The sequence below is a fragment of the Oncorhynchus mykiss genome, chromosome 13 (assembly GCF_013265735.2).
Source record: "Oncorhynchus mykiss isolate Arlee chromosome 13, USDA_OmykA_1.1, whole genome shotgun sequence".
Lineage (NCBI taxonomy): Eukaryota > Metazoa > Chordata > Actinopteri > Salmoniformes > Salmonidae > Oncorhynchus > Oncorhynchus mykiss.
Window position 1 is genome coordinate 41,851,416 of NC_048577.1, and position 288,358 is coordinate 42,139,773.

The window sequence follows — 288,358 nt, forward strand, 5'->3', positions numbered from 1 at the left end:
AAATATGTGCAGAAGATGAATGTGCTAGTAGAGATGTGAACTGTTGAGTGTGAACAGAATATTAAAGTGTGCACTTAGGTGGGATAATAATACATAGCCTAGTCATACCACAATAATCCAGTTGTAAACCAGGCATTGCGTGAATATTGCCAGGTTGTTAACATACTCCATAAACATGGACAAGTAGCATGCCGGTCATACAATTTCTCAAGCAGGGCCTGTATGCAAGTGCAAAAGCTATGGCTCTTTGACCGAAGAGGGATAAATACATTCAGAGTGAGTGGGCTTTTTAGAGAGGCCTCCTTTCCTTGGATGCCAATGACCATTACTATACTCTATATTATCCCCTGGCCAAATCCGATACTTTTTCCACTAACTGGTATTTTAACAACTCTCATCAGCTCTTTTCTCATCAGATTTTTTTTAGAGCTGGTCTAAATTGGTATTTTTACCAATTAGATCCGCTCTGAAAAAGATCTGATGAGGAAAAATCTGATGTGATTGGTGAAAATACCAATTAGTGAAAAAAATATCAGAATTGGGCTGCCTGTCTAAACGCAGCCTAAGGTGTCCAACGCTGTGTCCCAATAAATGGCTCCCTATCCTTGCCTTGTCTCCTACTGTAGGTCACCAACGCGCCAATAAAACTGAGTATGTGATATACTATGAAATTCCCACCTAACCTACCCATGTGGTAACTGAAGGACATCTGTTCCCTACTCTTGTTAGAGTATGTAATGACATAGTACTGTAAAACTACACTTGTACTTGGAATGCATTGATGTTGCCACCTAGTGGTGGCAACATACCCATGTTGTAAGGCTGCATCTCAAAGTCTGCCTACACTGCTCTGGCAGAACAAAATGAATAATGGAGTAGGGTTACATCTACAACTCTTCTCTTTACAGTCAACAAGTCACACATCAGCATGTGGGAGTGTGTGTCAACTCTGGAGCTACAACAGCAGGGCTAGGTGGCTTTGTTGTTTGCTTTCACTCATGTATGAACTAACCATTAAGCCCTATTAACCAATGTTTTATACTTTTTTTCACCTGTATTTAACCAGGTAGGCCAGTTGAGAGCAAGTTCTCATTTACAACTGCAACCTGGCCAAGATAAAGCAAAGCAGTGCGACACATACAACAACACAGAGTTACACATGGAATAAACAAATGTACTGTCAATAACACAATAGAAAAATCTATATACAGAGTGTGCAAATGAGGTAAGATTAGGGAGGTAAGGCAATAAATAGGCTGTAGTGGCAAAGTAATTACAATTTAGCAATTAAACACTGGAGTGAAATTAAACACTGGATTGATAGATGTGCAGAAGATGAATGTGCTAGTAGAGATACTGGGGTGCAAAGGAGCAAAAAACATTTTTTAAATATGGGGATGAGGTAGTTGGATGAGCTATTTACAGATGGGCAATGTACAGGTACAATTATCTGTAAGCTGCTCTGACAGCTGATGCTTAAAGTTAGTGAGGGAGATACGAGTTGCATTTTGTTTGAGTCATTGGCAGCAAAGAACTGGAAGGAAAGGCAGCCAAAAGGAAGAATTGGCTTTGGGGGTGACCAGTGAAATATACCTGCTGGAGCGTGTGCTACGGGTGGGTGCTACTATGGTGACCAGTGAGCTGAGATAAGGCGGGGCTTTACCTAGCAAAGACTTATAGATGACCTGGAGCCAGTGGGTTTGGCGACGAATATGAAGCGAGTGCCAGCCAACGAGAGCATACAGGTCACAGTGGTGGGTAGTATATGGGGCTTTGGTAACAAAACGAATGACACTGTGATCGACTGCATCCAATTTGTAGAGTGTCGGAGGCTATTTTGTAAAATACATCGCCGAAGTCAAGGATTGGTAGGATAGTCAGTTTTACGAGGGTATGTTTGGCATCATGAGTGAAGGATGCTTTGTTGCGAAATAGGAAGCCGATTCTAGATTTAATTTTGGATTGAAGATACTTATTGGGAGTCTGGAAGGAGAGTTCAGTCTAACCAGACACCTAGGTATTTGTAGTTGTCCACATATTCTAAGTCAGAACCGTGATGAGAGAGAGAGAAGTGCGCCTCACAGAACTAGAATGAGATTCACTTTCTACGATCTCTCTCCCTGCTCTGATAGACATGAGCATGCAACTCATCTCTCCAGCTTTGCACTTAATCATGTATTTCCTATTAGAATCATAGCCGCGGGAAGGGTGCTGGAGGTATCACAGAACACCTGATACATTTAGCCAAAGTTATAGAATTACTGCTGTCAGCCAAAACAGGCTTTTCGTGTGACACAATTTCCCTAGTTAAAAGAAATTCATGTTAGCAGGCAATATTAACTAAATATGCAGGTTTAAAATATATATACACTTGTATTGATTTTAAGAAAGGCAGATGTTTATGGTTAGGTACACGTTGGAGCAACGACAGTCCTTTTTCGCTAATGCGCACAGCATCGATTATATGCATCGCAGGACACACTAGATAAACTAGTAATATCCTCAACCATGTGTAGTTGACTAGTGATTATGATTGTTTTTTATAAGATAAGTTTAATGCTAGCTAGCAACTTACCTTGGCTTCTTACTGTGAGTTAGAGTGAAGGGTTACCAATTTACCAGGACCCTGATGCAGGTGATTGTAAATGTAGACTACTGGCAGGGCCACTGTCCAGAGGGAAGTACTTACATTTTAGTCATTCAGCAGACGCTGTTATCCAGAGCGACTAACAGTTAGTGCATTCATCTTAAGATAGCTAGGTGGGACAACCACATATCACAGCACAGGCATAGAAAGTACATTTTTCCTCAATAATGTAGCTGTCAGAGAGCTAGAAGGGGGGGTCAAGTAAAAGTCCTGGTTAATTTAAATGTATTATTATTGGGAGGGGGGGGGGGGGTCGAGGTGAGGAGGAGGATTATGTAAGATGCTGTTTGATGAGGTAGGGTTTCAGATGTTTTCAGAAGATGGGCAGGGACTCTGCTGTCCTAGCTTCAGGGGGAAGCAGGTTCCACCATTGGGATGCCTGGTCAGAGAGGAGTTTGGAGTGGGCTAAGCGGGAACGGCAAGAGACCTGAGGTGGCAGAACGGTGTCCTCGTGTTAGTGTGTAGGGTTTGAGCATAGCCTGAATGTAGGGAAGGGCAGTTCCTCTTACTGGTCCGTAGGTAAGCACCATGGTCTTGTAGTGGATGCGAGTTTAAACTGGAAGCCAGTGGAGTGTGTGGAGGAGCGGGGTGATATGAGAGAACATGGGAAGGTTGAAAACCAGGTGGGCTGCAGAGTTCTGGATAAGTTGCAGAGGTGTAATGGCACACACGGGGAGCCCAGCAAACAGCGAGTTGCAGTAGTCCAGACGGGAGAGGACAAGTGCCTGGATTCGTACTCTACGGATTTTAGAGCATTAACCTGAAGGAGCGGGTCACTGCTTTGCTGTTTGCAGAGAATGACCGAGGGTTGAGGACCCGTGAGAACCAACATGAAGTTCATAGGAACATATCAAATGGGGTGTCAAATGAAAGCTACACTACATGTCCAAATGTTCGTGGACACCTGCTCGTCAAACATCTTATTCCAAAATCATGGGCGTTAATATGGAGTTGGTCCTCACTTTGGTGCGATAACAGCCTCCACTCTTCTGGGGAGGCTTTCCACAACATGTTGGAACATTGCTGCAGGGACTTGCTTCCATTCAGCAACAAGAGCATTAGTGAGGTTAGGCACTGATGTTTGCTCGCAGTCAGCATTCAAATCTAATCACATTTTATTAGTCACATGCACCGAATACAACAGGTGTAGTAGACCTTACAGTGAAATGCTTACTTACGAGCCCCTATCCAACAATGCAGTTTAAAAAAATATGGATAAGAATAAGAAATAAAAGTAACAAGTAATTAAAGAGCAGCAGTAAAATAACAATAGCGAGACTATAGTGAGACAATGTGCGGGGGGCACCGGTTAGTTGAGGTAATATGTACATGAATGTAGAGTTATTAAAGTGACATTCATAGATGATAACAACAGAAAGTAGCAGCGGTGTAAAAGAGGGGGGAGGGGGGGGCAATGCAAATAGTCTGGGCAGCCATTTGATTAGGTGTTCAGGAGTCTTACGGCTTGGGGTGGAAGCTGTTTTTTCCGTGCGGTAGCAGAGAGTCTATGACTAGGTTGGCTGGAGTCTTTGACAATTTTTAGGGCCTTTCTCTGACACGGCCTGGTATAGAGGTCCTGGATGGCAGGAAGCTTGGCCCAGTGATGTACTGGGCCATTCGCCATACCAGGCAGTGATGCAACAAGTCAGGATTCTCACGATGGTGCAGCTGTAGAACCTTTTGAGGATCTGAGGACCCATGCCAAATCTTTTCAGTCTCCTTAGGGGAATAGGTTTTGTCGTGCCCTTTTCACGAGAATTGATCCCAAAGGCGTTCGATGGGGTTGAGGTCAGGGCTCTGTGCAGGCCAGTCAAGTTCTTCCACATCGATCTCGACAAACGATTTCTGTACGGACCGCGCTTTATGCACGGGGGCATTGTCATGCTGAAACAGGAAAGGGCCTTCTCCAAACTGTTGCCACAAAGCACAGAATCATCTAGAATGTCATTGCATGCTGTAGCATTAAGATGTTCCTTTCCATAATAATGCATTTCTGTATAGTACAGATCAGGGACCCATGATGTAATTCTGTTACCTTAATTCAGTTACCGGATGTAAATCCACTTCACTTACTGTAATTCAATAACCAAAATAAATGTATTCAAACTCAAGGTGTCATGTCATAGCTGACATCCCATTCTTTCTGCAGACATCTTTGAATTTTAATTCAGAGCAGATATACATTTTTAAAATCTGGTCGCATAAAAAACTGAGGGAGATTTTACCATCATTCTGTTACTTTGCATCTGCACAGTTCTTCCAGTGAATGTGCTTTTGTGAAATGTTCTGTGCAAATTGTTCAAAGTTGTCCTTGTGCATAGAATTGTATGGTTTGTTAAACTTTGAAATCAATGTTTTTGGTTAGGAATACATTTTAAAGTGAAATATCTTAGTCAAAGCCTAATTCCATTATCGTGGAATTCCCAGCCTATAGGGTCTGGGTTGAGCAGTCCCAGCACATAGACTAACTGTGACAAAAGTTTACAATACAGACTGTCAATAAATTAATGAAAAGGAATAAACTTTAAACTAAGATTTGAAACAACTTTTGCTAATGTTAGAAAAGACACTGGGCACGTTTGAGTAGTAAGGCAAAAGACAAGTCAAGGAGTGAAGTCAGGGGAGGTGCATCTGTGACATCTGAAAGTAGGACACTAATGTGGTTTTCCAACACCAAGGCTCAGATCAACATGGAAGTGTTGATAAAGAAAGTTTTCTTTACAATGTCGAAATAAACATTGTTCCAACCCCCATATTACACACTCACAAACTGAAATCATATGTGTGTTCATTGTACAATCAATTACTGTTTCAGTCATGTCTTTGGTCACATTCAGGTGGGTCAAACAACAACACTGTAATGACTGGTTGACTCTAGAGCCGCCCATAATTCAGGCAAAGGCTGCAGGATGAAATTGGTGAAGAGCAACTGCAGAAACTTGCTGTCGACTGCAGTCAAAACTTAATGACATTTGATCACATTATTTCTGTAACGTTCATGCAGTCGACATGTAGGCGCAAGTCAGACAATGTTATCCCATAATAACTCACTTTGAATGGCGGTGACCATCGGACTTGACATAAACTCGAACGCAACCACTCAATCTGTCAAAACAGCTGGCAGTAAGCGGTTCGAAAATCTGAGGTGACGTAATTCTGCTACGTACATCATCAAACCGCGCGCTCAGAAGCACAGCGCTCAATGACTATATTTTACATTAAATTACGAACAATCAAAGGTAAGTTAATATTTGCAAACATGCACTCCTGTTGTTTTCAAATAAAATAACGATGCCAAACACAGACACTACGCTAGCTACTTGTCCAGCAGACCCAAGCCTTGCTCAACATACCCACACAGCTAGCTAACGTTAACTAGTTACTAGCACCATAGCATTAGAATGGATCTCTATGGCTAGTACAGACCTGGACGTGTGAACCCCCATCATGTCAGCTGAAGGTGTAACGCTATGTGCCTTCCTGATCCTTTTTATTTCATTTTCTGACCTGTTTGAGGTTTATGTATCTAGCCACCTAGCTAGCTACACACAAGCGCTGTTCAGATTCGTAACAGTGTAACGTTAGCTAGATTTCCAGTTTTTTCTTCGTATTGTAAATCACGCCCACTACGCGTTGTCTAATAACGTTACACTTAGCTCACACAAGCAGGCACGAAAATCTGATATCAACTTTGGAGGGGACGATTACATGAAATTTTCTCAAGAGCAATTCCTGAGGGGGACACCAAAAGTAGTGCTGTAACACAGCCTACATTGTAATATGTTAAATGTATATTGAGGAACCATAATTACTACTACTGGATAATTGATAGGTACAGTAGTTAACTGAAGGGTTGTCCCAACTTGTTAAAATGTTTAAATCATTATAATACTACTACTAATAATAGTTATAGCAGTGTTCCTTATCAGTCCAGTATGTATGCAGGTATTTGTATTTACAACCAGCAATACCAAGCAAGGCCAGTAGGTGGTAATGGTACTGTACACTGAATGGGTGCAGGTTTCATAAATACAATGAACATGGTGCGATCTCATCTCAAAGAATCTCCATTGAGAACCATCACGAAGTTGGTCTCCGCACTGAACTGACCTTTTTATTGAACTTTTTCTGATTCATTTATATAGTCATTAAATATGTGCCACTGGTTTGAGTCTATTACAACATCTTTACAAGAACAAAACGCTCAGAGTAAGTACAGTTCTAAAAGCAAAATAACTACTTAAATGAAAAACCCAAACAAATCAACCAAAATATCCTTCATAAATACTTAGTTATTGTTCAGTCAGTGTCCCAACTCTTCAAACAACAGCTATGGACAAGTATGTCACACAAAGTATGCAATTTTAAATTAAATAATTAGTAAGTGTACTGTCATGTACTAAAGCGAGACCAATAAAGATATTTAAGACAATGGTAGAAGAGTTCTGTTCAGTTTATCGCTAACCTTTTCACAGGGACTTTGAAGCACTACAGCTGCATGCTGATCTTGGGAATAAACTGACGATAGCAAAGATTCCATCTTTGACGACGCCACATAAATGGAATAGATACTAGCTAGCTTAATAGTTAAAGTTTGCCCGATAGCTCTGCAAATTCAGCTAGTGTGTGTATAAACCCTGCCAACATAAAAATAAAACATTGCTATGTTGCGATTGACTGGATTAACCTCACGTCAGTTAGGTGCATTGAGTGCCTTTCAGACAGTAGATACGAACCCTCTGTTACCTGCCAGATAAGGAACTGGCAGTGGATCAAACCATTGTGAGGCAAAGGGCGGGGGGGGGGGGGGGGGGGGGGGGGTTGCAATCTTTTGAAATTTAGTTGTTTTCCATCAGCAACCAAAATAATTTTGGTCTGTTTACTACATTGCTGCGGCAAGATGATTGATAAAGTTGTTTCTTTTTTATTTTGCAGGTTCCTACGATGACTGAATTTAAGAGAGCCTTCTCACTGGTGTGGGATCACTTCACTCTAGTGACACCCAATAAGGTCCAGTGCGCCCTCTGTTCACAACGGCTTAGCTTCAACAAAAACACCTCCGCCATGTTAAGGCACCTACGATCAAGGCACCCAAGCGAGGCTTGGTACAGCAACTCAACATCTGGGGCCCACTCAAGCACAAGCAACTCAACATCTGGAGTCCACTCAACGTTCTCAAACTCAATAATTAGTGGTTCTGGAGTCCACTCATCGTTCTCTGGTACTACAGGACTAAACTCAATGTTTACAAACAGTGCTGCTGCTGGACACCACATCCAAGGTATGTTTCCTTTAGAATAGATGGTTTTCATCCTGTTTCAATCAATTATTATATTTAGATTAGCGTTAATTGTACATCTAATTCAATTTGAATTATGGTGAGATGGTTGTTGTGCCAAGTGCAATTGGTGTTATTTCACATTCATATCACCACGTATGGACTTCTCTTGATGCCTTTTGAGTGCTTTTTAAGGTCAAGGAAATATTATTTAACTTCTGATGGTTTATCCAATGCCTATTGATGCAGGTGGGGATGATGCTAAATGGCATTTTCATTGGAGGTACAATAGTGATGTATGCAAGTCAGAAGCTTGTATACGACGTACAATTGACACTTACAGAGGGTAATGTGCATTTGAAAAGGTTCATGCTTGAAAATTATGGGGGGAAATTGCTTGGAGGCATTCCACTGTTTTTTAAAAATTAACTAGGAAAGTCAGTTAAGAACAAATTCATATTTACAATGATGGCCTAATCCAGACAACACTGGGCCAATTGTACACTGCCCTATGGGACTCCCAATCACAGCCAGATGTGATGCAGCCTGGTGTTGAACCAGGTATTGCAGTGATACCTCTTGCACTGAGATGGCTTGTCTTAGATCACTGTGCCACTCGTGAGCCCAAGTTTGAAATGACAACAGGTGAATAAATGAAGTGGTTGCCAAGGAGACCTCAAATGGCTACCCAGACTATTTGCCAAGGGAACAGTTGTTGAGCCAGTCATTAAAAAGTAAAGAGCACACATTAATACTGGATTTTCAATTTACTCTTAAAACGATACATATTTCACAGACTTTCACTGTAATATGTAAGCTCAATGGGAAGGCCACTGTAAAATGTATACGAGGATACTTACCATTTTGGTTGGGGTGATGTCAAGTTCTTACTATGAAAACAATCCTGGAAGACTACTCTGAATCCTATTGAGCTTCTGCCTTTCAGTCTTATCAGAGATACTTCTTGTGTTGAGTTTTTGCAAATGGTGTGCCTGATATCACTGCAGCAAAAGCTTGTTATTCCGCCCATTTTTTTTAGGTTATCTACCTAACACGCACAATTTTGTGGATTGAAATAAGCTCTATTTTGAGCTACATTTATTTAAGGCTTTTTGTTTACTTGGACTGAGAACAAGTACACAGTTTTCCAACGAGGCAAGGCCATTAAACATCATCATAGTGCTGCGTTGGACCCACAATGAGTTGCACGGTGTTTCAACTAACGGAGCACGTCCTTGTGTTTTGTATGTGAACACAAAAACAATTCAATTGCCAATGAGCTTTTGGAAGTCTTCATGAAATGTAAAAATAAAATCTAAAATATGTAACGTGTAGTGCAACCACAAACAAAGGCTGTCATAAGGATTATGTTGAAAACATACAGAGGGGGATGCTCTCCATGAACAATTATCGTCCTATGACTTACAACATGAGCGTCATAGAAATCACACCAATATGGCTAATGTTACATATTTTAATATTATTAATAAAATGCCATTTACTAGACACTTTAATCCAAAGTGATGTACACTACAGTGAGTGCATACACTTTAGTAAATGTAATCCCTGAGGGAAACAAACCTAGCACCACACTATTTCCAACTGAACCACACAGGACCAATAATTTGTCTGGAGGGTAATTTATCAAACTGAATTTTCTATATTCGTTTTTAGTTGCTTTACTTACATTTATTTACGTGCACCCAGGTGGGTCCCAGGACCGAGTTTAGGATACCCTGGTATAGAGTAGAAGTTAAATGCTACGCATATCTTTCTGGCAAAAATGAAAACAACTATTGTTGTATAGAAACAACTATTGTTGAAATAGAAATGTCTGAATGATGATAATGAATGCCCACTTAACATCAGTTATCGAATGGAAGGTGTCAATTATATTATACTACCGGTCAAAAGTTTTACAACACCTACTCATTCAAGGGTTTTTCTTAATTTTGACTATTTTCAACATTGGAGAATAATAGTGAAGACATCAAAACTATGAAATAACACATACGTAGTAACCAGAAAAGTGTTAAGCAATCAAAAAATATTTTATATTTGAGATTCTTCAAATAGCCTCCCTTTGCCTTGATGACAGATTTGCATGCTCTTGTCATTCTCTCAACCAGCTTCATGAGTTAGTCACCTGGAATGCATTTCAATTAACAATTGTACCTTCTTAAAAGTTAAGCCAATCAGTTGTGTTGTGACAAGGTAGGGTGGGTATACAGAAGATATCCCTTTTTGGTGAAAGTCCATATTATGGCAAGAACAGCTCAAATCATCAAAGGGAAACAACAGTCCACCATTACTTTAAGACATGAAGGTCAGTCAATACGGAACATTTCAAGAACTTTGAACGTTTCTTCAAGTGCAGTAGCAAAAACAATCAAGCGCTATGATGAAACTGGATCTCATGAGGACCGCCACAGGAATGTAAGACCCAGAGTTTCCACTGCTGCAAATACCTCCTCATTAGAGTTAGCAGCCTCAGAAATTGTAGCCCAAATAAATGCTTCACAGAGTTCAAGTAACATTCATATCTCAACATCAACTGTTCAAAGGAGACTGTGTGGATCAGACCTTCATGGTCGAATTGCTGCAAAAAAACATGACTAAAGGACACCAATAATAAGAAGAGACTTGCTTGGGCCAAGAAACACAAGCTTTGTGAGAAACGGTTTGGGTGAACAGATGATCATATGTATTTCTCACCGTAAAGCTTGGAGGAGAAGGTGTGGGGGTGCTTTGCTGATGACACTGATTTATTTAGAATTCAAGGCACACTTAACCAGCATGGCTACCACAGCATTCTGCAGCGATACGCCATCCCATCTGGTTTGGGCTTAGTGGGACTATCATTTGTTTTTCAACAGGACAATGACCCAACAAACCTCCAGGCTGTGTAAAGGCTATTTTACCAAGAAGGAGAGTGATGGAGTGCTGCATTAGATGACTTGGCCTCCACAATTCCCTGACCTCAACCAAAATGAGATGGTTTGGGATGAGTCGGACCGCAGAGTGAAGGAAAAGCAGCCAACAAGTGCTCAGCATATGTGGGACCTCCTTCAAGACTGTTGGAAAAGCATTCCAGGTGAAGCTTGTTGAGAGAATGCCAAGAGCGTGGAAAGCTGTCATCAAGGCAAAGGGTGGCTATTTGAAGAATCTCAAATATAAAATATATTCTGATTGTTTAACACTTTTTTGGTTACTTCATGTTTCCATATGTGTTATTTCGCAGTTTTGATGGCTTCACTATTATTCTACTATGTAGAAAATAGTAAAAAATAAAGAAAAACCCTTGATTGAGTCGGTGTTCTAAAACTTTTGACCGGTAGTGTTTATAATTGGCCTATATTATATCATACCTACATATGTAAACACAAAACACCAAATATTGAAATGATGTAGGACACTCAATTGTTATGGATTACCAATCACTTTTATTTGGTCAACATAACATATCTAGCACATATCAGTGATACGCCTCATGCTCATGAACCTCATGCCACTCATGCCCATATCCCTGAAGTTCCTGTACTCTCCGGGCCTCATGTACATCATCCTGCCTCTGAAGTGGGGCTGCTCGTACATCAGCCAGTGGCCATCCATCACGTTGCAGGACTGGCAGTCGGACATGCGATAACGGTCCATGATGGAGTCACAGTCGTCCATCATCTCGTGCATCTGACCTCCAAAGTTATCTCTCTCGTAGATCCTCATTCTGTAGGATCCTCTGTGCTGTTAGGAGGAAATAAGAGTATGTTGAATGAATTACTGAGTACATCAGACTGTTGGAAAGCGTCACAGAGCCAATGTGATTTATTATGGACATCACAAAGCTACTTCGAGCGGGGCTGTTAACAGCAGACTAAATATCATATGGCCTACCATGGGGATTGTGCGGCAGGACCTGATATCAGTCATTCCCATCATACTCTGGAAGTCAGAGTACTCTCCCCTCCTCATGAAGTACTGGTTTCCCATGTAGTTGTTGCGGTCGTAGACCATGAAGCAACCGCTCTGAACCCTACAGGAGTGGCACCTGCTCAGGTAGGAGGACATGTCAGCGCAGTCGCTGCTGCACTCATAGGAACGACCCTGGAAGTTCCTGTCCTCGTAGAAGACGACCTGAAAATAAAAAAAGAGCAATTTCTGTTAATTAAAATGTTTTATGAAACAAACATTTTGGAGAAATCTGCAATGCTATTCAGTCACACTTCATCTTTAATGTTGTAGTTGGGTGTGCTAGAGCACTAGAGGTCTTTTGCATAACAATATATGAAAATTTGAAGCATATATTTAGGTTTTAAACTTACCCTGCCCATGTTCATGCTGGTGGACATGTTTGCTCACTGTGCTGCTGGTTGCTGCTCCTGAACTGATTCCTACCTGGTTTAACCCTTTCTTTTATACCTGACCAAACCTAAAGAATTCCCAGCTCCATTGTTCAAACCCCTGACCCAGCAACATGCTATAGAAGCCTGCAGAGGCCACTGAGGTTGCGTCCACATTTCCAGTGACTGGATCCCTCAGTGTCTTTAGAAAGACTGTTTCTCAATTGTCTGTTTCTCAAACAAAGTAACATAAAGCCTTTAGAGAGTTTACAACAGCTAGTAACAGCCTTGAAATTGAATGTTCTCCGTACAATACATTGCACAATACTTTTCTACATTTTGTAATCTTATTTGAAAGATACCTTTGATAAAATATTGTTGATAAATGGCTCAATATTATATTGTAAACCCTTTTGATTTAAGGCCTTTAGCAGAAATCACACATATTGAATAAAGAGTGAAAACCTGGGGTTAACCTTTTAGGTTAAACTATGTATTATTACTCATCTTTTGTTCAGTGTGCTGTTTTAACTGTCCGTAAACCTCAGTGGACTTCACGTAGACCGACATTCCTTACCAGTGAATACGTCATCAAAAGTGAGTTGTTACTTAACTAACATTTATGGTTCATAGCACGATACTACAGAAATTGTTACAAAACTTTCAATTGTATTTAAAAAATATTTTCAATACATTAATAATCCATCAATTTGCTAATTTCTCTTGAGTTATAAAAACTAAAAAGAAAAGAGTTAACACTTATTTAAAGAAGCCTTTATAAAGGGTTTATTAAAGGGTATGTAAATAGTTAATAACAGTTAATAATACTTTATAGACTGTTATAATACTTTATAGACTTTATAGTAAAGTAGTTCATTCACTCACATTTAGCATGAGTGACAAATCTTAGTCCACTTTTTTTATTCTCTGCCCCCAAAAGTCCATATTAGGATAGTTTTTACAATATTAAAGTTATGAAAACATAATATTTTCCCCTGATCTAAAGCAAACAATGTGATGAAACAGTCTGGGTTTATTTAGGCAAAGCAATCACACACACACACACACACACACACACACACACACACACACACACACACACACACACACACACACACACACACACACACACACCTCTCTACTAATCCATCTCTCTCTTAACTGCTCCCTTCTTAGATATCCCACACACACATTGTGATGACAGAGAAAGGCATGCTAGAAGGGCTATCTGCCATTGCCTGCATCTTTCACATATTCTCTGTGGGGCTTTTTATAGGGTGGAAATGTTCTGCTTTGCATCAAGTACCAACTATTTTTAACATCGCACATTCCCAAGATACTTTGGAGTACCAGGCGTGTTGCATCGCAGAGTCTGGGTTACCAGCTGGGAAGGTTCTTATGTAAAAACACCCCCCTGGATTGACCCAGTGCTAGGCACTGATCCAGTTAGAGATCCAGTATGTAGATACTGTAGATATTTAGAGGTGTGGTGTGGAGCTAAATTTGGCACATATTGTTTTGCTATGCCAGGTCAGGTCATCACTCTACTGTGCTGATAGAGGCCTCACGCAGTCCTTCCTCTTCCTCTAAAGAGGCAGTTGGTTCACTACTAAATCAATTATTTGCTCGCCGGCCAAAAGCAACATTCTTCCCCAGTAAGGTATTCGTTGTTCCTTTTTTGTTTTCTTTCTTTTTATGATCACTCTACACAATGCACAATCAAACAATAGCTCCATACATGATTTTCCCTCTCAAACAGAACCCCATGTTTGGATGGGGAGCTTGACGTCCAGATAGGCTGATACAAGAGCCTTTTCATGTACCTGACTGACTCCCATACGGTTGGTTGAATTTGATGTTTTCGGCACCTGTTCCTCTTCTTGCCAGTGGAGGCCAGCAAGGGGTCACCACTTCTCTCCTCCTGTCCTGAGACAGGGATGACAATTGTCCTCTTACCCTCCTACCACTGACTGTAGTCAAAACTAAAACAAGACTTCAATGGTAAATGTACTGTGCCACCAAACAATCAGTGGTTTGAACCTGTCTAATAGATGCCTATACACATACACTACTTTATGTGTAGAGGGGAAACACCAATCATTCAGAAAGTACAGCCCTGTAGATAATTCACTATTCTCAGCATTGATCCAAAAATAATCCCAAATCCACCTGGCTGCTGTCCTGACATTTGCATAATAATTGTTATCAGTGTGAAGTCAGTCGTGCCAATGGATGGTATCTAGAAAGGGGTGGTACCTAGATGGGTGGTACCTAGAAAGGGTGTCACAATTACCACACCCTCACTTGTGTGTGTTGACCCTCACTTGTGTGTGTTGGCATCTCGCCCTTCAATGAGACAGACGCCCACATCCTGCCCACCTCCAGGACCCTCTTCCACTGACGCTAATGGTCCCCTTCGTCTGTACCGTCAACCTCCACATGCTGGTCACCATGGCAACAGGTTAGTGGCATGCGATAGCCCACTGTCCAGGGGAATTCCTCCTTTTAACGGTTCGCCTGCCAGAGACTCACGTCAGCACCACGGGGGGCTTGCCTTAGCCCCAGTCCCTAGCAACTAGTTGCTATGCTGCCCCGTTGCCATGCGGAGATTGACATGTTTTTTAACAGTTGGTGGTGATGATCGCCTCTCCAACAAACATAATCACACACGCACTGAGCACACACACCGTCACTATTGCATACCATTCAGAAAGAAGACCCCTTGCCCCTCTTTATCCTTGTGTCACAGTAGCAAGACTGTAGCAAGTTCCACTGATCAAGTTGAGAAGACACAAAGTGACTGTGAGAGACTTATGGACCAGCGTGCAGTATGACCTGACCTGACACTCTTCAAATGAAACCATTTTTGCATGCCTTATTAGATGATTTGGGGAGAAATCTAGCCTCCTCTCCATTCACACTGTGAAATGACACAAGGTTGTCATGATGAAAACCGTAGTAAATAAATAAATCATATCGTCAATAACTGCATTCACAATGACCTTCACAACGGCAAAGTCATATGCCTACACAGGCTACATAGTGCATACCATACCAATGAAGATACATTTAAGGACAAGATTTTAAAAAAAGAACAAGACAGTGCCTGCTGAAGAGAGATAATTTAGCAGTTATACCCATTTCAATCACAACTTTTGATGTGACACTGATGGCTGGCCCAAATTCCTCCAAAACAGATATACCAGAGTGGGATAAAATGATTAGCAGGATCAATTGGCATGTGCTTCATCTCTGATGGTGCTTACCTGGCATGGACCAATAGGAAGGATGCTGCCTGGAGCTCAAAATAAGCCTTCTATCTCCAGCACCCACAAAGGGGGGCTCCACCAATGTCATCTCAACCACCCCTGAGGTTGGTTCTTCCAAGGAAGAAAGAGAATGCCAACAGGATAAGCAACATCCGAAAACTCCCCAAAATATTCAACCTTCCTTCTGCTATCTATCTTGTGACTAATGCTGCAACATGTTGTATAACCCACTCAGTTCAACATGAAGGGTAATGTTGTCATGAGAGTCAATCTGATTGAATTTAACTGATTGAATTTGACTGATTAAGGGCACACAGCCTCTATACAGTGAGCAAAGGTAATCATAAGCATTTACTAACTAGCTCCTGAAGCCAGGAGACCTCTTGTTCCTCTACTCATCTGATAGACATGCCTTAAATCTCCTAACTTGATGTTGGCAAAATATCAATAGTTTATGGGAATGTTTACATCATTGTTTTAAGATTTATTTTCATAGCCCTTAAATCTGACATAGAAACATGACAGATGATGTTAGACACATGACAAATCATTGACAAATAATGAATCCAACTGTGCTTGATTGAGTCTTAAGGTTTGTTTATATTTTGAGCCTGTTACTAAGGCTATCGTACTGTTTAATCATGGACTCAGGAAAGGTTCAACAGGGGACAGGAAGTAAACAGCAGCAACCTGCTTTGCCATGTTGCTTTGTTGAATCCATCCAGGGAGGGCTGGCAGGGTTTCCTCTCCAGGGGCCAGGGCAAAATAATTTAACTGGGCGGGATAGATTAGTAGATAGTCAGACACCCAGGGAGATCTGACTCGGAGAAGGGGATGAAACGTGCAGCCTTGCAGAAAGGAAATACAATTTAGATTATTGCAGTAGTCCCCGATACCCACCTGTGGGTATAGACCTTAATGTAATGGGACTTGGGATCTTGGGGTCTGGAGCATGTGTAATCTATCCTGTGACCAAAGGTAATGTCACGACTTCTACTGAAGTCAGTTCCTCTCCTTGTTCGGGCGGCGTTCGGCGGTCGCCGCTCCCGGCCTTCTAGCCATCACGATCCACCTTTAATTTTCCATTTGTTTTGTTTTGTCTTCCTGCACACCTGGTTTACATCTCCTACTAATTACATGTGGATATAACCCTCTGTTCCCTCCATGTCTGTGTGGGGTATTGTTTACTGTCAAGGTTGGCACGCTTCCGGCTGGTTTGCGCCGGGTTTTGTTTTATTACCTGTGCTTTGTGGCAGCCGGTACTTTGTACATGGGCTTTGTAGTTTTGCTGCCTCATCTTGTCATTTGGGCATTTTGTGTTGTGACGCTGTTGCGTTCTGTATTATGATTGCCTAAGTAAAGTGCTTTGTCCATTCATCTCTGCTCTCCTGCGCCTGACTTCCCTGCACCAGCTACACCCACCGTTGACACGTAAACAACTTCATAATTTTGTGTGTTGCAGATGTGTCTCAGAGGAATGGAGAGGCCAACTGTGTGTGTGTGTGTGTTGTTTGAGGAGACTTACATGTAATTCAATTTGGCCTCAGGTTGTATTTATGTGGGAGGATGGGTCGAAGATTCCTTCAACAGCCCATTCAATTTTTCATCAGAGTTTCCCTTTTCATCCCACGCAGGTGGGAAGTGACATTTTGTTAGGGCTCTCTTAACTAGATATATGGGGCTCGTGACCTTCTCAGGTATTACTTTTATTAAGAGAAGCAACTTAAAACAGTAAGTCAATGTCAACCGACTGACGTTGATGGAACGGCTGCCTACTGCGTGCTGGCAGCCATTGTCTGTTGAGCGGAGTTGGACTCCGGGAAATTCTAGTATCAATTTCAAATCAAGATTGGTTGAATTGTGGACCTTATACAGTAAAACGGAGAACAATCTATTGAAACATACAGGGAAATGCACAATGCTTAACATATCCAACAAATAATATTTAAGTAAGCACAGTTTATTCCCTGTTCTCTCTATTTAAGTCACTACCATGTTATGGGTGTTTTAATTTATTTGTTGTAATTATCTGCCTGCCTGGCTCCATAATCACATTTAATGCATTCCTCTTTTCTATAACCTCTCTCTGTACTTGGCTATACTCCAGGTTATAGAGCAGAGATGCAAATGATGCATTGACATCGTAATAAACAGAATTTGTCACATCCAATACAATGTTTTGGGTGTGTAGAAATGTTAAGATATATTAGTGTAGGCAGCTAACAAACAGCACAGCTTGGTAATCATAAACACAATTTGAAGGTGCTAAGAGCTGGTTTGGGACTTTCACAGAGGAACTGGTCATCAGTCTAAAGCATGAAATGGTTTGGAAACACTGTGGTAAAGCATTAAAATCCCATCCATTCTCTCAGGCCAGTTCAAAGCCTCAGCCAACAAACCCGACTTATCAATCACCGCTGTTTTATTCAATTAAGCATTGGCACTGAACAACTTCGAATCTAATCTATTTTGCGTTAAGTTTTTTTTCTTACTTTGTCCATTACTTTGGCCCGGCACAGTCTTTTGACTCAACACATTGCATTTTAAAAGGAATGTTTCTTTGTTAGTCTGTGTACACATGTAAATCACAAATGGAAGGATGTGTGTGGATACTTTGACCAGACACGTTGTCACATGATTCACTTGATTTACATAAAGAGTAAGATGTAGGCCACGGTATTGTCAACGGTTCATTTGTGTGCTGAAGAACTGGTTCAGTGGGTTTGCAAAACTGGCTTCAGTAAGCTATAGTGTCTATTTTTTTTTTTTAAATGTATTTTTGCATTCTAGAACAGAACTATCTTTTGTTTGAGTCCACTGAGAGGGAATAGGCCATTGTTAGGATAATTAATGTCCAACCCCAGATGTATTTCATACAGTGTTCCCATGAACGATTGGCATCTCTCAAACATAGTCCAGACACCAAGAGAAATGACATTCCTATCTCTGGTTTGTGATAAGGGACTCATATATTTGCATTATGATGAGAAGATAGCACAGAAATGCAGCCCAGCCTCATCTGCATGTCTCTCTTCACCTTACCTCTGGGTGGAGGCCTTCAGAAACCGTTGCTGTTTGATCAGCCCCTAGGACTGATCCAGATGTTTTCATTCTTTCCAGAAATAAATCATTTGTCTGTCTTTTAGATCTGTAGGCTACACTTGGCACCAGGGCAAAGAGAATTTCTCTACCCTCATTATCTTATCACATTCATTCTGGTAATATATAATAGGTAAGAGGTAGTTGAATCAAAAGAAAAAGAAAATAGTTAGGAAATAGTTAGCTTAATGTTCCAACTTGTGACTGGCAAAGTAAGATCTACCTACACCTGTTGTATTCGGCGCATGTGACAAATAAAGTTTGATTTGATGGGTAAGACGATCTACATTTGTTTGATTGTACATTGTAGTGTTCCATCTCTACAGTATGTGGGTATTACAATTTGTGAGTATAATATTTCCCACACAAAGATTCACAGAGATTACACACATCTAAAGCAGGAGTAAGCAAGGTATGTGGATCTCAGACAGATATCATCATATTCGCTATGAGAAAACTCCATGACAAGTCAAAGCAAGGATGGACCAGAAGTCAAATGAATGCCTGTATCTATCAAGAGTTAGCTTTCCTAGACAAAACAAAGGTCTGAGATTGCAGCAGTGTGTGTGTCAGGCGAAGCCAGCATGACCCATTCCGAGATTGGAGACACTGGCTACGTAACCCACCAGACCTCCCTCCACCTGTGTAAATAACCTCTATTGCAATTACAGAGCAGGTTCTACGTACCTACAATACTGTTACTACAGTTATTCCGTAAATAATGTACATTTGATTGACATGACCTTGTATTTTACAGTGGGTTACTTTGACAATGCTGCATTCATAACCAAGTGGGAAGGTGAAAATGACCCGTTGTGAAGTTGTAAGTACTAATTGGATGAGTGCACATGCTTTGAACTCATTGAGTAACGCTGATTGGCTAATGGCCAACAAGCTGCATCAAGCATAAACTAAAAGTACAACTATCATGCTTGTAAACTAATTATAGTGTTCAAAAACCATATTAATAGATTGTTTTTTATAAATAATATTTTGTTGTTGCATTTAACTACCGGAAATTCTGTTATCGAGGTAGCCTAATTTTTTTAGTAGGTTACTTGAGAGGCCAGCATGTGGGAGAAGTCGGAGCGTTCAAGTGGATTTTTCCCAGTCAGTATTTGGTAAATACCAATTGTGTGCAACTGCAACCCGCAATATGGGGCATTCCTGCATGTGGGCTCTCATCTGCAAGAACGTCCCCCCCCCCTTCACTTCCGCATCCCGAACACCTGCCCTCACTTTCGTCAACAGAACTGCGGGAAAACAGTGCCCGCTGTCTACCACTGTTGTACGGCTAGCTAGCTACCATTATTGTCGCCTGTGAGGTTTATCGGCAGCTGGTATCCAACGTTATTGTGCATTAACGCCACCTACTGTTTTGGAGCGCCCCTGCCTCCCGCCTGTCCTAACTTAAAAATTGACCAATAAAAGTATAGAGAGGAGTTCCTGCAGATTCAGGAATGCCCACATGCAGGAACGCCCCCACACTATTGGCTGCAATTGCACCCTTCTAAATACCACCTTCCCACTTGTATTTGAACGCAGGATCTGAGCACCCGCCCCTCATGAATAATTCAGCAGCCCCTCCGCTTCATGCGGAGCGTTTTCAACACACACCAACATCTTCGTTGGCAATGTTTGGTTCTTCTCATGCAGTCGCGTAATGAAATAGTTCTTTCTTCTTCACTGGGTGGTTATTATTGGAGGCAAATTGAGCGCAATTCCGGGATTTTTTTCCTCCCTCAAAACCTGGAGTAGGCGGTACCTCAGTGGGAGAAGGACGGAACGATCGAACACGTCGAATCTTTACGCACGCTCGCGAAGGCTGTGTTGTGGTCCAGCTGCTTACTGGAAATCTTGCTGAAACGTTAGCTAGCCATTGCACTGACGTTTATATACGAACTGACACGGGTTTAATGGTCAGTGGGACGTTCTTGCCTCGGCTTATTTGACAGTGGAGGAGGTGAAAAAAAATCAAGGTACGTGACAGCGAATGACAATTACAAGGTAATGTTACATTTGAAACACGAAATTCGAATGCTTTGGCTGAATGACGTTAGTCCTAGCCAAATAATGTGATGTTCTTTAGCGTTCGGTGTCTGCTGTGCTGCACTGTTTTAGCTAGCTGGCGCTTGCTGTATATCCGCATCGAAGTGTCCCAATCATCTATTGTATTGCAGGTAGCTAGCAAACTAACATAGTTAGCATTCGCTATTTGACAACCATATAATTTTCGAACATGTTTTTTACTGTAGTTATATTTAGCTGGACAACCTAAAGCCACACAGTGAACAATGTGGCTCTTCCGTTTCACAAAGAAACCCCTTTTGTGTATTTTTTATTGACGAATATCCCATCGCCATACGCCTCAAACTGGCTTACTGGACATCTTTGAAGTTAGAATGACAGCTAACCCCCCCTGGCTAGCGTTAGTTAAATAGAGAAGCTGTGTAACGTTATTAAGATTCATTATACCCTTGGTGAATTATACCATGGCATTTGCTGAATGACTTTCTAAACCAAATGTATAAATGCTTAATTTCTGTGCATTCAATGTCCTAGCACCAGCTTACTTTAAAATGCATGGGGGTTGTGAATGCATTACTGCCATGATGGGTTATGTGTTTCTTACATTTCCAGTGGTGACAGAACTGGGTCTGGTTTCCCAAAAGCATCTTAAAGAGAAATTTAAAAATAAAAATTAATCTTCATATTCATGATCTCTAGCACCAGACCAACATCAATATATCAAATGGCGTGTTTCTATGTTTTCTTGATGTTGAGGTGGTGCTGGAGATTATGAATTTGAACAATTTAGAAATAGCCCTTTAAGGCTAAATTCGTGGTTAGAACCTTCGTAGGAACATAGTTTAATCTCTGAGTTGTTTCCCTTCATAACGTTGCACTTGAAAACGATTAATCTAACATGCTGACCAGACCGCGTGTGTGTGTGCGCGCGCGCATGTTGATTTTTGTCCACGATCGCCAGAACGGCCTTAAAAATAATGGGACTGCCGTTTTACTGCACTAAAATTAGTTTGACCCCCATTGAAATCTTTTTTATTTCGCTACAAATCGAGATATTGATCCATTCTGACTACTACATTTGTCATCACACAGGACCACATGCTGACACAGAACTATTACCGACTGGTAGGCCTAAGGGAGGCTCACACCCTCATGCATGCTCTTTGAATGTGCACTCTTTTTACATGTGTGTGAATAGACCTAGCAGCTGAGAATGCTTCAGTAGGCTACTGTACAATCATTCTTTGACGTTCAATGATCAATTATTCACTCAAACACCTCTTTGCAACCTCTTTATTCCCAAAACTTTTCCTCAATCACTCATCTTTCTTGAAGTGACCGTTATGGATAGGCTACCTACAGTAGAGTAGTCCATGGACACAGGGACCCAATATTTGGGTTTGTTTACTAATTCTGCTAATCCCGTTTCCAAACAGCAGTCTTCAAACAGCATGGTCAAATTTCCTCATCGTGACTCCATAAATGAGCTAGCCTAAAATCAATAAGATGAGGTGAGTTTGTATTTTGGGTGAACCATCCCTCTAAACATATTAAGCCCCCTTTCTCCTACTTATAAACATTGTTGGGTCATTAATCAAATACTGTCAGACTGCCTACTGGCTAGGCTATCTTAACTAAAACACAACCCAGATTAAATAATCACAGTTGGCCAGTGCCTCCAGGGTGAGATTTTTTTATGACTGACATGTAGTAATTTCTTTGTAACTTTCATTTACGTGCTGGAGGGCAGCTGTGGAAAAGTGATTAGGGAAATGATGTGCAGTCTAGGGTTGGGGGCTTTAGCAAGGTACTTCACAGAAATAGAGCCAGCTGTCGCAGCAGACATCAGCTATGATGAACTTGTCCCAGATTGGGGTATCTGTTGAGGAAATAACAAAATCATAATTAAGTTCAGCCAATTGATTTACCGGCTGGAGTGGCTGCTTGTATCTTCATGATGAATGAGTATGGAAGGGCCTTAGCAAAACAATAGTGAATTGGGAACCCACTAGACCAAGTAAAAGGTTTTATGACATTGACTTACTTTTATTAATTCTACCTTTTAACATGCGATCAGTGTAAAGATTTTGTACAGGCTGCTGAGGGAAGCCAATTAGATCTGACCTAGATTAAATGTGACTTTGGCAAGTAGCCTACTTCCAGCAGTCCTGAGCAGTGTAATTTCTCAAAGTTGCTAGTCTTGATGCCATAGGCCTACTTGTATACTTTATTTCTTTTTCTATTTTGTATATATATATTTTTTTACACTGTTTTCTCCTCAATTTTGTGGTATCCAATTGGTAGTTAGTCTTGTCTCATCGCTGCAACTCCCGTACAGACTCGGAAAAGGCGAAGGTCGAGAGCCGTGCGACACAATGCCCAGTTAACCCGGAAGCTAGCCGCACCAATGTTTCGAAGGAAATGCCATGTATTTGGCGACAGTGTCAGCGTGTACTGCGCCCGGCCCCCCACAGGAGTCGCTAGTGCGCGATGGGACAAGGTGCGCCGCCCCATGGGTCTCCCGGTCACAGCTGACTGCGACAGAGCCTGGACTCTAACCAGGATTTCTAGTGGCACAGCCTTAGACAACTGCACCACTCTGAAGGCCCTCCTACTTGTATACTTACAGGTTTACAAGGTTACCTTAGTTATCAAAAAGAAAAGAAAGGAGGACCAATGCACTCTTCATATAATTCATTTAAATGCCTTTTATTAGTATGGCATGTTCAATAGAAACAACGTTTTTTTTTTTTTAACCGACGCGTTTCGGCAGCATGGCCTTCGTCAGGGAGTGCTCAGGATTAGAGGTCGACCGATTAATCGGAATGGGCGATTTAATTAGGGCCGTTTTCATAACAATCGGAAATCGGTATTTTTGGACACCGGTTTGGCCAATTTGTTAATATTTTTTATTATTATAATTTTTTACACCTTTATTTAATCTTTATTTAACTAGGCAAGTCAGTTAAGAACACATTCTTATTTTCAATGACGGCCTAGGAACGGTGGGATAACTGCCTCGTTCAGGGGCAGAACGACAGATGTTCACCATGTCAGCTCGGGGGAGCCAATCTTGCAACCTTACAGTTAACTAGTCCAACGCTATAACCATCTGCCTCTCGTTGCACTCCACAAGGAGACTGCCTGTTACGCGGATGCAGTAATCCAAGGTAAGTTGCTAGCTAGCATTAAACTTATCTTAAAAAATTATCTATCATAATCACTAGTTAACTACACATGGTTGATATTACTAGTTTATCTAGCGTGTCCTGCGTTGCATATAATCTGACTGAGCATACAAGTATCTGACTGAGCGGTGGTAGGCAGCAGCAGGCTTGTAATCATTCATTCAAACAGCACTTTCGTGTGCGTTTTACCAGCAGCTCTTTGTTGTGCGTCAAGCATTGTGCTGTTTATGACTTCAAGCCTATCAACTCCCGAGATGAGGCTGGTGTAACCGAAGTGAAATGGCTAGCTAGTTAGCGGGGTGCGCGCTAATAGCGTTTCAAACGTCACTCGCTCTTAGACTTGTAATGGTTGTTCCCCTTGCTCTGCATGGGTAACGCTGCTTCGAGGGTGGCTGTTGTCGGTGTGTTCCTGGTTCGAGCCCAGGGGGAGCGAGGAGAGGGACAGAAGCGATACTGTTACACTGGCAATACTAAAGTGCCTATAAGAACATCCAATTGTCAAAGGTTAATGAAATACAAATGGTATAGAGAGAAATAGTCCTATAATTCCTATAATAACTACAACCTGAAACTTCTTACCTGGGAATATTGAAGACTCATGTTAAAAGGAATCACCAGCTTTCATATGTTCTCATGTTCTGAGCAAGGAACTTAAACGTTAGCTTTCTTACATGGCACATATTGCACTTTTACTTTCTTCTCCAACACTTTGTTTTTACATGATTTAAACCAAATTGAACATGTTTCATTATTTATTTGAGGCTAAATTGATTTTATTGATGTATTATATTAAGTTAAAATAAGTGTTAATTCATTATTGTTGTAATTGTCATTATTACGCATACATAAAAATAAAAAAAAGGCCAATTAATCGGCATCGGTTTTTTTGGTCCTCCAATAATCGGTCGACCTCTACTCAGGAAGCACCTCTCCTGCTAAGAGTGCACTACCACTAACACCTGGCTGCTACCAAGATATACCGCTATGATGGGAAAGTAAAGTCATCACAACTAAGACAGTTGTGCCAAGCAATTTAATGCATCCTTTTAAAAATGTCTGAAGCCATTTTCCAGTAGAATGTTATGAAACAATGTAAGATTTATTTCGATGTTTTTAGTACCTCCGATGCAGCCCAATCATTTAGCCTAGTAGAGTATTTGATTGATAAATGGCTTCTTTGCACAACATTATGAAGCGGGGCAATGTTATGGATTTGTCACAGCTGCTACTCTCCGTTTAGGGGAACCTTGATTATTAAACACAGTCACACAGTGTTGTCTGTCTGCAGTCAGATATGTAAATTGAAGTATGTGCTGCGTGCCTGATGAGCTGCTGTGACTCTCGCATGTAGTAAATCCCCATAACTGCCACACCTCCAATACTTAGAGGAAAACCTGAGCTGCTGCCATGCCTTTACTGCAGGGTCATTAAAGGCCATGCCATGAAGTGAAGCTGCATTCACTAACACCATCTCAATTCATCCCTTTGCTCCCAAGCCTCCCACCTCAGGTTTATCTTAGTGGCTGCCTGTTTGTCAGACTCACATGCGCACACCCACACACCCACACCTTTCTCCCTTTGCTTTGATTGGGATGAGATTATCAATGGTCACAGCTGTTTCACCTTTTGGTGTTTGCTGCAGTGATAAAATGTTTGAGAATCTGACATGCAAGTAGATTTTCCTCTTGAGTCACATTTGGAGATGGCATATTGCTGTGCTTAGCGCAGTATGACGGACTGTATGTTCGAGCAGCAGGTTTGGCTTGTCCTACTCTTCCAAAATGGGCTTTCAATATATTTGGCTGAATACTGTTATAGGACAGTCTTTCTCAGAAGTTTTCCCATTTATGTAATTTATAACAGAATGTTATTACAGAATTGGGTGCATATGCATCCAAACTATGGAAAGACGATTGATGTCTCTCCTTAAAAATGTTTGTGTGGAATCACAATAAAGGGATTGTAACCATCAACATAACCTAAAGAGGTCCTTCAAGTTCAAAAAGCAGCAAGTTGTTGTAAGTGACTTTTTTTGTAGTTGAATCCAGGCCAACTTGTGAGACAGCCTGACCCCCTGACTCTCAATTACCCACAACCTCCTACAGGTGGGTTCTCTGCTGTCGCCTGGCTCTTATCTCCATGCTCAACTTTACTTCCTACAGGACACTGTTCAGCTGGCCCCATAGACAGAGTGGGAAGGGGGGGGGGGGGGGTTTGGCGTCTGGCACTTTTTTTCTCTCTAGTCTAGGGTTATGCAGCATGCATTCCTGTGGGCTAGATTTAATTGTCAGTGCCACTCAACTAGTGCTAATAATAAGGAGACTAACGAGGAGGCTAAAAGTTCCTGTTGAGACCACACATCAGGGTCAGTAATGCTTTGTTTTCTTTGTGTGTGTGTGTGTGCGTGCATGTCTTCCGTTTGTTGTTTTATGTGGGCCAACGTCGATCTGGTTCCAAGATACCAACAGTCACGACTTTTGGTTACAATGCCTTATTATTTCCTGATATCGAATCCTGAGTCACCATCCTGAGTGAGAGAGAGAATGTTTGGATTATTTGGGGTTACTAAAGCACAGACCAATACCCCTCCCATATAATAATATGATAAGAACAGGCCCTAGTCAACCAAACACGGTTTCTTGTTTCAATCGCCAAAGATTTTTATGTTGCCACACAGTCAAGGTGGCATTTCTCAGTAGTAGAGATGACCAGGGATGTTCTCTTGATAAGTGCATGAATTGGAAAATGTTCTGTCCTGCTTAAGCATTCAAAATGTAAAGAGTACTTTTGGGTGTCAGGGAAAATGTATGGAGTAAAAAGTACATTATTTTCTTTAGGAATGTAGTGAAGTAAAAGTTGTCAACATTTTACTTGGGGGTCATGTTGTGGACTTCAAGAGAATGCTGAGTTACCTTGCATGTTGACATATGTAGTTCTATTGTATCCTCTCCTTTCTCAGTAAGCAATATCAAAAGAACTTGATTTGAAAAAGTGTTGACTTGCACCATAAGAGCTCAGCTGAATGATGGGGGGAAAATAATTCAGCTAGCGTCAGACAACCAAGTCTCTGGTGCAGTACAATTTGTTTTTAGCAAGAGTGAAAGAAATACATCCCTCTATTTATTTTTCTGTCCCACAGCAGTTTAATTTAAATGGACCACTGAACAATACTGTCTACACTACAACAAGCAATGTGTCACCTGCTTTCAGAGGGGAAAAACAGCTGTGAATGCAGCCGTTTTCACTGGACTGCAGCGTTTCCCTAATGGAATGGATTTTTAAATTCTCATAAATGTTATCAGTGAGGGATGACCGCAGTCACTCCAGGAAGCGGCCCTTGTCACCGCACATCATCAGGAGGCCAGTGTGATTCAACCATGTCGAGGTGACAAGACTGCCGGCTCCATCATGGAATTAGCCTAATTTACATCAGCTCAAACGTTCACATCTTTCAGTTTGCCAAATGATCTGTTTGCTTATATTCTACTTTTTGAGACCAATTTCATCCAAATCTCCTCATTAACAAAGCCATAATTGTTCCCCTTTTGTCTTTTTTACATGTTAAAATGAAGCCGACTCAGGATTAGAAAATAAACGGTAGTGTCATCTGGCGTATGTTGCACCTAGCACTGCAGGTAGACTGAAGAGGAGTATCTTACAGATCCTTTCTGGCAACCTCACCTTCAGGTTTATTCAGTCTCTAGCTCAGACTTCCAGGACTCCACTGAAGTCCCAGTACATGTCATCTCCAATGGAGCGTGCCACCAGAGCCTTCTGATCTGATCAGATGGCTGTTTTGAACCCATTCCTCCCTCTTCTATTCCCCTCGGAGGCCATCATCTCGTTCCCGCCATCCATGCATTGGTGCCACCTCGTCTTCAGAGACCTCGCACATATATTGAACAAAGATATGATTGCAACAATTTCAATGATTTTACTGAGTTACAGTTCATAGAAATCATGAAATAGAAATCATAGAAATCAGTCCTTTGAAATACTATACATGTACAGTGGGGCAAAAAAGTATTTAGTCAGCCACCAATTGTGCAAGTTCTCTCACTTAAAAAGATATGAGGCCTGTAATTTTCATCATAGGTACACTTCAACTATGACAGACAAAATGAGAATTTATTTGCAAATTATGGTGGAAAATTAGTATTTGGTCACCTACAAACAAGCAAGATTTCTGGCTCTCACAGACCTGTAACTTCTTCTTTAAGAGGCTCCTCTGTCCTCCTGGTTACCTGTATTAATGGCACCTGTTTGAACTTGTTATCAGTATAAAAGACACCTGTCCACAACCTCAAACAGTCACACTCCAAACTCCACTATGGCCAAGACCAAAGAGCTGTCAAAGGACACCAGAAACAAAATTGTAGACCTGCACCAGGCTGGGAAGACTGGATCTGCAATAGGTAAGCAGCTTGGTTTGAAAAAATCAACTGTGAGAGCAATTATTAGGAAATGGAAGACATACAAGACCACTGATAATCTCCCTCGATCTGGGGCTCCACGCAAGATCTCACCCCGTGGGGTCAAAATGATCACAAGAACGGTGAGCAAAAATCCCAGAACCACACGGGGGGACCTAGTGAATGACCTGCAGAGAGCTGGGACCAAAGTAACAAAGCCTACCATCAGTAACACACTACGCCACCAGGGACTCAAATCCTGCAGTGCCAGACGTGTCCCCCTGCTTAAGCCAGTACATGTCCAGGCCCGTCTGAAGTTTGCTAGAGAGCATTTGGATGATCCAGAAGAAGATTGGGAGAATGTCATATGGTCAGATGAAAACAAAATATAACTTTTTGGTAAAAACTTAACTTGTCGTGTTTGGCGGATAAAGAATGCTGAGTTGCATCCAAAGAACACCATACTGTGAAGCATGGGGGTGGAAACATCATGCTTTGGGGCTGTTTTTCTGCAAAGGGACCAGGACAACTGATCGGTGTAAAGGAAAGAATGAATGGGGCCATGTATCGTGAGATTTTGAGTGAAAACCTCCTTCCATCAGCAAGGGCATTGAAGACATCACTGCTCTAGAGGAGATCTGCATGGAGGAATGGGCCAAAATACCAGCAACAGTGTGTGAAAACCTTGTGAAGACTTACAGAAAACGTTTGACCTCTGTCATTGCCAACAAAGGGTATATAACAAAGTATTGAGAAACTTTTGTTATTGACCAAATACTTATTTCCACCATAATTTGCAAATAAATGCATTAAAAAATCCTACAATGTGATTTTCTGGAATTTTTTTTCTCATTTTGTCTGTCATAGTTGAAGTGTACCTATGATGAAAATTACAGGCCTCTGTCATCTTTTTAAGTGGGAGAACGTGCACAATTGGTGGCTGACTAAATACTTTTTTGCTCCACTGTACATGTAGTCTTTGTGGTGGAAGCAGTTCAGGAACCTTTTGGAAGAGGTGTTGTCGTGCCCTCTTCGTCTGTGTTTTTGTGTTTGAACCATGCTAGATCCTTAGTGATGTGGACACCGAGGAACTTGAAGCTCTCCACTGTCGACTTTTGTATCAACATGACTACTTCCTCTCTGAATTGTTTTATTTCATTAGAGAATGACATCCTAGCTGAAGTCCTGCGTTTTCTCACACCAGAAAGAAATGGCTAATATGACTATTTATATCTCTAATGATACCTCAAGTTAATCTGGCTCCAGCTTGTGAGTAAAGAAAGACTGGGGTTACTATTTCTTAGCTCAATTGCAGCCACTGTTTCAATGGAAATGGTCCTGCAGAGCCACTATCTGAACTCAATACAAAGAAGTCTGAGGGAAGAACAAAAGGGACGGGTCTTAAATTGTCCTCATCGGTCTAAGTTGTTACATTGGACAGTACCCTACGTTTTCTTTTACCAGACATATTGCTTTCACCTATGAACACATTTGCCCGTGGGGGTACAGATTGTGGTTTGCATGGTGGTTGGCATTGACGTATTTGAATATGTCGCTTGACCAGATAGGCTATGTTGGATATTATTTAAAAAATTACTGGAGTGCTTAGAATTTGCTTCTAGATGTATATTGGCCTAGCCTACATTTAAAATTGAAGCACTTCAGTGCCTTCCTTTCCCCCTGCACTTGAAAATACAGCCTCTCCATGGCTCTGAATTACTTCCATTTGAAAAGCTGATTTATAGATAATCTGTCATTGATTTCAGAACATCATGCACCAGGTAAGGCTGTGTGTGGCACTTTTTTGTGTGTTTTTGTTTTGTTTGAGGCTCCGCTTCCTGGTAGAACCAATCAAGACTGACCATTTAAAGAGCAATCTTTCACAATGCAAGTGCATTCATGTGTCTGGAGTTTACACTAATCTGTAATGATTGGTCGTACTCAGTATGAGAACACAATCAGTTTTGAATGCTGTTCTAGAGAAGCATCTAATCCAATAACCTATTTATCTTTTGTGTGTAAGTTTCAACCTCTATCTCCATTTGTAAATATGTTCTCCAAATGGGTAATTATGAGCTCAAGTATTGATTCTTTCATCTGCACCTCTTTTATACTCTCTGACAGATAGGCCTAAACAGCAAGCATTTAGCCCATGTTTGTTGGTTTTTGTGGTTTTCGAAATCTGAGCTTTTCGACCTTCACCCGACTTTACATCCCCTTCAACCTTTTCCTGAAGTAACAAAATACAAAACACTCCTCAAGACTACCATGGTTTATTTTCCCCTCCAATTTTATAGAGTAGACCCTGAATATCTTTTTTCAAATCAAATTTTATTGGTCGTGTACACATATTTTGCAGATGTTATTGCAGGTGTGGCGAAATGCTTATGTTTCTCGCTCCAACAGTGAAGTAATATTTAACAATACAAAACAATACACACAGTTTCAAAACACTGTCCGGAATATAAATATACTCTTTCCATGACATAGACTGACCAGGTGAATCCAGGTGTAAGCTATGGTCCCTTTATTGATGTCACCTGTTAAATCCACTTAAATCTGTGTAGATGAAGGGGAGGAGACAGGTTAAAGAAGGATTTTTAAGCCTTGAGACAATTGAGACATGGATTGTGTATGTGTGCCATTCAGAGGGTGAATGGGCAAGACAAAAGATTCAAGTGCTTTTGAAAGGGGTTCGGTAGTAGGTGCCAGGCACCCGGGTTTGAATCTGTCAAGAACTGCAATGCTGCTGGGTTTTTCACACTCAACCGTTTCCGTGTGTATCAAGAATGGTCTACCACCCAAAGGACGTTAGTCTACATCCCTGTGGACCGCTGTGGACCGCTTTCGACACCTTGTAGAGTCCATGCCTCGATGAATTGAGGCTGTTTTGAGGGCAAAAGGGGGTGCAACTCAATATTAGGATGGTGTTCCTAATGTTTTGTACACTCAGTGTGTACAGTTGAAGTCGGAAGTTTACATTCACCTTAGCCAAATACATTTAAACTCACAATTCCTGACATTTTAATCCTAGTAAAAATTCCATGTCTTAGGTCAGTTAGGATCACCACTTTATTTTAAGAATATGAAATGTCAGAATAATAGTAGAGAATTATTTATTTCAGCTTTTATTTCTTTCATCACATTCCCAGTGGGTCAGAAGTTTACATACACTGAATTGGTATTTGGTAGCATTGCCTTTAAATTGTGTAACTTGGGTCAAATGTTTCGTGTAGCCTTCTACAAGCTTCCCACAATAAGGTGGGTGAATTTTGGCCCATTCCTCCTGACAGAGCTGGTGTAACTGAGTCAGGTTGTAGGCTTCCTTGCTCGCACATGCTTTTTTAGTTCTGCCCACATATTTTCTATAGGATTGAGGTCAGGGCTTTGTGATGGCCGCTCCCAATACCTTGACTTTGTTGTCCTTAAGTTTGGAAGTATGCTTGGGGTCATTGTCCATTTGGAAGACCCATTTGCGACCAAGCTTTCACTTCCTGACTGATGTCTTGAGATTTTGCTTCAATATATCCACATAATTTTCCTTCCTCATGTTGCCATCAATATTGTGAAGTGCACCATTCCCTCTTGCAACAAAGCACCCCACAACATGATGCTGCCACCCCCGTGCTTCACGGTTGGGATGGTGTTCTTCAGCTTGCAAGCCTCCCCCTTTTTCCTCCAAACATAACGATGGTCATTATGGCCAAACAGTTCTATTTTTGTTTCATCGGACCAGAGAACATTTCTCCAAAAAGTACAATCTTTGTCCCCATGTGCAGTTTCAAACTGTAGTCTGTTTTTTTATGGCGGTTTTGGAGCAGTGGCTTCTTCCTTGCTGAGCGGCCTTTTAGGTTATGTCGAATTTTCAACTGATTTTACTGTGGCTATAGATACTTTTGTACCTGTTTCCTCCAGCATCTTCACAAGGTCCTTTGCTGTTGTTCTGGGATTGATTTGCACTTTTCGCACCAAAGTACGTTCATTTCTAGGAGACATAGCACGTCTCCTTGCTGAGTGGTATGATGGCTGCGTGGTCCAATGGTGTTTATACTTGCGTGCTATGGTTTGTACAGATGAACGTGGTACCTTCAGGCGTTTGGAAATTGCTCCCAAGGATGAACCAGACTTGTGGAGGTCTACGATTTTTTTCCTGAGGTCTTGGCTGATTTATTTTGATTTTCCCATGATGTCAAGCAAAGAGGCACTGAGTTTGAAGGTAGGCCTTTAAGTACATCCCCAGGTACACCTCCAATAGGCTAATTGACATCCTTTGAGTCAATCAGAAGCTTCTAAAGTCATGACATCATTTTCTGGATTTTTCCAATCTGTTTAATGGCACAGTCAACTTACTGTATGTAAACTTCTGACCCACTGGAATTGTGACAATTTGTGTCATGCACACAGTAGATGTCCTAACCAACATGCCAAAACTATAGTTTGTTTACAAGAAATTTGTGTAGTTGTTGAAAAACAAGTTTTAATGACTCCAACCTAAGTGTATGTAAACTTCCGACTTCAACTGTATGTAGATAATGGTGTGTACGCACAGTGTATGAGTAGAAAAGGTGTGTACTGAAGTAGTTATATAGGATGAGTGTTTTATCACTAGACATCTGTTTCCTTTTGCAGATAATCAGAAACTGACATGATCCCCAAACAGACAGTTGTTACAGTTTTCGGTAGCACCGTCCGTCCAGGTATCTGCTTTAGTGGTCCCCTGCAGGATTGAGTTGTAAAGAGCAGGGCTTGACGATACGTCTCTATATTACGGCATACGCTGCGCTATGCTAGACACAGTGTACACATGGGATTCTTTTCTGTTTCATGAAGGAAAACCATATCATAGTGCTGAAGACTGGATAGAGATAAAATGGCTTCAAATCAGGTTCATTGAGTGGATGTGCCACCAAGCCATCCTGTTTTAAGGTTTAATGCCTCACATGGACATAGAACTTAATTGCTTTATACGGCGGCCTTGAGAAAGAGGACACCACATTTAGCCCATTACCCTGCATAAAATGGATGATTTTGCCTTCTTTATTTTCTCCCACATCTACATAATGTGACCATTTGTGCGTGGTGCTAGGCGATGGCCTTTTGTTATGCATTAGGCTAACACAGTGCTATTGCTACCTCGGATTGTGTCCATATACACTGGTAACCCGCAGTGACCACTGCTCCCCATTCCCTGCCCTCATTACAGAGGTAATAGAATCCGCCTCTGTCCCCTGAGCACACAGCCTTCCATACGTTTCTCATCAGCTCATTCCCACCAAGCCTTCCATAAGCCTCCAGTGATCATTGACTTTGAACTACCTCCAACGAGCCCATGTGATCAGCACGGGCCTGTTTATTATGCAGGTTTATGGGGGAGTGAGCTCCACCACGTCCCCATTCTGTCGCTTCCGCTGGAGACGGAAGGAAAAAAGGAGACAATCTACTATAAATTCAGAGTAGAGGGAGGATCTGGGCTCTTTCAGAAGCCTTTGTTTTTCATTGCTGCATTTCTCTCTTCATACCATCTATACCTAACACTAGATTACAGAAGAGTGCTGATTTTAATCTAGGCTATATAACTGCTATTGCTAAAGCGTCTCCACTGTTTGTCTATATAAACGGAGGAAAGCCAGCCAGTTCTGTATCTCCTACTGGTGGAGTGGAGCAGTGACCTCCCACTGGGGCTGGTGGATTCCTGCACTCTGCTGTATCATTAATGAGATTGTAGCAGAGAAAGGGCAGGGACAGGGAGGGGGCCAACATACAGAGAGACAGAACAGAGAGGGACAGAGAGAAGACTGGCAAATGTGGACGGAAAATAATGGGAGAGGGGTTAGGAGGGAGAGGGTAAAAAGAAAACAGTCTCAATAACATGGTGGAGGAAATGGAGAGCTTAATGCTGTAATGGAGGTTCATGGGCTGAGTTACAATTGGCCTACACTACATGGCTCTTTAAACAGTGGAGACTTCTCCTCCATAGACTGCAGGCAGGTCTGACCACAGCCAGCCCCATAGACAGAAAACTATCTTAAAGTATTCACCAGGTGTCTATACAAGAAGACACCATTCTGTGTGTCACCTGTTTCTGCTTTAGGGTGTGGCCCTCCTACAATAGGATAATAGACAGATATAGGCTTTGCCCTCTGTTTACTCTACCTGTTCCTAAAACTGGCTTCTGGTGCACTGCACAAAGAGGCCTATGTTGTCCTTCTACTGTTTATGTAACAGCTGCTACTTTATCAGTAATTTATTCCCTGTAATAGCCTATAGCCTACTTTGAAAGAAATTAATTAAATAAATAAAATTGGGGTGCAAAAAAAAACATGCACGGTTTTGGTCCGTGGGCTGCCTGCTGCCGATCTCTGGTAGAGATAGGCATACACCTGCTGCCATTTCAATGTGACATAAAAGGAAGCTAGATCGCTGTTAGTCTGAGGGAGGCTCACATCTGGAGTTCCTCCTGTTATCACAATCAGGGATCTCAACTGGGACTGCAAGTCGGATGGATGGAGGTTGCTGCCTGGCAGATGTGAAACTCCAGCAGGTTCGTCCCAATCCAGAAAGAGCTACAGCAGCAGTGTAATGCACGACTATGATGAGAGCTCTCTGATTCTTGTCTCTCAGCCTGGTGGGATCAAATCAAAATCAAATCCCAATGGTGGGATGATGGCAATGACTTTAGGAATCAGCCCTGAATCACCCTTCATTCATCTCTAGGGTGGTTTTTGATAATTTCTCAATCAACTGGCCCAATCAGCTCTGAATCACCAGGTTTTGTAGCTCTGGACTACAGAGTGCCACTGGTGCATTTCCTTCTCTTCTGCATCATTTTGGCCACTACTGTTGTTATGAAAGGTACCGCCAATGAATATCCTGCTTGTATTTATCAGATCCTAGTCTTGGAGGCCTGAGGCTGAGCTTAAGATGTAGGTCAGCAGCATCAGAACTACAGTTTGAAGGGATATTTTCCCAAGACAGGAAACCGTTATGTAAATGAGGTATGGTCAATTCTGCTGAAACAGGTTGAAACTAGATTGCACCAAGTGTCTTGACATGCAGATTAATTATGTGGTATATGACATCATGCATAATGCTCTCTCTTCATTCGTGATGCATCAATATGACATTTTTGGCTGATACTGATATCCGATATTTTCCTTGCCAAAAAAACCCTGATACTGATAACCGATATTTCAAATTTTAGCTGCCTTTTTAAGCATTCTAGTACAGTTAAATAATTAACACACACACATGGACGCAGCGGTCTAAGGAACTGCATCTCAATGCAAGAGGCGTAACATTGAATCCAGGCTGTATCACATCCAGCTGTGATTGGGAATCCCATAGGGTGGCACACAATTGGCTCAGCATTGTCCGTGCCATCATTGTAAGTAAGAATTTGTTCTTAACTGACTTGCCTAGTTAAATAAAGGTTACACGCACACACACCACACTGACCAAAAAGTTATTTTGTTGGCATTTATGTGTATCTCCATTTACCAGTAAAACCTAATCCAAACCTATTTCTTTCACTTACTTGCTGTTTCGTTGTTCATTTGTTTAGTCGTTTCATTCTCAACCAGGATTTCTATGGAACGCCGTTTGGGTCTTTGCGTGTCAAAAAAGATGCACATCAAATAACACTATTTGACCAATCAGGACCTGAATATGACTGCACGTCACAATTTAACACGTTCATACATTTTTTTACGTGGTTATTACACATTGATTACACTCACTCACTCGTATTTCATGTGTCACAACGATTCATCGATACATATGCTATGATGCTGGAGAAGTTGTCTCACATACCTACAGTGCTGGTGATAAAAATAAAAAAAATAGCTAGGTAGCTCATGGATGCAAACAATGTTCTTCCCCAAAAACATAGCAAATCGATCTGTTTCAGTAGCTATAGTTAGCTAGCTAACTATATAGCTAGGTGTCATCTAAAATAACCCTAATTTATAAGACTGTTCTTATTTGATTAATGGTGGTCAGACCCATCTATGTGAAGCTAGCCATAATAAGGATTAGCCACAATAGTGGACTTTGTGGTTAGCCTTCAAAATAAAAGTATGGCATAATTCTACTATTTGTGTTCATTTGCTTCACTGTCAATGACATACTTTTATCTTGAAGGCAATCCTCAAATTCCACTATTGTGCCTAATCCTTATTGTGGCTAGCTCACAACACATAACCTGGTCCGGTGGAGCCTCACTAGCCAGATGAAGCTAGCTTGCTGCTTTTAACAATAGGTTTGGGCAACAGGGTTAAGTAGCTGGCTAGCTATTTATTTTCATGAACTGAAGTTCAATTTCAATAGGCAAACAAGTGGCAACCTAGCTAATACTTACTCACAAGGATTCCTAAATCATTGCTAAGAATAATGAAAATGACTGCAGTTTCTACTGGTCATTTATTTTCAGGCTGGTTGTATTGGTGCTACCTAGGTACCAAGCTAAAGCTAGCTACCCCAGAAGTTGCGGTGGTTCAATATTCCCAGTTTCTCAATATTCCCAGTTAAGTTGTAGGTTGTAGTTATTATAGGAATTATGACGTGTCGACTATTTCTCTCTCTACCACTTGTATTTCATATACCTTTTGACTATTGGATGTTCTAATAGGCACTTTAGTATTGCCAGCCTAAACTCAGGAGTTGATAGGCTTGAAGTCATAAACAGCGCTGTGATTCAAGCATTGCAAAGAGCTGCTGGCAAACACAGTAAAGAGTGAATGAATGCTTACGAGCCTGCTGCTGCCTACCACCGCTCAGACAGCTCTATCAAATAGTAGACTTAATTATAATTTATAAACACAAATACGAGCCTTTGGTCATTAATATGGTCAAATCCGGAAACTATAATTTCAAAAACAAAACGTTCGTTCTTTTAGTGAAATATGGAACCATTCCATATTTTATCGAACGGATGGCAACCCTAAGTCTAAATATTGCTGTTACATTGCACAACCTTCAATGTTATGTCATAATTCTGTAAAGTTCTGGCAAATTAGTTTGCAACGAGCCCTGAATCTGCGTGAAATGAACCCAAGATAAGTGACACAATTTCCCTAGTTGATATTGCCTGCTAACATGAATTTCTTAAAATATGCAGGTTTAAAAAAAATATATACTTCTGGGCATTGATTTAGGGAAGGCATTGATGTTTATGGTTAGGTACATTCGTCCAACGATTGTGCTTTTTTTGCTAAATCATCCCCCATTTGGCGAAGTAGGCTGTGAATTGATGATAAATTAACAGGCACCACATTGATTACATGCAATGCAGGACAAGCTAGTTAACCTAGTAATATCGTCAACCATGTGCATGCAGTTAACTAGTATTTATGTGAAGATGTTTTTTTATAAGGTAAGTTTAATGCTAGCTAGCAACTTACCTTGGCTCCATGCCGATTTAATCGGTCGACCGCTACTGGAGAATACAGTGGAAAATTCTATTGGAGGACATCCTTCGAGTTGGGATGCACACCATTGTTACTGCTACATTTACTGTGATATACTTACAGAGCTCAAAGCAACTTTAATCAGAGGCCTCTATCACATTCATCACTCTTCTTGCTCACTGTCGTCTCGAATACTGTTTGTTACGCTTACTTTCAATCAACTAGGCCCATTTTCTATCATTGTCACCCTCCCTGTTAAATTTGTCCACAAAGCTTGCAATGAAATAATTACTCACATAAAGCTGACTGAAAGCAGTTTAGATGGGAACATTTGTCTGTGGTTTTTCAGGTCTGTATTTACAGTTTCTAAAGGGTATCTTGGAAGACCACGCCCTCTCAGGCACTTAAGCCCTATAGATACCATGAGCAGACCTGTAGGATGAGTCATACAGTGGATTCTGTGTGTGTGTGAATGTAGGACTGTCTATTGTCTACATAAGTGCAGGAAGCACTGTCTGATAAGAAAGAAAGATAAATTCATAACCTGGGCCAAACCACGCCCCCGCAATCCACAGTGAGAGAAAGCATAATGTTCCTACCCATGTCTGTTTCCTGGAATTTGTTTATAAAACAACCTGCTCCCTCTCTCTTTTTAACTCCTCTACCCTCCTCCCATTTCCTCACCATCCTCCTCTCTTCCTCCTCCTCCCTGTGGGCTGACTGTAATGGAGAGAGGCAGTCACTCCGGTTTAAAACCACCTCCAAACAGAGAGATGGGGATGAAAAGAATGTGAGAGGAGAAGGAGAGGTAGACAGAGAGGACACCGCCGGTCACGGGCTGATCCTTCTGCCTGGACTGGAATCAGTAGGGTAATATAGCCAGAAGGGACCTGGAAGGCACCAGCATGGAGCCGCTGCAGCCTGTACTGGAATTGATCTCCCAATTTATTTAATCTCTGCTTTATGGTGCTGGCTGTGTCAAACCTTGGTGAATTTGCTGATTCTGCAGCGTGCTCAATTCATCAACACTGTAGTCAAACAGCTGACCAATCTCTGATACGAAGACGTATTAGTGTTTATCTGTCTTTGCCAGACTGCATTGGACCTCTTTGATATGACAATACATTAACTTTGAGACTATGCATTTATCATAACTAGAACAGAGAAACGGAGGGCGCTACCGCAAGCTGTCACTAGGAAATATTTTTTGATAATGTGCAAACACCCTTAGGCTTATGTACGTTATGGGGGTACATTTGTTTTGGCTTTTTCGTAGCTGTGTGTCATGTGTATTTCTGGTACGATAAGAGAAAGACAGACATGCAGTGTCGGAAGCCAGCACTATAAACAACACCCTGTTGGCCCTCAGACACATTGCTCCGATAGAAGCAGAGCAGAGACATGGCGAGCAGCATATCTTTGTGTGTGTGTGAGAGTGCACTTTAACAAGATGGTAAACCTGGAGTTTCTTACCAAGGCTTACAAGCAGCATTAGCCCCAGGGCAGATAACAACATCTGGAGTGGCTCAAGTCACCACTCAAAGGCTGCCTTATATTCTCTCAAAACAGTAGCTCTTAAGAAGCTCTGGCTAGGGTTCTGGTCAGGGGAATCGACAGGCTAAAATGAGGCTAGGGCTTTTTTGTTTTGTTTTTACTCGCTTTAGGCTACATCCCTAATTTTCTTGGCCGTTGTTCTCTGAGCACGAGTGAGGGATTGTTCAGCGTTGTACCCAAGGGATTTTAGAGCTTGGTTTGACTCGGAGTCAAAAAATGAAATTATACAGGAGGACCAATGATCTGTTATGAATGCAGATGGATGGAGCCTTCCAACCAGGCAGACACAGAGGGCCCTGATGATATTCTCTGGTCATACATAATAGCTAGGCCTATTTCCATTGATATGTAAAAATGGGTTTTGTCCTGTTTTGGAACATAGACTAGTATTAGATTAGTATTACTGTTGCTTTGTTCCCTCAACCGCTAGCATTGGGCACAGGCTAAGAAGGCTTAGGGGCGTGATCCTATCATCCCTACTCTCCTTTGTATGCAGAGATTAGCACACTGACACACATTGGTGGCTTGCCTCGTTTTAGCTATAAGCTCAATCAATGAGGGCTGTTTACCTTGACACACACTCCCCTACATATTTATTTGGACAGTGAAGCTAAAACATTTTAATTTGGCTCTGTACTCCAGCACTTTGGATTTGAGATCAAATGTTTCATATGAGTCTACAGTACAGAATGTCACCTTTTATGTGAGGGTATTTTCATGGAAATCTGTTTTAGAAATATCATAACCACCCCTGTTATTGTCAATGGTGAGGTTAGCATGTCTTGGGGGTATAATTTTGTGTCTTTCGCACTCATCATTATTCAGGATTCATTAATTTATTTATCTAACCTTTTTTTTTAAACCAGGCTAGTCAGTTAAGAACAAATTCTTATTTACAATGACGGCCTACCCTGGACAAACCCTAACCTGGACGACGCTGGGACAATTGTGCGCCGCCCTATGGGACTCCTAATCACAGCCTGGAATCTAACCAGGGTCTGTAGTGACGCCTCTAGCACTGAGATGCAGTGTCTAAGACATCTGCGCCACTCTGCATTCATGATTATAGCATCCACATTAAGTGTTCAAAAACATATTCTATTCACAAAAAAAGTGACTCCAATGAACAAACTTCAAATGAATCTAACAAGTTTGTAGAGTCACAAGCTTGATGTAGTCATTGCGAGCTAGGAATATGGGAGCAAATACTTAACTTTCAACTATTTTAACACACACATAAGTGAATTTGTCCAAATACTTATGACACCTTCAGAAGGTCAAGTGCTTTCATTTGTAAGTGGTAGAACAGATATGTATGACAATACCCTATAATAAAAGGGGACATTATGTACCCTCATATGAAACATTTGATCTCAAATCCAAAATTAAAGTTTTTGCTTTGCTGTCCAAATAAATACGGAGTGTATGAACAGACATGAGATGCTCTCAAATATAGAAATGGGTTGCTTAAGACTGATATTGCAGCTTTCACTCTTGCTGATGTGCAAGTCTGCACTCTCATAGGCCATTTATTTATAGACCTATTAGCATAAGATATTTCAGACTTCATGGCTCTTCTCAGAATGGTTTAAACATTAGAATCAAGGCATAGGCAGATGATGTGATTTATATGTGTGCCATTTTGGAGGCTTAAATATAAATTGGATTAGGCCTACATTTTCCTCTTAGAGAAAATGCAGTTAAACATCATCCTAGACAGAATATTAGAGATGAATGTATCTTCATCTTTATCGGTGTCTCTAGACGTGACACCGGCTCTCCTCTTTAAAGCCTTTTCCTCAGGGGCTACAGCAATGTCATTTTCTTCTGAATATCTTTCTCTCTCTTCTAATCTCTCTCTCCCTCTTCCGGACGGTGGATTTTGTCCTTGCTAGGGCACAGGGCTCTCCGCTGTTTCAGCACACGGTGCTGGCTAAAAATACCTCTCCGCCCCTCTGGTCCAGCATCCAATCCTCAGCGTGGGAGTGGGAAGAGAGATGGAGGGAGAGAGAAGCAGGAGAGGAGGAGGAGGAGGAGAAGAGGGTGCGATGGAGGGAGGGGGAGTAGGCTGCGTTTCGCCCTGGGTTGCACCAGAATACAGAGACACTAAAGCACTTCCAACGCAGGAGCTCCACAGCCTACTCTGCCAAAGCACTCCTCTCTGTCAGCCAGAAGCTCAGGTCATTATAGATGTGGGAGTGGAGAAGGGATTGGCCACTTCCATGAACAAGTCTGTTTACACTGTGGATGTGATACAGGCTGCTACTTTAGTGCAGCCATGCAATCAAAGGGATGTTGCACACATGATTTAAAACGAACTTGCGTCATTCATGTTATTCTTGCCACACTAATATGAACTAATATCTCCTTTTCCACTTCCTAAAACAAACCTCAGGCCATTGCAAGAAAATATCTAGATGTACTGCAACTGAGCTCTCCCTGTTCTTTGATCTTGATGGCTCACTCGGCAGCAGCTATTAGAGAAAAACTCTGCCAGGTGATCTTCTTTTGTTGAGATCTTCCTGGCTGGTACAGTAGGCTACCCCAAAAGGCTTCTCCCTCTAAGGTCAATGTCATTAAGACAGGAGAGAGAGTCTTACACCTTGGTTACACTGTGTGTGTGTGTGTGTGTGTGTGTGTGTGTGTGTGTGTGTGTGTGTGTGTGTGTGTGTGTGTGTGTGTGTGTGTGTGTTTTTTTTTTTCTTCTATCCCCACTAGATGCGATCATGATACACAGGTTCAAATACCAGAACCAACGACACTATTTTTGATTTAACCTTTTATTTAACTAGGCAAGTCAGTTAAGAACAAGTTAACTGGCCAAACCTGGATGACGCTGGGTCATTTGTGCGCCGCCCTATGGGACTCCCAATCACGGCCAGATGTGATACAGCCTGGATTCGAACCAGGGACTGTAGTGACGCCTCTTGCGCTGAGATTCTGTGCCTTGTGTGTTTAACTATGTGTGTTTGTTAGCTATTTAACTGTGCTATAATTTTTTCAAAGTCCACTAAAATTTTAAATATCGGTTATCGGTATCATCCAAAAATGTCATATTGGTGCATCACTAGTCTGAGAGTCTTTAGGTGCCTTTTGGCAAACTCCAAGCGGGCTGTTAGGTGCTTTTTACTGAGGAGTGTTTCCGTCTGGCCACTACCATAAAGGCCTGATTGGTGGAGTGCTGCAGAGATGGTTGTCCTTCTGGAAGGTTCTCCCATCGCCACAGAGGAACTCTGGAGCTCTGTCAGAGTAACCATAGGGTTCTTGGTCACCTCCCTGACCAAGGCCCTTCTTCCCCGATTGCTCAGTTTGGCTGGGCAGCCAGCTCTAGGAAGAGTCTTGGTGGTTCCAAACTTCTTCCATTTTAAGAATGAGGGAGGCCACTGTGTTCTTTATCTGGTTATTTAATTTCTGTAAAAATGTCTAAAAACCTGTTTTTGCTTTGTCATTATGGGGTATTGTGTGTAAGTTGAAGTACAATTTTTATTCAATTTTAGAATAGGGCTGTCAAGGGGTCTGAATACTTTCTGAAAATACTGTATATTAATTTCAGGACAGGTTGAAATGCATGAAACATTCATGGACATTTAACTGTTGCTAGCAGTTTGTCCTGGGAGATGAACATTGGGTTACTTTACCTGATCATGCATATGGTCCCTTTAAAAAAAAATCTGGTTATTTTTTATACACAGAGAGCATGTACAGATAGAGAAGGAGAGGGGGCCTCATGGGCCGACATCTGCTAATGGATGGGCTACTGAGTTCTTAATTGACTTTTCGAGGAAAGGCTCCTACTTTCCCACTCCAATCTAGTGCCATCTCCAGGAGAGCACTGGGGGAGGCCAGCTCAGCAGATGTCCCCCTGAGGTTACTGTGGGTTTCATTAGGAGGATGGACCTACGGAAGACATGCCAACCATATCCCCATGCTTTAGGGGCAAAGGAAATGGATAAGGCACTTTTTCCAGGAGATGAATTAGGCCTAGTAAAATCTCTTAGCAACATTGGAGCTCAGCTCCAGCTCAATCTCGTTTTTAACCATCACTAAAGCTCACTATGTGTCTGTCTACCAGAGTTAACAAAGGTCAATGTTTCTGAAGATATCACCCCTTTCCCTCCCTCCTCACATTTACAGTGAGAAAAATGACAGTGAGTGTTTTAACGGTTATTTTATTTGACCTAAAAGTATATTATTTATCTTGTCTATTTAAAGAAGGAAAATGCTTGAGCAATCAATGGGAAAATGAAAAATCCATGAATATAGTTCCACCATTATTTTTGGTTTGTTTGTACACGCTAGCATGAACAATGCCTTCTGAGGATGTTGGCAAACAAATTGTCATGCAAATGAGAGAAACAAATTCATACACCTCATCTCGTTCAGTGGGTTAGGCCTCACATTAGGGGTGTGAACGTTTAAACAATTCAACGAAATCGGGGATCTTTAACGTTAAGAAACGCAAACCGTTTTTTTGTTCCCCCCCCCCACAAAATTACAATCACAGTGCAGTTATCACAACTTTATGTTCCTTGTTATAGCCTAACTAGACGATGGGCTATAAAGGGCTGGGGAAAGTTGTGTAATTAAAAAAAAAACAGAGGGGAAGAGGTGAATTTGGGAGGCATGCAAGACAGATCACCAAGACATGCGCTCCGTGTTTTTCAGCGTATTTTTCCCCCCCACTTTTTTTTGTGTGCCGATTTTAGATTGGCGCAGTGCATGGTTCTGAGTCTGTCTGCTGACCTGCCTATACTGTGCCTCTCTCCTTCCCTTGAAAACTCGCTATGAGAGATGCAAGTGTTTTGATTATTTGCTGTACTTCCGAGAACACTGTCTCCTCCTTTCCAAAAATATGGAATTTAAGAGTCGATTCCTAGTGGAATCTAATCTTGACACTCCGAAATGGGAGTCGACGTGCAAGGAGTCAACTCTCCACCACTCATTCTTAACAGTTGGAAAAATGGTGGCGAAAGACAAGTGACAGCAGCGAAGTCCTAAATGGCAATACTTTGAGAAGTTAAATGAGAAGGAAATGTAAACTTTGTGGTGGAACTGAGGTACAGTAATGGTAGTACAGGTGCAATGCTTAACCATCTGAAATGGATGCACATTTTTAGGGATTTGACACACACCCTAACACACACACACACACACACACACAGTCAAGGCCACAGCTTCCCAACATGTGTGCTGCTATCTTGACTCACAGTGCTACAACTCTCTATAAAGGCATGCGTTGGATTGCTGCATTAATAACTAATCCCTGTGTGTAAGGTCATCCATCTTGTACGGTCGTTCTCCCGGTATGTCCCTGTGTGTGCAGAATGGAAGCATGCACGGGTCTGAAATAGAAAAGGAATCTGTTGAAGAACCACATTATGTTCTTGAGATCTGGAGATCACACTCTGGAGGAGGTTGCTTATCCTGTTCCACAGAAGAGCCACTGAAATACTCACATTTGGAATGGTGGCGAATAGGGCTGGGAATTGCCATGGACCTTACAATACGATATTATCTCATATACTTGGGTGCATGATTTTGTTTTGCCATTTCTCACAATTCTATATGTATTGCGGTTCAGTACTGTGATTTTATTACGATCCGATGTTCCAAACATATTGTTCACCTTGTGTCTGCTGCAGATGGACAAGAGAGCCATGAAAAAGTCATTTTTGATCAGTCATGGAAATAAAAGTGCTGTAAATAAATTGGCTCCCTATTGTAAAAAGAAGATTGAGAACAAGTTATGAAGGAAAAATACTGGAGTGTTGGTGCTGGTACAGCCAACTAGTGCAAAAATAATATTGTGATATTCTCAAAATGATACAAAACATCAAAAATAATATCCCGATGTGTTACTGTATTGATAACTACCACTAGTGGCTTAACAGTCTAAGCCTATATGAAAATAATTACATCTATCATAGTTTACGAATACCAAAAACCATTACAATAGGCTGTTTTAATAACCAGGATGACTTCAACCTCAAGGAATGAAGAGAAATGATTTGACTAATTTAATTCACTCAAGTTTCAGTTTAGAGGGACATCACGGAATAGAGTGATATTATGACGCTCCAGTTTAGAGTTCCTTATGAGGGAAAAAATGTATTTTGAGATTCGTCAGTAGAATCCGCCTTTTCCCTCTAAGGGCTTTGCATGTCAGGAAATTAACACCTCCCAGCTGGAGGGATATCATTCTTTTGTTTTGGCTTAGCTTGTGTGGCTTTAAGCCTAGTGGTTAGAGCGTTGGGCTAGTAACCAAAAGGTTGCTGGATTGAATCCCTGAGCTGACGAGGTAAAAAAATCTGTTGTTCTGCCACTGAGCAAGGCAGTTAACCCACGGTTGCCCCGGGTGCCGACGACGGGGATGTTGATTTAAGGCCGCCCCCCGCACCTTTCTGATTCAGAGGGGTTGGGTTAAATGCGGAAGACACATTTCAGTTGAAGGCATTGAATTGTACAACTGACTAGGTATCCTCCTTTCCCTTTATATGGCCAGTAGATTTCTTGGCAGCCTCCCCTTTCTTAGGCAGCCAGTCTTCTCCCTGACCCAGTTGTCAGACAGAGACCATCAGGTGTGAATCCCCATCCTCTCACACTTCCTGTGGCAACGTCTGACTACAGTCCTGGCGTGTTCTTCCACCATCCAACACTGACTTATTATCCCCTCAGGCTATTCAGAGCAAGACATGTCAAAGTTCTACACGCTTCCTCTGACATCTTAAACACAGCACCTATGACTTTCCTCACCCTTGACTGCTCACACTGAGACTTCAGTCTCGCCAGGCAGTGCTACTCCTCACAGTCCCAAGGGACTGACTGTGAATTTGCAATTTTCTGCTCTGGTGGCACGGCGATGTGTAATTGACTTAATGAGATGGATTTTGGAAGGGATGGTAAAGGATGGGGGGTGACTAATTTTAAAAGGAGGCGCCAGTAGAGCTCCTCCAGCCCAGAGAAGGCTCTTATATCATCACACTCTGGTCCTTCTCAGGCACATCCTGACTTCTTGACCCACAAAGTAGTCTCACGCTATTGATAATTTCTAGGGTCCTATTGTCTACTTGACGTCTTTGGACTGTTGGTCTTGAGTGACCCAAGTCCTCAGGATAGACCAGAGATTTATGTTTGCGATATGCCGCCAATGTTATGGGACGTTTTTGTTCTGAACACCTCACTGCAAATTTGAGACTGGATTTATGGAGATATCAGATACATTTCTGACCTCAGATTTTATTTTTGCTGTACACTGATAACTGGCAGCAACTCAGGCCTCCACAAATGAAGGTCCAGGTCTCTGCTTAGGCATCAGCCTTATATGCACAAAACTCAAAATCATTGAATTGCGTTATCTAAATAATGGCTTTATATTAGTTCAGAGCAAATTGTATTGTTCAGCAACTCCTGAAATGATTTGTTTATGATGACATGTGCCATATGCTATCGGAGCTGAAGATAATTATTGTTGCACTGATGGGTACCTCTAAGCGCACGGTTGGTATTTTCTGTGTTAACAGTAATTAAGTTTGCTACTTGCATTCTGCTATTGCTGGGTGTGAGAGAAAGATGCTTACTAGTTAAAAAAATAATAATTATGTAGTGTTTTTTTGTGGGATTAAATTTGTAGGACTGAGCTGTGGTAACTCTTATACTGACAGCCTTTCTCTAGGGGTTTGAAACTACATCTAGCTTCACAACCGCAGTGTAGTTAAACGTGGTAACACTAAAATGGTTTGTTTTTGTGCTAGTATTTTAATAGCAAGCTAGGTAATGTTCTTTCCAAAAACAAAACATTTAGAAGATAATGATGCATAACTTTATGCAAAATTAAGTAGTTATTATTGGACCCTGAGAGGAGCTCTTCCATGATTACATCATAATGAAACCAAAGGCACTAAAGCACAGATGGATATAATGCACAGATCCCGCTGTGCCATAAGAGACAAGGATCCGGGAGAAGGGAGGCATGGCTAAAATGTGGGTCTAAGCCCAGGAACAAGAACCCCTGCTGGGAAAGACTGAGATTAAATGTGCTCGGTACATACAGACATGGAAAGCTGGTGGAGCGACCGCAGGAAGGTCGGTCCTGACTGACACATCTGACAGGCGTAACCCTTGGCTCTGTGTTGGGTCCTGGCAGAATGCTAAGAGGATGGAGGACTGGGTGTCTACCTGTCACCTCTCCTTCCCTTCTTTTCTGCCTGTCCTCACGCATCAGCCCTGACAGGTTTTTAAAAATCTTTTACTGACCTGTCACTGACCACAGAAAGAACCAGGCTGGCTTCTCGCCAAGCCCTTCCCGCGCCACAGACCCCTTGCCCCTCTGCCTGGGGCGTTAACCCTGCTTATCCCCCCCTGGCAGGGGCACAGCAGGCCAACAGGAAATGAGAGCAGATCAGACTGCTTTTAAGGGAATGAGAGATGAAGTTGGATGGCTGAGAGGGGTGTCAGGGGGAACATGAGGGGGTAGGAGTGGGGGGACCAATGTTATTTCATACTAAGGGACGACAAATTCAGTCTGATGAGGGGGCAGTGGGTACTGAATAGCAGCGGTGCTCTGAGGAGGAAGAGAATCTGCTTCATTGAGTTTCATTCTGTGTGGAATGAGTCTTCTCTTATTTGTTTTCTTGTCTGGCTGTCACCTCCGGTCTGATAGCCAAGAAGGCAAGCAATAAATTAAACCCTTTTGAAAAGAAAATCATACAGTCAGAACATGAAAACTAGAATGAGGAACCAGAACATTCTGATGGCTCATCTCTCCAGATATATTAAAGCTTAGTGTCTCTCTCTCTGTCCAGGACAAATATTTAGTTTTGTTTTTAAGTTGCACAGAAATTATACTTGGCTGAAGTGACTGCAAACACTTACTGGCCTGATGTGGCCATGGTGACAGCAAAGAGGGGGTTTTGTACTCCCCTCAAATCTTCTTCCCCATATATTTTTATCCATGTTGTGCTGGTCCTCTGACCTTCTGTTGCCCAGTGCCCTTAACACAAACAAAGAATGGCCTAATATATATATATATATATATATATATATATATATATATATATATATATATATATATATATATATATATATATATATATATATATATATATATATATATATATATATATATATATATATATATATATATATATATATAGGACCATTTTTTGATAAGACAAAATATATCTATAAATATCAAAATGGTCAACCAGGACACATCGAGGGCCATTCAAATCTGAAATTCACTTCCTGAAAAAAAGGATTCAAGTTTTTGGTGTACGCTACAGAGCATACTATCCTCTCATCGCAAACACGAATGGTACACAGGATGTACAGTGGGGCAAAAAACTATTTAGTCAGCCACCAATTGTGCAAGTTCTCCCACTTAAAAAGATGAGAGGCCTGTAATTTTCATCATAGGTACACTTCAACTATGACAGACAAAATGAGAAAAAAAAAATCCAGAAAATCACATTGTAGGATTTTTTATGAATTTATTTGCAAATTATGGTGGAAAATAAGTATTTGGTCAATAACAAAAGTTTATCTCAATACTTTATATACCCTTTGTTGGCAATGACAGAGGTCAAACGTTTTCTGTAAGTCTTAACAAGGTTTTCACACACTGTTGCTGGTATTTTGGCCCATTCCTCCATGCATATCTCCTCTAGAGCAGAGATGTTTTGGGGCTGTTGCTGATCAACACGGACTTTCAACTCCCTCCAAAGATTTGGGGGTTGAGATCTGGAGACTGGCTAGGCCACTCCAGGACCTTGAAATGCTTCTTACGAAGCCACTCCTTTGTTGCCCGGGCGGTGTGTTTGGGATCATTGTCATGCTGAAAGACCCAGCCACGTTTCATCTTCAATGCCCTTGCTGATGGAAGGAGGTTTTCACTCAAAATCTCACGATACATGGCCCCATTCATTCTTTCCTTTACACGGATCAGTCGTCCTGGTCCCTTTGCAGAAAAACAGCCCCAAAGCATGATGTTTCCACCCCCATGCTTCACAGTATGGTGTTCTTTGGATGCAACTCAGCATTCTTTGTCCTCCAAGCACGACAAGTTGAGTTTTTACCAAAAAGTAATATTTTGGTTTCATCTGACCATACGACATTCTCCCAATCTTCTTCTGGATCATCCAAATGCTCTCTAGCAAACTTCAGACGGGCCTGGACATGTACTGGCTTAAGCAGGGGGACACGTCTGGCACTGCAGGATTTGAGTCCCTGGCGGCGTAGTGTGTTACTGATGGTAGGCTTTGTTACTTTGGTCCCAGCTCTCTGCAGGTCATTCGCTAGGTCCCCCCGTGTGGTTCTAGGATTTTTTCTCACCGTTCTTGTGATCATTTTGACCCCACGGGGTGAGATCTTGCGTGGAGCCCCAGATCGAGGGAGATTATCAGTGGTCTTGTATGTCTTCCATTTCCTAATAATTGCTCCCACAGTTGATTTCTTCAAACCAAGCTGCTTACCTATTGCAGATTCAGTCTTCCCAGCCTGGTGCAGGTCTACAATTTTGTTTCTGGTGTCCTTTGACAGCTCTTTGGTCTTGGCCATAGTGGAGTTTGGAGTGTGACTGTTTGATGTTGTGGACAGGTGTCTTTTATACTGATAACAAGTTCAAACCGGTGCCATTAATACAGGCAACGAGTGGAGGACAGAGGAGCCTCTTAAATAAGAAGTTACAGGTCTGTGAGAGCCAGAAATCTTGCTTGTTTGTAGGTGACCAAATGCTTATTTTCCACCATAATTTGCAAATAAATTAATAAAAAATCCTACAATGTGAGTTTCTGGATTTTGTTTTCTCATTATGTCTGTCATAGTTGAAGTGTACCTATGATTAAAATTACAGGCCTCTCTCATCTTTTTAAGTGTGAGAACTTGCACAATTGGTGGCTGACTAAATACTTTTTTGCCCCACTGTATATGTTGAATGCATCATATGACCCATGCGTTGTGGGTTAATCAGTAGTGTTTAGTGAATATCCTAAAGATGCAGGCTGTCCGACTCCCACTCCACATCATCTTGTATTCAAGATTTTGATCAGCTCGAAGACAGATGGTTTGCCTGAGAGCCCTGTCCCCCTCCAGTCCTGAGCTCCAGTATGCGTGTCTAGACCAGAGTTATCCAGACTTACGGAATGACACCCACCCACCTCCCTCTCTCACCCCCACCCTACTTCACTGAGCCTTGGAGTCACCATGGAGTTGGGGTCATCCATCTAGCACTCGAGCTGTGCTAAAATTAGTGCAGCACTTGGCAAACTTAAGCTGGCAAAGTGCCATGTCATTGTGCTCTACTGAAAATGTGATATCTACTGTATCTACAAGGTGTTGGGTTTTTCAGATCCCTCAAAACGAGCCCAGAAACCGACTGTTTTTAACACACGTATCTAATCCCGGTAACATCTCATTACTGAACAGTTTTTTGTATCAAAACACAAATGGACTGAAAAGTTTTTTTGCAGCGTAAAATACCATCCTGGCTTCATTTCACAAAAAAAGACATCCAAATGTAGGCTAACCATTGCTCATCTTCTGGAGGGCCACATAATGCTACATCTGGGGACCAGACCAGATACTGGAAACAATTGACTCTTTGCCTCTATCATCTCCATTCTTCAGTAAATGTCCCCAGTAAGAATGAGGATCTGAATGAGCATCTATTCACTGTTTGCTGTGTGGTTTGGTTTGCCGTACCTCATTATCCTTCTCTCTGCATACCATTATACAACTCACTTCAGCCAGCTCTACTCTCAGGAAGCAACAATCGAGGCTTTCATACCGTAAGTGCAATACACACACATCCACCCAAACGTCTGGAACTTAGAAGTTATTTTCATAACTCTGTGTATGGTATGGAGTATGGTGAGGATGCCCACGTACAAGGAGGTTTGGGTGTGGCAGCCCTAAAACAGCCTCTAGTCTCCTTTACCTCAGGACTGCTGATGACAACTCAATAACTGGATAGCCTTCCATAGCCATGTCCCATCTCGTGATGTTAAGTGATGTTAATTAGCTAGTAGGCCTACATTTGATATGTAGTACGAGTTGACGCTGCTTTTGTAAGAGCTACTTGATTCCGTTGTGAAGAGACTGTGACTGGAGTTGCCACACTTGACTGACTGGAGGTCTTGGGTGCCCTGTGGTCGAGAGGGGCTCTGTTAAACACAGGACAAACAAACACCTCAGAGCTTCTCCAGTGTGGAAATCCTAGTGCTGTGCTCAGCGACTCCAAACCCTCACCCCCTTTTTTCCGATCCTGTCGTTATGGCAGCGCAACCCTGCGACTGTGCTCCCTTCTCAAATCTCAGGGATTTGAGCAGGATTCGTGTGAGTCTGTGTCTCACAGCATGTCTTTTGGGGGTGGGTGTGTGTGGATTGAGTATCTGTCTGTGGGTGGGTGGAGATTTTTTTCTTCTCCTTTTGACTTAGTCCATTGTGCTGTGTGGCTTGTCTCGTTCTCTGTGGTTTCTTTGAGCATAGCGTTTGTGTGTGCTTCCTGTGTGTCCAGGTGTGTGCGTGTCTGCCCCTTCATCTGGGTCTTTCATCTTCATGTGCAGCCTGTTTTATACCTTCCCCTCGTTTCTTTATCTCCACTCCACTCCTCCTTTCTCTCGCCACCCGAATCTCCTTCTCGCTTTCCTATTAGCTCTTCACATAATGTCTGTTCTGTTCAGAGTGCCAAGCGACTCGTAGCCATGATTTGCATGTGTCACAGATCCCATATTCTCTCCCCGCCCGGGGCCAACACCCGCCAGAGCATGTAGGAGTCAAGGGGTGCCCTCTAAGAGAAAGTGAATGATCTCTCTATTGCCTCTCAATCCTCCCCCCAGCAATTCAGTCGCCCTCTCATTCAGCTGAATAGGGACCCGCGGATCGCAACCCTCCAACACATAGGCCATTTTGTGGCTTGAGTAAGAATCAGTATGCATTGCCAGTGAGTATTGGTTGAAGCATTCACTGTAATATGGCTAACTCTGGCCCTGCTATTGTCTGGTGGTGGGTGGATGATGGTGTAGGCTACTTGAAGTTACGCTGCCAACCTGTTGTACGCTGTCCAGAATTCAACTTGATACAATTCAATTATCCAAGCACCTTTCTTTCCTTTGTCTGCACTGATGTGTGGAGGTGAAAGCAAATTTCCAGTAGCTTTTACGCTAAATCCTTTCATCTTTCCTGCTTTTTAAATTCAGTCAGAGAGCTACTTTAGACTATTGAGATGCATCCTCTTACTTTCATTCTCTGGTTTGGATGACTGAACTGGCTGGCTGTGTGCTGGATGACTGAATTTGTGGGTGATGTAAATTCCCCTAGTTCAGTATGTATGCTTTCTCTGAGTGGATGGGCTATAAGCTTAATCCCTCAGCCAAAGACAAATAACTTAACTGGAAAATCACCCCATTCCCCTAGTGGATTCAGGGTATTGAATAATATCCCTCTGTGTCCGCCTGTGCATGTGTTTGTGTGTCTCCTTGTATGTAACTTATTTATTGGGGGAAATATCTCTTCACTTTGACTAGTATTGGATTACTCTGCACTGTCAACAGCTATAAAGCATAAATAACAAAGCCACGCCTCTCTTACTCTGTCCTCACTCTTTTCTCTTTCTCCCTTCTGCTCTCTGCCTTTCCTGGCCAGTTTAATAGCCAAGAGCACTGCAAAATATTGTTTGAATTTGACTAGTACCTGAATGCGAAAATACCACATCAATTCCGCATGAGATGTCAGCCAGTACAGTTTGTGCAAGCCTCTGGAGTCTGAGCATTGTGTTAGTCTTCCACATGTATGATCGAGGGGAATATACCTACATATGTAACGCAGCCTTTCTTTTGTTATCATAAAAGCCAGTGCTGCAAGAGATTGGGGCCTTTGATGATGCCTTGGGGGAAATCATGACATCATAGAGGATGTGCAACTTTCTTGCAGTTGAGCAGGTTTGGGTGTCGCTTACTTGAAATCCCTTGACTCGCTCCAGTCTACCGGGCTACCCCTCCGCTTCTCATCTGTCATCTCTGGTGTTTTGGCTATAGTTCAGTCGTATCTGTATCACACACCACAATAATGTACTTGTGTTCACTTTTAGAAAAGTTCACTTTTAGAAAACTGAGGTAAGGCCCCTTATGTATGTCTCCTCTTGTGCGGAACATTTGTTGACTTTCCATGCGTTGTAACACCGTACCCAAACCAGCCGCGCGCCATCGTGCACAAATTGATTTTGTCCCCCCACACCAAACACGATTAAGATACGCAGGTTAAAATATCAAAACAAGCTTTGAACCAATTTTATATTAATTTGGAGACAGGTCGAAACACATTTATGGAAATTTAGCTAGCTAGCTTGCAGTTGCTAGCTAATTTGTCCTATTTAGATAGCTTGCTGTTGCTAGCTAATTTGTCCTGGGATATAAACGTTGTTATTTTACCTGAAATGCACAAGATCCTCTACTCCGACAATTAATCCACACACAAAACGGTCAACCGAATCGTTTCTAGTCTAGTCTTCTTTGGACTTCTATAGTGATTGGCAACTAACTTTCATAAAATGTGTATAACCACCACCGACCTCCGTTCGTCTTTCAGTCACCCAGGTGGGTATAACCAATGAGGAGATGGCACGTGGGTATCTGGTTCTATAAACCAATGAGGAGATGGGAGAGGCAGGACTTGCAGCGCGATCTGCGTCAGAAATAGAACTGACTTCTGTTTTAGCCCTTGGCAACGCAGACGCTCGTTGGCGCCCGCGAGCAGTGTGGGTGCAATAATTGCATGTCTAAATTTATTTTGCAACGCTCCCGCACGCGATGTGAGCGGTGTAGTCAGCATGTTAAGGTGCGCCTTTGAATTATTATTATTTTTTTTTTACTATTTTTATGAGATTAACACAAAACTGTAGGGGGGAGAAAGAGTAAAATAACAAAGGGTGTCCAGGAACGGGGCCAGAATGTTGAAAAAGGATTCTGACAGATCTGAGTTTTTATTTTCTTCATGTTTTTCATGGCTCGGCCTTGGCAGAATCTCTCTCCCTCTCTTCTCCCAGGGGAGGAGTCAATCAATCAAATGTATTTATAAAGCCCTTTTTACATCAGCAGATGTCTCAAAGTGCTTTACAGAAACCTAGCCTAAAACCCCAAATAGCAAGAAATGCAGGAGTCAGGATGTGTCCTCATCCTGACTTCGCCATGTGTTACTGTGCCCCATATTCAAATTAAGCTAATGTCTTAATTAAAAATCCCAATCTCCTATGTTGTCTGCCATGCAGTCTGAGAATATAAACTTTAATCGAAAATGAGAAGGTGTTATTCATTTAGCGGGTTATGCAAAGGTTGGATGTAATGCTGACTGTTGACACTATGAATTACTTACTGATGATTTCCCTTTTGCAGGATACACCAGAGTGCATCAGTTGGGAGATGGGAGAAGGGCTTAGGCTTGAGCCCGTTGCTGCCCCACCCGTCTCACTGTGAGGCCTTTGTCTCCTACTCATGGCAAGTCCCCACAGCCTACATCCCAGAAACAATTTTTTTTCATGTGATGTGCATGTCATGTGCTATTGTTTATATGTCATGGTATACCACAGAAAAAGTCTGGGGACAGTCGCTACAAACAATGCCAGTTTTGTCTGAGCACAGGGACAGTGTTCATGACTGTGAGAAACTGAATATCTGGTTGAAGTTGGTCCGTTGTGAGTATCCTAACTGTCAACTATACAAAACCACGTTTGACATTTTTGATAGGGAAGCAACAGAGGCTATCTCCCCATTTTATACGGTCTGGATGAAACTGTTCAACTTCTATAAATGTACATCCTCTCTCAGCTCCAAACTACTCTTTCTCTACACTATTCCAACTACGACCAAGAAATGGTAATACTTCCCTAGATAGAACTGTTGGCAGAGGTAAGGTAGGCAATGGTAATTCCACATGTGTTGCAGTTTTATATTCCTCGTGACAAAGAATATACTATTTTTTGCATTTAAGCCTAAAAACACTTTTCAATTCATAAAAAGTTACTTTCTCTACAGAAACTTCAATATCTATTGGAAAATTGAAGATACAAATTGGATTTGCTAAACATCTGATGCTGGAGCTGTCAAAGATGATGGGTCAGTTGTATATCCAGCCATACACTTAGCATGTGTACATTTGTGAGAGATGGGCTATGTCATTTACATGTACCTGGTTTTTCTAAACAACAGCAAGGCAGGTACTTAACAAAGCTCTCCTTTCAATATTGCTATAGCCACAAGCTAGAATTCATTGTCCTGATTGGTGACATTGTTTTGGGAACAACAAAATCCAGTCACGTTGCTAATTGATGGGTAGGAAGCAACAAGTGACTGATCAAAACATCTCACTGCTCACGGATATCAAACGACTCCAATAACGCACAAAACTGCAACAACCAGAAAGACGAACTTCCACCAAGAATTGCCACGCATCCTGTACTCATTTAATGCAATAAAGCGACAAGTGAGACCCAAACAAAGCCAGCCCTGTGTTGAGCTCAGTAGCCCTCTCCCTAGCCTCTCTTTAGAGAACACTCTCTTGTTGTCTTCTCACAGAGCTGAGGCGAGCATCACCATGTCCGCTCAAGGCTCATCTAATTATCCAGTGGCCGCCCAGCCGTGAAATTGGCGTTCGGCTGTGAAATTGAGCCAGTGTGGCTGGAGGAGACCTTGGCGTTTTGAGAGACCGTCGCAAGGTCCCTTTTCTTTAGAACGGACAAGGGCTGGGCGAGGAGGAGGAGACAACGAATGGCGTATCCAGCCCGGCCAATTCAAGGCGGCCATAATGAGCATAACAACAGCGAGGGCAGGCACACCACAGTGGATTAGCAGAGGATTATTACCTTTTGATCTGTTATGAAGAGGGAGGAGCTAGGCGAAGGGCAATTAGCTGAGAGGCAGCCAACTGACTAATTTCTTTTGTGGCTGTTGTCAAGGGGAGTAAGATATACTGTGCTGTTCGCATAAGACGTGATGGTTGAATGGGGTAGTGTGAAAGAAACCGTCAGGGACTGGATTTTCATGGTGGTGGTGCATTTGTAGATGGAAATCCATAAAACAAAGACAGTTTTGAATGGTTTCTGGGGTATTTCTATCTTAAATTAATATGTATTAATGTAACAATTCTGATTTCTAGAGTCACTTCTGTAGTAGGCTTATGCTTTATATAATCATACCGGCTAATGGAGAGAATAATTGGAAAAGTATTTCACTGTATTTTCAGTGACTCGTTTTTATTGACATGTCAAATGAACGGACAGGCTGGTGCCCAGCTAATTGTTTGACCATTTCTTGGGGATTTCATGAGATTAGGATGTAAACCTCTCTCATGATTTGCTTGTGGTTTGATCTGTTTGTTACGCAAGAGGACATGATGGGGCATGGAGGGATGAAAACATTACCAATGTTTTATGAGGAGGTTTAGAGACTGACCTAAATGCCTTTTGAAGGGCTTATTAATAATGACTTATCAAACAACCTTTACAACCAGGTAAGTGTGATAGATCCCTAGGGTCTACTTCCATGGATAAAATCTCTCCATAAGATTTTGTAACCCATGCTCAAGTGGTCCAACTCAGCGCCACTGCTTTATACCTTTCCTTGATGAGATAGCTGCCACGTTACTTATACTATTAACTTAGTAAATGCTTTTGCTAATGACGTGTTCATGAAAAGTATCAGAAGGACTATTAATTTGCTCTGCATTTAGCATTAGCCTAAAGCCTTTAAAACATTCTGGCGCAATTAAATAGTTAAACTCGGCCGTCGAGAACCACTGCAACGTCTCGCTTTCGAGCAACGCTGTGTTTAAGGTGTTAGCTCGCCACCTGTGATCAAGGAACAAATCTATTGTGTGTTATTTTAAGCACAGGCATCTGTTTCTCAACTCTCTGCTGTTTTTAATTGTCTTCAAGCAAGTCAGTTTGCTTTTATGCACATTCATTAATTTAGACAACCTTCGCTGTTGTCATGAGCAGTTCAATTTCAAATGTTTTCAAACCAAATAATCTTCACCTATGACCTGCGTATCTTGTAGGTAAACCGAATTGTTTCCCCCCCTGTATGATTTGCAAAACAAGCCGCCCTTGACGCATACTGTATTCCCCCAGCATGATTGTGCTGTCATGTACATTCACTATAACTAACAATTTATTTAGCTCCGATAGCCAATTAGGCTGTCTGCGTGAGGCCTGGTCTGTTTGCTGAGACCCACTCAGGCGTTGTAGTGCTTATTAGTTATCTGCCTTCTTGGGGGTCTGGGTGGACAGCAAACCAGTTTGGATTGACAGAGCGCCTCAGCCCTCGTTGTCATTGGATGCTCACACTGCCACTCAAGATTAGACAATCCTTCCAGGTCCAGCATTAGTGAGATGTCACTCATCAGGCCTGCAGCAACATGAGCAATTATCATGTTCTTTTAGTTGCAAATCGGAGCAGCCTAAGCCGTGGTTAAACTCGGATAGGAGCTCACGGCAGACATTTTGTCAGACAATTCGTGCCATCATGGACGTTGACATAGTCACAGCTCTCCCTCTCTTTCTCACACATCTTTCTCTGTATTTTCTCTCACCTCCTTCCATCTCACTCTACTTCTCATGATGTAACTCGCTAGTTCTCGGTCTATGTTCTCTCATTCCTTTTTTCATTTATTTTAATATCCTCCCTTTCTCTTCACCAGACTTAACTTCGCAGACACAAGTGAGGTGAGGAGGTGGAGGGAGGGAGAACGAACATAATGCAGAGAGGGAGAACGAACATAATGCAGAGAGGGAGAACGAACATAAGATTGGCGTAATTACAGAGCGACCTGTTTCCCATGGTCAGGAGGACTGAGTCTGAGTACAGCAATAACCGTAAACAGGCTTTGTTCGTCCTCTCGTGTACTTTTGTATTGTTTGTCCTTTTTTGTATATATTTCAATTTTATTTTCAATCTTTTTTCCATTTTGATTCAATTATACCTTCCGGTAACCTGCCTCACCCAATGTGATACGGCTCCGCTATTTTTTTTATTTTATATAGCCAGAACCACCTAGCCATCAGAAGCTAGCCATCAGCAGCTAACCAGCTAATTAGCCACGAGCTATTTAGTCATTGCTAGCGGCCTTTACCTTCTGCACAGATACCAGCCCTTTTTTAGCCTTGATAATACCTGCCAGCCTACTAGTATTGGACTGTTTCTCCACTACAACGCCGGATTCCTGCCGTAAACCCTGGACCATTACTCTTGGTCTTCACAGCTAGCTAGCTGCCACCAAGTGACCCAGTACCAAAGCTAGCCCTGAGCCAGGCCAGGCCCACCTTCCGGCCTACTCAGTTGTTCACCCGGACTCCACCCAAACACGGCTACAATCCACTACTCCACCGGATCCTTGCTGTAAGCTCTGGACCTTGGCACCGGATTACCGCTGCTACCGAGTGGCTATAGTTGCTAACGCCCCTGCCCCAACGCTGGCACCAGTTAGCCGTGAGCCAGGCGCATCTCCCGGCTAAGCAAACTGAATTACTACAATACCTATTTGGCATCTGGCTCGGATCCTTTGTCGACACAACGCCCCGCCGCACCACCACGACTGGTCTGCCGACTAATTACTCCATCTGCTGTGCCTTCAACAGGCCTCTGTCGGAGCAGACACTTCTACTAGCCCCGGCCTGCTAACTTTAAATGCCGTGTCGCCCGCATGCTAGCGTAGTAGCGACTACTGTTTCATATATTGCTGTCCCCTGGACCCTATTATCACTTGGCTACATAGCTGATGCCTGCTGGACTGTCCATTTAATCACGGTACTCCATTCTGTTTATTTTTGTTTATCTGTCGGCCCCAGCCGCGAACTCAGGCTCTGTGTGAAGTTAACCCGACCCCCTCTGCCCATTCATTGCCATTTTACCTGTTGTTGTTGTCTTAGCTGATTAGCTGTTGTTGTCTTAGCTAGCTCTCCCAATCAACACCTGTGATTGCTTTATGCCTCACTTTGTCTCAAATGTCAATATGTCTTGTATACTGTTGTTTAGGTTAGTTATCATTGTTTTAGTTTACAATGGAGCCCCTAGTTCCACTCATCATACCTCTGATACCTCCTTTGTCCCACCTCCCACACATGCGGTGACCTCACCCATTATAACCAGCATGTCCAGAGATGCAACCTCTCTTATCATCACTCAGTGCCTGGGCTTACCTCCGCTGTACCCGAACCCCACCATACCCCTGTCTGCACATTATGCCCTGAATCTATTCTATCACACCCAGAAATCTGCTCCTTTTATTCTTTGTCCCCAACGCTCTAGACAAACAATTTTGATAGCCTTTAACCGTACCCTCATCCCACTCCTCCTCTGTTCCTTGGGTGATGTGGAGGTAAACCCAGGCCCTGCGTGTCCCCAGGCACCCTCATTTGTTGACTTCTGTGATCGAAAAAGCCTTGGTTTCATGCATGTCAACATCAGAAGCCTCCTCCCTAAGTTTGTTTTACTCAAACAGATAAACAATAATAAACAGAATGGAGTACTGTGATTAAATGGACAGTCCACCAGGCATCAGCTATGTAGCCAAGTGATAATAGGGTCCAGGGGACAGCACTCCGCCAACCCTGATGTCCATGGCGTGTCTGAATCGATATCATAACCACCTTCGATAAGAGACATTACTGTGCAGCCGTCTTCATCGACCTGGCCAAGGCTTTCGACTCTGTCAATCACTGTATTCTTATCGGCAGACTCAATAGCCTTGGTTTCTCTAATGACTGCCTCACCTGGTTCACCAACTACATCTCAGAAAGAGTTCAGTGTGTCAAATCAAACGGTTCTGACCTAGAACTATAAATACCTAGGTGTCTGGCTAGACTGTAAACTCTCCTTCCAGACTCATATTAAGCATCTCCAATCCAAAATCAAATCTAGAATCGGCTTTCTATTTCGCAACAAAGCCTCCTTCACTCACACCGCCAAACTTACCCTCGTAAAACTGACTCTTCTACCGATCCTCGACTTCAGCGATGTCATCTACAAAATAGCATCCAATACTCTGCATCCAGTTTGCTGAGTAGTCTATCACAGTGCCATCCGTTTTGTTACCAAATCACCTTATACCACCCATCACTGCGACCTGTATGTTCTAGTCGGCTGGCCCTTACTACATATTTGTCGCCAGACCCACTGGCTCCAGGTCATCTATAAGTCTTTGCTAGGTTAAGCTCCACCTTATCTCAGCTCACTGGTCACGATAACAACACCCACCCACCGGTAGCACACGTTCCAGCAGGTATATCTCACTGATCATCCCCAAAGACAACACCTCATTTGGCCGCCTTTCCTTCCAGTTCTCTGCTGCCAGTGACTGGAACAAATTGCAAAAATCGCTGAAGCTGGAGACTTATATTTCCCTCACCAACTTTAAACATCAGCTATCTGAGCAGCTAACTGATAGCTGCAGCTGCACATAGTCCATCTGTAAATAGCCCACCCAATCTACCTACCTCATCCCCATAGTGTTTTTATTTACTTTTCTCCTCTTTTGCACACCAGTATCTCTACTTGCACATCATCATCTGCTCATTTATCACTCCAGTGTTAATCTGCTAAATTGTAATTCTTCGCTGCTATGGCCTATTTATTGCCTACCTCCTCATGCCTTTTGCACACACTGCACATAGACTTTATTTTTCTACTGTGTCATTGACTTGTTTATTGTGTTATGGGCTTGTTTATTCCATGTGTAACTCTGTTTCTGTCGCACTGCTTTGCTTTATCTTGGCCAGGTCGCAGTTGTAAATGAGAACTTGTTCTCAACTAGCCTACCTGGATAAATAACGGTGAAATAAATAAAAATAAACAGAGAGCCGCGGCATGAAGCAGATTTCTTTTTTCGAGGCGGTCGAGTACACAGTGGGAAGCGTTCGTTCGGCGGAGGTCTCTCCTGATGCAGACTGCAGCAGATCTGCCAGTGGCGTTGTTATTTCACGTCATTGACGTGACTGTTTAGTTGATGGGTTGGACATATGTACTATCAAGAGGTTTATGCATTCAAGTGTGTAGTAGTAGACTCCCACGAAATATACACACCGTAGACGAAGCCCCCCCACACCAGCACATTTACAAATGGATGCCATTTCCCCCTTCCTGTTTGATCGCTTGAGTGATGAAGCAAATGTAATCCCACTACCGCTCTTTTCAAACCCCCTCATCACCCTCCATACCGACAGCCCTTGTGCATCTATAGGCCACTCAACACCCCCTAGGGGAGGTATAGCAATCCCCTGATCTCATGATACATCTTTCCCTTCGGTTCAGTGCTCACAAAGAATGTACTTTCTTTACATCAAAGTTGTCCAAGACCAGTCACTATTCTAGGTCTCTTCTACTGCTCTTTTCTCCAACTGCCTCTCCCCCACTCCATCTCTCTTTCTGTTTTTCACATTACCTCATCTTGTCCTCGTGCATCATTCTGACCGGCTGTGTAAGCTGAAACCTTGGCTTCTGGTCCTCCCACACTGCCTGTAAACTCCAGAACACAACTGTACTGAGAGATGGTCTACCAGGCTGCAGAGAAGAACCGATTGTTTTCTGAGACCTAGAGCATTCTGTTACGAATTGAACTGGTCTGATGTTGATGATAATGTGGATGATGTTGATGTTGGTTACATTTGATATTGATGATGATGGGGATTATGATAAATATGCTCTCTACCAGTGTATGGGTACAGAAATATCTGATTTGACAACCCACTGAGCCCCTAAAGCCTCCTCCACCTGAAATCATAATTTCCAGCAGTGAAGAGGAAGAATCGAAATCGATGAATAATTTAAACTAAAAATAGAACCCTAGCTGTCAGATTTTTTTGTATTTCCTTCTCATGCCCTCGTGTTGCAGCGGATTGAATCAGCCAGTGGCTGGTGTTAATAGTCAAGTCTTACTGATAGACTTGACATGCATTCCTACAGCCCATCTAGTACTCCTCAAAGACCTCTCAATGGAGTGTCCAGTACCTCTGTGACTCCCACTAACTTGATCTGCTGGTCGGTCACTTGTGCCACTACTACTGTTTCAGTGCCACTACTTAACCCCTGTAACCAGTGCTTCATTCGTAAATCGCGAGGTTCCGGAACACATAGTGAGGGGGGGTTGATTATCCGGGGGGCTCTGAGGTAGCAGCGCAGTAGACAAACAGCCAAGTAGCCTGCTGTCTACGGTGGTGAAATGTACAGCACTCTCCAAGGTGCTGATTAATTCAAAGCATTTTAGATACCACTGCAGTATGCATGCCCACATACTTGTGTAAACCCAGCAGCTATACTCATGTCCGAATTTCTTATATCCTAATTTTCTAGACATCAATGTACAGCAACATTTTTAGACAACACTGCAGAACACCTGCCACATACTCAGCTGTGGGGCTTACAAGACCTGACTTTCATATCATTTTCAAGACATCGATGTAGCAGTAGAACAAATATCACAATATCAGAATATAACTTAAAATAAAATAAATCACTAGGCTACAGTAGAACACACATGTGAGCATATATAGGCTTCCTGCCTATGTGATAATATGAATCAGATTGCCTTCACAGTGCAGGATATATATTTTTCCTACCTTAGTTTTCAAAACCTCCCACAATGACTCTCCCCATGTCAAGTTCATTTAAAACTCCTGATGGTCAATTTCTTGCGCAAAGCCATGAGTGGGCCAGTGGCTGTGACGTTTAGCCTCCTAAGGCTGTTCTGAAGACTGGCTGTAGTGTTAACTATAATCTGGGTGTCTCTTTAGCCTCCTCTATAAGGCTTGCTGCCAACAAATGCACCTTGGTTCGGGCATGTCCAAAAAACTATTTTCTGTGGGCTCTTTGTTTTTTTGTTTAATTTACTGTACATTCCACCCACTATTTTGCTAGTTTAATCCCTCCAGTCATTTCTAGACCCAAGCTCAGTACCTTTTTGCATGTTGTCCAGCCCAACTTTTTAATTCTGCATGACAAGCCAGGGGTTATACATTTGCTTGTTCTTGAACTGCAAATTGCACCTGCTCTGAGTACTTTGCCGGTGGTTGCACTGAAAAAGTATGTTTAGTTGGTGCGCTTGATTCAGTAATCCACCTTTTCCCTTAGTTCAAAATGCATACAAAGGAATCCCAAAAGTTACCAATAAACTTTGTCCAAACAAGTCAAACAACATTTTTAATCAATCCTCAGGTACCCTAATATGTAAATAAACGATAACATTTAAGACGGAGAATAGTATGTTCATTAGCGGAGATAAATAACAAAGTGTGCGCCCTCATCCACGCGCGCCACAAGACTACAGTCAAAATGAGAGCCACCTAGGAAAAACTACAAATTTCTAGCTCATTTTTCAATAAACAAGCCTGAAACCCTTTCTAAAGACTGTTGACATCTAGTGGAAGCCATAGGAACTGCAATCTGGGAGGATTTCCTTTGATTTTCCCATAGACAACCATTTCAATGGGTGGTGCCCTCAAAATAATTCCGGATGGATTCTCCTCGGGTTTTCACATGCCATATCAGTTTTGTTATACTCAAACATTTATTTAACAGTTTTAGAAACTTCAGAGTTTTTTTTATCCAATACTACCAATTATATGCATATCCTAGCTTCTGGGCCTGAGTAACAGGCAGTTTACTTTGGGTACCTCAGTCATCCAAACTTCCGAATACTGCCCCCTATGCCTAAGAAGTTAACACTGATTGCTTTCATTAGAATGTCTACAGTGCGAACAGTGACACACACATACATCTTGAGGTACTGGATCCGGGCAAATAAGTGCCGGAACAAACAAAGTAAAATCCGAAAGGCGCCGGACCCTGTTTCGCCTGAAATTAAGCACTGCCTCTAACCCGTCTTGGTCAGGGTTTTCTCCCTATTGGTCCTCTCGGTGACCACAGGGAGTTTGTGGATGTTGACATGCCCATATTGATGTACTCGCAGGGGGAGAAGGAACGCATTTTACCAGGTAGAAAGGCATTGACTTCAAATCAAAGGACATACGATGGCAGCTAGAGGATCCTGGAAAGCTCTTGCTAGATACAGAACTTTTGTTTTAGTTCCGCATCACAGTGGTAAAAGTAATCTGTTTGTAGTCAAATAATATTTAGGCTAGCTAGGAATCCAAACAGTCCTTGTATCTGTGTGGTTTTTGGCTCACTGTGTCTATTCCTGCCAAGGACACTTCATTTTCGGATCAACACATGGTTTCCATTAGGAGGTCCAGAAGTGCCAGTGTCAAGCAAGGTTGTTTATTACCAAATGAAGATAGCTTGGCTGTCAGGTAGCCTAGTTGCTATGTCCAGATGGAGACACACCAATTCTGTACAATCAGTTGTTCCAAAATCTAAGCTCCTTCTCCTTTTTCAGATGGGAAAATAAGTAATTTGTGAAGGCTTCTGGTTGGTAATTTGCACATTGTAAGTTTTAACATTAAGTAATTAGTCCCTCTCACAGTGTTGTCTTTAACACTTCTGTGTAGGGTACTTTGTAAACAATGTAGCATGTATTTAGCACTTCGAAGCTCATTAGTGAGAAGTTAATTTTGGAAATTGTGCCAATTTCTCTCTGTTCATATTTTTGTCCACTGGGTAAGCATTTAGTAACATAGTATGTCTTATTTCCTTACCCCAAATAGTTTCTGTATCTTATGGTTAAGGCTAATTAATTGATGGCTAATTAGCTTTGTGTTAGTCTCTGAGAATTGACCATCACCACAACGATGTGTTACCAGGAACCCCCAGACTCATGAGTGATAGACCAAAAAGCAAGTACCTTTCTGTACCTCGCTGCCTCTTTTCAACGAGGTTAATGTTTTAGTGCTGCTTAACTTTAATTAGAGGTGCTGGCTGGCCTCATCTGGTTCCACTCAGTCACTCCTTTGTCGCACAGACAGACAGAGCCAGGTCTCTAATAGCAATACTGGAGCAGCAGTGAAAGGGTGCGAGGCGTTTTACATGCAAACAACATGGCCTTCTTCTCCCTCTCTTATTATCCCCTTCTCCCTCTCTTATTGTTTTGAATGTGTTTGTGTTTAGCCTATTGTTCGTTATCCACACAAACCCGCACCCATGTTTGACCTGTAGAGGAAAGAGTCAAGTTCTCAGTCAATAAGCCCTTAAAACTACGGTATGTGGGGGTGTGTTAATCTGTTTTGGACGATTGCTCCCTCACCTCTGAACCATGGTTACCTTGTCTGACTGCAAATGTAAGTTAAATGCAGTTTCCTAAGCAGAAAAGCCAATTCTGTTTCAGAGAAACACAAGCGAGGGAAAGCTGTGGTTATAGTCTTAGCAGTAGATAGTTTGCCTGTGGACAGACGTTTTTCTCTTTCCATTTCCAGAGCTCCTCAGACTCTGCTTAGTGTGTTTGCTGGGCTACTGGACAGAGAACGGAATGGGGGATTGCTTTTGGAAACCAATTTCACCCCTGCTCCGCTGACAGGAACCCCCCTCAGTTTTCAGAGATCCTTGAATAACAGCTTCACTTGCAGCCCCACTCTTCTCATCATGTCAGTGGCCTACTTGTTACTCCACACAGACATCTTGTAAACATGGGTGTCACTCGCATGAGCGGCAGTGTTCAAAGCATACCCCTCACTAATTGCTGTATGAATGCCTTGGTTTTTCGCCCCAGGCGCAAGGATGTGGGAAGCCAATAGAGTTTGCAGAGAGAGGGCTCATTAGACTGTACAGAGTTTACGACAGAGGCCCCCAGACTTTAATGCTGCAGTTTGTTGGGGCTACAATTACACCTTGCACACAACGAAGGCTCCCCACCATCAACCTGCCCCTCTCAGAAAGAAAGGAACTTATTTGCTTTTGACTTCAAACCACTGTTGGTAGGCCACAACCAAAGTAAGTGCAGCGAAGACGGTCCTTATCCCATACTGTCATTTGTCTAAGCTGCTGAAATACACACACTCATGTGGTTCTGTTGCAATCAGACTGAAGGTTCGGTCTTCTACTTCACCTCTGGGAAGAGGTGAAATAGTTAACATTTAACCAGGGCTCGCCTCTCAACCACAACCTTTCCAGAGCTCACTGCCATTGGGCTCAATAGTTTTGCCCATAGCCTAAGCTGAGGCTGTCTCACGTAGAGAAGACTCATCCTCCTGATAGAGTTTGACATGTCTCTCAGGGAATGGACACAACCTTTACCAGGCTGTAGGAACCATCTACAGACCCTTGTCTACCCTTGCATCTCTTCTTTGACTCCAGGCTTAATGGAGGAGCACATCAGACTGACTTACGTCTAAATGATGCATCCATTGTTCTCTGATTACAGAACGGCTAGGGAAGAGATTCTATGCCAAGTCATCCTCAAATGAGACGAGACAGTACAGTATGTCCAATGTTATAATTAGCAAGTAACCTAGCATCTGAACATTTGACAGATTCCATCGTCACCGTAATGACAGACACAGCAGTGATGAGAAAGGTCCTCTGTATTCCAAAGCTCCCAATCTGCACATTATCGACAACACTTGCCAAAAACCTTTCATTTATCCATTTTTTTTTTCTCTCTAAGCCCTATTTTGCTCCATATCCATAGGTCTCTGTGTCATCACTCACTCACACTATCTCCGCATCATCACATTCATGTCTGTGAGATGTGGGTTTGTGTGTCTGTCAGAGTCTTGAGGGACACATCGTCTGGCCCATGTGATTGATTAACAGCTTGTGTGTACTAAAACCCCCCTGGGATGTTGTGGCCATCAGTGGTGTTTTATATAGGCTTTCCCTGAAGACATCAGTTTTCACAAAGCTTTTCACAATTTAGCGACTTTGAAATTAAAAATCTAATTTGATTGAATGTGAGTTTACTACTCTGACATTACATGAATACAGGCTATAATGCCACGCAAACTGCCTCAAATTGGTTCCCTTTGATAAGGTATTTATTTTAAAAAAAAATTACATTCTTGTAAATCAGTTCATATTCTGGTATACAGTATAGCATGAGGGTCTAACGCTGCTATACACCTAGTTTCTCACTCATGTCAAGTGTTGTGGGAATCTTTTTGGGGCGATCTTACAGGCGTCATGGATGGTAGGTTATCCCCTTATGGTCAATGTCTGCGTTCCCCCATGGAAATATAATTAGCATAATATTTTTTTTATCAGTTTACATTGGATGCATCTCAATCCACCACATCCGCCTATGTCGCACTAATGCAACTGCTGTGAAAGGTGACAGAGTCAGAGGGGTGTTTGTCAGACCATGAGACATCCCTAAAATCGGTCTTCTCACAAAATCATCTGAAGCGTCCGAACAGTTTGGCCTACACACTAATATGAGCCATCTGTGGAAAGGTGATACTCTCACGAGGACGTCAGTCTAGGACGCAAGACATCCCCTGTTGAAAAAATGTGTGGAAGCATTTAAAGAGTTTCTTTAGTGCCAAAAATAAGGGGTTAAATACATGTTTTTTTTTATTTATTTTTATTTTTTTATAAAAAAAATGTTTCCTGATCTTTCTTATCTTTCAGATATAGGACAGACACTTCAGAACAAACTTCCTTTAGAGTTTTGGGAGGGACTGTTGTTCCATGTAGTGAATCTGTTATTCAATGCGTTTGAATGGGCTAATAGCAGTAAGGCCAAACATTTGTTTTCATCAAGTATTTTTTTAAATATGTTTTTTGGGATACTTCAAGGAGTCTTAAAATTCCAAATCAAATAGCAACGATTCCATACAGCTTAGTAGTACCCCCGGCTTAGACAGGGCTTATACACAGAGCAGCTCGCTCTCGCGCTCTCTCTCTCTCGCTCTCTCTGTTTGTTTCAAATCCACTACGGTTCTTTGTACTTCGAGTGTAGACTGCTAAGCCTACGTTAAAGACGCGCTTGACAACAAAAACTTTTCTGGCTGAAAATGAAATGTTCTGTTATCTGCACACTTCTGAGACATCTCCATGGCTATGTCACATTTCATCTGCAACTCATTGTTGGTGACATTATAGCATTTAATCATAGGATTCTAGAAGCCCCACAGGAGTTATGGTGTGGTTGTGAGGGACATATAGTGTCAACTTATTATCCTTGATCTTTTTTAATGTAGCACTTACAGTGCAGCAATCAACATCACTGTCTTTTTACAGTACAGGCCTCAGCTACTGCAGATCTGTTGATCTCCATCTGTAGGGCCACTCTGACAAGGCTTATACCATAGCACTGTAATGTGCGCAGTGAAGTTGATTTTTACTCTGCTACTGTATCTGATAGTGCTGTGCTCTGCCAAAGGGGGCTAGACTGGATGGTGCCAGACTCCAGGGTGCTTTATCAGCCTCTTTTGTCTTATGCTGGAATAAGGCGTTTTATAGCGCATTCTGTGGTAGTGGTTTTGTGTTGACGGCTTGATGACACTTTAGTGGTTCAAGACGCTTTGTGTTACCACCAGACTGCTTAGATTTCAGAACATATCGTACAGAATTTCCCCTGCCGTGCTCCGTCTCGCCTTACAGATAAAGATCTAAACGGAGGAATACTAAAAACCATACAGTACTAAATGAAGTTATATTGCACAAAGTGTGTTCTAAGTCGAGCCATTCTTTGATAACAGCTCATGATATTATTATCTTGTTCTGGCCCTGCTCGGCCGGGTCTAGCTTAGCTGGAACAGGGTGTTGGCTCAACAAGTCAATCTGCTAAATAGATCACAGCTGAGCCACCAAAGCACACCTTCACATTGAGGATAAAGCAAGTGACACTTGGGGGGGTCTGAAAGGGAACAGACATCTACTGCCTCTATGGTCAGATCCAATGAGGTTGTCTACCTGTCTCCTGTCCTATCCTTTCTATCAGGGGCTTGTGTCAATCCAGACAGCCTGGCTAAAAGGACCTGTTTGCACTGCCTCCCAACATCACCACCCCTACTGACTAGTATCCCAGTAGATACGGGTTGGAATTACATTATTTCAATCCATTTTTTTCCTCTGGAATGTGCTGACCCAGCATAACGTAAAATGCAGCTTTTTGTTTACCTCTCCCTAGTCACTACAACACAGCTGCCCATTTATCTTGCTCGACCAAATCACATTATACATCAACCCAGATGATAAAAGGCCCATTCCACATTTTATTCCAAACCCCTGGCTGTCTTGGGGAAAATATATATTTTTTGTTCTGGTGTAATGAATCAAGACAGTATTATTGATAGCCCTGGATCTGCTGGTTTCCCTGAAGAAAAGAAAGTAGGTCAGGTTTCAGAAAATGATGCATTGATTCTGGTGACTGTCCATTTACAGCCATTAGCCACGGGGGGTGGGGGTTGTTACTCCAGGTTAGTTATTACACACATCACCTTGAGGCCACTGACGGCCTATAAACCCGCTTGCGACTTCACAAAACTAACATCCTCGTTGACTGAACAATTAAGTCTTACTTTCTTTGTTTTCTTAGAGCTAGATTACATAATCTAGTACTGGTAAATTACTGCGAGCCATTAATGATTTCTGTCTCATTACTGTTATACAGTAATACTGTGAAATGATGTCTAATCCAGGGGTTCACTACACCACTATTGGATTTGTGAGATCAGAGGGGAACCTTCAACCGTCAAGTGTTTCCCGATTTGGTTTTAGGACGTGGTCTTTACTTCCATGTTCTACATCCGCTTGACCGACTATTATAAGGGAGCGCAAAAGACCCTCAGACCCCCCCATACACACTGCTACACCCACTCTCCTGAAGGATATCCTGTCCTTGTGTGTTAGCGGAATGGCCTCATCAAAGAGGCAGCTGTGCCGGGTCTTAGCAGTGTGAAAGGTAAAGAAAACACACACAGCAGTTTGATTCAGTGGCCTTCACCCACTTAGGCTCAATTCTGAATGCATTATGTCAGGATTACAGTGTAAAACCCTCAACCTCCTGCCAACGACGTCGGCGCCGTGTTGTATCTGTTAATTTTTACTCAAAGTATCTGAATTTCTTCCTGTACGATTGATAGAGCTCTGATTTTCACCCTTGTGTTGTGGCAATGGTAGGTTTAAGCGCATCGCTGCGCCATCCTGACAGCATGTTTAATGGTATAATTCTTCAAACTCTCTTTAGCTGTGTGCTTGGCTGAGAATACAATGATGCAAAGCAACAATCTTGTCTGGGTGGTACGGACTAAGCTTTAAATGGCTTCCCCCATCCTGGAAATCGAAGGTTATATCGATGTTGAGTGTTGCAAGGTAGCACATCGTAGTGGGCTTTTGAGAATGGTCTGGTCTAGAGGTCGACCGATTAATCGGAATGGCCAAATAATTAGGGCCGATTTCATAACAATCGGAAATCGTTATTTTTGGGCGCCGATTTAAAAACAATTTATTATTATTATTATTATTATTATTTTTACACCTTTTATTTAATGTTTATTTAACTAGGCAAGTCAGTTAAGAACACATTCTCATTTTCAATGACGGCCTAGGAACAGTGGGTTAACTGCCTTGTTCAGGGGCAGAACGACAGATTTTCACCTTGTCAGCTCGGGGGATCCAATCCTTGCAACCTTACAGTTAACTAGTCCAACGCAATAACGACCTGCCTCTCCTCTCGTTGCACTCTACAAGGAGACTGCCTGTTACGCAAATGCAGTAAGCCAAGGTAAGTTGCTAGCTAGAATTAAACGTATCTTATAAAAAACAGTCAATCATAATCACTAGTTAACTACACATGTTTGATAATATTACTAGATATTATCTAGCGTGTCCTGCGTTGCCTATAATCTGACTGAGCATACAAGTATCTGAATGAGCGGTGGTAGGCAGAAGCAGGCGCGTAAACATTCATTCAAACAGCACTTTCGTACGTTTTGCCAGCACAAGAACGGTGAGCAAAAATCCTAGAACCACACGGGGGGACCTAGTGAATGACCTGCAGAGAGCTGGGACCAAAGTAACAAAGCCTACCATCAATAACACACTACGCCGCCAGGGACTCAAATCCTGCAGTGCCAGACGTGTCCCCCTGCTTAAGCCAGTACATGTCCAGGCCTGTCTGAAGCATGCCAGAGAGCATTTGGATGATCCAGAAGAAGATTGGGAGAATGTCAGATGAAAACAAAATATAACTTTTTGGTAAAAACTTAACTCGTCGTGTTTGGCGGACAAAGAATGCTGAGTTGCATCCAAAGAACACCATACCTACTGTGAAGCATGGGGGTGGAAACATCATGCTTTGGGGCTGTTTTTCTGCAAAGGGACCAGGACGACTGATCCGTGTAAAGGAAAGCATGAATGGGGCCATGTATCGTGAGATTTTGAGTGAAAACCTCCTTCCATCAGCAAGGGCATTGAAGATGAAACGTGGCTGGGTCTTTCAGCATGACAATGATCCCAAACACACCGCCCGGGCAACGAAGGAGTGGCTTCGTAATAAGCATTTCAAGGTCATGGAGTGGCCTAGCCAGTCTCCAGATCTCAACCCCATAGAAAATCTTTGGAGGGAGTTGAAAGTCGGTGTTGCCCAGCAACAGCCCCAAAACATCACTGCTCTAGAGGAGATCTGCATGGAGGAATGGGCCAAAATACCAGCAACAGTGTGTGAAAACCTTGTGAAGTCTTACAGAAAACGTTTGACCTCTGTCATTGCCAACAAAGGGTATATAACAAAGTATTGAGAAACTTTTGTTATTGACCAAATACTTATTTTCCACCATAATTTGCAAATAAATTCATAAAAAATCCTACAATGTGATTCTCTGGATTTTTTTCCTTCTCATTTTGTCTGTCATAGTTGAAGTGTACCTATGATGAAAATTACAGGCCTCATCTTTTTAAGTGGGAGAACTTGCACAATTGGTGGCTGACTAAATACTTTTTTGCCTCACTGTACATATATGCATGAATAAATGTAATTTCTTATCCTAGTAATGGAACATATAGTTTTTATCAGAGCCATATAGAAAGTTGGGCCAGTGTGCTTTCTTAGTTATTATGCATTTACATTACACTTCAGCATTTTATGGCAGCCATGTTAGTGCCCCATTAACATTACATGGTTAAAATTTCAACAATGGTATGTCCCTGAATGTCTAGAAATAGTCCAACATTCAAAATTCTAAATGTTGGCCTAACTATATGGCTCTGGTTCTCATCTGGTGTGTTTACTCTTGCTAAACAAACCAAACAGACATGGACATGCACACACATTCATACACATTCATATACAGTGTAACCTGTATCTCCCTCCATTTTATAGCAGTCTGGTACCACTGTTGCTATGCAACCATCCACTGTCACTAACTGATGCATTATAATTAGAGTTTCAATTTGAATCGTTATCGTCTCCTGGAATTGCCTTGCTGGCGTATTTGTATTCCGCCGAAAGGTTTTGTCACGGTTTCTTTCCACTGTAAGCGTGTTATAAACACACCCTGCCCTCCTTCTGACCATCGACATCTACTGCCATCCACTGCTTTGTAGAAATGCACCAACTCATGCTCTGTCAGACATGCACTGCTTTCACATTGCAAGGAAAAGAGAGGACAATACAATATATTGTGGCGTGAGAAACCTATCACAAGAATGGTGTAAAGATGCTTTTTTTGGATTGTCATGAAATGTCTCCACAGTGGGAAATGTATTCACGGTGGGGCATCTTCCCAACAGGAGCCTTCCCGTGGTGAAAACAGCAGCGCAGAACAAACCCATCAAAATGTATTAAACCAAGACATTCTCGGTTTCCACCCCCTGCCATTTTGTTTGGCACAGAGGCTTGCTCTCCTGCCATTGTAACTGATCACTCTGAGACCTCACAAGGTCGGGGAGCAAAAAGCAGCTCCCCTCCGCCTGCTACAGTAGTCAGCTGCTACCGTGTCAGGACTCAGGGGGCATGAGGGGCACAATGCTGTCACTGAGAGAACGACGGTGTCAGAAAGCTGCGTGCTGACATGACGTGTCCCTGTGAGTAAAGCATGGGTTTGACATGTCACATGAAACGCTTCGGCAGGGAGATAATGTCATTACAGCTGTCAGACATTGTCATCTACCAAAGTATGACTTAATCACAACAGCAGGAGGATTACGAGAGTTCTTCCTCTTGGAGCATCAGGAGCTGGAATGTCCAATATTGCTGACATTTTTCCCAGCCCTCCTTTTGTTTTCTGTAGTCTAGATAATTCTCACCAATACCTTTGCTTTGGGGAAGGATGTGATACTGATGCAGGAAGATAAACTAAGTCTTTGGTCTTGTACTAACATTACCTGGCTAGAAGGCATTGAGACTATGGGTGGGAACTTTTTAAACGTTAAAACGAAGTTGAAATTGTTAATGTTAAGAAAAATCCCTAACCGAAAAAACTGATTTTAGTTTTTTCCCCCCCTACAAAATTAAAATCACAGAGCAGTTATCACAAAAAATATTTTCTGTGTCAGCCTAACTAGACGCTAGGCTATAAAGGCCTGGGGAAAGTTGTGTAATTTAAAGGTAGACTCACTTAATGATATGAAGTCGATGTAGAAAGTAAACCTCATAGTGGGTCAATTTCCACAACTAAGAGTGAAGTGCGAGGTCAACTTCTCCAGGTTTTGGTGCCATGGCTACCACGCTGTGAACGGCGTCAAGTGGACCCAGGCACATGCGCAGATGCTATGTGTGACGAAAGAGCTAAGTGTTGCATCTGTACCATTGCAACATACAACTTTTGATTGCTGATAGATGGGCCGAGTACACGGTTCTGACTGTCTGCCTGGTGGTTGACCTGCCTGTGCTGTGCCCCCCCCCCCTCTCTCCTGTCCCTTGCTAGCTCGCTATTAAAGATGCAAGTGTTTGTTTTTGGAAGTACGGCAGCTACTCAGTCTCCTCCGTTTAAATTATTATTTTTTGAATCCTATTGGAATCAAATCTTGACACTTATAAATGGGAGTCGTCAACGTGCAGGAGTCGAGGAAACAATTATTTTGGCGTTGACACTCTACCACTACGTTATCATCATTAACATTTGGAAAAATGCCAGAGAAAGGCAAGCGACAGCAGCGAAGTCCTGTATGGGAATACTTTGAGAAGTTAAATGAGAAAGAAATGTTAACTTTGCGAGGTGGAACTGAGGTATAGTGCCTTGCGAAAGTATTCGGCCCCCTTGAACTTTGCGACCTTTTGCCACATTTCAGGCTTCAAACATAAAGATATAAAACTGTATTTTTTTGTGAAGAATCAACAACAAGTGGGACACAATCATGAAGTGGAACGACATTTATTGGATATTTCAAACTTTTTTTAACAAATCAAAAACTGAAAAATTGGGCGTGCAAAATTATTCAGCCCCTTTACTTTCAGTGCAGCAAACTCTCTCCAGAAGTTCAGTGAGGATCTCTGAATGATCCAATGTTGACCTAAATGACTAATGATGATAAATACAATCCACCTGTGTGTAATCAAGTCTCCGTATAAATGCACCTGCACTGTGATAGTCTCAGAGGTCCGTTAAAAGCGCAGAGAGCATCATGAAGAACAAGGAACACACCAGGCAGGTCCGAGATACTGTTGTGAAGAAGTTTAAAGCCGGATTTGGATACAAAAAGATTTCCCAAGCTTTAAACATCCCAAGGAGCACTGTGCAAGCGATAATATTGAAATGGAAGGAGTATCAGACCACTACAAATCTACCAAGACCTGGCCGTCCCTCTAAACTTTCAGCTCAAACAAGGAGAAGACTGATCAGAGATGCAGCCAAGAGGCCCATGATCACTCTGGATGAACTGCAGAGATCTACAGCTGAGGTGGGAGACTCTGTCCGTAGGACAACAATCAGTCAGTCGTATATTGCACAAATCTGGCCTTTATGGAAGAGTGGCAAGAAGAAAGCCATTTCTTAAAGATATCCATAAAAAGTGTAGTTTAAAGTTTGCCACAAGCCACCTGGGAGACACACCAAACATGTGGAAGAAGGTGCTCTGGTCAGATGAAACCAAAATTGAACTTTTTGGCAACAATGCAAAACGTTATGTTTGGCGTAAAAGCAACACAGCTGAACACACCATCCCCACTGTCAAACATGGTGGTGGCAGCATCATGGTTTGGGCCTGCTTTTCTTCAGCAGGGACAGGGAAGATGGTTAACATTGATGGGAAGATGGATGGAGCCAAATACAGGACCATTCTGGAAGAAAACCTGATGGAGTCTGCAAAAGACCTGAGACTGGGACGGAGATTTGTCTTCCAACAAGACAATGATCCAAAACATAAAGCAAAATCTACAATGGAATGGTTCAAAAATAAACATATCCAGGTGTTAGAATGGCCAAGTCAAAGTCCAGACCTGAATCCAATCGAGAATCTGTGGAAAGAACTGAAAACTGCTGTTCACAAATGCTCTCCATCCAACCTCACTGAGCTCGAGCTGTTTTTGCAAGGAGGAATGGGAAAACATTTCAGTCTCTCGATGTGCAAAACTGATAGAGACATACCCCAAGCGACTTACAGCTGTAATCGCAGCAAAAGGTGGCGCTACAAAGTATTAACTTAAGGGGGCTGAATAATTTTGCACGCCCAATTTTTCAGTTTTTGATTTGTTAAAAAAGTTTGAAATATCCAATAAATGTCGTTCCACTTCATGATTGTGTCCCACTTGTTGTTGATTCTTCACAAAAAAATACAGTTTTATATCTTTATGTTTGAAGCCTGAAATGTGGCATACGGTCGCAAAGTTCAAGGGGGCCGAATACTTTCGCAAGGCACTGTACATTCATGGTAGTACAGGTGCAGTGCTTAACCATCTGAAGGGGATGCTCTGTGAAACCCAAACTGTTGCTGGCAGCTGCAATGTGAATTTGCATGAAATTTTATGAAAATGTATCGTTTCAACGGCAAACCAATCAAATAAGTGGCAGTTTAAATGATAAGGAACATTTTCCATTTGTCACATTCCTAATTCAGACTACACATGGTTATTTACCAGAAAATGAAAGAAACTGGAGTTGCCGTTAAAATGACATTCTCTTATCAGCTTTACTGTTGCTCACTGGATCAGGGCCCAAATCCCTGCGCACCTTGATCCTCCCCAGAGCTCATTCAAAAACCAAACACAGGAAATCGTGCCATGACCAGTACTGTAAATTCTGCCGCTCTTCGTTTCCCCTCCCACTTCCCTGGACTCTGCACCCGCAACTGATTTATTGTTTGAGGTTCCCGCAGAATAACAGTAGAGGGCCATGTGTTGTTCCAGTGTGGTCCTCAAGCCTGTGGGCTCTCATTCACCACCTAGTGGCTTCAAAGGTGGAAGTGTGAAACCTGATGACATGATGAGAAGGCAGAAGCTCAATCTGTTCAGGCTCTTCTAATCCAGTGTGGTACGGGATTGTGTTTCGCTTCAGCTTTTGTTAGTACAATGGAAAATGTCTGCGTTCTTCAGAGCCATCATCAAAATACCGTAAATATCCGAAAAGATACAGTAGAGTGTCCTCTAATTAGATGAAGCAAGTTATTTAGACACTTCCTTACTGCTATTGTTGTCATCCCTTTGGTTAATTGACAACTTTTTTTATGATGGTTCTCAGCAATGCAGATCAAACTGAAACTTTGCATGCCCATGTTATACAGCGGCTGTAGCTGGGCTGGACTCAGGAACTCAAATATTTGAAATGTACAAAAATCAAAAGGGTAGAGAAGTGAGATGTGGAGCTCTTTGAAACCTAACGGAACAAGCACACTCAGTTATTTTTGAAGAAGTGAACCCTTTGATCGCATGCTCTCCATTAACCCTGCACAACTCGGGGTGTGGTCTCTGTAGACTAGAGCACACCCAGTCCCCCACCTAGTTGGGGAGCCCTCTACTGTGGAATACAGTGGGGAGAACAAGTATTTGATAACCTGCAAAATCGGCAGTGTTTCCTACTTACAAAGCATGTAGAGGTCTGTAGTTTTTATCATAGGTACACTTCAACAGTGAGAGACGGAATCTAAAACAAAAATCCAGAAAATCACATTGTTTGATATTTAAGTAATTAATTTGCATTTTATTGCATGACATAATTTGATACATCAGAAAAGCAGAACTTAATATATGGTACAGAAACCTTTGTTTGCAATTACAGAGATCATACGTTTCCTGTAGTTCTTGACCATGTTTGCACACACTGCAGCAGGGGTTTTGGCCCGCTCCTCCATACAGACCTCCAGATCCTTCAGGTTTCGGGGCTGTCGCTGGTTAATACGGACTTTCAGCTCCCTTCAAAGATTTTCTATTGGGTTCAGGTCTGGAGACTGGCTAGGCCACTCCAGGACCTTGAGATGCTTCTTACGGAGCCACAACTTGGCTGTGTGTTTTGGGTCGTTGTCATGCTGGAAGACCCAGCCACGACCCATCTTCAATGCTCTTACTGAGGGAAGGAGGTTGTTGGCCAAGATCTCGCGATACAAAGCCCCACCCATCCTCCCCTCAATATGGTGCAGACGTCCTGTCCCCTTTGCAGAAAAGCATCCCCAAAGAATTATGTTTCCACCTCCATGCTTCACGGTTGGGATGGTGTTCTTGGGGTTGTACTCATCCTTCTTCTTCCTCCAAACACGGTGAGTGGAGTTTAGACCAAAATGCTTTATTTTGTCTCATCAGACCACATGACCTTCTCCCATTCCTCCTCTGGATCATCCAGATGGTCATTGGCAAACGTCAGACGGGCCTGGACATGTGCTGGCTTGAGCAGGGGGACCTTGCGTGCGCTAATCCATAATCGATCTCTTCAGGTCATTGACCAGGTCCTGCCGTGTAGTTCTGGGCTGATCCCTCACCTTCCTCATGATCATTGATGCCCCACAAGGTGAGATCTTGCATGGAGCCCCAAACCGAGTGTGATTTAACCGTCATCTTGAACTTCTTCCATTTTCTAATAATTGCGCCAACAGTTGTTGCCTTCTCACCAAGCTGCTTGCCTATTGTCCTGTAGCCCATCCCAGCCTTGTGCAGGTCTACAATTTTATCCCTGATGTCCTTACACAGCTCTCTGGTCTTGGCCATTGTGGAGAGGTTGGAGTCTGTTTGATTGAGTGTGTGGACAGGTGTCTTTTATACAGGTAACGAGTTCAAACAGGTGCAGTTAATACAGGTAATGAGTGAAGAACAGGAGGGCTTCTTAAAGAAAAACTAACAGGTCTATGAGAGCCGGAATTCTTACTGGTTGGTAGGTGATCAAATACTTATGTCATGCAATAAAATGCAAATTAATTACTTAAAAATCATACAATGTGATTTTCTGGAGATTCTGTTTCTCACAGTTGAAGTGTACCTATGATAAAAATTACAGACCTCAACATGCTTTGTAAGCAACATCGGCAGTGTATCAAATACTTGTTCTCCCCACTGTAGGTGATGCAAGTTGAGGCCTCTCTGCCATCATATCTCCCTGAAAATATGTGTATAGTAACTGCTACAGTGAGGTTAAGATGACATTTAAATTGCATTCTAGTGTAAACGTCAGCACATTGATTCTGTATTCAATGGTATTTACCTTGGGATAACAATAAGATGACTTCATCATCCGTGTTTGGTTGTGTGCACAAGTCAAAAGATGACAGATAAAGGAGAAGAGGCAGCAGGACCCCATTTGAACAATACCTGAACCTTTGCACTAAAGTGTCTGTACACCCCACCCACCCCATTCAGTGCATAGAAACAGAATAACCCATCAGCTCAAAAAGCAAACAGCGTCATATTGCGACATGTGAGACCCTCCAAAGGGAACAGATCATACGACACACCACAGTGCCTCCTGGGCGTAACAATGACCTGCCGTTTCATGGGGCGAGAGGTCAACAGTGACATCTTGTTTTCAGAGCTCAAAAAGGTCCCCCCTAGAGAGAGAACTGAATGGTGTCAGTGCCAGGCTGTTGTCATGGGGATCTCTGATATCACAACCTGACACACGGCCTTGACCCGCTCTCCCTCTACTTACAGTACGCTGTGGAGGCTGTCCTTTGTTACTTCCTTTATCCTGAACCACTCCTCTCCGTTGTAACACAAAGCTTCATACTCTTGCTGCACTACCTCCTCCACCTCTTTTAATGTTATGAGTCGGTGCTTCTCTCCCGGTCTGTTGACAACAAACAACTTGAGATTGCTGTAACACTCCTGTTGTACTCCCTATGTTCTGCCGTGGGAAGTGGATTGGTAGTGTGAAACGGTCATGCTGAGGTAGCAGCTGGGTACTACAACACACACCGACTCTCTCTCTCTCCCACTGCTGTCACAGTCTCTCTGAATCACTTGGCTATGCTTGTGTGGTACACAGTTTTAGGACAGGTAAGCAAGCTAGTTAGGCTATATAGTTGCAATAAAATGCAAATTAATCTGTTTAGGAAATGTGATCTAAAAGGGAGTACTGCACTGAGCACTACAAGAGCATGGATGGTCAAAGCAATATGCAAGGTTGTGATGCAGGCAGCATACTGGCAAGATCATGACTTGTTTTATTTTCAGAGTCCCTGGGATCCAGCTAGTTATAAACTAAGCTAAATTAGCCTATATGTTTAACTGAGACAACAGTATGTAGCACTCAACCACAAAAATAGGCTTACAGGGCTCATCTCCACGAGGACAATCACATGGCTTAAAACTTCCTCTTCAACCAGGGAGGACCCATTCATTTTGATAATATCATATATATTCACATTAGCCCCCGATCCATGATAGCGGATTATCATAAATGCTTCTCAGCTCTTGTAGACCGATAAACACAACAATGCTCCACAGTCTGTTATAGAAGTCAGATTTGAGTCTGGAGTATAAAGGTCTTATTCAGTGCCTCCCAACTCTGAGATAAGAGCTATATAGAGTTTCGGAAAATGGAATCATAGAGCTGAAACAAATTTTCTCTCTTGAGCAATTGCAGCATTGATACCAAAAGCTTTCATCCCATCGATTTAGAGGTGATTGTTAGTCACCACTAATGCGCCCTGTATAAATGTGGTGTTATCAGAGATGTAGCCTCTGTGTGTGCACTTCACAGCACACTGGCTTTTGTGTAGACTCCCTGTGCTTCTTATTTTGGATATACTAGTCACCTCAAACTGGAAATAATCATATTTTTAAGACATTCTGAGAGTTCAGCATTTGTTTTATTTTTTTTATTTTACCTTTATTTAACTAGGCAAGTCAGTTAAGAACAAATTCTTATTTTCAATGACGGCCTAGGAACAGTGGGTTAACTGCCTGTTCAGGGGCAGAACGACAGCTCGGGGATATGAACTTGCAACCTTTCGGTTACTAGTCCAACACTCTAACCACTAGGCTACGGCATCAAGTCATCCAGTGTATTCAAAGGGCAGGACTGCAACTTTTTAAAGGGATAGATGGGGGATCCTGTCTTTGGGTTGTAAAAACCTTCTCTATGTATGACCATGTTTTATACCCTGTTCAAAAATTATTACTATTCTCCAAAACCAATGCCTTACTGAAAAACGTACTATAGTGAGTCTGATGTGAATTCATTGTGCAATACCATCCATTCCATTACTTTAGTTTACTTTAAAGTCCCTGCGGTTCTGCAGGAGTCCCTGCCCTCACTCTGTCAAGTTTAAAGCTTGTTTTCTCTTCCCTCACCTTTCAAGTGCAGTAGAGCTTGCTATGCTTGACTGGAAGGCAGGTAATGATCGGTGAGCCAATAAGCCAACTGTTCAAACCAGGCAGTGGTATCGACCGCTAGCTCTCCATGGGGGGGAGAGAGAGGTGGTGTCAGGCGAAGCATTGTCTGGCCCTCAGCTAGCCTCTTCTAAAGCGCTTTCCTATTAGTGTGAGAGGAACAGAGAATTCCATAATCTGGTATAGAGTGGGAAAGATGTGATGTGAGTTGAGCCTAATCTGAAAGGCCTTGTGAGGGGAAAATCTATCGCCCCCCTCCGAAAAGCAGGCACTCTGGGCTGTCTCTCCAGACTGCTAAAGAGGTGCAGTGGCGTGACTGAAATGGACATCTGAGCGGTTGCCAGTGTGCGTGGCAGTTTAGCCCCCATCCCTCCCGCCACCCTCATGCTTGTCCGTTAAAGTGGGGGATTTTACTATGGAGTTGGATGGGTTGTTTTTGTTTCTTTTATTTTGTGGGGGCCTAGTCTGGAACGAGGGGTGATTTTGCTGCTGAAATTCTTTCAAATATCTTTTAGGTATCTTTTAGGTAAACATGCTAACAGTGTCCCTTGATTATCATTCGAAAATGGTTGCAGGTGGGCACATAATTGTAGGGCATTATCTTCAATCATACAGGTTATCTGATGGTTTTTCCATGGCCTTTGTGATGTCGTAAAGGAGCAGATATGTTGAAAAACCAACATTGACTAACGTTAATGACTGCCTAAACCGACGGTTCCGATGGGCCTCTGAGCGTGATTAGTGGATGTTGATGTTGTAGCGTGTATTTGTTAGGATAACAGGGATAATTATGACCACTTCTAAAACCTCCCCCCTTAGTTTTTGACAGAGGCCTGTTAAAATGTTTTTCAACCAACGTGGTAGTACTGTACACCTCCCTTCACTTTTCGCACCCATTTCAGCCCTGTTTTGTGGCAGCAGATCCTAAAGAATAACAGTAGCGATTGCACTATAGCGCAGCGGTGAAAACACAGTCAGCCCGGTCTAATGCCGTTGGTGCTACTACGGCACGCGAGTAAGCCTCTGAGCAGGCCAGGCCATGCAGCACTGGGAAGATAAACCCTGCCCAGTTCTAGGCCAGTCTTAGACAATTCTTTCAGCTACAAGGATGCTCTGTGCCCCTCAGGATCGGTTGTTGTCTGAGTGAACACACAATAGCGTTGAAGGTTCAGCCTCCAATCGCCATTTTCTAGAACATATGCCTTGCATCTGTGATCAGGCCTCCAAGGGGAGGGAAGGAGGGGCTGCTGATAGCATATTGCTGAGCTTTCAGGGAAGATGCTTCCTTCTGTACTGCAAACAGACACATAAACACACCTCTGTGTTCAAGCTACCAAACAAACAAGCAGACTGGTTGTGGTCTTAGATTACTACTCTCCTTGCATGTCAATTACCAGCCAATCATTTTCACTCGCCCAGATGTATCGCTGATAACTTTTCACTTGTTGGGACAGATTGTCAAACTAGCCCCTTCTCGGATGCTATGTCATTTGGATAAGGTCACATCGCGTCCTAATCTGGATTCAGCGTCAGCTCTCATTTCTTGTCCCTGTAGCCTTGTCGACGTCAGGTGCCCGTCTGACAGGCCCTGATGCCGGGCCTGTTTTTCTGCTGACGCTGTTAGCGTAAGCCACGAAGCTGCTGTGTAAGGTCATGGTGGAGGGCTGCGCCGCCACGCTGCGGCTCATTAATTACACAGTACCATTTTAACAGGCCTCTGTCCTCCCCCACATGAAGAGCACAACAGCAAGAGGAGAGAAAAGGCAACACATACGGCATAGACTTGGCTAGGAGGACCATGACGTCACATGGCAGTTGACTTAAAGCCTAGAAGGGGCTTGGAGGTTTCGAGGTGTGCTTGTCCTGTGGGGCACCAGGTAGTGTTCTTGTAACGGGAGGATTGTGTGAAGTGCTTCTGAATGACTTCAAGCAGTGTGCTTCTTTTGGAGGTTGCCAAGTAATTTCCCTCCTTTCTCCCCACTCTTCCCCTGTGAGATAGGGAAGGAGGGCTGGGTCACTGGATTGTGATGTGTATGTATGTATATATATATATATATGTATGTATGTATGTATGTATGTATGTGTGTGTGTGTGTGTGTGTGTGTGTGTGTGTGTGTGTGTGTGTGTGTGTGTATATATACATACGTATGTATATATATATATATATATATATATATATACATACGTATGTATATATATATATATGTACGTATGTGTGTACGTATGTGTGTATATATATATATATATATAAAAATAATATCTTTGCTCGTTTAATTGAACATGTGTAGAAAAACAATGTTTGCTCATTGTGAGTTCTCTCCTATACTTGGCACCTGCTAGAACATACACTTCCCGGCGGGTAATGAAGAAGATGTATCTCTGCCCGTCGAGATAAAAACGTTAAAGGAAGTCTGTTCGGCTCAGAATGGCTGCCTTTGTTTAAGCCAGCCACCCTCGCTGTGCTTTAAGTCCGATCTGGCTCGCTGTGCAGGTTTTTTTAGACATTGAGAGAGGGTGAACCAGAGGAGCTCTGGATTGTATCGAACCGATTAAAGGAGTCAAAGTGAAGGAGGCTGTTGGTTTTTATTTCTTCTGCCACGTCACGCTGCTACAGTCATGGGGGTGGTGGTAAAGTAGACGGACGAAGCAGAGGCTTCCAGGAAATGGCACCAGGGACAGCCGACTGCGGTCAGACCACGGCCACAGACCCCCTGTGGGGGAGAGAGAGACAAGGGGAGGGGGGTCTGAGTTAGTTGAAATACACAGACATATGGAGGGAACATGTACTGTTAGCAAAAATTGAGAAAGCGTGCGGAATGGAGGATAAAGAGAAAGGAGATGAATAGACCGTGTCTAGAAGAAACTAGACACTAGAGATTGAAAAGAGGATTGACTGGAGTGAGAAACGGGGGGGAAATGAGGATTTGAAGAAAACATTGGAAAAGAGAGGCTACAGGTGTGGGGGTGGAGGGAGAAAGGAACAGGATAGGGTAGGAGAGACTAGGTCCGGGTATCTTCACGCTGGCTTGTCTTTGTTGATGTTGTTTGGCATCGTGGGCTGCCAGAAGAAGCCACAGGGCCCAGTGTCTCGCTGAGTCATTCCCCAGCTTTAACATGGAACATCTGTTACTGTACAGTTACCCCCCCCCCCCCAGCGTACAACACAAAAGCACCAAGCCAAACTGAAACTACAGTCTCCCTGGAATAGAGTCCTCTCCCTTTGACTCTGTGGCACTGACTGGCTGACACCAGTTGAAAGAGTGTTTAAAGGTCTCTGGTTTTCCTCAAATATCAGGAACACTCCTGCTGCTAATTGCCTCTTTGGTGTGCGCTCAGCTCAGAACTGGTTGTGTGTCGGATAGGCTTAGTCGATACATCATATACCGGGGTATTTTTCAATACCTTTAACTATTTATTAAAAAAAATATATACATTTCAATATTTGTTGCTACTTTTTAAGGAAATACCTGCAGTCAATTTGTGCAGTACTTTAGGAAATAAAGAAGATTGCCTTCTTCATTTCACCTGTCACATAATTTTTCATAAGGAAGCTTACCGGTTGTCCCCAATCACATGGTGTTTGTTTACAAGCACACAAAGACGAGAGACCGGAGCCTTGTGAGTCACTCACTGTTGTACAGCATTGCGCCAGTTGATCTAGTTACAATATGGAATTCATAACTAAATGTTTGCCAGCTAGATATCTTATAACTATTAAGTTAACTGTTTAGAATTTGCTGAATGCTTTGCAGTTGTGCATTTGGTTTGCTAATTTAATAGCTAGTTAGCTACAGTATCTAGTGGTTAGCTTCTTCCAAAATCAAGCTTTGCTTGGTAACAGCAGAGAATCCCCTCCGGTCAGTATGAAGGTATGACAATTTGGATACCGCCCAAGCCAAGTGTCGGCTCAAAAAGCTCCTTGTCTTCTGCCTCGACCTGGAGTAGGCGTGGTTGTAGTTTTCCATGTTTGACACCTTGTGTGAAAAATGTATGACATTAGTCAAAACACGAGAGAATACATGAAAAGCCAAAATGGCTAATCCAAACTTTCTAAAGATGAAGTTGAAGAGGATAAATATGAGAGGGAACCACAGTCGGCTCTTTCTGAAAGCTGTAATGTGACCAAAGAAAGCAGAGGAGGATTTTAACAGCGTGGTACCAAAGATTCCCAAGACACTAAACGCGTGGGTCTACTCGATACTTAGTAAAGGGATTGCTGTTCGAAGCTCAGGCGGCATTTTAGGCCTCCTTTATTTGCGTTGAGGAGAGCCAATGTTTCCACTCATTCCACAACGGTCTCTTTCTCCTGCTTAATTATCATGCAGCGTGGCAGCAAGAGAAAGGATAGGCAGGCAGACACAATCTTTTTCTCCTTTTATCTCTCTTGGTCTTTCTCTCATATACTCACACAAAGCACCCGGGATGCAAGCTAAAAAGAAGCTCAGAAACATACATATGCACTGATACTACTTTGCACATTACAAATGAACATGATTTCAAAGCCTGTTGAACAAAGGTACACCTATACGTTCACACACACCAGTAATTATCAGTCGTATGGGTGTGAACGTTGTTTGACGTAGGTACTAAAATATTCCTTGAGTAATTCGGTGAAGCATGACAAATCTCATGAATGAAGAGTTATTATAACACACAGGAAGGAACTAAATCCCCCCCCCATCAGGCTGCTAATGTTATATTCACCTCTTCCTCATAGAGACTATGAATATGTCAGTATGTATAAGAGGATGAATCATTTATCTGTGAGAAATTGCTGTTCTTAAGTACCTGAATTCTGTAAAACCATTTACTAGGTTACAATAGTATAATTTACCTTTCTGGAATTTGCAATATCTTTACCTCACCCTTGCACTATCCCACCACTTGCAATTTAAATCAAATCAAATGTTATTGGTTACATACACATGGTTAGCAGATGTTATTGCGAGTGTAGCGAGATGCTTGTGTTTCTAGTTCCGACAGAGCAGCATTATCTAACAAGTAATCGAACAAATCCACAAGAACTACCTAATACACACAAATCTAAGTTTAGGAATGGAATAAGAATACAGTGGGGCAAAAGAGTATTTAGTCAGCCACCAATTGTGCAAGTTCTCCCACTTAAAAAGATGAGGCCTGTAATTTTCATCATAGGTACACTTCAACTATGACAGACAAAAGGAGAAAAAAAATCCAGAAAATCACATTGTAGGATTTTTTATGAATTTATTTGCAAATTATGGTGGAAAATAAGTATTTGGTCAATAACAAAAGTTTATCTCAATACTTTGTTATATACCCTTTGTTGGCAATGACAGAGGTCAAACGTTTTCTGTAAGTCTTAACAAGGTTTTCACACACTGTTGCTGGTATTTTGGCCCATTCCTCCATGCAGATCTCCACTAGAGCAGTGATGTTTTGGGGCTGTTGCTGGGCAACACGGACTTTCAACTCCCTCCAAAGATTTTCTATGGGGTTGAGATCTGGAGACTGGCTAGGCCACTCCATGACCTTGAAATGCTTCTTACGAAGCCACTCCTTCGTTGCCCGGGCGGTGTGTTTGGGATCATTGTCATGCTGAAAGACCCAGCCACGTTTCATCTTCAATGCCCTTGCTGATGGAAGGAGGTTTTCACTCAAAATCTCACGATACATGGCCCCATTCATTCTTTCCTTAACACGGATCAGTCGTCCCGGTCCCTTTGCAGAAAAACAGCCCCAAAACATGATGTTTCCACCCCCATGCTTCACAGTAGGTATGGTGTTCTTTGGATGCAACTCAGCATTCTTTGTCCTCCAAACACGACGAGTTGAGTTTTTAACAAAAAGTTATATTTTGGTTTCATCTGACCATATGACATTCTCCCAATCTTCTTCTGGATCATCCAAATGCTCTCTAGCAAACTTCAGACGGGCCTGGACATGTACTGGCTTAAGCATGGGGACACGTCTGGCACTGCAGGATTTGAGTCCCTGGCGGCGTAGTGTGTTACTGATGGTAGGCTTTGTTACTTTGGTCCCAGCTCTCTGTAGGTCATTCACTATGTCCCCCCGTGTGGTTCTGGGATTTTTGTTCACCGTTCTTGTGATCATTTTGACCCCACGGGGTGGAGCCCCAGATCGAGGGAGATTATCAGTGGTCTTGTATGTCTTCCATTTCCTAATAATTGCTCCCACAGTTGATTTCTTCAAACCAAGCTGCTTACCTATTGCAGATTCAGTCTTCCCAGCCTGGTGCAGGTCTACAATTTTGTTTCTGGTGTCCTTTGACAGCTTTTTGGTCTTGGCCATAGTGGAGTTTGGAGTGTGACTGTTTGAGGTTGTGGACAAGTGTATTTATACTGATAAGTTCAAACAGATGCCATTAATACAGGTGGAGGACAGAGGAGCCTCTTAAAGAAGAAGTTACAGGTCTGTGAGAGCCAGAAATCTTGTTTGTAGGTGACCAAATACTTATTTTCCACCATAATCTGCAAATAAATTCATTAAAAATCCTACAATTATTTTCTGGATTTTTTTCTCATTTTGTTTGTCATAGTTGAAGTGTACCTATGTTGAAAATTACAGGCCTTTCTCATCTATTTAAGTGGGAGAACTTTCACAATTGGTGGCTGACTAAATACTTTTTTGCCCCACTGTATATACATAGAAATAAATGGATGAGCAATGACCGAGCGGCGTAGTCAAGATACAATAGATGGTATAAAATACGGTGTATACATATGACATGAGTAATGCAAGATATGTAAACATTATTAAAGTGACTAGTGATCCATTTATTTAAAGTGGCCAATGTTTTCAAGTCTGTATGTAGGCAGCAGCCTCTCTGTGTTAGTGGTGGCCTTGAGATGGAAGCTATTTTTCAGTCTCTTGGTCCCAGCTTTAGATGCCAAGTGAATAATGCTGACAACAAATTATAACCAGCATCAGTAAATATAGCCTACATTACATTAAAAACACTCCCTTTTTCTTTTTCAGATTTCTCTATAGCTGCTGCAGACCGGTGCTGTCATGTTCAGGAACAGCTTGAAGATGCTGCTTGGCGGCAAGTCCAACCGCAAAAATCGCAACAGTGGTAAGTCAGTCTGACCAGTGTTGTGTATGTGGTGTGTCTGTCTATGTGTGTAAAGCTTGCCACTCACAGTTTAACTATGTGCTTCAATAATACAACATATGACTTACTAGCTGTGGTTATTGCCTGCTATTGAAGTCACAGATCTACCAGTGATGTCTCTCTTTGCCGCGAGGAACTAAGTCATTAACCTAAGCACTTGCCTCCTTTCACAAGTTGGCGTCTGCCTAGCTTTTTTTAGGGGGATAAAACGTGACTCGCGGTACAGGAGGCGTTGCACTGCTGCTGAGTTCAGAACGAGATACCTGTGACTACACAGCTTTGGCACCCTCTCCAGGGACTAGGAGTGGAGCGTGCCACATGATCAGTAGAGATGTGTGAAGCTTGGTAAAGTACGTCTTTGGGATGCAGCTGGTTATGTTCACGTCTCTAAAAATTGGTGCAGAGTCAGCTATACAGTACACACCAAACACTCTTCTCTTACTCAAGTTACTCATCTCCCGGAAACAGAGGTTTGAGGTCATTCACAAAGGGTTTCAGTCCCCATGAAACTGGAGACGGATTGTTTCCCACCATTAGCTCCTTTTAACTTGAAGAAACGTTATATGAATGTAAGTTACACAATTCTGTTACTGCCTTTGTCTGACCAAGGACATGTTTTGCAGCATGGTGAATATAATTTTGCAGTTTCATTACAGTAGTTCCTACAGGCTCAAAAGGTTAGCAACATAAAAATTAGGGATGCACGATATATTGGTGAACATATCGGAATCGGCCGATATTAGCTAAAGATGCCAACGACTGTATCTGCCCGATGTCTAGTTTAACGTCTGTGCAAAATCAATGTCAAAGCTGACGTGCATACCTATATAACGTAGGTACACGACGTAATGATGCCACGTAAAATGTTGTGCAATACAGCATTCCTAACCTAGCCCACAATGTCTGCTGTGTGGATTGAGCAGTCAAGAAGTCGAGCATCATTTGAAAGAGTAAGAAAATTTCAGCGAGACAACTCAAAGGCGAAATCCATTAACGCCAGATAATGGAATTCCTTGCCCTTGACAATCAATCGTTCTCTGTTGTGGGTGATGTTGGCTTTCGCCGACTGGTCAAGCACCGGTACACACTACCAAGTGTGCAATTTTTCAGATGTTGCCCTACCGGAATTACACAGTAATAGCATCACTGCTATTAGCTTCACTACTGACATTTGGACCAGCGATATCAGCCCATGAGCATTTTGAGTCTGATAGCACAGTGGGTCGTCAAGGATTTCGTACTGAGGAAAGTCTTATTTCCTGCTCATGATTGTGCTGTTTGTCATACCGCTCCTGCCATTTCAATGGCATTTGAGAAAATGTTTGAAACTTGGAAACATGAACACACTCCTAGCTCCATTCGAACAACTGACTCGAGAATTAAGATCATAAACTGCGCCTGCAGCAAATGTGATACCCTCTGTCATGGCATTGAAACGCCTGCTCAACAAAACTGCCGACACAGGCTGTAAACCAGCGATTCAGTGGCATTCTCTCTTTACTGTGTCGCCACCATGCTCGATGCCATGTACAAGGGCCGCTACTTCGATGCAGACAAGAAACGTGAAATGTTACATACACAGCTGGACAAGATGGAAACGGACACAGTGACAGTGCCACCGAGGAAGAGAGGCCACGGACAGACACAGGTGAAACTTCACTGCTGGACATGTATGATGAAATCCTGGTTGAGAATGAAACGACTGAACAAATTAACAACGAAACAGCACAGCAAGTAAGTGAAATAAGTAGGTTTCGATTATGTTTTACTGATAATGGAGACATGCGTAATTGCCAAAAAATACACTGCTCAAAAAAATAAAGGGAACACTAAAATAACACATCCTAGATCTGAATGAATGAAATATTCTTATTAAATACTTTTTTCTTTACATAGTTGAGTGTGATTTTGTTGTCAGCACATAACAATTATCAATGGAAATCAAATTTATCAACCCATGAAGGTCTGGATTTGGAGTCACACTCAAAATTAAAGTGGAAAACCACACTACAGGCTGATCCAACTTTGATGTAATGTCCTTAAAACAAGTGAAAATGAGGCTCAGTAGTGTGTGTGGCCTCCATGTGCCTGTATGACCTCCCTACAACGCCTGGGCATGCTCCTGATGAGGTGGCGGATGGTCTCCTGAGGGATCTCCTCCCAGACCTGGACTAAAGCATCCGCCAACTCTGGGACAGTCTGTGGTGCAACGTGGCATTGGTGGATGGAGCGAGACATGATGTCCCAGATGTGCTCAATTGGATTTAGGTCTGGGGAACGAGCGGGCCAGTCCATAGCATCAATGCCTTCCTCTTGCAGGAACTTCTGACACACTCCAGCCACATGAGGTCTAGCATTGTTTTGCATTAGGAGGAACCCAGGGCCAACCACACCAGCATATGGTCTCACAAGGGGTCTGAGGATCTCATCTCGGCACCTAATGGCAGTCAGGCTACCTCTGGCGAGCACATGGAGGGCTGTTCGGCCCCCCAAAGAAATGCCACCCCACATCATGACTGACCCACCGCCAAACCGGTCATGCTGGAGGATGTTGCAGGCAGCAGAACGTTCTCCACGGCGTCTCCAGACTCTGTCACGTCTGTCACGTGCTCAGTGTGAAACTGCTTTCATCTGTGAAGAGCACAGGGCGCCAGTGGCGAATTTGCCAATCTTGGTGTTCTCTGGCAAATACCAAACGTCCTGCACGGTGTTGGGCTGTAAGCACAACCCCCACCTGTGGACGTCGGGCCCTCATACAACCCTCATGGAGTCTGTTTCTGACCGTTTGAGCAGACACATGCACATTTGTGGCCTGCTGGAGGTCATTTTGTAGGACTCTGGCAGTGCTCCTCCTGCTCCTCCTTGCACAAAGGCGGAGGTAGCGGTCCTGCTGCTGGGTTGTTGCCCTCCTACGGCCTCCTCCACGTCTCCTGATGTACTGGCCTGTCTCCTGGTAGCGCCTCCATGCTCTGGACGCTATGCTGACAGACACAGCTAACCTTCTTGCCACAGCTCGCATTGATGTGCCATCCTGGATGAGCTGCACTACCTGAGCCACTTGTATGAGTTGTAGACTCCGTCTCATGCTACCACTAGAGTGAAAGCACCGCCAGCATTCAAAAGTGACCAAAACATCAGCCAGGAAGCATAGGAACTGAGAAGTGGTCTGTGGTCCCCACCTGCAGAACCACTCCTTTATTGGGGGTGTCTTGCTAATTGCCTATAATTTCCACCTGTTGTCTATTCCATTTGCACAACAGCATGTGAAATGTATTGTCAATCAGTGTTGCTTCCTAAGTGGACAGTTTGATTTCACAGAAGTGTGATTGACTTGGAGTTACATTGTGTTGTTTAAGTGTTCCCTTTATTTTTTTGAGCCGTGTAACTTTTTGGTGGGAGTGTGTGTAACCGCTTATTTAACGAGGCAAGTCCGTTAAGAACAAATTCTTATTTACAATGACGGCCAACCCCGGGCGACCCTGGTCCAATTGTGCGCCGCACTATGGGACTCCCAATCACTTCCGGATGTGATACAGTCTGGATTCAAACCAGGGACTGTAGTGACGCCTCTTGCACTGAGATGCAGTGCCTTCGACCGCTGTGTGTGTGAAATATTTTACTGTACTAGAATGCTGAAAAGGCATCACTTGTAAAATGTGTTACATTGTGCTCTAGGTTGGTCAGTACTGTCAATGGCTTGAGGAAGTAAAGTACCACCATTGGACTCTTTTTTTCATCAACCAAGTTGCTTTTCCTCAGGACTCGAGATTCACTGGTGTACATATCTGCTACAGTGTAGCAGTAGGTTCTTTAGGCTCATAAACTGACCTAAGAGAACCTCAGCCAACCAACTACATCGTAACAAAGTGTTTTAAACCATGCCACAGTGTCAAGAGACCCTCTGCTCCACACAAGCCCACTCTGTGTCCACTCTTGACACGTTGTCATTTCAATTAAGCTGAAAGGTCGCTAATAGCCACCATTTAAAGGGCCAGAAAAGTTTTCAAGGCTGGAGTCCAGCCTTACTAGAGGTCGACCGATTAATCGGAATAGCCGATTAATTAGGGCCGATTTCAAGTTTTCATAACATTTAGGAAATCGGTATTTTTGGACACCGATTGGACTATTTTTATATATTTTTAAATATATTTTTTAATACCTTTTATTTATCCTTTATTTAACTAGGTAAGTCAGTTAAGAACACATTCTTATTTTCAATGACGGCCTAGGAACGGTGGGTTAACTGCCTTGTTCAGGGGTAGAATGACAGATTTTTACCTTGTCAGCTCAGGGATTCAATCTTGCAACCTTACAGTTAACTAGTCCAACGCTCTAACCACCTGCCTCTCATTGCACTCCACGAGGAGCCTGCCTGTTATGCGAATGCAGTAAGCCAAGGTAATTTGCTTGCTAGCATTAAACTTATCTTAAAAAAACAATCAGTCAATCATAATCACTAGTTAACTACACATGGTTGATGATATTACTAGTTTATCTAGCGTGTCCTGCGTTGCATATAATCGATGCTGTGCGTATTCGCAAAAAAGGACTGTCGTTGCTCCAACGTGTACCTAACCATAAACATCAATGCCTTTCTTAAAATCAATACACAGAAATATATATTTCTAAACCTACATATTTAGCTAAAAGAAATCCAGGTTAGCAGGCAATATTAACCAGGTGAAATTGTGTCACTTCTCTTGCGTTCATTGCATGCAGAGTCAGGGTATATGCAACAGTTTGGGCCGCCTAATTTTCCAGAATTTTACGTAATTATGACATAACATTGAAGGTTGTGCAATGTAACAGGAATATTTAGACTTAGGGATACCACCCGTTAGATAAAATACGGAACAGTTCCGTATTTCACTGAAAGAATAAACGTCTCATTTTCGAGATGATAGTTTCCGGATTCAACCATATTAATGACCTAAGGCGCGTATTTCTGTGTGTTATTATGTTATAATTAAGTATGATTTGATAGAGCAGTCTGACTGAGCAATGGTAGGCACCAGCAGGTGCATTCATTCAAACTGGACTTTCGTGCGTTTTGCCAGCAGCTCGAAGCATTTCGCTGTTTATGACTTCAAGCCTATCAACTCCCGAGATTAGGCTGGTGTAAATGATGTGAAAGCGTTTCAAACGTCACTCGCTCTTAGACTTGGAGTAGTTATTCCCCTTGCTCTGCATGGGTAACGATGCTTCGAGGATGGCTGCTGTCGATGTGTTCCTGGTCCGAACCCAGGTCGGGGCGATGAGAGGGACGGAAGCGATACTGTTACACTGGCAATACTAAAGTGCCTATAAGAACATCCAATTGTCAAAGGTTTATGAAATACAATTGGTATAGAGCGATATAGGCTGATATAGAGGATTTTTAATGAATTTATTTGCAAATTATGTTGGAAAATAAGTATTTGGAAAATACTTAAAGCATGACAATGATCCCAAACAAAGGGTATATAAGTAAGTATTGAGATAAACTTTTGTTATTGACCAAATACTTATTTTCCACCATAATTTGCAAGTAAATGCATTAAAAATCCTACAATGTGATTTTCTGGAATTTCTTTTCTTGTTTTGTCTGTCATAGTTGAAGTGTACCTATGATGAAAATTACAGGCCTCTCATCTTTTTAAGTGGGAGAACTTGCACAATTGGTGGCTGACTAAATACTTTTTTGCCCCACTGTATTGCACTTTTACTTTCTTCTCCGACACTTTGTTTTTGCATTATTTAAACCAAATTGAACGTTTCATTATTTATTTGAGGCTAAATAGATTTTATTGATGTATTATATTAAGTTAAAATAAGTGTTCTTTCAGTATTGTTGTAATTGTCATTATTACAAATAAATGTAGAAAATCGGCCCATTAATCGCTATCGGATTCTTTTGGTCCTCCAATAATCGGTATCGGTGTTGAAAAATCATAATCGGTCGACCTCTATATCTTACGTTTAATTCCATGTCGCTGTATGTTGTTGAAGTTGCTTATAGCAAAGGCTGTCTTCGTGGCAACGTGCAACCTCAGTCATGACTGTGTTCTGCACCTCAGTGGGGAGGTGTGGTAGATCTTGGCCACTACTCGTCGGGTGTATATGTTTTTCTTCCTAAAGCCAGTGCTGAGAGGAAAGTGTCCAGCCCTACACTATGTTTACCCTCGGAACAGTGCCACCCCAGTGTGTTCAGAGCTCCCCAGTTCCAGCCAAACAGAATGAGAAACGTGACTCGGCAAATGGGCTAGTCCATTCAGAGCGGCAAGTGTAGTTCAGGCTCTAAATCTGAAGCAATGGTTTTCATGTTTTATAACCTCTCCCTTTATCAAGGGTAGTTATGGTAAAACCCTGTGGTATCTGTTTTACCAGAAAGCCATTTTGGATTTCCTCAGTTACTTGTCTTGTCAGACCAAAGATGGTTCTGAAAGGCCATAGATGGCTAATTAGGGTAATACAAGGTCATTAGAGGTCACAAGATACTATGCCTGTGTACCACATAAATCTCATGTTGAAGGGCCTTAAAAAGGAACTCATTGCCCTTATAATCTTGAAGCAGAAAGTATTTTTGGATACTGTTGAAATAGAGAGAGATCGCAGATTCCAATTCAAACAGAAGAATGTAATGCACTGTGGGAGAGGCCAATGTGGGGCTGGCAGGAGGTGATGAGGTGGGGGGGACACGGAGCAGAGGTGTTTGGGCTCTGTACCAAGCCCGGCGTTGATGAGGTGCACTCCTGTCTACTAATTTTCACTATTGAGATGTTAGGGGCTCAATCATAGCCAGCTGTTGACCATAATGCTGTACTGCTGCCAACATCAAGGAGCATTTAGAATACAAGATTGTTATGTGACACAGAATCTAACGTGACACCAAACTACCACAACTGTTGGTCTTGGTAATAGTCTTTTTTCTCCCAAGGATGGTCTGTTTCAAATTTCCTTGGGATGCAGTTGCTGCTTTTTCTCTTATTTAGATGAAAGACCTCCCACTAGTTCTGGCATTTCATTTATGACTGGCATTCTCTCTTCCCATGTCCTTTTTATTTTGTTAGTTTCAAATACATATTATAGGGTTTGTATGCTGCCTCCCTCAACCTGTACCCAAATGAAAGGGGGATACCTAGTCAGTTGTACAACTGAATGCATTCAACCTCTCTGAATCAGAGAGGTGCGGGGGGCTACCCTAATCGACATCCACGTCATCGGCGCCCGGGAAACAGTAGGGTTAGCCTGTTTGGGATAGGGGGCAGCATTTTCACGTTTGGATGAAAAGCGTGCCCAGAGTAAACTGCCTGCTACTCAGTCCCAGTTGCTATATATGCATAGTATTAGTATATTTGGATAGAAAACACTCTAAAGTTTCTAAAACTGTTTGAATTATGTCTGTGAGTATAACAGAACTCATATGGCAGGCGAAAACCTGGGAAAAATCCAACCAGGAAGTGGGAAATTTGAGGTTTGTAGTTTTCAACTATTTGCCTATCGAATATACAGTGTCTATGGGGTCAAATTGCACTTCCTAAGGCTTCCACTAGATGTCAACAGTCTTTAGAACTTTGTTTGATGCTTCTACTGTAAAGGAGGGGGGAATAGGAGGGGATTGAGTTAGGTCTGCCAAAGAGGCATGAGCTGACCACGCGCGTTCACTTGAGAGTTAGCTTGAGTTCCATTGCATTTCTGAAGACAAAGGAATTCTCTGGTTGGAACATTTATTTAATATTTATGATAAAAAACATCCTAAAGATTGTCAAATGAAGTATAGAATCGTGTTTCTACGAACTGTAATATGACTATTTTGACTTTTCGTCTGAACTAAGCGATCGCGCATTGAGCATTTGGATTACTGGGCTAAACGCGTGAACAAAAAGGAGGTATTTGGACAAATTATGGACGTTATCGAACAAATCAAACACTTATTGTGGAACTGGGATTCCTGGGAGTGCATTCTGATGAAGATCATCAAAGGTACGGGAATATTTATAATGCTATTTCTGACTTCTGTTGACTCCAACATGGCGGATATCTGTATGGCTTGATTTATTGCCTGAGCACCGTACTCTGATTATTGCATGGTTTGCTTTTTCCGTAATGTTTTTTTTTAATCTGACACAGCGGTTGCATTAAGGAGAAGTAGATCTCTAATTCTGTGCATAACACTTGTATCTTATATTATATTGGATATAAATATGCACTTTATCGAACGAAACATGTATTGTGTAACATGAAGTACAATGAGTGTCATCTGATGAAGATCATCACAAAGGTTAGTGATTCATTTTATCTCTATTTCTGCTTTTTGTGACTCCTCTCTTTGGCTGGAAAATGGCTGTGTGTGTTTTTGTGACTAGGCTCTGACCTAACATAATCATATGTTGTGCTTTTGCTGTAAAGCCTTTTTGAAATCGGACACGATGGGTAGATCAACTTCTTGTTAATCTTTCATTTGGTGTATTGCACTTGTGAATGTATGAAAGTTACATATTTCTAAAAAATATTTTTGAATTTTGCGCGCTGCCTTTTCAGCGGAATGTTGTTGAGGGGTTCCGCTAGCGGGGGACAGAAAGACAGTTTTAAATGTTTTTTTATTTTTTTTACCTTGTCTGCTCGGTGATTCGATCCAGCAACCTTTCGATATCCTCAGCATATGTTTGGCATAAATTAAATCCAAGCAACCAGCACTTGCCAAGTAAACATGAACAATCTCACCACACTGGAAAACACATGTCACCTTGGGATTGATGGTTACTAGCCTCCAGATTCCTTAACCTCTTGGATAAGAATCAAAGCTGACGTTAGCGACAGCCAACTGCAACATGGTGCAATATTGTGTGCAGAGCGAGAAAGAAACAATCTCCCAACCCTGCACAGACTGCGGTAAACATTTAGGACATGTCATAACACGTGTAGATTGTAAGGCAGATCCGCGGGGTTTCCTGGAACAAGCCAAGGCAGTTCTGTATTCAATGGTTATTTCTACACTGAGCTCAGTGTTAAAGTTAAGTCAGACAATTTTATCCCCAAGAGTAAATGCCTCACCTCACCTACCCCATTAGAAGGGGTTCAGTCACCCACTTTATACCACTATATACACATTCTGGTGGATGTGAATTCCTCTCCAAAATGCAGCATACGACTACAGCACTGGGACACTCGGTGTGCTATGGCTAAGCAGCTTGTATGGATGCAGCCTTGAAAGCAGATGATGGAAAGGGACCAGGGGATCTGTGTGTCAGCTGCAGCAATCTTTGCTGGCTAACGCCGCTCAATGGCTCTGGTGACTGTCATTGCCAGCCAAGGCCGTTGTGCCTGTCCCAGCACCGCCTGCTAATTGCAAGTTTTTTTTGTCAGCAGCGTCAATGAAATCCAATCAAATTTAGAGGCTCATGCAACCGAGACCAATCAGGCGCAGAGCCACACGTTATGTAAAGAAGCTGTGCACATCGACAAAATTAGAGATTTTCACAGCAGCTGTGGACCTTAGTTACTAGGCAGGCAGTCCCCGCCCATCATCCCCACCATGTTCATTCATTACTTCCCGTTTGGTGATGAGGTTATTTTCCGCAGAATTTACTTTACCTCTTTAAATAGCACTTGTGGGAATGATGGTGCTGAAGCCGGCAGCTTGTCAGGTATGATTTACAACTAAGACATGCAGCTCTACTAATGGTTTCTGTTCTGAGGTGCACCATGTTAACACTGTCTGAATCAAACGCATTATATTTTCTCCAAAGATGTATCCTCCTCTAAATGATTGTGCTAATGGAGTTGATTTTTGTAATTCAGTGTCCTCATGTTTGCCCAACAGAGGCTGTAGTAAGACTATCGGACACATTTTATTTATTTGCTCTATCAAATCTCTGGCGCTAATGCGTTTATCTACCTCACTCTTATCAGTCCACACTCCTCCTTCCACTTCCCCTTCTCCCTCTTTCCACTTCCCTGATCTGCTTCTCTCCATGGTTCTTTCTCTCCGTCTCACTGCCCATGCCCGCTGACAGGCTCTGGCCCACTGCCCAGATCCTGGGTGGACGCCCATCCAGACAGGATCCATTCATCTGGCGGAACGGCTGGCCCCCACCTACATTCCTTTATCCCTATCTCCCCAGCTCTACATCCCCCCCCCGCCCCCCTGGCCAGGAAGATGGGGGCTACTGTGCAGCTCAGGCGCTGCCTGCAACACTACTGAGGGGCTCAGCTGTAAGACAACCTCACTACCCTTCCTCTTCTCCCATCCATCACATCAGTCTCTCTCTAGGGAACCCTTCCTTCCACCTTTGTGTGTAGAACCTTTAGATCCCTTGGAATGATGAGTGACAACGTAGAGGAGTGTGGGGATTATAGGAGCTGAATGCTTCTCAAACACCAGGTGTTGCTTCAACACAGGGATCACCTTATGTAACTTGGCAGGTCATCATAGCACACAGCTCGCTCAAATCCCCAAAGGAACAAGCTACAGGAGAGGACATAGGAGTGTACTGCTCACTGCAGTCAGTCTACAACAGAGAGAAACTATATTGTAAAAGAATGGGTTTCATGAAAGTCAGTGCCAGCTACATAAAATGGGAGGACTTAGTACAGCCTATTCCCCTGCTAACAATATCCTCTCTGGGCAGTCTCTACCCTGGTACAATCTTGCACCAAAAGAGCCTGCATCAGGAGTATCCCCTTTTTAAACCAGTCTAAACTCAGTTCAGTAGTAACAGACACTAGACTCTGGCATGGAACTCTGCACCAGGAGGCCCAGTGTGTGACTAATGTTACACCCAGCCCTCCAAGTGACTGATACAGTCATTAGAGACCTCATCTTTCCTTCCTTTCCCCAGTCGAGGCTTTACGCAGTGTCACGTGGCTCAGAGGCTGCAGACGATCTGCCCCAGTCTCGCTTAGCTCACTGGTTTATCAATGTCATCAACCCTAACCTCCTCACACCCAGCCAGTAGCCTAGCGAAAATTGACCGAATGGTACCCCTGTAGATTTGTTTCAGATCTGACTCCATGATTCATTATAGAGGTGATTCACACTTGTGTAGTAGATGATTCAGATCTGTCTCCATGATTTGTGTAAGTGATTCAAACTTGTATAGTAGATGATTCAGTAGGTGGAGACCAGACAAGCTGCTGTTGTAAAAGTGTTATTCCCCTTCTCTATTGGTAAAGGTGGAAGTTGCCCTTAACCACAGATCTAGGATCTGATTAGGAGGATTAAGTCCTTTTGCTAAGCAGTTTACTTTGCTGTTGTACTATCGACTCTGATGCCGACTACCTACCATTGTAATCATGTGGTCTGGTAGGATGCCTATAGTTTTCAGTAGGTTACGCATGGCCAGACTCAAGTAACGTCTTGGTGTGGTGTTGATGCATTACAGGTTTATAGGGTTGTTTACAGCACTATAAAGCTCCACCATCAGCTTGTGTGTGTGAACCTGTCCTCTTTGGAATTCAGCCCCGTGGGAAAGTGTCACCTCAGATCATCGGCTGGAACTCTTCATGGAGTTTACAGATGGATACGTATGCAATCCATATTCACTTTGTGCACGTACACGTGCTAAAACACATGTTTTCACACAGACACACACACACACAAACATAATCAAAAAGACGCACACATGCACAAACTTTGTAAGCAAGGGAACTGTCATTTATACTCACATTCAATGTATAAGGTTCACAGCAGACATACTCTGTGTGTGTTCATCACCATTGTGCCTGTACAGAAACAACCTCTCTAGTTCAGAGGAAGAGCGACCTGGAGAGGAAGGAAAGGCTTCCCATTTTAAAATAGCATTTCATCTCAACACCTCTGGATAACCGGAAATATATATTTTTTAACCTACTACCACTCTGTAGTTCAGTGGAACTATATTCCTATGCACGACTATTCAGAATGTGCCCTCACTTGGATTGAAGGTTGTGTTCAAACACCGTTCCCTTTGATGTGACGAGTTGTTTTGTGAATAATCATGTTTACGTGATTATGCCTGTGTGGGGGGGGTCTATATATGTATCGGAGTGGGCTAACATAAGGATGCATGGATCAAGTATGTGTCTGTACTATTGTCTATACAGTTATTAGGATTTCTGGGTTTGCTGAGCGTGATGCGTTTATGTGGTTGATCAAGAAGGACATTGCCTGCCTCAGTCTGCCTTTTAGAGCTTCCGAGTGTTTTCTGTGTCTGAGGGAGGGAAGAGGGAGAGCGAGCTAACTTGCTGCTATTGAGTGGGCGAGGGAAGGAGGGGGAGGGCGAGTTCACCCGCCTGCCTGTTCCTGTGTGTCTGTCCTTGTGTGTGTTCCTGCGCGTGCGCCAATACCTGGCACTTGCTTTCAACACTGCAGAGCTCACTCTCTGTCTACAGCTCTCCATTTCTCTCTCTCTTACTCCTCTCCTCCTCTTCCCTCTCCTTTTTTATTCCTCATAATTTGTGTGCCTCTATTGCCATATCTCTATGCCACGTCCTTCAAGTAGTTTACCATGGTACAGGATTTTACTAGCCAGAGACGCAGACTTTTTCTACTAACTGAGGTGAGACTGACTCAAGCTTTACCTGGCTAGGGTACTTACATATAAGGGTGGACTCTATGGGGGGGGGGGGGGGTTGTGGGAGTTGTGGTCGGGTTCAGAGAAGTACGTGTTTACTGCTGAGACTGCTGGGATGACTGTCCTTTAGCTGCTCTGTGATGCACACGCCTCTGAGTACTAGCTAGCTAGTGTAGCACTGCCCACTGGATGTCAATCAGGATGACTGCCAGTTCTGATCTTTTCAGTGTGGTTCTATGCTATGAAATGCTTCTCTCTTTGTTTCTGATTCTGCCTCATGTACTGCTCTCGTTTTCTCTCTCCAGACCATTATGCGCCTGCTCCCAATCTTTCTCTGGTGTGACAGGTTATGGGTGGGGAAGGGGCTGGGGTGTGTCTCTCACACAGAGTTGTGTGAGCTGCATGTATGATTTCTCTCTCTCTGGCGAGTCGCAAGCACGGGCAGCCTAATGATGCAAAGTAGCTGTTTCCTCCCCTCCCTAGCAGCACAGCGCTCCTGCAGATGAAGGCAGAGCACACACACATACGCGTTACACATGTTACACACAGACGCGTTACACATGTTACACACAGACGTGTTACACACTCACACACACATACTGAGTATACAAAACACACTCTTTCCATGGCATAGACTGACCAGGTGAATCTAGGTGAAAGCTATGATCCCTTATTGATGTCACTTGGAGACATGCATCCAATCACGTACACACACATCCCATCAACATGCTTTATTTTTTACTCACACACACCCCTCACCCTCCCATGCACAGTCCCACACTCTCATTCTCACACATATTTGCCCTCTCCTTTTCTGCCTCTCCCCTCTAAACACACACACACACATCCCTCCACTGTCAGTATCTCTCGCCTACTCTGGATTCTTGGGAGCGAGAGAGAGAGAGGCAGGGCACAGTGGGATCAGGTTGCTCTGCCTGTGAAGTTTCTCTGCTGTTCTTCTTATTCTGCTTTAACTCTGCTCTAATGCCTAGCAGCAGGGAAGCACTGATGGCTTCTGAATAGAGAGGAAATGACTTGCTTTAAAATCCTCACATCATTAACCACCCAGAGAGAAAATACAGCTAATGGTATTGTTCTCTTCTGGCCAATCCATAGCCCAGTATGAGTGTGTAGAGTATGTGTGTAATGAGTGTAGTGAGTGGCTGGTGAAGGTGGGCATGGTTGAGTGTTTGCTGGGGGCGGCTGGTTAGATAAGTGCCCACCACACAGTACAGTGGCTCAGCAGAAACATTACATTTCCAAACTGTTCTTGCGCTTGCACTCCCACAACATTTCTGATTCCTCACAAAACCCAGACAAAAAAATACCATGATTTGGGGGACTTTCACAAAATGTAAGCCATAGAATAGTCCTTTGGAGGAAAGATTGTTGACATACACTACCACTCAAAAGTTTGGGGACACTTAGAAATGTCCTCGTTTTTGAAAGAAAAGCATTTTTTTTTGGTCCATTTTTAAAAATAACATCAAATTGATCAGAAATAGAGTGTAGACATTGTTAATGTTGTAAATGACTATTGTAGCTTCAAACTGCTGGTTTTTAATGGAATATCTACATAGGTCTACAGAGGCCCATTATCAGCAACCATCACTCCTGTGTTCCAATGGCACGTTGTTAGCTAATCCAAGATTATCATTTTAAAAGGCTAATTGATCATTAGAAAACCCTTTTGCAATTATGTTAGCACAGCTGAAAACTGTTCTGATTAAAGAAGCAATAAAACTGTCCTTCTTTAGACTAGTTGCGTATCTGGAGCATCATAATTTGTGGGTTCGATTATAGGCTCAAAATGGCCAGAAACATAGAACTTTCTTCGGAAACTCGTCAGTCTATTCTTGTTCTGAGAAATGAAAACTATTCCATGCAAGAAATTGCCAAGAAACTGAAGATCTCGTACAAAGCTGTGTACTACTCCCTTCACAGAACAAAGCAAACTGGCTCTAGAATAGAAAGAGTAGTGGGAGGCCCCAGTGCACAACTGAGCAAGAGGACAAGTACATTTGTGTCTAGTTTCAGAAACAGGCGCCGAACAAGTCCTCAACTTGCAGCTTCATTAAATAGTACCCGCAAAACACCCTTCTCAATGTCAACAGTGAAGAGGCGACTCCGGGATGCTGTCCTTCTAGGCAGAGTTGCAAAGAAAAAGCTGTATCTCAGACTGGCCAATAAAAATAAAAGATTAAGATGGGCAAAAAAAAGACCCTGGACAGAGGAAGATTGGAAAAAAAGACAAATCTTAGTTTGAGGTGTTCGGATCACAAAGAAGAACATTCGTGAGACGCAGAAAAAATGAAAATATGCTGGGGGAGAGCTTGACGCCATCTGTCAAGCATGGTGGAGGCAATGTGACGGTCTGGGGGTGCTTTGGTGGTGGTAGTAAAGTGGGAGATTTGTACAGGGTAAAAGAGATCTTGAAGAAGGAAGGCTATCACTCCATTCTAATTATGTCTGGGTTTTGTGAGGAGTAATCTTCTGTTACACTCTGACACTGTGTCCATGTCCCATATCATCTGTATAATAATGTTGTCACAACGTTGCTTTAATGTTCTCACATTGTATCTCTTGGGTCCCGCTAACTCCATATATGTAACATCATGGTACACAAGGTCACTGTGATGCGCTTCTCTCCTCCTTTTCTTTCCCCTCTTCTCCTTCTCTTCCCGTCAGTGAATTATGCCGACGCTGCTGGATTTATGGGCTTTATCATGCAACCCCTGCCGCTGAGCACAGCAGGCAGCAAACACTGTGGATCCACACAGCCTCTCACAACATTCATCAGCTACTTACCACCCCTGTTTACAGCAATACAGGCTCATGAAGCTCAAATGTCTCCCAATGTCATCCTTTGAAGCACAGGATTGCCCCCCGCCTGTCATTAAGCCATGGTTTCATCAATACTCCCAGCAACATGTTGTAGTGTCCATTGAGGCAACCATCTTATGACACTGCATGATGCCATTGTCTACACCTCTGCCATTAGCTTTAGCCTGTTGCTAGCAGATGCCTTCGATTTAAACTGAATGTCTGGTTACTTCCCTCTCAGTGAATTTTTAGGAACAGGTCAGGTCGTTAGGAAAACCTCTGGGCCCTATTATAACCTTGGATAAACAGTGCTCTGCTAGCGAAGCCATCCTTGTAGCAGACGCCACCAGATAAACTTTAGCATGCTTTGTATGGAGAGAGCGAGAGAGCCCAGTAGAGCACTTGATGAGAGACAGACGGACAGAGAGGACGAACAGAACCAATAGAAAACAGGAGTGGAGGAGTGGTGGCTCACATCCCAGGGTTTTGTCTCATCTCCTCTCCTCTATTTTCTCCTCCTCTCGCGGGCTAACCCCATGCTCTCGCTCACACACAGCCCAGAAACACGCACGCACACACAGCCCTCCCCTTGACCAGCCAGAATGCTGAATTATTCAACAGCGCAGGTCTACGCCCAAGCATTGCTTCTATCTCCAGGCCAGAAACACACACAGAAACCTTAACTAGCATCCCTTAGCACGTCACACGTTACAACTGGAAGTGCGTGTTTATAATGTTTGCTAGGCTGTACAAGGCTTTAACATCTGGAACCATGTGGAACACTTAGCTCCTCACATGCTCCAAAAAAGCAGGCCAATATTCCCCACAGCAAAGAGAAAACAGCAGATGATTGGAATTGTATGTTGAGTTATGGTACCTCAGGTCTTGTTTCCCCCATGTATAATTATATTTAGAGAGAAAAATAAGTAGTATTTGTAGTAACTTGCCAAGCTTATTTTGTAAGGTTATCGTACGGTACCTCTAGCTAACCCTCGGCTAGGAAAAACTCCAGACCCTATAAGTCTGGTCTATAGCCTCTGTGTCCCACTCAGAGGGACTGCTAACCAGACTGCTAAAATAGCTATTCAAATGACTACCTGCATTAACCCTTTTTAGCACAAACTCTCTCATATGGACGCTATGGACACACACTTACACTTACAGTACTTACACTGACACCCCAACATACACATACACACCCCAACACACTACATACACATACTGTACCTCCACACACACATAACATACGCCGCACACCTGCATACTGACGCCACACATGCTGCTGCTACTGTCTTATCTATCCTGTTGCCTAGTCACTTGACCCCTACCTATATGTACAGTACATAGCTACCTCAATTACCTCGTACCACTGCACATCAACTCGATACTGCTTCTCCCTGTATATTGCCATGTTACTTTTACTCGTCATTATTATATGTTAGTCACTGTGCATTTATTCCTCCTATATTTTTTCATCTTTAACTCTGCGTTGTTGGAAAAGGACCCGTAAGTAAGCATTTCACTGTTAGTCTACACCTGTTGTTTACGAAGCATGTGAAAAAGTATTGGATTGATTTGGAACTGGAGGAATACAAGCTGGTCACCTTTAGCTCAGAGTAGACCAAGGTCAGAGCAGACATTTGTCTTCATCAGGGGTCTCTGGCCCTGTTCAAATAGGTATAGGTTCACTCCTAATGTGCATATTGGATACATTAAGTGTAAACCCCCTACTTCAGAGTACAATTCATCAGTCCACATAATTAGAATAGATTGTCTTGCATTCTCTAGCTATGACTAGTACATGCATTTATTACAAGTTCTATATCATTTTAATTTTACATGTCTGATTAATAACTACTTTCAGACACAATGTACACATACGTATGGTTACTGCCGGTATTGGACATTTCTTAGAGGAATTCATTCAAATGTTGGCTTCACCCATTTCAAATAGAGACTTCTTGCAGTTTACTAGTATCACATTTACAGTTATTGAATCCCACCTGTCTTGTAAATACGTCATAGATGTGGCTTCCACAGAGCCCAGAGCCCCTTTATTGCCTAATTAAGAGTGTGAGTGAACACCCCGTCACTGTAATGTGTCCGCTTCGTGGATGTCAGGGCTGCTCTCATATTGATCCATGTGGTGTGTCTCACCAGACAAAGTGGAGAGAACTAGAGAATGTCTCTGAATATTAAGCTAGCCTAGATGATGTGAAGAGGCACCAGGCATGTTGAATTATTCAAAGTGCCAGAAAGTAACCATTGATACCCCACTATAAGTGTGTAAATAAACTACTAGGTGCCAGCTGAAAAATAGTGTTACCAAACAATTCTTCCTGCCACAGCCCAGTCTTAAGCTTGCAACCCAGTGTAATTGGTTGGGATCCACCATGTGGGAAAGGCTGCCATAGGGTAGTGCTCCAGGGCACGTCGGTTGGTTATAGGCAACAGCCTTTAGGGAAGGCTCATGACAACACAGGATGGAACATGTGTTCCCATGACACAAGCAGCTGACGTAACCGCCCCCTCTGCGCCGTGTGTGTGACTAGGGAGAGTTGCGTCGAGTACGTGGCTTTATGCCGGAGCACCGTATGGCGTTCCACTTTCTGCCAATGGCTCTCTGTGGTCCTACTGTTGGCTATGGTGTTAGCATGCTATCATTAGCAGCCATGGTCTTATACTATGATGTTAGCATGATTATGCCCCCCCCCCCCCCCCCCCCCATCTGGTGTTGGGGTGGTTGTTGGGACTTTGGGCAGTGCCACACAGAGCAAGTTTATGCCATGCTTAGGACCCAAGCTGCTGGGTTCTGTGGGGGTGGGGGGTGTAATGTACTAGAACAATTGCTTTTCAACATGCTGGACCTGATATAATCAAACCTACAGGATAAATTTGTATGGAACTTTTCCAGTCAACCCATATTGTAGGTAATTAGCCTAGATAATTTATTTAATTTGTCCATAGACAACATGGAAGGATTTATTAAACTGTGAGGTTTAGGTAATTAAAAATTATAGGATCAACGTTTCTTTATTTTCTTCATCTTTACTTTCTCCCTCGTTCTCTCTTTCTCTGTCCTCCTCTGCCTCACAATGCTGCTCTCCCAGTGCTATGGTAATAGAGCAGAGAGAGGGAGAATTGAACGATGTGGGATGATGCTGTAACCCCTGTCCTGCGCTCTATTTCAGACTCAAGGACACTAGGCAGATCAGTACTCAGATTTTAGTGGAGTGATTTTTCATTAGGTGAGCAGTCTCTCTACACATTGTACATAAATTGAGATCTCTGCAATGTCCTAACACTTCACCTTAAAGTCCTGAGTAGAAAAACTAACTTTTTTGAAAAGTCAGGTCCTGAATTTGTTCTAATGCTATGTTAAGCTTAAGGGTTAGGGTTTTGGGGAATCAGGTTAGGGTTAGTTTAGGGAAAATAGTATGTTTAATGGTGAAAAGATACTACGCCAAAATGTTCTTACATTTCAACAGAAAAGTGTGTGTGTGGAAAACAGTGCATTATGGGCCTTGGTAGTCCTCATGCTATTACACAGAGGTCAGCTAGGCCTAATTCTAATACATAAATTCATCTGACAAAACCAATACTAAAATAGGAAATGTGTGGCAATGCTTAGGCTAGACAACACAAACAGGCAATCAAATGCATGAACAAACACTCACAAACTAGCCTCCTTTCCCCCGCTTTCAACTGCTCACTCTTTGCTGTCCTTTGCCTCGTTTTTTTGACTGCTTCCGAACTGTGACCACTGTTCAGTACACTATGTATTTTGTCAGGGTGACTGAACGTCCTTTCCACTGTCAGCCTTGTAAAATTCACTGAAAGTAAATGTTTCCCCATAATCACTTATCTAGTTAGGATCAGATAAAACAACCTCAAATCTTACCCCTAACCATTATAATATAGCTGATCCTGGACCATTCGTTAGGGAGAAAGCTCTCCTGCCACACCACTCTAGAGTCCCTTTGATCTCCCTGAGGGGACAGAAAACACCTCAGTCACAGCTAGTGTTTTAACACTGTGTCATACTGCAAATCCGATTTTCCCTGACATCCTTGGCCATTTGTGTGGTGGGTTATTGATCAAAGCAGCGTATGAATTCCTTCACACAGTCGGTTGCAGTTCCGTTCCAGTGACACTTTTGTACCACTTTTTACCTCCTTCCCTCGTGGCAGTTCTCACTGGTGATTAGTCTGCTCCCTCCTGGCTCTCCCAGACTTAGAGCTACCTGCCTGGGACTCTGAAGTCATTTAGTGACGGGGTGCATTTCCTATCATGTCTCTGCATTCATCCATTCGGGTGGTTAAGGCTCTTCCTACACATTGTGAGAGAAGCTCCAGAAGGCATTTTCATGTGGAGCAAAGGGTGTGACATTTTACCTCCGCAGTAAAGTTAGAGTGATTATATTAATTGCGGACATAGCCATGTGGTGGAAATTGTAGTCACCATCTCCCCCATCTCCTTCAATATCGCGCTCTCTCACGTCATTCACTCAGTCACTCTCTCACTCACACAGAGACACACACACACCACATGGCCGGCCCTCCCTTCTGTGTAACTGGCCATCCGTCCGCTCTGTCTATCTGTTGTTTGGAGGCCGAGCCGTTCGGAAGAGCTCAACACAACAGGCCAGCTTTCTGTCTGATGCCGTGTGTGTGTGTGTGTGTGTGTGTGTGTGTGTGTGTGTGTGTGTGTGTGTGTGTGTGTGGTACCTTATACTTTACCTTCCCATGCAGATGTACTGAAGAGATCTACAGTAGTAGCAGCCTTAAAATACAGAACAGGATGGGCACAACTTCTTCTCCTCCTCTTCCACTCCTCCTCTCATCCTCCCTTCCTTTCCATCTACTGTTTCATAACCAGCGGAGTGCAACCAGAGCTCAAACACTAGGACAGTTTTCGCTCTCTCTTTCTCATTCTTTCTCCCTCAGGGTCGTATTAACTCTAATCTTTGTCACTAGACATGCAATACTAAGTGTCTGGACCATCCCTCCCCTGTTCACTGTGCATTCCAGACACATGGCTCACTTTGCTCATAATCTACAGTACGATCTCAAAGAAAAGAACTTGTGGAGTTCATCGTTGTATCTCTGTGATGGTGTGGCCTGTTGTATCAATTCATCTGGTGGTTATGTAGTGCTGTCAACATGGACATTCAGCATGGTGTAGTGTACATACAGTCATTGCCCATATCTGTGTGATGTCTCCATACCTTTAACTCCATCACTCTAGAGAGACAGTCATTGCTGTTACATACCGGTAAGATACACTTGGCTCCCATAAGGTTAAAGCTATGCTCTTTATTACACTTTCGCAGCACTGCAAATTCCCCTGGCTGGCAGATTACCTTTTGTGACATTGAAGGGCGTAGCGGCATCATCCGTATCTTATTCCCCCTCCTCTGCCTCAGGCACAGGGACTGATATGCTGTCTCTGAGGGGCCAGAGGGCTAGGTGGGGACACATGACGGGAGGCCTGTTGTGTGTGTGTGTGTGTGTACAACAATACAGTATTGCTAGCATGCCTTCAGTTAGCCTACAGTGTGCCATTAAGCAGAGAGAATAACTTTTACCTGGAAATGGAGACCTTCACAACAAGAGCTACTCTGATGAACAGACTGAGCAGCAGTCTCAATCTGCCGTACTATGTCTGTCTGCAGCCATAGAAAACGCTAAGCATCAGGACTACCTGCACATGGCCTTGTTTAGACCAGATACACATCCAGACACACACCAAAATACCTAGAACTATTCACATCAACATGTATCAGATACACCAACACACACATTCTCTCTCATTTATATATATCAGGGTGTCCATTATAGATGATCAGGGATAGAGATCTCTGCTAGTGGCATATCTCGTTACAGCAGCACAGTAATAACATTACCAGTTTAATTGGCTGTGAATTGAAATGCCCAGAATGGCATTTCATCCCCCTAACACCACCCCTATCCCCTTTCTCTCAGCCCCCCTCACCATACCCACTCCTCCTAGTGATGTAGAAGTGGTTAGATTAGAGTTAGCCAATAGGCACAGATCCAGACGTAGATTGAGAAGGTGAAAGGCATTAAGGCTGCTGGGAAGGGAGTGGCAGGTTGTTGATGCTGTACACAGGATGACTCATACAAAGTCTGAAAAGACATCTAGCACAGACACACGGCTGAACACACACTTAGTCACATCACACACAAGTAAAACATCAACAGACTCATTGCTAAAACATAATCCAAGCGTGGTGTGTGTGTCTGTACTGTGTATTCCAATCAAACTGCTGTTCCTCTGTGTAGAATTGTCTGTGACAGCCTGTTTTCACCTTGCTATCCACCTTTCCCTGTCTACTAATACATGTTCATTAGTGTGGCCTTGTGCTGTGTCACATGGGAGCCCACCCGCATCTGAATTTAGAGGTGCGGGTGGGCTGCCTTAATCCACGTCCATGTCATCGGTGCCCGAGGAGCATTTCTTGTTGGGAGGGTTAACTGCCTTACTCAAGGGCAGAACAGCAGATTTTTCCACCTTGCCGGCTCTGGGATTTGAACAAGCGACCTTTCCACTAGGCCACCTGTTGTTGCCGGGGGAAACGTCTAGTGTGCTGTAGAAAGGAGAGGGAGGATAAAGTAATGCCACATTCAGTCTTTGCCTTTTATTCTTGATCAATTGGATACATTTTTACTGATCATCAGTTTCTGCTATATTTTGATATCTGGCACAGTCAGAGCTATTGAATGTTCCAGCTGACATTTTCTGTCACTTTAATATGCGATAGGATGACATTACAGCATCCCTAGTGGCTGTGCTATCCTACCCTATCCTAATTAGACTGCTGTTTCACTACCAGACAACAGGCAGGTGCTTGTCTGGGAGAGAAACAAAATGGACCCATCCGTTAACACTAGCATGACAGTTGCAGAGGGTTGCCAGCATGTATGGTGAAACTGCAGCCTGAACTGTGTCTAAAACTGGAGGTGTCGACACGGTGGAGATGATACTGAGGGTGCTGTTAATGAAATGTGTCAGCGAGCGATGTGTGTGTCTCTGCACTATATTGTGAGTGGTGATAATGTAATATGTCAGTGTGTTGGTTTTAAGTCTCTTGTGAACAGTAGTTGATGTCAAATGAAAAATTATGTCGCTGTGTGTGAATGTAGTATACATGACTATATGACACCTCTCTGTTTCCTTCCCAGGTGGCAGCTCCACAGAGGGTGACGGGCTATTTGAGGGCGACTACGGGGGGCCTCCTCTCCCGGTGACCGAGGGCATGCAGCACATCCGTATCATGGAGGGCGTGTCACGCTCGCTACCCTCCTCCCCCCTACTCTCCCACCAGGCCCTCAACATGAGACTGCAGCCCACCAAGAGGCTCCCAGGTAGTTACTCAACCACTGGTCCTAGTTCAGTTTTGGTCTGTAGACTCACTAGGGAAGGTTTGGCATAAACAAACAAACTTACGCTTTGTCTATTGTGTGGACAAAGCGAGAAGTATCAAGGAGCCTTGTTTTGTGCCTGCTGCATGTAGATTTGGTATTGAAGGTGAAAAGATGGTTGCTTAACGCTGACGACATCTCCCACTTGATTCTAACTCCATTTGAACTGTTTTCAGGGTCTCAGGAGTCAGACATGTCACAATGAACTGAATTACCTTTCTGGCCAGTTCATCCTATTCAAGTAGCTCACTGTGGCTCCCGGCCCCTTTGAAGATGAACCAATTAGATTCACAGAGGGCTGCTCTGCTTATATCACAACACTTTCATATTATCTGAGAATTGTCCCCACAATACAGTATGATGCCTGTGCTCATAAGGCTGGTTGTGCTTCCCTGCTGACTCCTCATTATGGTACTGAGATAAGGCCCACTGGGTGAACGAGGACCTGTCACCCCCTCGCTGAGTCCCCCTCTGCTTTACCATTCCACTGGGGTAAATTCATACCCCCCTACCAGGATGGTTAATGCCAGGGGAGCGGCTGTGTGTAATTCAGAGGGAGTGGAGAGCTGGTGTGTGATGGGGATAGGAGTGGATAAGTGCTGGTTGGTATGAGAAAATGGAAGTGTGTGTTTGCGAGAGAGAGGTTTTGATGGCATGTCATGTGAATGTGTGGCGTGGGAGTATTTGTCTATGGATAGCAGGGTGCATCGCAATATGACTGAAAGGTGGGAAAGTGTGACAAAGAGACTGGCATATTTGGTCCTGGAAAAGCACTATAAAAGTACATATTATTTATTATTATTATAGCAATGTGTTGGTTTTTCATGTGCAGTTATTTCAAGTGAGGGATTTCCATGAGAAGCTCTTGTTAGTTATTGTTTGTCTGAACTAGTTTTCCTCAGTATTATTAATCTCCCTGCAATGTCATAGTTAACTTTTGGGCTTCTTGAAAGCCTCTTATGTCAAATCCTCCATCCTTCTCACAAATAAGCATTCAACGTAATGAGGGTGGAGTTGGCGCATCTTCCATTTTAGCCCCCATAACCCTACATCACTTACCCCACCCCCGATTAGTTCAGGCTGTATTGTGGGAAATGCATAATGTTACATCTCGGCGGGAAGCTGTGGCTGTTAGAGGCTGGTAAGCCGACTGTGACATCTCTCCTCAACACTGTCTGGCCCAGATAACATAACAAGTCTCTCTGAAATCTGCCCCATAGATGGCAACAGGCCACCATTTCACAAGCTGGCCATCAAAACAGGCGACGACCACAACAGGCTTGTGAAGATGAAAGGCTCTAATTGGATAGTTATTTTCAATACAGCTTCTCCACCAAGATAAGATGGAGCTCACAGTGTAGTTCTCTGTTCAGGCCACCAGGGTGTACTAGTCTGGGTTTTCTCTTTTTTCTTTCACTCTCCCTTTTCCCTCTTCCATCCATCCTCAGAGAGGGCGAGACAGCCGGTGAGTCATTATGTGGCGGGAATGTTGCAAGCACTCTTAATTGTCCACCTTATGAAGTGACTGGTCAGGGTCAGAGGTCATAAACAAATGTGTAAGAATGTCAGGAGGGTGTGACGTGTATTTGGAGGAAGTGGACCAGGACACGGATTTGAATATTAATATACAGTATATATGTCTTTAATGTCAACATTCTCTCTCTAGCTCTCTCTTCTCTCCTCCTGTTACGCTTCTTCTGAATCCCACAGGAATTGGCAGGCACCTAACATCTCAATGTTTTCCTGACCCCTTACCAACACTCATTGTTCCACTCCAAACGGTTGTTTCTGTTGGGCTTTCCCCCACAAACACTCTTCCACTTTACAATGATTTGTTTTCAATTATGTTTTGTAAATGTCATGGGGACTCCCGAGTGGCGCAGTGGTCTAAGGCACTGCATCTCAGTGCTAGAGGCGTCACTACAGACCCTGGTTTGATTCCAGGGTGTAGGCCGTCATTGTAAATAAGAATTTGTTCTTAACTGATTTGCCTAGTTAAATAAACATTAAATAAAAAATAAAATACAACTGTGTTGCATGTAACCTTTTCCCACTCGTCTGCTAGTGTGAGCGTAGTGGGAGTGTGTGTGAAATGGTTGCTGCCTGCATCATAACTGATATGAACTGTTTTAGGATTGTTAAGGCATGGAAGGCTTTCTCTGCCAAGTAATGTATATTTGATTATTTAATAAACATACAGTATGTGACCTGATAGCTCAGTCACAGATATAATTCATTTCATCTGGTATTTATTTGTTCAAGTCGTTTTGTTGTACATCCTGTATCTATAGGAATTGTTTGAGGTTTGGAATGTTTTGAAATGGTCTTGTTAGGATCATTGTCTTCAGTTTAGCTTATATTAGGGCCGAGCATCACTTTGTATTGGATGCATTGTAGATGCACTTGTGCCCTAGCCATTGTTAGGGGTTTAATTCTGCCTTGTTTTCAAGGTCTGTTTATCTGTCTACGGCTTTCTGTATCCATCTGTGTTTGACTAACATAAAATAGCCTAGTAATATTCTCAAAGCGTATTATCTCAAACTACCTCCCATGCGTCCATATCTAATCTAGCTTTATTCTCTCATGCGTGTCCAATATGCTCTGGTGGACTTAAGATAATATCATCTCTTAATGTCTTTGTCCTGGGTCAGGCCTGTTAGGGAGGGAATTAAACAGTGATTACTGATGAGGTTTTAAGTGGAGCAGCTCTCACTGGACACCAGCAGGCAGCTGAGATGGATGGATCCTGATAGCCAATTGGATTTCCTATCCGTCTCACACTGAAATGTTTTCGAGGCATTATTCCTGCATTTTTCACCTTGGAAACAAAAGGGTTGGGTATATGGCGTGCAAAGACACGCTAATGATGGCAATCAATGGGAAAGATGCCTCCTGCCAAGGACTGAATATTGGCTTTTGACCTCTTAGCCCCTGAAGTTGACCCCATTGCTTGAATTAAAGGCTTTGTCTGTGGTTCTGTTTTGACACAGAGACACGCACAGATAGAGGAGAAAGAATCGAGATAGAGCAACATGGTTTTGACTATAAAAAAAATAATTATTCTTAACTCCCTTCCATGAGGTATCTTATAACCACTTACCTGACATGACTGGAATTGGTGAAAACAAAGCTGAAGCTCATTTCTACTTCATGTTTGATTACTTCAAGCTAGAGAAGAACGATGGATGTATCTAAAAGAGCTCAAGAGAGAAATGCGAGCACAAAGAAAGACATGTAGAGTGTGAGAAGAGATAGTGGGTGGAGAGAGATGAGGATGCAGGGAGAACAACTCACCAGGACACCATTAGTGGAGCGGCCGGGTTAGCTAATCCAACCGTATCTGAGCGGAATCAGGGCTGGAGATTCAATTATGAGCCTGGCAGCCAGTCAATAGGCATGTGGCGCAGACCGCTTGAGTGTTCCCGCTGTTGGTGGCAGTCAGTCACTATGGTTGTAGCCTAGCCATTCTACTCCCCTGGGAGCTGCCAGACCACACTCAACACAGGCCTGGGTGCCCAGAGCGTGGCAGTGTTTCCCCTTAGTCTAATTTAGGTGGGGCGAGCCTCCCCATGTAGCTATACTCTTGTCCCCATTTTCATGTTGCCATCCACCTAAGGAAAAATGGTATTGGGTTTTTGCCTTGAATGTTCTCGACTCAGTGGTGGTCTATTAGGAATAATCCCTAAAGATAACCTATTGCTATGAGACTGATTAAGTGCTTGAGGAAAGTGAATGATGAGAGAGACTGAGAAAAGAGGGGCGTCATGTTCCCCTGGTAACCACATTAGACTTTCTAGTTAACCATCTTTGCCCGGCCCTCTCTTCCCACCTTCCTTCCTGTGCCTGCCTTTGGCAATAGCGTTCAGCATTGTTTACTCTCTAATCGTTGTCCTTTATACCCCCCCCCTCTTTTACACCTCCCCCTTTCCTTCTGCCTCCCACATTGTTACTGTGACAACAAAGTTCAACGCACACTTCTTTTGCTGGATTTAGACATCCAGTTCCGCCAAAGTATTCATACCCCTTTTCCTAATTTTGTTGTGTTCCAGCTTGAATAAAACATGTATTACATTGAGACTGTCACTGGCCTACACACAATACCCAATAATGTCAAAGTGGAATAATGTTTTTAGAAATGTTTACTAATTTATAAAAAAATGTCTTGAGTCTAACTATTCAACCGTTTTGTTATGGAAAGTCGAAATAATTTCAGGAGCCCTGTTTGAAATAAGGTGCTAAAGTAAAACTGAAAAAAATGTGGAGAAGTAATTAATATTTTCAAGCATGATGGAGGCTGCATCATGTTATGGGCATGCTTGTCATCAGCAAGGACTTGGGAGTTTATTTTATGATAAAAATAAACAGAATAGAACTAAGCATAGGCAAAATCCTAGAGGAAAATCTGGTTGTCTGCTTTCCAACAGACTCTGAGAGACAAATTCACTTTTCAGCAGGGGAATAACCTAAACCACAAGGCCAAATATACACTGGAGATGCTTACCAAGACGACGGTAAATGATCCCGAGTTACAGTTTTGACTTGAAAACATCTTGAAAATGGCCGTCTAGCAATGATCAACAAACAACTTGACAGAGCTTGAAGAATGTAAAAGAATAATGTGCAAATATTATACAATCCAGGTGTGCAAAGCTCTTAGACTTACTCAGTCACAGCTGTAATCGCTGCCAAGGTGATTCTAATGTGTTTTGACTTGGGTGTATATACTTATGTAAATTAGATTTCTGTATTTCATTTTCAATACATTTGCAAACATTTCTAAACATGTTTTCACTTTGCCATTATAGGGTATTGTGTGTACATGGTTGAGGGGGGAAAAAACAATATAATCCATTTTGAATTCGGGCTGTAACACAACATGTGGAATAAATACTTTCAGAAGGCTCTGTATACTTGTTGATTGTCTCCCCCTCATTTACCCATGCCCTGTACAAACACACTCTTTTACCACCACCACACTAACCACCACACTAATGACAGCAGGCTCTGGAAATAAAGGAATGTTTAGAGGACGAGTTCCTTTCTACCCCCCCACCTTTCCCTCCATCACCGGCTGGGGAGCCTGGGGGGTATGACGTGATTGGAGGGATGCTACTGCCTCACTTCCTCCCTCGCCTCCCCTGTCAGGTGACTGCCATTAAACATGCTCTACTCTCCCTCTCTCTCATTCACTCCACTGTGTCTATTTCACCAGTCATCTGTGAAGGGACACAGCATTAGGCTTCAGTTTGAGAGCAGAGGAAAGACGCTGCTCAGAGCTGAGGATTGGTTTGAATGAAAAGTTGATTATCCTCCTCTCCCGGGGTTGCTTGTCAACAATTCATGCAGAACGTAAGAAATTTTGGTTTTATTTTCTCAAGCTTTACTGAGGGAAGGATTTAGTTAAATGGTGAGAACCCTTCTAATAAGTCTGCTTTTCTCTTCTCGTTCTCTCTCTTACTCTGGAGGGCAGTGTGTGAGGAGATGCCGTGATTTTTATTTGAATATGTTATAATTGCATGTTTGTTGCATGTCTTATGTATGTATATTTCTCTGACTGTGTGTTTTAAAGAAAACATACTTGTGTCTGGGCCTTTGCAAGATAATATACTGTAGCCAATATACATTCAGAGAAGCCACCACCTCAACCCACAGGTGTATTCCCCTGGGAAATCCTAAAGCCAAGCCAAAGCCAATCAGAACCGGTGTGGGCGGTCATGGCAACTCGGGACACACTCTGAGGCATCTCTCGGTCGTCAAGGAAACAGCTTGCATAAGAAGAACCCACGCGGAGGAAGGAAGTCAGTGGCACCCTCAGGGACACGGGCAGCTGTCACTCTTTCACACACGTAAACGAACAGTCAGTCCTCGTTAGGGAGACTAATCACGCTACACCATCTCCACCACTACTCCATATCATCTCAGATGTATCAACAGTGACACATACTACTGGCAGCAATGGACTGACCAGATGGCCACGGTCAAATGTAAAGAAGACTGTCTCCAAGGAGGTTTAATAAGAAAGAAATGGGCTCTTTATTAAAGTCTAATGCTCAGACAGAACAAAATGCAGACAGTAAGCAGGTTTACGTCCAACCGTTTTATGCAAGTAAAGTACATGTCGTGAAAATAAATTTGTCGGTAAAATTTCCAAAATACGCTAGACAAACTGGGATCTTTTTATGTCAGTAAAGTTAATTATGTGAGAAATGGAGGTTTTAAATATATTTTTATATAATAACCATCATATCGAAGTAAACTTGGATTCACGGGATGATATGTTGTGTTCTTCCCACTACGACTCGGCAGTTTATTAGGCTACAGATTAATTAAGTTCTGATGTACTTTACAGGGTGGTGAAAGTGCAAGGTGATGAGCTTGATGCTTCTTTACAATAAATATCGAGGGTCTTGTTCTGGTGACATGATCATCGATGCTTGACTACCGTTTGACAAATAGAAATTCTCAATCTCTTTGGTCCATAATAATCTCATCCTGTAGGCTGTACTGTATCTGCAAGCTGATGGCTAGAGCACACTTGCCAAAACCAGAGTGGGAACATTCGCTATATAACACATTTTAGGAAACACATCAGTAGAGTATAAAATGCAATAAAAACCCATTTAACTTGTATTTTCTATTGGGTACATGGGAATTTAACTGCAAGAGTTATTTTTATGTGTGCTACGTCGTCACGCACAGCATTTTATCTGCAACAAGTCAATTTGATGGAAACATCTCTGGTGGGAAAATGTGCATATTGTTTTTAATGCAGAGTTTAGAATATTTGCATGAAAATCTGTCACCTATTGGATGGAAACCTAGCTATTGTTGGTCATTTTGCCACTGTGGAGGTCATACCCAACTTATCGCAATGTCATCTGTAATCTTTTTCAGCAGTCTAACACTGTATTTCAGAGTGTTTTTTGGAGTATTGCCTGTTTTCCATTTTTCACCTTATTGCTTTGGTCGATAAGGGTTTCGTAGTCTTCAATTAGTCTTCTCACTCTAAATCTGTAAAATGCACAGTACAGTAGATATTCTAGTATTTAAACTTGATACTTTTTACTCTTGCATTCCCAGGGACCCTATTGGCGATAGAAAACCATAGGAAAAGTCCTATTGAAGTCATGCAGTGTGCTATTTAAGCCCAATCATAAAAGTCAATAGGTTTGCCCCGTTTTCCATTATTTTTCTTCCTCTTTGTTTCCTGTAAACATTATTGCTATTTAAGTGAGCGCCTATGTCATTGTCACAGCATCCATTTCTTATTGTTATCGTTGTTCTGTTTACATAGCCCTACAATACCCCATAAATGATGACTCTCTTTGTACTAGCCAGGGCTGTTCAATATGACCTGTTATTGTTTTTGTAATATGACCTACCAGAGCTATTCCCGCTGAATGTCTTGTGCAGGTGAAAATTGCTCTTGTACGTCAACCCAACTAAGCATGCCAGCTAATTGGATAATAACCTCAACAATAGCATTGGACTAATCGTCTGCACTTGCCATCTATCACCGAGCAGGCGCTAGTGACTACTCGCTTGTTAGCGCTGCTCTCGTACTGTAGCATGTATGCTAGTGATCGTGTTTCTACTGTATTTACGGAGGCCATTATGGCGTTGCACAGTCCAGTACACAATATGGCGGTGACCCTCAGTCAACTAGCCTGATGGATGACCCAATGCGGGAGGCTTCACCTCGTAGCCACCTCACGAGTAATGGCTCAGTAATGTGGGGCGTGTGTTACCGCGGCTCACATCCCAGGCCTCTCGGAGATGAAGGGTCAGCCTGTGACAGCGGAGGTGTGTGTAGATGGGATTGTGATAGATTTGCTGGCTACCGCCGCCATTTTTTCCCCATCTGCCATTGTGAATGAGCAATGCTAGATCAAAGAAGTGGAGTTGCTTTTGCGGTACAGTAGCATCACGTCTGCTTTTATGAAGTGCTTTGTTTTTGTCATAGTGTTGTTTCTTAGGATTCAAGACATTGGGTTTGGCGTTCAGCATGTCTCGTGGCTAATTTGATCCTTTAGCCCAGTACAGATGGCAGGTTCTAATTGTGAAATCTATTCAACCCCACCAGTTCCTGTTAATGAATGATCAAGTCAAGGGTGTATTATGGATTCAACCCACGCTCTTCCAGCTATATTGAAGAGATGCATGACATATGATAAAGTATGTGCTGGGCTACATGTACTTACACTGACATTTATTCAGAGACACTGGCTTTTTAATCCATCTCTCAACTATGTCTTGACTATAGAAGTCACATATAGAATACACATGCTGCACACGCACGATTGCACACGTGACACACTACTCGGCCGGCCTGTGGGTGCTGTGCAGACCGCTCGCTCACAAACATATTTTCTTACTCTGTAATCTCGTTAGCAGGATTTGTGAATCCATCATAGTGACAGCCCAGCCCCCTGTAGAGGAGGGTAATGTAAAGCCCCTTCTCTTCCTGGAAAGTGCTGCCGCAGAGAAATGTCATCTGTCCCTGGAGGGATTTTCTACGCCCATGATGCACTTACACCATCTTATTAATTCCCCTCGTATTGCCCCCATCCGCTAACCTACACTCTCCTCCTTTCCTCTCATTGGCTTCCTTTGAGTGCTCCAGGGGGAGACCAAAGGGAACTGTAAGCATAAGCTTTAATGGAAGGTGTGTCCTTTGGCGTTCTGGGGCGATGGGGAGGTTCTCTCTCGGAGTTAGCATCTCCATCCAATGAGGAATAGCCAGGAGAGAACAAGGATGTAGAATTGTTAGCAGTGGTTTTTGTAGTAGTGCCTGCGATGTGACTGGTTCAACTCTTTGTGCTCTGCACCAGTGTATTCACTGTTCGGTGGGCTTATGTAAGTTGTTGTTGCATGCCAGAAAGTGGTTCTTAACCCAATTCTCTGTCTCTAAATATCTCACCATGTAAATAGAAATGCAACATCTGGCACTCAGATCTCCTTTTTTGTGTTTGTTCAGCTCTTCAGCCATAATGAGGTAGTGCTTTTGCAGAGAATAGACACTAAATATTTTATATTGGGAGTATTAAACAAGCTAGGAGAGAGCAAAGATGACAGACCGGATTTGTCACCTTGAAATGTGTTGGTTAGAGTGGAGCATGGAGGCATGTGCCAATCCACCAGGAAGACGTCTCCATGCTGTTCTAACCTGAGGAACGATTTTCATCCTAGAATGACACTTCCTTGGAAAACAAGTAACCCTTTTCACAGTCAGTAAACACATTGGTTGGTTCAAAAGCGAGGGGAGGTATCACTTTTTAGTGGATCCTGAGGAGAATTGTCTCACCCACTCCAAGAGTAGTGTTTTTACATGACAGGACTAATGTCTTCAAGCTGCAATCAGATTTCTGGCAACGTTTACCTCACAGAACCTCTCCTTAAACCCCTGGAAGGAGTTGAACTCCAGCTAAACTCAAGCAAGGGACCTTGAAACAGCACATAGTTCTTTGTTAGCTTTTGAGGAGCGTGGCTACTCTTGCCCAGACAACTACTGTAGCTCTCATGCCAGATTTCACTGACTTTTTTTCTGGCTTAAGGATGATGGAAGTATATGAGCTCTGAACACTTTGAAGTCCTGCCCGGGGGGGTGGGGGTAAATCATATTGCGGTGTTCTCCCATGTAACGAATGACAGCTCGTCCCAGCAGACAGACGGTTTGAGAAATGTTGTATACCCAAGAGCAGAGCTCCAGTCAAACTCCAGAGTTCACTGATCAACCGCTGTCACTTTTCAGGGATTCATACCCTCTACATGTCTTAAAAATCTCACTTTTAAAAGTTAATATTCTGTTAGCTTACAGTGCATTCGCAGCCTCGCGAATGACACTGCGGTCTAAGGCACTGCATCACAGTGCTAGAGGCGTTACTATAGACGCAGGTTCGATCCTGGGCTGTGTCGCAGCCGGCCGCGACTGCGAGATCCATGAGGTGGAGCACAATTGGCTCAGCGTCGTCCTTGTGGGAGGATTTGGCCAGGATGTCCTTCTCTCCCATCGCGCTCTAGAGACTCCTGGGCGCATGCATACTGACTTAGGTCGCCAGTTGTACAGTGTTTCCCCCGACATGTTGGTGCGGCTGGCTTCCAGGTTAAGAGAGCAGTGTCAAGAAGCAGTGCGGCTTGGCAGTGCCTTTCCATATCATGTCCAATCAATTGAATTTACCACAGATGGACTCTGTCCAAGTTGTAGAAACATCTCAATGATGATCAATGGAAACAGGTTGCACCAGAGATAAATGTTGATTCTCATAGAAAAAGGTCTGAATACTTGTAATAGATTTGCAAAAAATAAAAAATAATTTTGCTTTGTCATTATGGGGTATTATGTGTAGATTGATAAGGGAAAAATGTATTTAATCCATTTTAGAATAAGGCTGTAGTGTAATTTTGGGGGAAAAAGTCGAGGGGTCTGAATATTTTACCCAAATAATGTTAACTCTTCGAATCTTTATTTTTCATCTATGCTATTGGCCAGAGAACTGATCTCTCTGCCTGTTTGCTCCCCGCCTGCCCTGGTCTGTCCCTCTCATTCTGGTACAGGTGTCCTCGCCACTCTCTCTCCGGAGTTTTGCTCGCCTACATCATACGCATACATCGCTGACTTTTTATTGATCTGCGGTTGGACAATTTGATTAGTGACTCTTAGGGCAATAAACAAACATGTTGCTCTTGTTCATTATGCTGTTGTCTACCCTTGGCTTTTACAATGTTGCCGATACTTTTAAAGCCCTTTACTCTGTGAATGAGGAAATATATGACTGTTTCTCCCTTGAGTATGGTGAGAAACCCGACGCTTGCTCCGGCAATGCACGTGAGAACTATGCACATTTCTCCCAAACAATATGGGAGAAATGGGGCTCTTACATGTCAGGACTGTTCTCTTGGTACTTAACCTTGTCTCTGGACTTCACACTTCTCCTGAAATATGTGGTGTTAAAGACTCTGGTGACTCTGGATTCTCCTTCAAGTGCTGTCTGTCAATCCAAATGTTGTAACCCTCGATCTAGACCTGCCATTATCTTGCTTCTTCTATTGTCTGGAAATGTGCAATCTAATCCAGGTCCTGACATTCTTACCCCTTCCAAGTTAAGTAGTCAGAGTGGCCTGAAGTTTTTGCATATGAATGTAAGAAGTCTTCTGCCGAAACTTGATTTTGACAATATATGGATAGAAACTGCCGACTCTGATGTATTTATTCTTTCTGAAACCTGGCTCAAAAAATCTATTACAGACAAAAATATTGACATAAATGGTTACAATGTTTTTCATACAAATCGTAAATCTAAGGGTGGTGATGTCGCTGTATACATACGTACAAGTTACTAAACCTAAGCAATTTGAATATCTGTCTTTGAACCTAAACCTTGGCTCATCTTTAGATATTGTTGTATCTTGTTGTTATAGACCATCTTCTACTGTTGGTTCTCTGGATTGTATTTTCAAGTCGTTATCACAGATTGTCTATTCTGAGTTTGTCCTGATGGGTGATCTGAATCAGAACAGGTTAACATCTAGCTCTGATCAACTCTACATTCTATGCACTACCCATCATTTCACTCAGATTGTCAACAGTGTAACGAGGTTGAATATAAAGTATCTTCTGAAATCCTCTTTTTGATTGATTTGATCTTAACCAATACTCGTCATTTTAATGCTTCTGGTATTTTTGCAAATGACATAAGTGATCACTGTGCTTTTGCCTGTGTGAGAGATGGTAAAATTCCAAAGAAATCTCAACATGTCATTAAGAAAAGAAACTGGAAGCGGTTTGATTTTCAAGGTTTTTTACATGATGTATCAAGCATTAAATGGAATAGAATGGAATTAATCCCCGATGTTGAACTAGCCTTTTCTTACTTCCACAACGCATTCCAGGATGTATGCAGTAGGCCCCTTTTTTAAAAAATGCAGGAATAAGGAGAACCCTTGGTTTACTAAGGATCTTACTAAAATCATAAGGGAACTAAATGCTATGTGGGCTAAAGCAAGAGGGACTGGTTCGGCAGACGATTGGATGGCTTTTAAACGTCTTCGAAATATGGGTGTGGCTATGATCTGTAAATTGAAAGCAGACCACTACTTGAAATCTACTTACTAATTTAAATAATCCATCCACATTTTGGCAAGTAGTGAAAGGTTTGGAGTGCAAAAAAGATACACGGCTTCCTAAACAATTGTTGGTAGACACACAGATGTGTAACTGAGAGAACCTCCATTCTGAAAGCCTTGAATCAGCATTTTTTAGATGCAGGCAGTTTATTGAAAAGGTCAAATGAATATTTGAGCCCCCTATGAATTTACCTGACACCCCTGTGCACTCCTTCACCCGGTTCTCCTTTTCATCCTTCTCTGTTTCAGAAGTGTGTAAAGCCCTGAAAGAAATTGATGGAAAAAAGTTTGCCCTTGCCCTGATGAACTAGACCCCCGCTTCCTACACCTAGCTGCAGATATCATTGCTCCCCCTTAACATGTATTTTTAACCTTACACTTGATGTTAAGGAAATCCCCAAGTTATGGAAATCTGCTTTTGTACTGCCTCTCCTGAAAGGTGGAGATCCCCCACTACTTGACAACTATCGACCCATATCAAAATTGTCTGTACTGTCAAAGGTACTGGAGTCCTTAGTTAGTAGGCAGCTAAAGGCCTACTTCCAAGAAAACAACATCTTAAATGGAATGCAATCAGGTTTTTAGGTCTGGCCACAGCACTGTTTCAGCAACATTGAAGGTTTTAAATGACATCCACTGTGCAAGTTACATTGCGTGTCTGTCTTTATTGATTTGTTGAAGGCATTTGACACCGTGGACCATGCTGTGTTAGTGCAAAGGTTAAAATGTTGTGGAATTTCTGGTCATGCTCTAGATTGTGTACGATTTGATAGGTAATTTGTAAACCAATGTTTAATAGCGGATGGTTGTAAATCCATATAGTCCATAGAGGTGTGCTCAGGTGTTCCGTAAGGTTCTATTTTGGGCCCACTGTTGTTCATTTTGTATATCAACAACATTGGGGATCTTATTGAAACAGCGGATGTTCATTTTTATGCAGATGATACTGTTCTTTATTCAGGTGGTAGTTGTATATCTTTAGCTTTTGAAAATTCCCAAAGAGCATTTAACATCATTCAACAGAATCTGTATGATTTAAAGCTGGTTCTAAATTCGGGTAAAACAAAATGCATGGTATTATTTTTTTCTAATCTAAACATTAGAAAAACCCCACGTCAAACTTGTATCTCAAACAGACAGTTTCAAAAATGCTCACTATTTCCTCATAGAGGAGGATTAGCTGGCCAATCGGCGATCGACTCGTATTAATATTTTTGATGACCAGTATACGCACACACCATTCTGTTGTTGGGGTACACCCACACCCTTCCAACAAGGATGATGTCTCCTCCTAACTGTTGCCCACTGGAAGCTTAAAGGAGAGCGGGCTTTGACCATTAGCTGATATTCCTGTCTGTTTTATTCCCTCATCCATTTAAACATTTTCTTAGGAAGCTGTGTTTGTCATAAAAACATGGCTCTCGCTCCAAATGACACTCTCGTCTGAAACAGCTTCCCCACAGTCCAGAGTGTGATCCTCTTCTAGGTCTCTCAACTCTCTCCAGCTCCACATAGTAGGCCACGATTTGGTGCACTGGCTGGCATCTCCAAAAGCTGCCTGGTGAACTCAGTCTTCACATCTGCTTGTCAAGAAACAAACCGTGAAAGGACTCACTTTGTAATCACTTGTCCCATCTATAAATATTCCCACTGTTCTCACATTGTGAAAGCCGGACAAAAACCTGCTGTGGTCAGAATACTGCTACATTAAAACTCAGGGAGCATCTATTCTTAACAGTTTGTGGGCATTCCCCTTTCTTTTCACATGTCAAAGACACAGACATGCTTTAGTTGGTTGCTTTTGTTTTTCAAACCACAATTAATGGAATGCATGCTTGAATTGCCACTAAAATGTCTTAAACTTTTCACTTTGAGTTTCATGTTTCCTAATTACTCCCTTTGTTATCCCCACCCTGGGGCAGAGAAACAACATATTTTTGTTTGAATTCTGTGTCTGTTCCTACTAATTTTATACTTGTTTTCAAGAGTTGTCTCTAGACTTGTTGCAACAACATTTTATAGTTACCGTACTTATGTTTTGTGTGTTAACTTATACACATACGCAAACTCCATCAGACGACACCCAGTGCTTACTGTAAGTGCAGCTGTTGTGGCTGGATGTAGATGTCTTGGTAAAGCTAACAAACAGCAGGTATGGTATCTTGTTGCATAAACAAGACAAGGCCATCCACTGACCCTACCAGACATGCAGGGATGACAGATTGGCCATCTCTTAAAAGCAGTGTCACAAGAACCACCCTGACTCCGACACCCCCTTGTCCGCTGCAGACGGCTCTCGGGGAAGCAAGGTTAAAGGGGTGATGACCCTGGGCCCCTCGTTTTACCGTCCCCGTGACTCAACAACAGAGTAACTACCCTCCCCCTGCACAGCCTGGGTTGACACACTTCCCATAAGCATTACCATCTGTGCTCTGGTCCTCCACTTCACAAGCCAGCCCTCTCTCTCTTTCGCTGTCTGGTTAGTGGTTCCCTCTCTCCTCCTATCTGTGGCTCCCTGCCCTTTTTCTGTCTGCCTTTCTCTGTGAATGTATGTGTATGCTTGTAGGGGGGGGGGGGTTCTCCCATTCCAGAATTGGAGCTTTGCCTCCCTACATTAACCTCTCCCTGTGCCAAGAATACTGACCTGGATATGCACTGTTCCGGTAAGCCTGACCCCTTCGGTCTGTCAGGACCTGATCTGTCTGAGTGAGAGAGCGCGTGTGTGCATGACGTTTCTCCCAACTTTAACAGCACCTTTTCATAAAAAAAGGCAGAGAGCAATGCTGAGGTCGCTGAATGAGTTTGGTGGTTTCTCGCTGGCCCACCTCCCTCTCTCTCTCCCTCCTTTCTTCCCTTGCTCTGTGGTGTTTGGACTCCAACCCTTTCAGACTCCTTATGGTTTCTGTTGAAGTCTCAGCCAGTGGTATTCTCTGAAGCCTTACAGAACAACCAAACCGCCAGCGCAGGCCTCGCCTCCCCTCTCCACCGTCCCGTCCCAGCTCCAATGTAGGAAAAAATAACCAGGACAAAGCAGCCCAGCTCATTTTACATCAGACTACTGGAACTATACAGACCCATTTTAGCAAGAGCTGCTTTTGCGCTCATTGTGGGGGTACAACACTCTTACCTATCATGGATTGCACCGCGTCAATGAGGAAGACATGTGTCCGCACAGGGGTGAGGTGTTCGCGACAAAGGTGTTTGCTGCGGCGCCGGGAACAGGGTTGTGTAGGCGACGCTATGGCAGCAGGAGTCGGTCATGCTGCCTCGTTACTCCAGAGATTGTTGTTGGATATCTGCTGTTTGTCCCATGGGCACACCTCAGAGCTGCCTCGCATTGAGACAGGCCACACTGGAGGAAGTGATGGACAAGAAATGGACAGAGAAGGAGGTGAGAATAGAGGGAAGAAATGGAGAAGAGGAGGAGAGTTATTGAATGCGGACAATCGCTGTCTCATTGTCCATCGCAGCACATGCAAAGATCTTCTTTCTCTCTCTCCCCACCTGACTCCATTAGACGATCCCTAGTAATACTCAATGATTGACAGCACGTTTGACTAATAACCGCTCACTGTGTTCTGTAGTTCGTAGGCCTCGTTCCTCCCCTCACCAGAGCAAGGTATCAGTGAGAGACGGGAGGGTGTGGATGATGAGGCATGGCATCTGTCTGTAAAAAACCCTGTGATAATGACATATATTTGACCTCCGTCATTATCGCCTCTGTCAGCTCATTACATTTGATCCATTGAAATGCCTCTGTGTGTCACGATGAGAGATGGAGATGGACCAGAGGCATGGCTGAGATGTCATCCGTCTCGATTAAGGGAGATTTAGTTGGACATGTGGAGACACAAATGGAGGGAGATCACAGCATAAATGGTGTTCAGAGAGAGAGGTACATTTGGATAGTGTCTCTAGAGAAAGAATAATATTGTATTGAACTGAGGTTTTATGTAATTTCAGTTCATTTGTGAGATATTGAGTACACAGTTTAACTGTAACACAGATGACTGTAAGCAAATGATAGGTGGTCTGTTAACTCTTGCTGGCACAGGAAGTGCAGCATTTAATTGTTTAATTGCTCAAGTTACTATCTCCACAACTGTTTTTAATACTGTCTCCAGCATATGTTGAGGGTATTTATTCCTGGATCTCCATACAGATAGACCCATCTCATTCATCTCCCAGCCTTGCCTCTCTTCCACCACCCACCCCCAGAACCTCTGAAGTCACTCCACTCTGTGCAGCTCCACTAACTCAAACCAGCTTGCTGACTTATTTTCGGACATGTACTTTCTGAGCGTAGCGCTTACGGGCATTGTGATCTTACCTCCCCTATAGGTCTATCTCTGTCTGTCTCTCTCTGTCTGCGTCTGTCTGTCTTAAAAATAGAATATCAACTCAGACTCTCCACCAAAACTGTAATCCAAACAATGGGTGACCTGCCAACAAGTTCAGTATGTGTTGTTAAGATGACCCGCCACTCAAACTGCTGCCTATGATGGCATTTCATTTTCAATACAATTTTTGTATTTTTTTATTCAGTTGCGTTACAAGACAGTTGTGATTTGTAGAAGAACAGTAATGATTTCTAAGCATTGGGAACCTACTCCAGAGGAGTTGGAAACAATGTGTCAGTGCCATTGGAATGATAATAAAATTATTAGATTAAGGGTTCCTAGCGTCAGTCAGCGTTCTGTAGCTATTAAATGCACTGCTGTGTGGTGGGGCGTTCTATTTCAGTGCAACATAAGCTTTTTTCACATGCTGTTTCAAAAGGCTTAGTCACTACTGGCATTGGAAGGAGGGGTCTACTTTCCAAGGGCTTTGCCATTCAAATGTTGGGGTTTAAGCCTGACCACCTCTGCCAGCAATGATATGATATATCAGTCATTGGTTAATATGCCATCACTCAAAAACCACTTAGCCAATTGTTATCGCCTCTCCTGTTTTGAGACCTTTGCGCATTACAGCTGCTGAGAGAGAAGGCATGAGGTTTCCTCAACCTAACTATCTTTTATTTTTCTGCCGTAAACACAAACAAATAATTAACGGTGTCTCTTACGGGAACCACGCCTGGTTAGAGTAGAGCTTGCTGGGAGATGGAGGAGGTGGGGACCAAGGTACTTTGGGACGTTTACGAGGGGTCCCCATGGGTCTTGTATCCCAGAGTGGAATGACTTTAACATCTGAGCTGAGGAGACGCTACTGCTGTTATTGTTTGGATTAGCTAGTGTGGAAAAGGGGGGCGTCATGGCAGACCAACAGAACATAGTTAATTTAGTTGTTGTGACCCTCCGCTGTCCAACTCCCTTTACTACAGACATGGCCAGTCACTAGTTAGCACAATGTTGGGAAACTCACGAGGATGGGTTCTGTCAATGCACTAGATTGCCATTTGAGGTTTCTTGCAGTGACCCAAGCTTGGCCTAAACTGCCCAGAACAAGCTAGTTCCAGTCTGCAGTGTGTTCTCTGGACCACTGTAACTGTGTTTTCCTTGGCAGATGAATGCAACAGGGGTCATTCAAACAGGGATAACCTGTTAGTCATAAATCCATCCATCTCCCATGCTCTCCTGTTAAAAATTCCTGTTGCTGAAATTACCCCCCCACCTCTAACCCCCGTCAGTCTCCAGCACCCTGCAGCCAGTCTGACTTATTTAATGGCCACTGTCTACATCTCTCTCCAGGAGGGGTTAACAGCGCACTCTAGTATAGATGTGTGTTCATGTGTGTGTCTCTTCTGTTATAGGGGGGGACATTAAGTGTCCGTCCTAGTAAGGATCCAACGCTATTCAGTTATAAAGAATGTCATTGTTAGCGGCTGTACTGCTTGAGAAACCTCTGAACAGACATGTTTGATGAACAACATTTTCCAGCCATGTGCCTTGTAGAGATTTACTGTCATAATGGTGTCAGTGGTGGGATCCAGCAGTAATTATAGTCCACCAGTGGAAGAAAGACAAAGAATGAGGTCTTGAGAGGCTGTGCGAAAGGGCTAGAGCTGGAGAGAGAGATGGAAAGAAAGAGAGAGACGCCCTCGCGCAACCAGGAGCACATTCCGTGGTGCACTGATAGTTGCCATGACGACCATCTGCATTATTGTACTTCTTCAGCAGGGTGAGATTCTGTGGCGTGAGGGAGAAAAAGGAGAACCACCAGAGCACTGTAATGTACGTGCTTCTTTTTCAGGTCTATATGTTTCATCCTGGTGAACGATTGTCTGGATTTGTATGCGTTTATTATAAAAAATTCTGTGCCATTTTTAGGCTCACATGTTCTGAAAGAAAAGATCATCTCTAAAGAGCTGTTCTATTTTTTTATGTGCTTGTAGTTGGCATATTTAGGTCGAGAGAATACATTAAAATTAAGATCAATGATTCTATGCAGTCTAATTTCTCAGCTGTGGTACCATATCCCTCTCTCTTAGGCTTAGGTGACTAATCAGCCATTTTATAGCCAGTGTGCGTGTAGGTGTGTGTTCTAACAGTGACAGTACTATGATGTGTTAAGTAAATAACACTCCCACCACTCTAGAATGTCCACTGGTGGTGTTTTTTTTGTTTGTTTTTGTTGTTTTTTGAGCCTTGCCATGTGTGCCCATTGTTGATAAGTTTTATTTTGACACAGCGGAGTAGTCGACACACAGGGTTGTCTCCATTGATACACATTTATGGTCTGTGGTGGTGTAGGGGAGGTGGCTGGTCGCCACAGGTCAAACAGACCAGGTGTCCAGATGGCAGTCTCCTGTTTTTATTGGTTTCCGCTACTTCCTTTGACCTGCCCATAGGACCAACAACATGTCTGTCAGAGGAGCAGAAAGTGTCACCTAGCCTACTCCTCTCTTTCTCTTCCTTCTTTCTCTCCGCTCCACTCCTTCATTGAGACGTTGGTCTTCTCCCATCTGCCGTCTTGGTGTTGGACTGACTGCTGCCTCATTTGGGTGTTAAACACGTAGTGATGATGAGAGCCGTTCTAGGGCCTTCTATTGGCTCGGAGTGCAGACTACACTGACGCTTGTTTATGTGTTTGTGTTGGACTGACTGCTGCCTCGTTTGGGTGCTAAACACGTGGTGATGATGAGAGCCGTTCTAGGGCCTTCTATTGGCTCGGAGTGCAGACTACACTGACGCTTGTTTATGCTAATACAACTGTCAGCTAGTTAAATAACATCACAGAGGATTAAGCACATGCTCAGAGCATTCCAGTAGCTTAATTAACTTGATTGCCTGATGTAATATGAACATGCTGTTTAATCAAGAAGATTAGCCAAATTGTCCTTAGCATTAAGAGACGTGAAAGAGGGGAATATTTAAGCAGGGACAGCTCCTACTTGAACACAAGCTACTAATACGTGGCAGAACTTGTGCTTGGAATGCTCATGACCGACCCCTTAACAGTGAGGCAAAATGAAGTCATCTCCCCGACTTATTTTTGTGGAGGGGTCCTGGTCTGAATAATAGAAATGGGTTCTTAATCCTTCCAAGCCCTCCCCTGTTTATTCCGGTCTTCCTCAGTGTCCCAGAGCCCGTTTTCTCTCCCCAAAGCTGTGCTCACCTCGCTCCATCCCTCTGCTTTTCACATTCTGTAGGATCAATGTACAGTCCACCCGACGTCCTCCCGCAGGGGATTGTGGGATAGCTTACATTTGTTGTGAAGGACAGATTGATCTCCAGGGTGTGTAAGGGACAGGAACTTCCTCCAAGGGGATTTGTTGTAGGAACTGTAGTGTTGTTGTGTCTGGGGGAATTGTTACGAGCTCTGTACATTAATCTCTAAGTTATGTGTGTGTTGTGGTGAGAGATTTGGTGGTTGTCTTTGGTGGTTGAGCAGTGCACATGATTCCTTCAATTAAACTGAGAGCAAGCCAACGGCTCTTTGACTAGATCAAGGAGTTGCCTCATTATGGTCCCGGATTGAGAATTGATCCCCTCGGGCTTAATCTGCTGCAGATCAATACATAATTGTCCTGCTATCTGTATCGCTGTACTGTGGTGTTGACCTGAATCCTTTCTCGCCCTCTTTCCCCATCTCCATCTCTCCAACTCTCCCTCTAGGTGAGGAGAGCCAGGAGCTGGGCCCCCCTCCCTCTGTGGACGAGGCAGCCAACACCCTTATGACGCGCCTGGGCTTCCTCCTGGGAGACAAGATGAACGAGGGACAGCCGGGCTCACAGTACGACATGGACGACCACGACGACAGCCAGGTAGGTTACACACACGCACACTGCACACACACTAGAGTACAGTAAGAGCATGGATGAACACGACCACGGACAGGTAGGTTACACACCCTTTTGTCATGCACTGTTACTGTATATTATTATTAGTTTGTCAATACTTTGAAGTCTTTAAAGACCCATCATGGCATCAGGATACAAAGTGCAGGCTTTCTCCTAGATGAGTAGTCACTACTGTAGGTGGCCAACACACAATGTGGTCCAGCTTATAAGGGCCCCACAGCTATAGAAGCACACCCCAAATCAGTGGGATGTGCAGATCACTTTCCAAGGCCTCTTAAGCGTCGGAACCAAGTGGACCATTTTGTAGATAACGTAATTTGTTTACGGCAAACTCAATGGCCCCTGACACCACTATGCGCTGGCTCAGAAGATGTTTGTGAAGATCAAACCTATGAGTTATGGATAACCTAGCTCGGAGTGAGGGGCGCTAGGCTCTCCTTCACTCCTGCAGAGCAGAACCAACATACAGTGACCTAGGGCAGCTGAGGCCCAGAGGATGGTAACCCGCTACCTCGGTCGTGAAAACTGCCCGCCGCATTCCACATCCTCTTGTCTCCACGGAGGCCTATCCAATGGCAGATCCAACGGTGCTGGAGCGACTCCGCCTTAAAGCCTGACCTACTTTCCACACTTCACACGTTGGGTGCATCTTAACTAGTGCCTTCCACCTCTGGTGTCCTTCATCAGCAATGATCTGACTCTGGCCCATTTTGCCTTTATCGGTCTTTCTGATCTGTTGAGATGAGTGGAAGGAGAGGAGAGCTTGTTTAGACTATTGAGATGCCCCCCTTGTTCTACACAGCTCAGCAGTATGCCTTTGGTTCGGTCCTTCGTGCCAAACTGCAGTGGTAACAAAAACCCAGCCCTGGTTTTCTCAAGTCCCAGTTTAGAGGCCTGCCACTCCCACGCAAGCAGTCTGAGTAGGCTAGGTGGGAGGGAAACTCCCGTTCTATATTCATTTCTACGGAGCCTCCCTAAACACATCCGAATCACAGCAGAGTTGTTTTCATGACCAAGGAGCATTCCATACTTGGATGCCCTCTGTCTTGCGCCAAACCTTCCCTAAGAAGTCACTCACACCTCTGCTCACATCCTGGTCTCCTGTGAATTTCTATGCTATTCTGACTAATCTCCCGATTTATTTTCAAATGACCAATGTTCAAATCAACTCGTTTTTCGTTTAGAGCCAGGGCCATGGATAATTGATGAACAGATTGTCTGGAATAAGAATCCAGCATGCCTGGAGGTGGGCCTGCCTCTCTCTCTCCCTGCCCCTGCTCAATAGATCAAAGTAGAACTGGATCTATTCTACTTGCTTTGCTCACTAAACATATTGATATTCTACTGAATTAGAATTCATTATATTGCAAAAAATGGTTCACTCATGAAAATAATTGCATGAGTCATCAAAAGATATTAAAAAGAGATGACTCTACGGTTACACATGCACTGGAATAATATGGCAGGCAAGGACCGTATCAATGATTGCTGATCCTAGCATTCTTTCTCGTCTTGTCGGTCTATGGTGTGTGCGTGCGTGTGGGTAGACTACTTAGTACATGAGATATGTCAACTGGTTGTACCTTATCATAATTTAATCACAGCTAATTTACCTGATCATTTCTCATGGGTTGATGCAGTCCGGTGTATCGCTGTACTTCAGTATAGACCTGACCCTTCCTCCCTCCCTACCAGGGCATGATGTCAGTGACCCAGCGGATCAGCCCCTGCTCCAGCCTGGCCAGCAGCACAGCCTCCCCCCCTGCAGGCAGCCCCTGCTCCACACTGCCCCCCGGAGGGGCCCCCGGGAATCATGCCTCCGGAGACTGCGCCTATGGTTCCATCACCAGCCCCACCTCCACCCTGGAGAGCAGGGACAGCGGCATCATCGGTGAGGGACAGACGCTCACTTATTTTGTGGAAGTTATGTAATGTTTCCCATGTATTTCCTCGCATACCAAACGTTTACACTGAAAGCCATGTTTTCTGTAACAATTTGATATACTCATGTTTTAATTCTTAACATTTTGGAAAAGCCAGGTGATAGGATGAGCTGTATTTAAATATGTTTGCTTTATATCCGTATGTGCTCTACTGTTGGGAGATTTTGTTATTGTTATAACATTTACTTTGAGGTGTGTAATTGAATGAAGAGTAAACTCGCCTTGCTCCATGGGTCTTAATCAGTTTTAAACTAAGCAGAGTCTCTAAAGAACACAACATATATTTGTCTAAATGACCTTTTATCTGCCAGCCACACTGACCAGCTACTCTGAGAATGCTGACCGGGGTGGGGGGAAGCATGGGGAGGGCTCGCGGGGTAGCCTGAAGCTGTGGCAGACCCAGAAGTGTTCGGGCACAGACTCGTTCCTGTACCGCGTGGATGAGAACATGGCTGCCTCCACCTACAGCCTGAACAAGATCCCAGAGAGGAGCCTGGAGACGGCCCACTCCATCCCACTCTACCTCATGCCCCGGCCCAACTCTGTGGCAGGTGAGTCACTATTCCAGCCACACCTCTTGTTTATTTGTTTACCACATTTCATTGCACACTTTTAGGCCAAAGTGGCATACAAATGAATGTGCTGCTAAAGGTAGGGGATTCATTACCCTTTGAAAGTTTGGGTCTGTTCTATATCAATTTCCATTCAGACAATGACCTGAAACTCAGAATTAATTGAAAATCCTTATAGGGTTTGGCTATATTACTTTCATAAATGTGTGATATTTAGTTACCAAGTTGGAATTGACCCCCTTCTCAGCATCTGAGACTGACTGAGTGTTCCCACCTCATTTAGGTGCTCTTATTTAACCCCCTGTGCCCCTCCGACATTAACTTTAATGGAAATAGGGAACGTTAATGTTCTCACAGTACCTGGGGGTGGGTGGTGAATACCGCAGATGCCAGGGTAAAAACATTCCTTCAGGGTGAGGAAAGCCCCACAGATCCCCCTAAAAGTGTTCAAACATGTGTTTTCAATGTCCTCTCTATGTCGGGGCATATAAAAGCAGCATAGCAAGCTGGTACTAAAAAAGCCTGTAGCTCCTCACCTCTGACTTGGACTATCCAGTGGGATGAATGGAGCTGGGCTAGCAGTGTTTAAGGGGTCGATCATACAGGGGTTTACGTTGTTTGGCCTTTGTCTTTTGACTTCTGACACATGCCCTCTAAGAGGCCACTGAGAGGAGTGAAGTGCAAACAAAGCTTATTGAAGAGTCGGAAGAAAGCTGGGCATGGTGGGAGAATGGGGGAGGAGACTGATATAGGAGAGAGAAAGGGAAAGGAATAGAGATATAAAGAGAGGGAGACAAACTGATAGAGGAATAAAGAGAGAAAGGACTACCAGCAGATGGATATACAGTAGGGGGGGACACTGATTAAATGGAGAAAGAGGAAAAGGAAAAAAGACAAACGCATATAGGAGAAAAGGGGAGAATGTGTGGCATAGATTCTAGTCATCAGTAAGATGGAAGGAATGAGCAACATTAGTTTAGTAGAGAGAGAGGGGAGTCTGCGTAAGAAAGATGGATAGGGAAAAGGAGGGAGGATAAACCGGGCATGGAGAGGCTTGGCCCAGGCAGCACTGAAACATCAAAGCCATGGGCATAGTCCCTCTGGTGACTGGGGGGAGAGACTGAGGGGGAGCTGGAGAGAGAGAATCACAGAGAGAGAAAGAAAGATAGGAGGGAGGCACCCTGGTAACGAGGGAGCGGAGCGAGATAAAGAAGTGTGAATGTTGGCGAGAACGAGTGCGGCGCCCCAAGTCCCCCACTGTAGCATTCAAATCAAATTGTATTAGTCACATGCGCCGAATACAACAGATCTTACAGTGAAATGCTTACTTATGAGCCCCTAACCAACAATTCAGTTTAAAAAAAAATATGAATAAGAAATAAAAGTAACAAGTCATTAAAGAGCAGCAGTAAAATAACAAGAGCAAGACTATATATAGGGGGGTACCGGTACAGAGTGTGTGCGGGGGCGGTTAGTTGAGGTAATATGCACATGTGGGTAAAGTTATTATGTGACTATGCATAGATGCATAGATGATAACATCACAGAGTAGCAGCTGTGTAAAAGAGGGGAGGGGGGGCAATGCAAATAGTCTGGGTGGACATTTGATTAGATGTTCAGGAGTTTTATGGCTTGGGGGTAGAAGCTGTTTAGAAACCTTTTGGACCTTGACTTGGCACTCTGGTACCGCTTGCCATGCGGTAGCAGAGAGAACAGTCTGTAACTAGGGTGGCTGGAGTCTTTGGCAATTTCTAGGGTCTTCATCAGACACCGCCTGGTATAGAGGTCCTGGGTGGCAGGAAGCTTGGCCCCAGTGATGTACTGGGCCGTACGCATTACCCTCTGTAGTGCCTTGCGGTCGGAGGCCGAGCAGTTGCCATACTAGGCAGTGATGCAACCTGTCAGGATACTCTCGATGGTGCAGCTGTAGAACCTTTTGAGGATCTGAGGACCCATGCCAAATCTTTTCATTCTTCTGAGGGGGAATAGGTTTGGTTGTGCCCTCTTCACAACTGTTTTAGCGTGCTTGGACCAGGCAGGTAGCCTAGTGGTTAGAGCATTGGGCCAGTAACCGAAAGGTTGCTGAACAAGGCAGTTAACCCACTGTTCCTAGGCAGTCATTGTAAATAATCAATTGTTCTTAGCTGACTTGCCTAGCTAAAATAATAATAATACTTTTTTTTAAAGTTCGTTTGTTGGTGACGTGGACACCAAGGATCTTGAAGCTCTCAACCTGCTCCACTGCAGCCCTGTCGATGAGAATGGGGGCGTGCCCGATCCTCTTTTTTCCTGTAGTCCACAATCATCTCCTTTGTCTTGATCACGTTGAGAGAGAGGTTGTTGTCCTGGCACCACACGGCCAGATCTCTGACCTCCTCCCTATAGGCTGTCTCGTCGTTCTCAGTGATCAGGCCTACCGCTGTTGTCATCTGCAAACTTAATGATGGTTTTGGAGTCGTGCCTGGCCGTGCAGTCATGAGGGGACTGAGCACACACCCCTGAGAGGCCCCTGTGTTGAGGATCAGCATGGTGGATGTGTTGTTACCTACCCTTACCACCTGGGGGAGGTCCGTCAGGAAGTCCAGGATCCAGTTGCAGAGTGTTTAGTCCCAGGGTCTTTAGCTTTTTGATGAGCTTTGAGGGCACTATGGTGTTGAACACTGAGCTGTAGTCAATTAATAGCTTTCTCACATAGGTGTTCCTTTTGTCCAGGTGGGAAAGGGCAGTGTGGAGTGCAATCGTTTGCATCATCTGTGGTCTGTTAGGGTGGTATGCAAATTGGAGTGGGTCTAGGGTTTCTGGGATAATGGTGTTGTGAGCCATGACCAGCCCTTCAAAGCACTTCATGGCTACAGATGTGAGTGCTATGGGTCGGTAGTCATTTAAGCAGGTTACCTTAGTGTTCTTGGGCATAGGGACTATGGTGGTCTGCTTAAGATGTTGGTATTCCAGACTCAGACAGGGAGAGGTTGAAAATGTAATTGAAGATACTTGCCAGTTGGTCAGTGCATGCTCGCAGTACACGTCATGTTAATCTGTCTGGTCTTGCGGCCTTATGAATGTTGCCATGTTTAAAGATCTTACTCACATCGGCTGCGGAGAGCGTGATCACACAATCTTCCGGAACAGCTGGTGCTTTCATGCATGTTTCAGTGTTATTTGCCTCGAAGCGAGCATAAAATTAGTTTAGCTTGTCTGGTAGGCTTGTGTCACTGGACAGCTCTCGGCTGTGCTTCCCTTTTGTAGTCTGTAATGGTTTGCAAGCCCTGCCACATCCGACGAGCGTCAGAGCTGGTGTAGTCTGATTCAATCTTAGTCCTGTATTGATGCTTTGCCTGTTTAATGGTTCGTCGGAGGGCATAGCGGGATTTCTGTGGGGGGGGATGTCACTGTGGGGGGGGACGTCATCGATGCACTTATTGGTGAAGCCAATGACTGATGGTGTACTCGTCAATGCCATCGGAAGAATCCCAGAACATATTCCAGTCTGTGCTAGCAAAACAGTCCTGTAGCTTAGCATCTGCTTCATCTGAACACTTTTTTTATTGATCTAGTCCCGGGTGCTTCCTATTTTAATTTTTGCTTGTAAGTGGAATCAGGAGGATAGAGTTATGGTCAGATTTGCCAAATGGAGGGTGAGGGAGAGCGTTCTCTCTGTTTACTGTGGGAGTATAGGAAATAATATGAGCTACAATCCTTTGGCCTTTGGGACTTTGTGGTGGTAGCTGGGGAATAGGCCGCCACAGTTCCTCATCCAATTGGAGACAATGTTCTGTTGGGACGTCACCAAAATTCATCTAGGGATAGATGATTGTTGTGATTATGTTCTGCCCAACATAACTCAGTCCAGTTGCAAGCCTGGAAGTGATAATGGGACAACTGTCATGTCAAATATGACAGTATGTCAGCTTATAAATACAGCCCTAGCCTGTGGCATCTTGTAAACTGGGGACATTGTGAAATGGTGGATTGAATGACTGTATAGAAAGCTTTGATAATCACACACACGCCACTGACAGGAGAGGAGAGGAGTGATTCAGTGAGGGTCATTGCTCAGAGGGAGCAGGGGCGCAGTAGATAGGGATGTTCTGGTCTGCTGTCCTTCTACACGCCTCAGGAGCAGAGCTGGGGCAGCCACCCACACTGGGCTCTGAACGAAAAGCTCTCCGCACTCACTCCATATATCCTCTTTCTTTACCTCTACCTCGCTCCCTCCCCTTTCCCTCTAGCTCATCTATTTCTCTCCTCACCTCTCCTCTCTCTTGCCCTCCTCTTCCAACCACCTCCTCCTCAATCTCTACCTCCTGCCTCTCTCGTCTCTGTCTGCTCTCTTTCATCCTATGTAGTCAAGCTCACTTTCAAAATGGCTCTGATCTCCTGGTTCAAATGCACTAGATTACTCCAACTGACAGAGCGGCTACGTTATGAGCCTTGACATTCTGTTCTGCAGAAACGCACGCCTTCCTCCCACTTTCCTTCTCTCTCTCTCTCCCAGCACATCTCTCACATAGCAATGACTATTAAAAATACATAAAACACAAACACAACTCCACCTAAGCAACGTGGTAGAGTGTGAAAATGTCTCCGTAGCTCCACGTCAAGCCCCATGAGCTATGGCAGTGGCTACCCCCATGGACATTTATCATTGATTATGTTTTAAATATGTACAGTACCAGTCAAAGGTTTGGAAACACCTACTCATTCAAGGGTTTTTCTTTATTTTTGACTATTTTCTACATTTTAGAATAATAGTGAAGACATCAAAACTATGACATAACACATATGGAATCATGTAGTAACCAAAAAAGTGTTAAACAAATCAAATATATTTTACATTTGAAATTCTTCATATAGCCACCCTTTGCCTTGACAGCTTTGCACACTCTTGGCATTCTCCCAACCAGCTTCATGAGGTAGTCACCTGGAATGCATTTCAATTAACAGGTTTGCCTTGTTAAGTTCATTTGTGGAATTTCTTTCCTTTTTAATGCATTTGAGCCAATCAGTTGTGTTGTGACAAGGTAGGGTGGTATACAGAAGATTGCCCTATTTGGTAAAAGACAAAGTCCATATTATGTCAAAAACAGCTCAAATAAGCAAAGCGAAACGACAGTCCATCATTACTTTTAAGACATGAAGGTCAGTCAATCTGGAAAAGTTGAACGTTTCTTCAAGTGGAGTCACAAAAACCATCAAGCGCTAGGATGAAACTGGCTCTCACGAGGACCGCCACAGGAAAGGAAGACCCAGAGTTTCCTCTGCTGCAGAGGATCAAATGTTATTTGTATTATTGTTTCACTTGTCTTTTTGACCTGCACTGTTGGAGCTCTGAGCTTAAGAATTTCACTTTACCCTGCAATTACATCTGCGACCCTGTGCATGTGACTAATAAACTCATCTAAAATCTAAGTCTAATACAGCTGCTCACCCACACCAAGGTCCCCGCAAACCACCGTAAATCTGAGATCCCACTCGCCACATACCTGCTACAGTTTTAGCTGTATTGCAGTGGAAAGGTAGTAGTCTGGGAGGGATCCCTGCCATAGGTAAAACAGATCACGGGTTGCAGTTTAGGTGAGTGGTGGGTAGAACTTATTTTCTTCCATTTAATTGTTGTTAGCACCAGCTAGCCCAGTGGTTCACAACTTTGTGGTATGTGGGTATGCAGGGTTTTATTGAAGCCCATTAAAAAAACAGGATTACATTATTTTCCTGACAGGAAGGAAGGAGATGCGTTGTTAGTCCCTCCCTGTAACACAAGGTTATCTCTGTCATTCTCCATAAAGCTCTTATCCTAAAGATAAAAACTCTTTACTGCATTATCTTCCTACTCTTTTTTTTCTCCCTATTGAAAGGCGGTGGTTTTTGGGACAACTGGAAGAGCTCTAGACTTGGGTATATTGTTAACAGAGAGGGGAACAACTAAACAAACTATCTGGAAAAGGGGTCGTCCGAGGAAGGAAGTGTGTTTGGTGTGTATGAGGTCACACGCTTTCACACAGGCTCTCACACACATACACTCTACCACGCTATAGCTACTCACATTAGTTCACATTAGTCTTGGACACTGACAGTTTTAAACCACTTCTGTTTGCTTTGGGTTGGATTTCAAATGGGTCTGGTTCGTAGTGGATCTCAATGGGGAGGTATGGAACTGATATGTTTGTCTATTTCCAAGGGTGTCTGTCGTTAGCATTAGCAATTTAGCATTCAGGTTTAGGCGGTTCAGTGATTCCTGGCTTTGTTTGACTAACTCTGTTTTTCTTCTCTCATCTGTTGCACCCATTTACCACACACACACACACACACATTAGCCACGAGTTCAGCCCACCTGGAGGACCTGGCCTACCTGGATGAGCAGAGACACACTCCCCTGAGGACCTCCCTCAGGATGCCCCGTCAGAACTCTGGGGCCGGGCGTTCCGGACACGACCTCAGAGGTAGGCCTCATATTACTCTGGGTGGGGGTGTGGTGGATAAGTGGGCTGGTTTAGGATCTGAATGGGCTTGTTTAGGATCTGAGTGTGTGGGATACTGGTGGGGGGGGTGTAGATTGATGAGGAAATGGGGGTGGGGGCATTTTGGGGTGTGGGTCAGGGAGTGGAGGTGGGGTGATTTAGGGACTGGGGTTGTGAGGGGTAATTTTGTGGTGTGTGCTAAATCTGCTTCATCTTCCTATTTACTCCCACTCTACCTTGACAACTCCCAAAATCTGTCTAGGTGTGTGTGTGTGTGTGTGTGTGTTTGAGAGAGAGATTGTGTGTGTCTTGGAGTATACTTGTAAGTCAGTGTGTTAGTAAGTATGATTTGTGAGTGTATATCTGTGTAGACATAATTGGTACACTCAGTCCCTCTAAACCCCTATCCCTGCCTGGTATTGGGTGATGTAACCCTCCCTTTGGGCCTGGTACAACACACGCACGCACGCACACACACCCTGGTACACCTTAATCCGTCTCCCCTCCCAGATCAATGTTATCGACCTTCGCTCCTCACCACTCCCTGGCTCATCTGTCACTGCAGGGGTCCTGTCTGAGGTCCCATCACTCATGGCCAAGGCTTTTTAAGGCTTAAATCACACTCACACTAGCAAAGACACACACACTGAACACACAATGAACACGCACAAACAGACTTGCACATGCACACACAGATATTCAGATGTATTCTCTATATCTCTCCCTCTATTCCTCCCACTATATTCCCTACACTCTCTCTGACTGTATTTTTAGCCCCCTGCCTGTCACACTATCATGCTTACCACAGCACTTTCTCCCTAAGATCAGACCACACCGGGAATGAAAACTCATAGAGATATCGCCTTACCTTTGCCTTTCTTACTCCTCAGTACAGAACTACTGAACGCACACACTCTCACAACCTCGGCTCTGAGGCATATACAGAAAACATGGGCTCCAACAACAAGAAATATGCTCAAACGATATTTGTATGTGTCTGAGGCTTCATCCTAGGATCAGGGATGAAATATTGGGTGTGGCTCCCCACCACTCTGCTCCCTCCCTCCCTCTCACCATCCCCTCTCCTCTCCTCTGCTAGCTAGCTGCACCATCCCTCCCATCCATCTTCCCATTTCTCCTCCTCTTTCCCTGCCCTTCCATTTCTCTCTCTCTCTTTCTCATGCTTTGTCTCTCTCTCCTCTCTTGCGTTGTCTCTCTCCTCTGTCCTCTGCCTCAGCTTCTGCTTACAGCCATGCCTGGCAATCTAACTCACGTAAGTGATGCTCCTCTCTTTCTCTTCTCCCATTATAAGGCATTATACTGTTCTACATCAGTTAATGCCACGTTATAATGATGTGCTTATTAAACTAGTGGTGCTGTATTTGTAGGAGTACAGTATCCCTCTACTACAATATGTTATCTAATCCCCTGCACCCCGCTCTGCTAACCATATGTACTTGTTATATACAGGCAGTATCTACCCATACACTTAGTAGTTCTGTTTCATTATGTAGTTCTTAGTATGAAGCCCAATGGTGGCGTTCACCCATGGTGTGTGTTATTTTGATGAACATCCCCCTCTATGGGTGACAAGCTGACGTTGCACTGAGGAAATGACAATGACAGTGCAGTGGACTCTACACATCAAGTCCTGTGTCTTTTCCCTCACCTGTAATCTGTCCCCTTCCTCTCTCTCTCTCCAGTACGTTTTGCCCCCTACCGCCCCCCGGATATCGCCCTCAAGCCCCTTCTGTTCGAGGTGCCCAGCCTGACAGCTGATTCGCTCTTCACCGGGAGGGAGTGGCTCTTCCAGGAAGTGGACGCCCATCTTCACGGCGACAACTCGGCAGCCAATCGAGGTGTGGTTGTCGTGGGCAACGTGGGCTTCGGCAAGACTGCCATCATCTCCCGCCTGGTGGCACTCAGCTGCCACGGCAACCGCATGAGGCAGATCGCCTCAGACAGCCCCCACGCCTCGCCCAAACGTATGCTTATACCGTCCTACAGGAGTGTGTGTGTATAACAATGCTGGCTGCTGCTAGAAGGGCCTGTTGTACTGGGCAGTGGTGGAAAAAGTACCCAATTGTCATACTTGAGTAAAGGTATAGAGAGATACCGTAATAGAAAGTTACTCAAGTGAAAGTCACCCAGTAAAATACTCCTTGAGTAAAAGTATTTGGTTCTAACTATACTTAAGTATCAAAAGTAAATGGAATTGGTAAAAGTAACATAAGTAAAAGTATAAATCATTTCAAATTCCTTATATTAAGCAAACCATATGGTACCATTTTCTTGTTTTTAAAATGTAGATAGCCAGGGGTACACTCAGACATAATTTACAAATGATGCATTTGTGTTTAGTGAGTCTGCCAGATCAGAGGCAGTAGGGATGACCATGTGTTCTCTTGATAAGCGTGTGAATTTGACAATTTTCCTGTCCTGCTAAGCATTCAGCATGTAACGAGTACTTTTGGGTGTCAGGGAAAATGTATTGAGTAAAAAGTATATTCTTTTGGGGGGGGAATGTAGTGGAGTAAAAGTTGTCAAAAATATGAATAGTGAAGTACAGATACCCCCCAAAAATACTTTAGTATTTTAAAGTCATTAGACACTGGGCATGTGTCTTAAGATGCGTATAAAAAGCATTCTTGTGTCTGTGTAAATAATGCACACAGTAAATGCACTCAACTCCCTCCTTTCTCTCTCTCCCCCCTCTCTCACTCTCTCTCTCTCTCTCTCACTCTCTCAGATGGAGAGACCCTGCCCCTCACCCAGCCCCAGCACTCCCATGGCACCCTGGGGGGCAGCTGCCCTGGCACCCCCGAGATGAGGAGGCGCCAGGAGGAGGCTTTACGGCGGCTCGCCTCACAGGTACAGTACTACTACACCACCACACCACGGCTGCATCTCAGTAGTCTTAAGTACCATTCAAAACCCCCTGACCAGCTGGGTGAATCCTTGCTCAGAGGTACATGTCTGGTTTACACTATGTTCTATTTTTATTTGAACGTTCTACAACGGTGTGCCTTACTGAACGTGGCCCGGATTCAACTAATTAACTGGTCATTGAGACATTGCTAAGGGGGAAGGTGTGTTGATGCTGTCAAAGCCTGCTCACCTGCTCCTTTGTTCTTCAGTGTCAGCAGCTTTTTCCTACAGCGTCTCTGGTCTGGTAACTGTCTCTGCCCTCTGACCTCCTTGTGGCCTTGTTCTCTCCCTTCTCACATTATTATTCATTCTCTCTATCCGCTGCCGCTCTTCTCTCATTCTCTCCGTTATCTGCATTCTGTTCATTCTACATCCTTTTCTCTCTCCATGCTCTCTCCCTATGTCCTTAACCCATCCTGTCTAGCAACACTGATGCTAATATCTTCCTTTAGTCACTTAGCACTCTCTCTCCCCCTCTTCCTCCATCCACTGTCAACTCCTGCTATCCAATCTGGCTCTTCATTCCGTCCCTTTTTCTCTGTCTATCTCTCTTTCCATTCCATTTTCATGACTGGTGGTGTTGTGCAGACACATCAGAAAAACAAAGGGAAGCTCTCACTCCCCCCCCCCCCCCCCCCATCTCTCTCTCTATCTTGTTTCCTCTGTCTCTCTGTGCTATGGCCTAATGAAATATGCATAGGCCCAGGGAGCAGTGTTCCAGCCGAGCCATTAGATCCCCTTAGCGGCCACATGCATTCTTAATGATAGCCTGCTCCAGTGGTTGACCCACGCACACACTTTCTACACACACTTTACACTCACACTTTACACACCCACACTACACACAACTCTACCACACACAAGCATCACAAATACTACACACATCCCTGTGGATGTCAGTTGCCAGAAGTATACGGCTATGAATCTGTGTATGACCTTCGGAGTGAAGCTCTCTAATCTAGTCTGAAATGTTCCTGAGGGAAGCTTTACGTTGGAGCTGGTCTGTGAAGCCTACTGGCATTCTTCAGCACTCCAAGTCCATCCAAGGCGGCGCTGTATTATACTGTACATTCAACTACAGATCTAGGATCAGACTGCCTAACCTTATCCAACAAGGGGATTAAAAATTATCTGATCCTGGACCATTTCACCACCCCCAGGGTCTTAGTGCCAGTCAACTCCTCTGACACACTAGAGACAAAAACCTGACAGTCACAACAAGCTACACAGCAGTCATCACTCTTCAATGAATAATGTAACATGGTATTGTTTTTCAACAATGTTTTAATGAAGCCTCAATCTGTAGCTGTGCTTCAGTCTGCTTTAACTCTCTTGTGTCATAAAGATAATAGTGGTTAGTTGGCACAGAATGTCACCTAGGCCTGTTTGGTTCGTGTTTTATTTGATTGTTACGTGCTGAAGATTCAAGACGGAATATATTTGTGTGGGTTGATTTGCACCCTCTTCAAATCCAATTTCTTTGGTCACATACACATGTTTAGCAGATGTTATTGCATGTGTAGCGAAGTGCTTGTGGATTCAGTTAAATGTACCTCTCTCTTTGGAAAAATAAAGTGTGATAATCAGAGATATCTAGATAAAATATATTTTCAATTTCAATGGGATCACCTATATAAAAGTAATCTTTTTTTTTTTTAAATCTCACTTCCACTCTCTATCGCCCCCAGGTGGTGGCATACCACTACTGCCAGGCGGACAATGCCTACACATGCCTGGTGCCAGAGTTTGTCCACAACGTGGCGGCTCTGCTGTGCCGGGCACCCCAGCTCATGGCCTACAGGGAGCAGCTGCTACGGGAGCCCCACCTGCAGAGCACCCTCAGTCTGCGCTCCTGTGTCCAGGACCCCCTCAATGCCTTCAGGAGGGGTGTGCTGGAGCCCCTCGACGTCCTGCACAGAGGTCAGGGGTGTTCAAGGTTTTATGGAACTGCACAGGAGCTGTGCATTTGATAAATTGTTATTTTCTCTCAGGGTTTGGGCCAGCTCCATTCATGTTTTCCAAAAAACAACAAAATGCCCCATCTCAGTAGTTAATAGTCAATTCTTTCCACTCCTTGTCCTGATAAACAACCTTGTTGTCTTTGTGTTCATCAGAGAGGAAGATAGCATGTGAGGAGGACCTGATCATTCTGGTAGACGGGCTGAATGAGGCAGAGTTCCACAAGCCGGACTACGGCGACACCATCACCTCCTTCCTGTGTAAGACCATGGAACGCTTTCCTCCCTGGCTCAAACTGGTGGTCACCGTCAGGACCTCCCTACAGGAGATCACACATCCCCTCCCGTTCCACCGTATCTCTCTTGACCGCCTGGAGGAGAATGATGCCATAGACCAGGACCTGCAGGTAGGGTTCAGGTTTACACCAAACCCTCTGTCTGACGTCTTTACTCTCTGATAGTCATCTCTCACTTCAACCTCAATCATTGTAGTAAAAGTAGTCAACCGTGATTTAAAACGATTATCAACTATTGTGATAAAAGCGGTCATGGTGATAGTATTACACCCCACCCCCCCAAGTTATCATGATGCTGAACTCCTTTTTCTTCCCGACCTGCAGGGCTACCTGCTGCAGAGGATACAGGGCAGTGCTGAGATCCAGAGCAACGTGTCTCTCAACGGGCGTCTGGACAACGCAGCCTTCGCCAAGCTGAGCACCCACCTCAAGGCCCTGAGTCGCGGCTCTTACCTCTACCTGAAGCTGACGCTGGACCTCATCGAGAAGGGCTACCTGGTGCTCAAGAGCTCCAGCTTCAAGGTGAGTCTGTGTCTCGGTCCTGGAGCTATATACTGTATGTCTCAAGGTTTTTGCTTGTGTTCCATACTCTGCCTGTTTGTCTGTTTATCTCTCTCTGTGAAAGTTTGTATGATGTTTCCTTACAAAACTGACCCGAGGTGTTTCTCCATGTCTCCCCCCAGGTGGTGCCGGTGAGCCTGGCTGAGGTGTACCTGCTGCAGCTCAACATGCGTTTCCCCACCCAGTCGTCCTTCGAGCGTGCCCTCCCCCTGCTCAACGTGGCCGTGGCCTCCCTCCACCCCCTCACGGACGAGCAGGCGTATGGGGCAGTGAATGCTGGTGCTGTGCGAGGCCCCGCCCTGGACTGGGAAGATTTCCAGGGGAGACTGGAGCTGCTATCGCCCTTCCTGGTGCGGAGGAGGGACGGAACACGTATGTTCACACACCCCTCCTTCAGGGAGTGGCTCATCTGGAGGGAGGACGGGGAGAAGACCAAGTTCCTCTGTGACCCGAGGTAGGGAGACACTGGTCCCCTGAGAGGAACAAACAGACCCTCTGCAAAGCCAGTGTGTACCTGGAACATCAATGTTTACAGCTTGAATTTGTGGAGCTTTCTGTTCTTAATTTCTCTCCCTCTCTCTACATCTTTCTCCACTTTCCCTCTTTTCTTCCTCGCCATCTCTCTGTCACTGTAGGAGTGGCCACACGCTCCTGGCCTTCTGGTTCTCACGTCAGGAGGGCAAACTGAACCGGCAGCAGACCATAGAGCTGGGCCACCACATCCTCAAAGCACACATCTTCAAGGTAACGACACACCACCACAAAATCACTACAGCATGCTAGCACACCTCCAACATCTGGGTCAATAGGTTCTACCCACTGTGCAGTAACACTGTTGTTGATATTACTGTTATCTTCTCCACAGGGCCTGAGTAAGAAGGTTGGGGTCTCCTCGTCAGTCCTGCAGGGGCTGTGGGTCTCTTACAGCACAGAGGGGCTCTCCACTGCTCTGGCCTCACTGAGGAACCTTTACACACCCAACATCAAGGTACTGGACACACACTCACAACAGCAGTGGCCTAACCAAAGCACTATTGCATTACATGTTTGATGTATTGGTTATATGTCTGACACTCCTCCCTCTAGGTGAGCCGTTTGTTGGTCCTAGGCGGCGCCAACGTTAACTACCGTTCTGAGGTTCTGAACAACGCCCCATTGCTGTGTGTCCACGCCCACCTGGGCTACGCGGAGACAGCCGGCCTGCTGCTGGAGAATGGAGCGCACGTAGACGGGGAGTCCGACAGCGGCCTCACCCCGCTGGGCTATGCCGCCGCCGCTGGACACCTGTCCATCGTCACTGCGCTCTACGCCTGCAAGGCCAAGGTCAGGCTGTGCATACTGTCACTTTGGCAATTGAGGTTTATTACAACAGCATTATGATGCATTTACACAACACGATATAACTCTCTGGTAGCAGAATGTACCAATAGGTATTTTTGAACACATGTGACGTCTGTGTGTGTGCATGTGTATAATGACCCTCGCTCTCCCTGTGTGTAGGTGGACCACCTGGACAGGAACGGTCAGTGTGCGCTGGTGCACGCTGCACTGCGAGGACACCTGCAGGTGGTCAAGTTCCTGATGCAGAGTGACTGGAACCCTGACGGACAGCCTCAAGGAGCCTTCACCAAGAGTCACGCTGTCCAGCAGGCCCTTATAGCAGGGGCCAGCATGGGATACACAGAGGTACACACGCATGTGCACACACACACACACACTGTACACACACTGTACACACACTAAGTCTGAATGTTGTCTCCTGTACAGATCGCCTCTTACCTATTGGACCTGCCAGAGAAGGATGAGGAGGAGGAGGAGCGAGCACAGATCAACAACTTTGACACACTCTGGGGAGAGACTGGTACGTGTTATATTAGTTTGTTTGTGTATGACTGTATCAAAGTCTGTCGAATGCTTTTACCCACACTGACCCTGGCTTCCCCCTCTCCCACTGTAGCTCTGACTGCAGCAGCAGGCAGGGGGAAGCTGGATGTGTGCAGGCTGCTGTTGGAACAAGGGGCAGCGGTTGGACAGCCTAACCGCCGGGGCATCGTGCCTCTCTTCAGCGCTGTGCGCCAGGGACATTGGCAGGTGGGTGGGCACTTTTGAATTTCGCACCCATTTATTATTTCAAGTCACCAAGCCATGCAAATATGGCAAATATGGAAATATTAAAATACACTACTAGCAATGATAGAGAACAATGGTGACCAAAAATACTAACGTAGCTAGCTACATGCTATCTGGTTTCTTCCTCCTCAGATAGTGGACCTGCTGTTGAACCATGGAGCTGACGTCAACATGGCAGACAAGCAGGGCCGCACGCCCCTCATGATGACCTCCTCAGAGGGCCACCTCGGCACAGCGGAGTTCCTACTGGCACAAGGTCAGAGTTCAGTTCATCCTCAACATCACCACCACCCACTCTACTACTCTCATTGGTTCAGAGTACCTAGCGTAAAAGTACAAAGGCAACTGCAAAAGTGTAGGTTTGACTTGCACATGGGCAACATGTAGCAAATACATAAAGTATGTGTAATATTTAGTAATGGACAAAAACAGCTGCCAGGTCGCCATGTTATGACCCTGGCTGCCATGGAAACATGACCTTTAACCCCCTCTTGCAGGTGCGTCTCTGGCCCAGATGGACAAGGAAGGTCTGACTGCTCTGAGCTGGGCGTGTCTGAAGGGCCACATGCCATTGGTGCGCTGTCTGGTTGAGAGGGGCGCGGCCACTGCCCACGCCGATAAGAGTGGACGCACCCCCCTGGACCTGGCATCTTTCTACGGAGACTCAGAAGTGGTAAGTGGTCGCTGGTCGCCACGTTGATGACCTCCCCATGGCAGTGCAGCACAGAGAAAGTTGTTTTCACTGTTGTTGATTGGAATAAGTACCTGAAGGTAGAATGCTCGTCTGTTCTTTCTCTCCTCCTCCTCTTCATTTTCCCCCTCAAATTTTCTTCATCCTTTAACTCCCATCTTCCCTCTCTTATCTTGTCTGTCTGTCTCCAGGTGCAGTATCTGGTGGACCACGGGGCGATGATAGAGCATGTGGACTACAGTGGGATGCGACCTCTGGACCGGGCCGTGGGCTGCAGGAACACCTCTGTGGTGGTGGCTCTGCTCAAGAAGGGAGCCAAGATGGGTACGAACTGACTAGAGGTCACTAGTCACACACAGATTTAAAAACACTGGTGTAAAGGACTGTCTTCTAATTGTGCAATATTGTTCTACTTTAGCTTCAGTGGTTTAGCTACAACTTTAGTCAGTTACAGTTCTATTCAGTATACTGGTGTTTCCCCTCGGTAGGATTATAGTGGCCATTGACTCCTATAATGTTGTCAACTACTGCCTGAATCTCTTCCCTATGTGGTTTGGTGCTCACCAAGGCTTCGCCAATGCCTTCCTGCCCAGTCACCACTAACCCCCCTCCTCTGTTTCCACCATGTTTATAATGGTGGATGTGAGGCCCCTCCCTCTGCTCCTACTGCTGCTGACATTGCTGTTGCACCTTTTTCTTTTGCTGACACTTTTTTGGCCACAGCTTCTCACTTCTGCCTCTCTGTTCTTTTCTTCATCTCACTCACTCCCTCCTCCCTACTCACTCACTTTTCATTTTCTCGCTCTCACTTTCTCGCACACACACACACACACTCTCTCTCTTGGTTCCTGTTATTGGGTTGGTTACATTATGTTTCCTCTCATTTCACCCACCTAACTCCCTTCTCTAACCTGTCACTCATAACCCTGGCTCCGCCCCCTCTCCGTAATCAGGATATCAGACTCTTCCCAGTCGACCCCGAGGTAACACAGTTTGCCCTCTCTCTGTATACATCTCTGATCTCACTCTCTCATCCTCTTTTTTTACCCTCCTTTCTCTTTATATGTGGCTTTGTGAAGTGAGCTAACCATTCAAGTCATCCACTGCCCGATAAGAGATTGTGACACAAACACCACAAGGCCCACAGTCCATGCATTCCCCCTGCTGGTGGGAAGCCATAAATGCATGTGTGAACCCCCTCTGCTCTGGCATGGCTTGTGCTTGCCTGTCCCCCCCTACACAGCATGCAGAATAACACAGAATAACTCTGGCTAATAAGGAGATATTATTGTATATTCATGTTGGGTGAGATTGGCATTGGAACATAAATAAGTTGATTGTTTTCCCAGTGGCTTTACTAGAGATTAAGTTACTGATTCTGTGCTTGAGTCAGATCCTTCCTGCACCAGGTATGACATCAATATCTATGTATCCATCTGTTAGCTGAGCGCTTAAATGGCACATGCAGGGGCAAAGAAACCCCAAACCTGTCTGTCTCAGTAAGTCACGCCATATTTATCTTGGGTAGAGCTTCATCATCATCTCGACCTCTCAACTGGTTTCGCTCCACTCCGAGGTGAAGTTGCCCCTACCTACAGATCTAGGATCAGTTTGCGCTCTCCAAATGCTAACGTAAACCATTAATGGAGGGGAAAAACAAAACAGACCTTAGATCAGCGTCTAGGGGCAACTTCACCCTACCCTCTCTTGTCCTTCTCATTGTCGGTCCTTGTACTCTGAGACACGCCCCCTCTTCCTGTCATTGCCACCCTCCTCTCTCCTGCCACTTCCCGTTACCCATCATGCCCCCTGCTGTCTTCCGCCAGGTCCGGCCACCTGGGCCATGGCCACCTCCAAACCCGACATCATGATCGTCCTGCTCAGCAAGCTGATAGAGGAAGGAGATGGCTTCTACAAGGTCAGCCCTTCCTAGAATATAGCAATATAGCACAGTGGTCATTGAGGGCTACTGTTGTGGTGCCAAACCGTGCTAGTCTCTCACCTTTCTGAGGGTTTTTTCTTCTACCCATCCTGTAGAAAGGTAAAGTGAAGGAGGCGGCCCAGCGGTACCAGTATGCCTTAAAGAAGTTCCCCTGCGAGGGCTTCAGCGAGGACCTCAAGACCTTCAGAGAGCTCAAGGTGTCCCTCCTCCTCAACCTGTCTCGCTGTCGGAGGAAAATGAATGTGAGTGACACTCCACTGCACCCTCCTCTATCCCCTCACCCCACCTGGCTGTGACTGGAGCTGCTTTTTTTTGCTTACACTCAACAGCATTACCATCTGCAAGGTTTACCAAGACATTACAATACAAAACAACTGTATTATCCCTCATTGGGATGTATGCTTGTTCATTGTGCTTACAATACAACGACCCAAACAAAGATATTTAGCTCCTCTGATAGATTATGGGTTTCAAAAGGTTGACAGCGATATTGTGCAAAAATGTACAGTAGATCAGACTTCAACATAATAGCTGAAGGTAAATCTCCCTCAACTCTAGCCTCATCTAACCTAGGCCCATATCCCTGCATCTTCCATTCCCTCTTATAGTTTGCTTGGTTTTGGTTTGTGTTTGTAGCTCTGGTAACTTTAGAGGTGCAAGGGGAGGTTGGTTTGGGTCAGAGCCATAGTGGCCAGCTGAGGTTCTAATGACAGGGCAGTGCAACAGCGGTTTCTGTGCGTGTGAATGTGTTTGTATGTCTCTGAAAGTCTGTGTCCTGTGTTTGTTCATATCAATGTTTTTAATTGCTCAATTTACATGGTATCGTCATGGACTTTTTATTTGTCAGTGTCGTCCATTTGTCTTTCAGTTTTTTTTTCTTGGGTGTCTTCTATCTGAACCCAAGTTTCCATCGATCTCATCGACTCAGTTATTCACTTCTGTTTTACTCTGTATGGTTATATGTATGACTGATACAAGACTCCTGAATGACTCTCATATGACTCATGTTTGACTCTGTACATGGTTCTATGTACGACTCATCTATAACCTTTTTTCCATTAATCTCTTGACTCATTTTTGACTCGCCTCTTGACTCATTTCTGACTCATGTACCGCTCCACGCGTGGCTCTGTGAATGACTGTCGGCCCTGTTGCTGTTGTTGCTTGCAGGACTTTGGGATGGCTGAGGAGTTTGCTACCAAGGCGCTAGAGTTGAAATCCAAATCGTACGAGGCCTTTTACGCCAGAGCCCGCGCCAAGCGCAGCAGCAGGTAACCGTAGCGATGGGGAGAACAGGGAGGCGGAGGCCTAGCGCAGAGTGAGCTCAGTCTTAGGATCCAATTGGGCCCTCTCATGTCACATGATCACCAGGTTTCCAATGCGCTGTAGACAGATGACTACAGGGGGACATAAGAGTTCATGAGCATTTTGGCCATGTTTTTCACCCTATGTCATGTTGAGTGGTTTTTATGTCTGCTTACACATCCTGTATCCCCTTAGCCCTATGACTTGTTCATTCTCTTGCTCATTGTCATGGCTCATTTTTTAAATATTTTAGTGTACTTTGCCCGACTACTATGTGAGGGCAAGTAGTTTGAACAGTTGTGGTGCTGTCATTTTGACCACATGCTACTCCCTCAGTCTTTGGTTTCATGCTTTGTCGTGCTCATCTGTACCCCCTCCACCTCTCCTGCTCCTCCCTCATAATGCTTTCTCTTCTTTCTCAATCTCCCTATTTTCTCTCTTGATATTCCCCTCTTCACCCCCTCGTGTATCCACCTCAGGCAGTTCCACGCAGCCCTGGAGGACCTGAATGAGGCCACCCTCCTTTGCCCCAACAACCGGGAGATCCAGCGCCTGCTGCAGAGGGTGGAGGAGGAGTGTCTTCAGTTCGAGGAGCAACAGGAGCTGGACCCTCCCCCATCCCCTCCCAGAGAGCAGGCCCCGCCCCCTCCCCAGTCCCTGGAGCCCCGCCTGGAGGACATGCAGCCAGTGCAGGACTTGTTTGAAGAGGACGAGGACTACCTGGAGCAGGACCTAGAGAGCCTCCCCATCGGCATGACTCCCGAGCCCCGCTCAAGCCCCTCTGGCCTGCCCCTCATCCAGAGCCTGCTGCCCTCCCCGGGCCACCGCAACTCGCCCTACCTCTCCGGAGGCCCCTCCATGGTCCAGGCTTTCGAGCTGCCCCCTAGCCCCCCTACCATGTCCTCTCCCACGCACCAAGGCTACCAGTCCTCCTCGCCATCACTTTCCCCGACGCACCAGTGCTCCCACTACCGGCCTAGCCCTCCGCACACCTCCACAGCCCACCAGGCTTCCGCTACGCAGTACAACTTCAGCCCACCACCTTCGCCTCTCCGCCGGGGGCAGTACCACGCCAGCCCCACCTCAGAGAGCGGAGGAGGTCTATACCGGCCACAGTCGGCCTCAGCCCGCTACCAGTCGGAGCAGATACCCGGCCGGCCGAAGTCTCCGCTGTCTAAGATGAGCAGCCAGCGCTCCTTCCAGCTGCCCTCCCAGCAGCATCCTCCCCAGCAGGGCCAGTGGCTGCAGCCTGCCAAGGCTCAGATCGTACGCACCAACCAGCCCAGCTCCGCTGTGCACTCCAGTGCTGTGCTGGGCACCAGTGCCTACAGCCAGATGGCCCACTCCATGAGCACCCGCCTCCCCCCCGACCTGGCTGAGCTGGGGGACGGGGTGAATATATACCCCAGTGCCCTGGAAGGGAGGCCCACGCTGCAGGTGCAGGCCAGCCTCAGTGCAGGAGCACTGTACCAACATGGTGGGATCCAGATGGTCCCAATGGAGGACGAGCTCCCCCAGCGGCCCTCCTCAGCTTACCGGCCTGGAGGTCCGCGCTACAGCCAGGCCCCCCAGATCAGCCGCAGCCAGTCGGCAGCGTACTACCCTGTCTCACCTCAGATGGAGATGGAGTTAGAGATGGAGCACCAGGCGGCGCTGGGATCACCGGAGAACCCCCACGGCCTGCGCCGACCTGTCAGTGCCACCAACGCAGAGCCAAAGCCACACGCACCCACTCCCCGGCCCCTCATGCACTCCCAGAGCGTAGGCCTCCGCTTCTCCCCCTCCAACACAAGCCTGGGTGGGGTCTCTGCAGCTAATCTAGCCCCAGGCTTCCGGGGCTCCACCTCGGCCCAGCAGATGGAAATCCCTCTACAGCTGTCCTACGAGGATGGTAGTGTCTACTGCGACGACCTCTCGCCTGTGTCTCCTCCACAGTGCAGTGACATAAGGGTGGTGGGAGGGACGTACCCAGACAAGGCGCTCCGCTCCAGAAACACACCTTTCATGGGCGTTGTCGACAAGACAGCGCGGACTCACCAGTACCTGCCACCACAACCGCAGACAATAGGGCGCTCCTGGGCCATCTCTTCCCTGGACACGGTAGTGACAAGCTCCACCACGTCTCCAGGGAACATTGGCCCTCAGCATGGCTACAGCCAACAGCCCAGCCTGGGACACATCGCCTACTACAACCGCACCAACAACGCCCACAACGGACACCTCCTGGACGATGACTACTACCAGCCACCAGCTAACAGCTCACGGGGTGGCAGGGCAGATGGCATGGGCCGTGTGAGCCAGGCGCCATCCTACCCAGACGTCAAGGTGGCCCGGACACTGCCTGTGGCCCAGGCCTACCAGGACAGCGAGTACATGCAGCACTCCAGGGACAGGCAGGGCCCCACATCCCCTATCAAACCAAAGAGACCTTTCGTGGAGTCAAACGTGTAGGGAGGGACTGAGGGAGATGACTGATAAGCCTGCAGATATTTTGATTTGCAGTGACTTAGAGACAACCCCAAGGGTATGTGATGAGACTGGGAAGGCAACACTACTGCAGACAAACACATTTAAACTCTCCTCCCATGCATCTTCTTTGCCTCTGTCCTTCACAGCCATTTACTATGGATGAATACAAGAAAGCCTAAAACTGCAGTTTGCCAGGTGAATCCAACACCTCCAGTACTCCAGAATATGTTGGCCTTCTGTTTGCAGAGTAGTTTGTATAGTCAGTGGAGGGGACAGGGATGATCCACAACTTTAGGAACTGGAGTCTGTTGGAAAAGCATGTAGGACTAATACCACACACCCTGACCTGGAAACCTCCAGATCTCAAGCAGGGGAGACTGCTGCCTGCCATTTTCTCCCTGCCCCTGAATGCCTGTCCTGGGATGGTCACACTCAAGCCATGGGCACTTCCCTGCTTCACCTGTTGAAGTCCAAACTCTCAATGCCTTCTTCAGAACAACTCAATAGAAGGCCGCCCTTCACTAAGATGACCATGTTCTCTGCTGTAAATGTGACTGAAAAAAGACTTCAACATACTTGTACATAGGAAAAGCAACAAAAAAAAAAGTAATAATTATCATTTAAGTTATGTTTGTAAATACATTATATATATTATTTCCATTGGATTGTATTTTTTTTTCTTTGCTCAAGAAGTGACATGCAGCAGGCTTTGAAGCTTTTGGGAAACGGGCATTTCTTCTTTTCCAATAACTTGAATGTTTCCTTTTACAGTTGAATTATCTCTACCAGCCCAATCTGCAGTTATTCAAACATAACACTGTACTACATACACTTTTGGCCACTAAAGGGTCAAAGATGTTGGCAGCATGCACACATGACTTCAAATGACCCAAGTGGTCATTGAAGGACTATTTTTATCCGTCCATAAAACAATGGAAATTAGGTGGTCAGACGTTGTCTTCAATATAGAACAGAAATGGGTCCAAAGCTAATATTTAGGTTAAGGATGTAAACAGAGTTGTTGTCAGCCTATATATATTCAGAAATGTACAAAACCATCCAACGTGTGCATTTTCATGAAACTAGATATGTTTTGAAAAAATACACTGAAGAAAGTGATGGTTGGACTAGATTATGATCTATCTATACAAGGTTGTCAATTGTGATGGATTTCAGGCAACGCAGTTTACCCACCAGTTTGGTAACGCCTTTATCCCCTACTGGCACTTAGTATGAACAACAATCAGTTAAACAGATACTTCTCTTACAAGAACATGTGAAGTTTACATTTTTATTTACTGTTGTCATTTTTACTCAGTCATTTGTTACTTTAAAATGTCAAACATTTAGGCTAACAGTTTTATTTGTATTTATTTACTGTGTATTGTTTGGTAATAGGTGGAACCTCTGATCAGACTGTTCATAAACACTCCAACCAGGAAGTTAATGAGCCAGTTGGTTGATATTAACAAGCGGTGCATCCAAAGGTTAACCCTACAGTCAATACCCTCTCATGTCTGGATTAACACCCAAAATAACATATTTTCAATAAACTTTTTTTATATATAGTTTGTGAATAATTGTGCTGCATAGAAATGCATGTTTGTTCTCTGCTTACTCCCATGCTGATATAAACATGTCATTTGTTTGTATTGCAGTTATCAATATTTGGAGAGGGAGGCAAATCTTTTTTTTTTCAGTTTTTTGGGGCTTGCTGAGCAGAGTTCTGTAAATTGTCTGTATATGTGAGTTGTGGTGTTTTTGAAACGAGAAGGTAATAAGAAACATGCAATTGTAAAATGTACTTATTTAAAACTGGTTACCACGTCAAGGAAAATAAATGTGGGTCGGCTCTTACTTTTAGCTTGTTCACACCATCAGTAGCGACGTCTCGTTGACACAGACTATCAAACAAACACCTATTGAGTCATGCATCTTTAATAAGTGATAGGAAGGCAATATAAGTTTAATTGTCAGTCAGCAGTGCCTAGAACAAGTTTCCACAAGTGAAAAGAGGCAGCGATATTGAATCAAGTAATCTTAGTTCAATTATTCGGACAAGTAGATGCTTTGAACAAAGCAAATTACAATACATACACCAAAACCATCGCCTGTTAAATCTATTCGCAAACATGGATACAGATATAAGCAGCTTAGTGCAATTAAATCCAGTAACTCCCTTCTATTACACTAGCTCTGAGCATTTATTACCAAATTGACCCCAGATATCAATTGAGCTGGGAGGGGTTTTCCAAAAAAAGATGAGTTCCTGCAATATTACGATCACAGGATTTTGAGTAGGCCTACACCTTGCCCTCTGCAGGTCATGACTACTTCTACACTGTCATAGTGAAACACAAAGTAACTAAGAAAAGAGTGCCTAGGGGTAATTCAAAATCCAGGCATTGTTCAGTCACAACTTTGCATCCTTTATCATAAATTCAACACTGCCAACAGATTAATTCACTATTTTGTCACAATGAACATATCCCTGAATGAACTGCAACTCCTTCATTTATCACAAGCTTGGAAGTTAGTCCTTGTTAAACAAAGTATAACCCTACTGCCCTAGATGAAGGCACAACTAACTGGCTTTGTCCTCACTGAACACTTAGCAAAGGCTATTTTGTTTTTAGAGCCCTAATATGGCACTTTTGTGATGGCTAATCTGTGGCAGCAATCAAATACATTGGTCAAATAAGTCCTGTCATACCTCCATTTCTTCACAAGGGGGTGTAGAACAGCTCATGATGTGACATGAAATAAAGACAGCATAATCAGCCAGATCTCCAGCTGGTCCTGGAGAGATACTGGGTGTGTAGGCTTTTGTTCCAGCCCAGCTCATATACACCAGTTTTAAATAAAAGCCTGAGCACACAGGAGTGTTTCCTGGTTTAAGGTGAGGTGGGGCTCCCTCGCCCCTCAGTCAGGGTCTCAAAGTGCACAGATAAAGCCTCTTCCTCTGGGTGCGGGGGTCTCCTGAAGTCCTCCCGTGTCACCACGTAGCCTACCAGAATCCCAAATGCTACTAGCAGCAGTCCTAGCATGTTACCAAGGATCCCCTCTGGAGCAAACTGTGAATATGTGTGTCTGGGAAGAAAAAAGATTTGTATTATATCATAATGGAGTTTGTTGTGATACAGTACAAAGAATCATTAGTTATATTTCCATGTGACTTATCAAGAGGATCTTAAGCATAACATGGCACCAAACAGGAGAATGAGTCATAATGTGCAAAGACTCATCATTCAAATCCATGTCTGACCACATTGTCATAAAGATAGCCCAGACAGCAAAAGCCCAGCTTTCCCCAAACACCCTGTACAATAATTAACTCCCCTGTGATTTAGCAGGGTAGAGCTGGATAAAGTAGTAGCACTTCAACATCATCCAAAGTGACAAACACACCACTGACTTGAACATCTGGCACATCTATTACCAAATGACTTTTTTTAACCCTGTTTTCATGGTATCCAATTGGTCGTCTCATCGCTGCAACTACCTTACGGACTCGGGAGAGGCGAAGGTCAAGAGCCGTGCGTCCTCCGAAACACAACCCAAGCCGCACTGCTTCTTGACACAACGGCCACTTACCCCTCAGAAGCCAGCCGCACCAATGTGTCAGAGGAAACACACTTTGCACCCAATATTTGTGTGCATTTCTGTATTTTAGCATACCACTTCAAATCCATGCCATTGGTATACATTTCTTAATTGTATGTGGTGGTATGATATTGGAACTGAGCCCCTGCATAGTAATACTCACTGGATACTGAAGAACAATTTCTCTGAAATGCCCAGTAGGCAGGTGGCTAGGGACATGGCGAGCATGGCCAGGCCAAAGAAGACATGTAGTGGCAGGTACCAGCTCCGCAGCGCCATTAACGTCCCAGGGAAGAGGAAGAAACCAAGCCCCATCAGCCACTGAGGGAGTAGAGGACCAATGTTATTAAACGATTATGCCTATTAGAATGTAATATGAGAGCTACTGCCTGTATACATCTAGGTTCTCAGTGCAAACAGTACATTAATTGGTATTCTGATACAAGGAAAAAGTTGAAATTATTAGCTTGGTTTTTGTGTGTGCGCGCGACTGCATGTGTGCACAGGAGTGGCGAGGGCTGACCTGTACACAGAAGAGAACAAAGGTGAGCATGCCACACCAGCTGTGGAGGGAGTACATGTTGGGGATCTTGTTATGATTATGGAAGTCAAACACAGCCACGATACCTGAGGAGATGCAATGAGACATGCTGTCAATCTTTCACATTCATTTTGTATAGAACAATGTTGATCAATTATGACTTGGTACATAAACGAACGTTACTCTTTAGTGTTTTTTTTACCTGCCTCCATGTATGGATATGAGGGCATGATGCTTGCAAACCAAATGTTTCTCTGAGTCAGTAAGGATTGCCTGAAGCCAGATTGCAGTGTTTAAATTGATCACCGGTTTGGATACACCTGCCTGTTTCCATGACTACTCCAGACCTCAGTACATGACGCAGGCTACAGTGATTCAGCTTTACACTCCCATGCCGCACCACTGATTCGTGGTTAGCATGCGCAGTCATCTCATGTTACCTATGTTCATAGCCTACTACGTTCGTACGTTTTTTTTTTTTTTTTTTTTATCTTGCCAGTTCCCTTATTTTAAGGAGCCATGCCACCACCATTAGTTTCTCCTCACCATCTCTTAGCGAACTTGAACTCACAAAATAATGATTTGTGCGTCTACCCTAGCTGTGGGTCTGAATTAGAGGTCGACCCATTATGATTTCTCAATGCCGATTAGACCAAAAAAAGCCGATACCGATTAGTCGGCGGATTTTTATTTCTAGCCATATGTAATAATGACAATTACAACAATACTGAATGAACAACGAACACTTACTTTAACTTAATATAATACATAAAGAAAATCAATTCAGTTTCATAATGAAACATGTTCAATTTGGCTTAAATAGTAGTGTTGGAGAAGGTAAAAGTGCAATATTTGCCATGTAAAAAAGATAACGCTGAAGTTCCTTGCTCCGAACATGAGAATATATGAAAGCTGGTGGTTCCTTTTAACATGAGTCTTCAGTATTCCCAGGTAAGAAGTTTTAGGTTGTAGTTATAGGGCTCTCTATACCATTTGTATTTCATATACCTTTGACTATTGGATGTTGTTATAGGCACTACAGTATTGCCAGCCTAATCTCGGGAGTTGATTGGCTTGAAGTCATAAACAGCGCTGTGCTTCAAGCATTGCTAAGAACTGCTGGCAAACGCAGTAAAATGACGTTTGAATGAATGCTTACGAGCCTGCTGCTGCCTACCACCGCTCAGTCAGACTGCTATATCAAATCATAGACTTAATTATAATAAACCCAGCAATATGAACCTTTGGTCATTAATCTGGTCAAATCCGGAAACTATCATTTCGAAAACAAAAAGTTTATTTCAGTGAAATACGGAACCGTTCCATATTTTATCGAACGGGTGGCAAGTCTAAATATTGCTGTTACATTGCACAACCTTCAATGTTAAATCATAATTATGTACAATTCTGGCAAATTAATTACGATCTTTGTTAGAAATTGTCTTCGCACAGTTCGCAACGAGCCAGGCGGCCCAAATTGCTGGATATACCCTGACTCTGCTTGCACTGAACGCAAGAGAAGTGACAATTTCCCTAGTTAATATTACCTGCTAACATGAATTTCTTAAAATATATACTTGTATTGATTTTAAAGCATTGATGTTTATGGTTGTGCAACGATTGTGCTTTTTTCACAAATTAACTTTTGTTAAGTCATCTGTTTGGCGAAGTGTAAGTAGGTTGTGATTCGATGATAAATTAACAGGCAATGCAACGCAGGACAAGGTAGTTAACCGAGTAATACCAACCATGTGTAGTTAACTGAATGACTGATCTGGCCCTAGAGAACCTATTTATGACCCTCCGATAAATAAGTCCACTTGCTTGCCCCACCATGTAAGACATGTCTCATATAATATTTTCAAATAGCTAGGTTAGGCATCTTCCTTTTATACACAATAGCTACGAATTTAAATTAGTTTAGAATGTTTGGGTTCAAGGGGAAAGGGCCAAAACAACAAGTCTTGTCCATAGACAGACACCCACACAGGCCTTACCCACTATGCTGATAATGAGGGCGAGAAGGTGGAGCACAGCATGGAGAACCTTGATGTTGCGTTTGCTTTCATTCCTAAATACTCTGTACACCAGGATCGCTGTGAGAGACAAACAAGGCCGGTTAACATTCACATAAGACTATTCAAATAGAATAATTTCCACAACATGATAATAATGAAGTCTGTCTAAATATACAGTGGTCAGACTTGACAACGTTCACACGTAGTACATGGAATATGTCAATTAATTGTAACATGATTATACACTAATTTGAAATAAAACAGTTAACCTTCAAAACATTGCTTTTGCACCTTAATCTGCTGTAACCATTTAAAAGGTTAGTCATTACTTTTGTCATAGTACCATAATCACACCCAACATGGCACCAAGGGCAATAACAGGTATGAGGCTACAAAAGAAAGGGTGAATCAGGGTAGTTATGGAGGTGTTTTAGTCCCAGTGAGCTTGAGGTGAAGGTTAAGTAAGCTGAGGCTTTGGGTGGGGCAGAAGTCATTCAACAAGACCACTAGAATGCATTTTCAAACACTTGACAAGTAGCTGCCACCAAGAGGGTTGGTTAGCATAAAAATGTTGCAGAAATGCTAAGAGAACACAACAAACAACTGTTCAACCGAGTTTGTATTATTACAATTATTAAGACATATTAACCTTGCAGAAACACAAACAACGTTCCAGGCAAAAAGTATTTGCTGTGTGTCTCCCGATCCCACTAAGGACAGCTGGTTTCCCTGGAGGGTGTTTTCCTTCCAGCTCCATTTGGACTGACCGCTCACACTAATGGCTAAGAGAACATTAGTTTAATGTCCTAATTCAATTGCTGTAGCAAGGTTAGGAATCAAAAGGCTACAGCTGACTTAATAACAAGCAGCTGTTTTATTTGACACCACAAAGGAGATTTTATTTACATTATTGTCAGTGGCTGAATAACTTGTTTTTGTCATTACAGTCAGGATTCAGGGACCAATGGAAAACTCGTTGAAAACTTTTGCTTTCATTGCAACTGTTTTCCAGTAAGTGTTTATTTTTTAACATGTTTTATTTCACCTTTATTTAACCAGGTAGGCTAGTTGAGAACAAGTTCTCATTTACAACTGCGACCTGGCCAAGATAAAGCATAGCAGTGTGAACAGACAACACAGAGTTACACATGGAGTAAACAATAAACAAGTCAATAACACAGTAGTATAATTTTTTTTTTTTTTTAAAGAGTCTATATACATTGTGTGCAAAAGGCATGAGGAGGTAGGCGAATAATTACAATTTAGCAGATTAACACTGGAGTGATAAATGATCAGATGGTCATGTGCAGGTAGAGATACTGGTGTGCAAAAGAACAGAAAGGTAAATAAATAAAAACAGTATGGGGATGAGGTAGGTGAAAATGGGTGGGCTATTTACCGATTGACTATGGACAGCTGCATCGATCGGTTAGCTGCTCAGATAGCTGATGTTTAAAGTTGGTGAGGGAGATAAAATTCTCCAACTTCAGCGATTTTTGCAATTATTTCCAGTCACAGGCAGCAGAGAACTGGACTTTATCATAGTACTATTTATGGGAACAAATCCCTGCAATAGTAATTTATCTCACACGGGGGGGGGGGGAACAACGGCCTAGAAACGAACAAAAAATAAAGTCTCGGCTCCTCCCACCCTAATAGCATTAGGGATGTATTCCTGTTGCAGGGTCTGCCCTTAGGCCTTTGCCTGAGCCCTGTGTAGCATTAGCATCACACTAATGCAATAGGTCAGAAGACCCCTGGGCTAACAGAGCAGACATCAGAGAAGACAACTGCCATTGTGGCTCAAAGACACACTGTGGCTTCAGCTTCCCTCTTCATTTACCGCCATCTCTCCATGCTACCAGTAAATCTAATTATTTTGGTTGCATACATATATTTAGCAGATGTTATTGCGGGTGTAGCAACATGCTCGTTTTCCTAGCCCCAACAGTGCAATAATATATAACAATACACACGAAACTAAAAGTAAAATGAAGAAATATTAGGACTAGCAATGTCGAGTCCTGTGTGTGTGAGATATATACACCAGACTCAACATTGTATACATGTATGCTGGGATGTATAGACAGTATATAAATAGAATATCTGAAGAATACATTGATATTAATAGTATATGTACAGTAATAGTTAAATAAGATACGCCTCGACTAGAATACAGTATATACATATGAAGTGGGTTAAACTGTATGTAAATATTATTAAAGTGACCAGTGTTCCATGTCTGTGTACATACGGCAGCAGTAATGAGAGCTACTTTATTGCGCTACATTACCAATCACTGGGACAGTGAGCCATTAATTAATTCAATTCCTGGAGGAATGGTTCATTCTAATTTTAGTTGGTTTAATTCTGCCCTACCATCTCCATAGAGAAAAACCAGGCCCAGGACCATGCAGAGGGGATGTACATTGAACTCCTGTCCCGAACCATCCCAGGCGTAGCCTCCGTGATAGCTGCCCATCCACACGCCCGTGATCACCACACAGGCCAGGCCCAGAACCTGAGTCCCCCCCACGTACCACGGGAAGGAGCCCAGGCCTTGCACGGCCCGCTGAGGGCCATCTTCCATGGTCTGTCTTAAAGGGATAGAAAGAGAGGGGGAGAATTATGGTTTTGTCCAGTGGTGCAAAAAAAAAAATGCACAATGACTAGTTTCCTGACTGAACCAACCAGGAAAACCTCCAGGCCCCTGTTTAGTCCCACCTATAGCTTTCTGAAAAGACCATTGACTCATGGATGAACAAAACCTGTGATCTGAATCTTTACCTAGTCTCTTACCAGTCACCACCCTAAAAGAGTCAGAGAAATAACCAAATATTGGATCAGTCTAGTCATGTCTCCGGGATTGAGACACAAGCGTCCTCTTCCTTCCTGCGCTGCTTCTGGACTCATTTGATGATGTGATGGGAGATTGCAGAGCTCTAAACTGGGGAAACTATCACATCCATGTGAAAAACACTTACATGACTAGGTGTTTGCTCTTCAGTTGAATAACAGTTTGTTAAAGGATATGAGTATGACTGTATTCAAAGTGTCAATGTGATTGTGTATTGAGTTTAATATTTGTTACAGGAGTAGGACAGCGTTTTTATCCAGTGTGTGTATTCAGTTAAAATTGCGTTGCTTAGCTTACACCACCTTGTTTTTTTACTAGATGATATACAACTAGGGACGAAAGTTACTCTCATAGGTAAGGAGAACTTATGCAGCAGGTTAGGAGAATTAAACTAGTAGGTTAGAATAATTAGGTTAAGAAAAGAGTTAACGTTAACTAAAATGCTCTCCTAACCTGCTACGAAACGTCACAACCCTTATTTTAGGCTACTGATTGGATATGAGATGAATGCATGTCAGAAACAAGAACCAAATATCGCGCATGGTGTGAGAAATGTAACTAATTGTACGCAAAATATTGACAAACAAAACACTATTTATAGGCTATCCTCGACTATAATTTTGGATACCACACGTCTAGGAGCTCTATCCTATCCTCATACAACTTCAAGCGCAAACATCCGTATGGTAGGACATGTTCCACTTACCGTTTGGTCCTCAAATAACCTGCTTTCCCAGCAAGTCTGAGAGGGATTGGATTTCCTTGTTCCGCTCCTTTTGTGTGTTTTGGACTGGTTCCTAGATACGCCTACAATTTTCGTAGTTACCTCATTACTATATAAACACCATAAAGTCCTATAGCATAGGCCTGCCACTAAATATTTCACAATAAGCTTTATCTTTATATTACTCGCTCCAAAAAACGTCGCGAGTGGGTGGATCTGTCGACTGGTCGTGACAGAAACAGTGGCGCAGCTAAACGTTGAGTTGACAGAGAAATACGTTATACACTCCCCCTCCCTTCAATTAGCATCAAACGTAGAGGAGGGAGGAGCACAAACAGCCTTCAGAGAGGATGATGTCTGGCACCGCACTGACGAAAATGTCCAAAGGTCTATTACCTTGGCTTACTCAGAGCGTCCTTGCAGATGCAGAACCGGCATTGAATCAAAACAATCCATTAAAAAGGCATAATGACCAATTAGTTGACTGCTTTAATTGATACTGATGCATATTGGATAAAGATGGCCTGTGCGATCTTGTCTGCCCGTTTAGACAGACAAAGCCAATTCTGAACTTTTTAAACGAATTGGTCTTTTGACCAATCAGATCAGCTTTGAAAAAGAGTTGACGTGAAAAGATCGGATGTGATTGGTCAAAAGATCAAATAGTGGAAGAAACTATCAGAATTGGTCTGCCTGTGTAAACGCAGCCCAAATAGCCCAGCTCTAGATGTTTGTGTTGAACAATAAAGATGCAGGAAAGAACAGTTTATTTAATTCAAGTAGGCATTTTCAACGTTTCAAAGTAATTACTAACATTTTTTTTTTGCCCATGCTGCATGTGGCTACATCCGTTCGCCATTACAGGACTATTAAACGACTACATTTATTAGGAACAAATTTTATCTAGAATATATCAATATTTTTATATCAATATTTTGTTTTATTGTATTATTATTATGATTTTTAAGGGGGTGCTGCAGCACCCTCAGCATCCCTACTTCCCGAGGCTATGAACCTATGGTAAAATACGGTGGTAGATCATTGATGTTTTCTTCCACTGGACCTGGAGCTGGAGCCCTTGTTAAGGTCAACGGCTGTTTTCTTCCACTGGACCTGGAGCCCTTGTTAAGGTCAACGGCATCACGAACTTTACCAAGTACCAGGACATTTTAGCCAAAAACCTGGTTGCCTCTGCTAGGTAGAGGCCAAGTGGACCATCCAGCAAGACAATAACCCCAAGCACTAATTAAAATCCACAAAGAAATGGTTAATTGACAACAAAATCAACATTTTGCAATGGCCATCTCAGTCTCTGGGCTTGAACCCCATTGGAAACCTGTGGTTTGAATTGAAGAGGGTAGTCCATAAGAGCAGATGAAAGATATCAAGGATCTGGAAAGATTCTGTATGAAGGACAGGTCTAAGATCCATCCCAATGTGTTCTCCAATCTCATAAAACTTTTTAGAAATGGGCTCAATGTCATTATCCTCGCGAGGGGAGGGTACTAGTGTATTGAAAACAGGGGTTAACTTGTTAAACACGTTTTTTCTCTGAGCAACTGTATTATTATAAATTAATATGATTTCCACATTTTTTAGCATACAATACAGCCTAGCTCAGTATTTTTTGCTAATTTTTTATCAAGGGTGCCAATTATTATGGACATGACTATCTGAATAGTTTAGCAACTTAATCTGCTAGGCTTAATGTTGAAAATCTAGGTTTATCCCACAAATCGGTCTAAAAAATATTTTGTCTGGATGCATAATATTAATTATGACATTTAGTTCATTAAAGGTAGACCTCGCGAAATGATGTTGCCACGAGGAGCACCACAGATATTGAGATGAGCGAGATGCAAGACTTCTCTCTCACGCTGTCACACTCAGTATCTGCGCATGTGAGAAGTTGAGCCTCGCGCCCTTATTTGTTGTGGAAATTGACCCACTATGCCGCTTACTTTGTGCGGAAATTGACCCGCTATGCTGTTTACATTCTGCATCTACGTCATATAGCTGAGTCTACCTTTAAATCACACATCTCAGCAAAACACTACACCAAAACACTCGATGGCAGAACTTGGAAGCTCCGCTTGTGAATATGCCACATCCCCAAATTATCCATAAGAGGGAGACAAAGACTTCAGGACTTCGTGACCAAAGGCTGCGTTACGCTTGATAGTTCACGTAAGGAAATTTGCCGTAGCCCTAATGTGATTTCCGAGAGTAGGCTAAAATAGAAGCAGACACTTTCAAAGTTTTGTAGTAAAGGAAAACTATGCCCTCAAAATAAGACCTCATTAAATACTTGTTGTATTGTATTTTTAATATTTAAATATTAAATCATTTTAATTTGAATGTTAACATGTTCACTTAGAATCTCACTTTGAGAAGACCACAGGACTGAAAATGGATTAATGCAACAATCATGTTGCATTCATCCATTTCTCTGTCACTAACAAATGCAGTCATGGGTGGTAACTCTACAAGTTACTCGAAAGACAAGGCACTCTGGGAACTCAGGCTTTACAATAAGTAATAAGTAATTTAACACTGAAAAATGTGGACCCATACAGACACTCAGGGTTGATTTAACATTATGGAATTTGCTGGGTACTCATTTTGCCATGGGGCAGAGATATTTTTTTGCAGTTTAATAACACATTTCCTGCAATTCAACACATTTTGCCAAGACATATGCCATGTTAATGATATCTGAGGGAGAGTGAATAACAAAATGAATGGGGGCTCCTAGAAGTCAGGGCCCCTAGGCACATGCCCTGCCTGCACGGTCGGTATTCAGTCAAGGTTACTACAAGTTTAGATAGCTGGCTAGACTCATTTATATATCCATTAAACAGAACACAACCACATTTCTAAATTGCGCTTTGTGTATTCTACTATTGCAACTGTAGGTTAAGACCCCTACGTAGTAAAACGCTTTTGTAAGAGTTATTTTCTGGTAAGCAATTGCTTATGTCGCTTATCCCTGGAGCCGGCCCTGCTGCTCTTGTCCAGAGGTCTGGGTTATTCTGGCATAGTCCGTTAGAAACTTGCCTCTTGCTACCTCAGGAGCCACGGTTCAAGTCCCCAAAATTTGAGTAGCACGTTGGGTTCATTAGACCTATTGGGCCAGGTATCAGAGAAGTGATATTGCGTCACGGGGAACTAACCATTGTAGCCTATGTGAAGGTTGCACTCTATGGTTGATCTCCCTCTTTAGTAGGCCAGTGTGCAGACAGACAGACTGATCATTCCCACACTCTGTCGATTGTTCTAAAAAACTATATTTGCTGACCGTATCATGTACTGTAGCGTAGATAGTCATAAATGGGAAGGTACAAAAACAGCCAACTTTTGCTTTACTGAAACTCAATTAACGTGTCTAGGCCAATGTTTGACTTATGACATTTCACTTTATGTTCAAAGTGGGGCACATTTCATATTTCAATTGAAGATGGCTCTCTCTCTCTTATTAGGTGTGTGGATGAAGGCACTACCATCATGATGCCGAAAAAAACTGATAAAGAGACAAACATCAGTAATTTAACTAATAGCCATTTGGTTCCGGTTTGAGCTTTTTTACTTGTAATGGAATGAAAATGAAAGGTGTAGAATGAACATGCACATACTGCATACTGTAAGACATACATCAACATGGCTATAGGTAGAGTAGGCTATGGTTACTCCCCCAAAAAAGGCTGTGACCACCATGCCTTATCAATCTCTCTCGTCTTTGTAGCGGTCACATGACCATAAACATACAAAAAAGCCTGCGGCAACGTCATTCTACCCAAGAAAGGTACCAACACATTTTGAATGATCCCAAATCGGTTTAGACGGTCTTTGTCAGACTTAACTCATTTGAAAAAAGTAGGGAGCATTTATAGATGCAGACACTACTCTACTAAACTAGTCACTACATTTGTATTGTCAGCATTTAAAATGTATGGTGTTACGATGTTGTCAGACAGCTTTTACGGTACTTTATCTGCCTCTATTAAAAAAAGCTTTCTGGGTAAATTCATTTGAATCTAAAACCTTTTTTTGTATATTCAGTTAACCGTTAGGGATCTGCTGCATATGGTGAGAGGCATAAAGTACTTGGTAGTAGAGGAGGTAAGTGTCAATGTCATCCCTCCCATGGCTGACTCGGAGGAGCTAAAGGAGAACACATTAGCGGAGAGTGAGGACCTAATCACTGCCATTGCTGATCTGAGCACCACCTTCCCCTCTAACAGGAGCCCTGTCAGCAGAACCTCTCTGGTCTCCATTAAACAGAACTCAAGCTGTTCAAATAGCCGTACTTCTCTTGTTTCCTGTAAAAAGTCCTCCCTCCAGGGCTCGAACAGCAGAGCATCCCTGATTTCCAGTGAGGAACTAGCAATGGTCACACCTCTTAGCCAGGGCTCAACCAGCAGAACTCCATATCTGTAAAAGAGCCCTCCCACCAGGTCTCAATCAGCAGAACCTCCCTGGTGTCTTGTGAGGATCAAGCCATGGCCCTCCCTCTCAGTAAGGGCTCTAGTCACATCTCCCTGCACCCAGGAATGAGATTGATATTACAGTTTCCCAGGCTTCAGCCATGGTTCAACCAGCAGAATCTCCCTGGTCTGTAAAAGAGCCCTCCAGTCAAGGCACAACCAACAGACCCTCACTGGTCTCTGTAAAAGAGCCCCCCAGCCAAGGCATAACCTCTCTGGTCTCCCTTAAACAGAATTCCAGCCATTCAAACAGCCAAACTATTCTGCCTTATTATTATTCGACCATGCTGGTCATTTATGAACATTTGAACATCTTGACCATGTTTTGTTATAATCTCCACCCGGCACAGCCAGAAGAGGACTGGCCACCCCACATAGCCTGGTTCCTCTCTAGGTTTCTTCCTAGGTTTTGGCCTTTCTAGGGAGTTTTTCCTAGCCACCGTGCTTCTTCACCTGCATTGCTTGCTGTTTGGGGTTTTAGGCTGGGTTTCTGTACAGCACTTTGAGATATCAGCTGATGTACGAAGGGCTATATAAAATAAATTTGATTGATTGATTGAAACATCTTTCATCTCCTGTAAAAAAGTCCTCCCACCAGGGCTTAAACAGCAGAGCCTTCCTGATTTCCAGTGAGGATCTAGCAATGGCCAAACCTCTTAGCCATGGTTCAACCAGCAGAACCTCCCTGGTCTCTGGCAAATATTCAGACAGTAGAAATTAGATTAAAATTCCTGGTTCCTGTATTGGTGGCTCCTTTGCAGCTGCTTGTTCAGACCATAGCAGCCCTGTGCAGGAGCTTCAGACAGCTGTGGAGATGGCGTCATTGTGTTTCAGTCAAGCAGAATCACTGGATATATCTCCCCCTATGATCATTGAGAGCATTGAGGCTCCCCTACTCCCTTTAAAGACTCATCTTCCACCAAGCTTCATGTCAGCCACACCAGGAGCATCCCTCTTGGAGAAGGTATGGTGGATTCAACATTTGAAAATGTCATCTCTGTGTTAAGATTTCCGGGGACTTTATCCTCAACTCTGTTGGTTGAGGAACAGGATGACCATTCTTCTAATTAGTCCACCTCTTTCAGTCAGAACCCACCACTCTGTGTGTCAGTTGGATCCAAACTAGGCTCAGCAGTGAGGATATCCTCTCAGGTGAGAGAGCAGTCTCCCAGCAGGACAACACCAGAGTCCTGGAGGTGGTGGAGAAGATGCAGAGGCAGCTTAAGGACACTGCATCAGAGCCCACTATTAACATGACATAATCTCAGGACTCGCGTCTACCAGCTGCCATCTGTACAGTCTAGTCATGTATAGAGGTCAGTCAGAAGAACCCGATGGCAGAGCAAGTGAAGGGAGTGCTTTACCTCTAAATGCCTGAGCTCCTCAATTGACCAGCCCATTCAGAGACAGTAAAGAATTAATAGTGAACTTGTCTGCTGTGGCTCAGAACATAATCAGTTCTGTTTACCTGAACGTTGCTGAGATATCCTGCACTGGTGGGGTAAAAGGACTGGATAACCAGTTAAGACGCAGCTTATCACCCCCCGCAGCTACTCGCCCAAGCCTCTCCAGGTTCTCCTTTACCCAAATCCAGATAGCAGATGTTCTGAAAGAAACAAATCCGCTGGGCTTGACAATCTGGACCCTCTATTTCTGAAACTATCCGCCGCCATTGTTGCAACCCCTATTACCAGCCTGTTCAACCTCTCTTTCATATCGTCTGAGATCCCCAAGGATTGGAAAGCTGCCGCAGTCATCCCCCTCTTCAAAGGGGGAGACACCCTGGACCCAAACTGTTACAGACCTATATCCATCTTGCCCTGCCTATCTAAGGTATTTGAAAGCCAAGTCAACAAACAGGTCACTGACCATCTCGAATCCCACCGTACCTTCTCCGCTGTGCAATCTGGTTTCTGAGCCGGTAACGGGTGCACCTCAGCCACGCTCAAGGTACTAAACGATATTATAACCACCATTGATAAAAGACAGTACTGTGCAGCCATCTTCATCGACCTGGCCAAGGCTTTCGACTCTGTCAATCACCATATTCTTATCGGCAGACTCAGTAGCCTCGGTTTTTCTAATGACTGCCTTGCCTGGTTCACCAACTACTTTGCAGACAGAGTTCAGTGTGTCAAATTGGAGGGCATGTTGTCCGGTCCTCTGGCAGTCTCTATGGGGGTGCCACAGGGTTAAATTCTCGGGCCGACTCTGTTCTCTGTATATATCAATGATGTTGCTCTTGCTGCGGGCGATTCCCTGATCCTCCTCTACGCAGACGACACCATTCTGTATACTTCCGGCCCGTCCTTGGACACTGTGCTATCTAACCTCCAAATGAGCTTCAATGCCATACAACACTCCTTCCGTGGCCTCCAACTGCTCTTAAACGCTAGTAAAACCAAATGCTTGCTTTTCAACCGTTCGCTGCCTGCACCCGCATGCCTGACTAGCATCACCACCCTGGATGGTTCCGACCTAGAATATGTGGACATCTATAAGTACCTAGGTGTCTGGCTAGACTGTAAACTCTCCTTCCAGACTCATATCAAATATCTCCAATCTAAAATCAAATCTAGAGTCGGCTTTCTATTCCGCAACAAAGCCTCCTTCACTCACGCTGCCAAACTTACCCTAGTAAAACTGACTATCCTACCGATCCTCGACTTCAGCGATGTCATCTACAAAATAGCTTCCAATACTCTACTCAGCAAACTGGATGCAGTTTATCACAGTGCCATCCATTTTGTTACTAAAGCACCTTATACCACCCACCACTGCGACCTGTATGCTCTAGTCGGCTGGCCCTCGCTACATATTCGTCGCCAGACCCACTGGCTCCAGGTCATCTACAAGTCCATGCTAGGTAAAGCTCCGCCTTATCTCAGTTCACTGGTCACGATGGCAACACCCACCCGTAGCACGCGCTCCAGCAGGTGTATCTCACTGATCATCCCTAAATCCAACACCTCATTTGGCCGCCTTTCGTTCCAGTTCTCTGCTGCCTGTGACTGGAACGAATTGCAAAAATCGCTGAAGTTGGAGAATTTTATCTCCCTCACCAACTTCAAACATCTGCTATCTGAGCAGCTAACCGATCGCTGCAGCTGTACATAGTCTATCGGTAAATAGCCCACCCAATTTTACCTACCTCATCCCCATACTGTTTATATTTATTTACTTTTCTGCTCTTTTGCACACCAGTATCTCTACCTGTACATGACCATCTGATCATTTATCACTCCAGTGTTAATCTGCTAAATTGTAATTATTCGCCTACCTCCTCATGTCTTTTGTACACAATGTATATAGACTCTCTTTTTTTTTCTACTGTGTTATTGACTTGTTAATTGTTTACTCCATGTGTAACTCTGTGTTGTCTGTTCACACTGCTATGCTTTATCTTGGCCAGGTCGCAGTTGTAAATGAGAACTTGTTCTCAACTAGCCTACCTGGTTAAATAAAGGTGAAATAAAATATAAAATAAAAAAACCATTGGCCAAGGCTCTGACACTGTCAACTTGTGAGGCAACAGTATTGACACCACTTGTGCTGAATGTCAAAAAGGAGATGGCTACAGCTGTAGTTAGTCAACTAAAACATTTATTGAGTCAGGAAGTTATTTATGTCTCCCGGGACACCATCCACTGGATAGACCTGAGACAAGCCTTGAGAGCGATCCTGAAGAAGACAAAGGAGTATTCTGCTCTTAAAGGCCATGATATGGTTCTCCCCGATGACACCAATGACCAGCTTATTGTCTCTATTGTAGGTGACATCTATCTTGAGCTGTGTCACAAAATCAGCCACAGCCTCAGCCCATTTGAGGTTGAGCTTGACGTGGTTCTCCAGAAGTTCCAAAATCCACGCTCAAAGTCTGTATTGTGTGTGCTGGAGTCCAAAAAAGTGCCACATAGCCAGAGGAAGTCCACTCCTGAACCAGGAAAGCTAGAACAGTCACTTTCCTTTGCCAGTGGGAGCAAGTCTGTTTGCTCTAAGAGTGATGACAGTGAGGTCACAGTCCACTATAACCAACTTCTTGTGAAAGTTGTGGAGAAACTGACGAGGAAACTGCTCCTACAGGGCCTCAACTTTCCTGATTGGCACACCCAAAAGACCACAAAGCTGACAGAATAAATGAAACAAAAGTACAAACAGGTTTCAAAGCTTTATCCTTTTCTGGAGAAAGATATTATGGATTTCCTTTCCCTAAACCAAGTCAAACCAAATGGATCAGCAACTCAGTTATGGCCAATTATATTCACCCAGACCAGCTGCCTGAGAGGGCCTGCCATCCTCCTCAAAAAGATCCATCCAAGTGATTGTAATGCTGACACCTATGTGAAAGAGCTGAAGTTGCCCACAAGTTAAATAAAGCCTCAATTAAACATTTAAAATTTTAAAAAGAACAGAGCTCAATCTCATCACTCTGGGTGTGATTGATAAGACTCATGAACTGCCCACCAGAAATCCTGATGTTGTCATGGTGGAAAAGGATGACATTATACTGGAATCCTTCCTTGACAAATTGGCCTGCAATATTCAAAGCACCTTGCTCAAGGGGGCAGGTTCTCAGGAGGCTATCCAGCAAGCACCAGCAGAGAGAAGACTGGCTGTTTGAGGCCATCCCTGAGGTGTTGATAAAATAAGTCCAAAGTCATGATTTATCTGTGTACCAGACTACACTACCACGTGATAATGTTGCCACAATCATCATGGACAACACTGAGGTGCTAGCTGTCCTTGCACCCTCAGAAGGCCTCAGGACTTGAGTTAATGTGTGAATCCATGATCATCAACGAATTGGAGCAGGGAAAACCACATGAGTTGCTCCGTGCGAAGGAAAGACAAGTATACAATTTAAAATTCAACTCCTTTTACAATTCAATCAGACTTTTATATTCCAGGGGGAATATGTGCCCAGGGGAATAAGATGTTTCAGTTAGACAGTATAGTGAAGATGGATCTTAGTGCTATGTAGTGGCGACCCATCATTCAGGGCAGGTTGGGCAGGGGATGCCTGTTTTGCATGTTATTTTGGCATTTATACAAAAACTTTATTTGTCACATGCGCCAAATACAACATGTGTAGACCTTACTGTGAAATGCTTACTTACAAGCCCTTAACCAACAGTGCAGTTCAAAATATTATAAAAAAGTAACACAATAAAATAATGTAAATATTCCGGTGGCCATTTGATTAATCACGTATCAGTTTGCAAATAATGTAAACACTTTTTTTTTTTATCATTGAGGTAATAAAGCCGCATACAAACATAGTCTCTTTTTTGATTTCTTGAGTAAGGCAGCTCCAAGATGCAGCTGTTTCAGCCTAGCTCAGTGCTTTCTGTGCTGGTGGGGCAGCCAGTGGAAAATACGGAGCGTAGGGGTTGGTAATGTTCTCTAGTTGCGCCTTGTTTGGCTCAGTGTTCTGTCACTCAAAATCTACGGAGAGAGCTCGAAAATTAAAGCCCCTTGGGTGCTGCCATAGAGTTACATTAGAAGTGCCCATCCATGAAGGCTCAAGATCATTGGCCACAGATAAAATTACGTAAAATCACGTTATTTCTACAGTTGATTTGATTGGACTCATCATGTCAACATCATACCTTCAAAATCTTGGCTAGTATTCATCATCATGAATCAAGTCGACAATCTACTGGCAAATTGTCACGACTCCTACCGAAGGTGGCTCCCCTTCCTGTTCGGGTGGCGCTCGGCGGTTGTTGTCACCGGCCTACTAGCTGCCACTGATCCCTTTTTCCCCCTTTTCTGTTTATTGGTTGCACCTGTGTTCAGTTTAAGCTAATTGGTTGGGCTTTATTTACCAGCCGGCCCGCCTGCTGGTTGTGTGGGATTATTTCAGTGTACATGTGTACACGGCTGTATGTCACGGTTGTCCGTGTGTTTGGATTTTTGCTGGACTGTTTAAGTCCTCCGTGTTTGGGGCATTTGTTTGGGTTGGCGTCTGTTCACCGTTGTGGTGCATTAAAAAGTAGCGCTACCCTGAACTCTCTGCTTCCTGCGCCTGACTTCTTCCCCACTACACCCCGGGCATTACACAAATCCTTTTTAATTCTTGTCATATGAAAATAAATGATTGATAAAACGTATCGGTGCTCATCGGTGAGTTCAGGGAACTTGGGGGAAAAACGAGCTCCGATTGGGAAAATACAGTGCCTTGCGAAAGTATTCGGCCCCCTTGAACTTTGCGACCTTTTGCCACATTTCAGGCTTCAAACATAAAGATATAAAACTGTATTTTTTTGTGAAGAATCAACAACAAGTGGGACACAATCATGAAGTGGAACGACATTTATTGGATATTTCAAACTTTTTTAACAAATCAAAAACTGAAAAATTGGGCGTGCAAAATTATTCAGCCCCTTTACTTTCAGTGCAGCAAACTCTCTCAAGAAGTTCAGTGAGGATCTCTGAATGATCCAATGTTGACCTAAATGACTAATGATGATAAATACAAAAGCGCAGAGAGCATCATGAAGAACAAGGGACACACCAGGCAGGTCCGAGATACTGTTGTGAAGAAGTTTAAAGCCGGATTTGGATACAAAAAGATTTCCCAAGCTTTAAACATCCCAAGGAGCACTGTGCAAGCGATAATCTTGAAATGGAAGGAGTATCAGACCACTGCAAATCTACCAAGACCTGGCCGTCCCTCTAAACTTTCAGCTCATACAAGGAGAAGACTGATCAGAGATGCAGCCAAGAGGCCCATGATCACTCTGGATGAACTGCAGAGATCTACAGCTGAGGTGGGAGACTCTGTCCATGGGACATCAATCAGTCGTATATTGCACAAATCTGGCCTTTATGGAAGAGTGGCAAGAAGAAAGCCATTTCTTAAAGATATCCATAAAAAGTGTTGTTTAAAGTTTGCCACAAGCCACCTGGGAGACACACCAAACATGTGGAAGAAGGTGCTCTGGTCAGATGAAACCAAAATTGAACTTTTTGGCAACAATGCAAAACGTTATGTTTGGCGTAAAAGCAACACAGCTGAACACACCATCCCCACTGTCAAACATGATGGTGGCAGCATCATGGTTTGGGCCTGCTTTTCTTCAGCAGGGACAGGGAAGATGGTTAAAATTGATAGGAAGATGGATGGAGCCAAATACAGGACCATTCTGGAAGAAAACCTGATGGAGTCTGCAAAAGACCTGAGACTGGGACGGAGATTTGTCTTCCAACAAGACAATGATCCAAAACATAAAGCAAAATCTACAATGGAATGGTTCAAAAATAAACATATCCAGGTGTTAGAATGGCCAAGTCAAAGTCCAGACCTGAATCCAATCGAGAATCTGTGGAAAGAACTGAAAACTGCTGTTCACAAAGTCTGATAGAGACATACCCCAAGCGACTTACAGCTGTAATCGCAGCAAAAGGTGGCGCTACAATGTATTAACTTAAGGGGGCTGAATAATTTTGCACGCCCAATTTTTCAGTTTTTGATTTTTAAAAAAAGTTTGAAATATCCAATAAATGTCGTTCCACTTCATGATTGTGTCCCACTTGTTGTTGATTCTTCACAAAAAAATACAGTTTTATATCTTTATGTTTGAAGCCTGAAATGTGGCAAAAGGTTGCAAAGTTCAAGGGGGCCGAATACTTTCGCAAGGCACTGTACATTTTGAATGGTGATCGAACTCGAAATTGTAAATCGGGAACTCGGGCCTCTTTCTAGAGCTACGACCTGAAGATCACTGGCATCCTCATGATTCACCCTTGTTTTTTCAGAGTTCCCAGTTGTCTTGAAAGCACCATAAATCCAAAGAATGCCAGACTTTATGACAAAGTTTGATGACAAAATTTACCAAGAAGGACCGCCACGCCACCTTCCTGTTCAAATGAGCACAGCACAACAAGGTGAGTCCAAAGATGTCTTGTATGCTGCTGCATAAATTATGTAATATGCCAGGGAGATATGTATACTGTAGCTAAGAATGTAATATTAAGTGTATGTTGTGTAGTAATCTGTTAATAGCCCTAATCATTTGGTCTATTGTCCCCTCTTAATTTCAGCTACTGCTCTGACTTGGTGGTGCACATGTAGCCTACAGTACAACCTGTTTTAGAAAAATGTAATCATTGAATATTGTAAGAGCTTTCGTTGTCTGCTTATATGCCCCCTTTATTTATCCTACGGTTCTGACTTGGTGTACAGGGAGAACACTGTAAGAACGGCCCATGTTCTGAATTCTCTCACTGTACATTTCAAAAGTGCTGAACAAATAGTTATATTGACTACGCCCGTCCTAGCTCGCTCATTAATGTCTTAATCGAAATGACTTATTGTCTCTTATCCGCTTGTCATCCCCTTATTCCATAGGTTGTACATCTCAGTTTCCAGTAGAAACCACATTTGTTTAAGCAAGTCAGCCATATCAGCTATGTTTTTTTTAAGGCAGTAAATTAGGCTGAATGAACTGTTTCGCTGCCAGACAAGGCTCCGCTGATAGCCAGGTGTAGCGGTGGTAAGGTGTTGGGACTGCTGTTTGGAGAGCTTTATGGAGGCCCTAACAGTTTGTGGGCACTGTTTGTTACCATTATAGTGCAATTAAATGTATTGCTTTGTATTGTGTTATGCAGTGTAGTGGCTTTGTGGCATGCACCCCCCCCCCCCCCCCCCCCCCCCAAAAAATGGTTTACCCCACCAAGATTTACATGCTAGATCCCCACTGGTGCTATGTACTCACACTCCACATGTATGAACTGTGACACTTTCTTCCACTTCTTCTCAGGAAAAGAAAAGAAGTCCAGTCCCATAAAAACAGGGAAATCCATGGGTTCTTCAGGAGAGCACTGAAGACTCTGAGACGCTGCTTCACCTATGGCTGTGTGGCCTACTTTTTTGTTTTACTTTTTATTTTACTTTCTCCTGATTTTTTTTTCTTCATTTCCACTATTTATTTTTTACTATTTCATTATAAATTGCCCGAAGTGTTACCAAATTTCAATGAGGCTTTGATAGTGAAAATGTACCCAAGATTTAAGTCCAGCTCTTATCTGAAAGGTGGCTTTGAGTACTCAACACTCCCCATGATTGGCGGAGGTGGAGAAAAAGGGGCCGGAGGGCGGGCTGCCTTCGGAGAATTTGTAGGCGTTTGATTAAACTACCACTTCCTTCCATTCTGCTAGCAAATGTGCACTCTTTGGACAATTTAATAGATGACCTACACGTAATATTAAACTACCAATGGGACATTCAAAACTGCAATATTTTATGCTTCACGGAGTCGTGGCTGAACAACGACACTATCAACATACAGCTGGCTGGTTATACACTGCACCGGCAGGATAGAACAGCGGCGTCTGGAAAGACTTGGGGTGGCGGACTATGTACTTTTGTAAATAACAGCTGGTGCACGATATCTAAGGAAGTCTTGCATATTGCTCACCTGAGGTACAGTATCTCATGATAAACTGTAGACCACACTACCTCCCTAGAGAGTTATCAACTGTATTTTTCATAGCTGTTTACACACCACCACAGTCAGAGGCTGGCACTAAAACAGCATTGAATGAGCTGTATTACGCAAACAAGAAAATGCTCACCCAGAGGCGCTCCTGGTAGCCGGGGACTTGCATGTTAAATGTGCACCCAGAGGAAAAAATCCTCTGGACCACCTTTACTCCAGACACAGAGACACATACAAAGCTCTTCCTTGCCCTCCATTTGGCAAATCTGACCATTATTCTATCCTCCTGATTCCTGCTTACAAGCAAAAATTAAAGCAGGAAGCACCAGTGACTAGATCAATAAAAAAGTAGTCAGATGAAGCAAATGCTAAGCTACAGGACTGTTTTGCAAGCAAAGACTGAAATATGTTCTGTGTTTCCTCCGCTGGCATTGAGGAGTACACCACATCAGTCATCGGCTTCATCAATAAGTGCATCGATGACGTCGTCCCCACAGTGACTGTATGTACATACCCCAACCAGAAGCCATGGATTACAGGAAACATTCGCACGGAGCTAAAGGCTAGAGCTTCTGCTTTCAAGGAGCGGGACACTAACCCGAAAGCTTATAAGAAATCCCGCTTTGCCCTCCAGCGAACCATCAAACAGGCAAAGCATCAATACATTACTAAGATCAAATCGTACTACACCAGCTCTGATGCTCGTCGCATGTGGCAGGGCTTGCAAACCATTACAGACTACAAAGGAAAGCACAGCCGCGAGCTGCCCAGTGACACGAGCCTACCAGACGAGCTAAACTACTTCTATGCTCGCTTCGAGGCAAATAACACTGAAATGTGCATGAGAGCACCAGCTGTTCTGGAAGACTGTGTGATCACGCTCTCTGCAGTCGATGTGAGTAAGACCTTTAAACAGGTCATCATTCACAAGGCCAAAGGGCCAGATGGATTACCAGGACATGCACTGCGAGCATGCGCTGACCAACTGGCAACTGTCTTCACTGACATTTTCAACCTCTCCCTGTCTGAGTCTGTAATACCAAAATCTTTTAAGCAGGCCACCAAAGTGCCTGTGCCCAAGAACACTAAGGTAACCTTCCTAAATGACTACCGACCCGTATCACTCACGTCTGTAGCCATGAAGTGCTTTGAAAGGCTGGTCATGGCTCACATCAACACCATTATCCCAGAAACCCTAGACCCATTCCAATTTGCATACCACACCAACAGATCCACAGATGATGGAATCTCTATTGCACTCCACACTGCCCTGTCCCACCTGGACAAAGGGAGCACCTATGTGAGAATGCCCCCAGGTAGTAAGGGTAGGTAACAACACATCTGCCATACTGATCCTCAACATAGGGGCCCCTTCTGTACTCCCTGTTCACTCATGACTGCACGGCCAGGCACGACTCCAACAGCATCATTAAGTTTGCAGATGACACAACAGTGTCACTGATCACTGATCACTGACAATGACAAGACAGCCTATAGGGAGGAGGTCAGAGACCTGGCCGTGTGGTGCCAGGACAAGAACCTCTCCCTTAACGTGATCAAGACAAAGGAGATGATTGTGGACTACAGGAAAAAGAGGACCAGGCACGCCCCCATTCTCATCGACGGGGATGCAATGGAGCAGGTTAAGAACTTCAAGTTCCTTGGTGTCCACATCACCAACAAACTAACATGGTCCAAGCACACCAAGACAGTCGTGAAGAGGGCACGACAAAACCTATTCCCCCTCAGGAGACTGAAAATTTGGCATGGGTCCTCAGATCCTCAAAAGGTTCTACAGCTGCACCATCGAGAGCATCCTGACAGGTTGCATCACTGCCTGTCATGGCAACTGCTCGGCCTCCAGAGGGTCGTGCAAACGGCCCAGTACATCACTGGGGCCAAGCTTCCTGCCATCCAGGATCTCTATACCGCTGCTACTCTCTGTTGTTATCCTCTTTGCATAGTCACTTTAATAACTTTACCTACATGTACATATTACCTCAACTAACCGGTGCCCGGTTACATTGACTCTGTACCGGTACCCCCCTATATATATTGTCTCGCTATTGTTATTTTACTGCTGCTCTTTAATTACTTGTTACTTTTATTTCTTATTCTTATCTGTATTTTTTTTAAACTGCATTGTTGGTTAGGTGCTCATAAGTAAACATTTCACTCTAAGGTCTACTACACCTGTTGTATTCAGTGCATGTGACTGATACAATTTGATTTGATTTGATGATTGAGTGAACCACTTCATTCAGGCATATACAGCTTCTAAACCCCTACCATTAGGAAGATTGGTTGACACCTTTGACTCCTATGGTTAGGCGAGCTGTTAGTTCATGCCTTTCTCCCCATGCCTGTGGAATTTATTGATGCATGCCCTTTTAAATTTCAACAACTTTTTTGACATTCCAATTTTTACGATAGGCAGGAAGATTTTTTTGACCTCTATTGCATATATGCATGGGAGTCGTACCTTCCCATGCATGTATCCACTCAGACATTTTATTTGAATGATTTGCCATTTTAGTATTTCTGCAAATTATTATATTTTTCTGTCGATTTTTATGGATAGATTTGTTCTTTGAATAAATTGTTGCCTTCTAGAGTTTGTCTTTGAGTTATCATTTATGTTATATGGTAAGTTATGTTATATTTTATAGGTTAAGATTGAATGATATGAATATGTAAGGGATCATAGAATGAACAGGAAATTGTAGGATTATTGTAGGATTATTTGTAGGTTTATATGATAATTCAATGGCCAATATACACTGAGTGTACAAATCATTAGGATCAGCTTCCTAATATTGAGTTGTATCCCCTTTTGTCCTCAGAACAGCCTCAATTTGTTGGAGGTATGGACTCTACAAGAAGTCAAAAGCGTTCCACAGGGATGCTGGCCCATGTTGACTCCAATGCTTCCCACAGTTGTGTTAAATTGGCTGGATGTGCTTTGGGTGGTGGACCATTCTTGATACACACAGGAAACTGCTGGCACATGCTACCTTACCCCGTTCAAAGGCACTTAAATATTTTGTCTTGTCCATTCATCCTCTGAATGGCACACATACACAATCCATGTCTTAAACATGTCTCCTCCCCTACATCACTGATTTAAGTGGACTTAACAAGTGACATCAATAAGAGATCATAGCTTCCACCTGGATTCACCTGGTCAGTCTATGTCATGGAAAGAGCAGGTGTTCCTAATGTTTGTACGCTCAGTGTAGTATGGCCACAACAATATTCCAACAATTCAAAGAGTGTATTGTGTGGAGTGATGCAAGAACAATATAAAGAGTTTGAAATGCCATTCTTTAATGTCAACCCCAGTAACTTATGTGTACATGCTTATGTGTATGTTAGCTAATCTATAATAACCAACAATAGCCTCACAAACTGATCATGTCTCTGTTTTATTATTTATAATGACATACCCAAAAGATCTATTAATACACTTGAATATTCATGTCAGTAAAAGTAATATATGCGTTCTCACACTTTCTGTTTTTCCTTTCCTGTCTCACAACCGGGGATGGGAGGGTATGAGAGTAACGGAAGATGACATTTGAGTATGACTCGGTAACGGCATGACTCATTTATGACTCACCACTCGTTGCTTTCTTTACAAATTTAGCAGTCCAGGGTCCATTCACAGTTTCACACACAGGAAATAAACCAAACCTCTCCTCATATCAGCTCCTCTGACAGGTCCTCTGACCCTGAGGCCAAAGGCAGGGCAGAGAGGGATGCAGCAAACCTGCACGCACACCCTGAATGACATCTGGACTAAAAAGGTCACTGAGGTTAGGAATGAGCCCTGCAAGCTCAATACATTGTGTGTGTATGTGTTAGAGAGCAAGAAAAATACATTGGTGGTTGATATACATTTTTGGTCAAGGCAAGAAGCCCTTCTCATTGGTGAAAATTGTGCCATAGTTATCAAAATTCACCTGTAATGTCTATGAATATGTTAATGAAAACACAAAGTCTGCAGCGAATGCTGCCTATGACTAAGCCTACTCTGCATTTGCGGATGACGTGACAGCTCTATCTGTTTCCAGTGCACGCCGACGCTAACCCGTGGCATAGCAAGTGCGGTATCACCATGGTAACAGGCTCTTCATCACTGTGAAGTGCTGGGGTAAGTGGTGACTGGCAAGAGCTTGGGGAGAATGATCACCAGAGACAGTGTTGATTGGAACCACAGACAAGATATCCTAAACATACCCAGTCAAGGGTGAAGAGACTGCGACGGGCAAAGCATAGAAATAGTTATAATCAATTCATAAAAGTTATTACAGAACCCGCTTTAGATTTCTAAATTGAAAAAATATTTCAATATAGAAGAGTTGATTTCCAAAATGCTATATTCACCAAATGTATTGAAAATTAAATACAGAAATATATAATTTTCAGGAACACATATATATCTAAGGTCATATTCACACCCCTGACTCAATACTTTGTAGAAGCACCTTTGGCGGCGATTACAGCTTTGAGTCATCCAGGGTAGGTCTGTATCAGCTTTGGGGGAAAACAATGTTCATTTATATATACAGTACCAATCAAAAGTTTGGACACACCTACCCATTCAAGGGTTTTTCTAATGATGGAGACCACGGTGCTCTTGAAAACTTTCAACACTCTATGATGTTTCATATCGTTCCCCAGATATATGCCTCAATCAGAATCTTATCTCGGAGATCTACTGACATTTACCTGGACTTCGTGGTATAGTTTCTGCTCTGACATGCACTGTCAATTGTGGGACCTTACATAGACAGGTGTGTTTCTTTCTAAATCAATTTAATAGGCAACAGTTGGATTCCAATCAAGTTGAAGTGACGTCTCAAGGACGACCAAAGGAAATTGGATGCGCCTAAATTTGCTAAAATTTCTAAAAACATGTTTTCACTTGTCATTATGAGGTATTGTGTGTAGATGGGTAAGAAAAAAAATGTTTTAATCAATTTTGAATTCAGGCTGTAACACAGCAAAATGTGGAATAAGTCAAGGGGTATGAGTACTGTCTGAAGGCACTATATATGGTAAAAAACTACTACAATTTAAAGGGTCAGTACACCAACATTTTAAATATACTTCATTTTATTGATAAAACAATCTTCATCCATTGATCCTGAGAGATAATGACCAAAAATACGGCTTAGTTTTCTTTATTTACTTACCCCGCAGCCAGCATTAGCATGTGAAAAGCATACCCAAATCTTCAGTCACTTCAAACCAAATGTTATGGCGAGGTATGTGTTATAGGAACACAAATACCATTAAAAGTTACACATATAGAATATTAAAAGATATTATAGGAATTCTGGTATTCATATTACATTACATTTTTCAGCGAATACACACCAATACTGCACAATGTGTACATTCAGAGTGTAGCTGTTTTCTGTTTTACAGTTCTACCAATTATTCATACCACTGACAGACTTATATGGAATTTTCTGATGGCAACTAAGAATATATCTAAGGTCATTTTGATTTTGTACATAGTCATACCTAGTTATAACCAGTTGTAAACATAGGCGAGTGCATAGGGTGCTCCATCGCTGCAGGTGATCTGTCTATCAGGTCAAGATCACTCCAACAGGTCCCCCTACACCCTCTGAGGATATGTAAAACCTAATAGATATTATTATTATTTTTTAGATTTGCCAATACAGATTCAGAGCATATCTGAGTTCTGTACTGCAGTTCTATCAGGTGTTTTTAAAATGTTGTACACGGTCATATGATACGTGGTATAAAAAGTACCATCTTAGGCGAGTACATGGGGATCTATATCTCTCGAAATGATCTGTCTAGCTGGTCAAAATCTCTGATACAGGTCCCCCTCCACAAGTATGATAACTTGTTATTATGTCTCCAGAGAAACATAGATTTAAATAAATGTCCTATCTATCAAATCACTATAGGTGGAATTGGGTGTTTTTTGCTGGGGTCAAAATGAGCTCAAAGGACTTGAATTTTGTCAAATCCATATTCGTACATAAACACTAAAATGTGGAAGAATTTAATAAACCACATTTGGGCTATGATAAAAAATATGCCTCTGGGGTCAAAATGACCCCAGTCAGTAGTTTGAGGGTTAAGATGACCCCAGTCAGTAGTTTGAGGGTTAAGATGACCCCAGTCAGTAGTTTGAGGGTTAAGATGACCCCAGTCAGTAATTTGAGAGTTAAGATGACCACAGTCAGTAATTTGAGGGTTAAGATGACCCCAGTCAGTAGTTTGAGGGTTAAGATGACCCCAGTCAGTAGTTTGAGGGTTAAGATGACCCCAGTCAGTAGTTTGAGGGTTAAGATGACCACAGTCAGTAGTTTGAGGGTTAAGATGACCCCAGTCAGTAGTTTGAGGGTTAAGATGTAGAGGTGAATCCAGGCCCTGCAGTGCCTAGCTCCACTCCTATTCCCCAGGCGCTCTCTTTTGACGACTTCTGTAACCGTAATAGCCTTGGTTTCATGCATGTTAACATTAGAAGCCTCCTCCCTAAGTTTGTTCTATTCACTGCTTTAGCACACTCTGCCAACCCGGATGTTCTAGCTGTGTCTGAATCCTGGCTTAGGAAGACCACCAAAAATTCAGACATTTTAATTCCAAACTACAACATTTTCAGACAAGATAGAACTGCCAAAGGGGGCGGTGTTGCAATCTACTGAAAAGATAGCCTGCAGAGTTCTGTCCTACTATCCAGGTCTGTACCCAAACAATTTGAACTTCTACTTTTAAAAATCCACCTCTCTAAAAACAAGTCTCTCACCGTTGCCGCCTGCTATAGACCACCCTCTGCCCCCAGCTGTGCTCTGGACACCATATGTGAACTGATTGCCCCCCATCTATCTTCAGAGCTTGTGCTGCTAGGCGACCTAAACTGGAACATGCTTAACACCCCAACCATCCTACAATCTAAACTTGATGCCCTCAACCTCACACAAATTATCAATGAACCTACCAGGTACCTCCCCAAAGCCTTAAACACGGGCACCCTCATAGATATCATCCTAACCAACTTGCCCTCTAAATACACCTCTGCTGTTTTCAACCAAGATCTCAGCGATCACTGCCTCATTGCCTGCATCCGTAATGGGTCAGCGGTCAAACGACCTCCACTCATCACTGTAAAACGCTCCCTGAAACACTTCAGCGAGCAGGCCTTTCTAATCGACCTGGCCGGGGTATCCTGGAAGGATATTGATCTCATCCCGTCAGTAGAGGATGCCTGGATATTTTTTAAAAATGCCTTCCTAACCATCTTAAATAAAGATGCCCCATTCAAGAAATTTAGAACCAGGAACAGATATAGCCCTTGGTTCTCCCCAGACCTGACTGCCCTTAACCAACACAAAAACATCCTATGGCATTCTGCATTAGCATCGAACAGCCCCCGTGATATGCAGCTGTTCAGGGAAGCTAGAAACCATTATACACAGGCAGTTAGAAAAGCCAAGGCTAGCTTTTTCAAGCAGAAATTTGCTTCCTGCAACACTAACTCAAAAAAGTTCTGGGACACTGTAAAGTCCATGGAGAATAAGAACACCTCCTCCCAGCTGCCCACTGCACTGAAGATAGGAAACACTGTCACCACTGATAAATCCACCATAATTGAGAATTTCAATAAGCATTTTTCTACGGCTGGCCATGCTTTCCACCTGGCTACTCCTACCCCGGTTAACAGCACTGCACCCCCCACAACAACTCGCCCAAGCCTTCCCCATTTCTCCTTCTCCCAAATCTGCTCAGCTGATGTTCTGAATGAGCTGCAAAATCTGGACCCCTACAAATCAGCCGGGCTAGACAATCTAGACCCTTTCTTTCTAAAATTATCTGCCAAAATTGTTGCCACCCCTATTACTAGCCTGTTCAACCTCTCTTTCGTGTCGTCTGAGATTCCCAAAGATTGGAAAGCAGCTGCGGTCATCCCCCTCTTCAAAGGGGGTGACACTCTTGACCCAAACTGCTACAGACCTATATCTATCCTACCATGCCTTTCTAAGGTCTTCGAAAGCCAAGTCAACAAACAGATTACCGACCATTTCAAATCTCACCATACCTTCTCTGCTATGCAATCTGGTTTCAGAGCTGGTCATGGGTGCACCTCAGCCACGCTCAAGGTCCTAAATGATATCTTAACCGCCATCGATAAGAAACATTACTGTGCAGCCGTATTCATTGATCTGGCCAAGGCTTTCGACTCTGTCAATCACCACATCCTCATCGGCAGACTCGACAGCCTTGGTTTCTCAAATGATTGCCTCGCCTGGTTCACCAACTACTTCTCTGATAGAGTTCAGTGTGTCAAATCGGAGGGTCTGCTGTCCGGACCTCTGGCAGTCTCTATGGGGGTGCCACAGGGTTCAATTCTTGGACCGACTCTCTTCTCTGTATACATCAATGAGGTCGCTCTTGCTGCTGGTGAGTCTCTGATCCACCTCTACGCAGACGACACCATTCTGTATACTTTTGGCCCTTCTTTGGACACTGTGTTAACAACCCTCCAGGCAAGCTTCAATGCCATACAACTCTCCTTCCGTGGCCTCCAATTGCTCTTAAATACAAGTAAAACTAAATGCATGCTCTTCAACCGATCGCTACCTGTACCTACCCGCCTGTCCAACATTACTACTCTGGACGGCTACAAATACTTAGGTGTCTGGTTAGACTGTAAACGCTCCTTCCAGACCCATATCAAACATCTCCAATCCAAAGTTAAATCTAGAATTGGCTTCCTCTTTCGCAACAAAGCATCCTTCACTCATGCTGCCAAACATACCCTTGTAAAACTGACCATCCTACCAATCCTCGACTTTGGCGATGTCATTTACAAAATAGCCTCCAATACCCTACTCAACAAATTGGATGCAGTCTATCACAGTGCAATCCGTTTTGTCACCAAAGCCCCATATACTACCCACCATTGCGACCTGTACGCTCTCGTTGGCTGGCCCTCGCTTCATACTCGTCGCCAAACCCACTGGCTCCATGTCATCTACAAGACCCTGCTAGGTAAAGTCCCCCCTTATCTCAGGTCGCTGGTCACAATTGCATCTCCCACCTGTAGCACACGCTCCAGCAGGTATATCTCTCTAGTCACCCCCAAAACCAATTATTTCTTTGGCCGCCTCTCCTTCCAGTTCTCTGCTGCCAATGACTGGAACGAACTACAAAAATCTCTGAAACTGGAAACACTTATCTCCCTCACTAGCTTTAAGCACCAACTGTCAGAGCAGCTCACAGATTACTGCACCTGTACATAGCCCACCTATAATTTAGCCCAAACAACTACCTCTTTCCCTACTGTATTTTATTTATTTATTTATTTTGCTCCTTTGCACCCCATTATTTTTATTTCTACTTTGCACATTCTCCCATTGCAAATTTACCATTCCAGTGTTTTACTTGCTATATTGTATTTACTTTGCCACCATGGCCTTTTTGCCTTTACCTCCCTTATCTCACCTCATTTGCTCACATCGTATATAGACTTGTTTATACTGTATTTGTCATGTACTGTCATGTTGTGTCTTGTTTCTGTCCTTTCCCTTCACCCTGTCTCCCTCTGCTGGTCGTTGTTAGGTTACCTTTTCTCCCCCTCTTTTCCCCAGCTGTGCCTTGTCTCCTCCTAACTACCTCGTCACCCCTTTTCCCACCTGTTCCCTTTTTCCCTCTGATTAGGTCTCTATATCTCTCTCTGTTCCTGCTCCTGTCCTTGTCGGATTCTTGTTTGTGTTGTTCATGCCTGAACCAGACTATCGTCATGTTTGCTGCAACCTTGTCCTGTCCTGTCGGAACCTGCCGGTCCATCTGAGCCTACGTTTTGTTTTGTTATTAAAGAAGCTCTGTTTACGTTAATTCGCTTTTGGGTCCTCATTCACGCACCGTAACAGAAGAATCCGACCAAGAATGGACCCAGCGACTTCGGATCCTCTCCACTCAGCCGTCGAGATCCAGGGAGCGATGCTAGGCAGACACAAGCAGGAATTGTCTGCTGCTCGGCATGCCGTTGAGACCCTGGCCACCCAAGTCTCCAACCTCACAGAACAGGTTCACCATCTCCGCCTCGATCCACCGGCCACTTCCAGGGCTTTCGAATCTCCGGAGCCCAGAATCAATAACCCGCCGTGTTACTCTGGGGAGCCCACTGAATGCCGCTCGTTCCTCACCCAGTGTGATATTGTGTTTTCTCTCCAGCCCAACACTTACTCCAGGAGCACTGCTCGTGTCGCCTACGTCATATCTCTCCTTACTGGACGGGCTCGTGAGTGGGGCACGGCAATCTGGGAGGCAAGGGCTGAGTGTACTAACCAGTATCAGGACTTTAAGGAGGAGATGATACGGGTTTTTGATCGATCTGTTTTTGGGGAGGAGGCTTCCAGGGCCCTGTCTTCCCTATGTCAGGGTAATCGATCCATAACAGACTACTCTATTGAGTTTCGCACTCTTGCTGCCTCCAGTGGCTGGAACGAGCCGGCTTTGCTCGTTTTCTGGAGGGTCTCCGCGCAGAGGTAAAGGATGAGATTCTCTCCCGGGAGGTTCCTTCCAGCGTGGATTCCTTGATTGAACTCGCTATTCGCATTGAGCGACGGGTTGATCTTCGTCACCGAGCTCGTGGAAAGGAGCTCGCGTTCTCCGTTGCCCCCCTCTCCGCATCACTACCATCTTCCTCTGCCGGCTCGGGTGCTGAGCCTATGCAGCTGGGAGGTATCCGCATCTCGACTAAGGAGAGGGAACGGAGAATCACCAACCGCCTCTGTCTCTATTGCGGTTCTGCTGGTCATTTTGTCACTTCATGTCCAGTAAAAGCCAGAGCTCATCAGTAAGCGGAGGGCTACTGGTGAGCGCTACTACTCCTGTCTCTCCTTCAAGATCCTGCACTACCTTGTCGGTCCATCTACGCTGGACCGGTTCGTCAGCTTCCTGCAGTGCCTTAATAGACTCTGGGGCGGAGGGCTGTTTTATGGACGAGACCTGGGCTCAGGAACATGACATTCCTCTCAGACAGTTAAGGGAGTCCACGGCCTTGTTCGCCCTGGATGGTAGTCCTCTCCCCAGGATTCAGCGTGAGACGCTACCTTTAACCCTCACTGTTTCTGGTAATCATAGCGAAACCATTTCTTTTTTAATTTTTCGTTCACCTTTTACACCTGTTGTTTTGGGCCATCCCTGGCTAGTTTGTCATAATCCTTCCATTAATTGGTCTAGTAATTCTATCCTCTCCTGGAACGTCTCTTGTCATGTGAAATGTTTAATGTCTGCTATCCCTCCTGTTTCCTCTGTCTCTTCTTCACAGGAGGAGCCTGGTGATTTGACAGGGGTGCCGGAGGAATATCACGATCTGCGCACGGTGTTCAGTCGGTCCAGGGCCACCTCTCTTCCTCCACACCGGTCGTATGATTGTAGTATTGATCTCCTTCCGGGAACCACTCCCCCCCGGGGTAGACTATACTCTCTGTCGGCTCCCGAACGTAAGGCTCTCAAAGATTATTTGTCTGTAGCTCTTGCCGCCGGTACCATAGTCCCCTCCTCCTCTCCCGCCGGAGCGGGGTTTTTTTTTGTTAAGAAGAAGGACGGGTCCCTGCGCCCCTGCATAGATTATCGAGGGCTGAATGACATAACAGTGAAGAATCATTATCCGCTTCCTCTTATGTCTTCAGCCTTCGAGATCCTGCAGGGAGCCAGGTTTTTCACTAAGTTGGACCTTCGTAACGCTTACCATCTCGTGCGCATCAGGGAGGGGGACGAGTGGAAGACGGCGTTTAACACTCCGTTAGGGCACTTTGAATACCGGGTTCTTCCTTTCGGCCTCGCTAACGCTCCAGCTGTCTTTCAGGCATTAGTCAATGATGTCCTGAGAGACATGCTGAACATCTTTGTTTTCGTTTACCTTGACGATATCCTGATTTTTTCACCGTCACTCCAGATTCATGTTCAGCACGTTCGACGTGTCCTCCAGCGCCTTTTAGAGAATTGTCTTTTTGTGAAGGCTGAGAAGTGCTCTTTTCATGCCTCCTCCATCACATTTCTCGGTTCTGTTATTTCCGCTGAAGGCATTAAGATGGATCCCGCTAAGGTCCAAGCTGTCATTGATTGGCCCGTCCCTAAGTCACGCGTCGAGCTGCAGCGCTTTCTCGGCTTTGCGAACTTCTATCGTCGTTTCATCCGTAATTTCGGTCAGGTGGCAGCTCCTCTCACAGCCCTTACTTCTGTCAAGACGTGCTTTAAGTGGTCCGTTTCCGCCCAGGGAGCTTTTGATCTCCTCAAGAATCGTTTTACATCCGCACCTATCCTTGTTACACCTGACGTCTCTAGACAGTTCATTGTCGAGGTTGACGCGTCAGAGGTGGGCGTGGGAGCCATTCTTTCTCAGCGCTCCTTCTCTGACGACAAGGTCCACCCTTGCGCGTATTTTTCTCATCGCCTGTCGCTGTCGGAACGTAACTATGATGTGGGAAACCGCGAACTGCTCGCCATCCGCTTAGCCCTAGGCGAATGGCGACAGTGGTTGGAGGGGGCGACCGTTCCTTTTGTCGTTTGGACTGACCATAGGAACCTTGAGTACATCCGTTCTGCCAAACGACTTAATGCGCGTCAGGCGCGCTGGGCGCTGTTTTTCGCTCGTTTCGAGTTCGTGATTTCTTATCGTCCGGGCTCTAAGAACACCAAGCCTGATGCTTTATCTCGTCTCTTCAGTTCTTCAGTAGCCTCCACTGACCCCGAGGGGATTCTCCCTGAGGGGCGTGTTGTCGGGTTGACTGTCTGGGGAATTGAGAGGCAGGTAAAGCAAGCACTCACTCAAACTCCGTCGCCGCGCGCTTGTCCCAGGAACCTTCTTTTCGTTCCCGTTCCTACTCGTCTGGCCGTTCTTCAGTGGGCTCACTCTGCCAAGTTAGCCGGCCACCCTGGCGTTCGGGGTACGCTTGCTTCCATTCGCCAGCGCTTTTGGTGGCCCACCCGGGAGCATGACACGCGTCGCTTCGTGGCTGCTTGTTCGGTCTGCGCGCAGACTAAGTCCGGTAACTCTCCTCCTGCCGGCCGTCTCAGGCCGCTTCCCATTCCCTCTCGACCGTGGTCTCACATCGCCTTAGATTTTGTCACCGGACTGCCTTCGTCAGCGGGGAAGACTGTTATTCTTACGGTTGTCGACAGGTTCTCTAAGGCGGCTCATTTTATTCCCCTTGCTAAGCTTCCTTCTGCTAAAGAGACGGCACAAATCATCATCGAGAATGTTTTCAGAATTCATGGCCTTCCGTCAGACGTCGTTTCGGACAGAGGTCCGCAATTCACGTCTCAATTTTGGAGGGAGTTTTGCCGTTTGATTGGGGCTTCCGTCAGTCTCTCTTCCGGCTTTCACCCCCAGTCTAACGGTCAAGCAGAACGGGCCAATCAGACTATTGGTCGCATCTTACGCAGTCTTTCTTTTCGCAACCCTGCGTCTTGGTCAGAACAGCTCCCCTGGGCAGAATACGCCCACAACTCGCTTCCTTCGTCTGCGACCGGGCTATCTCCTTTTCAGAGTAGCCTCGGGTACCAGCCTCCGCTGTTCTCATCTCAGTTCGCCGAGTCCAGCGTCCCCTCCGCTCAGGCTTTTGTCCAACGTTGCGAGCGCACCTGGAAGAGGGTCAGGTCTGCACTTTGCCGTTATAGGGCGCAGACTGTGAGGGCTGCTAATAAGCGTAGAACTAAGAGTCCTAGATATTGTCGCGGTCAGAGAGTTTGGCTCTCCACTCAGAACCTTCCCCTTAAGACCACTTCTCGCAAGTTGACCCCGCGGGTTCATTGGTCCGTTCCGTATTTCTCAGGTCATTAATCCTGTCGCAGTTCGACTTCTTCTTCCGCGATACCTTCGTCGCGTCCACCCGGTCTTCCATGTCTCCTGTATCAAGCCCGTTCTTCGCGCCCCCGCTCGTCTTCCCCCCCCCCCCCCCCATCCTTGTCGAGGGCGCACCCATCTACAGGGTCCGTAGGATTTTGGACATGCGTCCTCGGGGCCGTGGTCATCAGTACCTAGTAGATTGGGAGGGGTACGGTCCTGAGGAGAGGAGTTGGGTTCCCTCTCGGGACGTGCTGGACCGTGCGCTGATCGATGATTTCCTCCGTTGCCGCCAGGTTTCCTCCTCGAGTGCGCCAGGAGGCGCTCGGTGAGTGGGGGGGTACTGTCATGTACTGTCATGTTGTGTCTTGTTTCTGTCCTTTCCCTTCACCCTGTCTCCCTCTGCTGGTCGTTGTTAGGTTACCTTTTCTCCCCCTCTTTTCCCCAGCTGTGCCTTGTCTCCTCCTAACTACCTCGTCACCCCTTTTCCCACCTGTTCCCTTTTTCCCTCTGATTAGGTCTCTATATCTCTCTCTGTTCCTGCTCCTGTCCTTGTCGGATTCTTGTTTGTGTTGTTCATGCCTGAACCAGACTATCGTCATGTTTGCTGCAACCTTGTCCTGTCCTGTCGGAACCTGCCGGTCCATCTGAGCCTACGTTTTGTTTTGTTATTAAAGAAGCTCTGTTTACGTTAATTCGCTTTTGGGTCCTCATTCACGCACCGTAACAGTATTATTGACTGTATGTTTGTTTTACTCCATGTGTAACTCTGTGTCGTTGTATGTGTCGAACTGCTTTGCTTTATCTTGGCCAGGTCACAATTGTAAATGAGAACTTGTTCTCAACTTGCCTACCTGGTTAAATAAAGGTGAAATAAAAAAATAAATAAAATAAAAAAAGATCACCCCAGTCAGTAGTTTGAGGGTTAAGATGACCCCAGTCAGTAGTTTGAGGGTTAAGATGACCCCAGTCAGTAGTTTGAGGGTTAAGATGACCACAGTCAGTAGTTTGAGGGTTAAGATGACCACAGTCAGTAGTTTGAGGGTTAAGATGACCACAGTCAGTAGTTTGAGGGTTAAGATGACCACAGTCAGTAGTTTGAGGGTTAAGATGACCACAGTCAGTAGTTTGAGGGTTAAGATGACCACAGTCAGTAGTTTGAGGGTTAAGATGACCCCAGTCAGTAGTTTGAGGGTTAAGATGACCCCAGACAGTAGTTTGAGGGTTAAGATGACCACAGTCAGTAGTTTGAGGGTTAAGATGACCACTGTCAGTAGTTCGAGGGTTGAGATGACCCCTGTCAGTTGTTTGAGGGTTAAGATGACCACAGTCAGTAGTTTGAGGGTCAAAATGACCCCAGTCCGTAGTTTGAAGGTCAAAATGACCCCAGTCAAAAGTTTGAGGGTCAAAATGACCCCAGTCAGTAGTTTGAGGGTTAAGATGACTCCAGTCAGTAGTTTGAGGGTTAAGATGACCCCAGTCAGTAGTTTGAGGGTTAAGATGACCACAGTCAGTAGTTTGAGGGTTAAGATGACCCCAGTCAGTAGTTTGAGGGTTAAGATGACCACAGTCAGTAGTTTGAGGGTTAAGATGACCACAGTCAGTAGTTTGAGGGTTAAGATGACCCCAGTCAGTAGTTTGAGGGTTAAGATGACCCCAGTAACTTTAAGTCACTTTGGATAGCAACATCTGCTAAATGACTCAAATGTCAAATGTACATGTTTACATACAGATCTTATATTACCATATTGATTAATTTAAACAAAATTATATTGATTTCACAAACATATCATTTGTAAAGAAAGTTCTTTATGAAACATGTAGTTCTTTGTTACATTTGACTCTGTAAAACCTAGCAGTACTACTTATTTATTGGAGAGTGAGGAAGTTATATAGCGTTTTGCAAAAACAACGGTTATTTTTCTCTCTGAAATGAAACCATCAAGTGATACATTTCCAATAAATACATGTCTGTCATTGAACAACCCCATGCCATCATTAGATGGTGAAAAAACAAAACGTTTTTTAAACAACAAAAGCTAATTTACCAACATTTCTGAAAATGGATATAGCGTTTTGGAAATACATTTTTCATATCAAGAGTCACTTTATCCTAGTCATGAATGCCTGAATCTTGACTGAAGCTTGTACAAACAATCACAACATCCATCTAACCATTTCCTTGCAGCTGTTGTACTTAGATATACAAATGACATTGAGGCATATATTGCTATGCTTTAGCATTGTCTCATTATCTTCATTCTTTAGGTGGTCATAGTACACACTGTGCATGACTCGTTCTGCATGACATGGAGTTTTGATTCCAGATTCCCTTATCTTTTCTTCTGGTAAGGTCACCTGCTGTAGATTGGGACAGTAACTTGACTGTAGGGGATCTCTGTAGGTTCTATGCTTGTAACGTGGAATTGTAAGATAACTAAAGTTCCTGTTTAGATTTAATGATCAACATTTGTAGCATATTTATAACCCATTACATTTTCATTGATTATAATGTTGATATATAGGGCATCATCTGTATATCATAATGAGTACAACCACTGTCATCCTATCCCTACCCCATTGTACCCCCGAGTCCTACGGAATCGACACGCTGTAAGACAATGCATCTACCCATATCTCTCTCTCTCTCTGCGCAATCATAATGAGGTAATGATGAGTCATTGCTACGGTGTCTTCATATATCTCTCTCTTTCTCTCTCGGCGCACATGTCAATCTCATCCTTATTGTTCTTCATAGGTAGAATTAATTGCCTATTTTCCACTGAAAATGCAGCCTCGACTCTCTCCAACTACTTTGTGTGACCTGACAAATCAAAAGCAGGCAAATACACCGTAAAATCCAAGACACCTGTGGGTCAGGCCAACATGAGTAAAAATCCCTGCCAGAATATACCTATTTCCTCTATTTTCAACCTTCTTCTCTCCTCCACTCCCTTCGCTCTCTTTTGCTGTCAGACCAGTGGAACAAACAGGGTTGCTTTTGTTCGCTTTTAGCCTGTTTTGCAGCACTGCCTGTGTTATTTTTAGCTTCTATCTTGTCTTTCAATGTGAATCTATCGATCCCACCTCACCATGTTCACACAAATGGCATTTTCTGACGTAAGAGAGGCAGCCATTGCTGTCTCCCTGGGAGGCATGACGTTCTTTCCCACCTCTGTAGGAGGGTTCACATTACTGACAATATTGGTTTGTGACAGACAGACTGACGAGACCCCACTTATGGGCACACAGGAAACCAAACAGTAACAGTGAGAGTGTAGGGCAATCTCTCTCCTTGTGCAGTAAGACAGTGCACTATGTGGCCAGAATAGAGAGTTTGAGAACAAGAGTTTGCATGTATAAGGTGACAACACCGTGCAAATGCAAGGTCTACCACCCTTGGGCGAGTGAGATTAAGTGTGTGTGTGAGTGAGTGAGAGTGAGAGAGACAGACAGACAGACAGACAGACAGACAGACAGACAGACAGACAGACAGAGAGAGAGAGAGAGAAAGAGAGAGAGAGAGAGAGAGAGAGCTGGTAGTCCACCAAACTACCAGGTGTGAAACAGGGATGAGACTCATTTGGTATAGAGCAGACCTAACCCACTCCATTAAATTAATCAAAACATAATTTTACATCTGGTTAGCAATACTAATTAAGGAAATTATCTCTAAAGAGAAAAACATCCTCATGTGTGCTACCTACATTTCCCAATAGAATCCACATACTATTTATTTTCCCTTTCTTACTTCAACTATTTGCCCATTGCTACAACACTATACATAGCCAGTAATATAAATTGAAATGGCTCTATTCTTTTAAAGCTTTTACTGTTAATTTCTGTTTATTTCACTTTTGTTTATGATCTATTCCACATGCTTTGGCAATGTAAACATGTTTCCCATGCTCTAGTCTAGCATACTCTGTAACTTTCTGTTCTGAGTTACTGTATATCTAATAGTGGCGCCCAAGATTCACATTGATAGCCTTCCCAAAAAGATGCGCTGCACATTCTGCGCAACCAATATTTTGGTAGGAAACTTGCAGTCCTTTCCTACTCACTCCGACCGTGGTAGGAGTGTCTACCACTGCGACTGTGTTGGGTATCTGTCCTGCTGTACTGAGTTACTCATTGGGTGTATAATCTATTTTTAGCGCCAACAGATGGGGTCACGTGACAGGGGACAAACGTCATTAATGTTGTTGGTGGAGGAGCTCAAAATATGGAGGAAAGAGAGTTGTAACAGGGAAAATTAGACATTTCATCCCCCAAAAATATTATTAAACCGATCAAGAAGTGTAACGGTCGAAGAGGCAATCTCCGAGCAGCGAAAAGGAGAACGACAATCAGGTACGTTATGTTTGCTGGGAGATAATGTATATTTCGTCTACTGCTGGTAAGAAATGTTTTTATACAGCGATATTTTCATCTGATGCGTTTGGTTAGTCCTGGCTAGCTAACAAGCTGAGAGAACGCTATGAAGTTTTGATAGCTAGTTAACGTTAGCTAGCAATGAAGTTGCTTTAGCTAATGTACATGAATGGATTGTTCTAATTTGGAAAATGCCAAGTTAACAAACTGACACACAGTATTGGCATCTGATTTAAAGCGTCAGTTAGCCAGGTTGTAATGTTCCCAGACGTCTAGTTAGCTTGCTAGCTAACGTTAGCTTATCAGCAGCCTACTTCCAGATAGCCTGCATTAGCTAGTAACGTTAGCTAACTTCGCTATCACATTTGATTTTTTTTTTTAGGGTGGGTGCTAAAAGCAGTACCGCAGCCGTCGGTGCCCTCCATGGCAATTTGTGTCCTCCATGTTTAGCAAATTTTGTTCGAGTTGAAATGACTAGTTAGTTTGCCACTTCTGCAATCTCCACTTCTTCTGGTAACCCCCATTGCAGTCGTCAGCAAGTTTGCGACGCCGCATTTTTTTTAAGGTGATGGTGCCACTTGAGTTGGGGTCCCACTCCCTGCTAGTTGTTTCTATTGGTGAATACAGTTAATATGCCAAACGTGTGTATGAGAGAGCGAGGACCCCGCACAGTCAGAAGCCTGTGTTTTTGCATATTCAATATATATGCTAATTAAAATGATGAGCTGCAACAAACACTCAAACTGGACAGTCTCTTCATTCACTTCACTCAATTATTGACACTTACTGACAGTTGTGGCTGCTTTGCGTGATGTATTGTTCTCTCTACCTTCTTGCCCTTTTGTGATGTTGTTTGTACCATGTTGTTGCTACCATGCTGTGTAGTCATGTTTCTGCCGTGCTATGTTGTCTTAGGTCTCTCTTTATGTCGTGATGTGTGTTTTGTCCTATATTTTATTTTTCATCCCAGCCCCAGTCCCCCCAGGAAGCCTTTTGGTAGGCTGTCATTGTAAATAAGAATTTGTTCTTAACTGTCTTGCCTAGTTAAATGACATTGATGCCACTAGTTTTACTGCGTAAAAGGAAAAATGTAATGGCTTAGGCCAATTAATGCAATATCAGTGCCGTCCTTGCCCCCCAAAATACTAATTTGCATTACTGGAAGCACCTTTTTAGGCATAGATGGTGAAGTACAGACCGGTAGGTTTCCTCCTCATGTAGAGATGTCTGAATAGTTTCTCCATTTATGGTCAATGTCAGTTATCACAATGGATTGTCTGCTAGCAAAGTGGTGTTTTTACAGTTACTTTCATGATAGTCATAACGGTTATGAAAGGAACATGACATTTATCAAAGGTAGGCCTAGATACTCGGTGTACAAAACATTACAACACCTCCCTAATATTGTGTTGCACACCCCTTTTGCCCTCAATTTGTTTGGGCATGGCCTACAAGGTGTCAAGTGTTCCACAGGGATGCTGGCCCATGTTGACTCCAATGCTTCCCACAGTTGTGTCAAGTTGGCTGCATGTCCCTTGGGTGGTGGACCATTCTCGATACACACAGGAAACCGTTGAGTGTGAAAAACACAGCAGCGATGCAGTTGACACGCAAACCAGTCCCCCCCGCACCTACTACCATACCCTGTTCAAAGGCACTTAAATATTTTATCTTGTCCATCCACCCTCTGAATGACACATGCACATTCCATGCCTCAATGCTTAAAAATCCTTCTTGAACCTGCAAGTGTCCTTTTTCATTGAAAATGGTTAATTCCTTGTGCATGGAGTTGTACGGGTTGTTTAACTTTAATCATTGGATTTTGTTTTGCATACATTTTTAAATGAAAAATCTCAGCATCACTGTTGCTGTGGAATTGCCCTCCTTTTAAGTCACTCCAAGTAAATGAAGAACCACTGGCTAAACCATCTCTAGCATCAGCTTTTTTTGCTCAAGGGTTGTCTTGTCACACACTCCTGATTTCTGCCCTCTTGGCTATCAGATAACCCTAACCAGATCTTATCTGCAAACATCTGGATACTTTTTGGAACACATCTGCATGTGCCCAGTTGAATTACATTTAACCAAGAAGGCTAGTTGAGAACAAGTTCTCATTTACAACTGCGACCTGGCCAAGATAAAGCACAGCAGTTCGACACATACAACAACACAGTTACACATGGTATAAACAAACATAATAGAGTAGAGGGAAATATATATATATATATATATATTACACACACACAATGAGTGCAAATGAGGTAAGGCAATAAATAGGCCATGGTGGTGAAGTAATTACAATAAAGCAATTAGACACTGGAATGGTAAATGTGCAAGTAGATACTGGGGTGCAAAGGAGCTAAATAAATACAGTGTTGGGATGAGATAGTTGGATGGGCTATGTACAGGTGCAGTGAGCTGCTCTGACAGCTGGCGTCCCACTTCGACAACAGCCAGTGAAATTGCAGGGCGCCAAATTCAAAACAACAGAAATTGCATAATTAAAATTCCTCAAACATACAAGCATTATCCACCATTTTAAAGAAACTTATTTTAAATCCAACCACAGTGTCCAATTTCAAAAAGGCTTTACTGCGAAAGCACACCATGCGATTGTTAGGTCAGCACCTAGTCACAGAAAACCATACAGCCATTTTTCCAGCCAAAGAGAGGAGTCACAAAAAGCAGAAATAGAGAAAATTAGGCACTAACCTTTGATCTTCATCAGATGGCACTCATAGGACGTGTTTTGTTCGATAAAGTTCATATTTATATCCAAAAATCTCAGTTTACATTGGTGCGTTATGGTCAGAAATGCATTGTCTCAAACAAACATCCGGTGAAAGTGCAGAGAGCCACATCAAATTACAGAAATACTCATCATAAACATTGATAAACGATACAAGTGTTATGCATGGAAATATAGATAAACCTCTCCTTAATGCAACCGCTATGTCAGATTTCAAAAAGGCTTTACGGAGAAAGCACACTTTGCGATTATGTTAGGTCTGCACCTAGCCACAGAAACCCATACAGTCATTTTCCAGCCAATGAGAGTGTCACAAAAGTCAGAAATAGCATTAAAATTAATCACTTACCTTTGATCTTCATCTGGTGGCACTCCCAAGTCTCCATGTTAGACAATAAATGTTTGTTTTGTTCGATAATGTCCCTCTTTATGACCAAATACCTCCTTTTTGTTTGCATTTTGTCCAGTAATCTGAATGCTTAACTTCTTGAGTGTAGGGGCAGGATTTTCGTTTTTGGCTAAAAAACGTACTCATTTGAAACCGCCTATTTCTCAGGCCCAGAAACTAGAATATGCATATAATTGTCAGATTAGGATAGAAAACACTAAAGTTTCCAAAACTGTCAAAACATTGTCTGAGTATAACAGAACTGATATTGCAGGTGAAAACCTGAGGAAAATCAAACCAGGAAGTGGCTTCTATTTTTAAAGCTCCATGTTCCATAGCCTGCCTTCGCTCCATTTTAAAGGGATATCAACCAGATTCCTTTTCCTATCGCTTCCTCATGGTGTCAAGTCTATAGACATAGTTTCAGGCTTTTATTTTGAAGAGTGAGCAAGATAACATCGCATAAGTGGATAGCTGGGTGTTCGCATGAGTTTTGCTTGCGCAACAGAGTGGGGCAGCCATTGTCTCTCCCTCTCCTATTGAAAAAGCGACAGTCCCGGTTGATATATTATCGATTTATATATTTTAAAAACAACCTGAGGATTGATTATAAAAAAAACTTATGTTTCTGTGGACATTACGGATACTATTTGGAATTTTTGTCTGCGATGTCGTGACCGCTCGAGCCTGTGGATTTCTGAACATAACGCGCCAAACAAATGGAGGTATTTTGGATATAAAAATAATCCTTATGGAACAAAAGGAACAATTATTGTGTAACTGGGAGTCTCGTGAGTGAAAATATCCGAAGATCATCAAAGGTAAGCGATTTAATCTATTGCTTTTCTGACTTTCGTGACAGTCTACTTGGCTGCTAGGTGTTTGTAATATTTTGTCTACTGAGAGAGATGTTCTTACATAAACGCTTGTTATGCTTTTGCCAAAAAGCTGTATTGAAATCTGAAACGCCAGGTGGATTAACAACAAGCTAAGCTGTGTTTTGCTATATTGCACTTATGATTTCATGAAAATTAAATATGTTTAGTAATTAGAATTTGGTGCACTGCAATTCAGCTGGTGTTGATGAAAATGATCCCGCTAACGGGATGGGTGCTTTAAGAAGTTAAGGCGCGGGCACTAAGTCCAGACGAAAAGTAAAAAGAAAGTACAATAAAAGTTAGTAAACATGCCAAACAATGTTTAAAATCAATCCTCCGGTTGTTTTTGTCATAAATAATCAATAATATTTCAACCGGACCAAAGCTTCATCCATAGGAAAGGAGAAACAAGAAAGGCGCGTTCCCGATCAGGAGAGACTAGCAAAGTCTTCATCCCTCTAAACGGAAACTCTCAGCCAGTTTGGGCTAGTCTGTGCCATCCCACAGGCTGTCGACAGATGCTGCTGCTGCTACTACCATTTGTATGTTACGTGCATCTGTCCATGAGAGATTAGGCCTACTCCTTCACAAAGTAGGTTCAGCACATAGAGGTTGTAAGATTGCAACTCTTATTTACATTTTTTTTACGACAGTTCATCAATGATTTGAAGCAGTCATTTGTCCAAATGAATCACACAAGGTGTTAAATGCTATTGAACAGCCCTGCCCATGCGCTGCCCTGAAGATACAGGGCCTTGATGTTCGCCTATTCTGTTTGCAATGCAAAAATGAATGGACACTTGGATTCGTACACTGTAGAAAACTTTAGGCTATAGTGTGAAGCAAAAATAACCTCTGCTGAAATATATATTAAAAAAATAATATCCTGGAAATCTGGTTACCGGTGTTGATCGGATAAAACCCACAGTTGACAGCCTCCATCCCAATATTCCATGCACGTTTACAATACTAGCCCCCAGAAAAGCCTATTCTTGGAGAAATGGGCATGTGACTTAGGCTGTGTTGCTCATTCAAATTCCAGAAGGAATAGGTGCCATCCTCCTACCCTTGAGCAATGTGCTGACCTGAAATGGTTTTGATTGTATCATTTCTGAGGCACTTCAGTGTTGGGGAAAATCATTTGACTGAAGTGAGTAGTTTGGTGTCTGGATCCTAATGAAACATCCTTGGACCAGTTATAAGGCCATTGCCTAGACATGCTTCATTGGACTACATTTTTAATCAACTAACTAGGCCTATCTCTCTCTGCTATTTAAGTGAACAATTTAGCTTCAAGGTAAGTTAAAGGTGCCACACTGCCATTGAGAGCCTGCATGTTCTCTGTTTTGTATGTAAGGTATGGCGTCAAGGGGAGATGGGGCCATTTCGTCCCTGCTAGTGGGAAAGGCGCTGTTGAGTGCAGTGTCCCGTCTTTCTCCTTGAGAATCTGCTGGTCGCTCTCTCGCCTTGACTTTGAGGGCTGGCTGAGGGGGATGTGCAGCAGCAGCACACATTTTTGCTGGGTTAGTGAGTGTCAGACGCCATCTTTGGTTCTGTTTATAAGAGCACAAAGGATCCTCCTTATGTGGTTCTGATTTTGGACCAGACCTGACTCAGTGCCACAGGCCTTTCTGTTGCATTGCCGGAAGGCCATTGCATTCAGAAATGCTATGCAATAAAGTTGACCGCAGCCAATTTAAACATGAAGCACATTTGCTTGTTGAAAATTGATTTGCTCTTGCTTAAAGCTCCCCCTGCAATTCTAAGAATTTCTTGGTGTACAATTTCTGTGCTTCATATTTTGAACCATTTTAAGTCATGGCTTCAAGCATAAGCTGATGCCAAGGTCTGAGGACATGCTCTGGCATGTCACTTAGCAGCACTTCCTGGCTGTTGGAGGGACAGGTGTTTTCAGTGATAATGCGAGGAGGCGGAGACTCCCACTTCGGATATTCTCCAGATGAGTCTCCTTGCACCATCACGCAGTCGTACTGCAAAGGGTAAAAAAAAGATGAGCTGATATTTTTATCCCTAGTCGCACGTCCTTAGGATAATGCAGCCTGTGAAAGTGGCTAGACCAGCAGTCAGAGGTGGTTAAAGGTTCTAAAAAAACCCTGCGACAAGGCATCCCATTATCCCTGTGACACGGTTTCTATAACCAAGCTTCCTGTGTATGCCGTGATGAAGCCAGGCCCTTGCCGGAGCATGTCATCTGACCGAGTGCCTTGGGATCCTGCAGGGAGAGAGTTGCTTACCAACTTCTGGAATATCACAGAGAGCTATTTGCTTAGCCCCATAACACACTCCAGACACGTTTTCAGATTTAGCTGACATATTGTATGCAATTAGAGGAAATGTCATCCTCCGTGGGTGTACAGGAGAAAGGTTAATGGCACTTTGTCCCTAACTTTAGAAAGGCTGCATAAAATGAACAATGTCAAAGTATAATTTCAATTTGAGATGTTTCTTGCAATTGGTGCAACAATGCCATCCTGTCACAAATTGGCCTTGGTGATTTTGGTATCTAAATGTGTGAGTGACTAAATTGACATGTTCTTGTCGTTAGTCTAATCCTCATGACTGTTCCCAGATAACCTTGCAAAACAAAACCCTAGAGAAAGATGAATATATTTAGCCGATGGGCTGACAAGAGGCCAGTGTTAAACCGGAGGGGACAGCTGAGGAGAGTAGTTTTAAGCGCATTAAACGATCAGCGACGTGTTTGGGCACGACGCCTGAGAGCCTTGCTTCAGTGCGGAAGGCACAGGGACGGCGGTACTGCATGGGCTTTCAGCGCTAACTCCATTCCATTAAATCATACGGCTTAGAGGCGAGACTTCCGCGACTGATGAGTGGGACTTAGATCCGCTTTCCAGGAATTACACTGCAGTAGTAAATAGGGCTGGGTGATATGGCCTAAAAATAATCTTGATTTGATCACGTTTATGGCTGACTAACTTTTATTTCAAGCCCCATGAGCTATGGCAGTGGCTAACCCCATGGACATTGATCATTGATTATGTTTTAAATATGTACAGTACCAGTCAAAGGTTTGGAAACACCTACTCATTCAAAGGTTTTTCTTTATTTTGACAATTTTCTACATTGTAGAATAATAGTGAAGACATCAAAACTTTGAAATAACACATGGAATCATGTAGTAACCAAAAAAGTGTTAAACAAATCAAAATATAGTTTATTTGAGATTATTCAAATAGACACCCTTTGCAATGATGACAGCTTGGCACACTTGGCATTTTCTCAACCAGCTTCACCTGGAATGCTTTTCCAACAGTCTTGAAGGAGTTCCCACACATGCTGAGCACTTGTTGGCTACTTTTTCTTTTACTCTGTGGTCCGACTCATCCACACCATCTCAATTTGGTTGAGGTCGGGTGATTGTGGAGGCCAGGTTATCTGATGCAGCCCTCCATCCCTCTCCTTGGTCAAATAGCCCTTACACAGCCTGGAGGTGTGTTGGGTCATTGCGCTGTTGAAAAAAAAAATGATAGTCCCAAAAAGCGCAAACCAGCTGGGATGGAGTATCGCTGCAAAATTTTGTGGTAGCCATGCTGGGTAAGTATGCCTTAAATTCTAAATGAATCACAGATGGTGTCACCAGCAAAGCACCATCCCACCTCCATTCTTCACGGTGGGAACTATACATGCGGAGCTCATCTGTTCACCTACCCTGCGTCTCACAAAGACACAGCGGTTGGAACCAACAATCTCATGTGGACTCATCAGACCAAAGGACAGATTTACACCAGTCTGTCCTTTTCTTCGTGTTTCTTGGCCCAAGCAAGTCTCTCCTTGTTATTGGTGTGGTTTAGTAGTGGTTCCTTTGCAGCAATTTGACCGTGAAGGTCTGCTTTCTCAGTCTCCTCTGAACAGTTGATGTTGCGATGTCTGTTACTCTGTAGCATTTATTTTGGCTGCAATCTGAGGTGCAGTTAACCATAATGAACGTATCCTCTGCAGCAGAGGTAAAACAAAGGAGATGGTCGAAGACTACTGTTCCACTACGGGGTTGTAGTGGAGAAGGTTTAGAGCTTCAATTTCCTTGATGTCCATCCCCAACAAACTATCATGGTCCAAACACAACAAGACAGTGGTTAAGAGGGCATGACGATGCCTATTCCCCCTCAACCGACTGAAATTATTTGGCATGGGTCCCCACATCCTCAAAGTTCTACAGCTGCACCATCGAGAGCATCACCGCCTGGTATGACAACTGCTCGACCTCAGACTGCTAGGCACTACAGAGGGTCGTGCGTATGGCCTAGTACATCACTGGCCACTCTTCCTGTCATCCGGGACCTCTATACAAGGCGGTGTCAGAGGAAGGCCCTAAAAATGGCTTAAGAATCCAGCCACCCTAGTCATACTGCCCCCCCCCACCATTACCTCGACTAACCTGGCGCCCCGCACATTGACATTGTACCGGTACCTCCTGTATATAGCCTTGCTACTGTGATTTTATTGTTGCCCTTTAACTATGTTTCTTATTACATTTTATTTTACTTCAGTTTATTTTAGAAAATCAGATCTTAACACTTTATTGTTGGTTAAGGGCTTATTAGTAAGCATTTCACTAAGGTCTACACCTGTTGTATTCGGTGCATGTGACATACAGTTTGATTTGAACTGATTTGAGTCTTCCTTTTCTGTGGCGATCCTCATGAGCCAGTTTCATCATAGCGCCTGATGGTTTTTGTGACTGCACTTGAAGAAACGTATCAAAGTTCTTGACATTTTCCGCATTGACTGACCTTCATGTCTTAAAGTAATGGTGGACTGTTTCTCTTTGCTTATTTGAGCTGTTCTTGCCATAATATGGACTTGGTCTTTTAGCAAATATATTGGCTCAAATGCATTACGAAGGAAAGAAATTCCACAAATGAGCTTTTTGAGAAGGCACACCTGTTAATTGAAATGCATTCCAGGACTACCTCATGAAGCTGGTTGAGAGAATGCCAAGAGTGTGCAAAGCTGTCATCCAGGCAAAGGGTGACTACTTAGAAGAATCTCATATATTTATAACACTTCTTTGGTTACTACATGATTCCATATGTGTTATTTCAAAGTTTTGATGTCTTTACTACTATTCTACAATGTAGAAAATAGTAAAAATAAAGGAACCCTTGAATGAGTAGGTGTCAACTTTTGACTGGTACTGTAAGTGCTGAAAACAATGTCTCCCTATTTAAAGAAAAAAAGATGGGAGAACAAGATATGAATGAAAATTATTGGAGTTTTGGTACAGACAACTAGCGCACCCTTGGTTTTCCTGTATAGGTTACTGTTTGCCATCTGTGTGCATTTTAAAAAAAAACAGTAAACAGATGTACAATTTCAGTATGGAATTATCATTTAAAGGCACGCTCTGATATAGACTTCCAACATTAAACTAATATTTGCAGAATATCTTTACATCATTATCAGGCCACGTCTGTGTCTGGCCACGTCCTGCCCATGCAGTTGCTCCCTCTGCCCAGTAGGTGAGGCCGCAGGTCCAGGGAGGGACACTGTCCAAAATGCAGGGTGCCCCAGTGGGCTGTTGAACTGCCAGGACTCCTGTAGGATGTAGACCCAACAGCAGCTGCAGAGCAAACTGAGATGAATGGGGATTAAGCATAAAGCAGGCACTTTGTTGGACCTTTTACAGTGTGGCGTAATGGAGACATTGCATGTTCAGGATTTAACCAGGAGGTTGCATGTTCAAATACCCAAAATTCATCGCTGTCAATGAATGGGAAAAGACATTGGCACTGCGCCAGTGTTCACCCAGCTGTGTGAATACAAAATATGTAAATTTGTATAATGTAATTTGCTCAGGATAAGGTCTGCAAAGTGCATGAATAACCTCTTTTGTAAAATCAACTCTAACATAATGCACATAGCAATTTGCGCCCATTTTATTGCTTGTGATTAGGCTACCTTGACAGGAGTTTATTGAAATGATTTAGAATATTTGCTGCTTTGTGTTAAGGTGAAACGGAGCCACTGCTCGCCCCAGAGCATTTATCGTTTTTGATTTGTTGATGAAACTGAGAGGAGCATCTGGCAACAAAAATGTGCAGTTCCTCTGCTGTTATATCGTGCATGCAATGTCTGAGGGAAATGAACTGTCAGTAGTTTGAAGTAACTTCTGTTGTAATATTGCAAACGGACGTGGCATATTCACCAAGTATGGAATCCAGCATTTTTTTAAAGGCTAATTGGAATAAAGAGAATAAGATTTTCATTTATGTTGGGCAGAACCCTAGATGGATGAAATCAGACCTCCCATGGTGAAATCCCCTTGTAAAAATGTATGTAATGGATATAATAGCTATACTAGAGATCAAGGAAGCAACGACTAAGGTTTTATTTATTTTGCGACCTAAGAAATAGACCATCATACATAAGCAGGGAGAAATTTACACAAGTAATTTAGAATGTGTTTTCACATTCACACGGTGATGAAATGACTAAGTAACCTATTGATTTAGAAAGACGGCACATATTGACACTGTCCATTTGTCCACTCACCAGCTCAATGACCCCAGGTGAGACTGGGGGCCAGAATGGCTATTGCAGCGCTATGCCTCTCCTCCGCCATCCCCAGGGGAGTGTGGGTATTGTAGTGTGTCTCTCGTCTCTGCAGACCCCAGGCTGCATGACTCATTCCATTAACAGCTCTGCGAGTGCTTTTCGGTGGAGGCAAACTGACTCCCTCACCTTCCCCCCTCAAAGCAAAACAATTTTCCACATTTCAGACACTGTCTTTAGCAACTCGATTTTTTTTTGCGATTAAAAAGAGTTTTAATGGTAGTCAGGAGTGGAATAATGTAGAATCATTGGTCATCTCTGTTTATCATGGTGGTAGTCGGGGAGGGAGAGTTGCAAATGGAGGTAGCCCAAATGCTTATTTGGCCTGTGCGTAACAACTAATCTTGACTGGCAGATCACCTACTCTGTCATTGCCTGACTAAGCAAAATTGGAGTCAAACTAACATTACTGAATTACTTATGACTGAATGAATGCTGGCCATGCTATCGGCAGTGGCCAGGAGTGTGAGGAGTTATGGATACCAGGATCCTTGAACTGCAGCTGACTAACTCCTGTTAATTTGTGACTATTGCAGTGGGATTGATTTGGAGAAGGGGAGGAGCCTACCGATCCACCATACCTCTGGACTAAAGTCATGGCCGACTCCGAAGACCCACTTTAGAACCTTCAGCCCATTCCCAAACACAAGCAAATACACCCTCGCCTAAGGCTTTATCATCCTAATTCTTATTACCTTCAACTTGACTGAGTTTTGGAACAACAAAGATCACTAACACAATCATCTCTGGCTTCTCCGTTCATCATTTCTGCTAACACCACAGGTAAGTCTGGTTCTTTCCTCCAGCTTTTTTTCCCTTCATAAAATGCCAAAGAAGCCCACCCCCCGTGACCTCTTACCCCTCTGATCCTGTCCATGAACTCCCCTCAGGGCATTACTCATGTGTTGTGATTTCCTTGAGTAATTTACAAGTTTGTTTGACGACAGGAAACCAGCATCTCAAAGTCCGGTGCTTCGTGGTGGCTGTATGGTTCACCATTAAACTTTTATTACTTTTATCTTAAAGAAGTCGGCAAACTGGAGTGATAATTCTGAATTATCTCCAGTAGTAGGATGTGTTTATGGGTCTCTTAAACAATATACTTTTTTTTAAGGCTTGCTCTCATGATTCCAGTTGAAGTTCCTCTACACATGGGCTATCCTATATCAGAATAAATCCTAACAACAACAACATCAACTACCTGTGGATTCTCTTACTGGCTGCTCTCTTCTCCAATCTCTTTCTGTCTATATTTAGAACCGCTGACGACTGACCAGACCTTTATTAACCTCCCATCCCCCTAATGACGTCTTTGAATGTCACTGGGTGCCGTGGCAACCCTGACTGCTCTGTGAAAGGCCTGGAGGGTTGTCTGCTCATTGGACAGTGTACTAGAGCGAACATGACTTTTTTTTTTTTTTTTTTTGTGCAATGAGTATGAGTCGTAAGTAGCTTGTGTGTAGCTCGTATCTTTGGAGATATATAATGTGTGTTGTCTTTCTTTTTAATAGCATTTGAAGCAGTAGGGCAGGAAAGTCTTCCGATCTGTATTTTTGTCGTTCATTACAAAAAATATGAAGTTTGAAATGAAATACCTTTTTCCAATGCAGTGCCTTCAAAGTATTCATATCCCTTGACTTATTCCACATTTTGTTGTTGGACTGAAATCAAAATATATATTTCATCCATTTATTTTTTGTCATCCATCTACACACAATACCCCATAAGTGTTCGCATTTGAACCATTTCATTTCGGTCTACCCGGTGGACCTGGAGATCTGTTGCTAAATTGAGCTGGCCAATCTGATAGCTCAAATCAGTGCCTACAAGTTTGATACGAGTCTACATGATATTTCATAACTTCTAAACATGACCAGAGAGAGACGGTCAAATAATACAGCAAAGAGCTGCTGTTTTTATAAGGGACTTCATGTTGAATTCTTTTTTTTATTCAGTACTGTCACATTTTTATTCCAAACTCCTACTCGCGCTGCAATGAGTGAGTAGCCGAGTGTATCGATAGCCTTGAGTTTTTGTTATTAGCAGTTTGTCGTGTCTATTTGAATATTTCACTTTCTCTGGTCATAGGAACAGCATTAATTTGTGCTTGAGGCAGATGGGGAAACTCCAGACGCACCACATCAGGTGGAAGACTGTCCCATCTCCTCTGGTGAGACTGACCAGAGAAAGGAAGGAGAGAGCAGGGACCACGAGAGGCTGACCCTCTGCTGCTCTTTCCCTCCCTCTGCTGAGACTAATGCTGTGTTCAAAACTGCTAGGAACTTGGGCATCTACGACTTCAATGCACTCAAGCCCACTGGGAACTCGGAATAAAACGAGATCTGACTGAAAAATATTATGGGGAATAAAATTGGTCATCCAAGGTGGAAACTCGGGCATCTTTCTTGAGCCCTGACTTTCCCACCTGAACATCACTGATGTTGTGATTTTACGTTCACAGTTGTCTTAATCACCATCAGATGCAGGTAGCTTACCATCTGTCCAGTAAAATAAATATTCTAATTCAATTTATTCTCCGCTGTGGCTCGCAAGTGCTACACCAAATTATTTATTTTGTTATCAAAGCTCGAGTTTTTAAATATGTGGTCTGAGAAGAACAATATTGGCAGGCATATGCTGTGATAATGTATTAGGCCTGCCTAACTGCACAAACCTGATTCCTACAGAACAGTTTTTATTAGGTTAATGTTTTAAAAAATATATAAGTAGATCTCAGCATACTTTATTTTTTAATGCAAACGTGATCTTTACTCAAGGTTGGTGACCATGGCCTCAACTACAACAATTTGATACCACGAAATTGGGGAGAAAAAGGGGTAAAAAAAAAAAAAATATTGCACAATCCAGGTGTGAAAAGTTCTTAGAGATTTGTGGAAGCACTTTTGGCAGACGCACAGCTGTGGCTGTGGTAATCTTTTTTTTTTTACCCCTTTTTCTCCCCAATTTTTGGTGTCCTTTAGTAGCTACTATCTTGTCTCTTCGCTACAACTCCCGTACGGGCTCGGGAGAGACGAAGGTTGAATGTCATGCGTCCTCCGATACACAACCCAACCAAGCCGCACTGCTTCTTAACACAGCGCGCATCCAACCCGGAAGCCAGCCGCACCAATGCGTCGGAGGAAACACCGTGCACCTGGCAACCTTGGTTAGCGCGCACTGCGCCCGGCCCGCCACAGGAGTAGCTGGTGCGCGATGAGACAAGGATATCCCTACCGGCCAAACCCTCCCTAACCCGGACGACGCTAGGCCTATTGTGCGTCGCCCCACGGACCTCCCGGTCGCAGCCGGTTACGACAGAGCCTGGGCGTGAACCCAGAGTCTCTGCTGGCGCTGCAGTACAGCACCCTTAACCACTGCGCCACCCGGGAGGCCCGAATTGTGCAATATTTGCCCATCATTCATTCATTTTCAAAATTTTCAAGCTCTGTCAAATTGGTTGTTGATCATTGCTAGACGACCATTTTCAGGTCTTCCCGTAGATTTAAGTCAAAACTGTAACTCGGCACCTCTGGAACATTCATTGTGTTCTTGGTAAGCAACACCAGTGTAGATTTAGCCTTGTTTATTGTCCTGCTGAAAGGTGAATTCATCTCCCAGTGTCTGGTGGAAAGCAGACTAAACCAGGTTTACCTTTTTTGTCTGTTCTTGGCTCCATTCTGTTTGTTTTTAAATCCTGAAACTTCCTAGTCCTTAATGATTGCAAGCATACCCATGACATGATGCAGCCGCCACTATGCTTGATAATATGGAGACTGGTACTCTGTGTATATAGCCTTGTTATTGTGCTTTTTTAAAATTTAATTTAATAAATATTTTCTTAACCAACAATGCAGTTCAAGAAAGAGTTAATGGTTTGTAAGTAAGCATTTTACGGTAATTGTATTTGGCGCACGTGACAGTTTATTTTATTTATTGTATAGGATTTGGCCCAAACATAACACTTTGTATTCAGGACAAAACTTTTTGCCACATTTTTTACAGTATTACTTTAGTGCCTTTTTGCAAACAGCATTCATGTTATGAGATTTGAAATTCTGTACAGCCTTCTCTTCACTCTGTCATTTAGGTTAGTAACTACAATGTTGATCCAATCTCCATTTTCTCCTATTACATCCGTTAAACTCTAACTGTTTTAAAGTCACCATTGACCTCATGGTGGAAATCCCTGAGCAGTTTCTTTCGTCTCTGGCAACTGAGTTAGGAAGGACACCTGTATCTTTGTAGTGACTGGGTGTATTGACACTATCCAAAGTGTAATTAATAACTTCACCATGCTCAAAGGGATATTCATTGTCTGCTTTTAAAAAAATAATAATAATTTACACATCTACTAATATGTGCCCTTAGCGAGGCATTTGAAACCTCTCTGGTTGAATCTGTGTTTTGAAATTCACTGCTTGACTGAGGGACCTTTTACAATTATCTGTATGTGTGGGATACAAAGATGAGGTAGTGATTCAAAATGATGTTAAAGATGCACTATGCAGAGATCACTCCACCTTTTCCTGGTTGCTAAAATGTGATTAGTTTGCATAATTTCTGTTTGTGACTGAACAAGTTTAGTGTAGAGAATCATTGTACCATTTTTTTTTTAAATCACTGAAATATATTTTCCATAACAGTATTGTATTTTTCTGCTGTTTGAAGATAGTTTTTGCATATTAACTTAAAAACAGGAAACATTGAACTAACATGAATTTGTTCAGTTCTCCCAAAAAGTTACATATTGCAGCTTTAAACACGTATTGCACACAGAGCGAGTCCATGCAACTTATGTGACTTGTTAAGCACATTTTTACCCTAGAACTTAGGCTTTCCATAACAAAGGGGTTGAATAATTAGACTTAAGACATAAAAAAATAAAATAATTGAAGTTGGAAAAACACCTCCATTTCAAAAAGGCTTTACGGCAAAAGCATACCATGCGATTTATCTGAGGACAGGTCCCAGCTTACAAAAGCATACAAACATTTTTCAACCATGTAAAGGAATTACAAAAGTCAGATTTAGCGATTTAAAATTTATCACTTACCTTTTTGAAGATCTTCATATGGTTGCGGTCACGAGTCCCAATAAATGTTTGTTTTGTTCAATAAAGTCCCTCTTTATATCCCAAAAACTCACTTTTGAGTTTTGTCTTTTTGTTCAGTAATCCACTGGCTCAAAGGCGGTCAAAACATGCAGACGAATACGTCCTAATATTCCGGGGAAAGTTTGTTGAAACATGTCAAACGATGTTTAATTAATCCTCAGATTGTGAATTGTCTAAATAATCGATAATATTTCAACCGGACAATAGCGTATTCAATAGAAAGGAAATAAATGAAGGGCGCGCAATCGGTCACGTGCGAAAACCAGCCACGTGCGAAAACAAGCTCTGCATTCTTCCTCAGTCCACTGAGAGAAAGGTCAAATTTTTCTTCATTTTTCAGAAAACAAGCCTGAAACAATGTCTAAAGACTGACATCTAGTGAAAGCCATAGGAACTGCAACCTGGGTCCTAACCCAATAGATACTCTATAGGCATTCAATTGAAAATGCCCACAGCAAAAAAATCCCACTTCCTGGAGGGATTTTCCTCAGACATTATTTTAACAGTTTTGGAAACTTTTTAGTGTTTTCTATCCAAATCTACCAATTATATGCATAATTGGAAATACTGCCCCCAAGCCATAAAAAGTTAATTGAGTCTGTAAAACAACAAAGTGGAGAAAGTCAAGAGGTGTTTAATATGAATACCCTCTGAAGGTACTGTATGTGGGATTTGTTAATGGGACAATTGATGGCTACAACCATCAAACAAGTAGTAGTTTTAAAGGATAACAGGTACACATTAGCTAAACTTAGCATTCTATTTATCATTATTCAGGTAATTTATCGCAATATGGATTTTTGTCCATATCCCCCAGCTTTAGTGCGTTGTATGTCTATGACAACCAATCTTTAATAGATGAGCCCTCCGTCACTGGGCAAAGACACAATCACAGCCATATTTACAATCTTAGTTTCTCTGTATAATGAGCTAAAACTAAGGGCCTCTTTATGTTCCTTTTCAACATGCTTGTTTCCAGAAAGGTTTTGACTCTGTTCCAATGTGAGTGGCAAGTTCCTATCTTGACTGCAGGAACATATTGATTTGCATCAATCAACACAAGCTAAACCAGCCGCTTACAGACATTCTCTTTTCTTTCATTCGTTGTCCTTCTTTCTCACATTGTTTTCCCCCCCAATTTTTATAGGCTAGCCTATCAAGGTATTCTTAATTCCCATTTGTTATGATCAGTAGACCTTCCCACTTGCACAGTCCCTGTCATCCTGTATACGGGTGGAAAATGGCAGTTTGTCGTTGATAAGCGGATTGGAACGCAGTGGCTGTCGAGTAACATGCTATACGTGACGTCAGAGCTCAGATTCTACGCTTCACAGCACCGTATCGGTTTTGACTGACGGCTATTCTAAACCTGAGCACAGTGCGTGACAAGTTTCCCTCATCCCGCCCGCTAAATGGGCTACATTTTGAAATTGTCTGGGAGAGGAGTTGATGTGTTCTGAAAGATGAGACATTGAGTGTTTTTATAATGCCGCTTTGTCATACAAGCAAACCAAACACCTGTGAGTCCAAATGTGCACTTCACATTTCCATATTTGAAAACATGTCATTTACAGTATAAACATTTATGATCGCTATGTTTGATCCAAAGGATTACATGCGTTACATGCTTACTGAACCAGCCGTGTTGCGAGCGCTGCAGAGTAACTTGAGTAGAGAACACGCAACTTTTGTATGAGTTCAAACCCTTCTTGCACCTACTGCAATGAATATTCTTATTATGTAACTGAATGTATACAGAGTATTTTCAGATTTCGTTATTGACAAATGCTGTGAAAAGTACAGTAAATGGACATAAAATCAACAGCGTAATGTTTGGATTCAGACTTGTACAAGGTGAACTGTTTCCCGTCATTTTCAGCTTTCTACCATGGTCATGAATATTTCAATGACTGGATTTTTTTGAATGACTTCTGTATCAATTAATATTCCAAATCATCACTTATTTGTAACTCCTCCACATTTCTCTGGGAATGTTTACAACATGACTCACATCTTAATTGGAATCTCATTCAAGGAAGTAAATAGGGATGTCAATAATGCAGTGTGAAATATTGACAGTTCCGCCTCTTAGAACTCCAAGTGCGGTAAATAATTTTTGTTTTTAGGATAAAGCTATTCTCTGAACATTTTATTTTAATACACACACACACAGTGCCTTGCGAAAGTATTCGGCCCCCTTGAACTTTGACCTTTTGCCACATTTCAGGCTTCAAACATAAAGATATAAAACTATTTTTTTTGTGAATCAACAAGTGGGACACAATCATGAAGTGGAACGACATTTATTGGATATTTCAAACTTTCTTAACAAATCAAAAACTGAAAAATTGGGCGTGCAAAATGATTCAGCCCCTTTACTTTCAGTGCAGCAAACTCTCTCCAGAAGTTCAGTGAGGATCTCTGAATGATCCAATGTTGACCTAAATGACTAATGATGATAAATACAATCCACCTGTGTGTAATCAAGTCTCCGTATAAATGCACCTGCACTGTGATAGTCTCAGAGGTCCGTTAAAAGCGCAGAGAGCATCATGAAGAACAAGGAACACACCAGGCAGGTCCGAGATACTGTTGTGAAGAAGTTTAAAGCCGGATTTGGATACAAAAAGATTTCCCAAGCTTTAAACATCCCAAGGAGCACTGTGCAAGCGATAATATTGAAATGGAAGGAGTATCAGACCACTGCAAATCTACCAAGACCTGGCCGTCCCTCTAAACTTTCAGCTCATACAAGGAGAAGACTGATCAGAGATGCAGCCAAGAGGCCCATGATCACTCTGGATGAACTGCAGAGATCTACAGCTGAGGTGGGAGACTCTGTCCATAGGACAACAATCAGTCGTATATTGCACAAATCTGGCCTTTATGGAAGAGTGGCAAGAAGAAAGCCATTTCTTAAAGATATCCATAAAAAGTGTTGTTTAAAGTTTGCCACAAGCCACCTGGGAGACACACCAAACATGTGGAAGAAGGTGCTCTGGTCAGATGAAACCAAAATTGAACTTTTTGGCAACAATGCAAAACGTTATGTTTGGCGTAAAAGCAACACAGCTGAACACACCATCCCCACTGTCAAACATGGTGGTGGCAGCATCATGGTTTGGGCCTGCTTTTCTTCAGCAGGGACAGGGAAGATGGTTAAAATTGATGGGAAGATGGATGGAGCCAAATACAGGACCATTCTGGAAGAGAACCTGATGGAGTCTGCAAAAGACCTGAGACTGGGACGGAGATTTGTCTTCCAACAAGACAATGATCCAAAACATAAAGCAAAATCTACAATGGAATGGTTCAAAAATAAACATATCCAGGTGTTAGAATGGCCAAGTCAAAGTCCAGACCTGAATCCAATTGAGAATCTGTGGAAAGAACTGAAAACTGCTGTTCACAAATGCTCTCCATCCAACCTCACTGAGCTCGAGCTGTTTTGCAAGGAGGAATGGGAAAAAGTTTCAGTCTCTCGATGTGCAAAACTGATAGACATACCCCAAGCGACTTACAGCTGTAATCGCAGCAAAAGGTGGTGCCACAAAGTATTAACTTAAGTGGGCTGAATAATTTTGCACGCCCAATTTTTCAGTTTTTGATTTGTTAAAAAAGTTTGAAATATCCAATAAATGTCGTTCCACTTCATGATTGTGTCCCACTTGTTGTTGAGTCTTCACAAAACAATACAGTTTTATATCTTTGTTTGAAGCCTGAAATGTGGCAAAAGGTCGCAAAGTTCAAGGGGGCAAAATACTTTCGCAAGGCACTGTGTGTGTGTCAAAATTAGTTAAGATCTATAATTTATTATCTACAGTGCATTTTGAAATTATTCAGACCCCTTGACTTTTTCCACATTTTGTTACGTTACAGCCTTATTCTAAAATTGATTGAGGGGGGGAAACTATCTACACACAATACCTGATAATGACAAAGCAAATAAAGGTTTAGAATTTTATATATATATTACACACACACACACACACACACACACACACACACACACACACACACACACGGGGGTAAAAACTTATTTAGTCAGTCACCAATTGTGCAAGTTCTCCCACTTAAAAAGATGAGAGGCCTGTAATTTTCATCATAGGTACACTTCAACTATAACAGACAAAATGAGAAAAAAAATCCCAGAAAACCACATTGTAGGATTTTTTTTTAATGCATTTCTTTGCAAATTTATGGTGGAAAATAAGTATTTGGTCACCTACAAACAAGCAAGATTTCTGGCTCTCACTCGTTACCTGTATTAATGGCACCTGTTTGAACTTGTTATCTGACAGACACAGGAAACATTCTTGCCACAGCTCGCATTGATGTGCCATCCTGGATGAGCTGCACTACCTGAGCCACTTGTATGAGTTGTAGACTCCGTCTCATGCTACCACTAGAGTGAAAGCACCGCCAGCATTCAAAAGTGACCAAAACATCAGCCAGGAAGCATAGGAACTGAGAAGTGGTCTGTGGTCCCCACCTGCAGAGCCACTCCTTTATTGGGGGTGTCTTGCTAATTGCCTATAATTTCCACCTGTTGTCTATTCCATTTGCACAACAGCATGTGGAATTTATTGTCAATCAGTGTTGCTTCCTAAGTGGACAGTCTGATTTCACAGAAGTGTGATTGACTTGGAGTTACATTGTGGTGTTTAAGTGTTCCCTATATTTTTTTGAGCAGTGTATATATTTACATAAGTATTCAGACCCTTTACTCAGTACTTTGTTGAAGCACCTTTAGGAGTGATTCCTGCCTCGAGTCTTCTTGGGTATGACGCTACAAGCTTGGCACTCCTGTATTTGGGGAGTTTCTCCTATTCTTCTCTGCAGATCCTTAAGCGCTTTCAGGTGGGATGGGGAGCGTCGCTGCATAACTATTTTCAGGTTTCTCCAGAGATGTTTAAGTCCGGGCTCTGGCTGGGCTATTCAAGGACATTCAGAGACTTGTCCCGAAGCCACTCCTGCGTTGTCATGGCTGTGTGTATAGGGTCATCGTCCTTTTGGAAGGTGTTCTTTCGCCCCAGTCTGAGGTCCTGAGCTCTCTGCAGGTTTTAATCAAGGATATCTCTGTACTTTGCACTGTTCATCTTTCCCTTGATCCTGGCTTGTCTCCTAGTCCCTGCTGCTGAAAAACATCCCCACAGCATGATGCTGCCACCACCATGTTTCACCATAGGGATGGTGCCAATTTTCCTTCAGACGTGACGCTTGATATTCAGGCCAAAGCTTGGTTTCATCAGACCAGAGAACCTTGTTTTTCATGGTCAGAGTCTTTAGGTGCCTTTTGGGAAACTCCAAACGGGCTGTCATGTGCCTTTTTACTGAGGAGTGGCTTCCGTTTGGCCACTCTACCATAAAGGCCTGATTGGTGGAGTGCTGCAGAGATGGTTGTCCTTCTGGAAGGTTCTCCCATAGCCATAGAGGAACTCTGGAACTCTGTCAGAGTGACCATCGGGTTCTTGGTCACCTCCCTGACCAAGGCCCTTCTCCACTGATTACTCAGGTTGGCCAGCTCTAGGAAGAGTCTCGGTGGTTCCAAACTTCTTCCATTTAAGAATGATGGATGCCACTATGTTCTTGGGGATCTTCAATGCTGACACTTTATTTTGTGTGTGTACCCTTCCCCAGGTCTGTGAATCAACACAATCTTGTCTTGGTGCTCTACGGACAATTCCTTCGACCTCATGGCTTGGTTTTTGCTCAGCCATGTGGGACATTTTTTTTGTGCGTGTGTGTGCCTTTCTAAATCATGTTCAATCAATTTAATTTGCCACAGGTGGACTCCAATCAAGTTGTAGAAACATCTCAAGGATGAACAATGGAAACAGGATGCACCTGAACTGGATTTTGTGTCACATAGCAAAAGATCTGACTGTATGTAAATACGTTTTTTTATTTTTTTTATTGTCTTTGCTTTTTCATTTTTTGGGGGGGTTGGTGTAGTTATAAAATACAATTTAATTGGTTACATGCTTTGTAGACAGTCGGTGTAGACTAACAGTGAACTGCTTACTTACGGGTCCTTTTCCAACAATGCGGAGTTAAAGAAAAATGTGTGTGAAATGGTGACGTGGATAAAAAGAACAAGTACAAATAACATAAAATGGCTATATATTAGAGGTCGACCGATTTTATGATTATTGGAGGACCAAAAAAGCCGATACTGATTAATCAGCCTTTTTTTATATTTTTATTTTATTTATTTGTTATAATGACTATTACAACAATACTGAATGAACACTTTTATTTGAACTTAATATAATAAATCAATAAAATCAATTTAGCCTCAAATAAATAATGAAACATGTTCAATTTGGTTTAAATAACGCAAAAACAAAGTGTTGGAGAAGAAAGTAAAAGTGCAATATGTGCCGTGTAAGAAAGCTAACGTTTAAGTTCCTTGCTCAGAACATGAGAACATATGAAAGCTGGTGGTTCCTTTTAACATGAGTCTTCAATATTCCAAGGTAAGAAGTTTTAGGTTGTAGTTATTATAGGAATATTTCCCTCTATACCATTTGTATTTCATTAACCTTTGACTATTGGATGTACTTATAGGCACTTTAGTATTGCCAGTCTAACAGTAAAGCTTCCGCTCCTCCCTGGGCTCGAACCAGGAACACAACGACAACAGCCACCCTCGAAGCAGCGTTACCCATGCAGAGCAAGGGAAACAACCACTCCAAGGCTCAGAGCGAGTGACGTTAGCGCGCGTTAATAGCGTTTCAAACTAGCTAGCCATTTCACATCGGTTACACCAGCCTCATCTCGGGAGTTGATAGGCTTGAAGTCATAAACGGCGCAATGCTTGACGCACAACGAAGAGCTGCTGGGAGAACGCACGAAAGTGCTATTTGAATGAATGTCTACGCACCTGCTTCTGCCTACCACCACTCAGTCAGATACTTAGATGCTTGTATGCTCAGTCAGATTATATACAACGCAGGACACGCTAGATAATATCTAGTAATATCATCAACCATGTGTAGTTAACTAGTGATTATGATTGTTTTTATAAGATAAGTTTAATGCTAGCTAGCAACTTACCTTGGCTTACTGCATTCGCGTAACAGCAGTGTCCTTGTGGAGTGCAACGAGAGAGGCAGGTCGTTATTGCGTTGGACTAGTTAACTGTAAGGTTGCAAGATTGGATCCCTCGAGCTGACAAGGTGAACATCTGTCGTTCTGCCCCTGAACGAGGCAGTTAACCCACCATTCTTAGGCCGTCATTGAAAATAAGAATGTGTTCTTAACTGACTTGCCAAGTTAAATAAAGGTGTTAAACAAAAAAACTAAAAAAAAACAATTGGGCCAAATCGGTGTACAAAAATACCGATTGTTATGAATAATTAATCGGCCATTCCGATTAATCGGTCGACCTCTGCTGTATATAGAATAACATGGCTAAATACAGGGGGTAACAGAACCGAGTTGATATGTAGAGGTATGAGGTAATTGAGGTAGCGATGTACTGTACGTATAGGTAGGGGTCAATTGACTAGCAGCGGCTTTTGTGGCCTAAAGTTTTAGTAATGGGGGGATCAATCATTACAAATTACAATATTTTTGGTATTATTAATTTTTTAGCTAGTCGTCTGTACCTGCGCCAAAACTCCTGTATTTTCATCCTATAGCTTGATCTCAAGATTATTTTTAAATACTGAGCCAATGTTTTTAGCACGTTTATTTCCCTGACAAACTATTTTTTTCCCATTCTCTCTCCTCTCTCTGTAGCATACATATAGTGAGCAATATGTTTGGAACATCAAATCGCAATACATATAGAATCATGAGAATTTCAATACATTGTCACGCCCTGGTCTTAGTATTTTGTGTTTTCTTATTTTGGTCAGGCCAGGGTGTGACATGGGTTATTTATGTGGTGTGTTTTGTCTTGGGGTTTTTGTAGGTTATGTGATTGTGGTATAGTAGTCTAGGAAAGTCTATGGTTGCCTGGAGTGGTTCTCAGAGGCAGGTGTTTATCGTTGTCTCTGATTGGGAACCATATTTAGGCAGCCATATTCTTTGAGTGTTTTGTGGGTGATTGTTCCTGTCTCTGTTTGTTTGCACCAGATAAGGCTGTTTAGGTTTTTCACGTTACGTTTAGTGTTTTTGTATTGTCATTATCTTTATTAACCTTTCTGATCTCCCCATCCCGGATCCGGGTTCGTGAATACAGACTCAAGCTCATTACCATAACGCAACGTTAACTATTCATGAAAATCGCAAATGAAATGAAATAAATATGCTAGCTCTCAAGCTTAGCCTTTTGTTAACAACACTGTCATCTCAGATTTTCAAAATATGCTTCTCAACCATTGCAAAACAAGCATTTGTGTAACAGTATTGATGGCTAACGTAGCATTTAGCATTAGCATTCAGCTGGCAACATTTACACAAAAAAACAGAAAAGCATTCAAAAAAATAATTTACCTTTGAAGAACTTCAGATGTTTTCAATGAGGAGACTCTCAGATAGCAAATGTTCAGTTTTTCCTGAAAGATTATTTGTTTAGGACAAATCGCTCCGTTTTCTGCGTCACGTTTAGCTATGAAAAAAACCCTGTATCCAGGATTGTGTAAATCTATCAGCAAGCTCATTAGCATAACACAACGTTAACTATTTATGAAAATCGCAAATGAAATGAAATAAATATGCCATCTCTCAAGCTTAGCCTTTTGTAAACAACACTGTCATCTCAGATTTTCAAAATATGCTTCTCAACCATAGGAAAACAATAATTTGTGTAAAAGTAGCTAGCTAGAGTTAGCATTTCGCGTTAGCATTTAGCGTTAGCATTAGCGTTAGCATCCAGCACGCAACATTAACAAAAACATAAAAGCCTTCAAATAAAATAATTTACCTTTGAAGAACTTCTGATGTTTTCAATGAGGATACTCTCAGTTAGATAGCAGATGCTCAGTTTTTCCAAAAAGATTCCTTGTGTATTAGAAATAGCTCCGTTTTATACATCACATTTGGCTACCAAAAAAAACCATAAATTCAGTCCTCAAAACGCAAACTTTTTTTCCAAATTAACTCCATAATATCGACTGAAAACATGGCAAACGTTGCTTAGAATCAATCATCAAGGTGTTTTTCACATATCTCTTCATTGATACATCGTTCTTGGACACATGCTTTCTCCCCTGAATCAAATGGTAAAGTAGAAGCAGCTGGCAATTGCGCACCGAATTCGACGCAGGACACCAGGCGGACACTTGGAAAATGTAGTCTCTTATGGTCAATCTTCCAATGATATGCCTACAAATACGTCACAATGCTGCTAAGACCTTGGGCGAACGACAGAAAGTGTAGGCTCATTCGTTGCGCAATCACAGCCATATAAGGAGAGAATGGAAAACAGAGCTTCAGAAATTCTGCTAATTCCTGGGTGATGCATCATCTTGGTTTCGCCTGTAGAATGAGTTCTGGGGCACTTACAGACAAAATCTTTGCAGATTCTGAAACTTCAGAGTGTTTTCTTTCCAAAACTGTCAAGAATATGCATAGTCGAGCATCTTTTCGTGACAAAATATCGCGCTTAAAACGGGAACGTTTTTTATCCAAAAATGAAATAGCGCCCCTAGAGCTCTAACAGGTTAAAGATGTATGAAGATAACCACGCTGCATTTTGGTCCGATCCCTGCTACACCTACTCTTCAGAGGAAGAAAACCTTAACATACATATGCTACTGGCATCTAAGTATCGTGATAATATCTTATCGAAAGCTCCCTGGCAATTCCGAGCCCTATTGGTTATGTGGGCAAAGAAGCATTTTTGATCAAATTGGGAAATTACAAAATCATCCTCTGTTTCTTGCAATTATCTGTTAAACGAAATATATTCTCTAACCGTTAGTTTCATAATTACCATTATATTGTTAGGGGAGTTCCGCTCAGTCATATATAGATCACATTTGACGTTAACCTCAGTTCTCTGACACTGTTGGTGTCAGTTCTGCATTTGCGTGCCCTGACGTCAGGGCCGGTCCTCAGCGGGGCAGTTATCTGCACCTCTCTCACAGTAAACTCACCCACTGAGGAAGTGTGAATGGGAACGTCTCAAAAGGATTTTCATGGCGCTGACTCATGGGAAGCCTTTCCTGCAATTGCTTGCAGTCCATCTTGGGTGTTATTATTTTTTAGCTTCTCTTTTTCTTGTTTTTGTTACGGCTTGCATTACTACATTTCAGTGTCTGACTATCTCTGCTGCTGTGCTTTAATTTTGGTATTGACGTTCAGGAGGTTTTCACTGGTCTTAAGCTTTGGGATTCCTTCCTCAAGTGTGTGTGTGTGTGTGTGAGAGAGATAGATATATCAATCTGAATTCAAGACCAGACGTTGTTCTTCACAGTCTTGAGAAATCCCTAGAACCTTCCCAGATTCAGGTTTAATAAGCTCCAGAATATGACCATTTGTCTTTCACACTGTTGAGGAGTTGTTGATACAGCCTAGCCCAGGGCTATTTAACTATATTCTTACAGATGTGTGTTTTTAAAAAAAAAGTGAATTGCAGGCAGGCCAGACATTTTCCACATGCAGTTATTCTTCGAAGAAATGTATTAAAAAAGAAGTGCGTGCCCACACACCAATAAAGCACTTTTCTCAAAATTAAAGTGGAGGGCGCTCAAACAACGTAAGTTGCGGTGCATCCAAAACATTTTTCTCATTGTAAAGAACAAGGCGCAGTGCTCGCTTACTATTTTAGCTATTAAAAGATAAGGATCCGCCCCTTTTTTTTACTTCCAATTCTCCTCTAAAATGACACCCAAATCTAACTGCCTGTAACTTGGGCCTTGTTGCAAGGATATGCATTTTCTTGGTACCATTTGAAAGGAAACATATATTTTTTTTTAGATTGTGAAAGCAATGTAGGAGAATATAACACAATAGATCTGGTAAAATCTTACAGAAAGAAAAAAACAATCTTTATACAAAAAAATACAAGTCTTTGAAATGCAAGAGAAAGGCCATAATGTATTATTCCAGCCCAGCTGCAATTTAGAATTTGGCCACTAGATGGCAGCAGTGTGTGCATAGTTTGACTGATCAAATGAGCCATTGCATTTGTTCAAAATGGTGTCAAGACTGCCCAAATATGCCTAATTTGTTAATTAATAACTTCATGTTCAAAACTGTGCACTCTCCTCAAACAATAGCATGATATTATTTCACTAGTAGCTACTGTAAATTGGACTGCAGTTAGATTAACAAGAATTTAAGCTTTCTGCCAATATTGGATATGTTAATGTCCTGGGAAATTTTCTTGTTACTTACAGCCTCAGGCTAATGTTATGTCAGCTCAAACGTCCTGTGGGAGGGACACCGATCCCGAAGAAGTTTAAAGATAATTTTAAAATGACCATCTGAAAACCTAAGCATCTCAATAAATAACACAAACATATGTCAAATCAGGAAGTATTCTTTGAATTAATTTCCCTCAGTCATTAGGTGTGTCTTACATATTTTCTTTCTCACACTCCCTTCTAACGAGTATTTGTGAGTCTGAGGGAAACAGAAGGCAAATATGTGTTCCTGAGTCAGAGTTCAGGAATGGGGTCATAATATTTTATAGTTTAAACTGTTCAAATGTTAGCGACAAATTCATATGAACAAAAATAGACGGTAGAAACTACACTATAGACGACCACCAAAGTACTTGTCATTTTGGCACTGAATGTCCGTATTTTGGCAGGGATGTCTTTTTTATTCATTTTCAAAATTGATCACAGGGCTAAATTAATAAATGGGCTGTATCTGGGCTGCCAGTAGAATAGCCTTGGCCTTAAGACTGCAGAGGAATGCAGTCTTGAGACGAATCTCCTCAGTTAGAGCCCAGCTTGATCCACAGCCCAAGATTTACAAAACCTCAGTTTGTTCAGCGTGTTTTGCCTCCAGTTTCTTGCAGGTGAGGGTTGTCTATTTGGATTGGTTAGCTCTTAATTGGGTCAAGCCCAGCTTACGCCAAACAGAGGTCCTCTGTCAAACAAAGTTAGCCACCAAAGTCCTTGACATTAACTGCGCAAGTTCATCCTATGCCCAAAAAAGGTACAGAAAAAACAACTTTGCGGCCTCTCCCCACTCCTCCTACATTTGCCTCAAGCTAATATAAGCCCAATGTACGTCAGGAAGCCAGAAAGATACATTCACCTATAAATAATGGGTGTGAGTGGAGAGTAATGGCAGGGGTTGGATTAGATTTTTGGCAATGCACAGACTGCTGCTCTACTCTTTTCTCAAACTGAGATACCTAGCTGATTCCCACTCTCCTTTTGTCAGGTTGGAATTCTCACAAACTGCCTTTTAGCCAATTGTAGTCATGTTTGTTTTGGAGTGGCAGGTGGTGCATCCAGTCTATTCGCAGCTTAGAGAGCCACAGCTGGTCGGAGCTGGTCCGAGCTGGTTGCCCAATGGGGCAGCCCAGTGGCAGAAGTTCAAAAAAGCACTTGGCTCTTGTCAATATGCCAAGCAGCAACTGTCCTTTAAATTGGACTGTGGATTCTCTGTCTTTAAGAGAAAGTTAACTTCTAATTAAGGCTGTCTTTTTCATTTTGAATCTGTGTTTGCTATGTATTTCAACGAGGCTAGAGCTACTGGTTAAGGAGAAGGAGGATGCTTCTTAATATGCATATATCACTATAGTGAAGGAGATTTACCACACACACAGAGTTTGGCTACACATTTAATAGGGCGCATTTTAGTTGGCACGGATGGAAGGTCCTATCACATCTGCTGTGGTCCAATGGGGACTGGAGAAAGCCCCCTCTTTGATTGGTCCCAGGGGCCAAGTCCCTCATAACCGTTTGAGTTTAAAATGGCGCTGTGACCATCTGAGAATAAAGTGGCTAACATAGCCAGGAATGGCTGATTTTTGGGATTCCTGGTGCAATGTCATCCATTGTTTCACTCTCCAATCTGAACACATCAGGCCATTAACAGTTGTTTATTAGCCCAGCTGCTGCCCTTGGTGGAGTCACAGACAATATTATGATCGAAGTGTTTATCATTTGCGGCATTTTATTCTGAATAATTTAGCATTATTGTGTGTGTATATATAGATGTGTGTAGGTTGCTTTGATTCTATACAGTGATGGTACAATATGAAAATGTTGCGTTGCAAATGTATTTTCATGCGCATTTTGTCCTGCTGGTTAGTACTTAGCCTGTAAATGCTTAATGGCTACTCATCCAGAAGCAGCTAACTCATGAAATAACTTTTTAACATATCTGGTGCAACAAATTGTGCTACACTTGACATCTGTGGAGTCTAACCCACTTTGTGTTGGTGGAATGGTGACCCGAGTGAGCTGCTGATGCAGTTAGCCTCGATAATAATTACTTACCCCTAATGTGCAGAAGCGTTTGGTGCTAGCAAAGCTTTTCTGATCATTTGCAGGATGTGAGTGTTTAACTGACTTTGTGTCTGCCTGCATTAGCCATTGTTGCTTGTCTGTCCTCGCACTTCAAGGTTCCAATGGGGTCGCTGTACCCCCCCCCCCCCCCCCCCCTTTCCATCAGCAATCCTCCACCCCCCTCGGCACTGGGAACAGCACTCGATTGGCTCAGTGCTATTTGAATGAACAAGGCCCCCTCCATTCCCTCTCCTCTCCCTCCCTGCCTTCTCAAACACCCTCAGCTCTCGTCTCTATTTATAGCCCTAGCCCCGCCCCTCCCCTGCCACTCGGCAGCTATTTCCAGCCACCCTGAGCAGCCCAGTCTGTTTGTAAACTCAGTACCGCTCCTCTTCTACCTCTGTGATCTGCAACACAGCGGGGGGGGGGGGGAAATAAATGAACAAATTAAAAAAAACAAAAGGAGATCTAGGCTAGGGGACAACCCCTTTTTTGGAAAGACGCTGCAGGTTTTCATTCGTCTACCACTGGTTGAGGTGATGGGTGGTTCTGGCACGTTCTGACTGCTTTCTCCTCTGTGGCAGATGCAGAGTGCAGCAGCGCTGCCTTTGCGACGAGAACGAGGAGGACACGCTGCAGTAGGAGGAGAGACTAGGAGGTTAACATTCAATGCTGTCAACAAAAGTCTACCTCCCGAACACCGTCTACACAACCTCCTAGTGATCTATTTTCAGCTTCACTCTCTCTCCCCCTCTTCTCTATCTCGCTCCTCCTTCTCACTCTCCTCTCGCCATTCGCTGATCTCTCCCGTGGCGCTCTCAGATCTTCGCCGACACAGTGACAGCCAGACTATTGAGCTGACTGTGTCCACGTCTACTCTGCTTGCGACACAGACGACTGGTGCTTTTTGGACGAGATTCGCAGATAAAAAATTTTTGTGTGCTGCCTGCTATTTATTTTCCCCAGCTTGACAGTTTTTCATGCGTGGTGTTTTGAGAAGCCTACGTAACTCTAAGAGGGCGGTGTGTATTTTAACTTTGCTCCTCTGAGTGGTTCAGTGCTGGTCTTCTCGCCTCTGGCCAAACTACTTGTTTTGTTTCTTCTGTAGCCTTTGCTGTGAACAACTCTCACTGTTCACCTGAAGACACTACAGTTCTGTTTTGAGCCATGGAACTTCAAGGATCTCTCTCCATCAGTAGTTTCATCTCTAGAAGAGGAATTCTGGAGTTTTCTTTAAAGATCTAAGAGGGATTTTGCAGTGTTCACCTTCTCATCTAGTCCAATGTTTTCTCTCATTTTCTGCAACTGAAACTTGCCTGGATAGTGTTTTTTTTGTTTTCCCATATGTGTTGGAAGGACACCCTTGCACTGGCATGCTTTTAAGGCCCACCGTGCCGGGGCTGTGCGCAATGTTGCAGACCATCTATGAGACCGAGTCCTGCTTCTCCTCAGACGCCGTGTCCAGCAGGGAGCAACCTCTGGAACTGCTGCCCCAGTCCCAGGTGTCTGCCATGCCCAGTGCTGGTGAGTCATGCAGGGGGTTGAGGGCAGAGGGTGGGTGGGTGCATGTCTGAGCACCTGAGAGGATGCCATTTTTTTGTAGTGTTTTGTAGGTGTAGTGTTTTTGTCTGTTACCCCATGTTATTGTTGAGGCTGCTTTTGAGGGAAGGACTTTTAAAAGGAATGCATAGAAACTGACTACGGCCACTCAAGTTTTGGACTCTTGTCATCTACAGCTTCTACGTCCTAGTGTGCGCTGAGAGGATGGGGGGGATGGATTTACTGCTCACCCGTGCTTAAATCAACAGAGCAGAACGGCTATAGAGCAGCATGTGGGTGGTTCTCTTGCATATGCTTGTTTACCCGACACCTGTTCAAATAAGTGGATGTGCGCATTTTCTTTGGTTTTCTAACCTTCATGAATTGTCCCGCTGGCACTGACCTTGGTACGGTTAATTTGTGAAAAACATGACTGGATCGTGCTGACATTTGGTAATGGTGATTTAGTCATGTTTTAAAGAGCTTTTAGAATCTGGGGCAGGACCTTTTTGGGGACTTTACCTGGTTTGTGTGTTCCTGTAAAATAGGTCCTAGATGGATGGGTAGATAATAGGCTAGGCAAAGGCTGTTTCTTTAAATAAGGTGTTTCCTATTACAATGAGCATACGTGTTCTATCGTGTCAAGGACTATGCTCAAGATAAAGTTGGCGCTAGTAAAGGGGGGAAAAAGTAGTGAGTTTACAAAATGCACCAAAGTTTTTCTGCTCTGACTGTCTTGACACCTTGTACTTTAATCCTGTGAAAAGTTTTTGTAACTTTAGTAGAATTTCCCTCGAAGTGTGAGGTGCTACTGAAGGTGTTTTTGCTCAGGTTTGTAAATGCCAGCCTGTTACAAAAACTGGACCCTGTGAAGGGAGGTCTTTGTTGTCCACAGACGCAGTAGACAAGTCCTTAACACTTAACATGTTTATTAAAAAGCTCCACCATCAAGACCACAGGAAATAAAGGAATGCCAGGTCCTTTTGATCGGCTCAACCAGGATCATAAAGTGACGGGGACCTGACCTGCGGCAACAATGGTTACCCTCCACCGGAAGCTTCCTGGCTGCACCTGTTTTAGCAGTGTTACCGTTGCTCAGTCCAGACATATAGGTTTTATGATGATCCAACCTCACACGATATCAGTGGTTTCCTCATATGATAAATCTGATTTGTTACTGTTTCTCCAGACATACACTACCGTTCAAAAGTTTGGTGTCGCTTAGAAATGTCCTTGTTTTTGAAGAAAAGCAAAGAAAATTGTCTATTAAAATAACATGAAATAGATCAGAAATACAGTGTAGACATTGTTAATGTTGTACATTTCTATTGTAGCTGGAAACGGTGGAATTAATTTTCATGGAATATCTACATAGGCGTACAGAGGCCCATTATCAGCAATCACTCCTGTTTTCCAATGACACGTAAACTAATCCTAGTTTATAATTTTAAAAGGCTAATTGATCATTAGAAAACTATTTTTGCAATTATGTTATGACAGCTGAAAACTGTTCTGATTAAAGAAGCAATAAAACTGTCCTTCTTTAGACTAGTTGAGTATCTGCAGCATCAGCATTTGTGGGTTCGATTTACAGGCTCAAAATGGCCTGAAACAAATAACTTTCTTCTGAAACTCGTCAGTCTATTCTTGTTCTGAGAAATGAAGGCTCTTCCATGTGAGAAATTGCCAAGAAACTGAAGATCTCGTACACCGCTGTGTACTACTCCCTTCACAGAACAGAGCAAACGGGCTCTAAGTACATTAGTGTCTAGTTTGACAAACCGATGCCTCAAGTCCTCAACTGGCAGCTTCATGAAATAGTACCCGCAAAACACCAGTCTCAACGTCAACAGCGAAGAGGCAACTCTGGGATGCTGGCCTTCTAGGCAGAGTTGCAAAGAAAAAGCCATATCTGACTGGCCAATGAAAAGATTAAGATGGGCAAAATAATCAAAGTTTTGAGGTGCTCGGATCACAAAGAACATTCGTGAGATGTAGAAAAAAATGAAAAGATGCTGAGGAGTACTTGACGCCATCTATCAAGCATGGTGGAGGCAATGTGATGGTCTGGGGGTGCGTTGGTGGTAGTAAAGTGGGAGATTTGTACAGGGTGAAAGGGATCTTGAAGTAAGGCTATCACTCCATTTTGCAACACCATGGTATACCCTGAGGACGGTGCTTAATTGGAGCTAATTTCCTCCTACGACATGACAATGACCCAAAGCACAGCTCCAAACTATGCAATAACTATTTAGGGAAGAAGTCGTCAGCTGGTATTCTAGCTGTGCTGGCCATTCCATTATAGTCAACGGATCTCAACCCTATTTGAGCTGTTGTGGGAGCAGCTTGACCGTATGGTACATAAGTGCCCATCAAGTCAATCCAACTTGTGGGAGGTGCTTCAGGAAGCATGGGGTGAAATCTCTTCAGATTACTTCAACAAATTGACAACCTGAATGCCAAAGGTCTGCAAGGCTGTAATTGCTGCAACTGGAGGATTCTTTGACGAAAGCAAAGTTTGAACACAATTATTATTAATTGTTATTTCAATTTAAAATCCTTATTTATAACCCTGTCAACTTCTTGACTATTTCCTATTAATTTTACAACTCATTTCATGTATGTTTTCATGGAAAACAAAGGACATTTCTAAGTGACCAAAAACTTGGAACGGTTGTGTATGATAATCCAACCTCCATGACATCAGTGACTTGAAGGGCTCCATAACTGGTGCTGACCATTCTAATCGGCTAGAGGTGAATCTATGCCCTTGCTCCTTCCATATGCCCTGATGTATTGAGACTCATCTGCCATTTACTCCATGATGTGAACTGTGGTTAAATAAGTAGCAGGCATACGACTGTCTACCCTATACCTTTTAATGGTTTGCCTTTGTTTCTGTGCCTGGTGTATTTGTTTGTGTGTAAGCTGCATGCTGCTGTTTTGTCACTGGAGAAAAAGTGTCATCAGGTGGCGTGTGTGTTGGTTTGACTATCACTGTGGACAACAGATGGCTCTGTCTGATTTTTAAGCGGGCATTCTAGTTTACAGGGAAAGGCTTTGTGTGCGACTGACACAACCAGTGCAGTAGACTCTTGCTGCATATGGTAATTGATTTGTTTTTTTGTGTCATTTTTACCCCTTTTTTCTACCCAATCTCGTGATCACCATCTTCTCCCTGCAACTCCCCAATGGGCTCGGGAGAGGCGAAGGTCGGGTCATGCGTCCTCCAAAACATGACCCGCCAAGCCGTGCTTCTTAACACCTGCTCGCTTAACCCGGAAGCCAGCTTGCAAGCGCCCGGCCCGCTACAAGGAGTCGCTTGAGCGAGAGGAGTCAAGTTAAGCCACCCCCCCCCCGGCCAAACTGTCCCCTAACCCGGATGATGCTTGGCCAATTGTGCGCCGCCCTACGGGACTCTCGGTCATGGCCGGTTGTGACACAGCCTGAGAACGAACCCCAGGCCTTAATGACGCCGCAACACTGCGATGCAGTGCCGAAGACCGCTGCGACACTTTAGAGGCTTGGCAATATTTTGTATTAATCAAACCTTGATTTAGATCATGGAAAAGCAGCACTTACTGCTGCAGATCAGAGGGAATAATTTGGGATTAGATGGATTACAGATTTGCAACTGAATGGGTGACTGAATGAATTTGCAGCAACCAGATACCTGACCCTGTCAAACCTGCCATTCTGTTTCAGACAAATCACACTGACATTCTTCAAAGAAAAAAATCAATGATGAGTGAACTCCTTAGTCGGGTGGCAATTACAGCTAGGTGATAGGTGAGCTAAATAAACTAGATTGACTTGTCACTGGCTTGGTCTCCTGAAAATCCTCCTGTATTTATATAACTTACTGAGTTGTCGACATGTTTATGCACACAAACTTGGCTACATGTCCTGTATTTTAAGAATCAGCATCAGAAATTTCATTGCGTGTTAAAGTACATTTAAGAGATGTTCAGACTTATTCAATGTTTACTGTATTTCAAGTGATTTAACAGTAAACGGCACATTCTTCAGCACAACAATAACTCTTCAAATGTTTGTCACAAGCTCTTAACCAACAATGCCGTTAAAATAAATAGTTAAAATATTTACTAAATAAAAAAATCTAAAAGTAACACGAACATTACATAACAATAACGAGGCTATATACAGTATCTTGTACTGTGTAGAGGGGTACAGGTTAGTCGAGGTAATTTGTACATGTAGATAGGGGTAAAGTGACTATGCATAGATAATAAGCAGCGAGTAGCAGCAGTGTAAAAACAAAGGGAGGTCAATGTAAATAGTCCGGGTGGCCATTTTGATTAGATGTTCATCAGTCTTATGGCTTTGGGGTAGAAGCTGTTAATGTGGGCCTGTTCGGCCCTCCTTTTCCTGTAGTCCATGATCAGCTCCTTCATCTTGCTAGACTTAGTGGCTAGACTTGGGAGCAGCATACACTTGGAGATCTGATATAGCTGATATTGGCTTGGAGGTCTATATCATCATTAGGCTATATCATTGTAACACACCATGTGAAATCACTGGCATGCAAACATGGATCTGTATCTCCCTCCTGGTCATTTCACTTCAACATGATGACTTTCAGTGATCAGCCTGTGACTTCATTATGTTATCGCCCTCTTCCTGCAGCTGGCTGTCACCACCCTCCACTTTGCTTTGTACATCTGTACAGTGGTCAGAGGTCTATTCTCACTGGATGAGGTAGAACATTGATTTGTTCCAGTTTCTTTGAAAGATGCTGTGGTGATGTCAACAAGGGATTGTTGGGGCTTATATGGGGCCAAGAACAAGGTCACTAGGCCACAAAACACTTTCACAGTCATGCATTTTAACCAATTGGTTTAGTGGCACAAGGTGCTTTGTCACAGTTATGCCTCAGTCACTAGTCACTACCTTGTAATTGTTCACTGCCTTGGTCCTCCTTTTGGCCCATTGGTCACAAAGGGATCACAGTAATCACATGATGCAAATTGTACAAATTTGAAAAACGTTCTTCTCAAAAAGACTCATAAGGGCTCGTATTGAAACTCGAGTTCAGTTATTGCCAACTCTGTCATGACTGTTGCAATCCAGCTATACAGTTGGAGCCCTTTTTTAAAGCCCTGCATGTTCTGAGCCTCTTGGCCGGTTGCTACGTCAAAACGGTTTTGGAGTTTGCAGATGTTTTTTTTAGAGCAGGTAATATGCTAGCACGAGGCTACGCACTACAGCCAGCTGCTGGAGGCTGCCCACAACCCTCACTGCAACAGGGACCTGTAATTATGAGCAGGCAAGTGCAGACGTATGCGTCGGAACTGTGAGCCAACCAGGAATCACTAGGGCCTTTCATGTGGTCCAGATCCTTATTGAGATGGAATGTTTGATAGTCCCGTTTACACCGACAACCCCTTTCTGAAACAACCCATGATTCCACCATTAGCCCTCATTCTACCACTCTATGCAGGGAAGGTACTAGGCTTGGCTGGTTCCTTGCATATGCATTTGGTAGTTTGAATTGTAGCTAATTTAGTAGTCCTAATCTTTTTTAGAAATCCCTGATTTTAGTTTCAATATGCCATGCTCAAATTAGATGTGCCTTGTGATAGGCCTAATTAAAGGGTTGTCTTAAAAGCTTCTTGTCGTTTAGTCATACTCTGCTTGATTTGTTGTGGTCCTTTTTCTGACGGATCCAAAATGCCTTATTTAGTCCATTCAAACCGCATTATGAATCATATGGGGCCTTGGGTAACAGTTTTATGAATTTTGAATGTTCTGTGTATGTTTTCAGTTTCAAGATGGATGCAAGAGTTATGTGAGGGGTGAAAATGTATGGAGGGACTGACTGCAGAGCAGGCCTGCTGTGTTCTCGCTGTCCTGTACATGAGTCTGTTATAGTCTGCTCTCCACGAGTAGAGGACCTCCACAAGTAGAGGACATTTGCTACCCACCAACAGTGATGTGTGGGGGAATATTCAGAGTATTATTTGAGTACTAAGCTTGTTTTCTTCCTAGAGGTTGCTAAATTAAGACAAATTTAAATATAGCAATGCCCCCCCCCCCCCCCCCCCCCCCCCGTCACCACCAGGGCTTGTCAACCCGCAGCACTCTCCCCCCTCTTATGTTCCAGTGCTATAATGGGCGCCCAGGCATGTCACGCCTGTTTACCAGCCCTGTGCTGTGCTCTCTTCCATGTCTGGGATGGTGGAGTTGGGTGGGTGTGTGTGTCTGTACATGCGTGGTGTATTCCCAGACAATCATCTCTTACCTTACCTACATTGCTACCTGCCCTGCACTCCACGATCAATGGGATGTGTCAGAGGCACTGTCCTGGAACTGTCTTCACCTCAGCTGGCTGTCATGAAGCATTACCTACTGACCAACAGTCTCTGACAACCTTCACTCTAGATATGCTATGTTGTTGAACTGACTAGATTATAATTAGGTTTATTGTGTAATTTGTGTAATCTGTCTTGGTCAAATAGAAGTCATATCTGCTGAATCCTTTCTCTTAATCAACTCTTATCTAAAATAATTTCTGACTTTTAGATTGTGATAGGCTCATTACTGATCAGAAATTCTTAAACATCAATAATAATGAATGTACAAACATTTTATCCCATACTAATGCTAAAAATATCGTAATGGGAGTCGACTCTTACCTGATATTGTTAGTGGTAGTAATTAGAGTAGTCCTATTATGGTTGGGGGGGGGGTATATTTAGAGGCAGGATATTATTGCAGAAAAGCAGTTATGTGAGTGCGCCCACTCAAAGTTTGGGGTCACTTAGATATGTCCTTTTGTTTTCCATGAAAACAGACATGAAATTAGTTGTAAAACGAATGGGAAATATTGTCAAGACGTTGACAAGGTTATAAATAATGATTACATTTTTTGTTTTAAGTCTCCTTCAAACTTTGCTTTTGTCAAAGAATCCTCCAGTTGCAGCAATTGTAGCCTTGCAGACCTTTTGGCATTCTAGTTGTCAATTTGTTGAGGTAATCTGAAAAGACTTCACCCCATGCTTCTTGAAGCACCTCCCACAAGTTGGATTGGCTTGATGGGCACTTATGTACCATACGGTCAAGCTGCTCCCACAACAGCTCAATAGGGTTGAGATCCGGTGACTGTGCTGGCCACTCCATTATAGACCGAATAACAGCTGACTGCTTCTTCCCCAAATAGTTATTGCATAGTTTGGAGCTGTGCTTTGGGTCATTGTCCTGTTGTAGGAGGAAATTGGCTCCAATTAAGCGCCGTCCACAAGGTACAGCATGGCGTTGCAAAAGGAGTGATAGCCTTCGTCAAGATCCCTTTTACCCTGTACAAATCTCCCACTTTACCACCACTAAAGCACCCCCAGACCATCACATTGCCTCAACCATGCTTGACAGATGGTGTCAAGTACTCCTCAGCATCTTTTCATTTTTTCTGCGTCTCACGGATATTCTTTGTGATCCGATTTGGTTCTTTTGCCGATCTTAATATTTTCATTGGCCAGTCTGTGATATGTCTTTTTCTTTGGGATGCTGGCCTTCTAGGCAGAGTTGCAGTCTCGCCTCTTCGCTGTTGACTTGTGGGTACTATTTCATGAAGCTGCCAGTTGAGGACTTGTGAGGCGTCGGTTTGTCAAACTAGACACTAATGTACTTGTCCTCTTGCTCAGTTGTGCACCGGGTTCTCCCGCTGCTCTTTCTATTCTGGTTAGAGCCCGTTTTGCTCTGTTCTGTGAAGGGAGTAGTACACAGCGTTGTACGAGATCTTCAGTTTCTTGGCAATTTCTCACATAGAATAGCCTTCATTTCTCAGAACAAGAATAGACTGACGAGTTTCAGAAGAAAGTTATTTCCATTTTGAGCCTGTAAATCGAACCCACAAATGATAAAATTTTTAATTGTACCTTTTTATTTAAACAGGTAGGCTAGTTGAGAACAAGTTCTCATTTACAACTGCGACCTGGCCAAGATAAAAGCAAAGCAGTTCGACACACAATAATACAGCTGCACATGGAATAAACAAAACACAGTCAATATTACAGTAGAAAGTCTATATACAGTGTGCAAATAAGCGAGTTAAGGCAATAAATAGGCCATAGTGGTGAAATAATTACAATATAGCAATTAAACATGTGTGCAAGTAGAGATGTGCAAGTAGAGATACTGTACAAGTAGAGATACTGGGGTGCAAAGGAGCTAGATAAATACAGTATGGGGATGAGGTAGTTTGATGGGCTATTTACAGAAGGGCCATGTACAGGTGCAGTGATTTGTGAGCTGCTCTGATAGCTGGTCTTTAAAGTTAGTGAGGGAGATATGTCTCCAGCTTCAGTGATTATTATAAAAAAAAATTGGCAGTTTGTCCCAGTCATTGGCAGAAGAGAACTGGAAGGAAAGGCAGCCAATGGAGGAATTGGCTTTGGGGGTGACCAGTGAAATATACCTGCTGGAGTGATACGTGCTACAGGTGGGTGCTGCTATGGTAACCAGTGAGTTGAGACAAGGCGGGGCTTTACCTAGCAAAGTCTTGTAGATGACCTGGAGCCAGTAGGTTTGGCGACGAATATGAAGCGAGGGCCAGCCAACAAGCGCATACAGGTCACAGTGGGGGGTAGTATATGGGACTTTGACAAAACAAATGGCACTGTGATAGACTGCATCAAATGTGTTGAGTAGAGTGGCGTAGGCTATTTTGTAAATGACATTGCTGAAGTCGAGGATCGGTAGGATGGTCAGTTTTATGAGGGTATGTTTGGCAGCATGAGTGAAGGATGCTTTGTTGCGAAATAGGAAGCCAATTCTAGATTTACAATATGTGGACAGCTACAAATACCGTCCAGGTAAGTCAGAACAAATAAGTCCAGAATAGTGATGCTGGGTGGGCGGGCAGGTGCAGGCAGGGATCGGTTGAAGAGCATGCATTTAGTTTACTTGCATTTAAGAGCAGTTGGAGGCTGGTGGTTTGTTAAGTGTCCAAAGAAGGGCCAGAAGTACACAGAATGGTGTCGTCTGCGTAGAGGTGGATCAAAGAATCACCAGCAGCAAGAGCGGCGACAATGACGTATACAGAGAAGAGAGTCGGCCTGAGAATTGAACCCTGTGGCACCCCCATAGAGACTGCCAGACGTCCGGACAACAGGCTCTCCGATTTGACACACTGAACTCTGTCTGAGAAGTAGTTGGTGAACCAGGCGAGGTAGTCATTTGAGAAACCAAGGCTGTTGAGCCTGGCAATAATAATGTGGTGATTGACAGAGTCGAAAGCTTTGGCCTGGTCGATGAAGACGGCTGCACAGTAATGTCTCTTATCGATGGCGGTTATGATATCGTTTGGGACCTTGAGCGTGGCGGAGGACCTTATAACGGCAGGGTAGGATAGATATAGGTCTGTAGCAGTTTGGGTCTAGTGTCGCCCCCTTTGAAGAGGGGGATGAATGTGGCAGCTTTCCAATCTTTGGAGATTTCAGACGATACAAAAGAGTTTGAGGCCAATTGTGCGTCGCCCCACGGACCTCCCGGTCGCGGCCGGCTGCGATAGAGCCTGGGTGCGAACCCAGAGTCTCTGCTAGCGCTGTGATGCAGTGCCCTAGACCACTGCGCCACCCGGGAGGCCCCGAATTAACACTTATTTTAACTTAATATAATACATCAATAAAATCAATTTAGCCGCAAATAAATAATGAAACATGTTCAATTTGGTTTAAATAATGCACAAACAAAGTGTTGGAGAAGAAAGTAAAAGTGCAATATGTGCCATGTATGAAAGCTAACGTTTAAGTTCCTTGCTCAGAACATGAGAACATATGAAAGCTGGTGGTTTCTTTTAACATGAGTCTTCAATATTCCCAGGTAAGAAGTTTTAGGTTGTCGTTATTATAGGACTATTTCTCGCTACCATTTGTATTTCATTAACCTTTGACTATTGGATGTTCTTATAGGCACTTTATTGCCAGTGTAACACTATAGCTTCCGTCCCTCTCCTCGCTCGAACCAGGAACACAACGACAACAGCCACCCTCGAAGCAGCGTTACCCATGCAGAGCAAGGGGAATAACTACTCCAAGTCTCAGTGACGTCACCATTTGAAACGCTATTAGCGCGCACCCTGCTAACTAGCTAGCCATTTCACATCGGTTACACCAGCCTAATCTCGGGAGTTGATAGGCTTGAAGTCATAAACAGCAGAGCTGCTGGCAAAACGCACGTAAGTGCTGTTTGAATGAATGCTTATGAGCCTGCTGCTGCCTACCACTGCTCAGTCAGACTACTCTATCAAATCATAGACTTAGTTCTAACATAACACAGAAATATGAGCCTTAGTTTCCAGATTCGAGCATATTAATGACCTATCATCTCGAAAACAAGACGTTTATTCTTTCAGTGAAATACGGAACCGTTCCTTATTTTATCTAACGGGTGGCATGCATAAGTCTAAATATTCCTGTTACATTGCACAACCTTCAATGTTATGTCATAATTACGTAAAATTCTGGCAAGGAGGCCCAAACTGCATTTTCCCTGACTCTGCGAGCAATGAACGCAAGAGAAGTGACAATTTCACCTGGTTAATATTGCCTGCTAACCTGGATTTAACAAAAAAAAAACGCTAAATATGCAGGTTTAAAAAGATATACTTCTGTGTATTGATTTTAAGGCGTTGATGTTTATGGTTAGGTACACATTGGAGCAACGATACGCACCGCATCGATTATATGCAATGCAGGACACGCTAGATAAACTAATAATATCATCAACCATGTGTAGTGATTGTGATTGGTTTTTTTACAATAAGTTTTTTTTATTTTTTATTTCACCTCTTTTTCTCCCCAATTTCGTGGTATCCAATTGTTGTAGTAGCTACTATCTTGTCTCATTGCTACAACTCCCGTACGGGCTCGGGAGAGATGAAGGCTGAATGTCATGCGTCCTCCGATACCCAACCAGCCGTACTGCTTCTTAACACAGCGCGCATCCAACCCGGAAGCCAGCCGCACCAATGTGTCGGAGGCTACACCGTGCACCTCCTAACCTTGGCTAGCGCGCACTGCGCCCGGCCCGCCACAGGAGTCGCTGGTGCGCGTTGAGACAAGGAGATCCCTACCGACCAATCCCTCCCTAACCCGGACGACGCTAGGCCAATTGTGCGTCGCCCCACGGACCTCCCGGTCGCGGCCGGTTACGACAGAGCCTGGGCGAACCCAGGGACTCTGATGGCACAGCTGGCGCTGCAGTACAGCGCCCTTAACCACTGCGCCACCCGGGAGGCCTACAATAAGTTTAATGCTAGCTAGCAACTTACCTTGGCTTACTGCATTCGCGTAACAGGCAGGCTCCTCAGAGTGCAATGTAAGGCAGGTGGTTAGAGCGTTGGACTAGTTAACTGCAAGATTGACAGATTTTTACCTTGTCAGCTCAGGGATTCATTCTTCCCCTGAACGAGGCAGTTAACCCACCGTTCCTAGGCTGTCATTGAAAATAAGAATGTGTTCTTAATTGACTCGACTAGTTAAATAAAGGTGAAAAGACCTGGATACAACTATTGATGCTCCCCTCCTAGCATTCAAAAGCCCTAGACAGGTCGGATACAAGTATGTGCAATTTTGCCCGACACACCCGGGACGGGGATGCAGGACTACCTCAATAGGAAGTGTCCCATTGGTGGCGTGGCGAGGTTGTGGGTGGGTGGCTGGTGCACTGATGCATTCATCCTGGCTGACACCAGAGACGCCCTGGCGGACCAGCTGTCCCCAGACTCTCGTTACCCACACAGAGTCCTCCGCTGCGGGCCAGGGAACTCCAGTTGGGACTCGATCTGCTCTCCAAATATTGATTCATGCATTTGTGCTGAAACTGTCACTGAGCGGAGCTCCCTCTGGGAGGGACCAGGGTCCTCTCAGCGCCTTTTTGCCTCCTGCATGTGATCCCAAGGGCTGTCTTTTAATATCTGTTTTGAAGGGCAACTGTTATAAAATGTGCAGCAATTGACTACATTACAAATCACTGTGGTGACAAACGCAAATGGATTGGCATTTATATGGGTACGTTCCATGGACACCCCAGATGCCAAGGAGGGCAAAATGCTTTGCTGTTGAATCCAGCAGGAGGTGGCACACACTTCAACCTCTCTTGGTTCTTGTCTCCAGTACACTGGTATCACGTGTTTCTGTGTGTGAACATGTAACTTGATCCTGCTGCAGACTCCACTGTTGTGGCTGAGAAGCAGCGAGGCCACAGGGGTTCTATTTTAGCTCCGAGAAAGTCAGACTTCATTAAAGGCTGGCGCTATTTATATCGCTGACAAATAAAGTTGTGTGAATCCTGAAGGGGTCCATGATCACTGCTTTTAGCCCAGGGGGATGGTACCCTCTTTTGAGCAGATGGGCAGCTGAAGGACTTTCTCTGGACTAGGCCACAATACACACCCATTAATATCAAGAGGCCTTTACTGGCGATCTTGGCTATGCCCAAGATCATTTGTTTTTAAAGTTGCGGTCTATGATTTATGAATAGAATGTTTCTATACAAAGGTTTTCCTTGGAAGCTTCCAAGGTTCCCTTAAGAGTGTGACACTATATTTTTAAAGAAAAGGATGCGCTTCAAAACAAAAACTCACTTATGTTTCAGGGATTTTCTTTGTAAAATAAGCCACTGCCAATATGCAGCTGCAGCTTCTGAGGGATCATATTATTACAAAATAATTACGTGCGTCACTATAAAATGCTGGTCTGTTTTTTTATCTTTTATTTGGATATGAGGAGCTCTATTTCAACTGGGATATATTCAAACCGAGCCAAACCCTCCCCTACCGCTAAAAAGCGGTATGAAATGAATTCCGCACCACACATAGAAGTTTACCCAGAAAACAACATTCCTCCCATGCAAGCGTTTGACGTCAATGCCGGAACATTTATAGAACATGTAAACAGTGGCAGACTCTCAGGTCAGTGCTTAGCGATGACATTTCATCGTCTCAATGTTTATGCTTTCCATAATTTCCCCCCCTCTTTTCAAAAGGAAGGCTATCCCATGTGTCTAACAAATCAACCCTTCAGGGATTGTGTGCACCAGAGTGTGTTTGTGTAGGCTACTTCATTTGAATGGGACAGTGTTTGGAGTGTGCTGGAGTAGAGTGCCTTATGTTCAAGGCTCAACATTCTTTATGGTTCAGGTAAAACGGAGACGACAACAGGGAGCTGTTTGCTGTAGGAAAACTCAGAATGCTCCCAGAATTTTCCTTTCAAATTCTTTAGTCTGGGTGAAGGCCTGAATTTCAGCTAGCCATGTCCCCATCGCGTGACTCTATCCGGGCAGCAGCAATCTGTAATCCGCTCCAGGCCCATTATGTTCTAACATCCATGCATTGCTACATGGCGATCAACAGTTGCATACCAAAGGGAGAATCAAAGGAACAGGCAAGCTACTGGGTAAATGTTAGCTTACAAGCAAGCCATAGCAATAAGTGTCTTTTTTGGGCTTCCTCAGAAGAAACTACTAGTTTCTTGTTTTCCCAGAGCAAGGAGCTACCCCTGCAGAAGGCCTGCCAAGGCTTTGGGGGTTCCTGAGGCACATAAATCACACAGGCTATTTACAACCTCCTCTCCTATTAGCATCAGGATGAGGCTCCGACCGCTATAAGACTGTTCCAAAGGACGTAAATATAGGCTATCACCCTGCCTGTGCTCTCTCTCTCCCTCGTCTTTCCCATTTTTAATCTGGGCACCATTTTTGTCAAAACTGAACAGATCAGGCCAGCTTCTGTTTCGAGCCTCCTTCTCTTTCTCCGCTCTTTCTCTTTGCTGTGTGTGGCTAACAAGGAGAGGGTGCAGAGCAGATTTGACAGGGCAACCTACCTCATGTTGCTTTGTGCTATTTCTGGAAAGCAATATTCATGCTGTTTTGCTTACTCTCTTGTCTTTCCAAAGTGTAGTTGGTGTAGCGTTGCTAAAGAAAAGAACCATGACGTAAGCTGCACCCTCTGTTTTGCAGACCTAAAAAAAGAGACTGTAAAGAAAGCTTGTAACAACTTGAATAATATATGGCTGCACTTCAGACTGTACGTTCCTAGCTGAGTGGAATGATCGATCAGTCGTCACGAGGAGGTGGCACATGCTTGACTATTGAGACAGCCATGTGTTTGACTCATGGACAGAGGACGCAACAGTGATAAATATCGTGCTTAGCTATACTTATGCTAATAAAACTCTTAACAAGACCTGTACTTTTTGCAGAATTTTGGATTGTGCAGAGGTTGACCATTTTTGTCAAAAAAGCAGACTGTACTTCTATTCCAGCACACTGTGGGCCTAGCCATTGTCACCCCCGTTTTTATGGTGCGATAAGATTCACAAATGTTTCCGTGCTGTCTGAGAGCCTAATGAATGCACAGTTCGCAGTCCGCAGGGTAAGCATGGTGTTTAAAATGTTTTACCTTCAGGTCCCTCCCAGGGTCTCCCACCTTGCTAGGGCCACTGCTGGCCACTGAGTCCTGTCTGATAGAATAAAAACCAGTGTACCGGCATGCACTGAGCTCTGGTTGGTGACTTTGGTGGCGATGGTTCTGCACCTCAGTTTCTGGATTAAAGAGTGAGTCTCTTGAGACAGCCACTGACTAGAATGAGGGCAGCCAAGGAGAGTTCCTCAGTCCTCTCCCCGACATGCTCTCCGTTCACCCATGATTCTCAATGTAGTGTACCATCTGGACCTCCTTTACCTTGGAAGCATGGGAAGATTAAGGGACGGGCTAATCATAGTTGAAGGGGTGATGTTTAGTATCTTGGGCAGCTGGTCATTGCAGTACTAGCTTAATGAGTCCACAAAGGCAAGATCCCTCACAAGCTTATTACTCTGGTCCTGGCTGGCCTGTTAAATCCATTCTGTGATTAGACAGGGGACTAAGTTTCTGATGTTTATGTTTAGTCACCATATAATCCCCAGTCCACACACCTTGGAAACCAACAAACTGTTCTAATATCTGTTGGGATGTAACGATTGGTCCCAATTCAAATGTTTTAAGATACGACTGGATCGGTTTGCGGACCTGAAATCAAACCAAATGTAGCATGCATCGGTCAGAAAATGTCTTCCAACGTTACAAATAGCTGATTAAATCTGCTTGACAATCTATGGCAAGACTTGAAATGGTTGTTTCGCATTGATCAACAACTAATTTGACAGCGCTTAAAGAATAGTAATGGACAGACTTACCCAGAAAGACTCACAGCTGTAATCGCTGCTAAAGGGGATTCTAACGTGAATTGACTTAGGGGTGTGAATAGTTATTTAAATTTGCAAACATTTCTAAAAACATGTTTTCCCTTTGTCATTATGGGGTATTGTGTGTAGATGGAATACTTTTTTCCTCACCCATTTTGAATTCAGGCTGTAACAATTTATTTTTGGGGAATATGTCGAGGGGTATGAATACTTTCTAAAACCACTATCCAGTATCTCTGGTTATACTCACGACCACCGGTCGTTGCACATCAACCTAGCGTTACTGGTGCAGACTTGGGGACTGAAGCCCTCCACACACTAGCTAGGTCTATTCCACATACTAGCTAGGTTCCTTCGGCAGGGCATGCAAACCATAGATCTTTGGCTGTGGAGGCTTGATCTAGTCGTATAGGGCACGTGATCATTGGAACGTGTTTGGGGTGATTAAATATTGGAGCCACGTTCAATGAAGGGAAGAGGGCGGGCGTTTTGCACGTGGAGCTTGGCAAAAGTGGGCATGATCTGTTGACAATTGTAATCCAAACCCAACCTTAATTTACTCGTTGTGACGCACTGAGGATCCATACTCCGTTTTAGATGACTGCCTTTTATGTCAAATTATCCTATTTACACGTTGTAGTCAATTTTCACACTATAAATGTTTCTGACTCTGTTTTCAAAGGGATTAGTTGATTTTTAGGGGCAGTTGCTCTTTGTGTTTTCCACATAAACAGATATAGCTAGATCAAAGCCTGTACTCTGCAAGGGAATGCCATATTCCCTTTTGTAGCTGCCTCTGCAGCATCCGCATCCAAGACGGAGATAGCAGGGATGAGCTGGAAGCTACTGAGCGAGCAGCAATCAAAAATTTGGAAAAACCCAAAATAGAAGCGTGCGCTTTTAAAAGCGCAGTGTGCTACCCCTTCTCCCCCCCCCCCGTGCATTATTAATCCAGGGTTATTTATAACAGACATTTTTCGCAGGCAGACTTTGTTCTGTCGCTGCTTGTGTCTAATCTCTGCTGGGAGCGAGAGAGAAAGGGAAGAGCGAGAGATGAGTGTCGGGGGCGCTCTGAAAATGGAGGAGCAGAAGGAAAGGATTGCAGGTGTAGGGAGAGTGCCGTTGGCTCCAGCTATAGATAGAAGCAGATCTAGGCTATACTATGGTGCAGCCATTTTGAGAGTAAACAAAGGGGTTCCTCGGAGAAGTAAATGTACAGTTTCAATTGAAAACGTACATATTGCATGACAAGCCGCAACTTGAAACTAATTGAAGCCTTTTACAAGAAGACCAAAAGACACTTCTTACTTACTGACATGTTTATTGGGGCTCCCAAGGGGCACAGCGGTCTAAGGCACTGCTTCCCAGTGCTAGAAGCGTCACTACAGACCCTGGTTCGATTCCAGACTATCACAATCGGCCGTGATGGGTGGTGCACAATTGGCCCAGCGTTGTTAGGGTTTGGCCGGGGTAGGTCATTATTGTAAATAAGAATTTGGTCTTAACTGACTTGCCTAGTTAAATAAAAATAAAATTGCCAATGTCAAACACAGCAGGGGTTCCCATTAGATCCCCTGGAGTCTAAAATGCTTGTGCATCCAGTTAGCAGCAGTGTGCTCGTCTATTGGCTGAATTTAATGGCTTGCTTAATTCATGGCGGCAACAAAATTGATCTCATTGATACTTTTCTTTCATCTATCCAATCAACGACCAGTCCGACAATCAGAACAGGGGATGGGGGTACCCTGGATGTCAAACTTTTTTTGTACCCTTATTGTACTCCTGCTATGCTCACCTGGCTTGTAGCTCTCCTCTCCTCCGTCCTTGTCTGGCTAGGGCCTAATTAATGTGATAATTTGATTAGAAATAATTATTTCCTCTGGCCCTCTCTCTAGAAGACTCACATCCTCCATGTTATTGGAGGAAGAAGGGGCAGAGGAGGCATAATCCATGCCTTTGTGTGACAGCGTCTCGTATAACTAACGGCTTTGAGTGGAGGTTTAAAATGACGCCCAGCTCTGGAAGAGAGGGAGTGGTTGGCATAATTAGGCGACACAAAGCTGGCAGTGGAGTGTGTAAGCTAGAATACTCCCTTGGGAGATGGATCTTTCTGTCTTAATTGGGGGAACTTTGGTTGTCGTACATAAAGGCTGTGGCAAACTAGCTGGTCTCCATCTACTGGTCTTCCTCTCCCCAATGATGGCACACACAATAAAGCATTTAAATAGACCCTTTTATTCAGTCAATTGCACTGCACTGTAAGGCCTCTCATCAGTCATAAGAGTGTTGAGCAGTTTCAATATTAGGTCTACTCGTGTTGCCTGTTGGCAAAGGCAGGGGCACTGAGTGAATACAGTATGTTTTGATTTTATCACAGACTAGATACACGGCTTTAGCCAAGTTAACATTGAGCTAACCCTAAAATCCTGCATACACTCTCCATCTCCCTTTAACGTGTGTGTACTTACACACACACACACACCCTTTATGCAGACAGCCATCATCATGGGGGGAGAGGCAGGGGGAGTGCTATTTTTAGACTCATTTACAGGCGATTACAGTAATCCATGGAGTAAAATATAATCTGAGTAAATTTGAGTGTTCTGCTTCCTGGCCCTCCCCCAGGGTATCTACCCTTTCATTGATTAGGCCTAGTTGGCTTCCTTATCCAGAAATCTCCCTCCCACCTCTTCCTCTGTTTCTGCCTTGAAACACCACACAATGCAATATCTTTGTTTATTTTTAACGAGGAGGTACCCCCTCACCCCTTGCCTCTATTTTCACCTTGTCAGGTTGCGAACACACTGTAATATGTTTTTTTTTTTGTAAACTTTAAATTCTGAGGTAGCTGTTTCTTCAAGAGCATTCTCCTTGCTTTCTTTAATTATTGTTTTAAGGACTCGCGTGGTAAAGAATAGAGCTTAGTTACAGCAAACTTAGAAATTACAATACTTCTCTGGTTATATCATTAGAATTCTTAGAGGAAAATTGTGGTTTCAATTATTTTTTTTGAATAAGGTGAGCACAAGCATAACTTAAACAATTCCTGGTGGATACTGTTGCAGGATAGTTGGTAGCCTAGTGGTTAGAGCATCAGGCTTGTAACCGAAAGGTTGCAAGGTCGAATCCCTAATCCGAATCCCTAATGTTGTCCTGCCCCTGAACAAGGCAGTTTAACCCACTGTTCCTTGGCCGTCATTGAAAATAAGAATTTGTGTTTTTAACTGACTTACCTAGTTAAATAAAGGCCAAGGATTTTACAAGCAACTTTTTGCCTCATTTAAAAAGAAAGATCCATATTACTTTTCTTTTTCTTGGCTGTTCAAACTGTGACTTTTAACATCCCATTTCTGACCAAAAATAGTCTGATTCCTCTTATCTTTTTCTTCCCTCCCTTTTTTTTTTGCTTTTTTGTTTCGTCTGGTTTGTTTCTTTTGAAGTAGACTTCTGAACCAAAGTTGAACCAGAAGTTTAGCAACTGTCTGTCTAGGACAAGGTGGTGGAGTTCTTGGATTAAAAATTAACGCCTCAAGCATGTTATCGCCTCGATAATCAATTGGGCTAGGAAGAAATGTATTATTCATCTATAGTTAACCATGCAGCACCTCATAGAAAGTGTTGCTGTATTGTTTTGCTGCAGAGTTAAAGCCACACCTGTTTGGCACAGCTGATTTGCTATATGGGACTGACGGTAGTTCCTTCCGCCTCAGATGCAACTCCCCTGTGAGTTCTCCTGGCGGCTGTTCCCTCGTTTGATCATTTGGGCCGATCATCAAAAAGTATCTTTCCTCAGACTCCCTCTGCTCACTGTCTCGAAACAGAGTGGAGCAGGCAACACCAAATTATTCCTTTTGAATGCACAGTCAGACAGTGTCATTGAAGTATTTTGTGTGCCTACAAATTCATTGAGGATTTAAACACTGCAAAGGAGCCCAATACTACTTTGCACATTGCACCACTCTGACAACAACCAATCATGTCACACCAAAGTTGGTGTAATTGAGCACCATTGATGGCTTTTACAAGTCATTATTGATGTACAGATTTCAGATTTGTACATTTGTTTCTCGAATGGAAGGCCTCGACGATCATTTGGCATACCTGGTACATCGCAATAGGTACTCTCCCTTTGGCTCATTCATTCAATGCTTTCTCCCCTATTTTCGCTCTGACTGAGGTGTTTTGGGTGATCGATGTTAAGCTCATTTGGTTGGCTGGCACCCAACAACCAAAGTTTTCCTGGCGACTTAAGAAAGGGATGCAATGATGTCAAATGGCTGACACACACACACACACACACACACACACACACACACAATTGTCTGGAAGGTTAAATTTAGAAGCCGACTGATAAAGGATAGTAATCTTATTTGGAATAAGCCGAAAGCTTCCGCCAGACCACCAACAGAGCTATTGGATCATTACCCTGTTGGTTAACTCTGCATGCTCCAATCAGCAAGCTCTAAGGTGAAAATCCTTCTTAATGCTGTGACATACAATGTGAATGTACACCGAGTATACAAAACATTAGGAACACCTTCCAAATATTAAATTGTAAGTATGCTATTCTCTGGTCTACCTCAGAGGCCTAATCCCAAAGTCCTCCAAACCCTAAGCCTCTGGCCTAAAGTACTTGAGGCAAGCTGCTATTGTGGTTAACAACTGTTATTCCACTTTACCGTCGTCGATATCCATTTTATTTTCCCTGTATTAGCATTTTTGCAATCTTTATGGGTAGTTGTTGACTTTGGACTCTTAATAACTTGCAGGACAAAAACACTGATTTAAGTAATTGTTTCACACCCGAAATCATTTTTTTTTTGCATTTTGATAAAGGGCTACCTCTGAAGCACAGTTGTACCTACTCATTTATCATCCAGTCTGGCATAGTTACCCTACTCAGCATTCACCTGGGAGGGAGAGCAAGAGGAAAGTGGTGGTGGGGGGGGGGGGGGGGGGGGGGGGTGGGGGGGGAAGAGTGTTAGTTACATATTGCAAAATTATTTTTGGACAATATATCGATATTTGTACCTGCGCCAAAACTCAGGTATTTTTCATCCTATAGCTTGTTTTCCACCTTTTTAAAAATATTGATCTAACATGTTTTCAGCACTGCCTGATCAAAATGTTTTGTTTTTTTTTTGTGCTCTCTTCTATCTGCAGCCGACATATAGGGTGGGCTGCACCAACATGGATTAACTCTTATCTTGTTGCACCAAGTTTTTCAACCTAGTTTTAAACTAATCATAGTTACATTTTAATCCTTCTAAACTAAGTTTAATTTGGACTTTAAAATGAGATCTAATATAATATTGTTGTGCCATAAATTTAAAATAACTGTTAAACTTAGTTTAGGGATTAAATCATAACTACCAAAGGAGGAGGTTTTAAGTTAATCAAATGTCATTGTATGATCTTTATTTTCAGTTGATAAACAACTCAACTAGCAGGCTCACTCTTTGACTGTGGCAGGTAGCCTAGTGGTTATGAACATTGGGCCAGTAACCCGAGTCGACTAGATGAAAAATCTGTCTGCACCCTTGAGCAAGGACCTTAAAACACATTGCTTCTAAGTCGCTCTGGATAAGAACGTCAGCTAAATGACTGAAGTGTCAAATGTAAAAAATGTATTTAATCATTAGCCCGAAGTGAAAACTCACTTTGCTTGCTAGCTAACAAACTAACAATGACCCGTGCTAGTTTGTTTCTGTAGAAATATGTTCTATTTCTATGGTAAATCCATTATGACATGTTTCACTAGTCATAGGATACATTTGTAAATTCACTCTGGCGATCTGGTATTTTATTAGGATCCCTATTAGCTGTTGCAAAAGCAGCAGCTACTCTTCCTGGGGTCCACACAAAACATGAAACAATACAGAATGACATCATTAGACAAGGACAGAACTACATACATTTTTAAAAAGGCACACGTAGCCTACATATCAATGCCGACACACACTATCTAGGTCAAATAGGGGAGAGGCATTGCTTTATCAGTTAAAAAAAAAAAAACAGGTTTTTTATTTTAGCAACATGAGATGGAAGTTCCATGCAATAAGGGCTCTATATAATTGTTCTGGATTTTGGGACTATGAAAAGACCCCTAGTGGCATGTCTGGTGGGATAAGTGTGTGTGTGTGTGTGTGTCAGAGCTGTATGTAAAATTGATTATGCAAACAATTTGGGATTTTAAACACATTGTTTTGTTATGAAAAGTAATGCAGTCAGTCTCTCCTCAACTCTTAGCCAAGAGAGACTGGCATGCATAGTATTTATATCAGACCTCTGATTACCATTAGGAGCAAAACGTGCCACTCTGTTCTGGGCCAGCTGCAGCTTAACTAGATCTTTCCTTGCAGCACTGGACCACACGACTGGACAATAATCAAGATTAGACTAAACTAGAGCTTGCAGGACTTTCTTTTTGGAGTGTGGCGTCAAAGCAGACCATCTCTTTATTACAGCAAGATCTCTCCCCATCTTTACAACCATTAAATCTATATATTTTGACTATGACAGTTTACAATCTAAGGTAACGCCAAGTAATTTAGTATTCTCAACTTGTTCAACAGCCACACCATTCATTACCAGATTTAGCTGAGGTCTAGCACATAAGGAATTATTTGTACCAAATACAATGCTCTTAGGTTTTGAGATGTTCAGGACCAGTTTATTACTGGCTACCCATTCCAAAACAGACTGCAACTCTTTGTTAAGGGTTTCAGTGACTTCATTAGCTGTGGTTGCGTATATGGTTGAATCATAATCAGTATACATGGACACACATGTTTTGTTTAATGCCAGTGGCAGCTCATTGATAAAAATATCAAAGAGTAGAGGGCCTAGAGAGCTGCCTTGCAGTAGCAGAGCACTCTCGTCTGAGTGTGCCAGAGCGCAGAATAACTGATGAATTGACAGACTCAACACTCGTTGAATATAGCCAGTGTCAGTAAACATGGGTAAAAAGCATAATTAAATTGTTGCCAGCAGCACAGAGTCACCAACGCTCTGGATAACATGAAAACAGCCTAACCAGCTCTGCTAGGGTGAGTAAAATGGTCAGTGAGGTGTTCTCATTTGTGTCTGGAAGTAGCTAGCAAGCTAGCCAACATTAGCCAGTTAGCTTGCGTGCTTGAGTGCCAGAACGCTCGGATCAACCCTACTCCTCAGCCAGAGCGAAACGCTCTGAATTTACGATTGCCCAGAGCACACTCTGGCACTCCAGATTGAATTTATAAATACACCTGTACTTTAGTGTTTTACTAATCTAGTCTTTAAAAAGTAAATGGTGCAAAACATCTGCTTAATTATATAAACCTAGTTACAAACTTTAGATTAGGTCTAATCTAAGATTAATTTAAACCATGAGTGAGCAATATGTTTGGAACTTCAAATCACAATAAAATCACAGAATCGAGCAATTCCCAGCCTTATCTGACCCTAGATTACTTTTTATTTTATTTATAATTGTCTTTAACTGCATGCAACTTCGATGAAAAATAACTGGTTTAGTTCTCCAGGCTTTGAGGTCCACTCATAGATGCCGTTGCATTCAGAATCAAACTCACAAAGCAGTGCTTTTCAGCTAGTGCTAGCTGCTCCCTCAGTCTTCCATGTATTTTTTCCACAGGAGTTAGCCTATCTCTTCTCTCTCATTATCTGGTCACTGAGTGACTTAACCATCTGTGACACAGAATCGGTGCCTTCTCATTAGGTCCTAGCCTACAGCTGGGATCCAATACTCTACATCCACCAATGCACGGTCGGCAGTCAACCTCTTTACCCTTGACCATTGTTGTAGACTGAGTGCTTTTCTGCCTGCCCACTAATCTCTTCCATTGTTTTTTTTCTGCATTTGTTTGAAATGTTAAACCTTAGTGTCTTGTCCTACTCAGTTCCGACCCTGCACCAATGTCAAGCCTTGTGGCCATTGAGGGTTAATGAAAGGTGAAACAAATGGATAATGGAAACGGTTGGGTGCATTGGAAGCCACCTTGGGGCACACAATAGCCCAATAGCCCAATCCCTGATTTCTCTGTCGACTTAAGGAAAGGTCTAAAACAGTAGCGTTGCCCTTGCCAGGTGGCTGTGCTTGTCTGTTTGGCAGCAGCACTTGCCAGTGGCTTTGCGGCTTTGGGATGCTGTGCGTTGTTGCCAACTCTGTGCTTAATGTATCAGAGACAAAGCTCCTGGAGTGTCGTAGAGTGCCCTGGCTCTGCCCTCGTCCTGTTCTTGGCTCTGCCCTCGTCCTGGTCTTGGCTCTGCCCTCGTCCTGGTTTTGGCTCTGCCCTGGTCTTGGCTCTGCCCTCGTCCCGGTCTTGGCTCTGTCCCGGTCTTGGCTCTGTCCCGGTCTTGGCTTTGCCCTCGTCCCGGTCTTGGCTCTGCCCTGGCTTCTACCCTCGTCCCGGCCCTGCCTACTGTGGTCCTCCCAGGTTATGTAATGATGTGCCCTCTATGTATCGATAGTCGCCCTGGCTATTTTTAGCAAGGTCCGCTCCCATCCCTACTGTTCAATACTGTCTCCTATTGAGCAAAATGCATACATCGACACACTAGTATAGAGTTACCTAGCGTGATACGGATGGATTCCTTGTAATTCATGGCGATAACATGTGCCATACAAAATGAATAACTAGTAAACCATGAATGGTGTTACTCTTCATCAGCTGATGAAGTGATGACTCTTTGCGTAACACTAAGTCGCACGGAAACACTCCAAGAACGCTCCTTCAGTCATTTGAAGTATGTACTGTATAAATGTACATACTGTGATTTAATTATTCAGGAACCACATAAGCACTCGCACACTTCTGTGGAATCATACTTTTAAAATAGTACACTTAAACACTCTCCTAAGTGTTCTAAATACAACTTGCACCCTTCATACTTTTGCCAGCAGAGAGAACAGGCCCCAAACGTTATTCCTCCTGATGTGTGTACTGTACGACAGTAGTGTGTCCAACTCTACTGAACGCCGTCATCATGGTGGAGTTATGCAACACCTCCAGAGAGAGCTAGCATGCCAAACATTATTGAACTCCTGGTCTGATTTCTGAAAGCAGTAATACACTGAAAGATGGACCCGGTCGGTTTCCAGGGTCACTCTATTAGATGGGACATGTTTGTCCTTATAGAAACTGGTTGTCACTGCAATGAATGTCTCTACAACCTACTCGGTGTGCCCTTGTTGACTTCACTCGGTGAGATACAGTAGATCTGTGCCAAGCCTCATGGCTATAAGACATATGTATTATGGTAGTCAAACTAAGTTAAATGTAATTTATATCAAAGGGAATTACTTCAGTCCTTGAACTTCAACCTCAACATTTCCGCAGTATCAGAATATTTTTTGTTTCTGATTCGGGGGAAAAAAACTATTTTGAACTGCTGTACTTCATGTTTATTTGATCACCATTTAACAAACAATGTTTTTGTTCTTTGTCTGCTCCCCTCCTTTACCTTGCGTCTCCCTGTGTTCTTTCCCTCCTTTACTCTAATTTCCTTCTGTCTCCTTCCCACTCTCTCCGCTCTCCACCCCTTCCTCCATCTAGCTGTGGAGGTGAAGACAACTCTCCCCTCGGGGATGCAGAGCCCTGTGGGCGGCAGTGAGCAGGGTGTTGGTGGTGGCGGCGGTCCCGTGGACCTGAGGACAGATCCCAGGCTGGGACCCCTGGGCGGAGGAGGTGGAGGGGTGGACCCAGCCATGAGGGAGCAGCAACTGCAGCATGAACTGCTCCTCCTCAAGCAGCAACAGGAGCTTCAGAAACAGCTCCTCTTTGCTGAGTTCCAGAAGCAGCATGAGGTTCTGACACGCCAGCATGAGGTTCAGCTGCAGGAGCACCTGAAGGTAATGGGGATACGCTTTAGGAAGGCTGGTGGGTGGGGGGGCAAGGGGTGGGGTGAGAAACGTCTTTAGCCACACGCCACTGGACCGATCAGTTAGTTTCTGGCAGTCAGTTTGAGCTTCATTTGACATCCCCTCTCTCTGGCTTTCCTTCCCCCTGGCGTCCCTGCAGCAGCAGCAGGAGATCCTGGCGGCCAAGCGGCAGCAGGAGCTGGAGCAGAAGAGGAAGCTGGAGCAGCAGAGGCATGAAGAGCTGGAGAAACAGAGGCTGGAGCAGCAGCTCCTCATGCTACGCAACAAGGAGAAGGGCAAAGAGAGTGAGTAGTATACATAGAGGACACACACTCACACACTGAGCAGTAGATATCTGGTGTATGTATGAAGAGAAGCTTTCAGAAAGTAAACACGGTAGCTACGGTAGCTATGTCTTATCAGACACTTTTACTTAATAGAGTTATACAGTGCTACTGTTATTGCTCTAGTTTAGATCCTCATACTCCATAGCTGTTGGTCTTTGTTAGAGTTATAATAGCTTTGTGTTGATGGTTTGTTCCGGAAGGTGCCATTGCCAGTACGGAGGTGAAGCTGAAGCTCCAGGAGTTCCTCCTGAGCAAAAAAGAGCCTGGTACACCTGGCGGACTAAACCATTCCTTCCCCCAGAAATGCTGGTGAGCCTAACCATCGACATCTAATTTGAGTTCTGAGGCTGGCTAACGTTAGCGGGCAGACTGGCCAAGAGCCATGGACTTTAATGGTTAATGAATATGGAGGAAGGGCTACACCTTAGCTAGGACTCTTAGAGCTCCTACACATGCATTGACCCGGAGTGAACTGTTAAAAAATACTTGGAGCTCCAGAGAGTGGTATGTCTTGTTTACCTTCCTCAGTGGGTGTCATGCCAAATGGATAAAGAGGTTTTAATCTAGTCAGAAAATGTCTTGTCTACATCACAAGTAGTATCAACTGATTCTGCTATCTTACCTGTTATGGCTTCATCAGGGGGGCCCACCACACCTCTCTGGACCCCAACTCCCCCCCTCAGAGTAACACTCCGGGAACGCCGCCCTCCTACAAACTGCCCCCGCTACTGGGGTCCTACGAGGTCAGGGATGATTTCCCTCTCCGGAAGACTGGTGAGTGTGTGTGGTTGCAGCTCTGCATTACTTTGAGGCACCTACCCATGTCTGACAGTAGGTATGTGTGTACATTTTAGTGTTTCTCCTTTGCTGGTATGAGTCAGAATGAGTCATCGCAGCAGTGTTGGTGAAGACTGGTGGGCAATAGCTACACACTCACTCACGTAAATAATTAAGCCCACCCACAGACAAGCCAATGGAGCGGGGTGGTTCACTAAATGGAGGTTGGAGACTTTCCAATGAACGTGTTTTAGTCCAGCAGTAAGCTTAATCTGGGTCTGAGAAGCTGACCCATGACACATGCTTAAATATATGCTTGCTGTGGATCTAGATGTAATTGTATTGCGTGTTGTTGTTTGGTATTGTTTCCATAGACTTGTTAGCTTGTGCTTACTGGGACTTGTGACTGAAAGGTATAGCTCTGAGTGTGTGCGTGTGCATTCTCCTTACTTCAGTCTCTCTGATCGTCCTCACCCCAAACATTTTGATTTCTAATAAAATGAAAGCCATACTAAAGCCCATGATGTTATCAGGGCTAAAGGTCTTGGCTGGTCTACATAGGTGGGTGGAGTGTGTGACGTCCAGTGGAAAGCACCGCTATTGGAGGCTAATTAAATTAAACCTGGGGCTTTTGCCTAATTGCCCCAATTCCTATTTTTTCCCATCCCTCCTTATTGGTTTATTTTGATCCCCATTAGCTTTTGCCAAAGCAGCAGGTATTCTTCCTGGGGTCCAATCTCTGTTTTATTTACTTCCATTTGTCTAATTTGGTCTGTCGTTCATTGCATCAACAATGGGCTGAAAAAGCAGTTGTGTGAAGGAGGGGTTAGTTGCAAATGGATGTTTATTTCAGTCTTAGTGTCCCCAGTCAATAAGCTGTATAAATAGCCACATTTGTAGCCGTCCATAGTAGTTTTGAATAGACTGTATGAGCTGTTGCTCATTTATGGTTTTTGTTGTATATCTTTTTCTTTTAAACTCACCTCTCTTTCTCTCGCGCCCTCTCTCTCCGACAGCCTCCGAGCCCAATCTGAAGGTGCGTTCGCGGTTAAAACAGAAGGTAGCTGAGAGGCGGAGCAGTCCTCTGCTGAGGAGGAAGGACGGGACAGTGATAAGCACCTTCAAAAAGAGAGCCATCGAGATCTCTGGTGAGAGCGTACACACACACACCATGCATTTACGCTCTCATCCATCATGCATTTACATACTCGCATACAAATACATTGTACACTCTTTAACTGGAATTCCACACCCTGTGCCATTTCATAGTTGTAAACCAACCCCAGTGAGAAGCATCCGGTTGGGTGAACCATAAACCATCTAAAATACCACCCTACTTAACATAAAACGGTCATTTCAACTCTGGCCTGATGGTAAAAGTAGACATCCGGCGGGGCCGCGGCACTCTACACCTCAAGCTCATTTCCCAGAAGGAACTAGTTACATAACCCACTTAGCCAGGTTGGCTATATACACATGCCATACAGTGCCTTTCCAGACCAAGTACTGGAGCTAGCTACCATATGCTAGGTTTAAGGGTTTGCCCTATTAGCCAGTTTCCATGTCATGGGCAACTAGTATGTAAACATAGGAGATCGTATAAATGCTGGTTGTTCTCGAGACCACAACAGAAGCTATGCTTATAGAGGCTTTTGATTTAACTCGCCCGTTTCATCTGCTAATGAAAGCAGAAGCTTTTCTGGGACTAAATATAAGGACTTATTGGAGGCAAACAAAAATAGGGTAGGATGTAGATTAATACATAAGGCTTGAATAGGACAAAAGGGGATGGGTTTGGGGGGGCGGGGGTTAGCTGGCAGTGGAGCAGGGAAAAGGGGAACAGGGTTTTTGGGAAAGTTCGGATTAGGACTTAGAATGTTGGCCTCTTGAAACAGTGAAAGAAATGTCGGGAAGTCCTTTTTCCTAGTTCTCTGATTCCATGTATATGTCACCAATGATGGTCTATTCTGTTTTTACCTTTCTGTATACTCATAGAAAACAGTCTGATAAAACCTAGACATTAATCTTCACATTTGTACAGTTTGATGCAAGCTTGGAGAAAGGCTGTACCACACAGGGGTTTTGGCGGTGGTGTCTGTCTGCCCGGGATGCTGGGTTGGTTCTGTCTCTGAGTGGCCTGTTCCATTGTCATTGCAGTGTCCTCCATGTGCAGCAGTGCCCCTGGCTCCGGGCCCAGCTCGCCCAACAGCTCCAACAGCGCCATCGCAGAGAACGGCTCCAGCGGCTCTGTCCCCAACATTCACGCAGAGGTAAGAGAGGGGAAGGCTGTGGGAGGATGCTAGGGGGGCCTCGCCTCTGCAAAATATAATTCTACAGGCCTCCCGGGTGGCGCAGTGGTTAAGGGCGCTGTACTGCAGCGCCAGCTGTGCCACCAGAGACTCTGGGTTCGCGCCCAGGCTCTGTCGTAACCGGCCGCGACCGGGAGGTCCGTGGGGCGACGCACAATTGGCCTAGCGTCGTCCGGGTTAGGGAGGGTTTGGCCGGTAGGGATATCCTTGTCTCATCGCGCACCAGCTACTCCTGTGGCGGGCCGGGCGCAGTGCGCGCTAACCAGGTGCACGGTGTTTCCTCTGACACATTTGTGCGGCTGGCACAAATTTGGATGCGCGCTGTGTTAAGTAGTGCGGCTTGGTTCGAGGACGCATGACTTTCAACCTTCGTCTCTCCCGAGCCCGTACGGGAGTTGTAGCAATGAGACGAGATAGTAGCTACTAAAACAATTGAATACCACGAAATTGGGGAGAAAAAAAGGGTCAAATTCAACAAAAAAAAAATAAATATATATATATATAATTCTACCTTCTATGGAATTTTATAGCCCCTGAAATGTGTGTTGCTGTTTGTCTGTGATGCATTTTTATAACACACCATGCAAAATCCATGACCTACTGCTGTGGTACCAGGGACCAACAGAGTGCATGCTTTATAAAATGTCTCATCACATTAGAAGCATTAGTATAAAAAGTGTTGAAAGACCGATGCAAATGGAACCCATTCTGATTGGGAAAGGGGGATACCTAGTCAGTTGTACAACTGAATGCCTTCAACTGAAATGTGACTCCCGCATTTAATCCAACCTCTCTGAATCAGAGAGTTGCGGGGGGCTGCCATAATTGACATCCACGTTGTCAGTGCCCGGGGAACAGTGGGTTAACTGCCTTGCTCGTGCACAGAACGACAGATTAAAACCTTGTCAGCTTGGGGATTCAATAGACTACCTGGTGACTTGGTTTAGTTTTTATCAACCCTGCTGTTAGTTATAGATCAAATGCAATGGGGACTTATGAGTGTTACATGACTAGGTAGACTGTTCTTTAGGGCTAATAGTAGCTTATTCTTTACGCTTGTATGGTCATTGTGCTTGGCTGAATTGTAAACTAGGGCGAGAGGATAGCAGCTGAGTGCAGTGAATAAGGCCTGAAAATAAGCTTTGGTAGACTAGGGGGGGGGGGGGGGAAGGTTGGTCTGATGCACACTGAGCATCAAGTGGCCCCAGGAACATCTTAACCTTGGGAGCGAGAGAGATGACGAGGGGATGTAGGCGGGAGAGAGAGCTAGCCATAGCGTTCTGAATGACTGCTATCCTCCATTTTGATAATAAAACCTGATCCATTGTTCATTTTGTAAGACAAGATAAATATAGGCCTAGCAGCCTTAGCTATTTCATTGCAGAACTACCAGTTCTTGTCCCTGGGACTTGAGTTTTTCCTGGTAGTCAGGCTATTTACAGAATAGCTGTAGCTGGAACACTATAGCTCTCAGGTACTCTCCATATCTACCTCTTCAAATATCTGTTTTAGAAGACCTGTGTTTTAATGGATAAATGTGTTTTCTATTTGGTAGAACAGGATTGAGGATTTGAATTCAAATGAGCATTTGTCCTCTCATTCAGACAGCTCTCAACACTCAATTTATAGCCATCTTCCCCCTGCCATTTTATAACACCCAAAAATACTTCCTCTCTCTTCTCTCCAAAAGTAGGGCAACAAAAATAAAAAGCATTAGTCAATCTCCGAGACTATTTATTTTCCCTACCCTCCCTCCTGAAAAGACTTGATTACTGCCATTCTCTCGAAGCGGAGAAACAGTCGACCGCTGATGACATAAGTGCCTTGTTAGCCTGTTGTGTGCAACTTTCCGAAATAGCCACCCCCATCAAGAACGTTATTGCGTCATCGCCGCCCCAGCATATCCGGGCCGATAAATGGTCAGACGCACACAAAAAGGAGAGCGTGACATTGTTTTAACAACAAATAGGGCAGTTTGCCATGGATCAACACCTTGTTTGGGATGCATGGTGACTTTTTGTCCCCTTATTTTCCCTGTTTCATGATTCTGTTGAGTCAGTCTTCCCCTAATAACGTCATTGTGAAGAAGGCTGACACCCGCTGGGGGGGGGGGGGGGTTCTTAAAAAGAGAAGGGCCCTTGAAGGCAGGGAGAAATATGGTTGTGTCCAAATACCCAAAAAGCATTCTATTTGGAACACAATATGGTTATGTGAAAATAAAGTAAAATGTGTGATTTTCAAACATTTCAAAAAATCACGTGTGTTTGACAACAGCTGATAATTAAATTCTAGGATGTAATACTCATTTCATCTTTTCGCTGCACACTATTGAGGAAGAGTATCGTCTTTTCCGTTCACGTGTGTTTGACAACAGCTGATAATCAGAATATGGCCTAAAATGAACAACTGGCAGGGAACAAGTGCGATTGCACATTAGATGATGCCTTCTCATAATGGATGATTAGTATGTTGATATTTGTTGCTTATGGCACACGTTTTTACTAAAGCATACGTTCTAAATTGTGTGTAGTGCTATTAGTACACAGTGTGTATTTTTAGTAAGTAGTAGGCAAGACAGATTTCGGACACAGCCTACAGTATGTGGGGTTTCTGTACAGTGTTAGCCAGGTGAAGTCTAAATGGCAAGTAAGAAAAGCTCCTGAAATGGTACTAGCTAGCACACCTGCACAAACATCAAATAACAGCCGTTTGTTCAGAGTGAACTGGAAGCCTTGGCGGCCTCTGGAGAGAAACATGTTGTGCAAGCTGAAAGAATGAGTCACACTACGGTTAGAGCTCCTGTCCTATCTGTTTATACTGCAGAGGGTCAGATAGGAATCCATCTTGTGCTCTTTCTTCCCCTCTCGTTGTTGCTAGGGTAGATTAAATATACATGCAGTGATGGGATGTTTTAGTGAGCTGGAAGACTTCACTCTCTCTCTCCCTCTCTCTGGAAAACACCCCTGCCGGTTGTCTCCCTTGCTCCTCTTCTGTTCGCTCTCTCGCCCTTTTCCCTTTCACACGCTCTCTCTCACTCAATCACTTTTTCCTCCCTCTTTTCTGTGCAGCAGCTGCGGTCCCTCCACCAGACCCTTAACGCCGATGGGACAGTCAGTCCGCTGAGCCTCTACACATCCCCCTCGCTGCCCAACATCTCCCTGGGCCTACCAGCCAACTCGCACCTCACCGTGAGTACTGGACTGAAATTCTGAACAACACAAACTAGGGATAGGCATGAGTACTCAAATGGATGTAAAAACTCCATCTTTAACCAGAGATCAAAATGTTGTCTAGAAGACCATGTTAATTTGCTTTGACTCTAGTTCCATTTGTACATGTGCATTTGCGTGGCACAACAAAAAGAAAACCAAGCCAAGAATCACAGTTCTTCTCCCTAAAATCCCTTTCCCCTCCGTGTCTCACTCACTCAATTGCGTTCCGACCGCTCCCTCTATACACACACACACACACACACACAAGCTCCCGTTAGGCCTATTAAAAACGTATCTAACTGATGGGATACACAAGTTTCATTCCTTGCCAAATGACGACAGTTTTATCACAAATTCTTAATGGACTGCTTGGCTGAAGTAGGGAAATATGTTCCAACAACGAGCGCTGCAGTTTTAGAAAGATTGTGTCCTGTCTATTTTCCACTTATGCTACTTTGAGCTACAAGTGCCATTTAGAATTGGTTAGCCTAGGCTATAGCCGCCCTAAACAATTTTATCAGAATCATTAAGCCTAAGCCTACTCACCAAACAGATGTCATGGCTGTAATTCATCCCCATGCAGAGTTCAATGTGGAATTGTTAATCCATTTGGAAAATACCAAAGAACAGGCTGAATAAACAAATTTGAATGTCTGTATATCGAAAAGAAGACAGATTTTGGTTTGTAACCCTGAAATGATTTCACCTTGCCAAATTGAGCCCCGTTCTAAATTATCACTCTGTAAGAAGAATTTCCAGACGTGAGGTGCGTTTCACTTTTTTTCATTTGGAACAATATTCTGTTATGTATTATTGAGTTATTTTACATGTTTTTTTTTTTTTTTTTACAATAAAATAGGTCTCTTGATTTGTTCGGGAAATAAGAGCATTTTGCCTGCTAAATGAACGAAACAATGCTTTGTCATTGCACAGACATAGGCTTCTACAAGCAAGCGCCACTGCTGAGGGTGCTGCCTTTTTGAAGATTGTGTTCCACGATATAATATAACCAATATTACGGTTAATAATATTAATATTACGGTTTCAATAAATTAACTTTAAATAGCACTTTTTTTATTGTCTGAAAAAAAATACACACACAGTACCTTAGCCAAATACATTTAAACTCAGTTTTTCACAATTCCTGACATTTAATCCTAGGACAAATTCCCAATCTTAGGTCAGTAAGGATCACCACTTCAATTTTAAGAATATGAAATGTCAGAATAATAGTTGAGAATGATTTAATTCAGCTTGTATTTCTTTCATCACATTCCCAGTGGGTCTGAAGTTTACATACACTCAATTAGTATTTGGTAGCATTGCCTTTAAATTGTTTAACTTGGGTCAAACGTTCTGGGTAGCCTTCCACAAGCTTCCCACAATTTTGGCCCATTCCTCCTGACAGAGCTGGTGTAACTGAGTCAGGTTTGTAGGCCTCCTTGCTCCCACACACTTTTTCAGTTCTGCCCACAAATTTTCTATAGGATTGAGGTTAGGGCTTTGTGATGGCCACTCCAATACCTTGACTTTGTTGTCCTTAAGCCATTTTGCCACAACTTTGGAAGTATGTGTGGGGTCATTGTCCATTTGGAAGACCCATTTGCGACCAAGCTTTAACTTCCTGACTGATGTTGCTTCAATATTTCCACATAATTGTCCTCCCTCATGATGCCATCTCTTTTGTGAAGTGCACCAGTCCCTCCTGCAGAAAAGCACCCCCACAACATGATGCTGCCACCCCCGTGCTTCACGGTTGAGATGGTGTTCTTCGGCTTGCAAGCCCCATTTCTCCAAAAAGTACAATCTTTGTCCCCATGTGCAGTTGCAAACCGTAGTCTGGCTTTTTTATGGCGGTTTTGGAGCAGTGGCTTCTTTCTTGCTGAGCAGCCTTTCAGGTTATGTCGATTATAGGACTTTTTTAACTGGATATATATATTTTTTTGCCGGTTTCCTCCAGCATCTTCACAAGGTCCTTTGCTGTTGTTCTGGGATTGATTTGCACCTTTCGCACCAAAGTACGTTCATCTCTAGGAGACAGAACGCGTCTCCTTCCTGAGAGGTATGACGGCTGTGTGGTCCCATGGTGTTTATACTTGCGTACTATTGTTTGTACAGATGAATGTGGTACCTTCAGGCATTTGGAAATTGCTCCAAAGGATGAAGCAGACTTGTGGAGGACCACAATTTTGTTTCTGAGATCTTGGCGGATTTCTTTTGATTTTCCCATGATGTCAAACAGAGGCACTGAGTTTGAAGTTAGGCCTTGAAATACATCCACAGGTACACCTCCAATTGATGTCAATTAGCCTATCAGAAGCTTCTAAAGCCATGGTGTTGTTTTCCAAGCTGTTTAAAGGCACAGTCAACTTAGTGTATGAAACTTCTGACCCACTGGAATTGTGATACAGTGAAATAATCTGTCTGTAAACAATTGCTAGAAAAATTACTTGTCATGCACAAAGTAGATGTCGTAACCGACTTACCAAAACTATAGTTTGTTCTCAAAAAATGTGTGGAGTGGTTGAAAAACAAGTTTTAATTACTCCAACCTAAGTGTATGTAAACTTCAACTGTATATGTATGTATGTATGTATGTATGTGTGAGACAATCTTGCAATTTAGGATTTATCTGTAATGGTTATAATACATTAGCCAAAGCTGCTGTTAGGTTCTAATTAAACAGAGTAAAAAAAAACTCACGGACAACTATGATAAGCTCAAACCAAGTTTATTCACCCAATAAGTCAGACAGCTGAATACATGCATACATGCATGCATACATACATACATACATACATACATACATACATACATACATACATACATACATACATACATACATACATACATACATACATACATACATACATACATACATACATACATACATACATACATACATACATACATACAGTGGGGCAAAAAAGTATTTAGTCAGCCACCAATTGTGCAAGTTCTCCCACTTAACATGAGAGGCCTGTAATTTTCATCATAGGTACACTTCAACTATGACAGACAAAATGAGAAAAAAAATCCAGAAAATCACATTGTAGGATTTTTAATGAATTTATTTGCAAATTATGGTGGAAAATAAGTATTTGGTCACCTACAAACAAGCAAGATTTCTGGCTCTCACAGACCTTCTTTAAGAGGCTCCTCTCTCCTCTACTCGTTACCTGTATTAATGGCACCTGTTTGAACTTGTTATCAGTATAAAAGACACCTGTCCACAACCTCAAATAGTCACACTCCAAACTCCACTATGGCCAAGACCAAAGAGCTGTCAAAGGACACCAGAAACAAAATTGTAGACCTGCACCAGGCTGGGAAGACTGAATCTGCAATAGGTAAGCAGCTTGGTTTGAAGAAATCAACTGTGGGAGCAATTATTAGGAAATGGAAGACATACAAGACCACTGATAATCTCCCTCGATCTGGGGCTCCACGCAAGACCTCACCCCGTGGGGTCAAAATTATCACAAGAACGGTGAGCAAAAATCCCAGAACCACACGGGGGGACCTAGTGAATGACCTGCAGACAGCTGGGACCAAAGTAACAAAGCCTACCATCAGTAACACACTACGCCGCCAGGGACTCAAATCCTGCAGTGCCAGACGTGTCCCCCTGCTTAAGCCAGTACATGTCCAGGCCCGTCTGAAGTTTGCTAGAGAGCATTTTGATGATCCAGAAGAAGATTGGGAGAATGTCATATGGTCAGATGAAACCAAAATATAACTTTTTGGTAAAAACTCAACTTGTTGTCTTTGGAGGATAAAGAATGCTGTTGCATCCCAAGAACACCATACCTACTGTGAAGCATGGGGGTGGAAACATCATGCTTTGGGGCTGTTTTTCTGCAAAGGGACCAGGACGACTGATCCGTGTAAAGGAAAGAATGAATGGGGCCATGTATCGTGAGATTTTGAGTGAAAACCTCCTTCCATCAGCAAGGGCATTGAAGATGAAACGTGGCTGGGTCTTTCAGCATGACAATGATCCCAAACACACAGCCCGAGCAACGAAGGAGTGGCTTCGTAAGAAGCATTTCAAGGTCCTGGAGTGGCCTAGCCAGTCTCCAGATCTCAGCCCCATAGAAAATCTTTGGAGGGAGTTGAAAGTCGGTGTTGCCCAGCAACAGCCCCAAAACATCACTGCTCTAGAGGAGATCTGCATGGAGGAATGGGCCAAAATACCAGCAACAGTGTGTGAAAACCTCGTGAAGACTTACAGAAAACGTTTGACCTCTGTCATTGCCAACAAAGGGTATATAACAAAGTATTGAGATAAGAATTGAGTATTGACCAAATACTTATTTTCCACCATAATTTGCAAATTCATAAAAAAGCCTACAATGTGATTTTCTGGATTTTTTTTCCCCCCCATTTTGTCTGTCATAGTTGAAGTGTACCTATGATGAAAATTACAGGCCTCATCTTTTTAAGTAGGAGAACTTGCACAACTGGTGACTGACTAAATACTTTTTTGCCCCACTGTACGTACACACACACACACACACACACACACACACACACACACACACACACACTCCAATATAGGTGACGTCTGCTCCTTCCCTCTAAACATTACATATTTATTGCTAGGCAGGAAGTTAGGTGATGTGGGTAATAAACTGTACCTTCTCCCTGACCTCGACCCCCATTCCTCACTAATCTACAGCTCTCCACCCTTACCAATGACCACAACTACGTGATTGCCTTTTCTTAACTCAGTACATTCCAAGCCCCTAGCTCATATCCAACCTTACATTCCTCCTACAGATGACCATTAACTTCTGCTGTAACAACCAAACTGTGGCCCTTCTCCTTTCCATGGCATACTTGATGATTTAACAATATTTTAAGTTTAAAGTCAGATCCCGTCACTGTTGGCATAAAGATAAATGTGCACATTTTTTTCCAGTGCTGGCCTTGTTCTAAAAATAGCTTCTTAAATGTTTTTTTCAAATACTTGTAAAAAAAAAACTCTCAACCTGCTCTATTCCACTGAGTTGAGGGAAAATGGAAACCAGCACACACTCCCCTGAACCAGAGTTGTCCTCTAATGTAGACAGTCTGACTTAGTTAACCCCCCCTTCCATCCTCAGGCCAATCAGAAGCTGTTGCAGGAGGCGGAGAGGCAGGCCATCCAGACCATGCGTCAGGGTGGGGCTCTGACGGGCAAGTTTGTCAGCACCTCGTCCCTGCCGGCATCATGCCTGCCACCTGGGATGCAACACGACTTAGACTCCACCCAGGCCCCCAACAGCCACAGCAGTCACTCCTCCCTACTGCAACACGTCCTCCTGCTGGAGCAGGCCCGCCAGCAGAGTGCCCTCCTCTCAGGTACATCTACCAACATATATTTATACTCTTACATCCCTGCCAGCAGAGTGTTCTACTTGCAGGTAAATATAGATAAATACATACTGCCTCTTCTGAAACACATCTCTTTGACTCTTCCTCCCTCTAGTCCCCATATACGGTCAGTCTCCGTTGGTGACGGGGGACCGGGTGTCCAACAGTATGCGCACGGTGAACAAGCTACCACGCCACCGGCCCCTGAGCCGCACACAGTCTGCACCCCTCCCCCAGAGCCCCCAGGCCCTGCAGCAGCTCGTCATGCAGCAGCAGCACCAGCACTTCCTGGAGAAGCAGAAGCAGTACCAGCTCAACAAGGTAGGGGGCACCACAAGAAACACTACAGTATTAGAGGTTATGGTTGTGTTTGTAGGTAAAAAAAAAGTGTTGTATGCCATTTGCTGGACTGGGGGGTGTAGTATACTCTACATGTGGCAGCAGTGATTAACTCTATCTGTCAACCACACCAGATTCTGTCAAAAGGGGTGGAGCTTCCTCGCCAACCGCCCACCCACCCCGAGGAGACTGAGGAGGAGCTCACAGAGACGCAGGAGATGCAGGAGGAGGGGGCAGGGTCTGAGCGTCTGGGGGAGGGGCATCCTCAAGAGCAGAGGCTCCAGAAGGAAGAGTCGGGGGAGACGTCGCCCCCTTCAGAACGCCTGCTGACCCCCTTGAAGGGCGAGAGCACAGAGAGCGACCTGGAGGAAGAGGATGATGAAGACGAGGCAATCGAGCTGAGGGAGTGTGATGAGGAGGGCGTACCTTACGGCCAAGTAAATACTGCATTTTTTTTAATAGACATTTTGCATTTAATTTTTACTTTGTTAGGGAAAAACAAAATGTATTGCCTTGCAAGTTTAACACTAATTAAGATGACTTTCTGTAAGAAAATCAGAGAGACAATAAGAGGTGCAAATTGTTTATTTATAAACCATGAGTTTTATTGTCTTTCCCTGTAATATGATTAATTCTGCTGAAATCAAATCAAAGTTTATTGGTGTTATAGCGGGTGCAACAAAATGTTTGTTACTTGCTCCAAACAGTGCAGTAAAAATATTCAGACCCCTTTCGTTGTTGAACTTCCCAAATCTGTTCCGGGGACGTCTGTCTGTGATTACTAACCTTGTGACTTGATTCGTCATTGTACCTCTTATAATGGGCCATTTATGACTTGAAACTGTCTAGAATGACCAATCACTCCAGGGAGGGTTGTAGATTGCAGAAATTACCTACCAAAAGATCAGTAGCAAAGGCTATGCATTTGAAAAGGTAGCAACGTCATCATTAGCGATGTGGCTACATAGATTGGCGTTCACACCCAGTTCGAGTGATGGGTTGAGTTTTTTACGGGGGCCTGGTGATTTAGAAAAGGGTATCCCCTCTCGGAGGGCAGAGTGGCTGCGCTGTGCGAGGCATCGTCGTCATAGCTTCCTACAGAAGAGCGAGAGCCTTAATTCCCACCCACCTGTGAGTCATCCATTGCACTTAGCAGGAAATAAAGGAACAAGCTCTCGAGAATGAATCGCCTGCAGTTCTTTCACAAATGACCAAGAGGATAAGCAGCTCCAGTTAAAAGTTCTGAAACAAAAGTTGCAAAAGGGCAAGTGGCCTATTTTTAAAAAAAATATCTATCTATCTATCACCAAGATGGATTGAATTTGGGTTTAGCTGTCATTGCCCGAGATAGAGCTACTCTACTCAGTAGTTGATGACATGCATTTGGATCCTCATCATCACCTCATACTCTTTTGAGGACCTAAACATTATAATATAATACAGTAAATGGCCACAGTTGGCTATGTTGCTGTTGGTTACCATATTTGGCTCTAAATTATGGTCATTGACAGCAATTAATACGTAATGTTAAAAAGAGAGGGGAAAAGAATGGACATGTGTTGTGGTCACGTTCCTCTAAGAAATGCTGCTTGTGCGTTGGAGGGAGGAAGATCCAATGCAGCGAGGGAGATTATAAAATAAACCTCTCTCTCTTACTCCCACACACCATTGAGAAAAAATATCAGAGGAGAGAAAAGCATCAGAATTCAGGCTGCGTCTTCTCCCCAACAACGCGCGCGCTCACACACCCTCCCTCCCTCCCCTGCCCTTGCTGCTTTTTTTTTCATCTCAGTGAATGGACTCATCTGTGACTCATCTCTCCTTGGTGAATCATTCCCCTCTCCCTCCCACCCTCACCCTTCTCTTTCTCTCTCCCCCCCTCTCTTCACCATACCAGCCCTTTTCTCCCCCCTTTTCCCCCCTGCACTTTACACCAATTCACCTCCCATCAGGGAGCTATGCTGCTGCAGTACTATTTCTGTTGTGACGGACTAGGGGGATAGAGGAGTTTTTAGGGTATGGGGTGCATAGGGAGGGAGGGAGCAGGGGTGTATGCAGTCATTCTGTAGAGACAACCTCAAACCTATTTTGGCATTCGAGTCAGCGACACGGAAGGGCCCCCCCCCCTCCCTGCACACACACACACACCGCCTCCCCGCTGAACTTTTTTCCCTCTGACTCTGCTCTACTTGTCTGCTGTGGTGCCTTGAATACAAATGGATCTGAGCCGCCCTGTGCAATGGAAAGAGAAAATACGGTGAGAGAGACGCATAAGAGTCTTGCCTTAGGATCTCTCGTTTAAAAGGGGGTTAGCAAGGTGTGGGCCTGCCGGACCTGTGTGTGTCCGAGAGCGTAAACTGAGCTCCTATCTCAAGGTTTTGAAACAAACCGTCCGCAGTTTAAAAAAAAGATGCATAAGAACCGTGAACCTTGTCATTTGATCTCTGTTAGGAGCATCTGTCGCATTAGTTTTTTCCTAGAGCTCACACAGCTCCTGTCTGGATGTGTAGTGCTTCTCCCATTGACAGAAAGCAGAGCCCCGTTAGCTCAGCCACTGTTTACAGCTGGGGAATTGTCAGAGTAGTCTTTTGGCTGTTGGGAAGGCTCGGTCCTTGTCCTGCCCTGCCTTTTGAGGGTCGTATGGGGATATGTGTTTGCCTTTTGGGTTTCTACCCAGGGCCCATATTTAGTCTATAACCGGCTTAATTTAGCTCCACCTCCCTCCCATTTTCCCCTCGTTCCATTGGCCTGAGGTGGCAGATTCCGTTTGCAGCTATTGTGAAATGTCACTTCTCAAGGTTGCAGTATTTCTATCTGATGTAAATGATGAAAGCCACAGAGCTGATTTTATTTACTAAGTCCATCCCCTCACACTGAAGTCCAGGCAGTGTCTCATGATGAAAGACATTATTCAAAGCTTTAGTTGGTATTAAAAATGTATGTTATTTTGTCCCCGATTTTCCGACCAGCATCACCTGCAACAGCTCAATGTGTTCCAGGCGTCCCTGTCCATTTCGGGCATGCCCCACAGACCTCTGGGAAGGGCCCAGTCCTCCCCTGCCACTGCCAGCATCAAGGGGGCTCCCATGGGTGAGGTCCCCATCAAGCACCTCTTCACTACAGGTATGCTTCTTTGGTCTTTGGAACAGATGACATACAAAGTGAGATGATCAGGACCCATTAAACAATATGAAAGAAACTGCCTCAACTCAGTTATCTATCTGAATCTCTACTTTTTTGTCATTGGCCTTAGACAAAAGCCATTGGCCTTAGAAAAGACACTTTCAGAAAACAAACACTCCCCTAGCCAGTCCATGATCAAATGGCCTTGCAGGATAGGATGTGTTGACCAATTCAGTGGTTCCCAAACTGTGGGGCGTGGCGAGGGGTCGGCAGGTACTCAGTCCGGCTTTCAACTTACTCTTGAAAGTTGTAGTAGTTGTAGTAATAGTACAATGTTGTAGTAATAGTAGTAATAGTTGTAGTAATAGTACAATGCACAAGGTTCAATTTGTAAATTGGGTGGTGTATCATTAGTTCCTCTTGTCATGTCAGTCAATGCATACCTTAGAGCTATTTATAACTTGTCAGAAATGTCCAGATCAACTAGCCCATGTCGGCTAATGTTTTTTCAGGCCATATTATTTTAATTGTTTTAGTCACTCAAATATCACGAATACTCATTAGACATGGAAAATTGAATACAATTGCCCAAAAAATAGCTTTAAAACTGAAATTGTCTTTGCATCCAATAGCAGAATGCGTAGAATTGCAGGAAATAAGCTTTAAATAGACATGGTTGTGTGCACATGCAGGGGGGGGGGGCGGCACGGTATGTTCCCCAATGCAGGAAGGGGGGACCCCCCTGAGTGAAAAAGTTTAGGAACCCGTGTACTAAGTGAGTTCAATAAGGGCTGAGGCAAGCAGCCTGCCTGGGTGTAATTATTTCAGCAGAGAAAATAATAATAATACCGAGAGCCTGCAGGGTTGGATCTGATGAAACCAGGATGGCAGGATGACATTGAGCCATCCTCCACGGTGGAATCATTAACATCTCCAACAGTCCTAACATGAAAAAAGCCATTAGATGATGGTCTTATTATGCTCTGACCTGCTGGGTAATGGGGTTATGAACGGTGTGGTCACCATTTGTTCTGAGAGAGAAGTTGAAGAGAGGTTGCCCTGTGGTTGGTCTTCTTCCTGCCTTGAAAAGCTACATTTTCTCCTTTCCATCTCTCTTTTTCTTTCCCTTATCTTTCTCTCTCTCCATCTCACTCACGCCATCCCTTTCTTTCCATCTTTCTCTTGTACTCTCTCTTTCTCTCCCTCTCATCTCAGGGTTGGTGTACGACACCTTTATGCTGAAGCACCAGTGTATGTGTGGGAACACCCACATCCACCCAGAGCACGCCGGCCGCATCCAGAGTGTGTGGTCCCGGCTGCAGGAGACTGGGCTCCTGGGCCGCTGTGAGGTGAGGGCTCCCTGCACACTACAGCTAGAATGGCGACCAGCTCCGTTCCATATTTCCAAAGAGAATTTCTTCTCAGTAACTTAAACAAGAGTGGTAGCTACAGTGGGGAGAACAAGTATTTGATACACTGCCGATTTTGCAGGTTTTCCTACTTACAAAGCATGTAGAGGTCTGTAATTTTTTAGCATAGGTAGTACACTTCAACTGTGAGAGACGGAATCTAAAACAAAAATCCAGAAAATCACATTGTATGATTTTTAAGTAATTAATTAGCATTTTATTGCATGACTTATTGCATATGTATTTGATCACCTACCAACCAGTAAAAATTCCAGCTATCACAGCCCTCCTGTTCTCCACTCATTACCTGTATTAACTGCACCTGTTTGAACTTGTTACCTGTATAAAAGACACCTGTCCACACACTCAATCAAACAGACTCCAACCTTTCCACAATGGCCAATACCAGAAGGCTGTGTTAGGACATCAGGGATAAAATTGTAGACCTGCACAAGGCTGGGATGGGCTACAGGACAATAGGCAAGCAGCTTGGTGAGAAGGCAACAACTGTTGGCGCAATTATTAGAAAATGGAAGAAGTTCAAGATGACGGTCAATCACCCTTGGTCTGGGGCGCCATGCAAGATCTCATCTCGGGGGGCATCAATGATCATGAGGAAGGTGAGGGATCAGCCCAGAACTACACGGCAGGACCTGGTCAATGACCTGAAGAGAGCTGGGACCACAGTCTCAAAGAAAACCATTAGTAACACACTACGCCGTCATGGATTAAAATCCTGCAGCGCACGCAAGGTCCCCCTGCTCAAGCCAGCGCATGTTCAGGCCCGTCTGATGTTTGCCAATGACCATCTGGATGATCCAGAGGAGGAATGGGAGAAGGTCATGTGGTCTGATGAGACAAAAATAGAGACTTTTGGTCTTAACTCCACTCGCTGTGTTTGGAGGAAGTAGAAGGATGAGTACAACCCCAAGAACACCATCCCAACCGTGAAGCATGGAGGTGGAAACATCATTCTTTAGGGATGCTTTTCTGCAAAGGGGACAGGACGACTGCACCGGATTGAGGGGAGGATGGATGGGGCCATGTTTCGCGAGATCTTGGCCAACAACCTCCTTCCCTCAGTAAGAGCATTGAAGATGGGTCTTGGCTGGTTCTTCCAGCATAACAACCACCCGAAACACACAGCCAGGGCAACTAAGGAGTGGCTCTGTAAGAAGCATCGCAAGGTCCTGGAGTGGCCTAGCCAGTCCAAAATCCTTGGAGGGAGCTGAAAGTCCATATTGCCCAGCAACAGCCCCGAAACCTGAAGGATCTGAAGAAGGTCTATATGGAGGAGTGGGCCAAAATCAATCCCTGCTGCAGTGTGTGCAAACCTGGTCAAGAACTACAGGAAACGTATGATCTTTGTAATTGCAAACAAAGGTTTCTGTACCAAATATTAAGTTCTGCTTTTCTGATGTATCAAATACTTATGTCACGCAATAAAATTAATTTCAAAAAATCATACAATGTGGTTTTCTGGAGTTTTGTTTTAGATTCTGTCTCTCACAGTTGAAGTGAACCTATGATAAAAATTACAGACCTCTACATGCTTTAAGTAGGATACACTGCCGATTTTGCAGGTTATCAAATACTTGTTCTCAAATACTGTTTTTGTGGAAATGAGAATGAGCTTTATCCATTATTAGTTCAAGTAAATTTTAAAAATCACTTCCCAATTAGCAATACAACATAACCCTGAATGAAATTGATGTATTGTGTGCTACGTGCGTTTTCCTTTACCGTGTACAGAGGATTCGGGGGAGGAAGGCCACGTTGGATGAGATTCAGACTGTGCATTCAGAATACCACACCCTGCTGTACGGCACCAGTCCCCTCAACAGACAGAAACTAGACAGCAAGAAGCTCTTAGGTGCCTAACCTCATCTCTTCATGTCTTTACTCCTCAGATATATTTGTGTGTCTGTGTGTGTGTTTCCCTAGCCATTTTGCTCGAATGGTGGAAACAAGATTTGCCCCAAGCATCCTTGAAAGTAGTGACTGCCCCTCCCCTCCATCCACCCACACACTCACACGCAGTCAGGTGGATTGTTTGAAGGCTTAGCTCCCCTGACAGGCGCAGGGGGGGGGGTATTTTTAGACCTGCTGGTCGAGGGGAAAGGGCCCCAGATGCCCGTCCACCCCCGTCTGGGTGACTCATAGCTAGGCTGGGACTCATAGAAGAGGAGGGAGGGGGGATGACTGGATCAGCTGCAAAACAGCACTGCAGTGACTGAGCCGTCGACTACACACACACGTCAAAGTGAGTTCACTCTGTGCGGTGCTGAGCAGAACAGGACTTACAGACATCGATGGTAAAAAAAAAACAATTATACAGTGCATTCGGAAAGTATTCAGACCTCTTGACTTATTCCACAATATGCTATGTTACAGCTGTATTCTAAAATTGATTTTAAAAGCTTTTCATCAATCTACACACAATACTCCATAAGGGTATGTTTGCAAATGTATTAAAAAAAAGACCTTGTTTACATAAGTATTCAGAGCCTTTGCTATGAGACTCAATTAAGCACAGGTGCATCCTGTTTCCATTGATCATCCTTGATGTTTCTACAACTTGAACAGAGTCCACCTGTGGTAAATTCAATTGATTGGACATAATTTGGAAAGGCACACACCTGTCTATATAAGGTCCCATATTTGACCGTGCATGTCAGCAAAAGCCAAGCCATGAGGTCGAAGGAAGCTCCAAGAGAGGATTGTGTCAAGGCACACATCTGGGGAAGGGTACCAAAAAATGTCTGCAGCATTGAAGGTCCCCAAGAACACAGTGGCCTGCATCATTCTTAAATGGAAGAAGTTTGGAACCACCAAGACTCTTCTAGAGCTGGCCACCTGGCCAAACTGAGCAATCGGTGAAGAAGGGCCTTGGTCAGGGAGGTGACCAAGAACCCGATGGTCACTCTGACAGAGCTCCAGAGTTCTACTGTGGAGATGGGAGAAACTTCCAGAAGGACAACCATCTCTGCAGCACGCCACATGTCCAATCAGCACTCTACCAATCAGACCTTTATGGTAGCGAGGCCAGACTGAAGCCACTCCTCAGTAAAAGGCACATGATGAAGGATGAATGGAGTGAAGTACAGAGAGATCATTTGATGAAAACCTGCTCAGGATCTCAGACTGGGGTGATGGTTCACCTTCCAACAGGACAACGACCCTAAGCACACCACCAAGATAACGCCGCAGTGACTTTGGGACAAGTCTCTGAATGTCCTTGAGTGGCCCAGCCAGAGCCCGAACTTGAACCCGATCGAACATCTCTGGAGAGACTTGACAATAGCTGTGCAGCGACGCTCCCCATCCAACCTGACAGAGCTTGTGAGGATCTGAAGAGAAGAATGGGAGAAACTCTCCAAATACAGGTGTGCCAAGCTTGTAGCGTCATACTCAAGGCTGTAATCGTTGACAAATGTGCTTCAACTAAGTACTAAGTAAAGGGTTTGAATACTTATGTAAACGTGATGTTTAAAAAATACAAAAAAAACATTTTAAATGTCATTATGGGGGTATTGTGTGTAGCTTGATAAAGGAAAAAAAATATGTTAATACATTTTAGAATTGGGCTTTAACAAAATGTTAAAGTCGGTGTCTGAATACTTTCCGACTGCACTGTATCCCGAGCATCTTGGGAAAAGAACTCCCTGCTTGGAAGGCTAAAAGGTGTGTGATAAAATGTTGAAATATAGCTAAATAGTGTTTAACTTGTTTAAACTACAACCTAATCTGTGTTCCCTGATTGGCTCCTTAAGGTCCAATCAGTCAGAAGATGTATGCTGTGTTGCCCTGTGGAGGCATTGGGGTGAGTGTTCCATCCATCCATTTATAATGGAGTTACATTTGCATTTTATTTAGAGGTAGAGATTCGATAATACAGTATCAGAAAGTCATGCAGTTTAATTGTAGGATATTCATTCAACATAAGCAGCACAAAGCTGAGCATTACATCACCTACAGCAGTGTCATCATGTTAGAAGAACAGTAGCAGGGTGGGGATGAGTGTGTTCTCTATTGCCCTCTGCAGGTGGACAGTGACACTGTGTGGAACGAGATGCACTCCTCGGGCGCTGTCAGAATGGCTGTTGGCTGCGTCATCGAGCTGGCTTTCAAAGTGGCCGCCGGGGAACTGAAGGTAACATTACCAGCCTCTCCGTTCCACTACTGTTTGATTGAAAGTTGTCAGGGGCAACCTTTCACCTTAATTTAAAACAAACAATATGTAATAATCATGTACTATATATACCCTGTGGGTTTGTTCATGGGTGGACACTGTACTACCCTGATCAATAAGCACTTAATTACTTGATTTTGATGATGGATAGGCCTACTCAACATTCTCACAAACTGTTTCTCTCTCTCCTCTCCGTTTCAGAACGGTTTTGCCGTGGTGCGTCCACCAGGCCATCACGCTGAGGAATCCACTGCCATGTGAGTACACCCAGGGAATCATGGGTAGAGCCAGGGCAGGGGAGTGGCTAGGGAGCTTCAAGGGAGTTGGTTTCAGTTCCATAGAGACGTGTCCTGTGCGATGGTTGATACAATAATTGGTACAAGCGTCTCTTTTGAGTAGCTACTGGGCAGTGCCCTTCAACAATCTCCCTGTTTCTGCTGATAAAAGAAAAATTGACATCTTTTGTGTCTGTCTTTGTCTGCAGGGGCTTCTGCTTCTTCAACTCCGTGGCCATCACAGCCAAGCTGCTACAGCAGAAACTAGGAGTGAGCAAGATCCTCATCGTGGACTGGGTGAGTGGGGTCGTATGTTGTTAGCGATGCCCTTTCTGTGCTAGTGTTGTCATGGTACCAAAATATATACCATACGTTATGTGATCAATGCAGGTCATGTATTATTATTCACATATCCATTCTCTGTGTCCAGGACATTCACCATGGTAACGGGACACAGCAGGCTTTTTACAACGACCCCAATGTACTTTACATTTCCATGCATCGCTACGACGATGGAAACTTCTTCCCCGGCAGTGGGGCTCCTGAAGAGGTGGGGGTTGGACCTGGTGTTGGCTTCAACACAAACATCGCTTGGACAGGGGGCGTAGAACCGCCCATGGGTGACGTGGAGTACCTGACTGCCTTCAGGTGAACAGACGGTTGTTGGTCATTAGCTGAACGAGCAGCAACATTGGCACTGATCTTTCATTCATATGAACAGGCTCTGCTTATTTAGCACGCTGCTTAGTTCTTGCAGATGGTCTGGAAACGTAAGAAAATAAAATGTCGTTCTCCATCTTGTCTGTTAAACAGGACGGTGGTGATGCCCATAGCCAACGAGTTCTCCCCTGACGTGGTCCTAGTGTCCGCTGGGTTTGATGCCGTGGAGGGCCACCAGTCCCCTCTGGGAGGATACAACGTCACTGCTAAATGTAAGTTGAACATTACTCCGTCTTTACGTGTCAGTTTTTCTGCCAAGCCTTTTCCATAGTTTGTGCTTTTATAGGAGGGTCCTCCAGCTAATTGTATATACACTACTACCCCCTGCTGGTAGAATAGTACTTAACCACTAGAAGAAAAGCCAGAGACTCCATAGGAATATTGAAGTACGTCAATTATTTCCTATCATAAGGGGTCTTTACTTCATAAACCTGCACAAAACTAAAATTCCCGTGCAGACCTCTCCTATTTACATAAATTCATGATTTACTCAGATCATACTCAGTACAGGGTCAGTACAGTGTTGAACCATCCTCAGGTTTCAGCCACCTCACCAAGCAGCTGATGAAGCTGGCAGGGGGACGTGTGGTCCTGGCGCTAGAAGGAGGTCACGACCTCACGGCCATCTGTGACGCCTCCGAGTCCTGCGTGGCGGCCCTGCTCGGCGATGAGGTATGACATCATCTGCTATAGGAGGGGAGAGTGGCGTGATGTCAATTACACTACATGTCATTTGGTAGAGATGGATGTAATTGTTCAGAGGAAATTCTTTGTCCCTCTACACTCTCTCTCGCACACTCTGTCTCACCCTCTCTGTCAGTTGGACCCCCTGCCACAGGTTGTCCTGCAACAGAAGCCCTGTCCAAAAGCTGCTGCCTCTCTGGAGAGGGTCATCGAGATACAGAGTGAGTTAGTTCGCTAAAATCAAAATTATCATTGTGTTTTTCCTGCACATATGCACTTAGTTGTGTTTGCGTCATGTGTATCACGTCACCCTTAACTGACACGACTCGCTCGCTCCCTTATCTTTCTCTCCCTGCAGGTAAACACTGGAGCTCTCTCCAAAGGTTGGCTCCCACGGTGGGCCAGTCCTTAATGGATGCCCAGCGGAGAGAGAAGGACGAGGCCGACACGGTCACCGCCATGGCATCGCTTACCGTGGATACTGAGCAGGCCGCCGCTTCCACCGTCTCCACGGAGACCAGCAGGTAAACACCTGCACCATTCACTCTTTTGGTGATTTTATGTGGTTTTGGAATTGCTGTTTTTAAGATATCAGATTAATTCACAAGGCCGTGGGCCTGAAGTTCCACTGAGACTCATCATATACGTTTTGCACAACCTTCTTTGGTAAGGGCTTTTATTTTGGCTTGACTAAGAGGCTAATGTCTGTCATGCCGTTTCCTATTTGGTGTACCTGCAGGTCTACAGAAGAGCCAATGGAAGAGGAGCCTGTCTTGTAGGAGGAAACGGGGAGTTGTCACGACAGCGCAACACCTTTATCTCCATGTCCTTCAGCACTAGCCTTCTCCTGTCATCCTCTCCTCTTTCCAGCTCTCGCCTCACCTCTTTCCATTTCCTGAGGAATGATGGACTTGTGCTAGCCTCCCTTTCCAACTCACTGAGGTGAGTTTGTTAAAGTGTGTGTGGGAGAGGAGAGGCGGGAACACACAGACCTAAAGAGGGCAGCGGCAGATATCCGTGATTGGTGGAAAAGCAGGAAGAAGCGGGACCTTTTGAGGAGCCTGTGTGTCTTGCTTTTTTCTTTGAATCTTTTTTTGTAAGCAGAAGGCAGTGGATCCAGGAGGGTACCTCGGCTATGAGGCCCGAGAAGCTTTGTACATTTCTTGTCATACTTTATACTTTTCAGGAACATTAGAACTGAAAAAGCCAACAAGCAGCAAAAATATTTCAACAGTCACAAATACACTCAAACACACCCGCATTATATTATACACACTAAGTTCCCAACAGCGGAACAACAATGGGGTTGTATCAATGAATAATGCTCTTCCTTTCAGAGCATGCGTACCTCTGTTCCTATTTTGTCTGTCGTTTGGTATTCTCATGCATCTATTCAATAATCTGTTCAAAGAAGCACACAAACATATGATATGTATATTTGTGTGTGTATATGTGTGTGTGTGTGTATGTGTATATATATATATATATATATATATATATAAATAACACACTGTATATTCCTTTCACTGTATCCGATATCAGCTGTGGTTATGGAGGTCGAGCTGTGGATCCTGCCAAGGGGGACTTACTGGCTGAAGGAGACAACATATCTCTCCAATACAGCCTCAGCTCCCTCTACTTTGTATGGGACAGAATGCATTTTGAGGTGGTTTTTACCATTCTACTTTGTTTGGACTATCAAAAAAGGACACATGCATACCCAGAATCAAATTTACCGTTTGGTGCAATGGAAGCCCATGGATTGGACGAGGAAGGATTTTGTGGAATAATGCTTAGATTATAAACTTTTGTCTCACGCTTGCTGCTGCGACTGGGAGACTTGTGGTGGTCATGAGACTGGAGAAAGACGTTTTTAGAAGAACTTGGTGCCTTTATATTAAATATCCCTGTTAACACCAACTACACCACCACTTAGCAGAACACAGGACAGAAAGACAAATCCACACACTTGTTACACTCATGTCTGTTTTGTATATTTGTTTGCTTGTTTGTTTCTTTCAAAATGCCTTAATTTCCTCCAGAGAATGCACCATTTTAGCTATCTCCGCAGAGATAGGAGTAGAATCCTATGTCCTCTCTCTTTCTGGGTTTGTGTAGTACTCTAGGTCAAAGGTCAGTGTGGCCTTAACAACTGAGTTTTTTTTGCGTCCTTTATCAATCCCGACCCGTACATATGCGGCTGACGGTATGATTGTGAGGAAATTTGAATGCTACAACGACCAACTTTCTTTGCTATGTCACTTCCTGTCACTTGTAAATACTGCATCCTGTTCTGCTCTGGCAAACCCCTCAACTTGAGACGGTTCAATACGAACTCATTGTTTTTCCAATTATTTAGAGGAAGGACTGAACTTGGTCACTTTTTTTTTTTGTAAACAAATGTTTTATTTTGTAAAAAATCAAATCTAAGATGTATACGAATAATGACAATAAGTGTTAATCAAATTTGGATATGAATATTACATTTGAAAAGAGTAAAAAAAAACAACAACAAAAAACATTTAATGTTAAAGCCACCTAAGCACACATCGCGTTAGATTTGCTATTAATGTTTTGTCCTTTTTTTCTAAGTGCCATTTGTTTTTTCCACACAAAAAAAAAAAGACAACAGAAATTGTGATGTGGATTGATCTCATTTGGCAAATAACCATGAGCAAGCACCACTTTAGATGTTTACACTGCAATACCCCAATCCCTCAACTGTTGCCCACTTGTCAGCTGTCATAAACCCTTTGTTTGACTTAGTGTCCAGGTGCTGTGTTATCTGGTCTCCGGTGTTGTCATCAATATTTATATTTCTCAATCAATGAAAAGTGTTTGCACTTGACACACATGATCAAACAAATTAAATACTAAGATGTCTTTGTCCCGCTGAAAAATATATTTTCCAATCTATCATTATGCTTGAGGAATTCATACAAATCAAGTATATCTACTAGAGAATGGTAACCGACACCTCAAAGACATGCTCCGGAACTTTGGCGACTACTAAGTCTTTTTTTAAACCTCCGGCTTTGGGCTGGATGTGTCAATGTGTAGTTCATGCATGCATAATCTATGAGCAGAATTACTGTCTTACCTCAATTAGCTACGCAATCCCTAGTTTAAAAGCCACTTTTTGGGGGGGTGCTGTGCTGCGGGAAATGTCTTTATTTTCCCCCACTTGGGCCAGCTCCCTAGCAATTTGAGTAAAACCAATGAGCTTCTGCCCCTCGTCAGCTAGCGAAATGTACATGGTACACCTACAGCAGAGAAAGAGAGATCAATGACATGGTGCACATATCTGCACATATGTGACGTAATACACAATTGTTGGGGGACACTTTTTTTGCTCGTTGGCACAACTTTCAGAACTACCGGTTAAAAAGTATCCAAAAGTACCGGAGAATCTCTTTTTAACCAGCATACTCTCAGGAGATAATGTGTGGTGCAGAGCTTGTCTACATTGATCATTTTGTTTTATTTCAAACAATGTAACATAACACTGACCAAGTCTTCTGCATCTGTCCTCTTTATTGAGGTAAACTATCATTAAGGAATAGGTTATTTTTAGTTTTTCCCTGTAATGATATATTTAATTCTCTACCTGTCCACTCACCATCGTAAGGTACTTTTGTCCCTTTGTCACAACTGTATATTGAACTTATCTAAATACTGTAATAACTATACAGTGGCGACGTTTTCATGAACGTTAAATGGGTGTCAACGCCTAACTCTCTCACTAGTTACCCTTTTTCATATGAAACACAAAGGGCTAGCCTAGTTCAATACAAAATGTACGTTTTATTAGAGGTTTTCAGCCCTGTCATTTGAAGTCTATGACTCCATGTCCATCTCAAGTAGATCAAGCGTTATGCTCCAATCCCAAATGAATGGGAAAGTTGGACACTGGCACTGTCTAAAATGTTGAAATCAGATAATCTTTCCCATTTTTATTTGGGATTCAAGCATACAGTGCTATCGGGAAGTATTCAGGCCCCTTGATTTTTTTTTTGTTATGTTACAGCCTTCTAAAAATGTATTTTAAAAAACAAATTCCCACCAATCTACACACAATACCACGTAATGACCAAGCAAAAACTTGTCTTTTTAGAATTTTTGCAAATGTATCTCAAATAAAAAAACAGCAGCACCTTATTTACACAAGTATTCAGACCTTTTGCTATGAGACTTGAAATTGAGCCTGTTTCCATTGATCATCCTTGATGTTTCTACAACTTGATTGGAGTCCATCTGTGGTAAATTCAATTGATTGGACATGATTTGGAAAGGCACACTTCTGTCTATATAAGGTCCCACAGTTGACAGTGTATGTCGGAGCAAACACCAAGCCATGAGGTCGAAGGAATTGTCCATAGAGCTCTGAGACCGGATTGTGTCGATGCACAGATCTGGGGAAGGGTACCAAAAACATTCAGCATTGAAGGTCCCCAAGAACACAGTGGCCTGCATCATTCTTAAGTGGAATAAGTTTGGAAACACCAAGACTCTTTCTAGAGCTTGCCGCACAGCCAGACTGAGCAATTGGGGGAGAGGGGCCGTGGTCAGGGAGGTGACCAAGAAACCGATGGTTCCTCTGTGGAGATGGGAGAACCTTCCAGAAGGACAACCATATCTGCAGCACTCCACCAATCAGGCCTGGTAGTGGTCAGATGGAAGCCACTCCTCAGTAAAAGGCAAATGACAGCCCGCTTGGAGTTTGCCAAAAGGCACCTAAAGACTCTCAGACCATGAGAAACAAGATTCTCTGGTCTGATGAAACCAAGATTGAACTATTTGGCCTGAATGCCAAGCATCATGTCTGGAGGAAACCTGGCAACATCCCTACGGTGAAGCGTGATGGTGGCAGCATCATGCTATGGGGATGTTTTTTAGTGGCAGGGACTGGGAGACTAGTCGGGATCGAGGGAAAGATGAACAGAACAAAGTACAGAGATCCTTGATGAAAACCTGCTCCAGAGTGCACTGGACGTCAGGCTGGGGTGAAGGTTCACCTTCCAAGCACACAGCCAAGACAATGCAGGAGGGGCTTCGGGACAAGTCCATGAATGTCCTTGAGTGGCCCAGCCAGAGCCTGGATTTGAACCCGATCGAACATCTGGAGAGACCTTAAAATAGCTGTGCAGCGACGCTCCCCATCCAACCTGTCAGAGCTTGAGGCTCTGCCGAGAAGAATGGGAGAAACTCCCCAAATACAGGTGTGCCAAGCTTGTACCGTCATACCCAATAATACTCAAGACTGTAATTGCTGCCAAAGTTGCTTCAATAAAGTACTGAGTAAAGGGACTGAATACTTATGTAAATGTGATTTATGTTTTTTTTTTTTTTTTTTTAAATGTATAATCTAAGAATCTGTTTTTGCTTTGTCATTATGGGGTATTGTGTGTAGATTGAGGGGGGGGGGGGGGGGACGGGACTCTATTTAATCAATTTTATAATAAGGCTGTAACGTAACATAATATGGAAAAGGTGACGCCGTCTAATTACTTTCCAAATGCACGTTACAGCTGGAGCTACTTAACCAATGGAGTGGGACTTGGAATCATGTTGACATTGGCGCACCTTCGAGGTCTGAAACTTTGAATGGTGAGTGAACTACCCCTTTAACGTCATAGCTCCTGTTGTCATACCGACCATGGTTTGCTCTTTGTGTTGTTCTCCAGTGGTACTACTTCCCAGACGGAGCACATGTGACCTGATGTCACAGAAAAAACAGGCATTCGCCATTTGAACGAACTCCAATCACGGTGTTGTCACAATCATGTCACCAGGGTAGGAATTGAAACACTCTACACTTGCAAAATTGTTGGTGGATGCCACTGTACTCACATATGTAATGTACACAGTAGTTCCTACTTCCTTTTACATGTGGCTATGTTGTGGGGGGTGCTTGCAGTACATGTGACTACTGTGACCTTGTTTTATGTTTTGATGTAGATCATTGACCATTTGAGATTTGGTGCATAGTTTTGTACCTCCACCTTGTATGGCATATAGAAGGGTTATTGGGCTGTCCTGTGGGTGAGATGGCATGACAGAATTACCCTTTTTCTTTAATTGAACTGATGTGTGTTTTGGAGGTCAGAGCTTTTTTCCTGTGGGTATATTGGAGGGGCAGCAAAAAAAACAACACTCAAATCAAGAAAGTCTACTCTGAATAAAGGAATGTTTTTGTGTGTTGCCTTAGACAAAACAACTACTACAAGTGGCAACCATGCAAATATGTTCTGTCTAAACAGATACTGGAAGACATCCAAGTTTGTAAATTATATCGACTTATCCACCATTGAAGATAGCTTTATTGTTGCTGCCACACTATTTTGCTATTCAGTAAATAATGTATATTTATTGATATTTCATACGTTGTGTATATGTAGTGACCTATGATCGTCAAGGTTCAAAGAGTAATTGTATATTTTTTGACTTTGGAAAGAGAAGTGTGTCTCTTACATTGTCCTTCCACTGCGCTGGTGTTTCAATCTCCACTTTCTGTGGTTGGATGTTTGAATATGTGACCGTCTTTTACCTTATATTTTAAATATATTCTTTCTCTCTTCTGGTCATAACTAATGCAGACGTTTTGAATTGATCAAAGCACATTCCTTAATTTCATGTGTTCTTTCAAATGCTTTCCTGTTGCGACAATACAAATGTGTTTATACTAATTGCTACTCACGTGTATAAGTGCATATATGTGTACACATGTGCAATACACGCTATTTGAACAATCTATTACTGTGACTATTATGGATGAAAATCGCTGTCCCCAAGAATTTTTTTCATGAGTTGCATTGTGCACAACGCCACCTTGTGGGTTAGCAAGGATCTTAAAGGGAATGTTGAGTCTGATTACTGTTTTATTTCAGGTTTTGTGTAAATTTTAAAGCCCTTTTTTATTACTCATTGTAATGTTGTGACATCCTATTTGAGTAAATATTTTTTAAAGTGGGCCTGTTAATTGTCTGAAACTCAATAAAGCGATTCACTGCTCCAATACAAAGAGGAGTAAAAATATTTAATTTACAGTGTCGGTTGTGGGATGGTTGGGGGCTGCAGGGAAAGTGCCCAGTCGGTAATCGGGCTTGTAACAGGCAAGTCAAAAGCATATCTTTAGGACTGTCCACTCCACATACCAATTTATGGTGGAAATTAAGATGAATGTGAAATGCCAACTGCTTGGATGTTTTACTCTTGTGCTAGTGATGAGGGATGTGTATGGTCAAAGCAACACTCAAATTCAGTCTCCAAAAAGTGTGAGTGAATTAACGAAATGTTTTTATGCAATATTGCAACATCTTACAATTGCCGCCGTTCATGAGCTAGTAGTCGGACTTGTTAACTGGTTGCAGTTATACACGTGCCGGGTTCAACCAGTTAGCAAGTCTGACATTAATTTATTTGACAAGGATAAAATGTATGACATTAATTGTGGCGAGAAGGACTTCTAATAAAATATTACGAGATCTGGACAATTAAAAGTCCAGATCAGTTCAACTCTGATCACACTTCCATGGGCGGTCCAATTCTTCACCTCATGACTGATTAATGATCTATGACACGTCCATCAACATTCCCTATCGATAGTCAGTGACGCCACGGCGTATATTTACGTAAATCTGGCGCTCCAGTTTCCTGGCGGAGAAGATGGCGGCTCCTGGACCGGGGGAGTATTTCAGTGTCGGCAGCCATGTCTCCTGCCTCACCTGCTTGGGGCAGCAATTGCAAGGAGAGGTCGTTGCCTTTGACTATCAGTCCAAGATGTTGACTTTGAGTATCCTTTTTACAATTTTCCGTTGTCACTAAATCGGTGGTCTTCCAGGCTGCAAGGGGCCTGGGGGTAACGGGTCGCTCATGCCAAATTGAGATCCGCGCAAGCGTAGTCAAGAGACTAGGGAGCTTACTAGCTTACTCTTGATCAAAACGTAGCTAACCACACGATTTAATACTGTTCCGTTCAGTTACTTTAAACCTTGTTACTCTCTATTTCATGTCAGGTATGGTAAGTTTAGAATCTGTATGATCTTGAGTTAATGTTTGTTGTTAGCCAGCTAGCTATCGAAGTTGGCATGGTATTGTGCCATAATGCTAGCTAACTTGCTAACACAAGCTATTGTGGTCAGCGATAGCACAGTCAGTCCTTGTATGGATCACTATCTGGCAGCTCCAAGGGGCGTTATGCCTGGCAAATTCTTAGTAACAGTTAGCATGCAGCTAGAAAAAGAGCTAACTAGCAGATCACGCTTAGAATTGTCTTATGCTCTAAAACAATGGTTATTTAAAGAACATTATTGATGGCTAGTCATGTAATGATGTAGCTAGCTACCCACCCCAAGTTAGCTTACATTGTCGAAACTGACACGCAAGGATTCACCGGTGACAGTTTAGAGAGGAGTGACTGTCCAGTTATTGGGTTAACTACTCAAGCTAACGTTAGCTAGTAGTGAGGTAGTAACTGCCTACCCAAGTACCTTGACCCATGTAAAGTGTTTTGTAGCGGACTTGGGGAAATACATTAACGTTAGCTATATGCATGTTCATAGCTGTAGCTATATTGGAAGATGTGAAATATGTTATGTGAATGTGCAGACTTGTATTTTATAACCTTTAAAATATATGTATGTATGTGTATATGTATGTATGTATGTATGTATGTATGTATATATGTCACCTTTTATTTCATTTAAGTTCTCATTTACAACTGCGACCTGGCCAAGATAAAGCAAAGCAGTATGACACAGAGTTACACATGGAATAAACAAATGTACAGTCAGTAACACAATAGAAAAAAAAGTATATATACAGTGGGCAAATTGCGTGAGGTAAGGCAATAAATAGGTCATAGTGGCGAAGTAATTACAATTTAGCAAATTAACACTGGAGTGATAGATGTGTAGATGATGTAGAAGTACTGGTGTGTAAAAGAGCAGAAAAGTAAATAAAAACATGGGGATGAGGTAGGTAGATTGGCTGGGCTATTTACAGATGGGCTGTGTACAGCTGCAGTGATTGGTTAGCTGCTCATAAAGCTGATGTTTAAAGTTAGTGAGGGAGAGAAGTCTCCAACTTCAGCTATTTTTGCAATTTGTTCCAGTCATTGGCAGCAGAGAACTGGATGGAAAGGCGGCCAAACAGGTGTTGGCTTTGGGGATGACCAGTGAGATATACCTGCTGGAGCGTGTGCTACGGGTGGGTGCTGCTATGGTGACCAGTGAGCTGAGGTAAGGCTGGGCTTTACCTAGCAAAGACTTATCGATGACCTGGAGCCAGTGGGTCTGGCGACGAATATGTAGCAAGGGCCAGCCGACGAGAGCATACAGGTCGCAGTGTTGTGGGTGGTATATGGGGCTTTGCTGACAAAATGGATGGCACTGTGATCGACTGCATCCAATTTTTTGAGTAGAGTGTTGGAGGCTATTTTATAAATTACATCGCCGAAGTCAAGGATCGGTAGGATGGTCAGTTTTACGAGGCTATATTTTGGCAGCATGAGTGAAGGATGCTTTGTTGCAAAATAGGAAGCCACTTTTAGATTTAATTTTGGATTGGAGATTCTTAATGTGAGTCTGGAAAGAGAGTTTACAGTCTAGCCAGACACCTAGGTATTTGTAGTTGTCGACATATTCTAAGTCGGAACCATCCAGAGTAGTGATGCTGGACAGGCGGGCAGTGATTGGTTGAAGAGCATGCATTTAGTTTTACTTCCTTACGGAAGAAGAGTTGTATGGCATTGAAGGTCGTCTGGAGGTTTGTTAACCTCTCTGGGATATGTGGGACAGTAGCATCCCACTTGGCCAAAAGCCAGAGAAAATGCAGAGTGCCAAATTCAAATAAATTCTTATAAAAATCAAACTTTCATGAAATCACACGTAAGATACCAAATTAAAGCTACACGGGTTGTGAATCCAGCCAACATGGCAAATTTCAAAAAGGCTTTTCGGCGAAAGCAAACGATGCTATTATCTGAGGATAGCACCTCCATAAACAAAAGGGAGAAAACATATTTCAACCCTGCAGGCGCGACACAACACGCAGAAATAAAAATATAAATCATGCCTTTGACGAGCTTCTTCTGTTGGCACTCAAACATCACAAATGGTCCTTTTTGTTCGATTAATTCCGTCCATATATATCCAAAATGTCAATTTATTTGGTGCGTTTGAGCCAGAAAAACACCGGTTCCAACTTGCCCAAAAGTTACCTGTAAACTTTGCCAAAACATTTCATACAACTATAGGTATTTTTTAAAGTAAATAATTGATCAAATTGAAGACGGGATGATCTGTGTTCAATACAGGAAGAAAACAAACTGAAGCATGCTTTCTGGTCATGCGCCTCTATCAAACAGTACACAAGAAGTGACCCCTTCAAGATGGCCGTACTTCATTACACAAAGGAATAACCTCAACCAATTTAACTGCAAGCAAGTCCCTTAGAAATCTGGATTCCCAATGAACCCATTGAAAAGAGTGACCTAAAACAACAAAAAAATCTGAATGGTTTGTCCTCTGGGTTTCGCCTGCTACATAAGTTCTGTTATGCTCAGACATGATTCAAACAGTTTTAGAGACTTCAGTGTTTTCTATCCAAATCTACTAATAATATTCATATCTTATCTTCTGGGGATGAGTAGCAGGCAGTTGAATTTGGGCATGCTTTTCATCCAAAATTCCAAATGCTGCCCCCTATCCTAGAGAAGTTAAGTGTCCAAAGAAGGGCCAGAAGTACACAGAATGGTGTCGTCTGCGTAGAGGTGGATCAAAGAATCACCAGCAGCAAGAGCGACGACATTGATGTATACAGAGAAGAGAGTCGGCCTGAGAATTGAACCCTGTAGCACCCCCATAGACTGCCAGAGGTCCGGACAACAGGCCCTCCGATTTTACACACTGAACTCTATATGAGAAGTAGTTGGTGAACCTGGCGAGGCAGTCATTTGAGAAACCAAGGCTGTTGAGTCTGCCGATAATAATGTGGTGATTGACAGAGTTGAAAGCCTTGGCCAGGTCGATGAAGACTGCTGCACAGTACTGTCTTTTATCAATGGCGGTTATATCGTTTAATACCTTGAGCGTGGCTGAGGTGCACCTGTGACCAGCTAAATTCCTTTTCAGGCCTGCACGGAGCACTGCTTAGAGAAATAGACAGTCATGAAAAGTGCTGCAGAACTCTAAGCCATTTGATTTGGACTATTTGCTCACACAGACATACATTGCAGAGCACTAAAATTCTGTTTGCCTGGTTGTGCGGGCCAATCTTTCACCTCTGCCTGGTATAGGACAGAAAGGCCCAGAGTCAGACAACTCTGTGGTAGTGGAACAACTGCAGCCACAGTCAGGGGAAAGAATGTGATTTATGTGTCTGTCAGTCAGCTGTTATCACACTGCATCAGCATTGTGGATTTCAACAGTGTGCATTCCATACCTTCACGTTCCGGTGGATGTCAAACAGGTCTCCATTACCTGGCTGGAAGGTAGTACTGCCTCATAATCCTCAGACTTTCCTCATTTGATCTTATTAAATTAGAGGTATTTTATCAGTGTCAGTTGATGACTAGCCTGGTGTACAGATCTACAATGTTACGGTTGTTAAATCTAGTCTACTTTTTTTGTGGATGTTGAGGTGCATAGAGGGTGTTTTGCCAAGGCCCAGGTCAAAGGGGACAAGTCACTCTTCAAGATGTGTATCATGTAGGCCTATTCTCTTGATATATTTTGCTTATGGAAGCACAGGTTTGAGGGTGTTTTCGGGATATCAGTTGAAGGGAAAGTTCTGTGCTTCCTTCTGTTGCATGAGGTCACAGACTGATTGTGTGAATTGTCTGTCACCAGACGATAAACCGTGTCTCAAGGGCAGTGAGCAGGCTGCTACTAGATAGTATCCTTTGAGCTTTCTTAACACAGTTGGGTGTTCGTGAAGGCTACTCTTGGCAGTTGTGCTTTGTATGCCAATTTTGTATCCGTCTAGTAGGCTATTTGCCATCTTTCGCTCCACAGTATTTCTGATATCCACATGATGAATTGTGGCTCATTTGTACCCAACCTCCTCCCTTACAAACAATGGATTGGACTCTTTGTCCCCTCACTTAAGTTAGTGGAGTTGAAAGGGGACCTGCTGGTGGAGTGCATACACCTCATGCTGTCTTCAAATCAAATGTTGTATTTGTCACATGCTTCGTAAACTGGTGTAGACTAACTGTGAAATGCTTGCTTCTTAACATCTCCTTTGAGAAGTTCTGAGTGGGCTATTCATTTTGTTTAGTTGCTGGTGGTTTGTTTGACTGCTAAGTCCTAAGCTTAGCCTATGTTTAGGACCTCTGTTCTGGGTTGTAACCGTCTGCATGGTTTCTTGGGCAAGAGGCTGTTCCTGGAGTGCCGTGGTGAACCCTGGACATGTTTCCTAGGTTATGGGGAAGCATGATCCCAGGATGTTCTGTTGTGAGGAGGCTGTTGAACTTGAATGGCAGAATAGAGGGGGTGGGAGGGGGGTGAAAAAGAGGAAGATGTTCCATCAGGGGATCTCCAGCACCTGGCGAAGTTGGATTGGTGCTGTGCTTTGATTTTGTGTTCTACTAGAGCAGCATATGTTGTGCTCACTTATTAGGCCTATTTGGTCAGCGGTTCACTATTGAGCGACTAAATTGCACTATTGTGACTAGCTGCAGTATTCCATTTAGAATGTGTGTTCTGACTTCTCCCTAAGCTCAATAACATAATGTTGGTGATTTACCTCAGGTCTGGCATAGCCTAATGTTTTGTGGAAGAAGTGATTCCAGCTGATCCATTGTTTCCCTCACATACATACAAGTCCTGCATGTATATTTAGTCTAATGCTAACTGCTGCTAATTTGACCTCCATTCTGAATGTGTGGTACAGCCTATTTGCCTTGACCCACTGACCTTTCAGAATGCGCCCCCTCCAGTGGAAAGGCAAACGTCAGCGACGTGGTTCTGATTAACTTAGCCTACGTGTCTGAGGTGGACATCATTAATGACCGCACTGAAACTCCTCCTCCACTAGCATCTCTGAATGTCAGCAAGGTAAGACCAGCCAATCACCACTCCTCACACCCTCCTTGACACCTTCTCATACCAAGAAGTGACGAATCATCAGACATCTGGTAATTTTGTCATTAGCTTTAGCAATACGTCCTGCACTAAGTCCTGCACTAACTCACTTGATTCAGCTAATTGTGGTTCAGTCAGACTAAAGACTCATTTGTTTTGTCCCAACACAGAGTCAACGAATTGTATAATTTTGGGTGCTTTCACATGTTGATTGGAACCATATGGTTAACCTGAATGAATTGTTTGCATATTTAAAAAATGAATGGCAATTGTCTTGCCCCAAAAAATCCTGAAATGTTCCATCACCATATCATTCAACGTTGGTCGGCATCAAACAAAACCCACCTGTTCCACATTTGACTAAAATTATCAGTGAGCAGTTTCTAATTATTTGTATTGCTAACGGACGGAAATTCCTTAGTTCCTTTCCATGCCAAACACAACTTTTTCCTTTTACATAACTTAACTTCCAAGGGCTTTTGGGGTTCTCCGTTGTAAACAGCTCTAACGTTTTGGTTCTCCTTTTCCAACACGCCTGCAGCTTGCCAACAGAGCACGGTCGGAAAAGGAAGACAAGTTATCCCAAGCATATGCAATTAGTGCTGGAGTCTCTGTGGAGGGCCAACAGCTATTCCAGACTATACA

General features: G+C 43.4%; 6 protein-coding genes across 20 annotated transcripts in view; 3 read left to right on the plus strand and 3 right to left on the minus strand.

The window, feature by feature from the left end:
- Window positions 1–6,211, minus strand: part of LOC110486396 (serine/threonine-protein kinase WNK4) — a 79,278-nt gene extending 73,067 nt beyond the window's left edge. The window contains exon 1 of the mRNA XM_036941126.1: window positions 6,074–6,211. The gene's annotated coding sequence lies outside the window, so the exon portion shown is untranslated. The remainder of the gene's footprint in view (window positions 1–6,073) is intronic.
- Window positions 6,212–11,345: 5,134 nt separating this feature from the next.
- On the minus strand, window positions 11,346–12,394 carry LOC110487541 (gamma-crystallin M3-like). The gene is made up of 3 exons (XM_021559455.2): window positions 12,245–12,394; window positions 11,817–12,056; window positions 11,346–11,666 (listed from the first exon to the last, which is right to left on the minus strand). The coding sequence occupies exons 1-3, from the start codon at window positions 12,269–12,271 to the stop codon at window positions 11,391–11,393; spliced, it is 543 nt and encodes a 180-aa protein (XP_021415130.2). The 5' UTR covers window positions 12,272–12,394; the 3' UTR covers window positions 11,346–11,390.
- A 7,838-nt stretch (window positions 12,395–20,232) lies between these two features.
- Window positions 20,233–157,169, plus strand: tanc2a (tetratricopeptide repeat, ankyrin repeat and coiled-coil containing 2a). 5 transcript variants are annotated; one of them, XM_036941127.1, is made up of 29 exons: window positions 20,233–20,637; window positions 54,600–54,701; window positions 87,754–87,850; window positions 110,451–110,633; window positions 130,871–131,019; window positions 132,751–132,946; window positions 133,310–133,549; window positions 139,885–140,010; window positions 141,266–141,301; window positions 141,732–142,013; window positions 142,778–142,899; window positions 144,645–144,876; window positions 145,071–145,321; window positions 145,535–145,732; window positions 145,894–146,225; window positions 146,407–146,515; window positions 146,637–146,759; window positions 146,858–147,094; window positions 147,272–147,457; window positions 147,539–147,632; window positions 147,729–147,862; window positions 148,034–148,157; window positions 148,399–148,574; window positions 148,784–148,916; window positions 149,546–149,575; window positions 150,419–150,510; window positions 150,630–150,776; window positions 151,705–151,805; window positions 152,319–157,169. In XM_036941127.1, the coding sequence occupies exons 3-29, from the start codon at window positions 87,787–87,789 to the stop codon at window positions 154,288–154,290; spliced, it is 6,069 nt and encodes a 2,022-aa protein (XP_036797022.1). In that variant the 5' UTR covers window positions 20,233–20,637; window positions 54,600–54,701; window positions 87,754–87,786; the 3' UTR covers window positions 154,291–157,169. The 5 variants fall into 5 exon arrangements, with proteins under 5 accessions (XP_036797022.1, XP_021413635.2, XP_021413636.2 ...); XM_021557960.2 differs by having other exon boundaries at window positions 20,233–20,609; XM_021557961.2 differs by lacking the exon at window positions 149,546–149,575 and having other exon boundaries at window positions 20,233–20,609.
- LOC110486400 (cytochrome b561) lies at window positions 156,231–164,491 on the minus strand. Of its 2 annotated transcripts, none has more exons than XM_021557963.2 (6): window positions 164,034–164,489; window positions 162,850–163,067; window positions 160,450–160,548; window positions 158,435–158,538; window positions 158,075–158,232; window positions 156,231–157,398 (listed from the first exon to the last, which is right to left on the minus strand). In XM_021557963.2, exons 2-6 carry the CDS (start codon window positions 163,058–163,060, stop codon window positions 157,203–157,205), a joined length of 768 nt encoding a protein of 255 aa, XP_021413638.2. In that variant the 5' UTR covers window positions 163,061–163,067; window positions 164,034–164,489; the 3' UTR covers window positions 156,231–157,202. The 2 variants fall into 2 exon arrangements, with proteins under 2 accessions (XP_021413638.2, XP_021413640.2); XM_021557965.2 differs by having other exon boundaries at window positions 157,199–157,398; window positions 162,850–163,063; window positions 164,034–164,491.
- A 31,483-nt stretch (window positions 164,492–195,974) lies between these two features.
- hdac5 (histone deacetylase 5) lies at window positions 195,975–281,663 on the plus strand. 10 transcript variants are annotated; one of them, XM_021557971.2, is made up of 26 exons: window positions 195,977–196,171; window positions 207,338–207,584; window positions 251,579–251,874; window positions 252,032–252,188; window positions 252,431–252,539; window positions 252,871–253,004; window positions 254,024–254,155; window positions 255,165–255,277; window positions 258,385–258,504; window positions 263,637–263,874; window positions 264,002–264,207; window positions 264,360–264,662; window positions 267,195–267,348; window positions 268,564–268,697; window positions 270,510–270,630; window positions 272,531–272,580; window positions 272,803–272,910; window positions 273,151–273,206; window positions 273,434–273,521; window positions 273,655–273,872; window positions 274,038–274,156; window positions 274,483–274,616; window positions 274,765–274,849; window positions 274,987–275,152; window positions 275,368–275,570; window positions 280,157–281,663. In XM_021557971.2, exons 3-25 carry the CDS (start codon window positions 251,611–251,613, stop codon window positions 275,405–275,407), a joined length of 3,249 nt encoding a protein of 1,082 aa, XP_021413646.1. In that variant the 5' UTR covers window positions 195,977–196,171; window positions 207,338–207,584; window positions 251,579–251,610; the 3' UTR covers window positions 275,408–275,570; window positions 280,157–281,663. The 10 variants fall into 10 exon arrangements, with proteins under 10 accessions (XP_021413647.1, XP_021413646.1, XP_021413642.1 ...); XM_036941129.1 differs by lacking the exons at window positions 195,977–196,171; window positions 207,338–207,584 and adding an exon at window positions 225,812–226,805 and having other exon boundaries at window positions 280,157–280,235; window positions 280,313–281,663; XM_021557972.2 differs by lacking the exon at window positions 207,338–207,584 and having other exon boundaries at window positions 195,975–196,171.
- Window positions 281,664–282,213: 550 nt separating this feature from the next.
- Window positions 282,214–288,358, plus strand: part of LOC110486402 (protein LSM12 homolog A) — an 8,575-nt gene continuing 2,430 nt past the window's right edge. The window contains exons 1-3 of the mRNA XM_021557973.2: window positions 282,214–282,420; window positions 287,553–287,686; window positions 288,255–288,358. The exon at window positions 288,255–288,358 is cut by the window's right edge and continues 6 nt beyond it. Of these exons, the coding sequence (XP_021413648.1) occupies window positions 282,294–282,420; window positions 287,553–287,686; window positions 288,255–288,358 (365 nt within the window). The 5' untranslated portion in view covers window positions 282,214–282,293. The remainder of the gene's footprint in view (window positions 282,421–287,552; window positions 287,687–288,254) is intronic.

Bases quoted from the DNA above. Each gene is read 5' to 3' on its own strand.
- LOC110486400 (XM_021557963.2), bottom strand. From the start codon at position 163,060: ATGGAAGATGGCCCTCAGCGGGCCGTGCAAGGCCTGGGCTCCTTCCCG. The intron at 158,233-158,434 runs GTCAGCCCTCGC...CTACTCCCTCAG, and splicing joins TTGTTCTCTTCTGTGTACAG to TGGCTGATGGGGCTTGGTTT. The intron at 157,399-158,074 runs GTGAGTATTACT...TTTTCTTCCCAG, and splicing joins AAATTGTTCTTCAGTATCCA to ACACACATATTCACAGTTTG.
- tanc2a (XM_036941127.1), top strand. From the start codon at position 87,787: ATGTTCAGGAACAGCTTGAAGATGCTGCTTGGCGGCAAGTCCAACCGC. The intron at 110,634-130,870 runs GTAGTTACTCAA...CTCTCCCTCTAG, and splicing joins GCCCACCAAGAGGCTCCCAG to GTGAGGAGAGCCAGGAGCTG. The intron at 131,020-132,750 runs GTAGGTTACACA...CCTCCCTACCAG, and splicing joins ACGACCACGACGACAGCCAG to GGCATGATGTCAGTGACCCA.
- hdac5 (XM_021557966.2), top strand. From the start codon at position 226,655: ATGCTTTTAAGGCCCACCGTGCCGGGGCTGTGCGCAATGTTGCAGACC. The intron at 272,581-272,802 runs GTGAGTGTTCCA...TGCCCTCTGCAG, and splicing joins TGCCCTGTGGAGGCATTGGG to GTGGACAGTGACACTGTGTG. The intron at 273,207-273,433 runs GTGAGTACACCC...CTTTGTCTGCAG, and splicing joins GCTGAGGAATCCACTGCCAT to GGGCTTCTGCTTCTTCAACT.
- LOC110487541 (XM_021559455.2), bottom strand. From the start codon at position 12,271: ATGTCCACCAGCATGAACATGGGCAGG. The intron at 12,057-12,244 runs GTAAGTTTAAAA...TTTTATTTTCAG, and splicing joins CCAGCATGAACATGGGCAGG to GTCGTCTTCTACGAGGACAG. The intron at 11,667-11,816 runs GTAGGCCATATG...TCCTCCTAACAG, and splicing joins CCTGCCGCACAATCCCCATG to CACAGAGGATCCTACAGAAT.